We start from the raw sequence: 288358 nt of genomic DNA, 5'->3' as shown, positions 1-288358 counted from the left end.
CCAAGAACGCTCAAATACCAAAGAACCACAAACACCCCAAAAACCTATAGGAGATCCATATCCTATTCCAATATAATAAAACCATGTTCTGAATTCATCTTCATCCTCTTCATTATCTTTAATACCATCTTCCGTTGGTTCGCTTTGGTTTGGTGTTTCTTCACCTGGACAGAGTTGTGTAAGTGGAGGCCCACAAAGTGCCAGCTTTCCCGCAAAAGCAAACTGGTTGAAAATTTAGAGTTCATCGCCTGAAGGAATCTTCCCGGACAAATTATTGTAGGACAAATTTTATATCATTTTTTCCTAAGTAAAAGTTCTATACCAAAAAAAGAAAAAAAGAAAAAGCAAAACAAGGTAATTGTTTATATGAAGTTGGACTACTACAAAGAAGTACTCGATTTTTTGCAATATCGAGTATTACATAATTCTTTTAATTCTGTAAATTTTAGGTTAGTAGTGCTGTATTGGCAACTCACTTGGAACTCGAGTTTACTAAACTCGAATACTATTTAGAACTCGATTTTGTGTAACTCGAGTACTTAAAAAGTGATAAATTGTTAAATATTTCTAAAATAATATTAATTTGTCACAAATTTTGTCAAAACTTGGCATTTGTCTGTTTTCACCCACAGTATACACCAGTGCATCAGCTGTACTGGTTGATGCAGTTTGTATTTATTCAAAAGTTGCCATTTATCTTCTGCCTTTTATTTTTATTGAAAAATGAGTACGCAGTCTTGGACTGAGGATTAGCAGATTAGGTCATATTTCTTGTTTGTTTTCATTTTTACTCTTTGGCCCTTTCCTTTTCCTTTAATTATGGGAGTGTAAAGTCCTAAAAATGATGTCACTTACATATTAATATATATTATATGAGTTGGCAAATTATACCGGGTGTAACTTTAAACAATACACCATTCAATAAGTTGTTATTGAATTCATATTTTGAAAATCTCACTATTGCGTATATGTTTTATATATTCTTAACATGAATGTCAAATTTCATACCAATCGGATGTTATTTACTATTCAATTCAATTCATAAACTCATTTTTTATACATTATTTTAAACTACAAAAACTTAAATATTTAATCGTACAACCCATATTTATATATATCTTTTGTTTGTATATAATAATAAATTAGAAAACTCATTACCCTCAAGTCAAACTCATCATTTATAAAGAACAAGTTGGCCTTAATCTATCTGGAACCAATTGACTAACCAACTAATTTGATTTATAGCAATAAAAAACTTAGAATTTTTTTTTTAAAAAAAAAGAGTTTTAATTTATAACACCTGTGGTTAATAATAACTTTTTATCATTAAATAAAAAATTTTGGATTTTAAACCTCGATTATTTTCATAAAGTTTCTCCTTTCTCAAAGCTTAAAAAAAAAAAAATAATAATAATAATAATAGAGCGCGTGAGCAGGAGGAAAAATAAAAGAGAGCGTGAGAGAAGAGAGAAAAAAAAAAAAAAAAAAGGATTATCCAGTCATGAATATTCTCTCCGTAGTCTACAAAGAAATGAGTCAGACACACGTGGATTTTACTGCGCCGCGTGATTCGATAAGAACCGCAGGCACGGCACTAGCCACCAGGCACGTTTTATTAATTTTTTTCCCAGTGTCAATATCCGTAAATAAAACCCAAAAACCAGCCTCATTTCATAGCTCGACACAAAACCTCTAAATAAAACCAATTTCCCGAGCTGCTACTGCAACAACAACAACATCAACAACCGTCCCTACCACCTCCATTAAAAACAAAGCTTTTTCCTTTCTCTTTTGGCTCTCTTATCTGTTATATCTAAAATCGTACACTATTTTATTTGATACTGACACAAATTAAAAATAACAATTAAATAAAGAAATATAAAATTCAATTCATTGTATATATTTGGTGGATCTGGAGTTTCTTCAGTATTGCAAATTTTGCAATGGGAAACGCGAACGGTAGAGAGGATGGTGGGAACGGGATTGAAGAAGATGAATCGTTATCGTTAACTGGAACGACAAGATCCAACGGTGAGATGGGATTGAGTTACAACCACGCGCAGGTTCCAGGGCGCGTGGCATCTTCGGAGTCAATGGGAAACATGAACAACAACAACAACAACAACAGCAACACTCCTCCTCACAGCCCAGGCCGCTCTGCTTCTCCTCTCTTATTCGCTCCTCAGGTTTCTCTTTGATTTTCAGTCAATTCGCTTTTAATTTTTTCCTTTCTTATTTTGGGGAACCAATCCATTATCATTTATTACCATTTTGAGACTCTCTACTTCATTTATTTTGGATTGAAACAATAAAACCATAGGGGTTGTTTTCGTTGACAAAATAGATTTCATAATGTGAAATTTTTTTTTTCTTTTTAATTTTATGTATTTATTTATTTAGTTTTTTGTAACATGAGGTGTGATGGCAAGTTACTTCCAAAAAAAAGTGAGTTCGAGTTCGGGAATCAATTCGACGAATTAAATCAATTTGGAATTTTTTTTTTTTTTTTGGATAAGTAAGGTAAAATTTATTCAAATCATAAAAAAAGAACCAGCCAAGTGTATACACAACATATACAGTTGGGGATCATAACAATCAAGTACATAGATTGAAAAAAAATGGAATGGTTTCCAACAATGGACATCCAATCAGTCCGTTTGGAATGTCAGATAGTATAAGGTAACCTTAATAGTCCGTTTGAGTATTTTCAGCCAACTTTACTCTACTCTTCTCCACTCTCCTTCAATCCAAACGGGCCCTAAACTTCTTCAGTTTGTTTTCTTTTTGAACTCTTGTGACATCTGTCCTCCCTGAGTATTTTGTAAATGAAACTTTTTTGAACATTCTCTTATATCAGCTAATTGTCCATTGGACAGAGCAATCCTATCAGGTTTCGCTACACTGTATTAAAGAGTAAAGACAAACAGTTATCTTGCTCAAAATTCAGTGAACTTAATGGCTTTATTATAAAGAGGTTGACAAATGTAATGTGACTGTCAAAAGTTCACTAGGAAGTTTGTCCTTGACTTGCCAATGTGTCCTCTACTTGTTACATGCCATTAATGCTAATTATTTGTGGATGTCATGTATAGAGTTGTATATGTTGCACATTTTCCTCCTTGGGACATTATGAGTTTCTTCTTCTTCAATTTAAATTGACTCTCTCATGGGTCTTTGAAGATTTTTGTGTAAGAGGGTACAATGGTCTCTCTCCTGGTCCTTTAGTTTTGATCATTCGATAATTGAGAGAGTGAGGATTTGAACCTTGGACATATCCTAGCCCTTTAGTGCCAATGAACCATAAGAGTTTTGTTCCTAACGAACTAAAGTACAATCACTTCTTAAGGGTTCCTTAAAAAAAAAAAAATTGAAAAAAACTTTTGTCAACTGTGAGTGAGGATTGTGCATGTGTGTGTTTCATGACCCTGAATGTATTCATTTGTATCTCAATTAATTACAATCTTAAAATTCAAAATGCCACATGGCTTGGCAAGACTCATACGCCTCAGGCCTTTGGTCTTTCTTATTGAAAAAAAAAATGATACTTGGTGATTGAATTTCCAGTTTGATGCATTCAAAGTCTAATTTCTGTAGCTTCACATAATAAAAATGTAAGATATACAAGTTGATCTCAGTCTTTTCTATCTAATTAGTCTCTGTATATCACTTAAGCATGTAGAGTGATAAAAATGTTAGATATACATGCAGGTTAACTTCTTTCCTAGTGCTTTCTAGGCCATATAGAGTGATTCCCCTATTAGCTGAGAGAATATATGTGTTGGCCTTGATTGGAGTCTTCTGGCATGCTTGTCCTACGCCATGCATGTGTATGTGGGAGCAAGGGAACCTAATGCCAAATATGATGGTCATGCTACATATTTACTCGATATTTCATATTTTTTTTACTCCCAAGCATCACCATTGTTCATTTGGGTCCTTGGGACTCAGTTATCTCTATCTTGCACTTATTTATTTGTCTTTGTGAGTTTCTTGGGCCTCTGCATTTGAATCCCAAAGGATCTAAAAACAAAATTCCACAATTCAGCAGCAGCACTACAATGTATCAAAAGACGGTCCACCGTCTCCCCATTACATTGACACATGCAAAACCAACTCACTATTGAATACCCCTCTTGATAAGGTTCTCACAAGTGAGAACCTTTCCTCATACCGTTGGTCAAATAGAAAACACTAACTTCACAACTACTACATGCCTCCATAATCATGTTTCGTCCTCCCCAAAACTTCACAGCCACTCTGCCAACAGAGCTGGATTAAAGGTTGTTAACCTCCTGATTCCCAATCCTCCATTTGCAATAGGGGTATTCACCTTATCCTAACTCACCAAATGATGTTTAAATTCATCTCACAAGCCACCCAACAAGAGATTCCTTTGCAACCTTTCAATCCTATTAGCCACATTAGTGGGGATAGTTAATAAGGACAAATAATATGTTGGTAAAATCGAAAGAGTACTCTTCAATAATGTCATCCTCCCCCCTTTCAACAGCTAAAGGCTCATCCAACCAGCTATCACATTCTCAAAATGAAGTTCCCATCTGCCTCCTGTCCTGCATGTAGAGAGAGATGCTTAGACCTTTGTAGGTAGTGAACTCCGAGTGTTGAAATTGACACCCATCTTCCATCGATAAGATAACTCTAGGATTGAGTGTCGGAGACTAATCACTTCTCTTTCACCTTTTGCTAAATTTCTTGGAGCTTTTAAACTCTGGGAGTTAATATTGTTTTCCTTTTATGGTTTATTATACAATTCCCTTGTACTAGGATTATGCTTCTTTTTGCCTGTCTCTAATAAATTATCTTACTTTTCTGTGACTAGGATTGAAAAAATTATCTTGTACCCTTCCTATACCCTCTTTCCCAGAGAGAGAGCACTTAAAATCAATGAGCACATTTAAAATGTATCAGTAATAATAATAAGAATAAAAGACTACATTTAAAGTGTGAGCTTGGATGAGTCCTGTTTGTATTGTTTCACTTATTATGCATATAATATGCCATTCCTTATGCACATTCAACCTTCTATTCCCAGAGATGTAATCGGATCATATTTAGCTAGAATCTCTTGTTCATAGTAAGTACTTTATTTTGGAACTAGAGATTGTTACTTCACCAAAAATATTTGTGGGACATGCACATGGAGATTAACTAGTCCAAGTAAATAATTGACTGCTCTAGCATAAAGAATGTGAAAATATATTCTGACAACAGAGGCATCCCTTTTATTTTGCCCACACTAAGTGATCCTATGTGTGGTCAAATTCTTCTCTTCCTGCTAAAACATTTAAAATGTTTAATCAATTTGGGAGTACATATGAGTTTGTTAAAAGCAATAGATATGCTTTTATCCTCTTTGCTGCTGCTGCTGCTAATTTCATTTTCATTCCTCAACTGAAGCAGTGTGGCTTGGCTGGGAAAATAAAAATAGTATGCTGGGGCTGGAGGGAGGGAGAGAGATTACCTGTTTGGTTAGTCATCCTTCACTCTGATTAATTGCATGGGAACCAGTGAGGAAACCGCATGCCAGTCAATCTATTTGTAGTTTGTTTTAGCGACCAATTTGGTAGTTAAATCAGTTATACGTTTTATCTGTCAAACCTCTCCTTGATTAGTTGAGGGAAAAAGACTTTTAGGAAACAAAACTATGACTCTGTCAAAAAAAAAATTGCAGACTTTGTCTCTGATTTGGCAGTTGCACAATTTGGCTCTGACTTATGCTTTATACTTTGGTGTATTTATCACCAAAACAGCCATGTTGAAACAAAGAAGCACTAGGAGTCCACCTAGAATATGTGTCTGCATATCATTTATAAAATCCAAAGATTGTGAAGATGTATTACTTGGTACCAGAATCCAAATGTAAAGTTGGTGGTGACAAAGGATGCTGACTTGTTGTTAAACCGATAATCCAAAATTGAATTAAAGATGTTTGATTGCATATTAAAATGTATAGGCAAAAGGTTAATGTGCAAAGAATTGAGGGGTTGAATTGCTTCCTCTGTATGCAACCCAACTTTGGGATTTCTCCTGTTTTTTAGATATATGATATGTCAAAAATGGTAAAATTATCTTGAGTTACTATTTTTTTCCTCCCTCCAATCTATGCTCTGAACCATGCAAACATTGACATCTAGATCTCTTAGGAACTCTTAAGACTGAAATAAGTGAAAATTTTATCTGGATTAATACAATTGTTCCGTGTAGATTTGCAAAAATTTGGTAAGTAAAATGCACATTTTGTAGAGCCCACGAGGGTGTGGGCCAGTTAATAAGGATGATGGACAAATCCCATTCCAACTAGAGTGCCCTAGTTCAATCCTCCACAACATACCCTCATTTACCTGATACTTGTGGTCTGAGGGCAATTGCTGGTATTCGAGATTTACTGTCCAGGGATGGATCCAAAGGATTTCGTGTCAGTAAAAAAATGCACATTCTTTAAAATTCAGGTGCTTTTAGATTATTTTAGTAATGGGGTCTATCAAATTTCTCTTCTTATTTTTTGAACTATACCTAATGTCCAGAATATCTCTGAGCGTGTGTGTATATAAATATATATATATTTTATGTGTTACTTCCTCTATCCCATTTTGTTAGTCCTCTATATTCCATTTGGAGAAATCACTAAAATATGGTCATCTTGGAAAAGTCAATAGACATTATCAATAATGTTTCTAACCTTTTCTTTGAAAGACAATTCATTGATGTTCCCTTAAAAAAGCTGAATCTTTTAAACAAGAACAACAATATGCAACTAAGGGAGAAGTATTGTGTATCTAGATAATATTGTGGTTACTAATTTCCTTTATGAACATTGAAATGCTTTGTTAATCAAAGATTGAAGCCATGACAACACCATTGGTAATGCGTGACGCATCATAGATTGCTCTTTTCTTTTCTTTTCTTTTTTGTGGATAAGTAGGCCTTCATCAATTGCTATTATTTCCAAAGTTTTCTGAATCATGAAGTTGAGAATGTTCAAGTAATTATTGATTTGTTTGATTTGTTCTCTTAACAAAATCACTTTTATCTAAAGTTTGCCTGACTTGCTGCCATAGTTTTTAGGGAGAATTCCAAAATGCTATTCCCTGGTGGGTTGTGACCACAGAGTTTGAGCGATTGGAATTGTAGTATGCACGTACATGGTGGATGTGTGTGTGGTGCAAAAGGCAATCCTGGTGCAATGTGGTTGGGGTTGTATTTAACTGTTTGGCTTTCCAGGCCTTGGAATGCTACCTGGTGTTTCTAGAGCCATAGAAAGCTGCAAGAGGTTTGTAAGGTATAAATAGCGTTCACTCAAAAAGAAGTTATAAAAAATGGACTGGAGGGTGAAGATTTTAAGTCATTGGACACTTGGACCACAAACCCTGTTGAGAGCCGTCTGAAAGTTGAAACCCTTCAGTTTCACTTTACAGGAACTTTTGCTAGGAAATTTTCTTGAAAATGAGATTTACTCTCTCTCTCTCTCTCTCTCTTATATGGGGCTTTAAAGAATTAAACTATTTTGAACACCCCATTGTGCTTCACTTAGCATTTCACCACACAAGTTTGCAGCAAGATATGGAAACATCTCCTGAATCACGGAGGATAGACCTAAATGAGGTCCCTGCTTATATTTTTGGCTGCTCAGATTGTGATGGTATGAATAAAGTTAAATTTATGAAAACCTCAATGAACTGGATTCAAAATCTTTGCGTAACATCATGGGCCTGAACCATCTTAATGAGATTGGCTGTTGTCATGATAAAAATTCACCTATTCCGGTTCAATATAATTGAATGGTAATTGGACTGCCCCTGTATATGTATTTCTATTAATTTATAATCATGATTGTTATACACCGTATGCTGGCTTCATATTGCATGATAAACTTCTTTGTTGCAGTATGGATATTTCACTTGATGTTTAGAAATTTTTATAAGTTTATTGGTCTTTTGGAGGATTGTAGTTGTGCAGGAGCTAAAAGATTGAAATCCACATTTTTAATTAGATTGATAGAGATTTAAATTTCAGTTTCTGGTCAGAACATTAATCCTTCCTTATGTTTCTGTTATTTACAACGGTCTTATTTACATGATATCTTTGGAAGCCTTGGATGATTATTCCAAGTTCAAATGAACATAGTAGTAAGATGGTGACCCAGATGCTTTACTGGTAGCAAAGGTAAATTCCATTGTCATAGAAGCACTAAGATATGGAAGGTGGTTCATTGTGTGATTTTTGGGCAATTTGGCGTGAGTGTAATAGTAGAATATGATGGTGTCGGAAGTCCTAATCATGTCATCGAAAAATGTGCGTAATATTTTTAGCTATCCATGCATGCCTGCTCTGGTTAATTCCTAATTGATATTTAAGGAGTGCATACACGTGTGCAATTGATCACATGCATGCCTGCTCCTGTTAATTCCTAGTATAGAGCTAGCTGCATAATATCGTTAGCTATTCATGCATTTTTGTGCATGGAGAAAATCTTCAAGTTAAACTGCCTTTGTGGAATAGTCAGTTGTTTTACTGTAAAATTAAGGAGAGAATATTAAAAAATCTGAATGTTATTTTGATGTTGTGAACTAAGGAGCTTCACAACCTTATTTGGCTTTCAAAGCTGATGGGATGGTTTTCTTTGGTGCATTTGCAGCTGCCTGTAGCTCCCTTGCAAAGGGGTGATGGTTCACCCTTTTTCAATAATATCTGGCAGAATGAATCTCAGGGAGTTGTTGATCAGCCTCCTGAACGAGCAATCCCCTCAATGATTACATGGAACTATGGTGGTAACAATGTGGCTGTGGAGGGATCTTGGGACAATTGGACATCTAGGTAAAACTTTATTCACTTTTGATCGTAAAGATGTAAACAATGACTTTTATCCCATTGGCAAAAACTATGAACTGCTTTTTTTGGCTTAAATATCCCATATATGGACAAAGTTTGCTACATGTAATTACATCTTTTTGCAGGAAAATGCTGCAGAGATCTGGTAAAGACCACTCAATTCTTCTGGTCCTGCCAATAGGTATATACCATTACAGGTTCATTGTTGATGGTGAATGGAGATATAACCCAGACCTTGATTTTGCACCTGACGAAATGGGCCATGTTTGTAATCTTCTCAATGTTCATGTATGCATCTAGCTTACCCTTCATTTGTCATCTATATTCTTTTGGATTTTCTTTTCTTCATCTTACAGACCAAATTATTCAGTTACTGGATGTAAAATGGAAGGTGGGTATGAGGTGTGGAGATGTTATGCAAGCATGTATATTGGCTGCTTGAAATGATCTGGGTGCCATAAGTGGAAATGGAAGTTACACGCTGACACAAACATATATATAGGCAGTAGGGTAATCAAGTCCTATTGTGTAAGCATAATAATAGTTGCAGTCACCAATTAAGTTATGTGACACAGATCAAAGATCTGGATCACCTTTACTTGGTCCATTTTTCTACTTGCCTAGGAAAATGTGTATTTCACTTTAGTTAGTCAATTACTAAATTGTATTTAAACAGCTTTTGTGGTATGATTTCAGTCTTTGGACTGCCTTTCAAACAACTTTCATTTGATTGACTTCATTTTTCTTGGATTTCTTTCTTAGCTGATCTCCCATGATTACTGTGGGTTAAGACATATTTGCATACACTACTACTACAATCATCTGTATTTTATCTGTTCACTTTTGTTGTTTTATGCAGGATAATGTGCCTGAAAACCTTGAGAGTGTAGCCGAGTTTGAGGCTCCACCATCACCGGACTACAGTTACAGTCAAACTTTGCCAACGGAGGAAGATTTTGCAAAGGAGCCAGTGGCTGTTCCACCCCAGCTGCATCTTACTGTGCTGGGTATGGAAAACTCAGGTGAAGCTTCTTCTTCAAAGCCTCAGCATGTTGTGCTTAACCACCTTTTTATAGAGAAAGGATGGGCCTCTCAGTCTGTGGTTGCCTTGGGACTAACCCATAGGTACCAGTCCAAATATGTCACAGTTGTCCTCTATAAACCACTCGTAAGGTAATGTCACTTTTCAAGTCCAACTCTGTAAAGCAAAAAATTAATAATGCTTTTACAGTTAATTGTGAAGACATTTTGATTCATGACCATCATGTTTTGTTCTGTCACACAGCCGCTCGCTAATCTCAAGCATTTGCTTCTGGAACTTTTTCCTTCATGTAAATAGTGAAAAAACTTGTCAGCATTTCACGTCTACATTGTTTATCTGCGCCTCCCCACCTTTTTCAAAAGAAAGTGGGCCTGGTTCATTATCATGCATGTGCTCAACCCTCTTTCGACCCATCTTTTTTTAATGATCTGAGTTTGAAAGATAACATTATACAAGACTACTACAAGTAGCAAGTGGCAAGTTTTTGAGGATCACAGAGGTAATCAAAATACATATGTTTTAACTACACAAGATTTTACTAAACCAAAAACACTTGATAGAATAGATTTGAAATGACATCTTACCTCTCATTATTTCAAATCCACATATTAATAATAAGGCTCAGTCTTAAATTTTCCTATCACCTCACACATGACCCTTAAGAAATTTTGGAGATTGTGGTGAGGCCATGTGTGAGGTGGTAAGCAAATCTATATTCTAATGGTAATGTTAACTTTTTTTAAATTCAATAGGAAGAAAGTTTGTTATTTCACCCTTAAGAAATTTTGGAGATTGTGGTGAGGCCATGTGTGAGGCGGTAAGCAAATCTATATTCTAATGGTAATGTGAAATTGTTTTGAATTCAATAGGAAGAAAGTTTGTTATTTCATTCCCTATTCAAGTCATTTTAAACTAATGATTGAAATCCAAACCATTCCGATTTTAATTTCTTCTATTCCCGTAGTCCGATTATTAAAAGGGTTTAAAAAAATTGCATCGAATCAATTCAATACTCTTGAGATTTTATTAGTATAGGGCAGTTTCACATGCAATGCCAGTTATTGTACATGCCGGAGAGAGAAGTGGCAATTTTGAACCATGACATGAGCCACGAGTAGTGTTGCTGTTAATTAAAGGATCCAACATTCGCGATTACGCCTACGACGACGTTTCTTGCCATCATTAACCTTGTCTTCCCTTGAGACACCGCCACCTTGTCCCTGGTTCTTCTCCACCATTCTCCTTTGCATTTTTCTGAAATTAAATTGAATTTAGTAGTGACATCAAATTACCAGCCCTTTCTTTGACATGTACAAAAATCTCGTTAACTATCATTTGTTATTTTATCAAGGACTAAGCTGAAGACCATCAAAGATCAAATGAAACCATGTTTTGTTTCTGGGAGATAGTGCTATTGCTCATTATCACTAGTGACCTTTGATGCGCTCTAGCTAGTTTCTTTCTTCTTTTTATCTGATATAACAATTGACAACAAATCCTGTGACACACTATATAGAATTAGAGATGTTCCACTGAAAAATATAGGAAAGTGACCATTTTCAAGCCACTGGACCCACATAATGCAGCCCGCAATGTTAAAAATATTCTTTCTAGGTTTCTTGATTTTTTGTTTTTTTGTGTCCGACTTATTCATATTTACTATTTAGCGCACTAATATACAGAACATAAAGCCGCGACCCTTTTTAATTTGGAAAATTCTAGTACCACAACTCGCCCACGGGGCAAGTTGTGGCACCAGAATCACTCTTTTAATTTTTATTAATGTTTGATACTGGCTATTATCATAAGAACATTAGCATTATCTTTTAGCACAAAGATGCGATGTGATAAACCTTCCTTTTGGGACAAAATCGATTCTCACTCTCTCACCCCATAGTATGTTATCCTCCACAGAATATATCTGGAAAAAAAGTTAAGAATATCCGTCCACAAGTGTCGAATACCCTATTCAGCATTGACAATTAGATCCATTTTCTCCAACTTGCTTTTCGACCATCTTCCTTGGTATTCTTAAAATCTGATTTTCCCTCTTCGCACCGTTTTCATTCTACTGGTCATACAGAAAAGGAGAACAACTTTTCCAGCTCGAATCATTTGCCTTGCTATTGAGACATAGCAGGGATGGTTATAAAAGAGAGATGAATCCAAACCGGTTTGTATTCAATTTCTTACAGGACTTCTTTGTCCAAGGCAATATTAGAACAGATTGAATTTATTTTTCTTGTTGAATTACCCAACTTGGGACATAGGCAACCAGGCCAGATTCTTTTTTTTTTTTTTTTTTCTCGTCTCAATTTTTCTGGCTAGCTTCCTAATCTAATGCCCCCGCGACCGCCCAAAAAAAAGTATTTGAAAAGCCAAAAAGAAAGAACAAAAGACTCTAAAGCCACAGGTGTGCGGAATCACGACCAATATACGCAATAGGTCTTTAGACTGACATATATACTAAGCGTCAGCAATAAGATTTTCCGTGAAAACGTACCAAATGAATCCATATGGGACCAAAATAAGGGTCCCCCCTTATCGAATATAATAAATTCCTAGCACTATCAGAGGCGAAAACACAAACACGAAACTCAACTCTTGAAAATGATTCTAGGATAAAACCAAGCCATCGAGAAATTTTTTTATTTTTTTATATTTTATAGGTAACCATCGAGAAATTTTCATTGGTTGAGGTTTGATTTTCCAAACCGTGGAAAGCAACGTCTAACATCCCGAAAACTTATCCAGGAAGCCAACAAGCTAGACTGGACAAGTAACACCATAAAAATCACAAAAATAAAACGCGGGTGAAGATCCTTAGGAACCCTACTCGCAATAACATCCTCACCTTCAAGGAAGTTTAGTTTTCTCAAGCAAAAGAATAATTAATGCAATAATGCCATTCAGCATAAATTACTCTTTCATAGCTAAGACTCTTAACTCTTGAGCACCATTAGTCAAAAGGAATTATGGAAACCTCTACTTTTAATTTTTATTTTGTGGTTATAAATGCACCAAGTGAGCTTTGAACTTAGACCTTACCTTTCCCTTCACCCCCTTTCTTTTGAAGAAGGAGGTAGTTCGAGTTTGAGCTTTATCGGCTCATCATGGAACCTCTATGAACACCTATGATGTATCTAGATCAAAAAGGAAAGGATTTAAACATGAAGGCATGCTAGGCACATGCACACATGCATAAAGAACAGCATAATAACTGACTGGCACTAACCTTCATCAAGCAGATACAGATCATGATCTGACATTCCCTAAGGAGATGATTTCAAAGTAAGTAAATACTATGTGAGAGAGAGAGAGAGAGAGAGCAAGACATATCAGATACAAAACCTGATAAAAATTCCTCTGGTTGGGCAAAGAAAACTTGAATTGACAACCAAAATTATCAGTTTGGATAAATAATAAAGGATCATACAATAATACACTGATGCAATGTCCCCAGAAAACAGAACATACAAAGAAAGGAAGATAACTTCAAATATTAACAAAATTAGTCACCCCATAAGCAAAACATCAGATTCATCCAATTGTTCTAGGTTCATAATATCAAAGGTAGAAAGAAAAATACCAAGAGTAGAGTAAATGACACTACACCCAAGCTACTAAAACAAGAGACAGAACAAACAAGCAGATACTAATGAACAGTGCCACAAATAATGCAAACAAGGAGAAACAACCAACCAACCATCCAAAGCTAATGATACCAAAAGATGTCCTAGTGGGAAATAGAAATCTTGTCAAACTTATCTGCCCTGCTCCCTTTTATGTTTTTTTTAATGCTTTTTCAGTTTTTAGTTTTGAAAGATTGGTCCTCACTTGGCCATCATGACTTTGACAAACTCCTCGTAGTTGATCTGGCCATCACCATCCACATCAGCCTCGCGAATCATCTCATCAACTTCATCATCGGTCAGCTTCTCACCAAGATTTGTCATGACATGGCGAAGCTCAGCTGCAGAAATGAAGCCATTCTGGTCCTTGTCGAACACCCGGAAAGCCTCCTTGAGCTCCTCCTCTGAATCGGTGTCCTTCATCTTGCGGGCCATCAGGTTAAGGAACTCTGGGAAATCAATGGTACCATTTCCATCAGCATCAACTTCATTTATCATGTCCTGCAGCTCAGCTTCTGTTGGGTTCTGCCCCAATGACCGCATTACAGTCCCAAGCTCCTTGGTAGTGATACAGCCTGTAGTAGAAAATTAAGAAATATATCACATTATCAGCATTAAATTTGACTAGGCAGATACCATTTATGTCAGCCAGTTAAGCCAAGCTTCACTTCCCAATACATAATCTAAAAAAGAAGGCAGCTACTTTTCCAATTGCTTCCATATATTATCAACAAGCCATCAGCAATTTGAGATTTTAATGTAAATGCTTATAAGTCATGAAGAAGCAACCACTTGCACGACATAATTAAACAAGCCATCAGCAATCTGAGATTAACATTTTGAACACCTAAATATAAATTGAAAGGAAAAGGCATGTTGTACACATCTTTCCCGTTATTTTCTGACTAATGAACTAACAGATCGCGTACAAACTCCTGAACCATTCCTAATAAATCCTCAAAATCACTTTCAAAATATCTCCAGAATGCTAGCTAAAGTAAATGATCCTTTCCAAAATTACCTGCAGTTAGGTATTAGAAAGTCCTATAGAACATTCGGTATGATAAACACTTGAAAGGAAATCTGTATCAACCTTCCTTCAATATATAATCTTCCATTTTTGTGAAGAAACTAATACTACATAGTTTATATTCCCTGCGATCCATGTTTCCTAATCTAAAGAGTGCAAGCATAGAGCCGAATATGGATAAACAGAGATACATTTCTAGCTTAATAAATTCACAAAGTCATGCATAAATAGCCATGTCTTCGCGTCTAAACTTTTGAGGCATCAGTTTAAACTCATACACGCCCACCGACATCTACTTTAAACTCATAAAAATTTAAGTAGCAATCCTTTGAAATCGAATCAAAAGACTGTTATAACAGAGATCCTAATTCGATAGACCGGTTACACAAAATGATAGAATATGAAGCAGAAAAAACCTAATAATTTTCCTTATATGCAATTCATGTACAAACAAAGAAAAAGAAAAACACAAATCACGTTCGAGATTCTACAACACCATAACAGCTAACAAAACAGTTCAATTTTCCAAAAAATCAAAAGCCAAAACCACACCATAACCTAGAAAAACCATCGAAACAAATAGTCTCATTTCCAACAGATCAACAACGAAAAATAAACCAAAAACAACGAAATCTCTGCAGATCAAAACACGAATCGACAATTATCAAACCCTAGATCAACCACAAGATATTAAATGTTAAAACGAAAAACAGAGCAATTAGATCTGAAATCAGGAAGAAAAAAAAGTAAACAGAGAAAGAGAGAGAGAGGGATCTGAGAAAAGATACCATCGCCGTCCTTATCGAATAGGCTGAAAGCTTCCTTGAACTCGGAGATCTGATCGTCAGTGAGTTGATCGGCCATTTTTGTTGTTTTGGGAAAACGAAGAGAAAAAGAACGAGAGCTAGAGAGAGAGAGAGAGAGAGAGCTTATATGTGACTTTATGAGTCACGAAAATGATTTGTGTGACTCTTCTCTGTGTGTGTGTAGAATTTCCGATAGGGAAAGTAATGGAGGGCTGTATATATATATATATATATGCAAAAGTAAAAAAAGAAAAGGGCCCCAATTCCAAGGCCAAGGCCCAATTACGAAAGCATCTGGTTCTCTCTCATCTTTCACGTAAACAAACGCGTGTGATCCTTTTTCTCCGACTTTGCTTTTTTTACATTTTTCCATTTTTACCCTCTACTTTTTCTGCCTTTTATGATTTTTATTTATTTATGTTCACTTTTTCTTTGGACTTTTTCGTACTTTAGGTTTATTTTACTCTTCTTCTATTTTTTGGCTAAGATGGCTGCATATTCCTTGTTCACTTTGACAAGCTTTTGATGTCTAATCTATATGTAGAAGCCTTTTTTTTTTTTTTTTTTTTTTTGAAATGGAAACCATATAGAATAATAGAATAGACTCTAGAGGAGACTTTTCTCTACTCTTCTTTTATTGTATTGAATATTGATAGACATATTAGCCCTTTTAAGTTGGTTTATCTATTTCTTATGATAATTTCAAATGATTATTAGATTCAACACCAAAAAATTATATAGGTTTATCTAATTAAAAATATAAGTCAAATGAACTACACAACACATTATTCAACGAAAAAATTGAAGTAGACAAACCCATATTCTTGTAAGATAAATCATTTATTAGTGGCTCATTTGGTATTGCCAATTTACTATAAGTAGAGTTTTTTTTTTTTGTTTTGAGAAACTACTATAAGTAGAGTTTTAATTGTAGTTTTTGGTAAGAATTAAGTTTAAACAAATAGCATTTGGAAAATTTTGGTAATAAAGTAATTTGAAGTTAGTATCCCCATTTGGTAACTAATTAATTCAAAAAAAAAAAAAGTTTTTAGATGTTCGAAATGGCATATATAAAACTCTTCGTACAAATAAGTTGTCATCGTATTATACGGTACTTTGTCTTAGCCAATAAACCAATATTGTAAGATACAAAATAAATTATGTTATTTAGAATTATTATGATAAGTTATCGTTTAGTTGTTTAATAAAAAATAAAGGAAAATAAAAACACATAAAAGATTGGTAGATGCTTGTTGATTGGACTCTAGACGTGGAAAAGAAAGTTCGAAATGTGAAGACTTGTGGGTGGATGAAATGGGCTATGTATGGTGTAATTGGTGTGTAGTAAAAGATAAGAAAATTGCAAATTCGGGGGTAGGATATTCCTAACTCATTAGACATCGAGCACATGTGCCAAGAATCAAGTGGAAATGTAATTTAATAAACGATTTAAATAAAATGTTGTACCACTATACAAAACTCTCACTTTTATGAGGTCTGAAATATGCCATAATAAACAATGTTATTCTAAATTTATTGGCAATATTCTTGGAATCGATTTGAGAAGTTGTTGTTTTTTGTGGAAGTTATTCATCATCGCACTAAGGCCCGACATCTTGATCGACGAATTAAATGTTAAAGTTGAGATGGTCTATTTAAGAGACTTTTTTTTTTTTTTTTTGATAATTAGATAATTACACTAGGGATATGAAATCTTTTTTTTTTTTTTTTTTTAGAATCATGAAATCTAAATCATAGACATTTACATTATAAATACCAAAATGTGCTAGTTAAATTTTAAGACTCTTAACTCTTAAAAAGATAAGTTCAATATGAATCAAAATTTTCTATTCAGAAAACAATTTCAACATGGAAAAATATCAACTCACATCATAAAATATGTAAAATCATCGTAAAGTCGTTACAACAATAAAGTCTTAATCCCAATTGTTTCGTTTTGTTGATCCTCAATAAATTAGTTAGGATCGACCGTATGTATGAGATTTTACTCTATTATATTATATCCAAATTCATATGACCCAACCCGAACTTGAATTGTTTGACTCAAAACAAAAAATGGGTTGACCCATGACCGGACTCATTTTTTTAAACTTTTTTTTTGGTGAAAAAAAAAGAAAAAAAAAAGACAATATTAGTTTAATTGTTTGTTATAAGTTTTACAACGCACAAGTCAAAATCAATTGGTAATATATAATAGTAATTATTTTTTATTTTTATAAAAGAAACATCAAATATTTAACATTAAAAATAAAATTTAAGACAATATTAGTTTAATTGTTTGTTATGTGTTTTACAATGCACAAGTCAAATTCAATTGGTAATATACAATGGACATTATTATTATTATTATTTTAAAAAAAACATCAAATATTTAACATTTTTTTGGATAATGCCATTCAAATATATATATTTATATATATATATATATATATATATATAACATCATTTTGATACAATGACTTTAAGGAAAAAATTGAGACTTATACATAACTGCATACAAATGAATTGAGAAATGGCTAGTTGAGGCATTCGGTAATGAGTAAAGATATTTAAATATCAAGTAACAAAGTACATGTCAAAATAATCTGGATACAATAGAGTTAAAAACATATATTTAAAATTATAGACATGCATGAGAAACATTTGTAAATGTGAAAAGAGTGAAGTCAAAGTATATCAATGAAATTAGCATAAATTATGGATGCTTAGACCTATTTTTTAACAATTATTGTCCAAAATAAATGGCTTTTCAAAATAAATTATGATATTTCTTAGAGTGTGTATTACTTAACAATGACATAATATTAAAAAAATAGACTATGTATAAATAAGTAAATAATCAAACTTTAATGTATATTCTCAAATTGAATAAAATCTCAACCACAAATGATAATAGATTATAAAATTAGTTGTCAAGATTGTAAATTTCTCATTTATTTTAATTATTTTTCAAATCAATTATCCAATAAGGCATTTGTAATTTTTTTTTTTAATGTTTTGGGGTGTTGATATTATGTAGAAATGAAACTTGTGTATTTGTTTTAATTATCCTTTATGCTATTTTGTTTTGGTTAGTAATGCTGGGATTTGTATAATATTAAAAGTATTGAACATATATTAATTTGCTTAGTGAAACTCATTATTGATATGAGTGGTGAATTCAAAATAATGCATTTTATATCAAGTAATTTGTTGCATGACTTTCCAAATGACAAATACATTTCTTCTTCTTTTTTTTTTTTTTTTTTTTTTTTTTTTTTTTAATTTAATGTGAAATACAGGTCAACTCGACCCGATCCACAACTTTATTGACCGACCTATTTCTAACCCACTTAAAATGACCCGATTTTGACCAGAACCCATTTTGACTTGCAACCAGACATACTTGACCCGACTCGACCTGCTAGTTTGCCACGTCTAGTCATCTCTATCATTAAGCAAATTTTCCCCTTTTAAATCTTATATTTTTGTATATTTCTAATTTTCCACATATCTATCTTAACGTTCTTATTTCAATCACTCACATTTTATAAATATTTTACATTTTAACCACTCATCATCCATAAAACACGATTTCAAAGAATTTACACAAAAAAGAAGAAGAAGGGAGATCATTTTGCCAAATTAATTTAAAACAGTACTACTATTTTTGCCATATAATTAATAAAAAAAGTAGTAGTAATTTGCAAAAAAAAAAAAAAAAAAACACCATGGCAAGTCATTTTAACAATTGGCTCGGCAAAAAAGCCGTATGGTGTGTCGTACAACTGTGTCCACGTCTCACAGCTTGTATAGATGCCCATTTATTATCATATCAAGTTATCAACTTAGCAAGCAAGGAGTGACTGTTGACTGGTTTGAAAAAGCAACCAAAGTCAGAGACTAATTAAGGGTGAGTTTAGCATTAGCTTATAAGCTGTGCTTTTTAACTTTTAGCCTTTTATGTACAACTTTTTAAAACTTTAGTTTTTTCCACCTTTTCTCATTTTCTCAAAATTTTTCAAGATAAAAACATATTTTAGCAACTTTTAGCAACAAAATTTCAGCAAACAATTAAATAAGTTGTTGAATACTTAAAAACAACTGTTATTAATTGATTATGAAACATAAGCTTGACAAGATCAGATAATATATCCATTGATACAACTGTTTTTTACTTCTTCTTTTTTACCAACGATGCTAAACAACTACCAAAAAACAAGCGATCAAAACAAAGGTACTATATGACAAAATTGGTTACACACAAGACACTCAAAGACTACTGACTCCTGTTTTGGGCTTAGATCCCTGCTTCAAACATCATCAGTGTTCGCAACCAAATTCCTACCGTTGTCAGTAACCCTCTTAGACAAGCAAAATAGCGTTTATACAACCATCATTCTCAGGGTTATTCGTCACCTGAGCATATTTTCCTGCGTAAATCACAAAACTAATGAGACATCTAATGAGACATGTACTGATGGGAGTTGAAAAAAAAAGATATGGATAACACTGCCAAGTTATAAAATCTAGAGGACAATCTTACCCCATACAACTTTCCCAACAGGTGCAACTAGACCCAACTCACTGACATTCACTTGAAATTCACAGTAACAGGGGAAACAAGCCATGTAAGCCTGCCATGTTGACTGCTTTTCAATGGACTAAAGACAATTAACATTTGCAGGAAAACAGTACCTTAATGATGGTTTCCCCTTGTCATCACACCAAGAGAGGTATACATCTGACCATTAGGATTTTTCTTTACTCCGATAATCTCAAGATTGAAAGTGCATTTGAGTTCAGGGTGTGTCACATGAGCTTTGGTGAACCGCAACCCTGAAGGACGAATAAAGCGCTCATACTTCGGGGGTTTTCTTGTAAAAGCAGGACCCACAAATGTTGCTTTTGTGATCATCCTCTTCCATTGCTTGGCTGCAAAAGAGATCAGGCTTAGTGTCCGTTTGGCAAAGATTATTTTTGCCAACTTATTTTACTATTCGGCTTATTTTTGCTATTATTCATGGGTCCCATTGCACTTTTTGATACTATTCATAGATTCCACTGTACTATTTCAATTAACTTTTATCTTTATTTACAGTATTTTCAGCAAAAAGTTTTCAGTTTCAGCAAAATAAGCGGATCTCAAACGGACCCTTAGAGTGTTAGCAGTTTTGCTAGTGACTTGATTCACATTTTCATCATAACAAAACAAAGATCATTGTATTTTTTTTGTTGATAATTCAATAGTTAGGGATGTGGGGGATTTGAATTCTAAATGTCTTTGTTGGAAACATACAGAGGTGTTAACAAGTTGAGCTATACGGATCTTGGCCAAAGAAAATTGTATTTTTACTCTTGAGTCAGGCACATCTGAGAAATTCTACAAGCTAATCTATGATACGATCAACTACAATAGACACAACTCTTTACTTGCATAGAAAAATCCACAAAATCCACACACACAGTCCAACAACAAATGTCCTGGAGTTAGCCACAGCAATAAAGTATAAAAGTTAAGAAATATAACCAATCCAACTATCCAAGTCAACAGATTCAAATAAACTGAATATCGTGAACTGCACAAACATAAGTACTGAACTTTGCCAACTAATAAATAAAGGTGAGAAAACTAAAATGAATCAAGGTGAGAAAACTAAAACGAATCATATAGTATCTTCATATAAATTACAAAGTATATCTTCTAGCACTTCTAAATTACATCTTCTTATCATAAGCCCAAATTGTACAAATAAGATTAACACAAAAAATTTAACTAATCACAATTTCAATATCGAGAAAAATAAATAGAGGACATGAAGAATGTGAGTTTAGGAAAACTTACTCTTTCGTTTACCAGTCCTGAGCACTTTGAACATTTCATCTTCAGCCACAGGCCTAACCTGAAGAAGGAAAATAAATTCCAATCATGAAACTTGTCCAATTACAAGTAATACAAAAGCCCAATTAAGGGATATTGTAGCATAACCACCCTGATTCACCCACACAAATATATACCTGCCAATGCATGCACTCACGCACACACAACACAACTACAAACAAATTTGTGGAGGTGCAAAATAGAGACGATGATGCAAGAAAAGTTGTTCTTACCTTGGGTAAAGGAACTTCCCATTTCCCAGCCTTCTCTTTCCTCTTTTGCTTAATGGTATTGCTGAGAACCTATTAATATTGTAATGTCAGATTGATAAACAGAAATGAGTGTCTAAAAAATATGTCTTTGAAATTAAAGGTGTAACTATACTTTTGCTCGTGTAGTGTTTTCACGATCTAGCAGATAGGCAGGAACAACTCCTTTTGAAACATCATCATCCATTTTGCGCCTAGTGGAGGATTCCTCGTGCACCGCCAATCTATTTTCCATGCCAAAAAAAAAAGAAAAAGAAAAATTATCTACTACTAGTTAACTATAAATGAATAACAGGTAAAGATAACTTGTTCATTATGGAAAAATATGTGATTGATCACAAATCACTTAAGAAGAGGGATAGAGTAACGTCTTAGAGCAACAATTGGTTTTCGAATTCAGATTGGTTGAAGGGCAAGTGATTGAGCTGACATGTGCAAATATATTCTTGTGCAGGGTTTAAGTGGTTTTATAAGGAACTTCCATTATTAGACGGATTGAGAAAATAGAAACTTTTGTACCACAACGATGCCATCCAAAAAACAAAACACCAAACATATTGAATCATTTTAATATTCCCCAATTTTTATACATAATTCGATAGTTAAAAGAAGAGGGATTTGAACTCTGGATTTGTTTGTTGGAAACACCAGGAAGTGCCAATTGAGCATATTCCCAATTTACTATGCCACCAAACAAGATACTTGAAATTTCAACCAAGATATCTCAAAAAATCCTAAAAATTCTTACTCATATTAGCATTTTTCCCATGTTACGAATAATGCCACTACCATATTCGTAGTTTAATTATCACAACATAAAATGGTTTATCACTCTCAAAAGACCCAATAACTGATCTTTCACGGACAGAATCAATATCATGCATTTAAGATTTAACATTTCTTGTTGATTTGATTCGATCATTTAACCAAACACCAAACATTCTATCTAAAAAAAATAGACAAAGCAATAACAAAAGCACTCACGTTTTCTTCATTTCAACCTTCTCAGCATAACGTTTCTTGGCAAACATCTTGCCCTTAATACCCAGAGCCCGTTTCATTCACAATTCAACCCTAATCCCACCAAAAATTCATCAATCAATAAACTAAAAAATGATAAATTTAGCTCCAAATTCAACAAAAACATTTTAAATTTTATATAAAATAAATAAATAAAATGACCTTCTGGGCAATCTGAGAGCGCTTGTGGACTTCACGAGCTTCCTTCTTGCACTTGCGCTCGAAGTGGTCAAGGTGGTACCCATATCTCTTTTTGTGAAGATCTATGTAATCTCCTTGAGGCTAATATTATACAACAACAACAACAACAACAACAACAACAAAATCAGTACACAAAATTATGTATGAAATCAACAAAAGGAAACCGTAAAGAGAGAGAAAAGGTTGAGAAAGCGAACCATGGTGACGATGAGTTTCAGAAGCTTGGGTTTTAGAGATTGATTTTGAGCGTAGAGAAAGAGAAAACCCTATAGTTGGTGGTTTGGGGGTTTAAAGGATCCGAAATGGGAATTTGGATTTTATACCTAAAATGGGTAAGTTAAAGGTATTTGGATTTTATACCTAAAGTTTTAGAATTTGGATTTCCCTTTACACTTTAACTTTTCAAAATTTGAATTTTACTTCTTAAATTTTAGGGGTATTTTGATTTTACTCTTTAAAGTTTGAAGTGTTTAGATTTTACACCGTAAAGTTTTAGAATTTAAATGTGTAAAATTCAACTATCCTTAAACTTTAAAGGTATAAAATCCAAATTCTGAAATATCAGAGTGTAAATTCCAAACACTCTTAAACATCAAATTTGAAATTTTAGAATGTAAAATCCAAGCACCCCTAAACTTTATGGTTGTAATTTGTAATTTGCAATTTGCCCTTTTTAAATGAATATACAAATCTAATATTACTTCAAGTAATAGTTATTAAATTTAGACCAAAAAGGAAGACTTTGCAAATAAAGTCTTGACATACCTAATTGGCAGATCTGTGTAGAAATTTAGACCAAAAAGAGTTCTTGGAGCACCTAGATTAGGGGAGAAAAAAAGTAGTAATAATTGCTGGTATAGAACACACTCAAAAGAGCAATAAGTACTTCACTGCAAAGACATTGTAGATTTTAAGAAATAAGTATAACATCGAAATGATGAGGTGAACAACTTAATAGAAAGCTAGATTTAAAAGTGTAGATGTAATATTCTAATAAATATAGAACCATTATCCTTTGCCAACTGAGAAGGTATGGGAGCCAAAGAAGACAAAGGTAGAACTCATGTAATTTTCAATTCACAATTATTGAAAACAATTGTATTTATTTATTAAGACTATTATAGAAAACGCTATTAGATAGGGAAAATGGTGAAAATGATAAATATTAGATATTGCATGGCCTAAGGCATCACCTGGTAACCATGTCATCAAATTGTGCGTAGGTTGTTTCACACTTCAGTGCAACAGCAACAACCTATGAAGGATTATTAAAAAAAAAAAAAATGCCAGGAATTAAATGCACAAACAACGAAAATTAGAGAATGGAATAAGAGGAAATTGTGATTTTCATAACTGTTATAAGCAACTTGAGCATTGTAAGCTTAAGATAAACATGACCTTTTTGTGTGAATATGGAATGCTATTGGAATTTGCATCTTTTATTTGGTTGAGGAAGTTGCCAATAGTGAAGAGACCATTTACATTTGAGGTTCAAGGGTTACCGGAGTTGGTTGTTATGTGTTTCATATAGTCTGGGTTTTTGCCAATGAAACGGAAATAGATAGTAAAACTGTCTGTTTGATAATACTCCGCTTATTTTGGCCAAGATTGCACAGTACTTTTTCATGAATTTTTGCATGTCCAAGATGTTGCTTGATTTCAACAATAATGAAGAGATGTTGAATGACCAAATTTTGAAATAGACTGATAAGGATTGTGAGAGTCTTAATTTGTTGATCTAAATCCATGAAGCTAGGCTATCAGAACTCTATCTAAATAGTTGAGTGGGTGCAAAAGCCTATAGTGGCAGGGAAGCAATAACCACTGATCAGCTAGAAGGGTTAAACAATTTTTTTTTTTTTCCTTCTTTATGCTATTTATTGGGGTTAGGGGTGTTCTCAAAGTTTATTCAAATCTTTGAAAAGTTTACTTGTCACTTGAAACCTTACAAACACATTTTGATGCACCAGAAGAAGAAAAGCCTTTGACTTTACTTATCAAAAAAGAAAAGCTTGACTTTGGAGTTTGAACATAAGTAGCGAGGCTAAAGATATATCTGGTGACAGCCAATGAACTTTAGCCCAAATGGCACATCCTCTCCTTATAAGCATAAGGTGGAGGGTGGGTTCGTGAATTTAAAACCAACTGGTTATGTGTGTACTGTGTAACATGCCAATAAAATTATTTTTTTGAAAACTAAATTGAAAATATAATGCAACAAGAAAAATGTTTATCATTCTATAGCCAGGAAAGATATGTGGCCATGAAATAGGGATCGAGTGGAACATAATTTCCAAATCTCCACAAGTAAAAATTATGATATGGATGCTATCTCATGTTGGCAATCTCTTCTATATATATGCATTTGGTTTTTTTTTTTTTTTTTTTTTTTTTTTTTTCTCTATATTAATATATTCTAGACAGAAATGCCATAGTTCTTCAACAAAGGACTTAAGGCAATGGAAAAATTTAGAGTCTTGTATAAATTATTGTGCAAGGAGTTCATAATAGAGATTTGGTAGAGCAGTTAGAGGTGGTGTAACTTCATAATAGAGATTTTTGCCATTTTTGTTCATCTGAAATGGGTGGTTCTCGCTGTTTTTGTATTGAATCCAAATTTTTTCAACTGGTGGTAGAGGAAGGGGGACGGTATTTTTCCTTAAGGGTTTTTGAGAGGAGTAGGTACTTCATGAAGACGGTCTTCATGGGTAAGAATGCGGCTCAATGGTTGATGAAGAGTATAGAACAGATTGTTGTGGGGTTTAGTCCGAAGTATTTTTATTCGTTTAGGGATGGTGATGTAGCTTACACCCTCCAACAGCATTCCAACTCTTTTGGGTTGCTCCTACTTCTAATGGATGGAGGGTTTTTAGGTTAGAGCTAAGGAAGTTGTTGGAACCTGATAACTATGTGAATGATGGGTTTGGGCATTTGAAATTTGTGGCTCAGTCTCATAAGGTTACCTCAGGGGTTCAACCCTTTAAATCTTATGCCGATACAGTGTGTGGGCATCAGATGCAGGTCAGGGACAGATTTCAGCCATATCTGTTAAGCACGCATGGTAAAGGGAACTTGCATTTAGGGGATAATAAGGGGGAGAAGGAGAAGCATAACCTAGTACTTAAACAAAGATTGCTATGCGAAATGCCGGTGAGCTTTCCAGGTTCGATGGGCTCTTGGCGCAGGACAGAGGTTCTTAGTTTTGAAAAGACAATTCCAGTAGAAAAACAAAGGAGATCCCCGTTGAATTTCAAATCTTATTGGGCTGATCATGTTTCTGGTAATAAAGGAGAATTGAGGAATTCTGACTGGGCAGGCATAGGCTTTACTGTAGAAGTGAATGGGGAAGGAAAAATGCGTGTGGCATGGAAGAAAGGAGGTCTAAGGAGTTTTATTTGGGTCTCTAAGGGTCAGAGGGAGCACATGGTAGGTCCTAGTGGGTCACAGGATCACTCACATCCTGTGGTGGGCTCTGTCCAAGCCCAAACGGGCCTTCCAGTGACCTTATTTCCAGTACCCACTAGCCTAAGTAGTTTGCTAGTGGGCGTAAGCCCAACTGTGGGGATCACGAAACCTTTAATTCAAGAAGCCCACACACCGGCGATGTCCAAAGCACCTCACAAAGCTTTGGTTGCCCAGGGCGACACAGGTGTTGTTGGATTTCAAGGAGAGGTGTCATCGGTGCCATCGGAGGAGGCCAGTACAACGTGTCAACTCGCATTGTTGACGGTGAAGAGCTCGGTGGGTCAAATTGAGTTGATTTGTTGTCTCGCGATGACATCAGTGGAGCTCCGGTGTCCTATGTCCGATGGGTTTCACGGTAAGGACTCACCGAGGACATTGGGTAGGGCCGTTATTGATTTTATCCACACCACGAGGACAGATTTGACTCATCAGCGTTGGGTTTCACCGGTGGAAGTGTCGAGGTCCAATTGGAATAGTATTTTGGGCTTTTATATGTTGTCGGGTGGGTTGATTTTTGAAGGTAAGAGGTCAGTGATTCTCGAATTTGTGTCGAGATTGGTTGGACCTTCTTTTCCCGATCTTTTCCTGGAGTTTTTGTGAGCTGGGTCAATGGGTTTTGGACTATCGGGTCAAGAGGTTAATTCTTTTTCTAGTAAGGAACTTTTAAGTCTTCCTAGGGAGGTCATGCTTGTGGAGGATGCAGTTGATTTTTTTGTGGGTGTTGGGGAAACAGAAGTGTCAGATTGTTTACCTTTGCAAACCATTGCTCCGAGTGTGGCAACAAATTTGACAGAGTTGGAAGAGGCCAATGAGGTATTGAGTATTGAGAATAAGTTAGTTATTTCTGGGTGGGTGAAACATAGAATTCCTGGGTTCAATAAATTGGTTGGGTTGTCAACGCCTCGACATGAGAAGTTGTGCATTGCTCTCTTACAGAGGCTAGAAACTGTGATGGAAGTAGCCAATGTGTTACACAGGAAAGAAATGGGTAGCAAAAAAGTGGCTAAGTCCAAAAAAAAGGGACGTAGAGAGTTGCAAAACTTGATCTGTTTGGTGAATTATGACAGGAGATAGAGGGTGGTCTTGTGTTGGTGTTAGTAGTTGGGGATAGTTCTGTGTTTATGAAGATAAAAATGATTTCGTGGAATGTTAGATGTTTAAATGATCCTCGAAAACGACTTGTGGTGAAGAATTTGTTGCGGGAGTGGAAGTGTGATGTTGTTTGTTTACAAGAGACAAAAAATGCTAGAATGAATAGACAGCTGATTTGTAGTTTGTGGAGCTGTCCATATGTGGATTGGGCTGTTTTGGAGGCTGATCGGACTGTTGGTGGTATCTTGCTTATATGGGATAAAATAACTTTCAAATTCCAACTTTCAAGTTAAGCTCATAACATGTCTATTTCAAGCCCAATTCAAATACTGCTTGTTGTGCTTTAAAGGACATGATCAGGCATCCCTAGAGAGGTTTTCGATAAAGGAAAAAACTTTGTTTGTTCCATTAGGGTTGTGTAACCAAGTTTCTCTCAATCGCACCATACCAAAGAATATCAAGTAAATTTGAACATCAGTTGGTAAACAACATGAAACCAGAGCTACGTCCACATATCAAGTAAATTTGAACATCAGTTGGTAAAAAACATGAAACCAGAGCTACGTCCACAGACTTGCTATTATGAAGAAAACCATAAAGAAGTTCTTGAAGATGATTATAGGTTTCAATTGTGATCAAGGTTGCATCATTTATGGAGGTGCTCCATACATTTGAAGAGTTCAAATGCTACAAGTCATAAATGCTACAAGTTCAAATGCTAATGTAGCAAAAGGTTTTCTCTATAAGTTGTCTACAAGTCATAAATTCTAGGAAAATGTTTTTCTTGAGATTGTAAAACTTCTCTTACTATAGTGGATTTGCTTAATTAGGAAAGTTTTCCCCTAATAGTTTTTACATTGGGACAATTGTTCATTTGGTATACACATGAAAGTAAAGTTCCACATTGACGAGAAGAATCAGTAGTTAATATAACATAGTTGAGCTTATATCAAATGAGCTTAATTAGGCCATTTGGGTTAAGTAAACTTTTTATATGTTATAATAACTACTCAAGGACTCTCCCCAAGATATTTATCTCCCCAACATTGTTCCATTGGTTTTCCCTAGATTACCATATTGTGCGTCAAGGGTGAAGCCAAGGGTGTCAAGGAGGGGCAATTCCCCCCTGACTCCTCCAAAATTTTCATAACCATCCATCTCATCTATATGACTTTGCCCCCTTTAAGTCATTAAAAGAGGAAAACACAAAACAACAAGTGTGAACCATAAAATGACAGTCTAGTTAAGTTTTTGTATTTTATTCAGACACAACAAAGTTAATTTTTTATATTTTATTTGGACACATCAAAGTTAAGTTATATTAAAAGCAATCAATATTAACTTAAGCTTGTCTCACCTTTTCACTTTTCTCACCTAGCACACAAGTATACTTTATAACACTCTTTTAACAAAAAAAATTCAGCAAAAAGTTAATAAGTTGTCACAGCATTCCCCCCCCCCCCCCCCTTCAATGTTTGAAGTACTATAATTTTCACAATAGTTGAGTTAGTAAATTTTTAGTTATTCTTACTTGGACCCATATATCTTGACATTATTTTATTTTTCTACAAGTAATGGTTAGGAAAATTCTTAGTTTACCTTGTAGTATTGTACTAGTAATGTAAACTTATATTGTAGACACACAAAATGTGTACAATGTTGTAAACATTTGCAAAAAGTGTACAATTTTTTTTTTTTTTTTTTTGAGGAACCAATTAGTGCATGTTATTTATCAACTAACCAGGAAAATCAGAAATGACAAGGGAAATAATGTCTAGAGGAACATGCCCCATCCAAACTAAAATAAGAAAAAGAAATCCTAACTCTCGTGGCTAAGGTATGGGTTACAACATTGTCATGCCTCCTAATATGAGAGGAGTGGCTCACAAGCGAACCAGCAATTGATTGAATGTCTTTTACAAGATGTCCAGCGGACGAAGAAGATGAATTGCATTGATTAAGAGCCATTACAACTATCTTGGAATCACCTTCAAAATAAGAATGACAAATTCGTAAGTCCAAAATGAATTAAATTACTCTTCATGTTGTTACTAATTTAAACCTATAAAACAACCCCAACAGTTATTAATTTTTTTTTTTTTTTACCTTAGAATTATTGAATTTTTTAATGTCTCTCTCCATTTTAATTCATGGGTCCCAAATATTCACAGTAATAAAACCCCAAAGCTGTTACTATTTTTTTATTCAATCTCTTGGTTTTTATTTATTTTTTATTTTTTTATTATTAACTTAAATTTTAAATACTTAAAATAATAGAGAAAGCATGTTGAATTCTATATATATATTTAAAGTAATTGTTTTTTGATAAGTTGTATCTTTAAAGTAATTGAATATACTACTTTGCAAGTGACAAATTATTTCAAATTACATATATATATTAGATTTTGTATGACAATAGCATTAGTTTACAATTGTATATTTATTTTTTTATAAGAATTTATTAATAATTTTCAAATTAATTTTTTCTTTTAATTTTGTCCCTAAACTGAAATTTTTAGCTCCGTTACTGTTGTGCATTATATATTTTTTTGCTTGTTTTAATTTTGCACAATATTAATGATTATTTACACTAACCAACATAATACCGTCACTGTTGTGCGTTATATATATTTTTGCTTGTTTTAATTTTGCACAATATTAATGATTATTTACACTAACCAACATAATATGATTAATTGGTTAATTCATTCGACCGGGGTCTAAGATCCCTAACAAGTTCGAAGGTTGCTATATCTACCATTACCATGCCAAATATAACACGTGTAGTTCATAAACTAAACCAATATATGGATACTCCTAAAAATCCCTATGTATAAAGTGTTGCAGTACATCAAGAGTTGTCTTGGTTAGTGCATCTATTTTCAACAAAAAAAATTGATCTACCTATCAAAGATTTCATTGATTCAGTTTAGGCAAATTGTATTGATTGTAGAAGATCAACTACATCTTCCTAGGTGAATCTTTAGTCTCTTAGAAATTCAAATAAATAAATAAATAAACTAGCCTATAGTCTCTAGGTCATCAACAGATGCTGAATATTGAGCCATGGCAGATAACATGGATTTTAGCTATCTTAAAAGATTTCCAGTTTTTTTTTGAAAGCTAAAAGATTTCCAGTTTGATCACTCTAAAACAACTTTGCCGTTTTGTGCCAATCAAGTAGCACTGGACATTGGAGAGAATCAAGTTTTTCATGAGAGGATGACCCAGCATATAGAGATGGATTGTCATGTATTGAGAGGTAAAGTCCAAGAAGGTGAGCTCAAATTGCTACATGTTACCCTCATCAATATTCATAGATCTGAAGCTCATCTTGAGGGGGAGTGTCAAAGATTAACAAAGAAATAAGATAACAGTTAAACAATAGCGGTCTAGCATTTCCTTTACACTTCATTTGTTTCCATGAAAAATCTTATGTAAAGATAGTTTTTTATGTTTTTCAGTGTTTGTTAATATAAAAATAGTTGAAAAACTATCTTTGGTCAACATAAAAAGTATGACTTATTTTTAAAGATTGTTTTTCACTAAATTTTTTTGGAAAATAACTCTATCTCACAGCAAACTAAATAAGGGAAATTAAGAGATTGTTTTTCAACTCATTTAAAATTGCTACCTGTAAAGTTGTGATTTACAACTATGTTTTATGTTGGCTTTATTCCATGACAAAAAGTGTTGTTGTTGTTGTTGTTTTTGTTTTTGTTTTTGTTTTTGAGGAAAAATGACAAAAAATGTTGTAATTGCATTAATTTTGTTCATCATATTTTGTGGAATTTTATTGTATTGGATTTAGTATTAAGTTGGTGAATAATCGAGCATAAAATGAAGATCAGTGCAGTTTCGCGACTAGCTCGCTAGAAGCTCACAAGTAAAGGTTCCCCTGAAAAGGACGCGTGAGAAGCATATGCTGGAAGCTAAAGAGTCAAGTGTCAAGCTTCATTTTGCAAGTACTTCGCGAGATAGGCATTCTTGTGAGGTACCCGCGAAACACTCTGCCTGAAGGACTTTAAGTATGACTTTCTTATCCTTCACCCATACTATATATACTCTCATTACCCACAAAAGTAAAATAGGCTATTCAGAGAGAAAAACCCTAGATAGGTTTTCTACAACACAATACACCCATCTTTTAGAGAAAGAGCTACTCATCCTTAGTGAGAAATTATTGTAGCCTCTTCTCCTTCTCTCTTCCATTATCATACGTTGGGAGGAGATTTGTACCTAAATACAACCCACACCTATTCAAAGTGTAGAGAGTGTTTTGGATCTTGGGAAGCTTTGGGGATTTGCCAAAAGAAGATGGTGAGGCTTGGTGGCTGTAATCGGGCATATTGCGAGATCTGGAAAGCTAGAGAAGACATGACTCCAAGAAGTCCGTTGGTAGCAGGAGTTTGGAGGACTCAAGTACATGAGGTAGACTAGGCTTGGAGAGTCTTTTGTTATTTGTGTACTCCAACTTTATTCTTTAGTGGATCGATTTTAACTTAGAGGGTCGCGGTGAGGTTTTTCGCCAAGTTCTTCTGTTTCTTCTTCAATAACACATTTCGGTGTTATCTTGTGTTTGTATCTCTCTTCCCCTACTCTTGTGCTTTACATTTATTGTTTGTTGTTCATGTTTATGCAAAGTAGTTATCGATTCATTGCGCACATTTACTCTTATTCCACATTTTGATTAAGTAAGAGTAAAAGCAATCTAGCCGTTTATTTTAAAATTTGGGGTCTAAACAAGCTCGTGTGTTTAAGCACAAATTCGAGCCCTTTCACTACCAAATATTAGAAAATGAGATAGTTTTATAAAAAATGTTTTTTAAAAAATGATTAATTTTTTAGAAAACATCATCGCTAAAACAAGTAGAGTGTTAAATTGTATGTAGTTTTAGATTTATTTATCCTACAACGTGAGAGGCACATGTTGTATTAATATCCGTGGTTCCAGATTGTTAAGTTTGTTAGGATTAGCTGTTTGTAATAGTTTAGAGAGAGAATATTAGTTAGAGAAGATAATCACGTTTTGCTCTGTTTTCATTGTATATAAATAAAATCTTTGTACAGACTAATTAATCAATCCATTAAAGGAATTTTCTCAATCTTGTTGATTTTGATAGGATAGAATCTATTTTGGAGGATATCTATAATCCTACGTACAATGTCAAACAATCAGTTGAAGGACAGCTATGATGACTAGCATATTGCCCATCCTTTTCTATTTTTTTTTTCTTTTCATCTCTATTTTATCTTTTCTAAAAAAATAAGATTACGTAGTGCTCTTCTATAAAAGAAAAAAAGAAAAAACCAACAGATTATATCTAGTTGCTACACAATAAAAGCGCAAAATCAATTATGGCCTTTCAAGGCTATCCAGTCTTAGGCCTCCTAGTTCTTCTTGCCTTATTGACTAATGGCACTGCTGTTTCACCTAGCCTTGACACTTCTTCACTCAACCGGACTAGTTTTCCCAAAGGTTTTGTTTTTGGGACAGCAGCAGCGGCTTATCAGGTAATTATGTCACAATTTCCTTTATGTTAATTTGAATCATAGTTTTTCTTCAAATGTCCGTAGATACCAAGAATATGATCAATATTATCATGTGCACATGTCTGTTCATTCAAATTTCCAGTATGAAGGTGCAGCAAAAGAAGGTGGTAGAGAACCAAGTATATGGGACACTTTCACTCATAGATATCCAGGTCTCTCTCTCTATCTCTCTCTCTCTCTCTAATGTACAAATTGTCATGTTATTTAAAATTTTGAATAACTTGATACTCATAAACTTTTAGATTTATAAAATTTATTGTTATTATTAAATTTAAAGGAAAACAAAATAAGGAGATTCTTCCATTTAAAATAATGGTAGGTAATAAGGTAATGTAAGTGATGGATTTAAATGAGAACTAGTAGCTGTTTTGTGAAATTGTATAGTAAAGATTACAGACACATTTCCCTACATTGTAGTAATTTACAATTATAACAAAAGTAATGCTAGGGATACTACCACTTTTCATACATGAAACGAACAAACTTATGTGCCACCAATCTCTAAAACATATGGACAAAGTTTGTGTACAAATTTGGTTGTAGCCTAAGGCCACAATTTCATTCAATATCTTTTTATTAGATATGAATTTTGACAAATCCACCATTCGATTACATTTTTTTTAATATCCTCTATGCTGACAAAATTTTCAAAAGATCAAAGATCAATAGCTATTTCATCAATTAGTTGTTTAAATTCAAAGTTTATGTAGTATGAAATTATACATAAAAATTAAGTTTATGGATCACACAGTAAATAACATCCAATTGACACCAAATTTGATATGTATGTTAAGAAAGTAAAGAACATGTAATCCAACGGTTAGATTTTCAAAATTTGTAGCAATGTTAAATTTTTAAAAGAAAGTTGTAGCCTTAGGCTACAACCAAGTTTGTAGCCAAATTTTGTCCAAAACATATTTTAAACATTCATTTATTAGGTGGTTGAAGTCCACCAACCATATATATTGTCACATCCATTTGTAAATTTTATGTAGTAAAACTTGTAGAACTTAGCATTTTCCTACAATAAATTAGCTAAAGTATAGATCTATTAGGGTTTTTGGCCCCAATTATTACCAAATTAATCAAATTTTAACCAATTAATTAATTAATTAATTATGATCTTGATTAAAATGATTAATGCATCAAATAAGCACAGATCACATGAACACCAAGAATGATAACCTAAGAAAACTTATGAAATTGTGGTTTCAGAGTAAAAAATGTGGGGAGGATTTAACTTTAAAAAAATCCACAAGGAAACATTTCACTAAATAAAATGGAAGTTTGTACAATGGACTTAACCCTAAATCTATTGTTACCTCATATAGTACTTACTCACATGACCACACGTTCTCGCGAAGAGAATAAGATGATGCTCTTTCCCTCTGTCTTTTCTCACTTTGCTAATCTTCCCTTCTAACGCGGGTCGGACGCAAGTGCAGCTTCGAATCCACGAACTCTTCTGTAAAACTGTTGCGCACAAACTCTCCTGTTTTTGACTTTGAAATCTCCACTCAAAGATTTAGATCTGCAACTCTTGTTTATTGAATGCAAAAAACTTTACTTTATGATTGGATTTGTTATTTGCACAAGGTCTCCAGCTGTAGCTTCAACAGGGATTGGAAAATCTTAAAATTTGTGTACAAAACACTTCCCCCCTCTTTCTTCCTTTCTTCCTTTACTGAATTCCAAACTAGAAATGAGTTGTATATGTTATGGTTGTGAGGGTTAAGTACTAGTTCCATTTTTCTTATGGCTCTAATAGTCTAATTACTAGTTCTTAAATAGCAAAAGAAAAAAAAAATCCTTACAATGAAATTGCAGGTAAAATAAAGGGTGGAAGCAATGGAGACGTAGCTATTGATCAATATCATCGCTACAAGGTATATATGTTGTTCGGGGTTCATAATAAAAATTGGAAAGAAAACCATACATGTGTGGACAAAGTTTAGCTACAAAATTGGTTGTTGTCTAAGGTTACAACCAATTTTGTAGCTAAACTTTATCCTACATATAATTAGCTCATAATTACCGAGAGTTGTTTAGCACAATTGCATAGTTTTGTTTTCTTTATAAGGAGAACCAGGGTTCTTATCATTCTTTCTCCACTTGTTTATATATATATATATATATATATATATATATAAAGATTGTCCCATGCTTGTTTCTAATTATTGACCATATCTAACCAAATACAAGAGAATCACAATATAAGAAATCCTTATTTCAGCTTTTTCCAACAATTTATATATGCTTTGTGATTACACATGGCAGGGAGATGTTCAGATCATGAAAAAGATTGGCTTAGATGCATACAGATTCTCAATCTCATGGTCTCGAGTACTGCCAAGTAAGATTATCGCTTTCATAATCCCATAAAAGGTCTGAACAATCCAATGACAAGGACATAAAAATGAATATCATTAGTACACATCTTAGGTTGGAATGGAATGACTATTGTTTTGTGACCATATTATGTTCCTAACAATCTCTTTTTTGTGACTCATTTTAGAAGGAAAACTATCTAGGGGTGTGAATAGGGAAGGAATCAAATACTACAACAAACTAATCAACAAGCTCTTAGCCAGAGGTCATGAATAGTTCTTAAATTCCATCACATATCATCAACTTATCATGCACTATTAATTCACTTTTGTTTGCTATGATTGAATGCAGGTCTACAACCCTTTGTGACCCTCTTCCACTGGGATCTTCCCCAAGCATTGGAAGATGAGTATGGTGGTTTTTTGAGTCCTCATATTGTGTAAGTGGTAAATTTACCTATTGATCGACGATTTTATTCATTTGAATTTTAACTAGTGTACTTTTAACAAATTTCATTGTGATGATGATCTTTAAAATTTTAATTGATGACTAAAATTCTAAGGAATCGAAACGGGGGTGGGGGACATTTTGATTACTACTACTTTTAAGTAATGACTTATTTGTGAAGTTGCTGGCTCATTGTCTTACAAAACTATTGAGTTTGATATTATTTGTTAAGAATTTATCACTGAAAACTTGTTATGTGAGATCATGATATGATACATTAACGGAATATTAACCTACAATTTAATAAAGAAAATTAATTTTCCCTTGTAGTTTTCAATATAGTCCTATATTGAGTGATTTGACTTCTTTTTGTTTCCAATATAACCCTTCTGTCCAATTTGCTCCACTAAAATGATATCATTTTGAAAAATGAAAAATATTAAGGCTAATAGCGAGAGACAAAATTAGATAGAATGACTAAAAACTGAAAATATATTAAAGATAAAAGGATTGGAATAAGAAACGAGGAATTTACACGATTGAATTGAAAATCTGTAAAAGTTAGAAAGTGTAATTTCACTAATTTGTGATTTAGTAAGTATTTGTATCAAGTGCTAAGTATTATTATTATTATGCATTAACAAATGTATTACACTAAGAAAGAAAAATTTTAATCTATGTAAAAATGTTTTGCTGCCAAGTGCTTTATAGCTCAACTGGTTGGCCTCTTCAAATTCTCCTTCCCCAGTTATTGGATTATATATATATATATATATATATAATCCAAAGTTTAGAGAAAATCAAATTAAAATCTAAATTGAATTTCAATTGGAGACCAATTGGGAGTCATGTATCCTATTTAATTTTTAATTTTTGTGCTAAGTGAATTATTGGGTATGAAAATTGAAAATTTCAAATCCAATTAGATTTAAAATTGGTTTTAAATTGAGGTCCAATTTTGTGCCACATGTTCATTTATTTATTTATTTATTTTTTTTGTGGCAAGTGAATTATTAGGTTCAAAAATCGAAGAATCTGGATCTAACCAAATTCTAAATCATATATATATATATATATATATAATAAGAAACCATGACATATTTTAAAAATCTATGGTTTAAAAAAGGAATAAGCTAATATCATGTATAATTTCAATATTTTATTTAAAATATATAATTTGAACTATATATTTGTGATTATTTTTAATTGTATCCGTACATATGCACAAAGTTACACACTAGTTTATATAAAAGAGAAAGCTTTTTGCTTTTGGGATAGTTAGGCCTTCTAGATCTATAATTGAATTGTGCTAAAAAAGAAGTGCTCATGTACAAATGCACAATTAATTTTTGTAATGCAGTTATTCAATAGTTTGAAAACTTTTGCATGTATATGTTTAGGGATGATTTTCGGGATTATTCTGAACTTTGCTTTAAAGAATTTGGTGATCGTGTCAAACATTGGATCACACTAAATGAACCATATAGCTATGTCTATGCTGGTTATGTAGAGGGGAAATTTGCACCGGGTCGGTGTTCTAGTTGGCAACAGTTAAATTGCACTAGTGGAGATTCTGCGATAGAACCATATTTGGCTGCACATAATCTACTTCTTGCTCATGCATCCGCTGTCAAAGTGTACAAGCAAAAGTATCAGGTTCCATATATACACCAAATCGCTTTATGTTTATTTTACTACTTTTTTCTTTGTCTTTTTTTGTTTCAAAATTGTACTCCATTCATTAAACGTGTGCCAAACTATTAAAAACTATTTGCAGTGATGATAAACTTAGATAAATTCGCAAGTCAAACTTGTTTGTCAGTATTAGTAATTATCTTTTCCGTTTAGTGTGCAAGTGGATTAACTCTTTGTTGAAAGCTTATGAATTAATTTGTTAAAAGTTTATCTAAGTGATGATGAAATTAGATAAACAAGCAAGCATTCGCTATGTGCAGGAAGTACAAAAAGGTATTATGGGTATATCCTTAAATACAGACTGGTTTGTGCCATTCTCTAACGCGACGCAGGACCGTGATGCTGCGCTAAGAGCCCTTGAATTCATGTTTGGATGGTAAGTAAACTAGAACTACATGACTCTTTGTTTTGGACATCTATTTTACTATATTTGCTAGTTTAATATAATATGTACAATAAAGACTTAAAATTTTGTGGTTTGTGGCAGGTTTATGGATCCCCTAACCAATGGTGACTATCCACATATCATGCGATCTCTTGTTGGCGACCGATTACCCAAATTCACGAAAGAGCAATCCAAGATTGTAAAAGGGTCATTGGATTTTCTAGGGCTAAACTACTATACTGCTAAATATGTAGCCGACTCACGTCACTACAAAGTTGGAAACGCAAGCTATTTGACAGATTCACGAACTAATACTTCTAGTATGAACTAAATCTTTTGGAGCCATGATTTTGATTTTCTGTTGTAACTCATACATACTAAAAAGACCATGCTTTTTTTCTTTTCTTTTCTTTTGTTGTGGCAGGTGTGCGCAATGGAATCCCCATCGGTCCAAAGGTGCGTAAAAAAGTGAATATGCATAATATTGATACGGATCTTTAGATGGTTATAATAGTTTGATTCAAATTTTTTTTTTCTTTTATGGAATTCTTAAATGGTTTAATTTTCACCCAACTTAAAGATTATATATATATATATATATATACACACACACATAAAAACTCCATAACAATTTTGTTGTTTATTAGTAATTTTCTGTGAGTAAAAATTGAACTTTGAGATCATTGAATTTTCAAAATGTCACATGTCACTTCTATTAAAAATTCAAGAGAATTAAAGGATATAAAAAGTTAAGAGTCTTTTAATTCAACTAATTGAAACTGTCTAGTATTTTTTAATAAAGAGATCCAGGGTTTAAATCCTCTCACTCCCAACTATTAAGGTATAAAAAAATAAAAATAAAAATAAAAAAGATATAAAAAGGAAGATAGCTAAAAGTTTTTGAATAAAAGAATGAACTTTGTAATCCAACTTAGAAATTGTTTCCAAATGACCACTGCGCATCATTGGCATGATAATCACTCCAAAAGTACAAAGTTCTTGTGGGGTGGGGGGGCAAAGGGCGGGGTTCAGTTCTCCAAAATGAAGCTTTACACAAATATATACTTAGATTAGGCTAGAGTAAAATTTCTATTGTATATCAAAAAAAAATTGTTTCCAAATAAAAACATTTCTAAAAAAGATCATAAATATAAGAAATTATCATATAATGATTTTAGTTTGATTAGAAAAATCAATAAATAATTTGACAACAAAAAAATGAAAAACAACCCAATGCCATAGAAATATTATTGGAGAACTCAGCGCCAACAAGTAGGAGAAGCCGCCAGAAATTCTCTAAAGTCCTAGATTTTGATATTTGCATAAATTAAGGACTTTTCCTTAATCCTAAACATAGAAACACACAGTATGAAAAATGCAATGAAATATGAAAAGCCTTTCACTAATCTTTAACCGGAGTTCTCAATCTTCTTTATAGTTTATTCTCGAAACCCATGGCCAAAAAAAAAAAAAATAAAAAGGTGGTGGCTTAAGCCCAACCCAAAAAAACGCAGCTAAAACACCAGGAAACGTAGCTACAGAGCTGATCTTGGGCTGCGTTGACACAAACATCTATACTTCTGGTGCTGTAGCTGCGTTTGGGTGAAACGTGGCTCAAACACAATCTGTAGCAGCATTTTTGAAAACGAGGCTGAAAAAAACGCAGCCTAAGACCCGCGTTTTTTGTAGTGCCATAATATCAAGTTGAGGAATCAGTAACACCTTCCCGTAGTATTTAATGAAAAAATTTTGAAGAAAAAGATTTCCATGGCAAAAATATGTAATACCTAATGGTTAACGAATAGACGTATTAATTTGTGTTTTTGGGATCTGAAAAGATGCATTAATTATTCTGTGTGGTATTCCCCGTTCTCCCTTTTGAAAATGAAAAGAAAAAATAATGTGGCATCATTTCTTTGGAGGGTGTAAAAAGAGAGTTTTATACCGAATCCATAATGAATTTAAAATCTTTCTTTAAAATGCCATTTCAGCTTACTTCAGATTGGATTCATGTCTATCCAAGAGGAATTCAAGACGCTCTATTATACACAAAGACAAAGTACCATAATCCATTAATCTTTATTACCGAGAATGGTAATTTTCTTTTGAACTTTTCAATTATGGTTGCATTAAAGTAATGGCACTAGCCATAGAAATTTTTTTTTTTTGAAAGGAATGCTAGTTTGGTTTCCATTCAAATCTAAAAATTTGCTCCTATATTATAGGAATTGATGAGTTCAATAATGCTACATTGTCGCTTAAGGAAGCCCTTGCAGACAACTCTAGAATTGATTATCACTATCTCCATTTTCAATTTATTCATAGGGCTATCAAGTAAGTAAAGAAGACCTCTCTCTTTCAAATCTAATGATGATATAACTTTGTTTGTACTAATATCAATATGCCATATAAACAATTATGGAAATTGTTGTTTCTAAAGCCCAATTGATCCAATTTTTTCAATGTAGGGATGGTGTTAATGTGAAGGGATATTTTGCATGGTCATTATTGGACAACTTTGAATGGAGTTCAGGTTACACCGTTCGGTTTGGCATCAACTATGTAGACTACAAAAATGGGTTGAAAAGACATCCCAAACTGTCTGCTCATTGGTTTACGAAATTCCTCAAGGAATAAGATAACAAATTAATGACTATGCTCATGTTGAAATATATAGTAGCATCATACCATTTCCAAAATAATGTCTGTAACCTATAAAATAAAAGAACATTAATGTTATTGTATACAAACTCAAATGTTTCTTAATTAAATTACTATATATATACTACTTGCGTATAATGTTTAGTTTCTCCCTTGGGCGAAGCCATATTTGAGGCCCTGAAATAAGAGATTTAAATTAATTAATTGAGGCCCAAAAGCATAATTTAGAATCTTTGTGAATCATCATCCATCTGGCTGCTTTCACAGAAATAGGCTACCCAGCCTTAATGGTTGTCGAATTACTTAGAAGACCTAGTGGACTGATTTGGATCACATGAAATGAGTCCATTTTGCAGATAGCAATCGATCCCAGATAGAATCCTTTAGATTTAGTGGTGAATACATCAATGGTGCAGCGAAAGGTTTTCTCTATAAGTTGTCCACAGATTGTAGAGATGTTTTTCTTGAGATTGTAAACTTCTCTTGCTATAGTGGATTTGCTTCATTGGGAAAGATTTTTGTTGTGAAATTTTAAAATACTCACAAGTGCATAAACCATATCGAATTATAGTTTGGCAAAAACAAGGTTGAACCCATAGGGGACTTGTATGAATGTAGGAAAATTAGTTAAATCTTGACTAAATAAATCATAATCTAATTTAATAAAAATTGGTTGTTTTGAAATTAAATAAACTAACCTAGAAATTAATCTAAGAAAAAATATAATATAAAGTAGTAAAAAGAATAAACATTCTAGAGAAAGGAATTAATTAAGAATTTTGAAATCCATCATGTAAGTCATATCAACATGGAAAATATTATCACTAATTTTTTCCAAACTACTGCATGATAATCTAGAAACCAGTCTTACTATCATGGAAAAGATTCTTGTTAAAATCCCTATTTTAAAAATTTAAAGCGTGCTCTTTTTCGCTTCCTAAGTATAAAATCAAATCATTAATTGTATTAGAATATCCAATTTTAAAATTAAACAATTATAAACTCTACGATACGTGAATCAAATCCCATCCCAAGATTAAGGCCCATGTAAGTCAGACCCACCCGAGTTGTACCGAACAATGATGAAAGGCCCGAACAAGGAATAGTTCGAACCGATCACCACAAGATATCGCCAAGGGCATGATATAATGCCTTGGGGAAATCCACTTGCCGAACACGAATCTGGAGGCTAGTACAAGTTCCAATGGAATCATTTCAGGAGTGTGTAGTGAGTCTTGTTTGATCAGTAGTATAGGGCAGAGAGGGACCCACCTGCTTGGGGAAGACCACTCCTCATGATGGCAAACCCACTAAAGGAAGGCTATAAGAGGGGGAAGAGAGGTGTGAGAAAGGGGTTGGCAATTTTTGGGGGGGAAGAGAGATATATGAGAGAAAAGAGAGAAACCACTAAAAAGGGTAAACTTAGCACCATTAATCTTGTGTCTTCTCGGGAAGCACACGGACAAGGGAAGAGAAAACTAATTGGGCTAGGAACATCTGGTCTTGGGCCATTGGGTTGGCTTTCAGAGGTTTTCCTATTGTCAGAAATTCCATACCCCTTAAAACAAGTAAATTGGAAGCCAGACCCAAAAATTTATATAGTATTTTGGGCTTGGCACTACATAAACCAAGTATTCAATTAATTAAGATAAATCCTAAATTATGAGAAAAACATGATTAAACTCATATCTATATTCTTATATTAGTCAATTAAGATGAAGGAAGAACAATTTAAATCATTAAAGAACCACTATTGTTGAAAATTTTAAATCTCATAAAATAATACTGATAATCCTTAAAAAGTTTTATCCTCAACCTTAATTGAAAATTTCGCTACTCATAGTGATTGAAAGACAACACAAGAATAAAACACCAAGTATTAAACTAAACAAATAAAATAGAGAAAGTAATAGTCACAATATTGCCATAGAGAAAAACCCACCCAAATGGCCTAAAAGTCTCTCTTTGTATTTCCATGAAGTAATAAAGGAAGCCCACCTGTAGACTTCTCCACGAAAGCAAAACCTCTTCATTTATTTTTTTTTTATTTCTTTTGCTTTTGCTTTCTACGCTTCACACCTAGATCTCTTCTTCTTTTTTCAATTTTCTTTGCTTCTTTTTACTTCATGGCTAGCTCTCTTCTGTGCCTAGTTTGGATTTAGGGGAAAGAGAGGGAGAGCAAGGGGGAATAAAGTAAAATTGACCAGAAATTAGGCTAATTTATGACCAACTTTACTCTACTTCCTTCTATTCTTCCTTAATCCAAACAGACCATTAAGTTGGCTTGACAATCAACCTGGCCCACCTAGCATGCAACTTTTGAATTGTTTAACATGTCCACGTAAATAGCCTTCATTATCTATAAGACAAAAATAACTTATAATAATTCACAAATTAACATAAAAGTAAGGCAAAATGGTTTTTACTTTGGGACAAGTTGTTCCCAATGATGAAGCCAAGAATTTTTTACTTGGGGAAGAAACAAAAAAAATATAATAATTTTTTTTGTATAATTTTTTTTTTTAAAAACTCTTACATATATGATAGTTAAAATAATAATGTTACCATCTTTCTTTCTTCTTAATAATGAATCAATATTGCTCAAAAAATAATAATAATGAATCAATAAATTTTAACTTTCCCATAAACCTAGATTTTCAAATTAAATTATAAGTCATTAAGCATAATGACTAAGATACAACCAAAGTCAATTAAAGATAGCTAAAAAGAGTAGACAAACAAACTCTTCATGCATACAAAAATATAATCAAATATGAAATAACAAAATATACATTATACTATTATTTTATTGGTAATTATAAGTTTACATTGTATTATTAATGTAAATATTCCATTGTAGACTAAATAAATGTGTATAATATTGTATACATTTATTTAAACTACAATATAAATCTTACATTCTAAGCCCAATACAAACTAAGAATTTTCTATATTTATTTCTATTATATATATTATCAGTTTCCAGAATTGTATTTTTTTTTATTAATATATTTTTTCTAATTTAATACGACAAATAACAAGTAAAGGAAATGACAAACCTAGCCTGAGAGTATTGCTTTTGCTTTTGAAGACAAGTTGAAGTGTAAACCATACACGTGTAGGACTTGTAATCTCAAATGAGTCAAATCTGTAAAAATTTTGTCTTGGACTGTGGTATGAAAGAGTAAAGAAGGAAACTTTTAATAATAAAAAAAAGAAAAAGAAAGAGTAAAAGTAAAATAGCAGACCAGACCAACTAAAAGAAATCAGAGAGAGAGAGAGAGAGAGAGAGAGAGAAGAGTATGCAAATTTGCAGGAGTCTTGTGGTCCCGTTGGTGATAGTGTGACTGTAAAGCAGTGTAATTTAATGAGGATAAAGAAGAAGACCTTCCCATCTAACTCCAAAGTAAGCCATAAACTAGCTTTTTAAATGAGGTTGGAGAAAAATTTAATTTTTTTTTTTTTGCATCTCTTTTTTTCTTTTGTAGATAATTGTTAAAATAATCTTGTGTTTATCATCAACTTGGTGATAAATTGTATAGGATTGTAATGCTATTTAAGTGAATCTAAAATGTATTCATAAAAGTATAAAAAAATTTAACCGGAATGAGGGCAGAATTTACATATTCATTTAAAAAGTTAAACTGGTATGGATGACTCTTATACTGATAGTGATATATATATATATATATATATAATAGGGCAAGAATGTATTGACCCTATTAGGGACATATTTTTAAGTAATTGGCATATCTTTTGACAAAACGCACTTTACTTGTATTTGGGTAAATCTAAATAGGTTCAAGATGATCATTGCAAGTGGTTAAATTGAAGACATGAAGATTACTCAAGAACTACTCAAGAAAAGTGCAATCTGCAAGTCTCGATACTTCCTCGACAGAAGCTCGATCTGTCAAGATTCATTAAAACTCGACAGATGTCTCAATCTATCGAGCTTACGGGATTTAGACTATAGCCAGCAACATTTTTATTCTAAAAGGCTATTTGTTTATAGGTTTGTATAATCCTTATTGGATCAGGAAAGTTCAAGGTTTGTGTAAACCTATTTGGAATAAGAGAGCCCATTAAGTTCCTATTTAAAGGAGGTGGAAAAAGAAAAACCTAACCCTAAAGAGCTTCATAAGGTTTTCTTTTTGAAACCCTAGCCTCCTCCTACTAAAAAAAGAGTTCTTGCTGCATTTCTTGTACGCCTTTGGGTTCTGTAACCAAGCAAAGTCTCTTGCACCAACATTGAAGATCTTATTGGTGTTTCTATGTGAAGCTGCTGCAAATCAACTACAATAATCAAAGGGTTGCTATGGAGTTAGTCACATACTTGGATTCGTGCAAAGGAGTAAGCCGCGTATTGGGATCCGCGCATCAGATTGGTTAGTCATGTACTGGGAGCCATGCATCGAAAGGGGAAATTGTCATTACAGAACAAGTCCAATTGGGTATTAGGTTAAGGGTTCAACTGTAAGTTGGTATAAAGTATTGAGATTCCTTTACTTATAACCGCTTGTTTTGGTAATAATGGATTCTTGAGAGTGGTGACTTGAAAATCACCCGATGGGATTTTTACCGTTAGGTTTTTCCCATTCGTAAACAAATCACCAAGTCAAATTTATTTTCCGCTGCATACTTAGTTTATTGGTGATTTTTTTTTGCTACCACGCGTTTGCATGTCAATTAACTTAACTAATTCACTTAGCTAAATTAATTGGTTAATTTATCACAAGAGGTCAATTCATTTTTGGTCTATCAAATGATATCAGAGCATGCACACTCTGATTAGGTTTTAATATTTGCTGTGTGATTCATTGACCCCTATTGTCATGGAAACTCTTGATTGTTTTGATTTGCATGATCTTATGTTGAATGATGATGATGATATTCAAGATGCCTATTGCAAGCTTTATAATTTTTGTATGAAATCTCTTGAATATTCTACAAAATTAAAAACTAAATTTAAAAATGTCAAACTTAAAAAAGATAATTTGATTGCAAAATTGGATGAAGCCAATAATTTGAATGAGAATTTTAAAAATCAAATTTCATCTCAAGTAGACAAAATTAAGAGTTTGGAAGAGCAACTAGTTGAATTTAAAACTGAGGTTGAAAAATTAACTAGTGTCAAACTTGTTGTTGAGCCTAACTCAAAAGAAAAGGAATTTTATATTCCTCCATTTAAAAAGAATAATGAAGAGTTGAAGGCTAATATTGCTAGGATAGACAAAGGTAAAAATTCTGATGTTAATGCTGAAATTTCTAAACCTATGTCTAAAACTCCTCCTAGGAAGAATAAAAATTCTGAATTTGTCCCCACTTGTCATCATTGTCATATTGTTGGTCATATTAGGCCAAATTGTCCTAAGTTAAGGTCTCTGTCAACCTCCAAGGTTAGACCTCCTTCTAGGAAACCGAGTAATTCTAAAACTACTCATGTTTGTCACCATTGTGGTGCTTCAGGTCACACTCATCCTAATTGTTTCAAATTGTTTCCTCATAAGCAAGTGTCCAATAGGTCACATCCTTTGTCTAAAGGTTTTGTACCTATTCTTGGTGAGTTATTAAAAGTTTTGAGTTTTTTAACTCAATTTCAGGGGAATTCTAATTCTTCTATGTCCTTTAGTAGTCATACTAGGACATGTGCCTTTTCATCTTCACGGCCAAAGACTCATGTTGTATGGGTGATAAAGGATCCTAAGACTTAATTATCTTTATGTTTGTCCTTTGCTTTAATTCTTTCTATCTAAAGTTGGACTTTCTTTTTGGAATCATGCTCTCATGCATTTGCATCTTGTTTTATGCATTGTGTTGTTTTGTTTAACATGTTTTTGTTTGTTTGTTTTCAGTTTTGTTTATTTTGGTTTTCATATAAAAATAAAAAAATTTGAAAAATCAGAAAAATACAAAAACAGTGTGTGTTTTGTGTAAATTGGTATTTGTGTACCTTGGATGGCCATTGAAACAAAGTTTTCTAAACTTTGTATCTCTTGTAGCTTAGATGAGCATCTCTATGCACAACTAAGGAAGTGAGCTTTGTGGCTCATGTTTGTGATGAGTAAAATTAAGTAATCTCTTGTACTTAACACTCGTATCACTCTTTTTGATGGGAAGGACTAGAAAATCCTAAGAGAAAGGCATAAATAACTATCTCACCACTGTTGCCCGCCAATCATGAAATGACATTTGTGTGCTTCGACATAACAAAATTGGAATGTCAATTGCTTAACATAATTGGATATTTCTTTTCTATCTCATATATGCCCATGCATGGTTTGCTTAAAAAGAAAAATATGCAAATAAAAATAAAAGCAAAAAGAATCAAAATACTTTAAATATGATTGCAAGCGTGTATTCTAGGAGATGTGGGAGTTATAAGATGTACCTCGAAGGTGATAGTCTCCATCAAATAGTTATGATTGTGTGTGAGTTAAAGTGATTTTCTCATATTTCAAATCGTCATAACATGTATACACTTATGCAATCTTGCGATATTTTTCACACACAACACGCAATATTCTTTACTACTTTTGATACATGTGCAGGTACAATGTGATTTGGCCATCACAAAGTTTTACATGTGTTAATGTATGCTCACTAAACTGTCTTAACTTGTTTTTGAAATATAAAATTGGTTAGACTTGTTTAGTGTGTGTGTGTGTGTTTTTGGAATCATTGTGCTTAAAATTTTTTGTTGAGAGATGATTTTGAGAGCTTAAAATGTTGATTGGATCTTTGGTTGAGTTGCATGCTTAATTGCATTCATATCTGTGTTTTTCCCCTCCTGAAAAACTGTTTTTATGCAATCTCGACACCTCCTCGACATCTTCTCTACACCTGGCTTTCTATCGAGCTCTTAAACTGTTTCTTATCGCAATCTCGACACCTTCTTGACAGCTATGTGGATCGATCGAGAAATTTCCTAGATCCTCGATAGCTTCTCGACACCTCATTGATCGATCGAGATCCTCTTGCATGCATTTCATTTTTCTTTGTTTTGCATTTTTTTCCTTTGTGTCCATAGCATCTTGTTTTTCTTTTTCTTGTAGGTCTATGGTTCCTTGTTCTCCTCGTTCCCTCTTTTTTAGTTTTGTCTGTCTCAGGTCAAGCCTTTTGGCTTTTTATACCCTTTGACAATCGTGTCAAAAAGGGAGAGAAATTTGAGAATTGAATGTCTTTCCTTAGGGGGAGTAATAGACTTAAGGGGGAGAACTTCATGTTAAAAGGGAAGAAAGTTTTTGATGTAACTAACTTGGGGGGAGAGTTAGTTTGATACACATTGATATTGATATATTTTTTTGTGTTATGTTTCTTTTGGTTTTGTAACCATTTACATACATCATGTGTTGTTTCTATATTTGATGATAATGTATGTGTTTCACTCTTTATCTCATATGTGTTGTTTCTTTTCTCTTTTTATACACATGTTTCTTGTTTATTTAACTTGTTATTATTTTCCATATGGTATCTTGATGTGTTTTGTTTAGTGCCTTTCAGGAAAGACAAGTTAAAGCCAAGTCAAGATTCCAAACCTTCTTCTTGTAGCAACTTCCAAGGTTCAGATCTTTTAGACTAGGCTTATTTATTCTGTAATCTTGAGTAAAATGTATTCTAGGACATTCAATGTACTCTTGTGGTTTTGTCACGGATTGCTAAAGGGGGAGATTGTTAGGGACATATTTTTATATAATTGGCATATCTTTTGACAAAACGCACTTTACTTGTATTTGAGTAAATCTAAATAGGTTCAAGATGATCATTACAAGTGGTTAAATTGAAGACATGAAGATTACTCAAGAACTGCTCAAGAAAAGTGCAATTTGCAAGTCTTGGTTAGGGATGGCAATTTCGGCCCGACCCGCGGGAACCCGGCCCGACCCAACCCTAATGGGCCGGGTTTTACCTCGTCCGATTAGGAATAGGGTCGGGTATGGGTCTTAAAAAAAAAAAAACCCGAAGCGGGTCCGGGTTTTATCAAAAAAATCCGAAACTCGACCCGAAACCCGGCCCGTTTAAAACCCGGTACCCTAAATTACTAAAATACCCTCTATATATATAAACCTATAATTCTAACCCTAAATCCCTAACCCGGTAATCCTCAAATTACTTAGCTCTCCCTCACTCCCTCACTTAGCTCTCCCTCACTCCGACCGGCTCTCTCTTACTCCGCAGCCCATCTCCAATCACCGGCTCTCCCTCACTCCGCAGCTCATCTCCAGGTTTGTGTCACCGGTTCTTTTTTTTTTTTTTTTTTTTTTGTTGTAATGTTGTTGACTGTCGACCAACAGGTCCAGCTCTCCCTCACTCGGCAACTCGTCTCTAGTCACCGGCTCTTTTTTTTATCGTCGACCAACAGGTTTGTGCTCTCACCAGTCACCGGTTCTTTTTTTCTTTCTTTTTTTTTCTTTTTTGTTGTTGTTGTTGTTGTAATGTTGTTGTTGTTGTTGACCGACAGCTCATTTTGCTCAATTGCTCTGTTTTGATCTCCATTAGGTTTGTGCTTTCATTTTCCTTTTTTTTTGGTTGTTGTTGTTATAATGTTGTTGTTGTTGTTGTGGTTGTAGTTCTGTCTGTGCGCTCTCTAGAGCCTGAACAAGTGTAGAAAAAAGAACCCAACAGGTGCTCCCTCTCTGCAATTTTCTATTCCTCTCTGTTATTTTCAAAGTTTCTCAATAAAAATGTTACCTTTACTGTTAATTCTTGTTCGGACCTAGGGTTTATATGTTAATTCTTGTTTTTAATATTGGTGAGGGAAAATAAGTTAATAAAAATAAAATAAACGAGAAAATTTTGATCCTTTTTTCTGTATCTTGAAGCCTAGGGAGAAAAAAAGCTCTCAACTTTATATCTAGTTCAGCTTCATTGTTTTTGTATTTTTAATTTTAAGTTTATGGGAGTTCAAAATAAATAATAGGCAAAAAGCACATTTTCGTCCCTACATTTTCACGCGATTCCTACTTTGGTCCCTAAGTTTTTTTTTTACCGCTTTTAGTCCCTATTTAGAAAAACGCCTTCTGTTTTAGTCCTTTCCGTCAGTGCCGTTAGGGCACTGACCTACGTGGCAAACGGAATTATTAAAATAATAATAAAAATTTTTATTTTGTCATTAAAAAATGCCAAGTCAGCATTTAAATTTTAAAAAATAATTTATTAATTTTAATTAAATAAAAAAATAGAAAACAGAAATAAAAATAAAAAATCACATTAATTGAGATTGAAGTGTGTCTTGAGCAAGAACAACAAGAACACAAACTCAGATCTAAGAACACAATTTTTTTTGAAGAACATGTGTTCTTCGCGGTCAATCATCCAGCCTTGCCCAGAAAATTAAAGAATCAAAATTTTTTTTCTTTCTCTTTTCTTACATTTCCTTAGCAACCAAACCCATAGAATCACTCAGATTTACAAAACACAACAACATGCCCACAGATTTACAAAACACAAAGACATTCAACAATTACTCAGTCGATTCTTTCACATTCTCATTACAAACACAAAGACTTTCAAAGATTCAAATCACAAAGACCTTCAACAAATACAAAGAACTTACACACCTTCAACCAAATTTACAAACCCAACAAAGCAAACCCAAATGAAAACCAAATAGCAAAAACCCATTCCAATCGTGTAGATCGAAGAGAGGGAGAGACCGAGATGTCATTGGGTTTGGCTTTGTGGTCGTGGTGGTTGTCTTGGCAGCGGTGCTCATGAGGGAGAGACCGAATCTCTTCATTTAGATCAAAGAAACAGAACCGATCTCAGCATCTCTCTAGTCTTGCATTGCGCCGCCACCAACCATGGCCGTCACTGGTCTTGCATTGCGCCGCCGCCAGCAACTGATCTCAGCATCTCTCTCTAACCCGGATTAAACCATCTCAGCCTCTCACTATCTCTAACCCAGATCAAACCAAGATCCAAAAACCTTAGAGAGAAAAAGTTTCAGTCAACAGAGAGATACCAAAATTGATCTCAGCTTTGAGGGAATTAGTTTTGGTTAGAGCTAATTTGGCCGCAATTTGAGGTTTTGAATTTGTTTTTGTGTGTTCAGGTTAGACAGAGTGGTCTGTGAGGTTTTGAATTTCTTTTTGTGTGTTTAGGTTAGACGGAGTGGTTTGTGAGGTTTTGGGTTTGTGTTTTGTGTTTGTTTTCATGTTTAATTCCTTGTTCAGGTTTAATTTGATGTTCTTATTTATTGGGTTTGTGATTTTTAGATTTTAATTTTGTGTTCTTAGATTTGAGTTTGTGTTCTTGTTGTTCTTGCTCAAGACATACTTCAATCTCAATTAATGTGATTTTTTATTTTTATTTATGTTTTTTATTTTTTTTATTTAATTAAAATTAATAAATTATTTTTTAAAATTTAAATGCTGACTTGGCATTTTTTAATGACAAAATAAAATTTTTTATTATTATTTTAATAATTCCATTTGCCACGTAGGTCAGTGCCCTAACGGCACTGACGAAAAGGACTAAAACAGAAGGCGTTTTTCTAAATAGGGATTAAAAGCGGTAAAAAAAAAACTTAGGGACCAAAGTGGGAATCGCGTGAAAATGTAGGGACGAAAATGTGTTTTTCGCCTAAATAATAATATGAACAGGGTTTTTTTTTTTTTTTTTTTTTTTTTTTTTTTTAATCAGCTTGGAGTTCAATAGGGTTTAGATTTTTTTAAAATGGGGTTTTGATGATTTGAAATTGTAGACATGTTGTCTAACCGGTTCTTGTCTCTGTTGTTTTCTCTGTACAGATTTGTGTTGGTTAGTGTGGACTGAGGCTGCTTGTGGTTTTGGGATTCCAATTAAATCCATTCTTTCTTCGCATAAGGTGAGGAAGCCGAATCAAATTTTTGTTCTATTTTGTTCTTTCTGTTTTGATTAATATTGTTATTAACATAGAAATGTCAATGCTCTGAATATGCATCCCCTATGCAGGCAGACAATTGGGTGGTTAATGGTTAATATTCACTCTTCATTTTACTTCCAAAGCCTGTTGAAACTGGGATTCCATAATGACCCACTTGTGTGGGTTTGGATTAATATTTTTTGCTGAATATGGTTGGATTGGGTTTGGGTTTGGATTGGGTTTGGTTGCTTTTTGGTGTTATTTACTTTTGGAGCTAAAATTTAGTAATTTACATGAATTGTTGTTGCTTTGAGGAGCAAGAAAGTGTTTCAAAGGGTCAATGTCATAGGGTTTTGTGACTTTGTTTCATGTGATAACTTTGGTGTCTTCTTCATTTCTGCATAGTTTGTTTAATGGAAGAAATTGTTTGTTTTTTATGTTTGTTGGGAATGCAGATCCTAAAATGGAGATGGAAGACACAAACACAGACAAAAGCTTATTGGATTAATTTGTTGGTTTGTAATTATTCTAAGCCTTTTTAGCATTTTGTAATTTTTTAGCCTTTTTAATTTGTTGGTTTGTGGAGGATAAGACATTTTGTAATTTCTTACACTTGTGGGATTTGTTTTGTAACTTTTTATTTTTTAATTTCTTGAACTTGTTGGACTTGTGATACTTAGTTCTTGGACTTATTGGATTTATTTTATTTTAATATTTAGTTGGTGATTTTAGTTATGATTTATTGATTTATAGATGTATAATTAAATTAACAGGTGATTTATGATTAACTTATAATTTGGATTGATTTGGTTGCATATACCAAAAATCTTAATGGGCTTGAATTGGCTGCCTAATAATGCCTTGAATGGGCTTAAATTGGCTGCCCAATGAATGGGCTTGAATCTGGCAAAAAACAACACAATGGGCTTAAAAAAAAAAAAAAAAAATCAGTTGGGCCAGATTTGGGCCCAACCAGTTAAACGGGGCCCGGCGGGGTGGGTCTGGGCCCCGAAAAAAAAAACTGATTAATAATCGGACTGGGTTTGGGTTGCGGGTCTTGGCCCGTGGGTCAGGCCCGGGTATGCAAAAACTCGGCCTGAACCCGGCCTGTTGCCATCCCTAGTCTTGATACCTTCTCGACAGAAGTTCGATTTGTCGAGATTCATTAAAACTCGATATATGTCTCGATCTATCAAGCTTACGAGATTTAGACTATAGCCAACAACGTTTTTATTCTAAAAGGTTATTTGTTTATGGGTTTGTATAATCCTTATTGGACTAGGAAAGTCTAAGGTTTGTGTAAACCTATTTGGAATAGGAGAGCCCATTAAGCTCCTATTTAAAGGAGGTGGAAAAAGAAAAACCTAACCCTATAAAGTTTCATAAGGTTTTCTTTTTGAAACTCTAACCTCCTCCTATAGAAGAAAGAGTTCTTGCTGCGTTTCTTGTACGCCTTTGGGTTCTATAACCAAGTAAAGTTTCTTGCACCAACATTGAAGATCTTATTGGTGTTTCTATGTGAAACTGCTACAAATCAACTATAACAATCAAGGGGTTGCTGTGGAGTTAGTCACATACTTGGATTCATGCAAAGGAGTAAGCCACGTACTAGGATCCACACATCAAATTGGTTAGTCACGTACTGGGAGCCGTGCATTGAAAGGGGAGATTGTTGTTGCGACTTAAATAATGCTCCCAAGTGTAGGATTGTCGCGAAGTAATAACTCGTAAGTCTGAGGTCGAATCCACAGGGAAAAGGGAATTGACTAGCAAACCACAAGACAATAAAACTAAAATAATAAAGTTCAATTGAAAATATTTTTGATAGTTTAGTCAAGGTAATTTAAATTGAGAGAAAATAACAATATATTAAGGTGCTAAGGTTTAGGGATCCACACACAACACATCTATTAGTAGTCTTAACAATATTTATTTTATAACTCAACTAAAATTCATACGAAGGATGATTTTAGTCGGATGATTTAACAATAAAAACTCGAGAATTAATTGTTTAAGGTAGTTTCATGCAATTGATTGATTTTAGGCAAAACAAAACTAGTGAATTAGTTCACAAGGAATACTAAGCATTTAACGTGCCCAGAGTCTACGATAAATCAAAGGATTATACAGAACTAAACACTTTTCTAGATGAGTAAAACAATAAAAAACATAAAAACATAAGCATTAAAACCAATAAATAATTGTTAAAAACATACCAATAAACGGTTGGGTTTCACCCCTTGCCTTAGCAAGGCTTCTAGCAAGTCATAACACAAATAAAACTCTAGAAACTGTAAAGAAACTTTAAGAAAACCTAAATGATGTTTTATAGCATCTCCCTCTTAAATTTTGCCCTAAAGAGACTATAAATAGGTCAAGGAATCCTATTACAAGTTGAATTCTCGTTTGGAGAAAATTTCAGGTTTTTAGGCTTCACTTAACTGACATTTTTGGCCCATTTAACTTCAGAATTCGAACTTTTTGTAAACTAAAAAGTTGTAGCCCTTTATGTTATCTTTCCAACCCAACTTGTCGATTGAACATCGGAGCCAAAAGTTATGATCCAAATACTAACTAGTGCACAAGCTGGAATCCTAATTCGAATTGGACTTGGATTAGGTGCAAATTTCCTTTGATTCCTTTGTCCAATTGGACTTAAATTTAATTGGGTTGGCCTTCTTTGACTTCCTCATGGCCTTTGTAAAATTAAAGTCCATTAACTTTTTTTCTTTGCACAAATCCACTTATTTAATTTCATTATCCTACTAAAGACAAATTCACGCATTAAAATTCAATTAAGTAGAAAATTGATTATTTAGCATTATTCCAAAATCAATTATAAAACGCATAAATTAACTCAAAATAAGTATGATAATGCTTTCTAATAATGATATAAATGTGCAAAATCAAGCTATTATCAATTGTCACTACAGAACAAGTCCAATTGGGTATTGAAGTAAGGGTTCAACTGTAAGTTGGTATAAGGAACTGGGATTTCTTTACTTGTAACTGCTTGTTTTGATAATAATGGATTATCGGGAGTAGTGACCTGAAAATCACCCAGTGGAGTTTTTGCCGTTAGGTTTTTCCCATTCGTAAACAAATCACCGTGTCAAATTTATTTTCCGCTGCATACTTAGTTTATTGGTGATTTGTTTGTACTACCACGCGTTTGCATGTTAATTAACTTAATTAATTCACTTGACTAAATTAATTGGTTAATTTATCACAAGAGGTCAATTCGTTTTTAGCCTATCAGACCCCTTTGGTAAATTAATCAATTAATTAGCCAAGTTAATTAATTAGATTCAATTACATGCAATAAGCGTGGTAGCACAAACAAATCACCAAATAACTAAATGCAGCAAAAAATAAATTTGACATAGGTGATTTGTTTACGAATGAGGAAAATCACCGAGGCAAAACCCCACCGGGTGAATTTAATTTCACCACTCCCGAGAATCCACTATTATCAAAACAAGCGATTACAAGTAAATAAATCCCAGTACTTTATACTAACTTACAGTTGAATCTTTACCCCAATATATAATTGGACTTGTAATGTAGTGACAATCTCTCCTTTCAATGCACGGATCCCGGTACGTGACTAACACACCAACTTGAGAAAGATGTTGGCTGCAAAGTTCTTCAGTTCATCTAGACAATGAAGTTCAAGAAACTCCTTGGTTACAAAACCCTTGGCACAAAGACGCAGCAGCTTCTTCAAGAGAAAGATGAATTAGGGCAAATTGTCTCCAGTCACAATTTGAGTGAATAATCACTTTGAATCAAGTTGCATCACCTTAGACAGCCCTTAATATAATTTTTATATATGTCTAGGGTTGTGAGAAAAGAAACCTTACATAAATAGCTTGGATATGCGTGAAAAACAAATATGGAAATCTGAATTTCTTAATTTTCGATAGATACAGCTTTTGTTAAGAGCTGTCGAGAATCACATATTAAATCTCGATAGATACATCTGTCGAGCTTTAATGAACAGCACTTCTTCATTTGATTCTTGGATAGATTTGCATAGCTTCAATACTAGACCTGAACTCTTGTTCCTTGAAGTATTAAACTCATCTTAGATCTATCAAATTACAAGTAAAGTGTGTTTTGTCAAAGGATTAGCCAATTTTATATGACATATGTTCTAACAAGTTATACATATGTCCTAACTATATATATATATATATATATATTGACTTTGTAAAAAAAAAAAAATTGGGGGGAAGGGAGGGAGGGTCATGGCCCCAACGTGGCTCTACCACTGGTTGTTTCATTGGTTTTCCCTAGATTACCGTATTCTGCGTTATGTATTTTTTTTGTCACTTTTAATTTTGCACAATATTGGTGATTATTTGCACTAACCAAGGACCTTGCATAATATGATTAATTGGTTAATTCATGATAGGCCAAAAATGTATTGACCCCTTGTGAAGAATTAATTGATTAATTAGCCAAGTTTAATAATTAATCAAATTAACATGCAAATGCATGGTAGCACAAATAAATCACCAATTAAACTAAGTATGCAGCAGAAAATAAATTGACAAGGTGATTTGTTTACGAATGGGGAAAACCAACACAACAAAAACTCCACCGGGTGATTTTAAAGTCACCACTCTCGAGAATCCACTATTATCACAATAAGCGGTTACAAGTAAAGGAATCTCAGTACCTTATACCAACTTACAGTTGAACCCTTACCCCAATACCTAATTGGACTTGTTCTGTAGTGACAATCTCTCCTTGTAATGCATGGCTCCCAGTACGTGACTAACCAATTATGCGAATCCCAGTACGCGACTTCAATCACCAACTAGAGAAAGTTGTTAGCTGCAAAATTCTTCAATTCATCCAAACGATGAAGATCAAGAAGATGCTTGGTCACAAAACCCAACGGTGCACAAACACAACAACTTCTTCACAAGAATGATGAACTAGGGAAAATTCTATCTCCGGTCACAATATGCTTGAACAAACTTTGTTCAACACTTATGCAACTTGTTCCACCTTTGACGGCCCTGAAAATAATCATTTTATATGTCTAGGGTTGTGAGAAAAGAAAGCCCAAACATACAATCACAGATTAGAGTCAAAATAGTCCTAAAAAATTGCACTTCATAAACCTCGAAAGATGCCCTATCTGTCAAGCTACTGTCGAGCCATGGGCTTCAACAACTTTACAAGTCTCGATAGATAACTAGCTATCGAGCTTTAATAAACAGCATTTTTCACACTTGAATCTTGAACAAACTTGCATGGCTTTAACACTTGATCTTGAAACAAGGTTTCTTGAAGTATTAAACACATCCTAGATCTACCCAAATACAAATAAAGTGTGTTTTGTCAAAAAATTAGCTAATTACATAAAATAATGATATATGTTCCTAATAAGTGAATCACATATATCCTAATAATCTTCACTTTTGGCAATCCGTGATAAAACCACAACAAACAAATGAGCATATGAGAGAAGTCATAAGCCACTCAACTCATATTCACTTGTTAAATACAATAAAATCTATCCTAACACAAACTCTTGAAAAATTTTGCAAGAAGAGAGTTTGTGACAAGAAAGACTTTAACAACCTATATTTCTGAAACACTTTAAACAAAACTCATCAAGGCATCTTTGTGTGAAACAGAAATAATAGATTACAAACAAGTATAAGAAACATGTGTATAAAGAAAGAAAAAAGAACAACACATGGAGAGATAGGTGAAAGAACTGTAATAACAACCTTAAATGTATATATATATATAAACAAGAACAAGGTTTGCTATCACAATATGATCACAAGATCTAAGGTACATGAACAATGCATCTAAAATAGAAAAAAAAAGAAAAGATACATAAAATCCTCACTACATCCCTCAATGTGCACTCTCCCCCTAACAAAAATTTCCTATACTAACTATTAAGATATATGTGGTTCACTTATTAGGAACATATGTCACTATTTTATGTAATTGGCTAATTCTTTGATAAAACGCACTTTACTTTTATTTGAGTAGATCTAGGATGTGTTTAATACCTTAAGAAACTGTGTTGAATACATGCAAGTCTGTCCAAGATTCAAGTTGAAGAAGTGTTGTTTATTAAAACTCGACAACTAGCTATCCATCAAGCTTAAGAATTTGTTCCAGTCCCGTGGCTCAACAGTTGCTCGTCAGCATCTCAACAGATAGGTATCTGTCATGAAAAACAGAATTCCAGTTCTGTTTTGACTCTAATTCGTGATTATGTGTTTGAGCTTTCTTTCTTCTAACCTTAGACATATAAAAGAACTATTTTAAGGGCCGTCAAAGTGTACACAAGTTGCACAAGTGTTGAGCAAAGTTTGTTCAAGCAATTTGTAACCGGAGACAAAGTTTAGCCCTAGTTCATCATTTTTGTGAAGAAGTTGCTGTGTATGTGCACTGTAGGGTTTTGCGACCAAGCATCTTCTTGATCTTCATCGTTGGGATGAACTAAAGAATTTTGCAGCCAACAACCTTCTCTAGCTGGTGATTGAAGTTGCGTACTGGGATCCGCGTATTAGTTAGTCACGTACTTGGGAGCTGTGCATCAAAAGGGGAAATTGTCACTACAGAACAAGTCTAATTGGGTAATGGGGTAAGAGTTCAACTGTAAGTTGGTATAAGGTATTGGGATTCCTAACTATGACTACTCTTATAACCAAAACTACTCCCCATTTTTGTCACGAGTGAAAAAGGGTAAGAGTATCAAGTAAACATCTCGTCAGAGCTGGAAGAGCTAGCATCTCCATCCTCACCATCATCATCATCGCTGGAGTCATCATCGTCCTCGGATGCCTCGGGTGCCTTAAGAAGAGGAGAGGGAGACTCCACAAAACCACCAAGGTGAGCTTGCCGTCTAGCAATACGGCCGACATGGGTGTTCACCTGATACAACTTAGTAGAGAATGTATCAAGGCGAGCATCCATGTGTTGAATACGCGTCATGATAGCGTCCAGAGTCACACCTCCCGCTGAAGTAGAGGGAGTGGAGGTGGATAGAGCTGAAGGAGTGGAAGGAGCTACCGTACCGGACTGCCTCGATCGAAACTGCGCCTCACTCCGTTTAACGGTAGCGTAGTCAATGACACACATAACAGGGAAGTGGTCGGACGAGGGAAAAGGAACAGAAAAATGGCATAAAATTCGTGTGATAGCTGAAAAGAGATAAGCTTATCACAAGTCGTCGTATCCCTATACATATCTATAACAGAAAGAATAAAATGTGAAGGAAAATCTATAATGAGATGCTCAAGAAGGGAAAGCAAAAATCGAGCACGAGGCTTTGTGATAAAGTTATAGTGAGAAAGAGGGTATAAAACAAAAGTCATCACCATGTTCATAAATCTAGGACCTTTAGCAAAGGTCGAACACGGTGTAAACTGACGATCATCCTAATCAAAAGGGCGCTCGCAAAAAGCGAAAATCATCTCATCTTTGGACACAGTTTGCAGACGCTCACAACCGGAGTAGTCAGGATGCTTTACCCTCGGGACACAGAGCACATCAAATACCAACTCCGGTGTGACAACTATGCACGTACCTCGAACGCGAGTATGAAAGAGACGTACTGAAGAATCAAGTCCATGCATGTTGGAGTAAAACTCATGGATCAGCACGGATGGACAAGTGACCAGGACGTCACACAGTGACTCCCAACCCCGACTGTGAATGACAGTGGGTAGGTCAGTGTTGGAGAAGTCCGACAAGATGACTCGGCATTCCGAATGAACACCTCGTTCAGAAAAGTTCTCCAAGAAGTCCTTTCGGGCATCCTCATCACGAAACCAAACAGAAGAAGGGGTAGGATCAGAATAAGACGATGCCCCCGAACGAAGAGGGTTCCAAGACGGAGCAGACTTACTTTTGGTGCCATTGACGCACTAACGTAAACTAGAGAGTGTGGGGGAAGAAAGAAACACTCAGAAAAGTCCTAAACATTTCAAATATACAGAAATATATTGAATGGAAAGGACGTATGCATGAATATGCATGAGCATGTGATGTGCAACAGTAATATCATCATGGGCTCAGCCCAATCCAAACCTACCAGCACACAAACAATTTAACATATATAATGCACATGGAATGCAATGCATGAAGTTTTTAAGATCAAATCTTCAAAACCCATCCCAAAAATTTCACAAAAACCTCTTTAATTTTGAAAAATCCCAATTTTTGTAGAAAACCCAAAAACTTAGGTTACAAAGCATGAAATGCATAAAAATGAGGGATTAGAAACTTACCAAGTGAAGAAAAACTTGAATAAGCTCGAAAATCACTTGAGGAAAAGGTTCTGAGTGAGTGAGAGAGGTTTGGGAGGTGAAAAGACGCAGACAAATCGAGAAAATGAGGATCAGATCGTGTTTGAACCCTTATATAGGTGTTCAGTAATTCTTGACTGATAGAAGTGTCGAGAGGCATCGAGACAAGTGTTGAGCTTTAAAAGCTTCAACAGATGCAGCTATCGAAAGGTGTCCAGAGGTGTCCACAGCAAAATAAGCTCGATGGATCGAAGAGCTATTGAGGAGACAGGAGATTTCTCGATCGATCCACCTATCTATTGAGAGGTGTTGAGATTGTGATGAAAAACAACAGATGAGCTCGATAGATAAGCCAGGTATCAATAGGTGTCAAGGAGGTATCGGGATTGCTTAAAAACAGTTTTTCAAGAAGGGAAAAACACAGATATGAATGAAATCAAGCATGCAACTCAACCAATGATTCAATCAACATTTTGAACTCTCAAAATCATCTTTCAGCAAAAATTTTAAGCATATAGATCCCAAAAACACACACACACACTAAACAAGTCTAACCAATTTTATATTTCAAAATAAGTCAAAACAGTTTAGTGAGCATACATTAACACATGTAAACCTTGTGATTGCCAAATCACATTGTACTTGCACATGTATCAAGAGTAGCAAAGAATATTGCGTGTTGTGTGTGAAAAACATTACAAGATTGCATAAGTGTATACATGTTATGACGATTTAAGATATGAGAAAAACATTTTAACTCACACACAATCATAACTGTTTGATGGGGACTATCGTTTTCGAGGTACATCCTATAACTCTCACATCTCCTAGAATACATGCTTGCAATCATATATAAAGCATTTTGATCTTTTTGCTTTTTATTTTTCTTTGCATATTTTTTCTTTCAAGCAAATCATGCATGGACATATAAGAGATAGAAAAAAAATACCCAATGATGTTAAGCATTTGACATTCCAATTTTGCTATGTCGAAGCACACAAATATCATTTATGATTGGCAGGCAACAGTGGTGAGATGATTATTTATGCATTTCTCTTAGGATTTTCTAGTCATTCCCATCAAAAAGAGTGATATGAGTATTAAGTACAAGAGATAACTTAATCTTACTTATTACAAACAGGAGCCACAAAGCTCACTTGCTTAGTTGTGCATAAAGATGCTCATCTAAGTTACAAGAGATACAAAGTTTAGAAACTTTATTTCAATGGCCATCCAAAGTACACAAGTACCAATGTACACAAAACACACACTATTTTTGTATTTTTCTGATTTTTCATTTTTTTTATCTTTATATGAAAAATAAAATAAACAAAACTGAAAACAAACAAAAACATGTTAAACAAAGAAAAACATAAAACTAGACTGACTCAAAAAGGTAAAGCAAAACACAAGTAATATTTGGTCTAAATTTGCTATTTGCCCTTTTTAAAACTATGGGTCTATTTTCCATGCCAAAAAAAAAAAAATTTATTATCTACTACTAGTTAACTATAAATGAATAGCAAGTAAAGATAACTTGTTCATTATGGAAAAATATGTGATTTGTCGGATCATGTGCCTTACCAATCCATCCAACGACCAATTGGTGAAGGATGAGGGGGCACAAATCTTTTATAGCATTCGATCACAGACTAAGCCCATTGGTATTGGAGTGAATTGTGAAAATCCCTCACAATCCCTCCCTCACAATGCGGCTCCAATGACTCGAACCTGTGATCGGGCTCTGATATCACTTGTCGGACCGTGTGCCTTACCAATCCATCCAACGACCAATTGGTGAAGGATGAGAGGGCACAAATCTTTTATAGCATTCGATCGCAGACCAAGCCCATTGGTATTGGAGCGAATTGTGAAAATCCCTTACATGATTGATCACAAATCACTTAAGAAGAGGGATAGAGTAATGTCTCAGAGCAACAATTGGTTTTCGAATTCAGATTGGTTGAAGGGCAAGTGATTGAGCCGACACGTGCAAATATATACTTGTGCAGGGTTTAAGTGGTTTTATAAGGAACTTCCATTATTAGACGGATTGAGAAAATAGAAACTTCTGTACTACAACGATGCCATCCAAAAAACAAAACACCAAACATATTGAATCATTTTAATATTCCCCAATTTTTATACATAATTCGATAGTCAAAGGAGGAGGGATTTGAACTCTGGATTTGTTTGTTGGAAACACTAGGAAGTGCCAATTGAGCATATTCCCAATTTACTGTGCCACCAAACAAGATACTTGAAATTTCAACCAAGATATCTCAAAAATTCCTAAAAATTCTTACTCATATTAGCGTTTTTCCCATGTTACGAATAACGCCACTACCATATTTGTAGTCTAATTATCATAACATAAAATGGTTTATCACTCTCAAAAGACCCAATAACTCATCTTTCACAGACAAAATCAATATCATGCATTTAAGATTTAACATTTCTTTTTGATTTGATTCGATCATTTAACTGAACACCACACAGTCTAAAAAAAATAGACAAAGCAATAACAAAAGCACTCACGTTTTCTTCATCTGAGCCTTTTCAGCATAACGTTTCTTGGCAAACATCTTGCCCTTAATACCCAAAGCCTGTTTCATTCACAATTCAACCCCAACCCCACCAAAAATTCATCAATCAATAAACTAAAAAAATGATAAATTTAGCTCCAAATTCAACAAAAACATTTTAAATTTTATATAAAATAAATAAATAAAATGACCTTCTGGGTAATCTGAGAGCGCTTGTGGACTTCATGAGCTTCCTTCTTGCGCTTGCGCTCGAAGTGGTCAAGGCGATACCCATATCTCTTTTTGTGAAGATATATGTAATCTCCTTGAGGCTAATATTATACAACAACAACAACAACAAAATCAGTATGCAAAATTATGTATGAAATCAACAAAAGGAAACTGTAAAGAGAGAGAAAAGGTTGAGAAAGTGAACCATGGTGATGATGAGTTTCAGAAGCTTGGGTTTTAGAGATTGATTTTGAGTGCAGAGAAAGAGAAAACCCTATAGTCGGTGGTTTTGGGGTTTAAAGGATCCAAAATGGGTATTTGGATTTTATACCTAAAATGGGTAAGTTAAAGGTATTTGGATTTTATACCTAAAATTTTAGAATTTGGATTTCCCTTTACACTTTAACGTTTCAGAATTTGAATTTTAGGGGTATTTTGATTTTACTCCCTAAAGTTTGAAGTGTTTAGATTTTACATCGTAAAGTTTTAGAATTTAAATGTGTAAAATTCAACTACCCTTAAACTTTAAAAGGATAAAATCCAAATTCTGAAATATCAGAGTGTAAAATCCAAACACTCCCATACTTCAAATTTGAAATTTTAAATTTTGAAATTTTAGAATGTAAAATCCAAGCACCCCTAAACTTTATGGTTGTAATTTGTAATTTGCAATTTGCCCTTTTTAAAACTATGGGTAGACGTGGCAAACAGTTAGGTCAGATCAATCGGGTTTGCAGGTCAATTAGTTTGCGGGTAAAAAAAAATGTCATTTTTAAACAGGACAATCGGGTTTTGGATCGGATTGACCTGTATTTTTCAAACGAACAAAATCAATGGCAACCTTTTTAGAGAGAATGAATAAAATAAATCAAGGAAATAAGATGCACATAATGCCACTTGTTAATATCATTCAATTTTGATAGTTTTGAGTATGACTAAAATTATTTATAGCCATGAATTCATGATGACAAAGTCTTCAATGTTAATATTCACTGCCAAAATACTTGTAATTACAAATTTACAACTTCAAAGAGAGATAGATCGTAAGGAGCACCAAAAAGTATATATTTTAAGTTTACACCACTAATAATATCATTCCCAAGAAAGTAACAATAAATAAATGTTATAGACCATGTCAAGTTATCATTCTCCTTAAGCACACATGTTCCTGTTGCATTTAAAATACTAATAAAGTTAGATTATTTAGAATAATTACTTAGGAGGAGCTGGAGTAGTGGAGGCGTGGAGTGCTTAGTGAAATGATGGAAAGCTCTTAAGTTTGCTGGTTTGGACTTATTTTTTAGTTTAGTAACTTGAACTTAAGTTTTGTCACTTTGTGTAAGTAGACAAGTAGTGTTACTAACTTAGTAATGTTTTTGATAGTGTATAGTCAAATCAAATGTCTTGAACTCTCATTGTTAGTTTGATTTTAATGTTTTTCTATTTGCTTTGTTTACTTGTTTTCCTTTCATTTTTACTTTTTTATTTTATTTTTATAAAATAAATCTGTTGTCATGTGACTCATGTTATTATTTACTGTTATTGACTACCGACAATGCAGTAGGTTGCCAACTTGGCATGCTTTGTGCTTTATGCACCTAGCACTCATGGGTGTAGTCTATATATTTTTTGGCAAAAAAAAGGGGGGGGGGGGGGTTGGGCCATAGGCCAATTCATTTTGCTTCGGGTCAAAAATTCGAGTTGAATCGGATTGGATCATAAAATTCTAACCTGTTTTACCATGTTTAATTCTATGGTTGGTGTGAGCCTGTTGGGGGGCTAATTGGGCTTTTGATTGAGAGTTTGTGTGAGCTTTTTTTTTTTTTTTTTGAAGTACTAGTCGTTTTAACAATTGGCACGACAATGTAGCCAGATCCGGATCCTCTCCATTTCAAAGAGAAATGGAGAGTGTCCAGTTAAGGGACAGGATGCATCTAAAATAAATCAAGGGTGTAAAAACTGTCACGTCAATTAAAATTTAAAGCACTTGACTCTAGAAGCTCAACTGTGGTTAAACAAAAGGGTTAACTCAACAAACACATCTTATCTGAGATTCGAATATATCAAAATCACCAACGCCGTGCTTTGCTCTCTCTCAATCTCTCTTCTCCATCGTCGTGCTTTGCTCTTCCTCAACCTTGCCTTTGCCGTTGCCACAATCACCAACGTGTGCCAAGCTACTGTTGTTTCTTCGACCACGTCTCACACTAGCCTAACATCACCAATCCCACTGCTCGGTAAATTTTCTCAATCTTATTTTTTCTTTATAAGCTCTATTTGGTTGCTTGGTAAACAAAGGAAAATAAATTAGTATACTGCTATTTTTTTTTATTGATTTCGTCATGTTGAGTTTGGTTTCTATTCTTTAAGTGTTTTTTTTTTTTTTTTGGGTTTTGAGCTTTGGGATTGTTTGAAAACAAAACAATTGGTGGGTGTTTAAGCTTTGCAGGGTTTATGGTTTGTTTTGATCTGAATCTGTTCCAAAAGGTATGAGATTTTTGAGTTGTTTTGATACCACACCCAAGTTTCTTAAGACTAGGATGAAAAATCTGAAAAATGAAAACAACAAGCAAAGCTAATACTAGAAGGGTGTGGGAGGAAATAGAATTAATGATCAAAATACAAGCTTACCATTTTACTTAATCATAATTGTTCACTCGATTAATTTTTAATTGTTCACTCTATTATGAAAGGTTTTAGGGAATGTATTATGAATGTTTCTTTGTTTCCTTGTCATGCTACTTGTAGGGACACGATTTACAACCCAAGCTCAAAATGTATGGGATCTTGGCCCAATAAGCCCAATACAATAAATTTGTAGAGAGTAGGTCAAAGAACTAGGTCCTAATGAATTTGACAACGGCTAGTATGGGTTTGGAAGATGATCAAGCAAGAACAAAGAAAGTAAAGTTGAACGACTTTTTCGTCGGAGGAGGTCAAACTTATGTAAATTGGTTACAATTTAATACAAGAATAATTTAGATTGCTATAGTGTTCTCTCTCTCTATTTTTCCGATCCCTTGGATATGGAGGATCTCTCACATTATATAGCTCCCTTGGGATCATCTTGATCCTACATTTATTGATCGTCTGAGCTCTTACTTGAGTACCTGTTCCATCAGAGACTTTCTTTGGCTTTGTGTGAGTTGTGATAACCAAGGCAGCACTGTTCAGAGGTCTTCTTCATATAAATGCGGCCAAAAAAGTAGTTGCAGTGCATTTAATTCGGTGATAGCAGCTTTTCCTTAAATATTTTTGGGTTTCCTTCTTTCTCATATGTTCATGAGGTATGTCCCTATCATTGGGGCTTTCTAAAAGGTCATTTTAATCGCTAGAATAGATACTGGAACTGTATTCATCGTATTTGAGGAGGAGTTCCTCCTCAGATCACCCTCCATTCGTTCCCTACTTATGAGACTTTAAATGGGAACTCCTAACAACTATTTGTTCCTCCTTGGACTTATCAATATTCTCGGACAAAACCAAGGCTCAAAATATGATCTTGAGCCCTTATCCCTACACTACTAATTGCAGAATTGGGTGTGTGTAAATTTTCCTTTATAGGAATGAAATGCATATAATTATATTTTAATGATGAACTGTTAAAGAAAACATTCAGCCTATGGCTAGATTTATGTTTACTGGTTGTTAATATACACTGGCTTTTTAGGGTGAGGCAGATGAATTTTTTATTTTCAAAAATCGGAGTTGTTGGGATTCTTGAGAACCCTTTTGTAGTTGGTATTTGAAGCTCTTATAGGAAAAATAATTGATTTTTTTGGTTGGTTTTTGTGCCTCTCTTTTTGTAGATTGGTTCTTGTATTGGCCTTTTGGTTATCCATTTGGAAAGTCTGCATAATTTTTTGGACATGTTCTGTTATTGGTTTCTCTATAATTCTGAAGGATTGAGATTTGTTAATATTGCTTGTAGGTTTCATTGATCCTAATCATCAGTAATTTGGAAGGGCCTTTGGAGTGCCAGGTACTCTAGGCAACTGCATTTCACAAGCAGTGAAACCTAGGATTCTAAAGCTATGATACATTCCAAAGCTTTGATACCAAAAGAACTTACATAACAAAGAAGCATCATACATTCATACCAAAAGATGGGGCAAGTTGTTTAACACGAGGCAAGTCGAAGTGATCAAGCTAGGATTGAAAATTGTAGACTTTGGATGGAACGTATAATCAAGAAGCAAGAGGTGGAATGTATAGTCAAGCAATAAGCATACCAATTGTAGAAGTTTCATGTTATTATAATCATATAATCAAAGTGTTTATTTCAATGGAATTCTTGTTATGTGATCAAAGTGTACATTTTAATAAAATTTGTTCATTTTTTATATTAAATTCTCTTATTGTCTACTTTGTTGGATTGAATTTTGATTGTAATTCCAAGTAACTCACAGGGGTGCCACCCAAGTACATAGATTAGCTGAGCAATGTAAAAGAAAGCGATTAACTGGCTCCCTTACCAATTTGCAATGCAAGTACATAGAGTTCACATGAATGTGCTATTTCTTAATCAAGTTATGAAATGTCAGATCTCTAAAAAGAAGCTGTCTAATCAAGCCAAGCACAAGGCCTATAAATTCCCAACCCATTCCTAAGAGTCTACTTGAAAAGCCAAAGCTCTAATCATAACATAACACATGCTCAACCCTGAACCGGTATAAAGAGTGTTAGGACATATGTGTTTCACATGTTAAGAACATATGTCATGATTTTATGTAATTGGCTTATCCTTTGACAAAACGCACTTTACTTGTATTTAGGTAGATTTAGGATGTGTTTTTAATACTTCAAGAAACAAGGTTTTAAGAACAAGTGAAGAAGTGCTGATTTTTTAAAGCTCGATAGCTGTTCGACACTTCTTGACAGCTAGGCTATCTATCGAGCTCCTCAGTTGATTGTTATTGCAATCTCGACACCTCTCAATAGCTAGGTTGATCGATTGAGCAACCTTCTGTCCCCTCGATAGCTTCTTGATAGTTGTATCTGTCGAAGTTTAAAGCTCGACACCTCCTCGACACCTGGCTATCTGTCGAGGTTACGCAAATTCAAATTTTCAGATCTGATTTTCAGCCCATGATGACATGTGTGTGTAGGGTTTCTTTTTTCACAACCCTAGACCTATATAAGGCTTCTTTTAGAGGCCGTCACATATGAGAATACAAGGAGAACATATGCAAAAGGTGACCGATGCTTTATTCTCTCTAAAAGAAGTTATTGTGTCTTTGTGCCTTAGGGTTTTGTAACCAAGTGCTTCTTGATTTTCATTGTTGATGAAGTGAAGAACTTTGCAGCCAACAATCTTCTTCTAGTTGGTGATTAAATCGCGTACTGGGATTCGTGCATCAAAGGGTGGCGTTCATATATTGAAGAGTTCACAGGTTCTGAAGCGGTAAAAGGTTTCTGCTGTAAGTTCATCTACGGGGATTGTAGAGTCTAGGGACAAAGGTTTTGTACTAGATCTGAAACTTCTCTTTACTATAGTGGATTGCTTTTTGGGAAGGTTTCCTCCTAGGTTTTTTACTGTGAAACTAGTTTGTTTCATTGGTTTTCCTAGATCATCATATATTGTCTTTTTTTTTTTTCCACTGCATGATTTTGACATGATATTGATGTTTGCTTGTTTTAATAAGTTTTATTCATAATAAATCTAATTAACAACTTGGGTTTGAAACTTGTAAATTCTATCAACCGAGGTCTAAATTTCCCAACAAAGAGGTTCATGTAGCACATAGCAATTCATTAATGTCGACTCCAAAATATCCTAACAAGGTAAGCTTAACAAGAGAAAATATACATAACAACAAAAAACCAAACCAAATGAAGCATAAATTTATACACAAACTTATCAGAAGAACACTTTAGAATAAATCATGAATTAACACTATGCAGCTACATGTGAAGTGAACGCTAAAAGAGACAACTTAATAGATCTCTATGCTCCAAAATTCATCAAACCATATAAAGTTTTGATCTAGTGACTGAAACTTAGAGAGAGAAGCTGAAGTTTTGGTAGCTGTAAATAAAGAAGCCAATAGTATCCAAACTGATCTTCAATTATATTATATCCTGGAATCACAACTTGTACCTCTATTTTGACTGGATATAAACAAAGATGTGCTCTTTTGTAACAAAAGGAAATATTCCTTTGAAAAGTATTCCCTCCAAATAATTAATAAAAAATTTGAACATTTGAATGTGGCCAAATGTGACTAATTTTTTGGACCATCAAAACTTTAGTTCTAAACTAGGAGAATTACAAAATAAGAGCACTTAATCACAACATGTGTCATAAATTATAAAACATGATCCTAATCTAGAACAATGGCTCGACTTTATGAACCATTTCATTCCATCCACTTGCAACACTTACTTGAGTAAAGGAACCTCCACTTGCAACACTTCCTTGAATCAAGAGATCTCCTGCACCATCAATTTTGTCGTTGGAGCCTACAACATTGGATATATTCTCTAGATGTGATGCTAATGCAACACTTGTTGATGAGCCTCCCTGATGTGATGCAGAACTTGTAGAAGCCAACTACCAAAAAAAAACCAATTACACATTTCATATATCATAAGCTTAGTATTAAAATTATCAAATCATGCATCTAAACTATTATTAATATCAAAGTAAAATATATAAATGTAAATATCTTTACCATTGAAAGTTGTGTAAAACTAGTAATATGTCTTAGGCATGATTACTTTTATTGCAGCTGACATTGCTGCATCTTGATATGTGAAAATAGTAATTGACTTCTTTTCAGACATTGCTTCTAAGAAGGTCTCAAATAACCATACAAAAGATTCAATTGTTTCATAATATAAAAGTGCACCTCCAAATACAATAGTTTCTCTATGGCGATTGAGACCCAAAAATACTCTAAGTGGCCTTGCATCTCTATTTGTACTATACATTGTATCAAACGTTATTACATCACCGAAGTGGCTATAGTCAATGATCATTCTTGCATTGGCCCAAAAGATATTAGTAATCAACTCTTCATAGTCCAATTGAGTAGCGAAATAATATGAAGGATTTTTCTTAAGTTAATAACTAAAATATCTTCCCAAGCTAGCAGCTTCCCCATGCTCCATGTCTCTCTATCGCTTAGTGCGGAAATAGTTTTTATGATCTTGCTTGGTAAAACCAAGATTATCATATCCATCGACTTGCTTACAAAGAAGCTCATAAGATTGCTTTAATCTTAATCCTGATTCATGTGCCAAATCAATTTCAATAGCATGAGTTGCAGTCACTTTCCGTTGTGATGGCATCATGTGTACAGTTGATGGGAAGTGGAGATAGTGGTTATGCTCCGCAATAAATTCATTCACCGCATATTTTTTACTATCTCGATTAAGTACAATAACCAAACGTGCTTCACAACCACATCTTGTTTCTGCTCGTGGCTTCTTTATGTTCTGATATCTCTTGTCTTTGCCTCGAACTCCCTCCTTCACGCACACAAATCTCCTTAAAGTAACCACTTCAATCTTTTTACATTTATTTACATACTCTTTTCTAATACTAAAACCAGCCTTTCTGCCATATTCATTATAAAAATCATATGCAATCTCATTTGCTTCAAACTCCATCCCTTTATATGGGGTAGATTCCACGGGCACATTAAAAGGAACATGTATTCCCATCAAAACATCCATCATTATCCCTAGAAAAAATTGACCATAAATTTATTATAACTTTCACCTATCATTTGTTTTCAAAACAAAGATGATGTAAAAAAAATCCAATAGAACAAACATGGTATTTTATTTGGTTTTTTTTTTTAAAGAACAAAATATGGTTTTCACTAAAATTTAAAACCGAAAATAAAGCTACATTACATTATTTTGAACAATATGTGAGCAATAAACACCAAATGTGTCCTCTAATATGCCATATGCCATTTTTTTTTTAATGAGCTGCAATTCATTAACTTTAAAAAATGGGAAACAAAGGGGGGCATTTTCCTTACAAACGTCAACGAGACAAGGTGGAAGATTAGCCAAAGTAAAAATGAAAGAGTCATTGGAAGCAAAGGAAAATTTGGTTGCTAAATGAGCAGTAGAGTTACAGCATCTACTAATCCAACTAAAATTGCAAGAAACAAAAGACATAGCCAAGTCTTGAATGTCAGCAATCAAATGGGAAATAGACCAGACAGAACAGGGAATATTGGTGTGGATAGACCAGGCAATCAAATATGCCATATAGTAATAAAGATTCAATTTTTATCTCAAAAAAATAAAAAAGATACTCCAAGAATCATCCAGCCATTATAAAAATTCAATCTTTATCTAAAAAAATTAAAAATAAAAGTTTAGATGGACTCTAACTTGCATCCAACCATCAAAACAACAATATAAACTCACCAAGACAACAATAAAAATGCTGAAAAATGAGATAGACTCCAAGAATCATCTAGCCATTATAAAGATTCAATCTTTATCTCAAAAAATTAAAAATAAAAATTCAGATAGACTCTAACTTGCATCCAGCCATCAAAACAACAATATAAACTCACCAAGACAACAATATAAATATAGAAAAATGATCAAACATCAAATAAGATAATCATAAACAAGTTTTACAAATATACCTTTGTTTTGGCAAGATAGAAACAGAGATGTAAACTTGTTCTTTGAACCTTTGAACGTGTTCTTTGAAACTTTGAATGTGTTCTTTGGTTTTCACTTTTTCCTTCTAAAAGAGCTGTAACTTTCTCTCTTTTTACTTTTTATATTTTATTTATTTATTTTTGTTTTTCAGTAGAATTTGTCCGGTTGAGTTAAAGAGCCTATAGTTTAAGTGTTTAATCACAATTAAAATTGATATTGAATTAAGTGATGAGCTGTCACATTTTTTACCTTTGATATTTTTCAAAAAGATTCTGTCCATGAAATGGAGAGATCCAAATCCCTTAACACACTGGGTAAAACCCAGATCCATTTTATTATTATCTTACTATATATATATATATATACTACGAAATCGATCAACGTATTTGGCAGGGAGTTACTGAGAGTTGACTGGTTTCAAAAAAAGGCGACTGAAGTGTAGAAAAAGAAAAAATGCTATCGAACGCATTTTCGTTGCTAGAGCTAGACGCTGCTGATGGATCGGAATCCGCTTCAGCCTCAGCCTCTGCTCCTTCTCGACGCAAAAAAGGCTCAACCAGCACTAGCAAAACCAGTACCAATACCACTCGCACTAACACTCAAGGTTTTACTTTACCAAAACTCACTTTTCTTTGCTTTTACTTTTAAGATTTTGTTGTTGTTGTTGGGGATTATTAGATTGTTAGCCTTTTTAGGGTTAGGGTTATGGTGCTTTCTTGAATGATCCATTTGCTTTGCTACTTGGTTGTTCAAGTTTCTTGAATAATGCTCAATTGAAGTGACCAAAAATGTAAAATTGTTTTTGTCATCTTGTTTTCCATAATAAAAAAGAAGAAGAAGAAGAAGGATAGGTATTTATTTCCTCTACTAAGCCAAGTAGTTGCATTAAGAAAGAGAAGAGTAGAAACGAGTTCACGGATTGCTCGTGGTTGCTTTGATATTAGAGTTGTAGCAAAAGTCGTGGCACACAAAAGTCGTGTCCCTAGACTTTCTATTATATCAGGCATCAGCTAATAAAATTCTCTGGGGCATACAACTTTGATGGGAACCAAAATGAGAATCATCATCAAAGACACACTAGGCCCCATGCTTCGAGTTCTTTCATGCCATAAATAAACTCGAACACTCAAGAAATCCCATTGGATAGGCGGATTCGCATCTCTTACAACCAACTCCTTGGCTGAACGACAATGTAATTCTAACTCAAACCAATTAACAATGAAGCAGTGAAAATCTCATGTCGTAGACTTTTCTAGCATGTAGAAAGTGGTTCATCTCCTCCTGGGAAGATGCTTGCTTATTATGAAAATTTTAAGAAAATAGTCAGGATAGTTTGGGTGCTTTACTAAACATAGACAGATAATGAAGTAATGGGGCCACTAATCCATATGGGCCTTTATTTTGGAAAACTATTTTTTGAAGACTTTCTTATTGTTTTACTTTCGAGGACAAGAATAAAAAAACATGATGCCGGCATGACTGTAAAATTTTTGAGGTGGCTTTATAACTCTAAGAAAGATATCAATTTATTTGTGTAATTGTCTATCAATATATTATTATTCATTAAATGTCATTTACTAATGAAGTTTTTATTTATATAAAAAAAAATATATTATTATATAAGAAATATATGTATGCTAATTGGATATTGTTTGGAAAAGTTGGTTGAGTGATTGAATAGCTTGTCATACTAATGATTTATTTTGTTGTGGCAGTTAAAAGTGAGAAGAAAGTTAACAACCTTGATGAAAAAATGCCCCAAAAAAATGGCAAACAGAGTGAAGAAACTCTAGTGATTCCTTCAGTAGATTACAAGTTGCCCCTTGTGTGGATTGACTTGGAAATGACTGGTAAGTATATGTTGTTGATTACATAAAATAGATATACCTGTAGACCATTTGCAGTGACTTTGGATTTTATTTTTATTTATTTATTTATTTTTGGTACAATTCATAAACCTTATTGTGGTGCACCAGCCTGGCTCAGATGTGTTCATGTGTGTGCGTGTGTGTTTTTTATTATAAATTTTTAAACCTTTTTGCTATTTTCCTTCATCAATTTGAAGAATCGAGCATTGGTTTCAGCATTGATGATAAGAATCAACAGTAGTTGCTAAAACATAAATTTATTTTCAAACAAGAATCACCTAAGTAGTCAGAGTTTCAGAATATGAATAAATTTGAGATAGGAAAAATTGGAACTTAAATGATTTGTAAAAAGGAGACTCCTTAAACAAGGCATTGAAAGGTCAAAATTACCACAAAGTAAGCTATTAACTATGATTTGCAGAAGATGCAGCCTTAGCTTGGTTGATTGTTTTAAAATGATTTCTGACTTACTCTAACTAATGCTATGTGCTTGGCAAAAGTCTTGTCTCTTTTTGTTGCATAAGTGCTTCCTAGCTATCTGGCAAGGGAGTCAATTTGAAAAATCACACTGCTGTGAAGATGGCATTGATCTTGATCTTGGAAGAAAGTTTTGAGGAATTTAATGGTGGTTATGCTGAATTTTATTTTCCACGTGATCAAACAAAGAGAAATAATGCTGTTATTTTTTAGTGACATATAGGTAATATTATAAGTACAATAAGGCGGAGGAGTAAGTTTTTCATTGGTGCAGGAGCAGGAGGTTATAGGCAGAAAGGTTGGCATTGTTTGGCATTCCACTAGATTGTGGAGGGTAGAAGCCAAGCACAAGGAGATTTCTTCCAACTTGGGGAGAACTGATGTATGAAAAGATATAGGAAGGAAAAAAAACTGTTTCTTAAGTAACAATCTAAGTAAATCTCTCTCATTGTGCTTTACATTGGCTTTGGGTTGACATTGGAGTTGCCGTGTAGTGAGGGTATATTCTCAAAGGGGATGCTGTGACCGTCGAGAGAGTTTGTGCAAGGAACTAAATTAAGTTAGGATTTTGAGTCTTGAGAGGCTTTTTATTGCTGGAGCTTTATTAAATTGAGAAGATGTAGTCTTCACAAAGCTTCATCTTGGGATGTAAACGTGTCCAAAAAAGGGTAAAATTCAGGATGTATGAAGAAGACATAATTGTTTATGTTGTATGGGAGCCTAAACCTTGGAAACCAATGGGCTTTTTAAGGCCCTGCCAAATACTACTTGAGATTGCTCACCCAATCTTGAAATTTTAAGTTTGATCAAGGAGGAAGAAAAACTCTTGCTATACACTTAGGTGTCACAAATGTTACTCTTAAGCCTTTTATATTAATATTAATCTTTAAGAACCATTTTCATAGTTGATAGATAGTCCTACGATCTCTTGATCTGATACTACAAGCTGATCCTGAAGTGAAAATATTAAACATAAAATTTTCACTTACTTCTTGTTTGTGTTACTGTAATTTTTTTTCTTTATTAGTAGCCTCGATTATGCATTTTTGGATGCTTTGCATATGCCTTAGCCCTTTATATTGCCTAGGGGTGCCTTGGCTGTAAACATAGTCTGCTTCTGAAGTCAATCATCTGCTGGCACAATTATGTCCTTACCAATAAATATCTTGGCCACGAGGACCCTTGTAGCTCAATGGCATTGACTACCTATCTAAAAAAAAAAAAAAAGGCTCACTGACATTGTCTAATCTCCTTTATGAGGAGAACTGAGGTTCAACTCCCCCCTCCCCTACTTATAACAATTAAAAAAAAAAAAATCATAAATGTCTTGGCCCAGTGGCATGTTATAAAAACCATGGAGTAGATATGATATGGGAAGTGTGAAAGGAATTTTAAATTTTTTTGCTAGGTAAGTGCGGGGGATTGAACCCCCGAGCAACAGGTCATTAGGAAACCTGGGTACCAACTCGCCTGCATGGGCAGTGGTAAAGGAATTTTAATTTTAATCTAGTCTTGTTTAATTTTATGTCAATTGGATTTTATTTTAGAGTGGATTATGGCGGTGCTGGGCCATACCTCCTTTTTTTTGTTTTGGTTGTGAGTGTGTGTGGGTTTTTTTGTTTGGTGATTGAGGGGTTTTAGCCTTGATGTGGATTGATGGTTGAATTTGCGGTGGTGGCAAGGTGTTTGTCAGTGAGGTGAGGTGTTCACAGTGGTGCTGAGATTTTGACTGATTGATTTTTTTTTTTCTCTGGTTTTGGGTTGATTGGCGATGATGCTTCGAATAGATCATAGTTTGCTCTAATACCAAAATTGATGCAGTGCAATTCAAAACTTCTACAAAAAAGGTAAACAAGAGGAAAAATAAATGATAGAACCTAGGAGTTAGCACATAGGCTTACTTGGAGTCAACATTAAGCGAGGAAAACCATTAAGAGTCAACACTTATGGTTGGCTAGAGTTGGCACCACACCATGGAGACAATTTCAATTGAAACAGTATTCATCAAAATAATCTCCCTTTGATTGGAGTACTTTATTTGTTTATATAGAAATACTAAACCTAATTCTAACTAATGTAGGAAACCCTACTTATTGAATGACAAAAATACCCTGGACTTATCCAAAAAAAAAAAACTAATTAAATACTAGGTCCTAAAATAAAAATACAATTGATGTCCAAAAAGAAATAAAAATAAATCTTTTCCTGCGTTTCCCTCATCAATAAGTCAATCTGCCATACCTAGGTGCTGAATTCTAGGATATTTTTTTATTATTATTATTTTAAAATTTCTGCTCTTCAATGTTATTGTTGCATCTGTTTTTAGTTTATACTAGGGTCAGGTCCTGCCTCAAGATACTTTGGGCTTAATTGGGGAAAAAAAGAAAGAAAAGGGAAAGTAGATTTTGGGTCATTGTATTATTTATTTCCTCTATGTTCCTTCAGTCTCTTGATTTTTTACTTGACTTCAAAATCACTTAACTACACCCCCTCCACCCCCCACAAAAAAGAAGAAGAAGGAAAAAGTAAAGGGTAAATAGCTCTTCTGTATGTTAAGTAAAAGGAAAGTTTACAATGTATGCTCAACAAATTGCTTAATTATGATTTAATTTTAAGAGTTTACTAGTTTGGATCAGTCCAAGCAAAATATTCTTTTCTTAGTGAATTTTCATATTGTCTGTTGTAGTACTCAATTTGCAACCTAAATGGTTAGTTGCCTATCAATGCAGTTTCAAAAGAAAGTTTCAAAATGATTTTTAATTTCTCATTAGTTTTCTTCTGTGGCATGCAGGTCTAAATGTTGAAGTTGATAGAATACTGGAGATTGCTTGTATCATTACAGATGGCCATCTGACCAAAACATTGGAGGTATTTTCTTATTATTTGCCATTGCACATTCATAAATACTGTTGCATTCTGTTGTATATATATATATTTTGTTGTTTGTATTGCATTCTTGTATTTTTATTTTTATTTGTTTTTTTAGATTTACTACTCTTTATAATGTGTGGTTATTATGCACTTCCCCCCCATGTTTTTTAGCAATGCTATTATCTTATCCCTATATTATCTTTTTGATAAGTAAAACTTCATTGGAAAACGCACAAAGGGGTGCTACCAAAGTACTCAGGAAGTATAAACAAAAGCAGATAAAATAAATTGTAGAAAAGAAAAATACAATAGAGGATCAAAAAAAGCCCAATGTGTTGAGGAACTCTAGAAAGTCTGCAGTAAGAGAAGTATAAAAGGTTGAAGTCCATTCATATAAGGTCTTCAAGAGTAAGAACTTTAGCTTCACCAAGCTTAACTCTCTTCCCTCAAAGCAATGTGCATTCATTTCTCTCCAAAGATACAACATTAAACACAAAGGAACAACTTTCCAAATCCCCCCATTAATCTTGCCAATACGTGCATTCCAACATAATAAACCTCCATCACAGAATAAGGCATTAATCAGGAGACACCAAACAAGCAAAAAACCATCGACCACAACTCCCAAGCCAGCAGCCGCTGCCCAATCTAAGAAAAGATGAGGCACATTCTCTCTGTGACTTGTACACATAAGCACCAACCCATAATAATTATTCATCGCTTCCTTATATTACCTGTTGTCAGTGTCTTCCTAAATGCCACACTCACTGCCCTATATTCTTATAACTTAATGTTCACATGCCATTTTGAAACTTGTTAGAGTGGTGTATCTTACAAAATAACTTATCTTAAATCTCTACTGACCTTAAATTAAAGTTCTTTTCTGCTTTTTTTAGCAAGAATAATTTTGATAAGATGTAATTGTACACAGAAGCTGTGTATGCTGATGTTGGTCCCTAGAATACCTTAAATATTATGTTTCTTCTTATTTAAAATCCCTCAGCTCAGACAATGTTAACAGAGATGTGTCCTTGCATTTTGAGAGGACTGATATAATGATTCAACTAAATCATATATATAGTAAAAGCTAGGTCATAGAAGTTGTGGTTGCACCAGTAGTTCAATGTTTTTTTTCTTTTTTTTGATAAGTAAATAGATTTTAAAAAAGATACTAACCAAGTACACAGGATATATACAAAAGGAAGCACAAACATAACAACAAACAAAGAAAGAAAAATAGAGAGCAGTTATAATGGGTTTTTGCCATATGGTTGATTAATTATTAATATAGTTTAGTTTAGATGAAACTCAATTACCCCAAAACTACTTATTAAAAAAAAAAAAAAAAACACTATTACCAAAATAACAAGTGGTTTGTTGATTGTTAAGATAGTTTACTCAAAGTAAAACTCAAGTATAAAGAAATTTAAATTCTACTCCACCCACCTAAGATTTTATTACCAAGAATTTCAAGAAATTTAAAATAAAACTTATTATGAATTTAATTATTTGATCATCTATCATAATTTTGTGTGTTAATATAACAAAAGTTACCTTCTACATATTGTGCTTGCGCCAAGTAACTCAACATATGTGTTTCACATCATAAAATTAGTGTGATTTTGCCATGTGGCTCATTTACAAAAAAAAAAAAATTTAATTTAATTTGGGTGAAACTCTCTTAAAGTTTCAAGTGGCTCACTAATTATTAAGATAGTATTGGTTATACGAGTAAAATATTTTCTTTAATACACATAATTTTTAATAAATCCATGTATTACAAGTGACACAGGCATATTGCTAGTGATGCATAGAAGGAGGTAGCTTCCCCTCAATAGGTTTCTGCTCTCTGTTTCAAGCTATTTATCTTTTTGTCTTCATAGTTTAGTCCTGACAAATGTGAGAGAGAGAGAGAGAGAGAGCTATGTGCCTAAGACTCAAAACATTGACTCCATATTCCCAAAATATGTGTTAACAGCATTGAATCTTATCCTATGCTCCCCAAATGTGTCCATGGGATTGAATCTTGATGTTATGGTGACAGGTGTTTCGGGAACTTTTGGGTTCTATTGCCATTTATGTCATGCACATGCCATTGGAAAGTCGAAATCAACAAGAAAATTGTGAGAACATAAAATGGATTCCCAAACAATGTATCAATAACATGTGTGATTGAATTCCTAGAATTTGAAGTATTGTTGACCAATGATTTAGGATCAGACACAGGACTTTTGACTTTGACAAAATGGTCTTCATCCTCTGAAACAAAATGCTTTATAGAATTTCCTAGTCATGATTTAGAAAAACACTATCCTGCTTACGATACCAGGGATAAGGTGATACGCCATTCTTTTTTCTTTGTTTGTGGCTGTTTAGTATTGCATTATAATAGACATTCTATTAAAGGAAGGATATTGGTTGTACTATACTTGTCAAAAGAACCTCCCCTCCCCACAAAAAGAAAAAAAAAAAGAAAAAAAGAAAAGAAAAATGGATGTGCTATATCATCTGCACTCAGTCACGTCTTTACTAACATGGATCATTACATATGTGATTCTCTCCTATCTAATTTTTTCAAGAATTTTTCCTCTTTTAGGGTCCTGATTTGGTTATCCATCAAAATAAGGAGTGTTTAGATAAGATGGGAGAATGGTGTCAAAGCCATCATGCAGCTAGTGGTAAGTGGTTCATATTGTGCTTTGACACTATTTCTTATATGTTGTCTCTCTATTAGCTGCATCTTCTGTATGCATGTCATGCAGGGAACCATGACTGATGGTTTCAAATGAATTTAGGGTTGACAAAAAAGGTGCTCGAAAGTACAATTAGTGAAAAAGAGGCTGAAAATCAGGTTTGTTTAAATTTTACTTGGTTGTGAGCTTTCTTTCATATTTATTTTACTTTAATCATGCATTCATTTATCAACAATGTCAATCACAATTTTATGCTATGTCAATTGGTCTTGACAGCCTGTATTGTCCTTCACTATAATGTTTTAATACATTGAGATAGATCACAGGACTTGTAGGTACTTTTTTCCCCCAGCTTCCACCAAATTTTGGTATGTTTTGCATATAAATTATGTATGTAACTTGCAAAGAAAAAATGCATATGCTGGCTTAAGACAAGCAATTGGATATTTAGTTCTTTGAGAAGAAAACCATGTGGAAAATCGTTCATTGCTTTTGACATTAACATTTTTTCTAAGGTAATAAAATTTTATTGAATAGAGACTACTATTCGTGAGTCCCCAAGCACAACCCAATCAAACAAAGTACCAACAAAATAGGCTAGAATCGGATCTCTTGTTATCTCTGTACCCTCAAACTATAGTGGAATATATCATTCATATGTGAGATTTGAGTACCATGTAGTTCTTTTTCTATAATTAGATAGTTGGGAGTAGGGGGAAACCCTTGACACTTAATCATCTAATGCTTTAATCAATACTTAAGATATTAACGTTGGGGGACAGATTATAAACAATGGTAACTAAGAATTTCCCTTGTTCTTTATTGATTTGAGAGATCACACATTAAAAAAACAATAGGTATTATTCTTTCCTGGATTATTATTATTATCATTGGCCCCCTTTGTTTGGTTTCACCAAATTTGGGCAAGTTTTGCATGTTATGTGCATGTACCTTGTAAAGAAAACATGTAATGCTGGCTTAATATGGGATGCTGAGAATGAACTATTTTTTGGTAGTACTAGTTGGTTATAGGTGTGTGCTTATTTTTTTTAATGGTTAATTTTGCTAGTATTATTATCAGACTTCAAAGAGGTAATTAAGAAGAGAGATGAATGATCAAGTGGATATGTTTGCATTTCCACTGCACCCATATCCTCTTCTAAATGGTATGTTGTCTAGACTAACCAGGATGGCCATAATTTTATACCGGGCTTTACCCGTTTAGTTTATCTTTATGCTGTATTTTGCTGAAACAAAACAGCCTTTCTTTGAAATTCGGTAAAATACGCTCCTTAGTGTGGAACACAATCAATATGTTCCCTTGACTATCAAAACTTGCTGTAACTTATATAAAGAAAAAGGAACTATCAAAACTTTCAATTTACACCCTCTAATATGGCTGATGTCAATGTCGTCTCTCTTTGTTTTTGATGACGAGGAACCCCCTCATGGTATGAGCCAGTGGGACCACCCTTGAGGGACAAACCCCGGATGTCTACACACCCCCACTAAGCAGGCGTTGGGTAAATCGCAAAATGCCTCAGTTAGGAGTTAAACCAGAGATTTATGGGTTTACAATTAGTCCAGACATCTACCTTACCACTGAGGCACCCCAGGCGGGGGAAATGTCATCCTTACGTTATGATTTCTCACTCCTGTGCCATTAAGATCCCCAAATCAATGTTTTTGACATCTATGGGTAATTCAGGCTGTTTTTGTATATGGCTTGGGTAATTTTGTGGCAGTTTGAGGCTGACTGGGTCAGGCCAATGGCTGGTTTGACTATGGGTTTGGGTTGAAATTGTGAAAGATGCCACTACTTCCTTTTTTTTGTGTAAAAATGTGAAATGAGAAAGGCTGTAGACAAAAAGTTAATAATTTGGATGAGCTTGTGCTCTCCCCACTTTTATAGCTTTAACTTTCCTTTTAATTCCTCTCTAGCCTTTTCATCTCTGTTCTTCTCCATTGGTTCTTTTCTTTCCTGCTGTTACTCCCATTAGCTGAATGAATTACGAGACATTACCATACCGAACATCTACATATCTCTATAGTGTGCAGGTTATTAGATGGGTGGTCCAAATTTTTGTCATAAATGAAGCCAAAATCTTGTGCCATGCAGGATTAATGACATCCATTATTTAAATGTTTGGAATTATTATTAAATTTGTCTTGGAAACATCTTATTGATAATTAGTTCTCTTTTTCCCTTCTGCTCTGAATTCATTTAGAAATAGATTGTATTAGTTTGTTTCCAAGCTTTACCATGGCCTTGTATTCTTGTGGGAATGTAACTTCAAAATCTTAACACTCTACTTGATTGCTTTGTTTCCTTTTTTGATTCTTCAAGTATTACATAATAATATGCTTGAACACTGCAGGTTATGGAATTTGTAAAGAGAAATGTTGGTACACACACCCCTCTTTTGGCAGGAAATTCCATTTATGTTGATTTTCTATTTTTAAAGGTAATTGAACACAATATTGTCATATACGTTTTCTTCACTCTTCACTTACCTGCTTTGCTATTTACAAAGTGTTTGGTCTAAAAGCGTAGTTCTTTTCACTGGAGTCATGACTGCTGCATGAACTGTGAGGGATGTCAAAATTTGTTAGCCCTGATAGGAGCTTCAGCAAATGCCAAAATTTAAGATTTTATAAGTTTACCAATATGTGGAGATAATTGCATGGCCTTTATATAACTTGAAGTGAAAAGGCCATATGATGTCAAATCTGATATGGAATGGTTATATTCTTATGATTCAAAGAATTAAGCAAAGTTTAATGTGCTTTTATTGAACTTTTTACCGTCCCAACTAAAAGAGTGTAGAAAAAAACTAGAATCAGCACTTCTAATCCATAATTACACCATCTTAGATGATGTTATCCCACCAAGCAATGGATGAGATGGTGTTTTTCATCAGCTTATCATTCTTGGTTCCATTCTATTATCCTGGGAACTCTCAGTAAAATCTTGCAGTTTCTCTTCATGTTTGGTTATATAATCACTGTGAATGTTTCCTCTCCTGGCACTATTGTGGCCTTTAAGTGATACAGACAATTTTGAAACTATCTTGTAGAGAATAAATGGGTTTGGGTTGGCAGGTCTGCTCCACCGTTCTGATTTTTGTGATCACATATAGGTTAGTTTGGAGATTTCATTTTGGGCTATAAGACTTTTCAATTCCTCTATGTACTTTTTCTTTGTTGTTACTTGTCAAAAATGGTAGGATTTGACCCACAACAGGAAGTTCTACCTTAAGTTACCACCATGCCAAGACACTTATAGTCTCTCTATATACTTGATCTTTGCCAACTTTTAGTCATTTTTTAATGGAGATCTTCTTTGAGTAGGGATGAATTCCAATGATGTTTAACTTTCAAGTAGCCTCCCCCAGCCCTCTCCCCTTCATTTGGGGGCTGCCTACTTGTCTTTGTCATATATAGTAAGCCTTTTGAGAAACTAGATTTAGGATTGAACTTTTCCAAGTTTCAGGATTTGGATGGTTTTTATTTTCGTCCATTATGGTGGCTTCAATTGTTGTAAGAAAGAATGTTTAGTCGCTAATTATATTTATCATACTTAATATCAAAATCTGTTTTATTTTTTCTATTAGTCGATCTGTAATTTCAATTATTTTCTTTCAGAATTTAGTTAAACAACAGTGGAGGATGTATCTTGTCATTGCCCAAGTAATATTCATCAATTACTAGATGGAAGTGTATTACTATTATTACTATTACCTCAACAGTAGCAATAATATTACTTTAAAAAAAAAAACTCTGTAGCAATAATAATAATAATAACAATAAAGAATTGAAAAGAGCATTTGGCTCTTATTTTACAAAAGAAAATCCTTAGACAGAGGAAGTGAAACATATGCCTTTTCTTTTTCTTTTGGCACATTTTGTAATTGGTTTACTGTTTAGTTCTTTTGCACATTTCTGGTCCCTTATCCTTCTGCATAGAATCACATGATTCACAACAGTATGCATCAATTCTAGATGTACTGCGTCACAAAAGAAACATACAATGTGTTCATGAGAATGAACACAGAAAAGCACAAAACAGAACACCACAGAAAACAATCAAGAGACTAAACTAAGAGAAGAAAAAAACTGAACAATAGAAGAACATTCTGTAAAACCCTAGCACCGAGACCAATCAAAAAGACTTCTTTGGCACAAGCCTATTAACTCAACCAAAGACTTCTCAAAATCTTCAAGGACCGACGATTACGCTCCATCCATACAATCCACATCAAACATCCTGGAATTAAATTCCAAATATTTGAATCATGTTTCCCAAGCCAATGATTCCAACAAAATAATAATTCTGCCACAGAGTTAAGCAAGACCCACTGAATACCGAAAGCCTGAAGCATAAAAACCCGTAAAGAATTCGCCACATGATAGTGAATAAGGAGATGATCTGGTGATGTGTGTCTTGTATATTTTTATTAACTTTAGTTACTAAGGTTACGGGTTTGGCTTACCTCTAGTACTTTTTCAACTTGATATCTAGTTAGTTTTTTCTTGAGATAGAATGATGTGGTAGTGAGTTTTAATCTCCATCTTTTATTTAGTTAGTAGTAGGTAATGTGGCAGTTTCTCGTTAAAACAAAAGGAGATTCCTTTTAAAAAAGTACTGGAAGTAAGCCAAACCCTAAGATTACATTTTCTCTTGGCCTAACTGTGTCTTTGCAGAAATACATGCCAGATTTGGCTGCTCTGTTCTCTCATGTGGTTGTCGACGTTAGCAGTGTTAAGGCTTTATGCATTCGCTGGTATCCTAGAGGTGAAAATCTTACATTACCACATGATTATTAAATTTTTGTTTTGTAGCATTCTTAATGGCATGTTGACTTTTTTTGGTTTCATTCTGTTCTTAATTTGTTTTATTACATTAATAACTTGAAAATTTTTAAACGGGCACAAGATTTTTTGACAAGTCAATCTGGTAGTTTGCTACCTAGTTGGCCTATTTAGGATGTCAGTGCTTTATGCACTCAACACACTGCATAAGTTTGACCATGTTTTAATTTTTGAATTAAATTCATATGATTAACTTGTGTCTACTTTACCAACAAATATATTTAGTCATATAAGTTATATATATGATGCAAAATTGATGTAAAAGGTACTAAACCATAACAACAAATATGTTTGTAAATTCTTTGTCGATCTTCAGGTGACATGTATTTAATGAAAATAAACATCTGTCTATTTTAAATTATTGGTCTTCAGTCATGACCTTTCTTTCTGTCTTGTATTTTTTTACTTTTTTTCCCCTTTTATTTTCTAGATTTATACAAAAATTTGAGAGGATCGCTCTGATTCTTTTAAGCTAAGAGTTATGCTGTTGGGGGTTTCCAAAGCCCAACAAACACCTCTGTGAGAGAGAATCTTGACTTGGGTCAACAAAAATTTACACATTCAATATTGGATTAAATAATTCCTTAACATTGCCCTGGGGTTTTCTGGAGTCCTTTGGGTCAAAGAACATTGCGCAACTGATGTCTTAACCCTTGGTGTTTCAACGAGACAATATGTTAGGATACAATCATTCCTTAGTAAGCAGTGTCAAGATAAATAGGTAAGTTATAATGATTTCCCAAAATTTATATTTATTTACTAATGGACATTCTCCTACCTTCCCATCAGTTTTAGTTTGTGTTGGTGCATGAATGAGCATTTGTCATTGTATTGTCCAGTTGAGCTATTTTCATATTTAAAGCCAGTAAAGTAGTTTAATCATTTAAATGTCATCATTTACACAGACAACAAGAACGCCCCTATAAAGAAAAGCAAACATAGAGCTTTGGATGATATCAGAGAAAGCATACAGGAACTTAAATACTACAAGGACAATATTTTCAAAGCATCCAAATCTAGGAAGTGATGCAAAAAAGGAATTGCAGCAGATGGATTCCTTGTGAAAAAGTTTCAATTTCAAAGTCCCTTCATTATCTCTAGATGTCGCTAATTGTGCATGTACTTTTGGGGAAATTAGTCATCTACAATTGATCATTGCTTGTACAATCTCACTTGGGGAAATTAGCCCCTTCGTTATCTCTAGATGTTGATCATTGCAGATACATGGCGTTTCTATGGTATTTTATGCAATTTACAAATGTATCATTGGCTGTATTTTCATTTAATCGTATAGAAGTTCTAAAATCAGAAGTTTCTTCCAATTCCTATTTGCTGACATTTCTTTGCAAGTGGCAGCATCTTCATATGATGCTATGAGTCGGTCCCAATTGCTATTTTGTGGCATTTACATGCAAGTAGCAGCATCTTCCCATTAGTTTTAGTGTTTGTGCATGAATGGACATTTATGTTGTGTCACATGAGTTATTTGCTTACTTTAAGCCAATAAAGTAGTTTTTTGGGTTTAAATCTCTTCATTTACACAGACAAGAAGAATAAACCTTCAAAGAAAAAGAATCATAGAGCAATGGATGATATCAGAGAAAGCATAATGGAACTTAAATACTACAAGGACAATATTTTCAAAGCATCCAAATCTAGGATGTGATGCAAAAAGAAATTGCAGCACATGGATTCCTTTGTGGGAAAGTTCCAATTTCAAAGTGCCTCCATTTTCTCTAGCTAAAATAGTCAAGAAGGGTTCGGCCATGTTGTAAATTGTGCATGTACTTTTGGGTTCATTACTCTAATTTATCTTTGCTTGTACAATCTCGATTGATTTTGTATTGGAAGCAGATGATAGGGCATTGCCCTAATATTATATGCAATTTACAGACGTATATTTTCATTTGACCAATGGGAGTTTTAAAATCAGAAGTTTTGACCCAATTCCTTTTCTCTTTTTTTTTTTTTTTTTTTTTGGTTTGATATATCAATATATGGGGGTGGAGGGTTTGAAATCTGATGTTTCTAACGAGATGTCAATTGAGTTACAAGTTTTTAGCTTTTATTTGGTTATTTCGGTGGTATTACTATTTACATGCAACTATGCAAGTAGAAGCATCTTCATATGAGGCTGCATAAGTCGGTCTTAAAGTAGAAAAGGAAATGATCATTAATTGGTTCGTATCAAATTGAAGAGGCAACGAGAAGCGTTTTTATATAGTTTTACGGTATTTGTGGGCTTATTAGCCACGTTAACACGGTTCACTTACTTTATGTCTTACCATTATATTATTGTTTTGATGTTTTACCTTTAGTCTTTATCGTCTTGAGAAATGATATGTTCATAATATTTTTATAACACTTTTACAAAAAAAAAAAAAAAAATCTAAATAGCAAGTTGTTACTAGTGAGGAAAAAAGTAATTTCAATGGTGGGTTCAAATTAAAACCAATAACCTTTGAGAGTTTCATTTGATTGGTCAGGTTTAGCCATATTTTATTAAAATAAAACAAAAGTAATATGAATAATATTATCTACTCAAAATTTCATTAAAATAGTGATTTGGACCAAAGTGGACCTAAATGGTCTGAAGTAGACCAAATGGTTTGAAGTACATGAATTTCAAATAGTCATTCGGGTTTGATGGGTAGAGTAAGGGTTGTAAGAGAAGGAGAGACAATGAATTGAAGTAAGAGTAAAGAAGAAGAAAAAAAATGTGTAGAAGTTCTTCCAAATTAAAATAGATAAATGTGTAAAGATAAAGTAAATGTAAAGTTAAAACCGTCCAAAATATTATTAGAAAAAAAAAATCAACTAAAATGAAGTGTAAAACTAATTTGTTAATATATTTAATATTATCAAAAAATTGAATGAACAAATTTAAAAAAAAAAAAAAAAAAAAAATTTTGACAGGACCAATGATGTAGCTTAATAGGAGCTTGTCAACATTAAACTACGCATTAAACTATGCTTTAACTTTTAGATATTATATAGATATTGATTATTTACAAACATTCAATCCAATGTGCTATATTGAGATCATCCCTTAGAGCCCAACATTTTGCCATCATGGTGTCTATGATCCCAATGTTTTTAGAAAAATCTCTTATCCAAATACCCCTTTTTTTTATTAGTCTTTCTACAGAGATAACAAAAATTCACAATTTTATAATATTTATAAATTAGTATATCATCTCGCACATGGGTCATTAAAACAAAAAAAATTAAATTGTAGATTGTGGTGAGCTCATGTCTGAAGTGGTGAACTAATTTGGAAATATTGTGAATTTTTGTTGTACCCCTATCTTTTTTATTTTGATTAAGCTTCTCACAGTTGTCTCTGATTATCCAACATTGATTCATTTGTGTTAAAAGTTTGAAGAATTCTGAATTCTACCAAAGGTGGTTTCCAGTTTCCACCCCATAAGTTTGCAAACTCAATGGTGAGGGCTTAGATTTTCTTCAAGATGTCATGGTTGTGGGATCAAAGTCTAAACCTTCCATTACTCTCTTATTCGGAGATGTCCAAATTTTGCTAACAAGTTATGGGGAAATACATCTTTCTAATGTATGTGGTGCTTGAAAAAGGTTCCCAGCTCAGAACTAGTCATTCTTTTGATCTAGTCTTCCCACTGGAAGTCAGAAAGAAAAAAGAAAAAAATAATAATAATTCTGGAGTAGCTTTTGCAAACCTATTTATATCCCAAATGTCAGTAACTAAAGGTCAATCCCTTTTAGGAAGTGCAACAGGGTCTCAAGAGTCAAGACTCAAGAGCATTCTTTTTAGTTATTTTTGTTGATTTTGGAAGAGGTGAGAGGACAAAGAACCACGAAAAACATTGTTGATGGCCATTTCGGAAGCCCAAGTGGAAGGGAGAAGCCCAGCAACACGGACAGAGAAAAGTTGGCAAACGGATAGAAAACCCATTAAGCCCAAGCGGCAGGAATAATGGATCACAGGCCCATGAGATGAACAAATGGGCATTGAGGAGGTAAATGGGCTTAAAGGAGCCCGGAAAGAGAAAAAAAACAAACTATGGGCAGTATATGATGTGGAAAAGTGAGAATGGACCACGACAGGCCCAAAGTAATGAAAGTAAAGAAAGTAAGGGGTTGATGGCAAGCTCATGAACCCCAAGGATGAGGGATAATGTAATTGGGCCGGGGAAGCCCAAAGAATTTAGTAAAAGCCCATGGAAATGCAAAGTTAAGAAAAGGGCTGAGGAAGCCCAAGGAAAGCAAACGGGCCTAGGACGTCCAAGGGAAAACAAATGAGACACAGGAGCCCGCCAGTGATGTAATAAAAGAACCAATGGCCGTGCTGGGCCATTAGGAGAAGAATAAACGGCAGGCCCAAAGAGGCCCAACCAGATTGAAGCAAAACAATTTCGTAGCAGGAGTGATAGAGTGATATGGCAGGAGATGGTAGCAGGAAAAAGGGCGGGCTGAAGAAAAGCAAAACCCACCATCAAGCAAGGCCCAGCCCCGAATAAGGCAAGCCATAAAGAGGAAAAAAAAAATCTATTTTAAGGTTCCTGCTAGGGCTCTTTTGGGGGAAGTGTCCTGCTAGAATGACATACTACCCAAAGGAGCAAAGTTGAGTTGGAACTACTAAGTGCATGCCATGAGGGATAGGGAGAAAGAAGGCACCCACACCATAACAGGAAAGGGTGTCACAACAAACAAACAAACAAAATAGTTTTCTTTTGTTTGGCGATGGAGAGTGGCACACAGACGGACCAGTGGTGGTCGGTAGGTACACCCAGACCAGACAAAGGTGGTTAAGGGCTAAAATAGTAAAATCCGGTCACGGCAAACACTATAAAGAGGCCCTTGTCATGTACAGGAAGGGGGATAAAAAGCACCACGGTATTAGAAATTTGAAAACCAGGAAATAGAAAACAAGTATTAAGAAAAAGAAGTAGAAAGAAAAAAGATAAGAAAGGGGAATATTATAAGAGAAGGAAAGAAAAAGATAGAGAGTTAGAACGACAGGCATGCACCAATAGGTTGATTCCCTCTCTCCCTCTCAAAATCTTGCTCTATTAGAAATAAATAGTGTTCTTGTGTACCAACCATTCAAGTCCGCTTCCCTCAAAGTGATTAATTGCCATGGTAGGATCTCCCTGAGAGATTATTCACTTTAAGAAGAGGCATTCTTCCCTCTCTAGTTTTGGTCCTACGGATTAGATTTAATCTGATTTATTTCATCTCTCAATCAACTCATATACTACCCACTTGTTTCCCTTACTTTTCTTAAAAAATAATTGTTGTTAAACTGTGATTATCTTTTCTTAAATAGAGATTATCTGTTTATCTTAATAAAGATGTCAAAATACTTTATTTTATCTTGTTATTATCATATCTGTCCGCCGTAAGTGTGCTCCTAGCAGACGAGACATAGTTTGTGCACAAGTTGGCCCAAATTGAGTTGCAGTTGGACTGGTCTCAACTCCCTTACTCAGAATACTTGAACTCAGTACTGCAGGAGGCAGCCCAACTCACTTTAACCAAAAAATGCCCACTACAAACATTTATATATATATATATATATATATATATATCTTTTCACTTATTTTTATTTTTATTTTGGTAAGGATTGAGCCAGATTTAAGCCATACTAAACATGAGAAAATACCAAAAAAAAAAAAAATTCAAACAAAATATTTTGGTGGAAACAAATTGAATAATAATGGAAATTGAGTAATGTTACATACAAAAATAATAATAATAATAATAATAATAATAATAATAATAATAATTGACAATATTTTTCACATTAGATGGGTTGACAAATTTTTACTGGTTCTCATATGAGTTTAATATTGACATCACTTTTTTACATAAGACTAACAATCTGTCATATCAACAAATATCCAGTTTGTTGTCAAATTGGTTGTGTTAGTGGATTTTCATATGTGAATTTGGTTTAACGGTTGGTTTATATATAATCTATACTATTATTTAAGGGGCTTCCCTGTTTGATATCCTCATTTTTTTTGTTCAAAAATACCTCATACACCCCTATGTTTAAGTAGAGACAAAACTAAAGGACAATCTGGTAAAAATACAACTCTAACTCTCACTAAAACATTGCCTAAAAAATAGGGTCACTTTCCTGTTGATTTTCAAATTGCTTTGTCCACTTATAAAATAGATTCTCAAAATAAAAATTATATATAAAAAATAAAGACAAAGTTTTTTTTTTTTGGCTATAAAATAGGACCACAAAGTGTAATGTTTTCATTTTTTCTTTCTTTCTCCTTTTTTTCCTCTTTATCAAGACTTAAATGTTTCTCTCTTTTTTTATTTATTTATTTTATTTTATTGGTTTCCTTTCTTCTAAATTCTAATCCCACATTTTTTATTTATTTTGGTTTTTGTTTTTATTTTTTCAAATCTCTTCTTCTTTACTTTTGAATTATTAAAAAAAGGTGATTTTTAATGTACTTCCTTTTTCTTTTTCTTTTTTTCTTTTTAATGATTTATTTATTTATGTTGGTGTTTGAATTGTTTTCTCTTCACATCTATTTATACTGTTTTTTTTTTTTTTTCATTTTAATGAATATATTTTCTATGTCCAAAATAAAAATCACTATGTGTATGGTTTAATTGGATAGAAGAGGGAAACATCTTAAATTGAGATATGAATGAAAAATTATGACACTAAACCCAAAAAAAGGCTCATCACACACACAAAGCATATATGACGAGGCTAGTAGCCTTTTAAAAGTATGTATCTAAGAGTTAGATTATTTTAGATATACATCACTGTCAATTTCTTTAAAATCTTTTCTTTTTTTCTCGTGGGTATTAAAATACTTAGTATTCTATAAATAAAATTAAAAAAAACTTTTTAAAGGAAAAAAAAACTAATTTAAAAGTTTTTTTTTAAGAGTAAATCAAGCAGTGAGAAAATGAAATGAAATGGGTAAAACTTTTATTTTTTGTTTTAGCTTAAGGGTAAGTAAAACTTATAACACACCGTAGAAGACGCGAACTTCACCTAAATGTCAAGAAGAAGCCATTAGTATTGGACTATAGATATTTGATACACAGTCCAGGACACGTTGACAAATCGTTGAATAAAGTAACAAACTTAACGCAACAAAGAAAAAGCCAATCAAAATCAAAATCGAAATTGGTCAAAAATCTCCTCATTCTCAAAGCTAAAAAAATTCACTTTTTGCTCTCAGTCTCAGCTCACAGGTAAGCTACTTTGCTCCATTTCTCTGTTTTTTTATTCCAATCAAGAACACACAATCCATTCAATTACTGTTTTTCTCAGATCACAATTTTTTTAATTTACTTTTTAATATTTTTTTTTGTAGGTGCTTCATGCATGTCAACAAAGTGTCTATACATAATCCTAGTTGAAGATCATGGTAATATATATATATATATATATATATTTTTTTTTTATGTTTATAAAAAAAATTTGGTATCTTCATGTGAAATCTGCATTGAATTAAAAAAAAAAAAAAACCAATTGTTGTTACAGAATTTCATAGCTGGAGTTTTCAAGCCACCGTGTAGTGTTTTAATCTCCTTGGCTGATGGAAGAACTCGCAAGCAGGTAAATCTTATTAATCACTTCTTCTTTTTTCAATATTTAATTTTTTACTATTTTGATCCAATCCCTATTTTTTTTTTTTTTTAATGAACTTTCGAATTAAGTTAAAAAATGCATTGGCACCTATATTTTGAGTTGTTATGGATGATATTGCTATACTATGAAGTAGGAATCGTGTTCTTGATAAATTACTGCGTATACTTGTAACTTTATGTTGTTAGGAAATGATGAATTTAATCGAATAACCATTGTTTAACGGCGTGGACTCCACTTAATAAGTGGGCCCAACACGTGTTTTAAATGGGAGGCGGAGTGGAGACGGGGTTCAAACTTAAGACCCATTTGCTCTATTACTGTGATTAAGTGCTGCGTGTTCCTAAAGCTTAAGTCGTTAGGAAATTGTGGATTTAACCACTTTTGCCATTATGCTAACACTAGGCCTGTGATGTGTTGAAAATCCACTACACTTCAAAATAGATCCATGAATCAGTAGGGTGTGAAGGCTTCATTTCTGCACAACCAACCTTGTAACAAATTAGTTTTTTATTTTTATTTTTTACTTTGTTTTTCTTTGGTTAGCATGCTTTGTTTCTTTCGATTAAAGTCCATTGTTGTGAGACGTAAAGTCATGGATTATTTAAAAATTTGGGTCATAAATAGATTCTAGTGGATGTGAATAAATAGTTAATACCATATATAAATAAACTATACTGTCCTTATTTAACAGTTGATTAATCAATTTTATTGTTTAGTGCAAATTTTCTGTTCAGTTTCCATTCCTCGTTAATGGTCAGATCTCATTAGAGATCCCTAGGTGAGAATTAGGGAGTCATTTGCAAAAAGAAGATACGAAATTGTGTAGATTTTTTTTTTTTTTTTTTTTTTTTCCTTCTCTCTTAGCACCCTTATAGTTTCAGGATTATACACTCAATATGTTAGTCATTTCAGAAACTCCACTAAGCTTCCCTGTCTCTGACAGCTGTAAACTCTATTAACTCATAATGTTAAAAGTATAACTTTTTTTCTTTCAATTTTATATATATATATATATATATATATAAAAATAATAAAAAAAAAACTAAAAGATAGGAGAAGAAAGGTTATTTTCATCAGACCCCTTTCTTCCCTTGGTTTCAAAGGGTTTGGCTTCTCTACTGTGTTATATCCTCCACCAGTCTTCAGTTTTGCCAATGATTTCTTAGTTTTGTATTCAAGCTTCTTTTCCTTTTTTCCTCTCTTATGGGATCCAAATTGTCTTTGCCAAGTCACTTTGGCCAATAGATTGATAGTACCTCAAAGAAAAAGAAAGGATGATTGAATGTGCAATCAATCCATAGAAACTGGGGTCAATGAATACACCAGTGTACTCTAGCTCAAATGACACCTCCTTTCTCGTAAGAGTAAGGTAGAAGGTGAGGTTGTGGGTTCAAGACCCAATGGGTGCATATGTAACTTACTGATAGAAAATATTCATATAGAGAGACTGAAGAAAAATGCATCTATGACACCCACTATCTCCAATCTACTGATTCCTTATAGAGATTTTTGTGAAATGACACAATTTGCTTCCTAAACTTTGCTTCATCATTATATATATATGATAACATAGGGAATGTTTCTAAGGAAGAGCCCTTTGTGATTTCCCTATGTGATTGTTCTGTCTATGTGTATTCACCACAATGAAAAATCTGCTGTTATTGTCGCCTTCTTTTAACTACACAACTTAGATTTCATTATCAATTTTGCTTAAATGCCTTTAAAAGATTTGCACAGATGCATTGGCCTATAAATCTTAGTTTGTTGGATCACTATTTTATTGGCTGGTCTTGGATAGGATCAAACCTTTGTAGTGATATGATTTTATTGTTTCCTTGAATGTGTAATATGTTTTTTTGAAACCTTTGGGTATACATCCACTCATCCAGTATACTTCATTGGTTTCCCATGTTTTTTTTTACCTTCATTTTTTCCCCTGGTTTTATGAAAATATTACCTATTAAAAAAAACTACAAAGCCAAATCAAAATTTTTTGGAAATTATCAAATCTACCACAAAATTACCCCTAGATGTAGAATTTTCAGATGTCTTCAACTCCAAAGACGGTAACTAAATATGGTCCAAGTTGCCAAAAGTTCTTGTCTACATGGTCAGACCTATTAGGGATTCCATCAATAAATCATGCAATTGACCTTGAAAATCGTCACTGCATCACATATGTTCACCAGAAGCTGTTCCTAAATTAATTTATTTTCAAGCATTTGCATTTTCAAATTCTATCCTTTTTTTTACAGGTTCCAATAAAGAAGGACAATGGTCAAACAGTTATGCTTCCTCTGTTCCAAAGTCAAGAAACCATCATTGGCGAGGTATAGTTGGTTATTGTGCTTTCCAATCTTATGAAGGGTTATTACCAAAGAGTTTTGCTGACTATACACAGGTACAAGCATAATATGGGAGGTTAATTCTTGCTCTTGTTATCTCAGGTTCTTGTGGAACCAACACAAGGGAAGAAATTTGAACATAATGGTATTAAAATTGAGCTCCTCGGTCAAATAGGTGTGCTTCCTTTGCTTCAAGCTTTTCGTTTTAGATTTCTAATTAGTTGGAGTTTTTTTAATTAAGTAGAAAATTAGAATGTGAATGCAATTGGAAGTAACACAGATTTTCGTTTTGATAGATAAGAATAATTTTATTGAGAAGAGACTACTTCATGAGCAAAAAAACATGAAGCAGACTAAATAAACATGCTAATCTACTATTGTCACAAACTCATGTCCTACTTCATTGGTTAATTTAATTGATCAATTCTGGTTCTATCTATCTATTTTGATCAGTAATAATGCTTCATTGAAAAATTGAAATCATACGAGGAACCAAAGCACACAGGCTTTGCTAGCAATACAACTAAACTATGATGCATGGAAACTTCAACTATCAAGCAAATCAGCCAACAAATTAAAAGTAAAGACACCCAAAGCGTTGGTCCACTTGAGCAAAGTCTGGAAGAAGGAAATCTTCAATTCATGCATCGATCTCTCCCTTCATTAAAAAATACGAGCATTTCTCTCCCGCCAAATACCCCACATGAAGCAATGAGGGATCATAGTCATACTCCAAATCACTGTAGATTTATGCCTGTTAAACTTGCTAGCCCAACTTGATAAAAGCTCCTAGGCGAGTTTCTTTCTTTGTATGGACTGCTGTATGGAGTAAGATCCTTACAGGTGACAATTTGAGGGGTAAAGGGATGGATTTTGTTGACTGGTGCATTATGTGTCGTTGTAATGGTGAGACGGTAGATCACTTGCTACTTCATTGTGGTAAGGCTTACTGGTTGTGGAGTTTGGTTTTTAGATCCTTTGGGATTTCTTGGGTCTTGCCAAGATCGGTTGCGGATACTCTTTTTGGTTGGTGGAATTGGCTTGGAAAGCATTCGTCTAGCGTTTGGAATTTAGCTCCGTTGTGTTTAATGGGGTGTCTAAGGAGGGAACGAAACTGGAGGACGTTTGAGGACATGGAAAGTTTTGATGACCAGCTTTTGGCTTCTTTTAGTGGCTCACTCTTTGACTGGTCTAGGGCTTGGGGACTCACCACTAGTGATTCTCTCCCTATGTTCCTTAGCTCTCTCCTTTGTAATTAGTAGCTTTTCTTTTTTCTTTGTTCTTTTTCCTTTTCTTTCTCTATAATCTTTCTCTGCAATCTTTCTCTGCCTTATGTTTTTTTGCATAAGGTAGTTTTAAAAAAACACCACTCAGCATAACCCAATGGACCCCAAATAATGAAAGCACCATATAATTCTAGTTCTATTTTTTATTGTAAATATTTGAAACTGAAGTGGATTCTTAAGGATATGGTGAATGAAAAGCTTGATATTTGCTTGTTCTCTAGAAGGTGAAACACTTGGAATTCTCAGATGAGGGAAATCATATCGAAGATACAGTAAATTGAATATGGATAAGATCTTCTTAGTACCATTGAGAAGAGGGGAAAGAAAAGAGTAGAAGATTCAGAAGTGTTTTACTTTAGTTCTTTTAGGGCTGGTTTTAAATTAGTTTGAAGTTAGTATTATGTAATGTATGATATATTGATCTCAGATTAAGTTGACATATTCTGTTTGAAAATTTTAGCATTATATTTTTACTTTTGTTTCCCATTGGAAAAGTCAATGGATATAGGGTTAGTTTATCGTGTGCATTATTTGAGCTTTTGGGGACTATTCCTGTATAATAGGTATTACAATGTTCTGACCGTATTGTTTTCTTTTGCCTCATTGCAGAGTTGTTTTTTGACAGAGGCAACTTTTATGATTTTACTTCCCTTGGTGAGTGTATTTAAGATTGTGATTCTACAAAATGATCAATAATTAAATTGCTATACTATACCACCATTTTTGAACCAGAAACCTATACTTTATCTTTCATCAGGATAATCATTTCAAACTTTTGAAAAGTCCCCCCCCCCCCCTCTTCTTTTATTTTTTTAGGAAAAATTTTGAGGGGCTATGATTGTCATTTTCCATTAATTAATTAGTTTTTTTATATATTCCAAATAGGCCACGACTCCCATTATTTTTTGTGCAGTGCGTGAACTTGATGTTCCTGGTGAATTATATGAAAGGAAAACATATCCATTTGAATTTTCTACTGTTGAGATGCCTCATGAATCATACAATGGAGTCAACGTTAGGCTTAGGTACGCTGTCATCTAACTTCTACTATGAGAAAGAAGTTTGTTTATTAGAGATTGTATATTGTTCTCAAGACTGTTGTTTAACACTTACTGGTTTCTCTCTCTTTGCTAAATCTTCTATTCCCCTTCCCCTTAGAAAAAGTATCCTGTGTTTCAAGTTTATAGTCATCATGATAGTAGCAAAACCTGGAGTGTTATTCTGCTTTGTCTTATGTGGATCTTTTGGCAAGAGGGAAATAATCATAATTTTAGTTGGGTTGAGCTCAATTGGAATTCAATTGAATCTATGCTTTTGAGGACATGATTTAGGCAGCCTACACTTTCCATCTTTTTTATTTTAAGATTGTATTTTCATTTTGAGTATTAGATTTTACTCTGTTGGACAATTGTATACCTCCTGTGTACCCTTCCTTATTCTTTCTTCAATAAAATTTATATTTAACTGGAAAAGAAGCAGAAAGAAAGAACTGACCCTTTGAGTGTTTCTGGAAATCTCACAGGTATATTTTGAAAGTTACAATTGGTCGAAATTATGTCCCTAACATGGTGGAGTACCAGGAATTTGTGGTAATTTATTCTTGATTATGTAAGCTATATATTGAATTACTATGAATTTGTGATACTATGGAGCATTTCGTTGATTGCCATACTATTTTTGTGAATCCATTTTACTCTATTTTATGAAGTGTTTAAATTATATGAATGATGTTACAAATTTTCAATCCATGAGATTATTACAGTTCTCTTTTTTCTTGATATACACATGTTATATGCCTTGAAGGAGAGAGGTTGATTCTATACTTAATTTAAAGAAAGACATACAAGAGCGCAATATTTTGCAGTTTGTAATTAAAGACTTTTTTTCTTTTTTTTTAACTAGGTGTGATTATACTGTAATGACATGTAGTTGAGCTGGTTAAACCAGTTGAGCTGCTTTGTTCTATCTACTTAAATTTTGCCTAGTTTTGGAGCTCGGCACTAATATTCACAGTTTTTCTTTTATATTGGTTTTTTTTATTGGTGATTTTTTTAAAGTGATGGTAAGAAAAGTTCTCTCAACTTGTGTTTATCTATTATTTCACTTTAAAAAGTAAACCAAGAAAAACTCTGCTGCTGCATTCTTTAATCTCATTGCTTAAATCTTCTGAAGATGCTAGTCCTTGCTCAGGATTGCTATTAAATCAGATTGTATTTTCTACATCCATTTATATGTATTAAGCTTTTAAGCTCCTCAAAATTCCTCTACTGCAGATATTTAAATGTATAGAATGAGAGTATTGCAAAGGTACTCTATTTACTTCTTTATTATTTTTTGAATTATCTTTTACCGCTATGTTCTGAATCAGGTTCGCAACTACACTCCACCTCCACCAATCAATAACAGCATTAAGGTTAGAATTGTGATGCTTTTGCTTTATGTATGGTTGCATATGTTATATAAATGGTTTACACAAGATTCCTTCCTGCTCCTGTAATCTCCAGTGTCCCGATGCTTTCGAATATTTACTTTCTTCAAACAGCTGATACTTTCTCCAACTACTCCCATAATATCCAATTTCCTGTTACTTTTGATGTTTACTTGTCACAAGTAGTTGATAGTAGTTCCAACAGACAGCGTTGAATCCTCCATCTTATCCTTTGAATGTCACAAATGCTTGTGTATTTTTAACACATGATTTGTTCATAGCCTTCAGTCTTGGTGCTTTGTCGTCATTGTAATCACCCATGTCAATGTCTGTGATTCTCTTTTGGTTTTAATTTATTTAAAGGGAAGTTGTGGGGAGGAGTACACATGTAAATTGGTAGTTGATCTGCTAATATGGTTCAGGAAAGGAAAAAATAATAATTTTCCATAATGCTCCCATTTCTTTCTGTTGATGCTCATGCAGATGGAGGTCGGAATTGAGGACTGTCTACACATTGAGTTTGAGTACAATACAAGCAAGTAAGTATAAATGAAGGCCATGTTAAAATAGTCAAGTTTAATATTTTCTACAGAATGAACTAGGAAATTTTGAAACTTCTTAATGGTACTCAAAAAATTTGAAGGTATCACCTGAAGGATGCCATCCTTGGAAAAATATATTTTCTTTTGGTGAGAATCAAGATTAAAAATATGGAGCTTGAGATTAGGCGTCGGGAGTCAACTGGATCAGGGTCCAATACATACGTTGAAACCGAGACCCTTGCAAAATTTGAGTTGATGGACGGTGCTCCAGTCAGAGGTACACAGTTACATAGTGTGCAAACTTTTCTATAGCACATGATCTGATTTATGTCTTGTGGAACTCTTCTGAAATGATTCTCTAACAGAAGTCTTTACCATTATGCTTCTCATGTTTTGGTCTTTCCTTTGGCCAGTCTTAACTCTCTCTCTCTTTTTCTTTTCTTTTTTTAATTAATTTTTTTTTTTATGATATTTAATTTGATTGTGATTCTGGCATTCCATCTGTGATGCTACAATTGCTTTCACATGGTTGATGGTTTCTACACCGCTTAATATTTGTATCACATGGTTGATGATTCTATCATTCTGTGCAACAACTATTTCGTTATTTAATTATTGGGTGCATCCACTAATGCTCTTACAGGAGAATCAATTCCAATCAGACTTTTCCTTAGTCCTTATGAACTAACGCCAACATATCGCAACATCAACAACAAATTTAGTGTGAAGTACTTTTTGAATCTGGTTCTTGTGGATGAGGAGGATCGGCGGTATTTCAAGCAGCAAGAAATCACAGTCTATCGGCTTCTTGAAGATTAACTATTTTCTCAACTTAAAGCAGTTCAAACATTTCGTGATGAGAAAGGAGCAGCACATGCTAATGGCACCAATTACTGAAGCCCTTGTGTGGTTATTTAAAGGATGAGTTAGTGGATTCATCTCGGTGAGCTGTTTATGTAATTGCCAATATACACACGGATGATCACTTGATGATTTTGCTTTTTCTTGAGATTCAAACACCTGTAAAATTACAGCAGTGACCTTTTGTGATTTCAAAATTTTGTAGTTTTGGTTTGATAGGGGTATCTTATTGTGCTTTTGTCTAAAAATAAATATTTTTGGGTTATGTTATATACTTATGTGTGTGTTTTTACACATGCACATGTATCAGTCTATTTTTCAATTTGTGTTTTATTTAGTTAAATAAATGATTTATTTAGTGTATTTTTCAAAAATTTGGAGTGGAATAGAGAATAAGGAATAAAAAATTATTTAGCCGCTGAAAGTTTTTAGCATTCATGTGAAATTCTCAAGATGAAGCTTCTTTGACCACCAAATTCTCACTACATTGTGGACCTAACTATAAGATTTTTACTTTCTGCAGTCAGTTATAATCAATATGCACGTATTTACAGGACTCGTCAAATAAATTATTTTGAGCTTCCTAATTGGTATGGTGCTACTATTATTGGATGTGAAAAGGAAGCTTCTCAAGAATGCCAAATTTATACAAACATGACACTATGAGAAATATTATTGTACTATTGAGGTTACAATTATGCCAATTCAACTTTTATAGATTGAAGGTAGGACCAAATGGAGGTTTCGACATGGTGTTTCTTCTGCTCTAAGAAAATACATTTATGACTCTCACATGGTGCCGTACTTGGGAAATCTCAGAAGAAGTGATCGATCCAAAATACACGATTCTTCTATGGTAATAGACAACCGTATAAATTATTACAAACTTGTGTTTTGTCGTGCGTGCAGTAGGGACGTAGTTACCGACTGAGTGTTAGGAAGTTAGGACACCAGTGGTGAGAGAAAAGTTAGGACCCACTTATCCGTGAGCAAGTTGTGAGAAAAATTATGGTTCTAGCATTACTCATACTAGCGATAGGCCCGCGCAATATACAGATAATGCTGTAAGCTATTATGTGAGAAGATTATATAGAATGTTCAAAATATTTTTAAGTAATAACATGAAGTAATGTTGCTATAACTTGATGAGATTTTTGTCTAACTAATGATATATTAAAAAATAATGTGAGGTGAAAAGTTAAATGAAAAATTACTCTAAAAGCTTTACATGACATAATTGCATGGTCTCTCCCTAAGATTTTTACTTTCTTATATAAAATTTTTTAAAAAATCAAATAAAATACTTTATATATATATATATATATATACACACTGCATACCTATAGATAATTAATATGTGTACTTACTTCATTGGCACATTCAATGAACTAAAAATTTGACATGAATGCAAGCTTTGATAAGGTGGACTAAATGAGAGAAACTCAAGAAATGTATCACTATCCATGCTATCCCACATGAGGTCTCTACTTTTATATATACTAGTGTGTAACTTTAAAAAATTAGATAGGACACATGGCACAAAATTGAACTTCAATTTAGAATCTAATTAAATTTAGACTCTTTGATTTTTACAACTAATAATTCACTTAACACACAAATTTAAAAATTAGATAAGACACGTGGCACAAAATCAAACTCCAATTTAAAATTTAATTAGATTTCTCTTAGTTTTATATATATATATATATATATATATAGATTTCTTCTCCTAACATGTTAGATACAAGCCCACAATTCTACCTAGAAAAACTTTGCTTTTACTATATATTAAACCAATTGATAGTCTTATTCATTATTTTCATGCAGCAATCATACTACCATACTCAAACGGTGGATATAGGTAGGAGTTGGTATGACAAACACATCTAGTTCTAGATTCTAACGTAAGATAATTGATAGAAACTGGTTACTCGGTAAATGCGACAACTTTACTATTTAAAAAATACTTTAAAAATAATATGTATATATATATATATATATATATGTCAATTATAGTTAATGAATTGAGATAAAGATATCAATTTAGATTATTTTTAAACTCCATTAGTTTCTATTTTTATTTTGCCACAAAAAGAAGGGCAGTGTACACATCTGTGGTAGGTCCTACAGGCTGGCATCTGAAGACAGCCTACGTGTCTCATAACCTGCCTTTACCTACTGCTCAGCTGATTGAATTCCACGTCATATTCTATAGTCTATACCATCCAATTTATGTGAATGACTCCGACCTATACTTTTATATATATATATCTACCATAAATATGAGTGATAATAAGTGATAACAACACTATATAATATACTCAATTTTTTTTTTAATAATATAATATAATACTACCACGAGTATCTCCACTTGACCTAACAGATTTTATTTTATTTTTTTTGGACAAAATGATTTTGTTTAATCCATTTACATGCTTCTTCATTCATGTGCTATTGGTGAAAATAATGATTTATAATGAAGTGGGCCATAGCATATCTATATTCTATAAACACACACTATGTGTCAGTGTCGTGTCACCAACGAATTTAAAGCATTCACGCCACTCCAATTCAAATTTTTAGCCAGCAGAGGATTTAAAATCAAAGGGGATTTTGGCACCAAGTAAAAAGAGCATATTACACCCACTAACACACCGTACACACACATTGGCTTTTAACTGAAATCGTGATTTCACAACACTTCTTTCAAAATTTTAATTAGTGGAGGATTTAAAATCCAAAGGGATTTTGGCACAAAGTAAAAAAGAGTAATGATTATTACACACACTAACACCGCACACACTAAGGACACATTAATTTCAAACTGAAATCATGACTTTTAAGTTAGAAAGTAACGTGTGTTGTGTGTGTAATGGTATTTTCCGCAGCAAAAATATTGCGGACAAGATTTATTTAGGCCGAGTGACGTGTATGTAGCTTCTAGCCGCTTCTTTTACTGGTTCTTTTACAGGTAAGAGCTTTTAGTGGGTCGTGTACTTCATTGCTGTGCTTCAATTCTTTATAATCAATATAAATATCAATAATAGTAGTGTCATTTTTCATTGTTAAAATTGATAATATATTTTTGAATTCTAGATAGTTTAACTGGTAAAAAATTGATAATATCTATAACTGAAAGTCTATTAATAGAAAATGTACAAAGACCTAAGTGAACCGAAGAGACCAAATATATGCAATTTTTTACAAAATGAAAAAAGAAAATTGCTCATTTTTAAGTCATCTATTATGCCTTTGATTTGGCATGACAATTGGCATATGCTCTCTCTCTCTCTCTCTCTCTCTCTCTCTCTCTCTCATATTATTGTGGCAGGGATTGAAAGCTCAATTGCTTAGAATCCTTAGATCACAAATCTTGCAGTTTAATTCTTATATTTACTTATCAACATCTTGTTATTAGTAGAGTATCTCTCCTCCTTTAGAAGGAAAGAGGTTTGAAACCATCATACATTTATGCTTGGACCACAAGTCTAACAAAAATCTCAACTGTCCTCTCAAAAGCTATGAGTTTCAATCTTATCTTAGCCTGTTTAAGATCTTGTTATTTGGTAGTACCTTTACATTTTAGGAGGGAGGTATCAATTCATAGCATGAGAGAGAGAGAGAGAGAAAATTTCTCTGTTGAACAACACTTAGTATAACAAATGTTAGTACAAGACTGCCTAGGCTCTAGAAAACAAGGCATGAAGATGACCACAAGTGTACCAGATAGTCATAGTAAGGCGATGGATGAGGAAAACAAAAAATTACACATCATTCTTACTTCATCACCTCAAATTAAGGTTGATCTGTTTGATTGTAAAAAAGTAGAAAACAAACATTGCACCGCTATGCTTTCCAACAATAATAACATGGAAAACAATTGGTAAAACCATGTCTGTCTAATCTACGGAGGTCAAAAAACAAAATGAAAAGAATGAGCATATAGAACAACATTTACCAAGGTAGCTTGAATGGTAAATCATTGAGGATACAACACAATAAAAGCAGAAACGGGATGTTATTTCATTTCTTGCATGTCTTCCTCAGTTTTCCAAACAACATCCTCCAGGCAGGTTGAGAGGTTTTTATAAAACTGCGCAGGAAAAACAAAAAACAGTAGTTTAGAATTTAGATATGTCAACTCCAATGTTCTAATAATTAGGCCTCTGAATTTATAAAGATAGAGCTGCAGCCACATGGTTGTTTTTGACAACCAGCTTTAGGGTGACAACAATTGACCCTCACATGGCAGATTAATGTCCTGAAATCCTTCACCGACAGCCATAACTAATAAGAGAGAAATCCTACTTTAGATATGGTAAATCTCACCCGCCTTCAGCTCTCTCTCTCTCTAGCAACTACCCCTTTTCAAGTTTAGATACTCTCGGAAACATAATAATTACCTCAAAAAGTGAGAGAAATGAAAATATAATCGATGGAAAAGCAAAAAAACAACAGGAGGATACCTTATGAAACTCCAAGGTGTCCCCTTTTGCTTTCCGCACCTCAACCATATGAAGAGAAGGTGCCACTTGAAATATCTGATTAAAATATAAGAATAGGTAAAAATAACAAAGAATAAAACAATTCCAGCTAATGAATAACAAGAAGCATAATTGTCATGTACCTCTGTGGCAACATTAAGGTTTCCCTTTCTTCCAGCTTTCATGTTTTCAAGCCTCATCTAGAAGATTTAATATGATACATATTAATTTCATCCAAAATGCATAATTATTATAAAATTTTAAAAAATATGAAAATACCACAAATCCTTGTTATATAAACACTAGTTAAGTCTGTTGACTACATTTTGCCCACCTTGTAGTTCTTCTTGTGTACATCAAAACCAAGAGGCTTTGCGGCTTCTTCAATCTTATTGATGATCTCATTGGCAGGGCATTTGGATGTGAACCTTGTTTCTCTCTTAAATCCCTGCATGCAATGACATCATGACAAACCCCAACATAAATACAGAGCAATATTTTTTTATCTTAAATTTTTCATGAAATGTAAATTATTGCCTCACTGACCAAATACGTGGTCTGTCTACCAAAGGAAATAGATATTTGTTTTTTTTTTTTTTTTTTTTTTTTTTTGAGAAACAATATTTGTTAAATCATATGCACAAAGCAGTATTAAACAAAATCCTCCTTGGGTTTATTTTACAAAACATAACAGCACAAAAATAACTTTCACAGCTGATAGTTTCCACAGGTCATGCATTTGCAGAATCATGTACTCAATACAGAAATCTTTCTCACCAAAGTTTCCAAAAATTCCTAGCACAAATAACTTTGAAAATAATAGAAATAACTAATCTGAATTCAAAGACAAATGTTGAGCCAAAACTGAATGAGAGAATCTTTTATCATCAATTAAGTGTCCTGATTAACTGAGCCTTCCTAGCTCAATTCATTATCAGTGATAAACCCATCACAATATAGTTTAGATTCCCTTCCCAAATTTTTTTGCAAAGTGACCCTTCTTGAAATATTATTAGTCTCTGCTTGAAGAAGAATAAACGAGGAGAAAGAGGAACGAATACAAGAACCTATGATCTACAAAATTATACTGATTTTTTATTAACTCTCTTTTCCTTGTGAATGGAATGTAATTTCATCAACCACCAAACTTTCCCATGTCAGGGGTAAATACAAATAGTCAATCACCACTTAAAGTTAAATATATTAATTTCATAGCAATACAGAGAGCATATTTTTAACTTGCGCGAACCTGTTCCATATCAAACAAATTCGAAAGGTTTAGCCCTTTTGACAATGAAATTAACTCAAATGCGTTCATAGCTGCTGGTTGCTCTTCCTTCTTCTCCATCACATGGTGCTCCTGTTACAATAACAAAAACACAGATTTTGAGACAAATACTTGTTAACAATGCAGCAGGCTTGTTATAGTAATAGTCATCTGGAACATACTTCTGAGTCTTTAAAGACAGCTTCCACATCATCCAAATTTGTATCCTCCTTTTCTTCAAACACAGGAGGCTTATAGTCTTTCTTAAACCATTCGTCTTCCAATATTTCAGATATGGTAATACGCTGCCATAGATCACAGCAAATCAGAGAAACATATATCTAGCTAGTTGTGAAAGATGGTTTCAGAAATCATATAATAATTTTTTATTAATGGTAATTTTTGCAAGTTTTTGTGGCAATGTGAAAAGCACAATTACAGTCCGTTTTCATTTTATTTTTTTTCTTATTTTTTAGGTTGGGGGAGGGGGGGGGGGGGGGGGGGGCTGAAATCATCTGCTTATGGTTCCAAAGGTCAGACTACATAAGCGCAAATATGGTTAAAAGAATCACACTGATGCATATGCAGTTGGAGACAGTTTGTACAAGGCAACACTTGGGCACTAACTAGGGAATCTAAAAGTTAAAATGCAAGAGAAAAACCAACTCTTTCACCCTTGACATTATTTTTTTGAGTAACCCTCCAAACATTATTTTTGAGAAACTGTTATGATGCCTTTTGGAAAATTTAGAAGAAAATAAAGGAAACAAGAAGATGAAGCAGATAGAATAATACATTTTAATTGTTAATTTGCAGGTTTCTTGGTTTGAATCCCCAACTGTTGTGCCTACTAAAAGGAAAACATGAAATGAAGTATATTACAAGGAATTTAAAAAATATATATGTATATATGAAACAGCACAAGGTGTAACTCCTTTGTTGTATACTCACAAGCTACAATAGGCACCATGATAAAATAAATGTCTAATTTTCATTTATCATCATAGTCAATTGCTTACACTAATTGATGATTATTGTCATCAGATAAACCAAAGCTAATGGTCAAGAAATAAAGCACAAATCTAGATCTGTAAAGTTTTGGTTTCTAGATAATCACTTGATCTTGTAACATACTTTTTGTTGCTTATAAAGAAACTGTTAAGATTTCTCTAGAACAAGTAACATGACCTAGAGTAGTATAACTATAAAACCATTTTGCTCATGTATGTAAGCTCACACAAGTACATTGGTTCTCAAAGAACCATACAATCTAACAAGACCTCCACCAAACGCTAGGGATGCCAATATTTACTCACAGGCATTCTTGCATTGTTTGTCTAGACAAACTCTGGCAGGTAGCATTTTAAGTAGGCTGACAAGAAAGAGTTAATGCCTTGACAGCCTATATGCATATATAATTGAACTTCTTAGAACAATCACAAGGCATCCTAAGTTCCTAACAATGGTGAATGTAGGACAAACAACGTGAGAGATAACCTACACATCTCAAAATAATAGACAAAAAGAAAAGCATTTATTAATATGAATAACAATGAAAAAGATTAGTCATAAACTTCCAGATTTAAATAAGCTACCACATAACCAAATTATCTACAACCTTTGTAACAAAACATAAGAATATTAGCCATAATAAACCTGTTGCAAATTCGCTCAAATTCAAACTAATGATTATACAATGTGCAAAAGCCTAGTGGTAAAATCTAAAATGGAAAATAAATAAATACAAGAGAGAGGAAGCCTGAACATGCCTGACTTTCAGCACCGCAATAAGAATTTAGTATAATTGGCCTTTACTACCTCACCAAATAATTGATGGGTACTTTCTCAATCAAATAGCTTAAGCACATACGAGTACAACATCCTTCGCTGTCTGGGTGAACTTGAACAGCTCCTGATATTGGAGGGTCTGTTCAACTAATGTATTTAAAGCAAGATAGAATGTTTGATAGGGTTTCATTTGTCCAACCGAAATGTTTGTCATTATGCTCAGATTTTCTTTTGGTGACTGCAGAAAGTATTAGTTACAGGATTCCCTTTCTCAACCAAAAAAAAAAAAAGAGAAAAAAGTCGCAGGATTCCATGACTTAAAATTATGACCACTATATATTAATGAAGTGCATGTCAATGTATGTAATGATATTCTTGAGACCTTGAGTTTGTACTTCAAGCTTCATAATCTTCTAATTTAACAATCCTATTGAAAAATTAGGTTTCAGTATGAAATGCAGTCCTTACCAACAATGATACTATGAAAATCAGAGTCTATTCTTAAAATTTTTAAGATGCAGAAAGGCCACAAATCATCAATAGAATGACACTGACAAGTTTACTTACAGTCATAGGGTTGGGATCCAGGATTCGAGTTATCAATTTCATTGCACTGAATGACAGCCAAGGAGGGCAACTAAATTCAGCAGCAGAAATCTGCACATAGAGAAAGTGGGTAATATATAGAAGATGGAAAACAATAGGAGGATTGTGATAAAGAATTGATAAAAGGCTCACTTTTTTATACAGGGTCATAAGATTAGCATCATCAAAAGGCAAGTAACCTGCAAGCAGTACAAAGAGTATCACTCCACACGACCACAAGTCCGCAGTTGCCCCATCATAGCCTCTATCATTGAGGACCTAAACAGCAAGATCATATATTGTTATGAAATAGGAACACAGGTGTATAAAAATATAAGCATGATGTGAACAGTACACACCTCAGGAGCAACGTAATTTGGTGTTCCACAGGTAGTGTGAAGTAGGCCATCATCCTGCCAGATTTAACCATACAGTAAGAAACAAAAGCAATATTCAATGCTAACAATGGATGAAGGTCCTAAGAGAGAGAGAGAGAGGGCAGCAATGCAATTACCAAAGTAGTATATTGCAATCCTTGGAAATACAAACAAAAAATAGATCTTAACTATATTTTATTTGACAGATAAATTACAAATTAATGGAAGGAACACTAATAACTTAACCCTAACAATACCAGATACATTTTTCCTTCTTCTGAAGCTTCAGAATCACCGGGCTGTTCTAATAAGTATGTACTTATTCAATGAACATTATCTTTATATATCATTCAGCACACTTCAGCAGTCCAGGTTTTCTCCAAGTACAGAGAAATAATGGGGTCCATGATAGAATTTTGTTAAAATAATTATTTGAAGAAAATTAATTTTAATTTGCAAAAAATTAGAAGGGAACCCCTTCAATAAAACAAACTATGTGCATGAGAGTGGATTAAACCATTCATTCATCAAATATGACATTAAGTTACTACATAAAAAGATCTAGGTTTTTCTTTTTGTTGCTTTTGGCCATAGTAATTTTAAATCAAACTTGGAATTAAAACGCATATGATATAATATAACTAGGGTGGCCATGCTTAATAAAGAATTTAGGTTGCTATAGCAATACACTCATGCCAAAACAATGGAAGGTATTGACATCTATGTATAACCTAGTATGCGATGAAACCTTGCTGTCGTGCCAAAACAATAAATCTATGTATAGCCTTTACATGTTCCAAATTACTTAAAATAAAGCTTTCAGTGTGCACATTTCAGCTATCCTCACTTTCAAAAGGTTTCCACCATTATCACAGTACAACCAAGAACCATTTGCTTTCATCTTCCACACTAATATACATTTAATAATATCACTGTCCTTCAATGCCAAGCTTAAAAATGACAATACAGATAGCAGTAACAAGATCAATACAATATCTGAAAACAAAAGACCAATGAGAAGTTCAGAGGAAACAGCACTATATTACCCTGACTTGTTGGGACAGTGCACTCAACCCGAAATCAGAAACTTTGAGGTTTCCATAAGCATCCAACAGCAAATTTTCTGGCTACAAGCCATAAAAATGAAAGAACATTATGAAGCAATGAATCTTTCCTGCCATATTAACTGATTCTGGCAGGGGGAGTTAAAAGACATTACACACCTTGAGGTCTCTGTGATAAACGCCCCTGCTATGGCAATAATCAACTGCATTAATAAGCTGCTGAAAATATCTGCGGGCCTCATCCTCTCTCATTCGTCCATGGTTTACCTTCACAACAAAATACATTTTCTTTAGAAATTGTTCACTATCTTAAATATCTAATCCAAGTACAAGAATGAGAGAGAGCAACACAGAATGGTTGATAAACAAATGGGAACTGTGAAACTGGAGTGATAACTCTAATGTATCATTCATGGACCCCTTACAATTGATTGGCAAACCATTGTATAGAACAGGAACAATAGAAAATTCAACAACTCACAATCTTATCAAATAGTTCTCCACCAGTAACAAACTCCATAACAATGAATATTTTCGTCTTGCTCCCCATCACCTGAAAAGTAAGAGGAAAAAAAGAAAACAGAAAAAAATAAAATTCAGACAATAAGCAGGATAAGGAAAGTATTGGAATATTATCGAGTTAAGGTGTGTTGTTAACTAAGTAGTAAAGTTCAACATTGGATACTAATGATGAGAATGAGGAGTTAATAGCATAAGTAGGCCCAAACCGATTGGCTTATGATTTTGGGTCAAGTGGTGTCTCTATATGCTATATTAACTACCTGACAGAAAGAAATTTATCGTCGAATTCAAGAGCTGTCTTTAAAGACTTGTATAAAATAATATACTCCTAGAGTACAGACGTGATACTCTTTCCTCTCCCATAACATTGGATCACACACTAATTTTCTGTCTTTAAAATTGCTTACAGTTAACAAGTTCATGCAATTACCAAAACAATTGAGGAAAAAAAAAAGAAAAAAAAAAAAAAAGAAAGAAAGAGAGAGAACCTCGTATAATCGAACGACATTGGGATGCTTGATTAACTTCATTGTTGCTATTTCCCGCCTGATCTGTAACATTATGCAAAAGAAAAGAGAAATCACCTATGGTGTATAATATACATACATACATAAATAAGAAAGCAATTAAGAAATGAATGAGGGTACCTGTTCAGCCATCTTGTGTTTGAGAACCTTCTCTTTGTCAAGGATCTTAAGAGCCACAGGTTCTCCAGTCTCAGAATTTCTGGCAAATTTCACTTTGGCAAATGTCCCCTCACCAATTGTTCTACCAACCTCATATTTGCCTACCCTCCTCTTCACTTTTGGTTGACTCATTCTCCTCCTTAATTCTACTGTTCTCAACTACTGTTCTTTGAGGTAGCTACTTCAATAAATCTGCTTCAAAACACATTACCAAAACACCAGTGAGTTCTATGAATCAAAATCATCACTTTTTTTTTAATAATGATTATAGAGTTGTTATTATTATAATTTTTGCATGTCACTGACATTATCTCCTATAGATCAAGACATCCAAAACAAAAACCCAACAAAAAAAGAAGCAGCAAGATTCATTATCTGCTATAGGAACCTCAATCTTTTTTGCCCAAAAGAACCAAGATCACCAACAACAAAAAAAAAAACCTTTTTTCCTGTTCTTTTTTCTCAGCTTTTAAGAGTAACAAGAGCAAGAGCAAGAGCAAGAGCAAACCAATAATGTTTGATTTCTTATAACGTGAGAATTCTACTCAGACACGAAAAGGACTACAAGACAAGAGAGAAACTAATCACCTTCTTCCGTACAACAACTACAACAACAACCGGAAATTCAGTACAAATCCGAACTAAGAAAAAGAAGCAAAAGAGACCCAATATAAAAACAAGAAAAACCCAGCAGAGCACACCACCAACTAGTCTTGAAAATATGACAGAACCCTCAAACTGTAAGAAAATTTTGAAAGCAACACAGGGAGGTTGTTGAGCTTGTGAAGAGTTGTAAAGGGCACTAGATAAGAGATCAGAATACTCAGAATAAATCCACAAACAAAAAAAACAAAAACAATTTGGGGTGCAAGAAGCTTAAAAATATTCAAAGAACCAAATCAGACACATACTTATAGAGAAACAAGATCATGAATTATTTATCAAAAGCAGAAGGATGATGATGACACAATAATATAATATATACATATGAGAGAGAAAAAGAGGATATACTTGTGGTTTTAGAGATAAGAAGAAGAAAGGAAAATGGCAAAGGCTCTTGCGTCTGGTTGAATACTGAAAAAGCTTCCTTTTTTTTTTTGAGTTTGCTTTCAAAGTCAGTGTATATAATAAATTATTATGAATGACAGATTTTGATCACTTCTGGCACTGTGTGCATCTGTATCACTGCTAACAGACAAAACTAACGCGGTTACAATTAAAAAATAATAATTTTTTATTAAAAAAATCTCATATTTTAGCTGTGAATCTTGTGATGGAGAATTAAAAGTGGAATAAATTAATCTAATGACAATTTGTTGGGGATATTGGTACATGTAATTTTATATTTCTACAGAGGTATTAGTGTGTGTATAACAAGCACAGTTAGTTCTGACTTCTAGAACTCTGTCTAGCTAGAGTGCGCAACAGTCATTAGCATTTTACATACATAGAAAGTAGTATTTTGAAAGTTTTGAACAAAATATTTTATTTTCTATCTTATTGTTCAACGTATGTAACAATAATTAATATTCTACGTATACAAAAAATAGTCTTTTGAATCTTTTAACCAAAATATTCTATTCTTTATCTTTGAGAGTTAACTCAAAAATCCCACATGCAAATATGCTAGAAGAGTGGTGGACTAAATGTCTATAACTCAAAATTCCCATTGAAATATGCTAATAATAGTGTAGTGGATTGATTATCTAAATTACGAGTACGAGAGTTAACACTTACCCAAATTCACATATACTTGAAAATGCTAAAATTCAATCAATAATTAAGTAAGTTAGACACAAACAAAATGTTATTTTGGGCATAAAGATAGCATTACTCAAATTAAGAGCTCTTAATTTACGTTGAAGTCCCATATACCAAATATAAACATGCTTTACCTACCATTCAAATTAACCCAGTTAAGTCCATATTCATTTATGTTTAAACTTTGTTATTTCCCGTTAAAGAAACACGTACTCCCTCCGTCCCACTTTGTTTGTCCTCTATTTCATTTTGGGATGTCTCAAAATATTGTCCTGTTTCTAAAAATAAAAGTCATTAATTTATTAATGTTCCTATTATAATCCTATTAATTTACTAATTCAATTTTTTGATAAATTTATTTAAGGGTAGTTTTGGAAACTTATACATCTTTAAAAGGTAGACAAAACAATAAATGATATTCTCTTAAAAAGTTTGACTTTTCAAAGAGAACAAACAAAATAGAACAGAGGAAGTATTAATTTTTACACTAACTCCAACTACGTGGCTTGGTTGTACTGTACGGTATTTAAAGATGTGAAACTTGGTGGACATCTGTCTCTGTTTCTGTACCCTTTTGTATATGCAGGAAAACAATCTGGACCACGTGTTTTATGTTGTGGTTTTCTTTTTTCTTTAAACGTACAAAATTTCCGCACACCAGTCAGCTGTCAAGTATACTCAGCACGCTAACTCTTAACCCGTTAACGGCAACAACAGTTACATCATCTCTCTCTCTCTCTACTTGCACGCTCTATTACTTTTTTTCTTCGTCTTTTCTTTCCTTTTCTTCTTTTAGATAGGAATAATTGAATAAATAGGGTGCACAATTCAAACTTTTCAGTTTTCACATTCAACAATTACGTACCATTATTATTATTGTTGTCGTTGTTGTTGTGGACTTATGAGTTATGGTGCTTAAATTTAAAATATTTTTTTTGATAACCGCTTAAATTTAAAATATTTTTTATACTTCGTTTTAAACGTGCATTTATTGCTTCCAAAAAAAAATATATATATATTACTTATCAAGGGAATAGCAAGAATTATGAAGGGCCTCAAAAGTAGTTTGAACTCGCAATTTGGGATGCTTCAGAAGAGAAGCTAAAAAAATTATTAGTGCCACCGGAGGATCGTAAAAAAATGATCCTACCTAATCCTCTTAATGATAATTAAATATTGTTATTTATGTAAATATTATATCATTTGTTGATTTTTATTATTTTTTTTTTTACTAGTTAGAAAGTTTTTTTTTTTTTTTTAAGGAATTGCTGGTTAGAAAGTTGATTTAAACATTTACATAAGTGAAATCATTTTACTATTAGGTTGACCAAAAAGATTGTAAAAGTGGTCATTCCTAATCCTCTAATTATAATAAAATATTATTATTTATGTAAATATGATATTATTTGATAATTTTTTATTTTGTGCACGTTAAAAAGCTAACTTGCATTGGCATCGATTCAGCGGTTAGAATGACCACTACAACTGTTGTGTACTTAATAATTATCTCAGAAACCGGGGTCTGTTTCATAATTTTCATTACTTCCTATGTGCCTAAAACGGCCCATCTCCTGTATCCCAAAGTGGGTCTTCTGCCCTTCCAGTGAAGATGGGCTGGGCTTGTTTTTTGTAACGTTTCTCTTTCTTTTTTTTTTTATTTTTTTTTTTTTAAGAGAGTTTCAATTTATAGCATTCGCTTCTAATGATAGCTTTTTATTATCAAACCAAGACACCAATCAGTTTTTGGTATAGGCGAAAATTGAACTCTAGATCTTTTATTCAACAATGAAAGATTTTACCAATTAAACTAATTGGAATTCACACCAATCAATTTCTTTTAGTTTTCCTTGTTCAATGATATTTTTATTCAACAATATATATATATATATATATATGTATGTATATGCAAGGCAGTCTAGGCAGATATAGTTTAAATTAGTGAAACGTATTAACGTAACTACATGGCAACAGTATCTAATTTTAAAGGAGATAAAATTTAAGGGCATAACAAAATTCACAACAAAGAGAGGTGAAATGTTATGAATTATAGTGGCCCTAAATGTGTATGAGATCTAAAGCTGTGTCTTGTTATGGAAATCTCTTCCTTATTTCCAAGTGGGTGAATGAGTATTTATAATTTTTTTTATGTTATAGAAAGTACATTATAGTTATTAAGTATCAAAGTACATTAAATGTTAAGTGTAGAGGTCAACGTTTTCATTAAAAAAAAAATATATATATATATATAAAAAGATCAAAGATAACCTGTGAAGTCCCTGAAGTTCCATTACCTTTTGAGTCCGAGGTTGTAAATTCGAATAGTGGTAGGCTTTACTATTAGTTAGATGATTCCAAGCCATGTCAAATTTGAGTTTAAGTGAGCCAAGAAGGTACAAGTGGTGCAAACCACTTTTTTTTCACTTAACAAAAAATATATATATTTATATATATATCGAGGACAAAATTTAGTTATAAAACTGGTTGTAACCTAAGATTACAACATATATATTTTTTTTTTAGAAACAAACACACACACACAAAGGAGAGAGAAAGAGGTTCTAACACAAAGGTACACTACAACTCCACTCAAAAGTCAAGCTAACTTTTAAGGGAGGATGGGGCAAGTTATACTACATACAACACACTCTCTTAAGCAATGTGGGACAATTACCCATTCTTTTTTTTTTTTGAGAAATAAATACACACACAAGGGAAAGGAAAATAAGTTCTTATTCGATAAAATAAACATTAATACATATTTTGAAAATCTAACCGTTTAATTGCACGTTTTTTATGTTCTTAATACACATGTCAAATTTTGTGTTAATTAAATATTATGAGTAAGACTTGTGTATAGTACTTACGTGTTGTTCTTTGGGCTATTTTCTTAAGATTCTGCCATGTGACTTAAAATTTTGCAAGCATGAAGAATATAAGAAGAATATATAATCTAATAGTGGATTTGTCAACATTCACCTTTGATAAAAAGATATTAAGTAATATTGTAACCTAAAGTTACAACAAATTTTGTAGCTAAACTTTGTTAAACTTCTTACTTGGAATTTGAACATTTGAACCCAAAACAAAGCCAGGCAAATTAAGAATTTTTTTTATTTTTTGGGAGAAACAAGTAAATTAAGAATCTAAATCCATCAATTCTAGACCAGTCATGTCATTATATATTGCAAAGTGGACACTCATAATTAGGGAAAATATTGGACAAGGATGACAAATATTTTCCGTTAGGTAGTCAAGGTTAGCAGGTTATCATCTTTGTTGGGGTTCAAACTTTTTGACGATGCTTTCCTTGACACATCAGTGCCACAGGAAAGATTAAAGAACACTACACCAAGTGGTAACCATACATACAAAGAAATCTGAGCAAAGGCACGAGGTGACTCATGATTACAATGTCTTTTTTGTCTTATACCACGAAGTGGATTCCAATATGCTTTTGAACTTATTCCAATAAATATATGTACATGAAAATTTACTAATCAGTGTATAGACTTTTTGGCAAAGAAGGGAGCTGCTCAAGAACAAGATTTTAGGATTTATGATGATCCCTCACTGGACATGTCTACGCTTTTGTATTATGACTCTATTGGCATGTACTTTGAACTAGTATTGTTTCCCCATCATTCAACTAGTGGAGAGACGTCTTCTAAAAAAAAAACTACCATTTCACAGAAGAAAAGGTTGTCAAGAAGGTAATAGAGCAAAACAACTATACCAACCAGTGTTTAGGAGTCATAGGTAAACAGATTGATAAGATAAAAGATCGGATAGATAACAAGGTCATCCTTCAGCTAGGAAGCCCTAGCAAACCTATCCAAACCTTAGAAAAGCCTTTAGTCAAGCTCCCCACAACCAGACAAGCTAGTCTCAAGCCTAAGGATAAAACAGCCTTAGAAATAGTTGCCCAGAAGCTTGAGGAACTTGTGAAGAAGGAACCAATCACCCCTTCACCAGACCACACCTCAACCAGTAGAGACCCCAGGCTAGTCACTTTGAGAGCTCATACAGCTTCTAGTAGTTCTAGTAGAACCTCCTCAGAAACAAAAAAGGAGATAGAACACCTAGAAGACTAATTTCGAGAGTTACAGGTAAATAGGCTTTACCAACCCAAGGTAAACCCGACCAGCCTAACCAAGAATTGGTATCCCAGAACAACACCCCCTGACCTCCAGTATGAGGAAAGAAATAGCCAGTTCACAGTATCCACTGGTAAACTCTATGAATAGAACATAGATGGTTTATCAGAACAAGAAATCCTAAACAAGATTCGACATATGACCGTGGTAGCCAATAACTACCTAAATGACGGAATGCAAAACACAGAGGTTATAGAGCTCATGACTTTAGGATTCACAGAAAAACTGTTAGCCTGGTGGAACAACTGTTTAACAGAAAAGTCTAAGGAAGACATCAAGCATGCAGTTCAAAAAGATGAGAATGAGAACCCCATCTTTGACGAACACATAGAACGAGGTGTTCCCGATGGAGTCAATACCCTGATCTATACGATCATGAAACACTTCGTAGGTAAACCCGGCAACATCACATCTAGGATTTATGACCAGTTGAGTAACCTTAGATGTAAAAACCTTGGTGAATACAGGTGGTATGAAGATGTGTTTACCACCAGAGTCCTGCATAGAAGCAATTGTAACTCTCCATTTTGGAAGGAGAAGTTCATCAATGGCTTACCCACATTGTTTGGACAAAAGGTCAAAGAAACCTTTGCCAGTCCCTTAGGTGTCATAGATTATGATAACCTAACCTATGGAGACATCTCTAGCACAATCCGGAGTGAAGGAATGAAGATGTGTAGAGATCTTAAAATCCAAAGCCAAGCCAGCAAGAGCAAAGCCAAGTACGAAGTAGGAGACTTCTGTACACAGTACAGCTTATCTTCAGTCATCCCAAAAGGAAAATCCAAACACAGAGGCAAAGAACCCTCTGAAAAAACCCACAGGAAGAAAACATCCTCTAAACATTATAGAAAACAGAAGTTCAAAACTGATGATTTCTATAAGAAGGGAAAACCCAGGTCTACAGGAAAATTCTTACCCAAAGCATCAGGAAAATACTTTCAGTACAGAAAAACAGGTTATTTCCAGAAAGAGTGTAAAGCGAAGGCCAAAACCCTTATCAATACCCTTATTAGTGACCAAACCAGTAAGAAAGAAATCTTCAAACTCTTAGCATTTGACTACTTAGAAAGTGAGTCTTCCAATGATGAGCAAGAAGATCACCAGTTATATAGGACATCTTCTGAAACCTCTAGAGTCTCCTCTAGTTCCTCTAGTAGCTCAGATGAAATCCTAGCCTGCAAAGATAGTTGTTGTAGGTACAAGACTATCAATGCCCTTTCTAAGCAAGAAGAGCTTCTCTTAGATTTAATAGAACAGATCGAAGACCCAGTCACCAAAGCTCAAAGGCTTAGTGAGTTCCACAAAACCCTAATTAAGGAAGCTAGCACATCCAAACCTAAGGTTCAGGAACCCAAAGTCGATTTGAAGAAAATCTACAATAGGTTTACCAAATCCAAGAAAGAAATTACCGTCCAAGATCTCCAGAAAGAGATTAAGGATACCAAATCTGAAGTAAGAACCCTTAGGCAAGAGTTAACCATCCTCAGGGTAGATCACAATCTCATGGACCAGAGAGTCAGGCAGTTAGAAAATACTTCTCATCAAGGCAATGAGGGTGGAACCTCGTTACAGAACCCTTCTGATGAAGAAGCAGATGAAACAGTTAACCCTACAGCTGATATGGTACAAGAACCATCCAGTGAGGCGTTCTTACATACCGTCAATAGGATTAACTTCCAGAAATGGCACTCCAAAGTCAGGATTGTCATAAGCAAAGATTTTGAATTTGAGGTAGTTGCCTTAATAGACTCAGGCGCTGATCTCAACTGCATTCAAGAAGGAATCATTCCCTCCAAATACTTCCGGAAAACCAAAGAAAGGTTAACTTCTGCAAGTGGAGGTAAAATGTAGATTGAATTCGAAATCCCAAAAGCACATATTTGCCAAGACAATACGTGTTTCAGAACCACATTTGTTCTTGTCAAGAATATGACAGATAGGGTCATCTTAGGAAACCCTTTCATGCGTTTATTGTATCCTTTCATCACGGATAGTGAAGGAATCACTACCCACCCTTTTGGCCAACTAGTTAAGTTTAAGTTTCTTAGGAGCCCAGAACCGAGAGATATCAGCAGTCTCTAAGAAGTTTCTGTCTCTAAGACCCTTAACCTCATCAATGCCAAAATGTCTTTATCAACATTTCCACTTGGTCCAAATCAAGCAAAGAACCTTGATCAATTTGCACCTTCCATCCCATTTGATGATTCTTTGAACCTCAGTCAATTTCATAAACTATCATCATATCCCATTGCATGCATCCAGCATAAAAGTATTTGTTCCATGACATCTCATGATTTTAACAAAAATGTTTTTAAAGACAACCATTCTGTTAATTCATGGCAGGAAGAAAAGCAAATATTTCATCAGAACATGTCTTCTTCAAGAAGAAACAAAGGAAAGACACCTATACAGGGATTTCCTCAGAAAATGCATGAAGGCGCTTCTTCTGGAAAAGAACCCAGAAAAGCAACATCCCTTCAAAATATGTACCCGGCAGCGGTTACATTTTCCGGTGGTTATATGGCTATTACTCTTCAAGAAGTTAAAAACAAGGCTTTACAATTTAGCAATGGAGTGTACACAGATCTCCCACCCTCCATTAAATTCATCCTTGATAACCTTCAGAGAGCTTTTACCCAAAATCAATATAACCTTTTCCAAAGAACCCTTAAAGCACTAGAATTACACCTAGTAGAGCTTGAGGTAGGAAATGCATAAGAGAGCTTTTACCCAAAATCACTATAACCTTTTCCAAAGAACCCTTAAAGCACTAGAATTACACCTAGTAGAGCTTGAGGCAGGAAATGCAATTCTCACTAGTCAACTCTTTGGCAAAGAGGATATCTATTCAATGGATAGAATGACTATCATGAGTATTGATTATACTAGGTTAAGTCTTAAGACTCAAAACCAGCTAAGAAGGTGTTGTTGCCAACTTGCCTACCGATATACAAGTACGTATCTTGGGAAGCAAGGCTATGTCTGAATCACATGACCAATGGTTCAAACATTTTAAAATAATGGTCACCACTCATTTTACGGTTTATGGTGAAGAACAAAATGACATTGAAACTGACTTCATCCGGTCAATCTGGAATGAGTACTTTGGAAGTAGTCATAGGGTCTATGAAAAGAAACATCATTTTCCTGGTCTAATAGTCAACTATGAAGACAGGGCAGACGATGAAGATAGAGATCCAAGCTGGCTTTCAAGAATATTTGAATATGGCTTTATCAGACTCATCAAGTTAACAAGCCATAATCAGATCAACCAATTCCCCCAGATTATTCAACAGGTTGTTGCAAAGATCAAAAGTCCATTTGTCTCCATCAGATGTTGGAGCACTCTCCCACAATGGGACAGTAACAATTGGATGTCAGTTCAACATGCTCACCACCTTGTACTCATCAATGGGTACACCCACAATAGCCCTTGGTATGACGGAGACTCCTACCTATCCTATGAAGACCCATATGCTCTTGCAGGATGTTGGAAGGATTACTTCAACAATGAACTCCTTGAAGTCACCAGTGAATTATAGAAAAACTACCATTTCACAGGAAACACTGGCAAGATTTCAGTCTTTACCACTAAGCCATATTCTGAAGCCTTCCTTACTCAAAGGCTTGATTATGTTGATCCCAGTCAGCTAACTACACAGGATGCAAATTATGAACCTCTCCTATATTGTGGGTTTCATAAACTGTATGACAAATACCATGAACATGACTGTGATTATAATCCTCCATAGGATCCCTATGATGGGTATCCATCTGGTACTTCCGACTAAGAAAGTCCGAACAATACCAGAACAGCTCCAGGATGCTTCAGAACAACTCCAGAGCCCCAGAATAGCTCAAGAACCACCTTTGCAAATCCGGTTACTATTCAGAATAGTACCCGCACCAAGAAAAGTTGCAGACAAGACACTATTCATCCACAGTACCAGAACACTGTGCATGATCACTATTCCAAAAAAGTAAGGGGACAGGTTACTATTCATGAATAGTACCAATCACTGTTCATCAAATAGTACCCCGACAGAATCATTTAGTTTACTGTTTGCTTTCGGTGGAAAAGAAATTCACCCAGAGTAAAAGTAATTCACCCTCCGTGATTCCAGCAATCTCCTGAAGAATCCAAGGCTTCCTCCAGCTATATAAGGAACCCTTTGCATCAGACTTTAGCAGGTTCAGTTTTCACACTACCTCAAAGATCCAATTGCAAGAACCAATTCATCTCAACCCTCAGAACCCCTATCTTTACTTTGTAAACAGATGACCTCTTTTTATTTTCTAGTTTGCATTTGTAACGCTAGAGTTATAGCCTTCACATCTGTAACCTATTTATGCTTCCGCACCGAGACTGTCCAGAACGGCATATATATATATATATATCGAGGACAAAATTTAGTTATAAAACTGGTTGTAACTTAAGGTTACAACATTTTTTTTTTTTTTGAGAAACAAACACACACACACACACAAAGGAGCGAGAAAGAGGTTCTAACATAAAGGAACACTACAACTCCACTCAAAAGCCAAGCTAACTTTTAAGGGAGGGTGGGGCAAGTTATACTACACACAACACACTCTCTTAAGCAATGTGGGACAATTACCCTTTTTTTTTTTTTGAGAAATAAATATACACACAAGGGAAAGGGAAAGAGGTTCTTACTCGATAAAATAAATATTAATACATATTTTGAAAATCTAACCATTTAATTGCACGTTTTTTATGTTCTTAATACACATGTCAAACTTTGTGTTAATTAAATATTATGAGTAAGACTTATGTACAGTACTTAGGTGTTGTTCTTTAGGCTATTTTCTTAAGATTCTGCCATGTGACTTAAAATTTTGCAAGCATGGAAAATATAAGAAGAATATGTAATCTAATAGTGGATTTATCAACATTCACCTTTAATAAAAAGATATTAAGTAATATTGTAGCTTAAAGTTACAACCAATTTTATAGCTAAATTTTGTTAAACTTCTTACTTTGAATTTGAACATTTGAACCCAAAATGAAGCCAAGTAAATTAAGATTTTTTTTTTTTTGGGAGAAACAAGTAAATTAAGAATCTAGATCCATCAATTCTAGACCAGTCATGTCATTATATATTGCAAAGTGGACACTCATAATTAGGGAAAGTATTGGACAAGGATGACAAATATTTTCTGTTACGGTAGTCAAGGTTAGCAGGTTATCATCTTTGTTGGGGTTCAAACTTTTTGACGATGCTTTCCTTGACATATCAATGTCACAGGAAAGAACACTACACCAAGTGGTAACCATACATACAAAGAAATCGGAGCAAAGGCACCGAACCTACGAGAGGTGACTCATGATTACAATGTCTTTTTTGTCTTACACCACGAAGTGGATTCCAATATGCTTTTGAACTTATTCCAATAAATATATGTACATGAAAATTTACTAATCAGTGTGCAGACTTTTTGGCAAAGAAGAGAGCTGCTCAAGAACAAGATTTTAGGATTTATGATGATCCCTCAGTGGACATGTCTACGCTTTTGTATTATGACTCTATTGGCATGTACTTTGAGAGGCTCTGCCTCAACTCTAATTTTTAATTTAAGCTAAAGCTCTTGTTTACCAAAAAAAAAAAATTACTAACATGGAGAAGGGAAAAGAAGAGAAATGAGGGGAAAGTTGTATATTCTTCTGTTTGGTTAAAGGGGAGAATAAAAAGTCATTGAAATAGTTTTCCTTGGGCCCACATTTTGCAATTAGCCCATTTTGGACTTATCTGGAGAGAAGTAATGGAATAAAAATAAGTGAACCCCCACATACTTAACTACTTATGAACCAATTTTACATTTTTGCCCATAACTTTCATCCATATTTTACATTTATGTGGGTATAAAAGTAAAATGACATATTTTTCTTTTGGTTTCCTTTCTTTTTGCAAACCAAATAAAAGATTCTTCTCCTTCTCCAAAAAAAAAAAAAAAAAAAAAGATTCTCTCTTTTCTTTTCTCTTGCCCTCCTTATTTCCAAGCATACTATTTTCTTTCCTCTTCTCTCTCATCTACTTTCTTTTTCTCATTTCTCTTCCTTTCTCTTCCGTCGTTTGCAACCAAACATAGTGTGAGTCACTGTCTGTCGTCCTTTCCACTTTAAAAACTTATATGTAGTAGTCAAGTGATCATAATTTGTCACATTTTGGTAGTAGGCTCAATAGACTTAAATGATGTATTGTAAATCTAGAGTTTTAAGTTTCATCAACCACGTTATCGATTAATAGAATTTTCAAAGTGTTTCATAAATAGGAACATTGATTCCTTATATCAAACAAAGAAATCAAATATCACTCTTCTATTATAACTATCGGGTTATAAAAAAAGTTATCATAGTCCAATTATAATGCAAATAATATAACCACATGTTAGTCAATGATGTAATCTTAATAGTAAATATGTAGCAATTAAGGACATTCTTTTGCGGACGCAAGTCTCTCTTTCTTGTATTTTTCATATACCTTTTTATGGTATCAAATTTATATCTCATATTTTATAACATTAGACTTGACAAATGGATTGGATTGGAAATGTTTGTGTTAACCCAATCGGGTATAAGTCAAACCAGGTTCAAGTTATAAAATTGTTGGACTAAAATGAATTGTAAAACCAATAATTCTTACTCAATCTTTGACGGGTTAGGCCAACCTAGTATTATGGTAGGATTACGCATAGACTATGCAAGACAACATTTGTTTAGCCCCAATAATATCAAGAAGATTTTTTTTTAAACAATAATATCTCATAGAAAAAAATTATTTTTTTTATACAAAATAGAAATCATAGAAAATAATTAACATTAGGAACATATTATATAAATTTTATAAAAATAACCTCGTACTATTATTATTATTGTTGTTGTTGTTAATATTATTATTATTTTACAATAGTGAATTTACATGATAATTTTGAGAAATTTTTTATATAATATAGACAATTAAAGAAAAATTAGATAAAAAATTAAAAACAGATTGAGCAATTGAAGATTCTTGTTATTGCTTCTTTCATATAATTTTCCTTTCACTTTGTTAGTAAATTTATAATAAAAAAACAAAAATCATATTTTTTTTCTAAAAAAATAGGTCGACTTCTCCCACTATTTTATTAGAATGGATTTAGGTTAACCTATAGACCCATAACCTATTTTTATTGAACATAGTGGATTTGAATCCAATTGTGCTCTCATCCTTAAATATTTTGTTTTACCAATTTTTAAGTGGATGGATTTCTTTATACAACTTTTTGTGTTCTATCAATCATAACTTGCAATGTGTTTTTTTTTTTTTAACTTTTTATTTTTTACTTTTCTTATAAAATAATTAAAGTTTTAAATGAAAAAAATTAGATGCATAACATATCATAATTGGAGGACCATGAAATGAAACACAAAAAATAAAGGGTAAAATACTATTTTAGTATCTAAATTTTATCAAAAGTTTGTTTTCCGTCCCTAAACTTTAAAAAGTTCTTTTTTTATCCCTAAACTTTGTAAAAAATGTTTTCAATAGTTTAGAGACAAAAATAAGGATAAAAATGAACATTTTTCAATAATTTAAGGATGAAAAACAAATTTTTTATAAAATTTAAAGACATAAATAATACATTTTCAATAATTTAAAGATGAAAAATAAACTTTTTAATAATTTACAGATAAAAATTTAATTTCTTAAAGTTTAAAAATAAAAAATAAACTTTAATAAAATTTAAGAACCAAAATAATATTTTCCTCTAGATAAATTTTATACCGTCTCTCTTTAATATTGTATGCACTTTTCACACACCAAGAAACAAACAAAAGAAAGAGAGAATTCAGATCCATTTTCCCTTATCCAGGAAATCCTCTCCCCGAGGCCAAGCTCCCTTGACTGACCGCGTGCCTATGTATGACTTTAATTTTTCCACGGCCGACTCTGTGATAGGCGACGCCAACGGTCAAAGTATAAACATCTAATCTATTTATTATTTGTTTATTTATTTTTTATTTTTTAAATCCTACATCTAAATACTATAAAATATGAGATTGGGACCTGCAGCCACACAAAAAGTTTCGTTATTTTTGTATAATAAAAATAAAGTCATTTAGTAAGGTAAATAAGAAAGCAATTAAGAAATGAATGAGGGTACCTGTTCAGCCATCTTGTGTTTGAGAACCTTCTCTTTGTCAAGGATCTTAAGAGCCACAGGTTCTCCAGTCTCCGAATTTCTGGCAAATTTCACTTTGGCAAATGTCCCCTCACCAATTGTTCTACCAACCTCATATTTGCCTACCCTCCTCTTCACTTTTGGTTGACTCATTCTCCTCCTTAATCCTACTGTTCTCAACTACTGTTCTTTGAGGTAGCTACTTCAATAAATCTGCCTCAAAACACATTACCAAAATCCCAGTGAGTTCTATGAATCAAAATCATCACTTTTTTTTTAATAATGATTATAGAGTTGTTATTATTATAATTTTTGCATGTCACTGACATTATCTCCTATAGATCAAGACATCGAAAACAAAAACCCAACAAAAAAAGAAGCAGCAAGATTCATTATCTGCTATAGGAACCTCAATCTTTTTTGCCCAAAAGAACCAAGATCACCAACCAAAAAAAAAACCTTTTTTCCTGTTCTTTTTTCTCAGCTTTTAAGAGTAACAAGAGCAAGAGCAAGAGCAAGAGCAAACCAATAATGTTTGATTTCTTATAACGTGAGAATTCTACTCAGACACGAAAAGGACAATACAAGACGAGAGAAACTAATCACCTTCTTCCGTACAACAACTACAACAACAACCGGAAATTCAGTACAAATCCGAACTAAGAAAAAGAAGCAAAAGAGACCCAATATAAAAACAAGAAAAACCCAGCAGAGCACACCACCAACTAGTCTTGTTGAAAATATGGCAGAAACCTCAAACTGTAAGAAAAATTTTGAAATCAACACAGGGAGGTTGTTGAGCTTGTGAAGAGTTGTAAAGGGCACTAGATAAGAGATCAGAATACTCAGAATAAACCCACAAACAAAAAAAACAAAAACAATTTGGGGTGCAAGAAGCTTAAAAATATTCAAAGAACCAAATCAGACACATACTTATAGAGAAACAAGATCATGAATTATTTATTAAAAGCAGAAGGATGATGATGACACAATAATATAATATATATATATATATATATATATATGAGAGAGAAAAAGAGGATATACTTGCGGTTTTAGAGATAAGAAGAAAGGAAAATGGCAAAGGCTCTTGCGTCTGGTTGAATACTGAAAAAGCTTCCTTTTTTTTTTGAGTTTGCTTTCAAAGTCAGTGTATATAATAAATTATTATGAATGACAGATTTTGATCACTTCTGGCACTATGTGCATCTGTATCACTGCTAACAGACAAAACTAACGCGGTTACAATTAAAAATAATAATTTTTTATTAAAAAAATCTCATATTTTAGCTGTGAATCTTGTGATGGAGAATTAAAAGTGGAATAAATTAATCTAATGACAATTTGTTGGGGATATTGGTACATGTAATTTTATATTTCTACAGAGGTATTTAGTGTGTATAACAAGCACAGTTAGTTCTGACTTCTAGAACTCTGTCTAGCTAGAGTGTGCGTCAGTAATTAGCATTTTACATAAATAGAATGTAGTATTTTGAAAATTTTGTACAAAATGCTTTATTTTTTACCTTATTGTTCAGTGTGTGTAACAATAATTAACATTTTATGTATACAAAAAATGGTCTTTTGAATCTTTTAACCAAAATATTCCATTCTTTATCTTTGAGAGATAACTCAAAAATCCCACTTGCAAATATGCTAGTAGAGTGGTGGACTAAATGTCTATAACTCAAAATTCCCATTGAAATATGCTAATAATAGTGTGGTGGATTGATTATCTAAATTACGAGTACGAGAGTTAACATTTACCCAAATTCATATATACTTGAAAATGTTAAAATTCAATCAAGAATTAAGTAAGTTAGACACAAACAAAATGTTATTTTGGGCATAAAGATAGCATTACTCAAATTAAGAGCTCTTAATTTACGTTGAAGTCCCATATACCAAATATACACATGCTTTACATACCATTCAAATTAACCCAGTTAAGTCCATATTCATTTACGTTTAAACTTTGTTATTTCCCGTTAAAGAAACACGTAATAATTTTTACACTAACTCCAACTACGTGGCTTGGTTGTACTGTACGGAATTTAAAGATGTGAAACTTGGTGCACATCTGTCTCTGTTTCTGTACCCTTTTGTATATGCAGGAAAATAATCTGGACCACGTGTTTTATATGTTGTGGTTTTCTTTTTTCTTTAAACGTACAAAATTTCCCACACACCAGTTAGCTGTCAAGTCTACTCAGCACGCCAACTCTTAACCCGCTGACGGCAACAACAATTACAACATCTCTCTCTCTCTCTACTTGCACATTCTATTACTTTTTCTTACTTGGGTTCAGTTAATGTGTGCTCTTAAGGCACACGTTAAACTTTCTATTTTTGAAAATATTTTTTCGAAAATTGAAAAAACTATCATTATTTTTTTAATTTTTGAGAAATTTTTTTCTAAAAATAAAAATTAATATGTGCCCTTAAGTCACACATTAGTAAAATCCTACTTTTTTTTTTTTTTTTTTTCCTTCGTCTTTTCTTTTCTTTTCTTCTTAAAGATAGGAATAATTGAATAAATAGGGTGCACAATTCAAACTTTTCAGTTTTCACATTCAACAATTACGTACCATTATTATTATTGTTGTTGTTGTTGTGGACTTATGGTGCTTAAATTTAAAATATATTTTCTACTTCGTTTTAAACGTGCATTTATTGCTTCCAAAAAAAAAATATATATTACTTATCAAGGGAATAGCAAGAATTATGAAGGGCCTCAAAAGTAGTTTGAACTTTGAACTCGCAATTTGGGATGCTTCAGAAGAGAAGCTAACAAAATTATTAGTGCCACCGGAGGATCGTAAAAAAATATCCTACCTAATCCTCCTAATGATAATTAAATATTGTTATTTATGTAAATATTTTATCATTTGGTGATTTTTTTTTTTTTTTTTTTGGCTAGTTAGAAAGTTTTTTATTTTTTATTTTTAAGGAATTGCTAGTTAGAAAGTTAATTTAAACATTTACATAAGTGAAATCATTTTACTATTAGGTTGACCAAAAAGATGGTAAAAGTGGTCTGCATATTTGCATAGGTGGCATTGATTCAGTGGTTAGAATGACCACTACAACTGTTGTGTACTTAATAATTATCTCAGAAACCGGGGTCTGTTTCATAATTTTCATTACATCCTATGTGCCTAAAACGGCCCATCTCCTCTATCCCAAAGTGGGTCTTCTGCCCTTCCAGTGAAGATGGGCTGGGCTTGTTTTTTTTTGTAATGTTTCTCTTTTCTTTTCTTTTCTTTTTAAAAAAAAAAGAGTTTCGTATTCACTTTTAATGGTAGCTCTTTATTATCAAACCAAGACATCAATCGATTTTTGGTATAGGCGAAAATTAAACCCTAGATATTTTATTCAACAATAAAAAACTTTACCAATTAAACTAACTAGAATCCACACCAATCAATTTCTCTTAGTTTTCCTTGTTCAATGATATTTTTATTTAACAATATATATATTTATATATATATATATATATATATATATATAAGGAAGGCAGTCTAGGCAGATATAGTCTAAATTAGTGAAACGTATTAACGTAACTACATGGCAACAGTATCTAATTTTAAAGGAGATAAAATTTAAGGGCATAACAAAATTCACAACAAAGAGAGGTGAAATGTTATGAATTATAGTGGCCCTAAATGTGTATGAGATCTAAAGTTGTGTCTCTTGTTATGGAAATCTCTTCCTTATTTCTAAGTGGGTGAATGAGTATTTATAATTTTTTTTATGTTATAGAAAGTACATTATAGTTATTAAGTATCAAAGTACATTAAATGTTAAGTGTAAAGGTCAACGTTTTCATTAAAAAAAAAAAGAGTATAAAGATCAAAGATAACCTGTGAAGTCCTTGAAGTTCCATTACCTTCTGAGTCCGAGGTTGTAAATTCGAATAGTGGTAGGCTTTACTATTAGTTAGATGATTCCAAGCCATGTCAAATTTCAGTTTAAGTGAGCCAAGAAGGTACAAGTGGTGACAAATATATATATATATATATATATAAACCACTTTTTTTTCACTTGACAAATATATATATATATATATATATATATATATAAACCACTTTTTTTTCACTTAACAAACATATATACATATATATATATATATATATCCAGGACAAAATTTAGTTATAAAACTGGTTATAACCTAAGGTTACAACATTTTTTTTTTTGAGAAACAAACACACACACACACACACAATGAAGAGAGAAATAAGTTCTAACACAAAAGCACACTACAACTCCACTCAAAAGCCAAGATAACTTTTTAGAGAGAGTGGGATAAGTTATACTACACACAACACACTCTCTTAAGTAATGTGGGACAATTACCCATTCTTTTTTTTGAAAAATAAATACACATACAAGGGAAAGAGGTTCTAACACAAAAGCACACTACAACTCCACTCAAAAGCTAAGGTAACTTTTAAGGGAGGGTGAGGCAAGTTATATTATACACAACACATTCTCTTAAGTAATGTGAGACAATTACCCATTCTTTTTTTTGAGAAATATATACACACACAAGGGAAAGGAAAAGAGGTTCTTACTCGATAAAATAAACATTAATACATATTTTTAAAATCTAACCATTTAATTGCATGTTTTTTACGTTCTTAATATACATGTCAAATTTTATGTTAATTAAATATTATGAGTAAGACTTATGTACAGTACTTAAGTGTTGTTCTTTAGGCAATTTTCTTAAGATTCTGTCATGTGACTTAAAAATTTGCAAGCATGGAGAATATAAGAAGAATATGTAATCTAATAATGGATTTCTCAACATTCACCTTCAATAAAAAAAATATTAAATAATATTGTAACCTAAAGTTACAACCAATTTTGTCGCTAAACTTTGTTAAACTTCTTACTTGGAATTTGAACATTTGAACCCAAAACGAAGCCAGGTAATTAAGAATTTTTATTTTTTTTTATTTTTTGGGAGAAACAAGTAAATTAAGAATCTAGATCCATCAATTCTAGACCAGTCATGTCATTATATATTGCAAAGTGGACACTCATAATTGGGGAAAATAGTGGACAAGGATGACAAATATTTTCGGTTACGATAGTCAAGGTTAGTAGGTTATCATCTTTGTTGGGGTTCAAACTTTTTGACGATGCTTTCCTTGACATATCAGTGTCACAAGAAAGATTAAAGAACACTACATAAGTGGTAACCATACATACAAAGAAATCTGAGCAAAGGCACCGAACCTACGAGAGGTGACTCAAGATTACAATGTCTTTTTTGTCTTATACCACAAAGTGGATTCCAATATGCTTTTGAACTTATTCCAATAAATATATGTACATGAAAATTTACTAATCAGTGTGCAGACTTTTTGGCAAAGAAGGGAGCTGCTCAAGAACAAGATTTTAGGATTTATGATCCCAGTGGACATGTCTATGCTTTTGTATTATGACTTTATTGGCATGTACTTTGAGAGGCTTTGCCTCAACTCTAATTTTTAATTTAAGCTGAAGCTCTTGTTTACCAAAAAAAAAAAAAAAAAATTACTGACACGGAGAAGGGAAAAGAAGAGAAATAAGGGGAAAGTCGTATATTCTTCTGTTTGGTTGAAGGGGAGAATAAAATGTCATTGAAATAGTTTTCCCCAGGTCCACATTTTGCAATTAGCACATTTTGGACTTATTTGGAGAGAAGTAATGGAATAAAAATAAGTGAACCCCCCACATACTTAACTACTTATGAACCAATTTTACATTTATGCCCATAACTTTCATCCATATTTTACATTTATGTGGGTATAAAAGTAAAATGACATCTTTTTCTTTTGGTTTCCTTTCTTTTTGCAAACCAAATAAAAGATTCTTCTCCTTCTCCAAAAAAAAAAGAAAAAGATTCTTCTCTTTTCTTTTCTCTTGCCCTCCTTATTTCCAAACATACTATTTTCTTTCCTCTTCTCTCTCATCTACTTTCTTTTTCTCATTTCTCTTCTCTTCTCTTCCGTCGTTTGCAACCAAACATAGTGTGAGTCACTGACTGTCATCCTTTCCACTTTAAAAACTTATATATAGTAGGCAGGTGATCATAATTTGTCACTGTAGTTGCACGATTTTCCTGGCCCAACTAGTGTTGATTAGGCCCTGGCCCAAAGCGCAACCCACAATAATTATTTGTAGAGGATGGGTCAAAGAGCTTGGCCTCAGTGAACTTGTTAAGTCTTATGCATGGGCAATATGGTTTGCAAAAGGAAAATAGAAAAACACCAGAATGGATCTTTCTCAAGTCTGATTTTATTTCTTTCTCTTTGTTTCTGATACAATTTTTTCCGTCCCCTTCTTTGAGGGACTTCACTACATTATATATTCTTCTTCTTTTCATCTCAGCCTTACACCTGTTAATCATCCATGCATCCACTTGAGCACCTGTCCCATCAGACGCCCTCATCAGACCCTTTGTGAGTTGCAGAGGCCAAGGCGGTACTGTTCAGGAGTCTTTTCCTCATTAATGCGGCCAAGAGGGTGGTTGGGGCGCAATTAATGTGGTGGTAGCCTTCCGTGAGATATTTTGAATTTAATTCGTTTTATATGTTGGGAGGACGAGCTGAAATGGCTGGGGCAAGTTTCTCGTCTGGGCTCCGCGATGTCCGAGGAGGAATTACTCCTCGGACAGGTTTCCTTGACGCTATTGGGGCTGAATAGCGCTTCATATGAGGCTTTTCGTTGGTCAGGATGCTCCTCGGACGGGCCTGAGCTTGGAATAGCCCATCATTTTTTGGCCGGGCCCCACAGTCACATTTTGATAGTAGGCTCAATAGATTTAAATGATGTATTGTAATTCTAAAGTTTTAAGTTTCATCAACCATGTTATCGATTAATAGAATTTTCAAAGTTTTTCATAAATAGGAACATTGATTCCTTATATCAAACAAAGAAATCAAATATCACTCTTCTATTATAACTATCGGGTTATAAAAAAAGTTATCATAGTCCAATTATAATGCAAATAATATAACCACATGTTAGTCAATGATGTAATCTTAATAGTAAATATGTAGTAATTAAGGACATTCTTTTGCGGATGCAAGTCTTTCTTTCTTGTATTTTTCATATACCTTTTTATGGTATCAAATTTATGTCTCATATTTTATAACATTAGACTTGACAAATGGATTGGATTGGATATGTTTGTGTTAATCCAATTGGGTATAAGTCAAACTAGGTTCAAGTTATAAACTTGTTGGACTAAAATGAGTTGTAAAACCTATAATTCTTACTCAATCTTTGATGGGCTAGGCCAACCTAGTATTATGGTAGGATTACGCATGGACTATGCAAGACAACATTTGTTTAGCCCCAATAATATCAAGAATATTTTTTTTAAACAATAATATCTCATAGAAAAATATATATATTTTTAATACAAAATAGAAATCATAGAAAATAATTAACAGTGGGAACATATTACATAAATTTTATAAAAATAACCTCGTACTATTATTGTTGTTGTTGTCGTTAATATTATTATTATTTTACAATAGTGAATTTACATGATAATTTTGAGAAATTTTTTATATAATATAGACAATTAAAGAAAAATTAGATAAAAAATTTAAAACAAATTGAGTAATTGAAGATTCTTGTTATTGCTTCTTTCATATAATTTTTCTTTCACTTTGTTAGTAAATTTATAATAAAAAAAAGGAATAAAAAAACAAAAATAAATTTTTTTTCTAAAAAAATAGGTCGACTTCTCCCACTATTTTATTAGAATGGATTTAGGTTAACCTATATACCCATAGCCTATTTTTATTGAACATAGTGGATTTGAATCCAATTGTGCTCTCATCCTTAAATATTTTTTTTTACCAATTTTTAAGCGGTTGGATTTCTTTATACAACTTTTTGTGTTCTATCAATCATAACTTGCAATGTGTTTTTTTTTTTAAATAAAAGAATTAAAGTTTTAAATGAAAAAAATTAGACGCATAACATATCATAATTGGAGGACCATGAAATGAAACACAAAAAATAAAGGGTAAAAAAAATTATTTTTTTATCCCTAAACTTCGTAAAAAGTGTTTTCAATAGTTTAGAGACAAAAATAAGGATAAAAATAAATTTTTTTCAATAGTTTAAGGATGAAAAACAAATTTTTTATAAAATTTAAGAACTTAGATAATATATTTTCAATAATTTAAGGATGAAAAATAAACTTTTTAATAGTTTAGAAATAAAAAATAAATTTCTTAAAATTTAAAGATAAAAAAATAAAATTTAAAGATCAAAATACTATTTTACTCGGTGATAAATTTTATACCGTCTCTCTTTAATATTGTATTCACTATTCACACACCAAGAAACAAACAAAAGAAAGAAAGAGAATTCTGATCCATTTTCCCTTATCCAGGAAATCCTCTCCCCGAGGCCAAGCTCCCTTGACTGACCGCGTGCCTATGTATGACTATAATTTTTCCACGGCCGACTCTGTGATAGCGACGCCAACGGTCAAAGTATAAACATCTAATCTATTTATTATTTGTTTAATTTTTTTTTTTAAATCCTACATCTAAATACTATAAAATATGAGATTGGCACCTGCAGCCACACAAAAAGTTTCGTTATTTTTGTATAAGAAAAATCAAGTCATTTAGTAAGGTAAATGTCCTTTCCTCAAAAAAGAAAAAGAAAAAGAAAAAGAAAAGAAGTAAGGTAAATGTCCTAGGGATGTTCTACTATTTTTAATTTTTTTTAAAGAAATTAATTCTACTATTTATAATTTTATTTTTTTGTAAAAAAATGTTGTATTCCTAATAATGTTGTAGATGGCATCCATAAAATAATTATACTTCACTGGAAGTTCTGCGAATACAAAATCATAAAATAATTGTAATAAAATATCAAGAGTTTTGTAATTTGATTGATTGACATTTTCTAATGTTTTACAATTATATTATAAAAAAAAAAAAGTACTTCAAATTTTGTTACAAAAAGCTTACAAGTTGACGTGACACTAATTACAAAAAACTTATTTAAGTATTCGATTATTAAGTAATTGAAATTCACAAATAATATTCATTGCCACATAAGTTAGGTTTGTAAGGTATATGTGATATAATTTATAGTATCTATAACATCATTTTTCATGTGAGAGAAAGAGTATGATCTTATTATAATCACAGTATTTAATAAATTTCCATAAGAACAATGATAAAACTATTATAAATTTTACTTTAAAAAAAACTTACAAGTTGATGTAACAATGAATGTAATTGGTGCTACTTCAATAAAATAATAAATAAGTATTTGAATTGCCTTTTGTGATTGGTTTGTTTGACTTATGTAGTAAAAATATGTATATCTTTAGCATCACACAATGAATAATGTGCCTTGTTATAAATTTAATTAGTGAAACTTACTAATTACTATAATGTGAGAGAAGGAAGTAATGTAATACACTATTTTATTCTCAAAATATTGCCTAATGAATTAAGTGGTGAAAATACCATTTTGGTCTATATATTTTGGTAGTAGTAGCTGAAGGGAATATATACGAAATTTCCAGATCTGTGAAATGCAAAATAAAGATAAAAAAAATGTGTCAAAGGAAACAATCACACAAAACAATATTTATATGGTTTGGCAATCTACCTACGTTCACGAAATTGCAGTGATTTCACTATTCACTAGAAAAATTAGAAAATGCAACATTACAATTTTAATTCTCTCTCTCTAAATAAGAAACCAAACTCTAATCTCCAAAACAACTGTTTTTCTCTATCCTGCACACGTGATATACAATTGGCTACAAAATATGTCAAAATTTTTTCTATCAACCCAAATCTCTGTTCTATGGACTAAGTTTCAGCAAAAATCCCATTAAAAGCCAAAATACATTTATCTCAAGTCGGGACATAATTCAGATCAAATACAATTAAGCTCCACAAAACCAACAAATTAATTTGGTCTATTTTATTTTCAATTTACAAGCCATTTTCGTGAGTCCAAATTCAATGTCCTTAACAAATTCAACGCCTGGCTCTTAAGTTTTTATTTATTTATTTATGGTCAAGTAGTTTAACAAATAAAAGTAGCTAAAATACAGCCTCAATATTACTTTATAAGCAGTCAATTCATTCAAACTTTCAACGAGACATTAAATAGTATTGTGTCCCCATCATTCAACTAGTGGAAAAGACGTCTTCTCAAAAAAAAAAAAAACTAGTGGAAAAACGATACAATATTTCTTCAGTTTGACTAAGCTGAGCTGCTTGAGCTGCCTGCTCGCAATTATGTACTGCCACTTTCAAATGGAAGACCTCGCAACTTCTTCTTTGACATTTCCTTCTTCTCCCAACTCCTCTTCTTGCTTTCTCCACCCCCTTCCACTACCACCCACACCCATTTTGCTTCAACTCAATGATGGGAAACTGCTTCAGAAAACCCGTCAAGTGTGCTCATGCTTCTTCTACCAATTTTCATGGTCAGTCCCGTCTTTTTTTTTTTTTAATACTGTTTATATTCTCTATGAACTAATAGCTATGTTCTTGGATTGAGTTGTTGATGTTTTTTTTGGTTCTTTATGTATTTGTTTGGATGATGGGGCGGTTTTGATTAACAAAAAATTGGGTAATTTGAACGTACTGGGGAGGTTTTTTGGTTAAAAATTAAAACCAGTCGTGTGTATATATATATATATATATATATATGTATGTATGTATGTATGCTGCTTTGAGAATCAAATCAGCGTTATGATCGTCTGCTTCATGATTATTGCTGTTTATCCAAGACATCAGAGGATTCTCTCCTTTATTCGAGGACAAGAGGCTTTATGAGTTGAGCTTCATATATATATATATGAAACGTTATGACGTTTGCTTCTTGATGATTGCTGTTTATCGTTAGGGCAAGATAATTAAGGATTCTTATCCTTTTTTAAGGACAAGAGACTTTGCAATTTGAGCTTTGTATATATAAAGCAGCAGACTTATAAGACAAGCTTTCTTAATATATTTTGCATACATCAATGGAACATTTGTTGTCTGAACATGGATAAAAAAAAAGGGGCATGTGATGAGACCATGATTTGCCAACGTTAGTTCATTTACGTGTAGATTAGGATGTTTTTAAAAAATCTAGATTCCAATTTTCTTTTATTTGTTACTTGGAGTTGGAGTACTCTATTTCTCTTTGAAGGAAGTTTTGTTGGTTGCCTTTAACTTTGAGTATTATCTTTTTAAATGTTCTTATTTATTTATTTATTTTATCCTTTTTAGGAGGTGCAATTACACAGCCTCCATGTAAGACAATGGAGGAATTGACCAGTTCTACTGAGCAAACACCTTTTCATTCTTTGAACACATCTTCTACAACATCCAAGTCTGATATATCTCTTTCCAACAATGTCAAGTCCTTTAACTTCAATGATCTCAAGAATGCCACAAAGAATTTCCGCCCAGAAAGTTTAATTGGAGAGGGAGGGTTTGGGTGTGTCTTCAAAGGATGGATTGACGCAAACACATTAGCTCCCACTAGACCAGGAAGTGGAATAGTGGTGGCAGTAAAGAAACTGAAGCCAGAAAGCTTTCAAGGCCACAAGGAATGGCTTGTATGTGCAACATGAACTGTAAAAAAGCTATTTTTCTTCATTTTTGGGCCTTACCAAAATTTTAACTCTCGTGTCTGTTTTGGACCTTTAAACTTGGCAGGCAGAAGTTAATTATCTAGGCCAGCTTCACCATGAAAATCTCGTTAAACTCATTGGTTATTGTTCAGAGTCTGATAACAGACTCCTTGTCTATGAGTTTATGCCAAAAGGAAGCTTGGAGAATCATTTATTTAGAAGTAAGTGTATTTTCCACATTATGAAATTTAATCACTGTGTTATGGTTTACTTTTTTTCTTATAGATTTAAGTGCAACATTTGTTGTACTGGTATGGTACTCCATCAATAGTTTAGATAGTTAATTATTCACTTAATGAATTTATATACATTCTCACCTATCCAATAAATTTAAATTCTCAAGGTATTAATGGTTGTATACCTTTTTTAATGAGACAGACAAGATGAAATCAGAGAAATTGCAGTTTCATGCGAAGATGTTATGTTAATATTATTTTGCTGCTCAATCCTTTTAGATTATGTCTCTGCCTTGGCATATGCAGGGTTTGGGGTAGTCCAAGGCCAAAATTGCCAGGGAACTGACCCTGAACTTTGAAGGGTCCAAGCCCATGTTTCAAGGGGGTACATTTGCCATATAAAAGTTATGGCTAGGTTTCACATGTGTTTGAGCCTGTATAAGAGTCATTTAAATTGGATAGAGGGACAGTTCACTGTTGACTACTGGTTGATGTGACCCCGGGAGTTCTTGTTCTTTTTTTTTTTTTTTCACTCAACTGTTTTTGGTAAAACTTTCTTCCCTGTATTGGGCCTCGGGCATTGTAAGCAAAAACAAGTAAAATAACTGTGCTCATGTGATTCTTTGTATTATTTCTATTTGTTGTTTTTCTCTTTCCCATTAGAACTGTATACCTTGGCATCTTTGCAGTAGAATATGCTTGAGAGATTGTACTATAAAGATAATAACTGCCTGTTTACTGTGTTCTTCTCAAAAACAAAGTTAGAAAAAATTATGTTGTTAGTGTTATAGGCTGTTGAAATCTGTATCACTTGCAATATGGGTGGTAGCCTGGGTTTATCATGAGACACATATTGATTGGAATCTAAAAGGAAGAGCTCTAGAAGTCCGCATCTTATAAACTAAGTAACTTAAGTTCATTTTTTAAGTACCCCTCTATTTGGAATCCTATAAACTAAGTAACTTAAGTTTGGAAGTTGCTAATTCAGTTTCAATAAGTTCATTTTTTTCCCCTCAAAATTAAGTTCAATTGATATAGGGGTTATTTGGTGCTATTCAAATTTGCTGGAATGGGCTGTAACTGAGGCCATGAGTTCAATTTTATATTTGGAGTTCTTTTCTATATTGTTTTAGTAGTTTCCTAATGGATAGAGTTTACCTCCAAATTGGTTTGGAGGAAAATTTCTCCAACCCACTACGTAGTGATTCAAACAACCATCCATATTACTTTTTAGTCATATGAATATTCAATGAGTCATGTGACTTGTTTAGATTATTCAATAAGTCATGCGGTTTATACATGTGGATAGTTTTATGAATTGCCACATAGTGGGTTGGGGGAATTTACTTCAAACTATTTTGGAGGAAAACTTTGTTCTTTCCTAAGTGGTTTAATTAGATATCCAGGTCTTTGTAGGAAAAAGGATTGGAATAGCCTATATAAAGTCTTTTATGTAATCTGTCAGATTCACAGAGATTGAGTTTAATAAAATTCCAACAGCAGTCTTAAGCCTTTGAGAATGTGATCGCCTAGGAAACATAGATAGATTGAATTTAATAAATCTCAACAGTTCTTTTAGGCTTAAAGGTTGTGATTGCCTTCTCCTTCCTAGCTGTGATTACTAAGGGAACTAGCTGTAATTACCTAGAGTTTATCTTCTTCTTCTTCTCTTCTCTCTCTCCCTCTCTCTTTTCAATTCTCTGTTTTCATATCAAACAAGCAAAAAAAATCCTTCAAGAAACTTAATCTAGTGTGAATTCCTTAAGATCTTGCATCAAATTAGTAGCAACTCTTCCTGTCCTGTCTCAGCTAGCCACTTGACAAGGCAAATGGTAGCTAGACCTTTTCCTTGGGAGACTTAAAAAAGAAATCACTACTGGAGAATAGGGAACAGCACGAATTGATAGACAAACCCAGCAGCATAATGCATGGCCAAACTGTCATTATCAATAACATAAATTTAGTCATAGAATAAATTGTTCTAACTACAAGGATCTAGGGCCCTTTTATAGTCTGAAAATTGGTCTAAGTTAACTAAGGAGGTTATTTGCTGAGATACATTTAAATCAGGATTCTGGTCAGATCCATCATCTTTTCTGTATCTTCTGTGTAGATATTTTTATGTGATAATAATTCTAGTTGTATTTCATAACAAAATGATCAAAATAAACATCTGGCATCCCTTTTACTTCATACAAGCAAGGGGACAGCTAGGATGATTTTGGAACAGGTCTAGCAATTATGGATGGTAAAATTTCTAGTGGGGTAAATTAGGCCTTTTCTTTTCCTTCTTCTTCTTCTTCCTTTTTTTTTTTTTTTTTTTTTCCTGTTATTATTAGAAAATGCAAATAATTTGGGACTAAAGCTTGGTTGTTGTTGTATTAGAAACCGCAAATAAAGGTCATACCTGGATCTGATTCAGGATATGTTCCACAAAAACATGTATCAAAAAAGAAGTAAGAATTTTAAGGGACATGCTGTTTCAAGTTAGTTTGCCTTTCTTTAGCTGAAACAAAAAACTAAGACACACAACAACTTTTGATGTTCCCAGAAAACAAAGAGAAGTCTCTGGAAATGCTTTTTAGACAAGCTTCCAAGTCATTTCTTGTTTTTGGTATTCCTGGAGAACTGTTGTCTTTGAATAGGTCCAACCATGTCCCAAACTTGCCCCAGGTATCCTTCCAGTCAGGGCACGTATGGGGTAATGAAAGTGTTGTAATTTTAACTTATGTGATAGTTACATCGATGTTTTTTCTAGGTTTCCTCTTTTTTCATACATTAGTTCTTTCCTCTTCTATGGTATGGTTTCCCCCCCCTCCCCCCACCCCTTTTTTTCCTGAGAAAAGCAATCCATTCATCACCTTAATCTAATTGATATTTTTTTCTTAATCAATAATACTGGGAATATCTTTTTTCCATTTTTGCAGAAGGTGTTCAACCTATTGCTTGGCCTACACGAATGAATATTGCAATTGCTGTTGCACGAGGACTATCATTCTTGCATAGCTTAGACGCCAATGTAATCTACCGTGATTTGAAGGCTTCTAACATTCTACTTGATTCGGTATGCTTTGCTTAAATGCTGAAAGTTTTAATTTGAGTGCTATAAAGCTATAATGCATAGTAATTTTTTGTGCCTAACTGACTTGGTTTAATTGTTTTGTAGGATTTCAATGCAAAGCTTTCAGATTTTGGCTTAGCAAGGGATGGCCCAACTGGAGATAATACTCATGTTTCAACCCGAGTAGTGGGAACTCGGGGTTATGCTGCCCCAGAATATGTAGCTACAGGTAGATATTACCTTTTTGTTGAATCTTTGATACGTTTGTCTTTTATCAGTAAGTTACATTTGTGGGTAGGACACAGATAGAGAGAGAGACTTATTTTTTGTTTCCTAAAGAAGAAGAAAGAAACCAAAAAACTAAAACAATAACAAAGAAGATCCCATGCTATGCCTATCCTGAACAATTGCGTAGTTTTGTTTTGTTTGAATATTTATTTATTTTGGCTCATTATTGCTTCATGGAGAGGCTAGGGCCCAAAATCCTGATATTTATTAACTTCCTGCGTTGGATCGTAGGCTGCCCCAACTGATATCCTCAAAATTTATATAAGAAGCTTCAGTGAAAGAGTAAGACGAATGTTTCTAAGGTCTAGTGCAAGGAACTGCAGCCCAACCCCCAACCCCCAACCAGGATCGTAACAACTCCCCATTTTTGCTGAGTTTCTCCTTGATTTTAGATTTAATTCAATAGTACTCTCTCCCCCCAGAAGAGCAGCAGAACATAGCTGCTCTAACTCCTGTAATCTCAGGATTAGAATACCCTGACATGCTTGACCATGCAATTTTGAATATGCAGTTAAGAAGAACCCACTAGGTTGCTGCATTTTTCAAAGCCTCACCTTTCTGTTTGTCTTCTGAACATATAATTTTCATCTTATATATGAACTGCAGAAAGCATGGATTTATTTTCAGCATTTTATGCTAGTGCTTTTTATACAGTTTGTGAAACTCTCCCCTGCTACTGGTTTGTAGAAGCTTGTAGGAAACTTCATGGTTTTAAAATCTAAATCGGACCGGATGGTCTGAACAGCTTTACCATAAATAGATATCAATTTTATAAACTTCAGAAACCGTACTACCTAATTATCCAGTAAAAACTGAGCAAACCTTGGTCCGGCTTGCCCTCAGTAGTTAAGTCAAGCTCATTGTGATGATTTTTAAAACAATTCATTGAAACATTATGTCTAAGGTGCTGGGGAGGTGACCAGTGAGTCAGTGATCATGTCAGCGAGATGGTGAGTCATCTGTCACCTCCCGACTTGCTCTAAATTCTCAAGCTCGCCACGCTCTCTTGCCCACTTATGAGAGCAACTGATTGGACAAGATTCCTTTATTTTTCTTTCCCCTCTCTCTTTGCCTCCTTGTCATGTACATATCTGGATATATCCATCACCCCTAGTCCCCCTACTAACTTTTTCCCAGAGGAAATTTCTTACATTTCATAGGAAAAGACTAGGTGTTGAATAAGCAAGTATTAAATACTTAAACCCTCAGTGTAACAATACCCCTTTTATCCTAAATTTGCCATCAATTGTCAAAGATCAAATATTAATTTTTACACTCTCATGATATCTTGTATGATAACTTCATAACTTTTGCAATAACATAATTCATTTGATTTTGCACATATTTTATGAAATATTAAGAGCAATATTGAAATGTTTATAAATTATAATGATAATTATGTGAGAATGTGTATGAGGTTGATTTTTTAAACATCCTATATTAACCAAATGGACAAATTTTCAGGGATGGTAGAAACATGTCAATACTAGGTCGTGTAAAATTTATCATTATATATATTGTGGTATGAACTAATATAATTTCCATAGCACATGCATTTCTTAGCAAAAAAAATGTATGCTATGTAAATATGTTTAACTCTAAATTTAATGTTTCTTATTAATACTAAGGGTCTGTTTGGATATCGCTCATTTTGCTGAAAACTGAAAATAATAAAAAAGTTACTGTTCACACACGTGGGTATTGGGGGGAAAAAAAAAAAAAAAAAAAACTCAAACACAAACACAAACGCAAGGTCTATAATCTAGATCCAAACACTCACTTAGTGCGATGTTTTAAGTGGATTTGGATTAGTTATGATGTTATTTTTGTTTGTACTTTCCAAGCTGCTCTTTCCTTCTGATAAACTGGTTTAAACCATACAGGTCACCTGACCCCAAAGAGTGATGTGTATAGCTTCGGCGTCATCTTATTAGAGTTACTATCAGGAAAACGGGCTATGGATGATGATAGACCTGGGGCTGCAGAGGAAACCCTGGTGGATTGGGCGAAGCCATTTTTGAGTGAGAGCAGACGAGTTTTGAGGATTATGGATACAAGGTTGGGGGGCCAGTACTCGAAAAAAGGAGTCCAAGCTGCAGCTGCACTTGCATTGAAATGCCTTCACACAGATCCCAAGAATAGGCCTCCCATGGTTGATGTGCTAGCCTCGTTGGAACGACTCCAAACATCATCACATGCCCCAAGGACCCCCCAAACATCATCACATGGCCCAAGGACCCCCCAAGGTACGCCAGACCATCGCAGGGACAGGGTCAAGCCATTGAGGCACTCCCGCTAGACAGCCATCGAAGTTACAAAACTCAGTATGACCTTTGTTCCTAGCATGCAGGTGCATTTGTTCCTTTGCTACGTAAAACAATTCTGCAGAAGACTCGTTATACACATCTGCAACTTGGGTGTGTCTAGTGTTTCGGTATCTTCTTGCGACCAATTAATTATTCCTTGTAAATAAAATTATATTCTTTCTTCTTCTTGTATTAAGAGAATAAATGCGTAATGATGAGGATCATAGTTTTAGAATTTGGGTCAAACAGAGAACCCTAAAAGAGAGTGATTTTTATTTTTTTATTTTATATAGTTTGAGAAGGGTCTAATCGTTGGCTGGATTGATGATATTATAAATAATTTAATTAATATTTATACTTTTTGAGATATAATTTTAGTGGATAAAACTAGACATTGAGTTAACGTTTACATTAGAAATTCAACATTTAAGTTAGAAATTCAATAAGACAATTTAGAATATAAAAACTTGCAGTCGACTAGGACTGAAAACAAAAAATAGATGGAATGTAAGTTTAGTAAAAAACTAAAATTGAAAACGAAGATATAGACCATAAGATTTGATTGTTAAGAGTTATCAAAAAGGAAAAAAGTGAGAGTTTTTGATATCCTAGATCAATAATTCAAAAAGATAAAAAGATGGAAGAGGATGTGAATCATAAGATAAGAGCAAGACGAGTGAAGTAGAGAAGTGCATGAAATTTGGGAGTGTTGTATGATTATAAAATATCTATTAAGTTAAAGAGAAAATTGTATAACATTGCTAGAATATTAGTTATGGTATTAAATGTTGTTAAAATGAGTGTGACTAAAACAGAATACTAAAATGTATAAATGGTAATAATATACTGAAAGTTAGGATTTAGAATGTGGATATTTGCTTAAAGATAAGGGTGATCCTTATTGATAATGTGAGCGCCCTAATTTGGGTTCCATTAATTTCAATAGGGGTCTCCAATGATAGATTGCAATTAAACTGTCTATGTTGCCCAATGTGGGCCTATCCTACACATTGCCTCGAGAGTACACCATAGGCCTCATGGGCCAAGACAAAGAATAGAAATCACCACTCAATTTTAAATGAATCAAGAATCACCTTGAACCATATTTAAAGATGTTATGCTTAATAGTTGAACATAAATCAAATTTAACTATAACCAATAGTTACTGGACTAAATTGACTTCTGACTTTTAATACTAAAAGGAATTCGTAAACAGGTGCCGGCCAGCTCTTGTTAATGAACCAGCTGTGGTTTATTTATAATCTATCACAAATCCCACCTGTATAGAAAATTGGCAAAGTTTTACTTTTTAACTGTGGTTTATGTTATACGTGCACTTTGATTTCTCTAATACTCCATCTAAACTGACACACATTTAATACATATTCAGTTTTTTTCATATCTCTAAAAAAACATGAATAGTTTATTTTAAATTTTATCACATTAACGGATGCTGTACAACACCCATTAACAGCACCCTTTTCTTTATAGCAATTAAATTGTTAGGACCCAACAGAACCAAGCCCGAGGAGTGTCTTTGGGCCCAGTTTAAAAGGATTCATGTAACCCAAGCCCACCAAGCACTACTAGCAGAGCAGAGACCAGAGACTAGAGAGAGAAGCAAAGAAAGGCAGGGTTTTAGAAAAACACAGAGTTTGCTTTCCTTCTTCTTCACTCTCTCTCTCTCTCTCTCTCTGTGTATTGTTCTGTATATCCATATTGAATGGAGTTGTAGGAGTACAAGAAAAAAAAAAAGTGTGAAAAAAAAAAATGAATACAGTAATTAGCCGAGCATTTGCCAAAATCGCCTCTCCATCTCCAACCCTTTCCACACAAAAATGGCAGCATTACGCCTCTCTCTTCCTTCAATCTTACACTTACGCCACCACCGCTTCCACCTCTAAAACCCCTAGGCAATATCAACGCCGCGGAGCAGCAGCAGAGAGTTCGAGTTCAAAATCAAAATCAAAATCGACGGCGGAGGTTGAGGCCGAGGCCGAGCCTGCAGCGGCGACGAGTTCGGAATGGGCAAGGCCGAGCGAGATTCCATTCCAGGCGAAGCTAGCGAATTCGGTGAACGTGATTGGTTATGTCCACGTTCCGGTTCAGTTCGAATCGTCTTCTGATGGCAAGTGCTGGGCTGGCACTGTGCTTACTCAAACTCACCAAATTTCCTCTCCTCCTCCTTCTCCTGACTCTCCTCCTCTTTGGTATGAACCAAATTAGTAATTTTCTCTCTTAATTTTTTTTGCATTATGGTATTAGTGTTAAGAGTTATATTCATGCCTTTTTTATGTGTGTAAAATGAAAAATATTGGCTTCTCTTGCTCTTTGTAAGTTGATACTATATAGTTTTATATGTTACGCTAGTTGCAATTGCTTGTGTGATACTTTGAATTACATGGATTGGATTGGGCAAGTGTGTATGTGTTTGTGTCCCATATCGGGCGTTAAGTGATTATGAGTAATCCCAATTGTAACTTGACTGGTCACATGTACCAAAAAGGGTAACAAAATCGGCTGAGGACCATGCCTCGTGAAGCATAGGTCACTAGTTCGAATCTTTCCTTCCCTCTCCCTGGGACCCAAAACTTGTTTATTTAGGAGTTTTGAAACTAAGATTCACAAATATAGTTGGTTTCCTAGTTCGCTTATATGAGTTTTTGTTTTTGGTTTAATTTGACGCTTTTGGTGCTAGATGGAGCAAACATTGGGATCTGATTTAGGTTTGAGAAGGATTAATCTCAATAAGTGGCTAACTTTTTGAGACTGTTTTAGACAGACTAGGATGATTTTCAAGAATGTTTGTTATGTGATTTAATTCATTTCAAAGTTTTCACTCTGAGTTGTACTGAAATATACGTATTTGTTGAATCTGCTACAAGCTAATTTTTGTTAGTATTAATGCTTCTATTTTAATTTTCTTGACCTATATTATTCTAGTCATGGCATTGCCTAGTTCTCATTGTTAGAGTTGATAAATTTGCATTGCTTGCTTATTAATTTAATTTCTTCATTCTTTTAACTGTCTTAGGGGGGGTTTGTTTGTTATACTTTTAAAAATATATATATATATATTTTTTTTTTTTTGCAAAATTATGTATAGAAAGTGCTTTATGATCTTAGGTAACAATACTTATAAAAAAAAATTGATCTTAGGTAACACTGTAACAAACACCTAAAAATAAATTTTTAGCATTAAAGAATGCCTTTTGGACTCAATAATCTGTACCAAATGGACCCTTCACAATCTTTTCATAATTATTTGTTGTATCATTTTTCCTACTTAGCAAGACTGTCTTCTTTGTTTTCTCATTTATCAGGATTCCGATAATTTTTGAGGGCGATTTGGCTCATATTGCTGCTTGCCATTTAAAAGAAAAAAATTTTGTTCATGTAACTGGACGACTGAGTGCAGATCCCCCTCATTTGAATGCAAATCAGGGTCAAGCCAATATACAGGTATGTTCTAGTTGGATCTTTGCAGTGAATATGCAAGCCTTGTGACTAAAAATGTGGCCCCATGGACTTCATTTAGATTTTGAGTTTTTGAGAATTTATTTAACACTAATTGTGGTTTTGACTTTGGTAACCCCTCATTTCTGTGTGAGGTAAAAAATTATTTGTTTCCACAAAATTTTAAATACTTATGAGGTGGTGCTATGTATAAAACTAAAAATTAGGGTTGTGCACTTGTGCCCCTTTATTGTCGAATTTTTATACATCTTACAAACGAGAAAAAATCATGGTCAATGGACTAGAAGATTTTTATTTTTATTTTTATTTTTTTATTGACAAGTTACACAGGCACCTGGGGCTTCATGAACCTACAACCTTACCCTCCATCCCACTATTATGGGAGGAGGATGTTCATATTGAGCATAGCTCATTCACATGTCAATAGACTAAGAGATTGGAAACTGAACTTTAAAATTGAGCCGAGTTATTTTGCTGTGGACTGATGCACCCTGCATTAGTCCACAATGATTGGATTTGATTTTAATCTAGGGAAGCATCATTATTCGGGCTTTTAAACCAAATCACTAAAAGGTAGCTACCTTTATTGTTCACAGGCACTGTTCACTAGCTAGAGCAGCCACCCAAAACTTGGTTTGCTTTTTTATTTTCAATCCCAAACCTTCTACCCTTTTTGGACAACTCAAGGTCAATACATTGTCTTTTTTAACAAGTAATAATGAATTTTATTAAAAGGAGAACTCTAAAATGATCAAAGTCTCCTACTTATCAAAATAATAAAAATGATTAAAGTCTCCTACTTATCCAAAAAAAAAAAATGATTAAAGTCTGCTAAAGATTGAGGTTGAAGGGATCCATTAAAATTTAAAACTACTAGGCAATTAAAAGATATCCTACCAATTGTAGCACAATATTCAAAAAAATAATGGAAAAGGCTAGTTATAATCTCAATAACCATTATATCTACTGCTTCAAAATTTCAGTTATTCCTCTCTCCAAATGGTCCACATAACACAATGAGACACAGCATTGCAAATAAGACTATTATTATGGCGACCATACAACCCTTTCCAACAAGTGTAGACATCTAATAACTTCTCAAGCATCACCCAATGAATCCCAACAGCAGAAATACAAGCAATGACATCTTAAGGCCCATGCATTGTTGTTAAGAGTAATACTCCTTTATTTATGCATATAGGGTAGAGAGAAGCTACTATTGCTCATGTCTCTCTTTTAATGAGATTTTATTATTTATGTTAATTGTATGTGTTGAATCTGACATCCAATATTTGACAATGTCAGGTTATGGTGCATAGCCTCAACTTTGTCCAACCGTCTTTTCAAATGAAGAACAGCTCGACATCTCCTGAACAAAAATGGTCCTTAAAACGTTTAGGTAAATCCATATATCTGGTTCTCAGTCCTATGATGTGTGCTTGCTACCTTAATAATTATTTGGAAACTTGCGTCACATTGCTAATAATTTGGATACTAGCTATGCATTCAATGAACTTGGCCTTGTCATGTTTAGTGCCTTAATGTTCCCACAGCTTGGAAGAGAGGGAGGTGGTACATTTGATAGCCAATATAAAACTAGTCATGTTTTATTTAAAACAACTTCAAAATAAGTGTATAAAAGGAATTTTTCTAATAAGATGTAGGGTACCAGCAATAGATGGCCTTCAGGCTATTGTTTCTTAGGAGGTTTTGATGGCCCAAGGTTGGGAAAAAAAATGTATGAGGGATTAGCTTTAGAGGCTGGAATTTTTATTTGGGTTTTAATAGATTGAGTCTCGATTGTTAAAAACCAGAGTTTGCAAGGCATCTTTGATGGCTGGTGTTTTGGGGCTTCAGGATGGTTAGGGTAGAAAAGGTAGTTAAAGGTTAGCAAAGTTAAAAGGGGAAGGAAAGTGGTTAGTTTTGGAGGTGAGAGAAGCAAGAAATATCTTTGGGTAAGCTGAGAATAATATTTGGAATTTTTAATGAAAGGATGACCTAGTAGGACATTTTTCATTAAGAAAATTGTAATAAGATAGGATTTTAAATTAGCATGACCACAAAAATTACCTAATAACATGATCTAAAAAACTAAATTCTAGATAGGTGGATAAATTTTTTTTTTCCCAATGAAACAGGCCTTTTGTAAATAGGGAGTGGAAGTCTCAAGTCCAAAGAATGTGCTAAAGACCAGAAGTCATAAATGTTCAGGCAATTTTAGTATGATCAAAATATGAACTGCATTCATTTTTCATATGACATTGATGTGCAGTTGGTGTCCGTCAAGCCTGTTATTGAGACCACTGGCTATTCCAAGGTATTTAAGAAGATTTTTAAAAGATGGCTAAAATTTTCTCCTTTAGTACAGAGATATGAGTCATATGACCATGTTAATAGTCTGACAAATCTGCACAATTCTCCTTTAGTACAGGACTCCAATCATTTCCCCAATTCTGTCTGTATAGTCTGACAAATCTGCACAAAGTCGGCAATGATGCACCAAAAGGTTATCTTCATATCTACATACCAAAACTTTTTTTTTTCCTTTTTGAAAAGGGCTAATTACAACTTACCCATCTGTGGTTTGATTAAAATTTAAGTTGCCTACCAGTAGTTTGAAATTTGACATTTTACCCACCTGAGGTTAGCTTAGTCAGGATTCTGTTATCCACCTTTGTTAAAAATGGAGCTATATATGCAATTTTGCTCCCCTTTTATGTCTCTCTTCTCCCAAAACATTATAAAAAATAAAAAAATAAAAAATAGAAAGATCAAAAAGTGATGGTTTTGTAAAAATTAAGAACAAACATTACCCCCATCATAGAAGCCTCTATCTCTCTCTCTTTATAGAAGATTCTATTAAGAATCAACAGATCCAGCAAAAGCAAAAACAAAAACAAATTCCTTCATTCATTTCTAAGCAAACATCGAAGCCATAGCATCTAAAGCTTAAATCAAACCCAAAAAATACCCATAAAATTTTTTTGACCTCAAAGACAAACCAAAAACCCAATCCAAGAAATCAAACCCAAAACCCAATCCAAGCATCACCGTGAACCACCCCTCTCTCCTCCAATTTTCTAATGTGCACCACTACCACCAACACCCAAGACTTCCACCATCACCTGGTCACACCACCATAACCAGAACCCTAACTCCTTGAACCACCAGCACCCTTGGGGTTTGAGAGGCAGACCTGCCAATCTTTGTTTTGAAGCCACCTTTCTCTCTTTCTTCAATCTCATTGCTGGAACTCCGTGGCTAAAAGTGAAACCCTTTGATTCTTTGCTACTACTTTCAATTGGTGAAGGAGGTTGGGGTTTGTGTTGGGTTTGGTTTTTAGGGTTTATTAATGGTGGGTTTGGGTGAGTTTTCTAGAGGGTTTGTTTGTGTTTATTGTGCGTCTGAAAAAGGGTTGGATCGAAAGGTTTAGATATAAAAAGCTTGTGGGGGAGAAGATGGAAATGAGATATAGCTAAAGTTTGTTCTTACTTTTTACAAAACCCTCACTTTTTGATCTTGTTTTCTCTTGTTCTTTTATGTTTTTTATGTTTTCGGAGGAGAGAAACATAAAGGGGAGCAAAATTACATATTTAGTCCTAGTTTTAATGGAGTTAGGTTACGGAATCCTAACTGAGATAACCTTAGGTGGGTAAAGTACAAAATTTCAAATTAGTGGTAGGCAACTTATATTTCGGCCAAACTACAAGTAGGTAAGTTGTAATTAGCCCTTTTTAAAAAGAATGTCCATGGACCAAAACTACATCCCCCCAGCCAAGAAATTTGAGAACTACATAATTTGCTCAGCTGTGTTGCAGAGGTTTTGTTTTTTTGTTTTTTTTTTTCCTCGGGACACATACGCAGCATTGTCAGTGTGGTATCCATGTCCGACACGTCCATGCTTCCTAGCTAAGGTCTTAAACATGATAAGCATAGCCTAAAAATACACAGATGCACACATGCAAGCACACTGCCTAGGTGAGCAACTAATGATTATATCACACGTCCAATGTTGAATGCTGACAGCATGATGCACCTCTTTTTGTGCCTGGTATGAGGGATCTTGCTAGTGTGGCTGAAACAAGGCCATGCCGAAGTCTGTGGTTGACCTTCTAGCATGTTGGAAAGGGAAGTTTGGTCATCATCGCAACAATATTACCTGGATGGTTGTCCTTCTTTGTAACAAATAGTTTTCCTAGATTGCTGGGGTTGGGGATTGATTTTTGTGCTGTAATCTTGTGAAAAGTACTATTGTTAGTGTGAATTTGAAACCTTCTCTTTTGAAAACGTGTGGAATAATCATTGCAAAGTGGTGTTGCATGTGTAAATTAAATGTGTAGTTAATGGGTTGCTTATTTCTTCGCTGTGATTTCATGATAGAGTTGTAGTCTCTTGGATTCCCTTTGTTTGGGGCCATGTGGGTGATGGCAAGAATGGTCTTGTACGCACTTTTTGAGTTAGCTGATAAAAATATATGCTAGAGAATTGCTTTTATTTTGTGTGTTTCTCTTGTATACTTCTTGTGTACTTTGGTTGTGTCCCTCACTGTGCTTTTTTATTGAAATTTATTATTTATCAAAAAATTTAAACCTTTTTCCTTTGATCAGTCTGTCCACTATTTGCATTTCTATATACTGCAGAACTGTGGATCTTTTAATTTTAAAATTTCTCCATATTAGATTTTTTTCTTCTCTTTAATTTAGACTTTCATGATTCCCCCCAAAAAAAAATCTGGTGGAAAATTGGTGTCCTACACCAGTAACAAGCACTTCAAATTTGACATATCTATCTGCTTTATATTTTGTACATACAGAAAAATTAAAAGCAATTGCATGATGTGGCAAATATTAATGCTTATTAAAAGTCCAGGTTCAGGTGTCAGTTTATTGAAGTACAAACATAAATGCTTCATTACCTTGCCTTTTACAACCTTCATTTTTTAGTGATATCTTCTTTTCACTGTAGCAAGTGTGAAAAATGAGGATGATATTAGCCAATCATGGAAGTTAGTTTCCCAGTCCAATCTGCGTGACATCAGGTTGAAAGAGGTTAGAGTAGTTGCTTTGCTCATGTGTGTGCGTGTGTTTTTTTTTGGTGGTTTCTTTTTGCCCTCCAGGTAATTGATAATGATGTACTCATTTAGTTGTGTAATTTGCTTGTAGGATAATCCAAAAGTTGCAGCATATGAACAGAAGGAAGATGACCTAGTACTCGGTATTGATGATTCAACTCCCATATTGGTCAAAAAGAAGCTTGACTCGATAGAACTCGGTATTATGATTCAACTCCCAAATTGGTCAAAAAGAAGCTTGACTCAATAAAATTTGATTGCAAAACTCAGTTAAAAAAGCTTGAGAAGTACTTAGCATATGCATTGAAAACTCTGTTTTAGTACTTGGGTGAATTGGTCGTGTCAAAATGTTTAGAATGTTATTACTGATTATATTCTTTATTCCAATCACGAAGTGGGGACTAACTCATTTTTCAGCTGATGTGAAGAGAAGCGAGGACTCTAAAATTAATTCTTGGAGAGAGCTTCTTGATGATCCGAAACAATGGTGGGATAACCGTGATAATAAGCGCAGTGGATCGGTGTGGACCCCTCTCTTCATGTGATTGTGTTGTCCGAATGATTTTGTTGGTGAAATGTATGACTTTCTTGTTTTCTTTACAGGTGAATCCAAAGAGTCCTGATTTCAAACATAAGGTTGGTGGTCATGCACTCTGGCTTACTGATGCACCAAGTTGGGTTTTGTCAGAACTTGGAGTGGAAGTTGATGTGAAAACTCAAAAATCAAAACAAGTGAAGCAGCATAGAGGTGAGCACGGAAACTTTTGGCTTGGCAGGAAGACAAAAAAAAAATCACTTGTTTAAAAGAATAAAAGTGATATATCTCATTATCATTACAATGATTTCATATAAAATCAGGAAGATATCTTCCTTCATATGATTTATTTTTTCTGACATCCATTTTGTTTCTTTGAGTTCTTAAAATTCAAACTTATCAATCTGGTTTTTCAAAATTTTCATTCTGTCTTTTTCTTCTTTAAGTAATGGGTAAAGAGAGAGTTGTGATCTTGTGTTTGACATCATCACTATACCGATTTAGGTGAGGAATCATGGAAGGACTTGGTGCAAAATCCAACTAAATGGTGGGACAATAGATTGAACAAGGTACTCCAGGTGCTGATTATCTTTTGGTGTTTCTTTCTCAACTATTTTATCTCATGTATCTTCATTTCTGTTCATAGAGGAATCAAAGAGCTCCTGACTTTAAGCACAAGGATACTGGTGAGGGTTTGTGGCTCAATGGTTCTCCTGATTGGGTGCTTCCAAAGTTGCCGCCTCTCAAAGGAAACAAGGTATGACAATTGGCTAGAGGGATACAGTGCTGTCTAGAGTCCTGGCCAGAATGGGAGTTATGAGGTGATCAGGTCTTATACTAATTTCTCAGATGAATATCTGACTTTTTGTGCTGGCTGTCTTGATTGGTTGAAGTTTACCAAGACAAATACATCAAGAAGTCGAAGAAAATACTTGCTTTTGTCTTTTCATTCAACTCATGATCGTTGCTTTGAGGTGTACATCTCCATTCCAGTTGATCATCTTAGTTGCATTCTTTGAAGTTTGAAACCAGAGTTAGTGTGACAAGAAAGCATGTTTACCTTGTCGAACTATGACAGTGACAGTTTACTATTTTGCCTGTTTAGGAATATTCTCAGTTCAACAATTTTTTTGTTCTTTTAAAATCAGTTTTACCTACAAAAAAAAAAAAAAAAAAAAAAAAAAAATCAGGAACACAATTGCTAAGTTGGGACCAAAATATTTTTTCATTTTGCGGGAAGGGGGGTGGGGGGGGGGGGGGTGAATTCGTTTGAAAAAAAAAAAATAGGCTGTTAATTTTAAAAGTAAAATTTTAAACTGACTAAAATTGTCAACACTAAGTTTTAGAATTAATGTTTTATATATTTTTATTTGATTCGTTTGGCATAATCTCATTTCTAAAAAAGTTTTGAACAGACTCAATTACCTTCATGACCACACTATGCTCACACTATGGTTCATCTCTCACACTATGCTCTTTATTATATTACATGTTGATGGGATTCTACAAATTACTCTCCCACACGACCGATAAGCTCTTCAAGTTCTGGAGGCCATTCTCTTTTGATTAAATAGTCATTTTAATTCAAAACTATAAATTAGGTGTGGACAACAATCATCTATCCAAATCTTATAGTAATGATGGAAAACTGCAAAATTTGCTAATAGAATCTAGATTTGTTGTTATGAGTACCTAAGAGAATAGTTAGATTTTGTTTTTTAATAAAAAAAAAATGTTTTAAAAAAATTGGTTGGGTCGCGGGTTGGATCAAGTTAGCTTGCAAAAAATAGGACGGGTAACAGGTCAATCCTTTTTTTTCATGTAAAAAAAATTCGGGTTTAAGTCGAGTTGGGTCAATCTATTTTGAACTGTTTTATCATGTCTTGACAATTGACACCCTTATTTTTAGGTTATGGTAGAAGGGTCCCACTTTTCATTAAGAAAAAAAAAAAAAAAAAAAAAAAGTAAAGCTCTGCAATAGATTCTGATGAATACCTTATTATCAAAAAAAGAAAATAATAATAATAATTGTAAGGACTCGATTTGTAGCGACCTGAAATGATCCTGGGTTCGCACGTAAATAGACCTAAACAATATAATTTTTAGAGCGTAGGTATTAAAAGCTAGATTAACTTTTTTTTTTTTGGAACGAAAAGATTCACCCTCACGTATATTGAAAGCAGAGCTGACACAACAATCGGTTCTTTTTTGGTACTCAATACAGTTCTTTTACTTTTCACGTTCTTCTTTTTCAGTCTATGTTCCTTTCTTTCTCTTATGTTCCGATCCTCCTTTTTTTTTGCATGTTCTTCTTTTAGTTTATATACTGCTAAGGAGTATGGCGTCCTCGGACGAACACGGAACTCTACTTTCGTGATATTGACTACCACTCTCCCTCGGTAATTACCCTTATGACCTGACTTGGCCTCCTCGGACGAATATGCATCCTCGAATGGGCCACAGGCCCAACGATCCTGACCTTAATGGGCCTATTGATTGGCTGGCCCCCACAATAATAATAATAGAGAAATGATATGTCTACAATATTTTTACAACATTTTTACAACAAATCCTAAGTGGCGAGTTGTTACTGGTTGTCATTGTTGGGGCAAAAAAGTAATTTTAGTGTTAGTTTAAAATTTGAACTAATAACAACTAACTACCTGTGATTTGTTGTAAAAATGTTGTAGACGTAGCATCTCTCATAATAATAAAATTTCCTAAACCATATTTCCTCCTTGGCTATGTGGCAGCCGCTCATTAATTAATTAATGCCTACTTAAAACAACCCCATAATAAGATCTGGAAATTGAGTCAAGCATGTGCAAGATCCAAGAGTACAATTAATTGTGTTTGCGGGCTGGGCCTTTTTACTCAATTTTTCTCCAAGTAAATGGGCTACTTATTATGCCCCACTCTGTTTCACTTCACATTTTATTTCCCGCAACCCATAAATTCTTACTTCACCAAATGGCTTTATGATCCATTGACTTCACCTTTACAGCCCATGCTCTCTCTCTCTCTCTCTCTCTCTGCGCGAAGGTGGCCTTCACAAGGCATAACCAATATTCTGGGATGAAGAAGGAAACTTTCTAGTTGGTGTGACAAAAAGAGTGAGCAGTGTAGCCAACGCAAAGAAAAAATGAAAATGGTAGCAATTTGAGAGGGGATAAAGATTGGTCCGAAATTTGGAGAAAGCATTTTTGTGCATTCACTATGTACATTATCTCTCATAATAAGTGGGTTACACAAAGATGTTTATGTATGGTGCATGAGAAAATTATTTTTAAAATTGGGATCCTCTCAATTTTAATGGAATAAGCAAAATAGATGTCACATTGTCAGCCTTCTTATCAAACATCAAAAATATGAAGATAGTAAATGTGTGATTTGGAATTCTATTCTGTACATGGAAGTGCAAATAGACCAGCTCGTCAACTCGCCTCTTATTATATGGATTCAACAAATCCTTGTTGAGGATAAGAATTGTAATTCAGGTTTACCATCATAAATAAAAATTTCTCATATGAAAAAAGAGAAAGTAAAAAAAAAGAATTGGGCACATAAAGCTTGCAATCAGTGTGACAAATACTTGAACAGATACATCAATTTATAACCAATGTGTAAAAGAATTTAATTCTCAAAAAAAAAAAAAAAAATCTCAAAAAAAAAATGTGTAAAAGAATTTAGAGTAAGAATAACACTGTTTTTGACAAATATTAAGATTTAAATTGTCAATTTACATTAAAAAAATACATCTCGAATTTCAATTGCAAATTCTCAATGGAATAGAGTACTTATCAATTTATTTTGTTTGCATTCTATTGGTACTCCTTTTCTTTATCACTAGCGCTCAAATCCTCAACAACTTCCATTGATGTACCAAGCTTGTTCTTCTTTGTTCTTTTGATTCTTTCGTATCTGTGTTTCCTCCTCAGTTTTGATGAATTTCCGACAGTGACTTCGCCAAGAACCTTTCCACACCAAGAACAACATCTACAAAATAATCACAGATTCATCGATGAGAACAAAGAAGAAAAGAACTCTTGAGGCATTAAAATAAGTAAATAAAAAACCATAAGGAGTATTCTTTGTTTAAAATGAATCTATTTTGTGGTATACTCAAGAAGTAAACTTGAAAGGAGAGGAAAGAGGATCATGTCAAAAATACAGTTCTTTGATTCATGGGGAGAGTTGGCTTTTTTTCATATAAACTTGTCTAAAATTTCCCTGAGATATACAGTTTGAAACATATTATAGAGGATTTAACAAGAAAACAGACTCTATAAACAGCATCCTCTGTGTCTTAGAACCTTGTTTTTCAAAACCAATAAATAAATAAGAGCAATTAATGTGCACATTTTATATATACATACACACACTTGTCTCAGTAGTTAGTACCAATATTGGACAGTGTTTTAAATTATGTTACAAGAGGAGGTGTTGGCTTTGCCTCAGAGAAGATCTTATTGTAATGAAGACCAAAAATAAACCCCCAATAACACAAATTAATTTGGATAAGAAAGGAATATGCAAGGAAATAAATTAATAAAAATCAGAGCCTACTTAAAAATAAAGTTTTCTGGCTTTGATTGGTTTCAAAGAAATTCAATCCTAAAACACTTATCAAGTGTATGTGGTAGAAGAGAAAGGAGGCGAAAAACGGTCTAACAAGATTTGTAAGAAGCTAGCCGTGAAGTACTTACATCAAGTCACCACAGCATTCTGTCCTGCAGGCTTTGAGACAGTGAGTGCACCACTTCTTTTTGCTTTCACTCGTCTCTGAAATTGAAGAACAAGAAGAAGAATCTAGTCCTATTATAGCATGCTTGTTCTTCTTTGCTCTTTTGCTAATTCTTTTTGCTCTCAGTCTAGAAATTCTTGAGACACTGACATGACCCAAAACCTTTCCACATGTAGAACACGCCCTGCAATGTAACAGTTTAATCATGAGAAAATGAGTGCTCATGTTTTTGCAGTTAGCGTATCTCAGCGCTCTTTACATTTTTATTAATTTAATTAATGGAACTTCTCAGTACCTATATTATATATTGAAACATAGTGATGCAAATAAGGTTTTAAAAGAACAGAATTAAGAAGCGCTGGAAATACTTACGTGAAGTCAGCAATGCTTTCTGTCCTGATAGTTTTGAGACAGTGAGAGCACCACATCTCTTTGAAGCTAAAGTTGTCTGACCACCTTAAACACACAACAGTATCAATTAGTCTTTGTTATTGTATCACATAAATCACAATTAACACATGTTAAGGAATATTAATTATTCTTGATTTCAGTCTAATCAAGGAATCCTCATATAGATCAAATGCTGTTTATATATATGCATTCTTGTATACATAGCATGTCTTTGTACGGAAAATTATATAAACACAGAGATTCTATTAATAATTCTTGTTCTTTCTCTATCAGTTTACTTCAAAAGTTTTTAAAACCAAATTAGAACTAAAACACTCTGAAAGCAAAACATGGAATATGCAAAAATTTCAAAATATCCAAAGGCAAGGTTCCTAATATTTTACAAATATAGTACATACCCATGAAAGACCTGGTTGTCTTCAGTAGCTTGATTGAATATTCCATTGCTTTCATGTATCCCAGAAACTGAGGAAGAAGAAGAAGAAGAATCTATTCCCATTGTACCATGCTTGTTCTCCTTTGCTCTCTTGTTAATTCTTTTTGCTCTCACTCTAGAAATTCTTTGGACACTGACATGATCCAAAATCTTTCCACATGTAGAACATGCCCTGCAATGTAACACACCTTAACCCCATGAGAGTCCAGATTCAAAAAAAAAAAAAAAAAAAACTTCTCTTTGAACTTTATTAACCTTGAACTATTAAAAGGGCATCAAGAAACTTTTTTTTTTCTTCTCAGTACATATATTATATTGAATCAAACTGATGCAAGTAAGGTTTAACAAGAAGAAAGATTAAGATGGTTTTGAAGGTACTTACGTGAAGTCGCCAATGCTATCTGTCTTGATGGTTTTGAGACAGTGACTGCACCATTCCATGTTGTTGTTTTTTCCCCTTTGCTTGCTCTCTCTATATCTCTCTATATGATTCTTTCTTCCTACAATCGCAGCAAAAGTTTGCGGAATAGTTCTTTTAATACTACTATTTATAAGGAGAAGGAATAGATTCAGAAGCAAATAAATTGTGGAGAGAGATTCTTGGACTTGGTTTTGGTTTTACTTGGGGATCAAGAATCTTATATAGGCGGTGCGAGAGGCCAGTCAACGTTTCTTTGACCAATTGACCACAATTCCTTAACCGAGCAAACAGGTACAGGTTTTACTTTTTATTTTATTGAATAAAAAATCAAAAAGTCTAGTGATAAAAAAAAAAAAAAAAAGCACAACTTGTGCCACAACTTGTGGCATAACGAGTTGTGGTTGGTAGAGAGATGATGTGAGGACATCCTTTTACTGACCACAACTTATCATGTGTTGAGTTGTGACACAAATTGTGCCTTTTTTTGTGCCACTAGAGCTACTCATAAAAAATTGTTGCACGTTATTTATTTCACTCCAAATGTCATTAGGGTGTTCCTTTATTTTTTATTTTTTTAGTTTTTAAAACAAGTCCAAGACTTGGGGAGGAAGACATGTATAGTATACATGTATTTTCTTTTTCTTTTTCTTTTTTTAATCCGTTGAGAAATTTTTATATAAATTTCGTTAATGATTTTTTTTGTACCAATAAATATTAAAAATATTTTTCAAAATAACACCACATAAGAACTAACTTGAGTCCAGTTGCTACTCTATTATTATTATTATTATTATCTATATTTATAGTATTCTACTATTTATGTGTTTGTTGTTGTGTTAAGTATCTCATTATATCCCTAACTTTTTTAATAATTGGAAGACACGAATTAGTGAATCTAATGTGAATCTATTGGACAAATGCATATTCTTTAAATTGGAATGAGAACACTAAACCATATATACACACGTGATTCATGTTGCTCTTCACTATTCAAATAGTGTATGCTTCTACCTATAAAAAGACATGCTTCTTTTCATTTGTAACCAGGGCTTAATTTTTTAGCTTTCATATTCTTCCTTACTCCCCCTTACTTCCCCCAAATATCTACTATTCTCCCTTACTCTTCCCCAAATATGAAATATCTACTCTTCTCCCTTACTCCCCCAGTTATCTATACCCTCATAATCTTGCTTTATTTTTTTTTCATTTTTTAATTCAATAATTTCTTTTTTAATATTACTGATTTCATGTTGTAAATCATTAACAGTTATTTTTTTAGATTTCTTTAATTAAATCTTTCTAAAGTTTCATGAAGGCTTATTTTGGTTTTAATATATATATCGGCAGGGGAGATTTGAACTAGGTTTATTACTGTTAAAATAGAATATAACATTACATCTAAAAAAATAAAAATAAAAGTGTCCGGCCATGTCACAAGAGGTTTTTTTTTTTTTTTTTTTTTACTCTTGACTAGTTTATAACTGTTAAAACAGAATATAACAATAAACAATACATGTAAAAGTCTCCTTTTGAGAGATAAACTTCAATCATGACACAGGTCTTCCAACCAAACAAAAACACCCTCAAAACCCAAGCCATGAACAAATAACTGAAGAGAAACATTATTTGTAATTTCTCACAGAACAAAATACATAACCAGAATCCTCTACTTAACATGTGAACGTCCTTCAGCGTAGACTCCAAATCTGTTCTTACTTTTGTTAGACCTTCAAAAATCATCTAATTCGCCAAACTGATTAACTTTATTATTGGAAACAGTATCTAAGTGTTACAGATTTACAGTAATCATATATACATATAATGCATAAATGCCTTTGGACAGTAATCAAACAAGTAAATCTAAACACACATCCATTTATGTTTGCATGAGTTCCCATCAAGCTTGCCACTACTAGGAAACAAAATCTGCTGCTTAACCTGCTGCTTAACTAGGCAAGCCTGTCATAATCACCGACATCGTTATATCACATGAACATCGGATGCTAAAAACAAATCAGTGAGGTAAAGATTTACGAATTTATACTTCCTCCGAGAGAGGAAAAAACGTTTTCTCCTACAAAAAAAGAAAAGATAAGAAAATACAACATCGGAGGACCAACTAAAAGGAACCCATGTATATCCTCTAAAAAAAAAAAGGGGATTAGCACCTGGCTGTTTTGCAGACAAGTATCCTAAACCATGCCCTGTAACCACATACACATTGCACTAACACAAAAACACCCTTTACACAAGCAAAACTCTACAATTTAGTATCTAGTTTTTACTGCTTTTGGGCAAGTATTATCCATGAAAACATAGCAGATTTTGACAATATATAACGTATCTGTTCTCTTTCGCATTTTTTTCAACATTATCACCTGCATTTACAATACAACTATCAGACATCAGCTTCTTTGCCTGACTCTCCTGCCATTGGTATCACCACCGTCTGAAAGTTGAGCCCAAACACTCCGAGATTTTGCCCCTCCACTGCTGCAATCCTCTTCACAACCTGCAATTGTCTTCAGAAGCTCTGACTGAAGTGCAGGGCAATTTTCCTTTAGATACTGGAAACCATCTGATCGCATCACAGCTGTAATAAGAAGGCCAAATGGAGAGCAGAAAATGAATATATTTACTATAAGGGAAAAATAATCATAATAATAAGGGAAATCATAATTCTGTGTTCAATCATAATGCATCTTACTAATATTTTTTTAACTTAAAATTAAAATTAAATGCTCCTAAAAATATATATTTAGTAATACTAATTATTGTATCGCCACCATATCATATCCTGGTTTTGCAAGAACTGTTGTAAAACCATTTTTGTAGCATTTAACATTCTTTTTTTTTTTATAGGTAATAAAAGTTTTATTGATAAGAAAAGTGCTATGTGTTTACTATCGTTTTTATGATAGCAGACTCATTGCATTTGAAGCAAATACAAACAAATCAGAGGGAAAAGGCTAGGGGTGGCAAAATTTGATACGACCCGCGAACCCGACACGACAAGAAATTAGCAGATTATGGATTAAGGTTTAACGGGTTTGTGTCATATTCGGGTTGACATGGCTGACCCGTTTAATAAACAGGTTGGGTTAGTGTTGAACACATAGAACCCGTTTGACCTGTCTGACCCATTTAATTAAATGACATTTTACCAATATACCTTTTAAACTTTAGGTATATAAACATATTAGTTGTTGTGATTTATTTTCTTTGATATATTGTGATTGATTATTTGTGATATTGGGACATGCTTTAGTTTTGAATGATTATTTGTGATGCAATTACTCATTAGTTCTAAATTTTATATTAAAAATATTTATTTGTTTGTTTTTTCATAATTTTTTTTTTCATTTTGATAAAATCTGATAAACAGGTCGACACGACTGACCCATTTAATAAACGGGTCGTGTTAGGGTTGAGGAATCTTGACCCGTTTAATAAATATGTCAGATTAGTGTTGACCTATGTAGTCGAATACTCATGACTTGACACGACACGAACTCAACACGCGAACACGAATTGCCACCCCTAGGAAAAGCTAACAAAAATAAGGAAATCAAACATGGAAATACAATGCATAAAACCCCAAATACGAGACCACTCAAACAAAGTCCTAGCTAGCAAAGACTTCAATAGATCTATAAGTCTCTCAATGTCCTCAAATGTTTAGGTATTGCGTTCCTTCCAGATTAACCACATAAGACACACTGGTACCATATTCCAAACATTTGAAGAATAAGTCCCCAACCAATTTCTCTATGCAAATAGGAAAGAGACAACTGTATTTGGCATCACCCACTAAACCCTAAACATAAGGAAGACTTACTACACAAAGCATGAGCAAACTTACAATGGAGCAAAAGATGATCCACAATTTGCTCATCACGACATAAGCAATACTTATAAAAAAAAAAACGACATAGGCAACACCAATTAACAAGAGGCAAGTTCTTCTTAACAAGGTTATCTATTGTAAGAATCCCACTCCTAGCAGCTGCCCATAAAAAGAAAGACCACCATTTTAGGTACCTTAGCACACCAAATGCTCTGCCAAGGGAAAGAAACAGAAGGGGCTTCCAATAATGAATTATAAAAAGAGACTTATCAAAAAAATAAAAATAATAATGAATTACAAAAAGAGGGCACATCAAAAACACCAGTACAAGTCAACTGCCAAATCAGCAAACTCACAATACAGTAACATATGATTCATAGTCTCTCCACTAGCTTTACACATACAACAGAAATCCACTAATGTAATACCATGTTTGACAAGATTATCAATTGTTAAAAAATATTCTAGACATGTCAGCTAAAAGACCTATTTTTCTTCCTTAAGTGTTCTAATCAATGGTGTAGGACTTCACACTGATCAAACCAGCCCACAAGAGAAAATGTCAGAAGTGCCAAACCTAAACTTATATCCAGGAACCTTGTTCAAGCTGGCTCCTGACCTAATAGTATTGAACATCATCTGAGATTGCCAAACATGGCTTTCAAGACAATTATTGACTGCTGGCTACCTGAAAGTAGCCTTCCCATGGACCAAATTAGGCCTAACAAGATCCAGTAAACCATCTAATGAAGTCCACTCCTTTCAGATCTAAGAATCTTTATTCCCAAATAGCCCCTTTGTCTCATCATATATTAGTGAGAACTAAAGAATAGGAATGTAGGATGGAGAGAGCAGAGATGGAGCTCCTACCAATATCGCACATCATCTGAGATTGCCAAACACTTCTTGACAATTGGTTACTTCTTAGTAGCCCTTTTCCCATGGACCAAATTAGACCAAATAAAATCCAGTAAACCATATATCTGAAGTCCACTCCTTTTCAGATCTAAGAATCTTTAATCCCAAGAAGTCCTTTGGTCTCATCATATCAGCAGGAGTAGAGAGTAGGATTGAGATAGAGAGAGAGAGGTAATAAATTTCAATGAAAAATAGTTCAAAACTCATAGGTCTATCACGTAAACTCTTAGTGTCTTTAAGTCCTAACAGGACCCTGCGCTTGTGGGGCAGGGGATGGGGTTCGAAACTTCCATATTGTCTACACCTAATGAGGGCGTTTTACCACTGACTGAGAATACTTTTTCCCTTGAACACCTCTCCCCAATGCAACAGACATTAGGAAACTGATGCAGGACAAACACCAAAAGCAATTACAATAAAAGAGACAAAGAAGAAGAGGTTAAAAACCTAGGAGTTGGCACCTAGGGTTGCTTGGAGTTGGACATCAAGTGAGATAGAAACTTAGGAATCAGAACCTAAAGTTGGCTGAAGTCAACTCCAAAACATTGAAAAAATTCAAAGAGAAGTTTTATTGTAAAACTGTAACAACAGAGAACTCTGGGTGTGCTTAAATAAAGTTCTGAACTTACCTAACATAGAAAAAGAAACAATTATGACCAATTAATACATTCCACTAACCTAGTACGAAAAGGAAAAAAATCCCTAGACTAAGTAGGAAAGGAAATAAAATATTACAATACAAGTAAATAAAAATTGAAACCCCTCCATTGAATGAGATTTATTTAATCAATTAGGCCAACTGGTAGCAGGCCTTCAACATCCAGCCATGTGATATAGGGATTACTTCTGGTATCCGCCCAGAAAATGTTTTCCACAAAACTAATTGAACCTTACCAAAAGTGCTCTTAGGACTATTATGTTTAATTAAGAGAACCACAATCATTCCAGCCTATAAAAGGAATTAAGGATGAGAGGCAAAATTTATATTGAAACATAAAAGGTTCACCCAACACTGCAATCCACACAAAACACAACTTTCTTCTGAACTTCGCTATTTCAAACACACTTCCATGGGAAATGCATTCAAATAGTGCCTCTTAGACCTTCGTAATATGTTCAAACACTGAACTTACCATTGCTAGTAAGTCTCCATCTCATAAAATCAGCCCCACCCTCCAAAGAAAAATGAGAATATATTAACTCTGAGGGAAGAAGTCCCTCCAACTCCCAATCATGTAAATGAAATTTACTAATAAATCTCTTGAACTCAACATGGAAGACACTAAAGCATCATTATCCATCGTAGTCAAATATAAATCATGATATATTTCCTTTAATGCTCTATCACCATATCACGCATCATACCAAAATCAAATTCTTGTACCAACCCTTAAATTTACAAGATAATAAAGTTGAGAATTTCCCCCAACCACCTCTAATTCCTCTCCAGAGACGACACCCATGTGGCCTACACACATCCAAAATAGTCCAACCACCCGCTACACACACCTAATAACACTTCTCTAGAAGTGGTCACTCTCTTCTCCAAACCTCCAAAACCAATTACCCTGCAAGACTTGTTTAAAAGTGATCATCTTTCTCACACCCAACCCTCCATGATTTATCAAAGAGAAAACCTTACTCCAATCCATCAAATCATATATATATAGCAAAAGTCTATGCTAAGGCTCCACCATTTGTCATGAATAGAGCATCCACTGCTTGAAATGTGGCAGTTTCTTTAATCTATTCAGAACCATGTGGACTAACACATCATGACAAGTCAGCAAATGTAATACATCAAATTTATTGACCTTATATGTGCCATGTGTTGAGGAGCTTAAATGCATTTATTTAGCATCATTTTTATGTCCAAGTTCATTCTTATCTGTGAGCATTAATTTTAAATTTGTCCAATCAATTTTCCTAACCATTCCTTTTTGAGTGGCTGTATATTTATTTATTTATTTTTCTAAAATTGCATTAATTGGTTGTGCATTTATAATGCTGACTATACATGCTTCAGAACAACGTTGTTTTGTAGTGTACGCATTGCTACAAAATATGGTGAGGAATGTGCTGGCCTAACTTTGGGATCAGTAAGAGCACCTCAAGGGTGTAGCCTGTGGAAGAGTATTAAGGTCGGATGGGCACTTTTTAGCAAAATTTGTCTTTTGAAGTGGTAGATGGCACTTGACTAAGTTTTAGCATGATGTTTGGTGTAAAAGTCATTGTCTAAAGGAGTTGTACCTTGACTTGCACGCTTGCTCGTTTGATCAAAATGAATAAGTCCAATCAGAAATGGAGAGTCTGCGGTTGGGAAGGCCCAGATTTGGAATGTGAGATTTCATAGAAGTTCATGATTGGGAGTTGGAGTCAGTAGGTTCTTTCTTAGATCTTCTATACTCCAATATCCCTAGGAGGGAGGGGTGTGACAGGGTGATATGGAAATTGAAAGAGAGCAATGAATTTATTGTTCGCTTTTATCGTGAGGCTCTCTGTGGTGCACCAAATAACTCTTACCCATGGAAGACTGTTTGGTGTGTTAAGGCTCCCAAGAGGCTCTCTTTCTTTGTTTGGACCACAGCATGTGAGAAAATTCTTACTTGTGATAATCTTAGCAAGCAGGGATTTAACTAAGTTAAGTGACTTGTATGTTCTGGTATAGTGGAGAGACAATAGATAAGTTGTTGATTATTGTGGTGTTGCCTATGATTTATGTAGCCTAGCGTTTTAAAACTTTCGGGATTCATTGGGTGTTAACAAGGAGGGTGCTCGATGCTTTGTTTGGATAAGAAATTGGTTTGGGATACACTCTTCCGCGATCTAGAACATTGTACTGCTATCTTTAATGTGGCTATTATGGAAGGAGAGAAATAGTCATACGTTTGAGAATACAAACAGATCTCAAACAGATCAATGAATCAACTGGAAGCATTGTTGGTGCACACTTAATTTGATTGGTCTCAAGTATGGGGGTCTTACAAATTGTGACACACTTATAGGTTATAGAGTGCTTATCATCATGAGCACGATGTAATTTATTTTATTTGTTAGAATTATGGTCAAATGATTAAATTCACCATTGCAAAGTAGTAAATTCTAAGTTTGATCCACGTCTCCGCTCTACATCCCATTTAAAATGTTAAAATCTCAAGTGTTGAGTCTCATTTATTAAGGGGGAGTTTAGACCCACACGTAAGGGGGAGTGTTAAAATTATAGTTAAATAATTAAATTTATCATTTCCTAGCAGCTTAAACTTTTGAGACAATCGGTAATTTATCAATATTAATAAATTTTCTTACTTTTTTTTTTTTTTTTTTTTTTTTTTGGTGGAACCTCACCAAGGTAGGACCCTTTGGACCCAACCTTGGGGAGTAAGTCAAGAATACAAAATCCCACCCACCATAACCATGTATTGGGTAATCCAGGATAACCCTAGTGGGGATCGAACCTAGGATGTCTAGGTCTACAATCGTCACAAGCCTCCAACCACTAGGTTGCAATGGTTGCATCCTGACGGGTTAAATTTTCTTTCTTATCAAATATATATATATATATATAAGGCAAGAAATCAATTTATCAGTAAATGTTATCATAAACATGGCAATCTAAAGCTATTGATAGTAAATATATCACAATTAGGAAATAAGGCAAAGACTAAAGTTGGTTTCTTCTTGAAACTATATCCATATAGCAAGAAAGTGTTTTATTGTTTGATGATAAACATGAGAAAAAAATTAATACTTACAAATAAGGATTCAAACTTGAACCTAAATATGATGCTAAATAAATGCATTTATTTCATTCCACATGTATACTCCTAACTTTGTTGTGCTTCTTTGAAATTATTGGTAAATATTTTCTGTAATTTTTCTAAGGTTGTTTGTCAGTTAATGCAATTATTAGGTTTTTTTTTTTTTTGAAATAAAATTTTTTATTAGAAAAAATGACACATAACACAATGTGTACAAACCATTTTCAAAGAATGAAATTATTAGTTATTGGTAATGCCTTTCCTTGTTGTAATTTATAAGGGCACCTTTTGCAGATTCAAGCATTTTAAAAATTTTGACAATACATTTTGTCGTATGAAGGCCATATGACAAAATTCACAAATTTGTGCTGATAGAAATCCTGATAAGTATGTATCTTTAATTTAAAGCACTAAAATTTAATACAAAAGGCTATCGGAATTGAAAATTTGGGTGGGTTTTTTTTATCAAACCATTTGGTTTCAAAATCTTGAGCAAATATATGTACCATTCTATTTAATCAAACAATTAAACAGTTTACAATATTGTATACTTATCACTAATAATCCCACGCATAGCGCAAGTTACAATATAGTGATACTTCACCACCCCCTACCCCACAGAAAGTGTCGTTGTATCTCTCCATTCACTTAGCCACCTGATTAGAAATAGAAAACAACAATAGGAAATAAATAGGGAGACTAGGCCCGTTTGGTATATGTGTTTAAAAACTGAAAATTGTTGTTTGAAAACATCTGTGGAAATACGTGTGGGTGAAAAAGTATATAAAAATACGTGTAATACTATTTAAAAACTGAAAATGGTTGTTTGAAAACACAAACCAAACACCCCCTTATCTTGAGAAGGGTAAGATGAGCCCCCCTTTAAAAGGTACAACTTTTTCCACTCTAATAGCCATTTTTATATCCTTCAAGAACTGTATTCCAAACCATAGATACCTTGCATGAATCACCCAAAGGCAATACATAAATAAGTCATCTACAATGAACCCACCTTTTTTTGATGAGTAATAAAAATTTTCTTCCAAATCCTGCAATACTTCCATCATCTTCAAACTCTCTAACTGAGCTGCCTCTATTTTACTAATGGTTGAAAAAAACAAGCCATCTACCTCAGGTCTCCAATTCTCAGGCTCACAATACATGTTGCTATAAAATTGAACAATGTTTTCCCAAAGTGCCTCTGTATCAGACAGCATCACGTTATCAACTCTAAGGTTGTTGATGGCATTGTACCTTCTATGAGAGTTAGCTAGACGATGGAAAAATCCGATATCCTTATCCCCTTTTTCCGAGTAGGGAACCCTTCATTTTTTCCTCCAGCTTCTTCCAGCAGTAAAACCAAATCCAACTCCAGTTTTGTCTGGCTCGATTTGATTTCTCTCACCATCATACAGTCCTCTCTCTCCTTCTAGCACATCCAGCTTATGAACCTGGTTTAACTGCTCACAAGAAAGCAATGCAGCCAAGTCCTCCACATTCCCAACCTCCCCCACTGGAATTATATCACTCCTGCTCAAATTTACTTCCAACTGATACAGCTTCAAAGCACAAAGGCATGGATTACACTCAAGTGCACCACCAATAAAATGGTATCATCTGCAAACAAAAAGTGAGACACTAACAAAGCTTTGGAGGTGGCCTTGCCCACTCTAAACCCATCCAATAAACCTCCCTCCACAACTCTCAAGAGCATGTGACTAAGAACTTCCACTACCAGAATAAACAACAATCTATAACCATCAACCTCCAACTCCTGAATGAAATCTGTGGGAAAATCTAGTGTTGTTTTTTTCCCTCCTTAACCACTATGAACTTTTGAAGCCGTAAGATCTCTTCAAGTGAGCAAGGTTTCACAACTTTGCTTCAATTCTTCTCTACTAACTTCATCATCTCAGGACAAACCTTCCTATCCCCTATTTTGCATCAAGGAACACAATATCAGCCAATGGCCCTTTTTTTTTTTTTTTGGTAACCCCACATCTCCAAACTCTTGCTTATTCCACACCTGCAAATCCTCCTTGAGCACCTCGAGTTTGTTAGCTAAAACAAAACTCAAGCGCCCTTGAAAGTTATAGCCATCCCACAGGCCTTTTACTCAATCCAAAAAACACAAATCTTCAAATTTGAAGAAGAATCTTCCCATCCTCAAACCACCATTGTCCAAAAGAACACCAAAATGGTCCAAAAATAGGCAAGGAAGTAACCACTGTATACTCCTATTCCATGGATACCAAAAACCTATTGATCTGAAACATGGACAGATTGTCTTGGTTGCTCGACCATTTATAAGAGCCTCCTTCCAAAAGTAGATCAATTAAATTCATACCTAAAATGAACTCTGAAAATCACATAATAGAGCAAAAAATCTAGTACAACCCAGCCTCTAGCTAGGGAAGCAAACGACTTTAAAACCCCCAACTACACACAAAACCACTTTCATCTTTCATAAGCTCCAGCCAACTCCTCCCACAACCCTCTCCTGGCACTGTCTTCCACCTTTACTGAGTGAAAAGCCCTTTTATTAGATACCTTCTAAAAAATTGAAAGATACTTAAGCTCAAATCTTTTTTGATACTTAATCTCAGATCTGTCCCTATTATTCATCAAAAAAATCTGTCCTTAGTTATGTGAATTTTAAAGTAAAGGATTTTCATAGTTGTCAAAAAAATATGCGTAGAAGGGTCTGGTAGGACTTTGTATTTTCTTCTTGTTTGCTAACCAAAAAAAAAAGCCTTCCCCTATACTTCCAAAAAATCTACATATGTAACGTGTTAATAACTGAAAATAACATATACATACACACATACATGCAATCACGCATATACAGATAAAGATATATAACATCACATATATATATGCAGTCTCAGCCTAAATTGAAAAGGCCATATGAATAGACAGATAAGAGTACTAAAAATCCACAAAAGGCCAAGTATTTGCAACAGAACACCCTGAAAATGTAATTTGTTTGCCAACTTCTTACAGAAAATTTTGAAGAAACTACTTCCATTTTAATTGCTTCCCTTAAACCGAGAAGTAACAAGAGTTGATAGCAAAGAGAACAACCATTTTTAGTCATAGCCAAAATCCCTAAAAACATGTTTGAATATAAAGCTGTCATGTCGGCTGATTTTGGGGTTTCTAAACAGACTCATGAAAACCTTGCTATGCATCAACATCAACACCTTCTCTAAAATACAAATTGTTGTGTAACTGTTAACAAGGCAATATTATAGTCAACATTAATGAATTCATGTAAACAAATTTATTTTTTCATTCCATAATCTTTACCAGAAAACTTAAATTATGAAAAAAATACTTCATGTTAAAATGAAAATATACCTGCAAGGTTCTCAGAAGCAAATCTAAGGCAAACTTCTTTTAATTCGGTGGCGTGATAGCGGTCAGCTAAGGCAAGAATTTCAGCAACGGAATTGACTGATATATCCTTGCAGAGGTGAGACTCACACATCATTCTAAGCCTCTCCAAACCATACCGATCGGCTGCTGCTAACAACTTAGCCGTCAACGTGTCTGATACCGGGGACGTACAAGACGAGCTAGACGACACAGACTCCACTTCTTCTGTAAGGGAATCTCTGTATATAAAATGCAGCATGGCCTATTGGACATACCATGACAAGCAGTAGTGAACAGTAAAATACCACCACAAGAGCACAAGTGCTGACCCATGCCTCAACACTAACACAAACACTGACAGAAATGAAACAACAATTATTTTTTTTTTTCTTTCTTTCTTTTTTTCTTTTTTTACCTTAAAAACCTTAGGTTCGAGGTCGGTTACAGCAATCTCCTGCTTATCTTCCTCCAAGCCATCGAAAAATTCAGATCGAAACAAAGGGGAACGAGCTGCGAGTACTAGCTTATGAGCACGGAACTTTTGCCCTGCCACATCGAAAGTAATATCGGAAGCTTCCATATTTTCTAATAGCACACCAAAATGTGCTCCAATATCGGACTCTGGAACCCTAATTGAATGTAATCGCGGACAATCCGTGGCCGAAACCACTACTCCAACAGTACAATTTATTTTCAAGCAATCATCCTTCAAATAATCTGAGCTCTCAAGCAAATTTCGTCTAAAAAACCGCTTGTATCCCCTAAATTAACACAATACGAAAATTTTTCTAAAACATGCTGATTATTGATCAAAAGCTTAATTCAAACAGTGAATGAAAATGGAATGGAATGGAATGTACCGTACCACATGCTACCGCGATATTTGAGAGTGTATGGACCGCTTTCGAGTGCGCGATCGAAATGGCTATGGACTTTGTGTTTTCCTTTGCCGCTTTGATCGACTAGGGTTAATTCGAACAAGGCTCGGACGTCGGTGCCTTCGCTGGCGAGAGCGATGAAGACCGAAACGTAGGCGGAATTGTCCTCGGGGTTTTTCCCGTCGGGATAGAAATATATCGCCCACTGATATCCTCCGACGGTGAAATTGTCGCTCGCGATGTGCTTCCCTACTCCCATGCCTTTCGCCAACGAGTAGCCTTGGATCACGAACTTGTGCGAACCGTTCACCGTCTCCGTCAGCGACCGCGACTGGCTCGATGGACTCGTCTCCGCCATGTTTTCTAGGGTTCAGCTCATAGAAATCGGAAATCGGAAATCGGAAATCGGAAATTGAATTTGAATTCTCAATTTGATTCTGCAACGCAATGCAAGAGAGAGAGAGAGAGAGAGAGAGAGAGAGAGAATTAGGGTTTTCTCTTTGGGAAGAGGAAAGGGTCACGGTGCGTGTCGGAGATCGAAGTGCCACGTCATGGTGAGGAGGGCTCTCGAGGTTAGTTTATCTGGACTTTGGAGTATAGTGAAATGACTGGATTGTCCCTATTTTTTTGTGAAATGACGAGGGAGTACTGTGATTTTGTGACGTGGAGGGGGGGTTTTGTTGGTTTTATCTCAGAGTACTGCTTTGGTACTCGCGCTCATTTATCTTTGTGCCGTTTCTGGTTTTTCCGTTACGGTTTGTCAAAATGTCTGAAAAAAAAAATTTGATACGTTGCCAGTTAGAAATTTTAGGGTAAAAATAAGGGTATGATTAATATGTGCCTTTAAGGCACACCATAGTTATCAAAATCACAATTTGGATTGTAAAATCATACGATTTTACAATCTTATTTTATCAAAATGTTTAGAATCACATTAAAATCGTAATAATGGTAAGATCGTGTAAGATCATATATGATCGTATGGGTTCCTACAGATCCTACTAGTTAGAAATTTTACGGTAAATATAAGGGTCTAATTAATGTGTGCTCTCAAGGCACACCATGGTCATCAAAATTGCAATTTAAATCATAGGATAACACGATTTTACGATATCATTTCACCAAAACGTTTAGAATTGCACTAAGATTGTAAAAATGATAGGATCGCATGAGATCCTACCGATCCTAACCAAAAAAAAAAAAAAAAAATTGTTTTTTTTATGGGATAAATTTTTTGTTTTGATGAAACTTTAAGGGTTTTTTTTTTTTTTTTTTTTCATGTTATGATGGTATGGCTTTTTATTTTATTTTTATAAAATTATATTAACTTAAGCAAATATTTTCTAGTTTCTAGTTCACTTGTAATCAAAATAAATGAATGCTTCATCATTTCTAAAAGAAGAATCTGATGTTGGCTTTGTCGTCTTTTAAGCTATAATATTGTTAAATTTATTTGATTAATATACTAATTTGTGTTTTAATATTACTAAAATATTTTTTATATATAATTTTATCAGTTATGCTTGTATTTGTATTTTGATTGATTGATTTTTTTTAGCATGCTCTTTAATTGTTGCTGAGTGGTATAACTTGAATAGTTGAATGTGAAATTGTATCTTGATGTCTTTTGCAGCTCTAGTATACAAATATATAATGTCTACATAGATGATGAAATTAATGATGATAATGATTAGGAATTTAGAACGGTGTTTATAATAACCTTAGAATGAGAATAATTAAATGTTCATTTCACCTTAATATTCATTTTGCTTTTGGATTTCATATTGTAGTTAGCCAGTTTCCATTTGCTAACTTATTTTGGATTTCAAACTTGGAACTTAGAACTTGGAAAATATTTTCCATATGTTTTGATAAATATTTTGGTATTTGGTTGCTAATTAAACATTTATTGAAGTTAGAACTTAGTATTTGGTATTTGGATTTCATATTGTAGTTAGCCAATTTCCATTTGCTAACTTATTTTGGATTTCCAACTTGGAACTTAGAACTTGGAAAATATTTTCCATATGTTTTGATAAATATTTTGGTATTTGGTTGCTAATTAAACATTTATTGAACTTTTTAGATACATTGAGTCAAAACTTAAATATATTTGTTTCATTAGTATAGACTTAGCGATGTATGACATGCAAATTACATCATATGATGGAAATTTTAGTTTTTTTATCGATGAATTTATAATTAACGTGACTATTCAATATATAAAGTCATTATCAATGTGTTTTTTACTTTAAATATGAATATATGTAGGATCTTACGATTCACGATCCGATCCTATGATCTACGATTCCACCTACCTTCAAAGATCCTACATAAGATCTCGATTTTGACAACCTTAGGGCACACATTAACCATCCATTTTGAGAAAGTTTTTTATTGAAAATTGAAAAAAGCTGTCAAAACAGTGAATTATTTTTTCATTTTTCCATACAAAATTTTCTAAAATGGATTACTAATATTTACCCTAAGGGTACACGTTAGTAAATCCCTAAAAATAATAGTCTTTCATTGCATTAGTGGTGGTCAAGCACTGATTTGGGCCAACCCACCAAATTGGTGTCGCACAATTGGGCTGTTGACAGTGACTAGGTAGCAATCAAAGGAAGAGAGCCCGTTATTTTGACATGGGCCAGAGCAGTTATTGACTATGAATTTTGAATTATGACAATACCAAACTGATCATATATATGTGTGTTCACGCACGCAAGACAAAGTGAATCATCTGATATTTTTTTACATATACAAGGCTGGAATTTATTAATAGAAAGAGAGAGTTTGAAATGTTCCTCAACAAAAAAAAGAAAAGAAAAAAGAAGAAGAGTTTGAAGCAGACCATAGACAGAGCAAAAAGAACTAAAGAAGACCTTCAGGACCAACAACAAGACCCAAACAAAGACTATACAACAAGAAGACCCAACAAAGACTAACCAACGGCAACAAAACCATTACAGAACAAGAACCATGGAGTTCTGAACTGAACAAAAACAAAGAAACACCTAAGCTAACAAAAACCACAAGCTTCAGATATTACATTCAACAAAACATGATATGAATGAAAAAATTAGGGATATATATTGAGGATTAAAAACTTTTTGATATATATTAGGGATTAAAAAATATATATATCAGACCGGAATGCAAGTCGCCTTCTGGACAGGGCACGCAGAACTGCTTTTAGAACCAGAGGCACCTGAATGGCAGGGTGACCATTTTATCAAAATTTTGTGATGCTTTTTGAAGGTGGGCTGAGCCCAAACCTTACATGCTTATAGTTCCATAATGCCAAAGACCAACAAATCTTAGATAAGGCCCACAACAGGCCTAATGCCATCAGCCTAGATTCCAACTACTCAGACCAATAACAAGTAACAACATTTATAAATACTTAAATATCCCACGTTGACCAACACCAATACCGCTAAACCAAAAACCAAAAACCAACGCATGCCCATCTAGCGTGAAATGCAAAATATCAACCCCGTTCGTTTGACATCAATGTATTTGGCTTTTTGTAGATTGTTTTTATTTATTAAAAGTGTGCTTTATAGTTGTACATTGAAAAGTGGGAAGAAATGAAGTTTTAACTTGTGGCATTTCAATGTATTAGAAGTTTTGCTAATGGGATGGCCCATTCTCTTGCTCGTTATGCTAGACATATTAGTGAGGATTGTATTTGGCTGGAGGATTCCCCTCTGCCAGCTCTAAAAGCTTTGTATGCGGATTCTTTATCTCTTGTTTTTTAATGAAGCTGATTTCCTTTTCAAAAAAAATAAAAAATAAAAATAATATACCTAAACAAAATAAGCTAAAAGCTAAATTAAAAAGTTAATGAAAAATGCACTTGACACCCCCCAATTGGATTCAAGTGCAACAGTCCAAATCCCCCTAATTGACTTTAGTCACTAACCCTATGTTTGTATGGAGGGACCTCGCCTCTCCTCCCTCTCCATCTCTCTCCAATCCAAGCAAACCATAAAGTTAACCAACAAGTCCCCAAAAGGCTAGGAAGTTCAAATCCTAGAGCTGGGACACTAAAATGGGATTCAAAAAAAGTTCAAGGCTCAGACAAGGTTGGAAAAACTAACGCAAGAGAACATCTTTTTTCTTGGGATGAGTACACAGATGAGGTGAGACCAATAATTTTTCAGACATGCTTCACTTTGTCCAAATTGGCTAAGGAGGCAGGTCCAATTTGTTAGAATTATGTGCCCTCAAAAACAATACTATGCATTTTTTATTTGATAATAAAATTTTATTTTCACATACATAATTTTTATAGATATATTTCATTGTTTAAATGTGGCATGTGATGTTGTCTCTGTAAAAAAAATCATGTTAATGGTTAAGAAACCAAAGACTGGGAGTAATGATTTTTCGTAGATTATTGAATTGTTCTAGGTTATGGATGTTAAATGAATATCACCATTAAAACCTACACTTGTTGTACTGCTATGTGATAGGATGATTTACTCCATCATTGAAGTAGTGACTTTAAGCAGACAAATAGGTGTAATGTAACAAGTACATACACTGAATCAGATCCGATCAAGAACACCTTATGGAGTGATCACTGTTAATTAAAATGTTGTTTTATCACAATTTTTCTATTGTCCTCATACATGAGAGGTTTGTATATATTTATTTATTATGCACATAACTTTGACAATGTCAACTGGTGATACTAATTTTAAAGGCTATATACAAACATTTTGGGTTATGTGTGTAACGAGTAAAATATGTAAATACTCAACAATGAATCCATTAGTCTCTAAAGAAGATAGTGTATTTAGTTGATTTTCATATTGAAGTTGGATTCAAAACAAAACCGGCCAGTGACATTTTTCAAAAATGTTTTTCATATATATAATATTGTATATATATATATATATATATATAATTAAAGAGTTTTTTCAAAGATATTTTGGAGTCCAATAGAAATTATGAAATCAAGAAATTAAGAGTTACATAAGCTAGGGATATGACAGTGATATTAATCTAGTCCTAGTGGCTTGTGGGAATATAATGTGGTGGAAGGACATAGATATAAAATTGTAAATAATGGGACCTCATTTGTAATCTCTAATCTTCAGGGGTCAATTGCAATGTGTTGATGGACATTATTACAATCTGTAGAAGTTCAAATATTTTCTTGATATGGTTGAGAAAATTAAGAAATAATTTTGAAAGAGTTTCAAGATAAGTTAATAACATTAAAAAAGTAATCAATTAATCCTACAGCTGAAGATTAGGATCCCTAAGGATCCCACGTCCAATCTCTCTCTTGGGTTTTAGAAGTCTTTAAAAAAAAAACAAATCATATTAGTTGTTGGCCATCAAAACTACTGAGTGATACTGTAATCTTCTGAATGTGAATATCCTGAGAGGCAACATACTTGGGTTACTAAGAGAGATACGTAATTTTGTTCTGTTTATAATCTATAATTGTGTGGTACAATAATGTTTAAATGAAAATATAAATTTTGTTTTATATTACTTCCGCAAAAACTATCACAATCATGATCCCACCCAAGCCTTGAGGATCCTAACCTGGAACTATCTGCGCCTTGATTGGGATGTGAAAGAAAGCTGAAACAAGTAATTAACAAAATTAAAAATCTTTACCTGACCAACCCTTTCGGACTGTGTGAGTTTGCCTTTTTCTTAGCAACAGAGCTTCGTTGGTGAGGAATTAATTGGGAGAAAGGGATTACTGTGATTGATAGGGGTATTGGTGATGCGGTGTGTGGGATTTTGACGCATTTATGAAGCCACTGTTAGGATTAATGGCACTGGATCCATGAGGGGTGAGGTGGAATGGCGCTAGGTCAGAGGAGTAATGGAGGTGGGTGAGAGTTATGGAGGTGGGTGAGTTCGAACTGTGTGATCTTCTTTGTATATTTGGGTTTGGGGCGTGAAGAGATGAGAGTAGAGAGGAGAGGAGACAAAGATTAAAAAAAGTTGATCAGGTGGGTCTGAGCACAATCCAAAAGTGAGTTCAATTTTATTACCGTTATGCCATCGGAAATATCAGTTCAGTGTTTAAAATCAACTCCGAGCACATTCCAAAAAATGCATTTCAAACATGGGTTTTGGAGCAACAATTTTCAAACAACCCTGTTTTGAACTCCGTGACCAAACACATTTTTCCAAATTTTGGACACTAGTGTTCAGTGTTTAAACACTGAACACTATGTTTTGAAAAGACAAACCAAACGGCCTATAATAGTGAAGAGAGTCTAAATCTAACCTTCATCAGTCATGGACATAGGTGGACGCAGGAGAGACAGATCTATTGACATGTTATTGTAAGGCCCAATTCCTTTGCGATCTATCATGGCCCATAGTTTGTAAAACCCATATGACCCACCTCCTATGTATGAACCCCAATTCAATGGCCCAAACCATGTTATAAAGGTTGGGGTAGGATTCTTTTTAAGTTGGATCGGCTCCTACAAACTTTGTTCAATCAAGTTTTCCATAGCTACGAACTTCGATGGAAAAGTAAAGATAGTATTTTGTATTTTCTAGTATTTGATATCATAAAAAAAGAGTTAAAAGAAAATTACATTTGGTCGACAGAAAAAATATTACTTATTTTTAGAGATTTTTTTCCATTAATTTTTTAAAAAAAAACAACTGTATCTCACAATAAGTTAAATAAGGATTGGCATGAAATATTTTGGATCTATGTAAAAAAACGTTATTCTAGGTTTAGGTGATTTATTTCCTTGTTTTTAGGTGCATTTAATACTTTTTAGGTCAAATTTTATTGCTAATATGGTTAGGTATCAATTAGAAGTTATTTTAGAATATATTTTATTGTCTGTCAAGTTTTAAGGAGCCCTTAAATAGTCATCTAAGTCTGTAAACGTTTTTCAGACATTATTGATAAAACTTGTGAGGTTTATTCTCTTTGATTCTTTGAAGAACTACTCGAACTTATCGGGAATTCCTGTGGCGTTCATCTCGACTTATCAAACGGAGTTTCCACCACTGTTTGTGACGTCTTCCTTATACTGAGGTTCTTGTTTGTCATAAACAACGGGTCGAGGTCTCCCATTTAAATCTGTCCATAGAATGATCTTGGGTTCCCTTTCGTTGTTGGGTCTCGTTATTCTTGACGGGATTCACATCAATTTGTAATCTTTAATCTTCAGGGGTCAATTGCAATGTGTTGATGGACATTATTACAATCTGTAGAAGTTCTAATATTTTCTTGATATGGTTGAGAAAATTAAGAAATAATTTTGAAAGAGCTTCAAGATAAGTCAATAACATTCAAAAAGTAATCGATTAATCCTACAGTTGAAGATTAGGATCCCTAAGGATCCCACATCCAATCTCTCTCTTGGGTTTTAGAAGTCTTTAAAAAAAAAAAAAAATTTAAAAAAAAAATCATATTAGTTGTTGGCCATTAAAACTACTGAGTGATACTGTAATCTTCTGAACGTGAATATCCTGAGAGGCAACACACTTGGGTTACTAAGATAGATACATAATTTTGTTCTGTTTATAATCTCTAATTGTGTGGTATAATAATCTTTAAATGAAAATATAAATTTTGTTTTATATTATTTCCGCAAAAACTATCACAATCATGATCCCACCCAAGCCTTGAGGATCCTAACCTGGAACTATCTGGGCCTTGTCCGAGCCGAGTCAGTTTGAATGAACGTTGCCTGGTAAGGATTTCATATTCTAGAAGCTGCTCCAATAGGAAGCTAATCAAGATGTGGGATACACGCAAATGTATGGTAGCCCACGGCCATCAACATCAATATTTTAAAAAATGTGAGAATATACAATCAGTCGTTTGGCTGTCAAATTACCCGTGAACAATGGGGTATCTCCCCTTGGACATCTTTGACATGTAATTGAACAGACACTAGTATAGAAGTTTTGAATACCCAGCACATTATCAAGGGTGTACAGTTGCATGCAGAAAGAGACCTTTGAATACATTTCTATTTCACATATTTCACACAAGGTATTTTTTTTTTTAAACAAAACAAATATGGAAATAAATGTATTCGTGTTTCAGAATCGTCTGTTGTTCCCAAATTTTGTTTCAAAAAAAAAAAAAAAAAAAAATGTCAGCATAAATGTATGCGTATTTTTTTACATTAATTACAAGAAACAGGGCTGGCTCAACGAATTTGGGGGTCCTAGGTGAAAGCTTTAAACGGGGCTTTTTATTATATTTAATTATAAATTCATATATATTTTTAATTAAAATTTATTTTTCTTGCTTTTTGAGAGGCAAAATTACTAATTAAATTATCAAAAGCACAATTGTAGCTTTACTTAATATGATCACTTTACACTTTAAACCTGCACAAATAAATTAAAATTAATATTATTACAAAGTAAATTATTCTAAATTTATAATTTTGTTATCAATACTCCTTTTTTTCTGTAGGATTGTAGCAGTAAACCTTTTTTTTTTGAGCAAAATGTGTAGGATTAAACTTGATTGGATCCACTAAGACCAGCCCACTATCCATCCATAATACTAAATTTGACTTTAAAAAAAAAAAAAAAAAAACCCAAAATTTGAAGATACTAAACTTGATCCACTAAGGCTAAGACTAGCCCACTATCCCTCCATACACTAAATCTGGTTTCTTAAAAAGAAAAAAAGAAAAAACAAACATGTAAGACTAAGATCAATACTTTAACTTCTAGTTCCATACTACTAAATCTGATTTCTTTAAAAAATGTTTAAGACTAGGATAGATCAATACTTTAAGTGGGTTAAGTGGGTGACCCACTTAAAGTGTTGATCCATCCTAGTCCTACACATTGTCCATTCCATGGCCTTTTAGAGAATACTAAAGAAATCAGTACAAACAAAAGAGACAAAAGTTAAGAGAGTAAAGAGTATAACTAAACTAAAGTTAAGTAAAAAGTAAGAATAAAAACCCAGCAGCAAACCAAACCATGAAGAAGACAAAAGAGGCAAAGGAAGAGAAAACAAAAAATGAACTTGAAATGAAGATCTGTGAACACATCATGCAAGATTGTTGCCCACACCAATTGATGAGTAAGCCAACTAAAAATAATGTTTTTTTTAGAATCAAGATGGAGAGAATGAGTGTTTTTTTTCTTCTTTCTTTTTTCTACATTTCTTATAACTTGTCTATTCTTTCTTTTTTCTGCCTTCTGTTATATTTTCTTTTGCATTTTGTTATTTGTATATTGAGAAAATCAGTGTCTCCCTTTCTCTGCCTCTCTACATTTCAAATAATAAACATGAGTTTTCTTAATGAAATGTGGTACAAAAGTTTGATTCAGAGGATACTTGGATGTGGTGATTTATTTATTTATTTATTTTTTTTGAGAAAGCTAAAGATTTGGTGATGTGATTGAACTTAATGTCATTTTAGCCTTTTTGCTTTGTGAGAAATGGTTAGAAATAATTTGTTGTTCTCAATTTTCAATTAAGGGCTTAAATAATTTGGGCAAGGTCTTACATCTGTTGGACGGGCTTTACCTTTTTTTTAGATGAGAAAGCAACATCATATGATATATTAGTACTATTGGGGCCCCTCTTATAAGTGGGGGCTTTAGGCGATGGCTTAAATGGCCTATAGGTTCAGTCGGCACAAACAAGAAATCTATAGTTAAAACAAATCCTTTTATTTTTTTATTAAATTTTTTTTTTTCCTGGTAAGTAAACAGAAAATAATAATAATGTTTACATATATGTTACAAATGTTGGGAACAGTCAACCTACATATGAACCACACAATCATCCATTGGTCCAGTCCACATTTTGTGCGGTTCAAAATGGAATTGGCATAGCCAATATCATCTTCATTTCTCAGATACTAACCTAATGTGCCTCAATATGTCACAATCGAATTTTGTGACAGGGGATAGACAAAGAAGAAGAAAAAAAATGAACAACCCACCAACCCTCATAATGGTACTCCTAAGCCAGCCACATACTCACTTCTCAGGCATTTATGTAGACAACAACCCACCCTATTATACCATATTATTTTACCATATGTATTGTCACTCATGTCTCCAGCTAGAAAGCCACCATGCAGAACTCTCTTCAAGTAACTGAACCACAAAGCCCAGGGAGTGATTCGGATGGCACTGATCAAGTTCATGACCAACGCATCATAAATCCCACCAAATTCGTCTCTATAGCTGATAGCTTGGAAAAGAGAGAACACTCACGGTAATAGAAGTATTAGTCTAGAATTGGCAACAACAAATCAGTTTATCATAGGAAAGCCACAGCATGTTCTTTCTAGAGAATGTCTAAGCTGATATAGGAATAGGAGTTCTCTCATCTTTGACATAAATATTCAATTTTGGCATTTTTTTTTCCTCTGATCCATTTTGTTTTCAGCGGCTTCTCTTCTCTCTCTCTAATGAAATCTTTCTTGCAGGTTTATCACGTCTCAAATACCAACAGATTTATCAATTCAAGTTCAAGAAATTACCTTTAATGTTCACAAGGTATAAAGAAGACAAAAAAACAATGTTCATTATTCAATATTCACTATGAAAAACACAAAAACTTGAAACTACGTGTTTTTTTTTTTTTTTTATAAGTAACTTGAAACTAAGTGTGTATATATATATATATATATTAGGAGACACCACTTGAAACTATGTGTCACGTACACCACTTTGCATTGATACAATTTGTTTCATTTGGAGTGATTGAATGTGTGTACTATACATGATCTGATAAATATAATATACAAGGGACTACTTGATATGGTAGATATAATACACCATACCGATGCACAAAAAAGTAGAATTGGGGCTCTTTTGTTTGTTGGATAAATTTTCAGAAAAAATAACTAAGCAATTTTTTTATAATTTTAAGGGGAAAATAAAGAGGGGGGGGGGGGGGGGGAGGAGAGCAAAAAGAATAAGAATCATGTTCTTTTCTTATTTTAAAGGAACATGTCTTAAAGGTGCATCAAGAAAAAAAGTAGAAAATCCTCCATGTAGAATTTCTTCTCTTCATAAAGCTCTAAACTCAACAATATTAAAGACCAATTCCTCTACCCAATTTTAGGAAGGGAAAAAAGATGTGACTATTGCCTAGTGAAGCAATCTAAACAAGAAGTCTCCCTTCCTTTTAATGTGACCATATGAGAACTTAAATGCATAAATAAAACCAGTGTTTTTGTCATACTGATTTTTCTTTGTTGGGGGCCAGATATAACTTTGACATCAAAATTAAAGATGAATTTAGGGGGTAAGATAAATAACCAGAAGTATTCCCTCATTTCATAACTCAATTCTCCTGAAACAGCATACCTTGGTGTTAAAATGTGGCTACATAGGCCGATTGGAACTTCAGCCTTCAATCTCAAATTATGGGTACAACCTAAAGCTTGAAAACTTCCCAGGAGGATCAGAAACATTTGAAATCATTTTAAAATTCTGTTATGGTCTCCCAGTGGACTTAAACCCTAATAACATAGCTTCACTAAGATGTGCGTCAGAATTTCTGGAGATGACTGAAGAATTTGAAGATGGAAATCTCATCACCAAGACTGAAGCTTTCCTCGCATTTGTAGTCCTTTGCTCATGGAAAGATGCCATTACTGTTCTAAAATCCTGTGAAGCTCTATCTCCATGGGCTGAAAATTTACAAATTGTTAGAAGATGCTGTGACTCACTAGCTTGGAAGGCTTCTAGGAAAAACTCATCAACTGGAGATGCAGTTCATGAAGAAGGCTGGTGGTTTGATGATATAGCTATCCTTCGTATTGATCATTTCAGGAGGATTATAACAGCAATAAGGGCTAAGGGAACAACACCAGAGATCATAGGTAAATGCATCATGAACTATGCAGAGAGATGGTTGCCAGGTATGGTCATGGAGACAGGAGGAGTTAGAGGATATGGCCATGGAAAGAATGAGCTTCAGTTCAGTATTTGTAGTCAGGAGGAGGAAGGAGGCATTGCACACAGCAAGGAGCAAAAAGCAATTATTGAGAGCCTAATAAGCATGCTTCCTCCTCAACAAGAAGCTGTTTCATGTAAATTCCTGTTGCAGATGCTAAAGATGGCAATGGTATATTCCGCAACACCAGCTTTGATTTCGGAGCTTGAAAAGAGAGTGGGGATGATGTTGGAAGATGCCAGTGTCAATGATCTTCTGATCCCAAGTTACAAAAATTTTGATGAGAGGAAACTAACAAAGTGAGTATACTAACTTCCTATTTCTTCCTAAATTGTGTGACATGACATTACAGTCCAGAAAAATTTTAATAGAAAAAGTTGTAGAATAACTAACCAAATAGACTAAGACTCTATAAAAAGAATAACTAACCATGCACACTCCATCAAGAAACTAATAATACTAAATTTTCATCCTTGGTATTTCATTAATGGCTGGCACAGTTCTCCTGAGCAATGCACAATGCATGACATAGATGTGGTGCAAAGGATAGTGGAATATTTTTTGATGCACGAACAGCAGCAGCAGCAGCAGCAACAGAAGTCTGGAAAATGCAATATAAGTAAGCTCTTAGACAATTACCTAGCTGAGATTGCAAGAGATCCAAATCTCTCTGTCACTAAGTTCCAAGTTTTGGCTGAATCGTTGCCAGAAAATGTTCGAACATGTCATGATGGTCTCTATAGAGCCATTGACACCTACCTCAAGGTTACCTGTTATCCTTTCTCATTCTTCTTCTTGTGTATTATATTAATCTGCCTTTTATTTTTGGGAGGAGGGAGTGAAAGAAATTTTTGAACTCTACAATTTAATCTACTTTTCAGACTAATCGTTTACTATCTGAGCATGACCGAAGAAGGCTGTGCAAGATAATGAACTGTGAGAAACTGTCTCTTGATGCACGCATGCATGCTGCCCAAAATGATCGATTGCCTCTAAGAACCATTGTCCAGGTATATATTTTATGAATTCTAGACCTTGTCTTACACAAGCCTTGTAGATCTTTTAATGAGTAATAAAAGTAAGAAACTTTTAGATCCATACAAGTCTTACTCTTACATACTTCATCAACAAACAATACTAGGCAGTCAAATAATTAATATTGGATAAAGAATGGACACTAGGCCAAAATATCATTATTCTTACAAAGTACATTGATACTTCATATATATGCATATATATATATATATATAAAGTTATGCATGTTTGTATTTATGATGTCACGAGCACAGCCTGCCTATCGTTATAGATTTATAAGATTCCACATAGTGAAGTTCCTAGTCTTTCTTGTGGGCTACAATAAGTTGAGGGGGACCTTGGCCCAGGGTTTAAACCCAAAGCTCTTCCCTATGGGAAGAGACAAAAGTGCCACTGAGCCTAGAGGCTCTTTGCAAAACTAAGTTCATAGACATGTAGCTAAGTAATAGACTGTAAATGCACTCAACAGACATAAAGTGCGATGAGCACAGTGCTCACCAGTATGTAGCATATCAACTTTACATTTCTCACATGTGGAAGAGAAGATGAGATGAGATATGCAGGTGCTACTGTCGGAGCAACTGAAGATGAGGGAAGAAATGCTAAACAAGAATGGCAATACCTCTGAGCCGGAGAGAAACCAGTCATCTACAAACATGGAGATCAAGACTATGAAGGCAGAGATTGAAAACATGAAGACGAAGATGGAAGCGCTGCAGAGTGACTACTCTGAGCTTCAACAGGAGTATGGAAAGCTATGCAACAAGCCAAAGAATGCATCAGGTTGGGCATCGATCGGTTGGAGGAAGATCAGGAACTCCTTCCATGCAAAAATAGATGGGGATGAAACTGGAGATGGACAACAGAGACCCAACCCAGCCCGTAAACGTAGCTTCAAACGAAGGTCATCCATCTTCTAAATTTTCTCAACATTTAAGATCCTGCACTGTGATGCTAATTCCATCCAAAAGCCTTCAACAGGATCATCCATATATATCTGCTTTCCCAATTTGGCGTGGTTTCTTTTCACAAGGTTTAGAGCAAACTCATAATCTGTATTGTTTAATGCTTCTCTAGCTTTAATGGATCTTTATTACATACACCCAAAAAAATAAAAGCTTCTCTAGCTTGGAAAAAAAAATAGCAGATGAACGTAGAATTTGTATCAGTGGAGTGGAGAGTGAAGAAAGGAAGTCCATAATTTTAGTCATATCCTATTTCTAACGTAAAGTTGAAAACGTCTTTTAAATATAATAATTTATGATGAAAAAATAAAAATAATAATCATAATCATTTTCATTTTCATTGAATTTGCAATTTATCAACCACATTTTTACTGTGTCCATGTTTGTTGTTCTAGTTCAAAACATGGTTTTACAATTTAACTGAAATCATATTTTAAATATATAATTTCAATTGATGTGACACATAAATTCTATACATGTTAAGGTATTTTTTTGTGGTCTTTCTACTTATTTACAACTTGTCACCCATGTACTTTATTTTTTCCGTCCCTAAAAATTAATTTCACCCAAAATTTACTACTCCTTTTGCATTGACGATCCATTGAATATATTAAATATCATGCTAAACAACCTATATTTATCAATTACCTTTCTTATGTAATATTTATTATCAAACTTCAAGAAATCAGGTTAACCATGGGACTTTTTAGAATTGGAAAGAAAAATAATCAATACATAACAATTATGGAATTTGGTAAAAAATTAATTGTATTATATGAAAGATCTTGTTGAACATAATTTTGATAAAAAGATACTAAGTTTTTATGTGTGTGTGTTTGTGCATGTATGTGGTGGTTTGTCTTAGCTAATGAATTAGTACCACAACTAGGCCACTAACAATATTTTTTTTTTTTGTTGGCTCTATCCTTGACGATGAGGTTGTTAAAATTGTGTTTAACATGTTATAATCTATGCCTCACTTAAAAGAGTTTGTATTAATTATTAGAAAAAAAAATGTTGAATACATAAATCATAAATATAAATGTGTTTCTTACTAAACGTGATGATGAAGAATTACAACATACAACAATGGTTGTGGTAGTCACGCAACACCTCGCAACATGAGGGTATACATTATTGTTAGTTCCTTAAAAGATATGACAACACTAGTCAAAGTATATGATCTCACCACTCAATGCGAGTATGTTCCATTCGAACCAAATCCCTTTTCATATTGTTGAAAGTATGATGGTGAGTGATATATTTATTAGTGTAATTACATATTTTATTCCTTGCACAAGTATCATAGGTGCCCATTCATTCATGCATCCCCAATAATTGAACAATAAAATAATTTCCAAATTTGGAGCTTCTTACTAAACATGATGATAAAGAATTACAACATACAACAACGGGTGTGATGGTCATGCAACCTCTCACAACATGAAGGTGTATGCTACTGTTAATCCCGTACAATGCCAACACTAATCGAAATATATGATCTCACCACTCAACGCGAGTATGTTCCATTCGAATCAAATTCGCTTTTATATTGTCGAAAATATAGTGGTGAATGATATATTTATTAGTGTAAATACTTATTTTATTGTTTGTGCAAGTACGATGTGTGCCCGTTCATTCATGCATCCCCAATAATTGAACGATAAAATAATTTCCAAATGACTTAAGAGTTTTGTCACCCAGCATATTTACTAAAAGAAGTTATCTAAGACTCTACATCCTTAATCATTTCCTATTATTGAACTATCACTAAATAATTACAAAATAAATTATATATTAAAAAAAAGTCCTAAATGAAGACATACATCTTTATTTTTAAATTTAGGATAAAATACAGTTAACAATTTTAATGTTTAGGCTAACCTAATCAGGGCTAAGACTTTTCATAACTGATTCAGCAAAAAAAAGAAGAAGACTTTTCATATCTGACTATTTTTATATTTTTTTGGAGATCCTATTCATTTTCCATATAAGCCATACAAACACCGCCAACATTTCAACCTTCCCCGGTCTCTATCTTAGAAAAAGAAGAAGAAAAAAAGAAGAAGAAAGAACAAAGAATCTCTAGTCGTCTCCCCACTACCGCATTCACAGCGCACCACCTCCCTCTCTAAACCATCACACCTCCATTTTAAGCCCCCACCCAAGTCCACAATTCTCATTCAAACCAAACCTCAAACACCTTACCTGCACTACACAAACCCATCTCCTCGCCAACCACCACGACTCTCACCTCTACCTTTCTCGATCACCACTCACCGCACTCCACCGCCGTGACCGCAAGCTCCTCACCGTCGCCGTCGCCTGAAGCTTTGGGGGTAAGGTAACTCTCTCTAATGCCTCTAAACCATTTGATTATCGGTTTGACTGGACGCATTGAACTTGTGCGTGATCAAATTTTATATCTCATGAGTAGGGATGGCCATACCCATTGGGTAATGGATACCCGACCCTACCCGATCCAAATATTTCGGATAATACCCGATTTTTAACGGGTAGTACTCAACCGGGTAGGGTATGGATATTACCCGAATTTTTCGGGTAAGGTATGGATAATATCCATACCCTACCCGAAAAAAAAAAAAAAACCTAAACTCTCTCACCGTAACTCAGTCTCACTCTCTCTCTCTGCCTCTCCAGTCCTCACCGTCACTCTCTCTCTCTGCCTCTCCAATCTCCGCCTCTCCTCACCGTCACTCTCTCTAGTCTCCGCCTCTCCTCGCCATCGTTTCCACCCCTACCTTCCTCCAAATCGCCGATCGAGTTGAAAACCTCCTCCACGGTATCTATCTCTCTCTCTTATAGTCTTTGTTTGGTTGCTCAGAAAATTTTGAATTCTAATTTTACTTTTTGGATGTCATATGATTGACTGAGGTGGTGCTAACTTTTGGTTTGGTTGGTCAGAAATGTGAGGAAACATTTTCATACCCATTGGTTTTCCCTCTTTCGCTAGTTTGGCTTCAAAAGAAAATTCTTTTCTGTGGTTATCTGGGTTTGACGTTTTGGGAGGAATTTGTTGATAATTAGCTTTTGTTTCCTTTTCTAGACTGAATTTGTCAACTGGTGAGTTTTTTGTTCTTTGCATGTTGTTTACTTGTGTTGTCTTGTTGAATTTGTTGTCTGGGTGTGTGTTAGATTTTGATTTTAGAGTTTGAATTCAGCTGGGTATGTGTCAAATTTGGTTTTTGATTGAATTTTATCAACTGGGTATGTGTTAGATTTTTTTTTTTAGTTCATCTATGGTAGAAATGTATATCTTCCCATCCCATAACATTTAGACGTCAATATATACTTCCTGGAATTGAGTTTTTTCTTCTTTCATTTGTTTAAGCATTGAGTAATACGTTTAAGAAAATCTCAGTAAAGAGAAGTCAGTAATATGTTTTCCATATAATTCCACTTGTGTTTGAATGAGAAATTTGTGATGACTTTGGTTCTGTAGAGCACACTTTTAAACTCTGAAAATATATATATATATATATATATATGTATTGATGAGTGAATTATGGCCTCAAGGGGCAGTTTCTGATCTACTAGTAGTCTGGTACAAGTACCAGCTGCACACAAATAAAATTAACCCATCGTTCCAGAACCCACCCCACAACACAAGATGGCAAGTACCATATGTCCAACCCTATTTGAAAGAAAGAAAGAGACCAACCTGGCTGCAATACAGGTTGAATCCAGTACATGATGTACATCACTATATTGTTTATCACCTATAGGAAAAAAGGGAAGCAACTAGCTTTGTTTGTGGCATACTGACTGAGATGTATGCTTTCATTGCATTGCCTCTCCATTTTGCACAAAATTAGAATCTTGATAACCTTTTTCTTGAGAGAGAGAGAGGGTGTGGGGTTGAAAACTTTTATTCACTAAATCAAACCGCTTCCTGTTGCTAATGAATGAGTGGTTGGTGTTAGTTAACCAAATTATTGTTTTTTTTGTGCTGTTGGTCAAGAAGAGTATGTGGGAAGACTTGGATTGTGCTCTCTGCTGCTCTCACTACACGTTGGGCTGTTATGAGTTATAGGGACTGTAGAAGTATATGCGTGGGAAATTTCGAAATGATTATTGGTGGATAGAATTGTAGAGAGAATTGATAGAAAAGCGGAGATCTGCTGTTTATATCTTTCTGTAATTAAGTTCTTTATTATTATTATTTTTACAAAATCATTGAATAAGCTTCACATTGATGAATTAAGAATGATGGATTTTAGCATTTTTGGGTTGAATTTTGATTTTAGCAGGATTTCATTCTGACTGACCCGTCATCAATGTATAACCCACCATTATAGTTTGTGTTACTTGTTAGTGGCACATCCCAGGAGAGTCTAACTGATGTCTTGAATGAATTTAAACTCTAAGATGTGCCTGAAGCTGGTGGGCGTGAAGTTTAAAATGCTGGATGAGCTCTTACGTGATGATTAATATTGGAAATTCTTTAGGATTGGCTAGGTATGAGTGATTGTAGGAATTTTGTGCCAATTTTTTTTATGCTTGCATCCAAATATAGGGCATTCCATTTTAAAATTCAACTCAGCTGAGCCATGTAGGTCAACTATTGATTTAAAATTATATATCTCTAAATTAACTCCAACCATATTTTTTAAGCAGTTTCCTGAATCTGCTAACCTGAATTCAACCAAATTGCTTCTGTTAATTGATCTTTGCTTGATGAGTTAAATCATTGAGTATGTTTTTAAAGTTGGGGCTGTTATGATTTTGAGTATTAGTTTATTGTTTTTTTAATGTATGTGGTAGCCCTCATTATAAATGGGTTTGGGACATTTGCACAGTTTTGAACCAAACCTCTCCATGTAAAACTGAGTTTGAGCAACTCATTCTACCTAGTTTCCCCAATAAAGGATTCTCATAAGCTAGATTAACACCTGTTCATAAGTCTACTACAAATTGCCCCAAGACTTCTTATGCTTTCTTTTCTTATTTGCAAAGAGTGGATCTCAGTTTAAAAATATTATCAGTTCAGCCACAAAACTTTTGTCAAAACCATAACCATATGATTATCTCTAACAAAAAGTACCATAACACCCATATACAAAAAACTTTTCTGTCAGGAATAAACCCTACTAAAACCTATTTCTATGTTACAATAACTTAATGGGTTCTTGTTCATTTGGCAGGACCAAACTCAAGCAAACTGAGGTGGACTGTGAGTTCCTGAAGAAGTGCTGTGAAACACTGACTGATGAAAATAGAAGGCTACAAAAAGAGCTTCAAGAACTGAAAGCATTGAAACTAGCCCAACCCTTGTATATGCACTGAAATTTCTTTTCTTATGCTTTCTTTTCTTATTTGCAATTTTTATGTTTTGATATATGAATGTGTTATGAAAGTTTAGATATGGTATGACTCTATTATGATATATAAATGAAACTTTCTTGGTTTCCATTTATCACATTTTTTTTATTGATTAGTTTTTTCTTTTTTAAGATTGGTTAGTTTTTATGTTATAATGTTTTGAATAAAAAAAAAAAAATTAAATGGGTTTCGGGTTCGGGTAGGGTATGGATATCCATGGATAATATGTTCGGGTAAGATTCGGGTATGGATATTATCGGGTATTGATGATCGGGTATCCATGGGTAAAATTTTCGGGTCGGGTATGGGTATACCCGATCCATACCCGATCCATGGCCATCCCTACTCATGAGCTTGCTTTACACTATATACTAGTCTTATGGGCAGGGGCGGAGCCATGTTGAAGGGTGGGGGGGCCACAATTTTGAAATTTTTTTAAATATATATAATTATGTCATAAAAAATAAGAGTTGGTCCCGAATTTGAATTAGTCCAATAATACACTTAAAACAATAATTGGTGTAATAGTTATGGAGAAAATTTTATTTTTTACAATTTTATTTTTTATGGTAAAACGTGCTTTTATATCTATTAAATATTTGAAAAAGTTTTGCATCATATATGTTTGAATTTATTTTTTTTATCATGTTATGTGGCAATTAACAAGTTATTAACTCATTAAAAAATTATTGTCATTAAAACTACACATGAAATGTCTCTTTAGTTGTCACATAATGGGTTAAAGCAAGATAGTTTCAAATATGTTTGGAACCTAATTTGTTTCTCCAAGTTTTGGATCATTCATGTTTTTTAAAATTTCATTAGTTCAATTGAATATTTTTACTTATATTAGTATAAAATTTGATAATTTTTATAGAAAATGAAACTTTTTAAGAATTTCACTATGAAAATTGAGAAAATGAATTTTATTAATTTTATGAAAGATAACCATCAAACATAATTTTGATTGGAAATATTAAGCTCTTTTTTTCTTTTTCTTTTTTGGTTGGGTGTGCGTGTATATATATAACTTATCAAATAAAAAAGTTTGTATATAATTAAAAAAAACATGTGTATTTATGTGTGTGTATGAGATTGTCTTGATAAATATATTAGTGTTACAATTTGACCCCCCAAACAAAAATTTCTAGCTCCGCCCCTGCTTATGGGCATCACTTTTATCATTATTTCTAATTTGCTTAGTTCATAATTTTTTGAATGCACACATGGATGAATGGCCTGAGATTTTTTTTTTTGGAGAGAAAGTTTCAACCTATGGCGTATGCTTGTGATGATTGTTTTTTACCATCAGACCAAGACACTAGTTGGTTTTTAGTGTAGGCGGGGATTAAATTTAAATTCGGTTTGTTTAAGGTTTTTTATTTTTTTAATGCTTATGATTTACTCACAATTTTCTGACTCTATGTGTGCATTTGTCTTGGCAGTTTTCCTTTAGAAATTTCATTCTACAGTATATGGTTTTTGCATTTCAATTATGTCTAATAGATGTTTTGTTTATTGCTATACTTGTTCAAAGATATAGTCAATGAGCTCTAGCTCAACTGGCACTCCTTCCCTTACAAGTTCTAAGGGCAGGGTGAGGTCACTGGTTCAAACTTCAAAGACCCATTGGGTGCAAGTGTAACTTACCAAAAAACAAAAGAAGATATAGGAAAAAAAACTTGTTCAAAGATATGAGTGGCATTGCATTTCAAATAGATCAGTATTATTAAACCATACTCCTCTCTAACTATGTTGTCATGAAAAATGGGTAAAATCAGAATGGAGGACACTTCTAAGCTTACTGAATGTAGAACCAAGTCAATGATGGTTTCAGCAGACGAGGCTCTCCAAATAGTATTAAGTGTGGCTCAACGTCTACCGCCTGTGACTGTTCCCCTTCTCGATGCTCTTGGCAAGGTCTTGGCTGAGGATATTCGCGCACCTGATCCTTTGCCCCCTTATCCAGCTTCTGTTAAGGTAATTAATTTCGAGGAAGATTACAATTTAGCCACTTGTGGTTTGGGTTGCAAATTACCCCAGGTCTTATTGTACTGCTTTTGGTTTATAAGTTTATAATGTATTTGGACTGAAATAAGGAAGCTATTGCGTGTTTTTTAATTTTTTTCTGGGACATTTAATTTATACATGCGAAATTTAATGATTTGAGGGTAGAAAAGTATTTAAAGGATTGACTTCAAGTAGGTAAAATGCAAGTTTTAAACACTAGGTTGGCAAATCAAACTTGACCCCAACCAAAGTTGGATATATATATATATTCTAAATAATTGATAAGCTACACTAGATCTAGTTCTCGCTTTAATTTTGGGATCGTTGATGATATAGATCATTTTTTGGGCAGGATGGTTATGCTGTAATTGCTGCAGATGGGCCAGGTGAATATTCAGTTATTGCTGAAGCTAGAGCCGGGAATGATGGAGTTGGAGTGATTGTGACTCCTGGAACTGTTGCATATGTAACAACTGGAGGTTGGTTATGCTTACTTTGAATTTGTTATGCATGATTGTGAGATTTTATTGATATAAAAAAGAAAAAAATCCGTTTTCTTAAGCTTTCAGGACAAGTACCTGTGCATATTAGAGTTAGAGCATCAAGTCTCAAAGTTAGTTCATTTGGAATGTAACACCATGCTATATCTAATAAGTTGGTGTAATCTAATGTGGCTGGAACATGGTGCTTTAAGAAAGGTAGTAAAGTAAAGTACTTATAAAATAAAAAGGTAGTAAAGTATTACTGATGCAGGATAGCTTTGTAGTCTCAACTTTCAAGTTCGTACACTGCCTTTCAAATTAAAGGTAGTGGAAATGCACTAGTAATGAAGCATAAATAGAAAATGTAGATGAAGAATTAGGCTTTCATTAAATTAAAATACTGAAACTCACTTGATGGGAAGGACCTTCTGCAGACCTAAGTAACGTATATAATAACCATATAGTCCAAATATGTTACCATAATGGAATCTTTGTAATAAGTACCTAGGGACTAGGTTGGAACCCAAGAAAGATTTTGGACAGTAAATTTCATCTGGAAAATTGTCAACATCACACACATATAAAAGTACTCATGAAGAGATCCTTTAAATTTCTGCATGAAGTTTTAAATCTTATGTAAAATAACTGTCATTGCTTCTAAACTTAAAACACCATATGCCATGATCTCTGAAACCATAAAGAGTTAAGTCTGTTAGATGTTGCATGTGCTGCCTACATACTAAAATACTGTAATTAGAAATTTGGAAGCTACCTTCTCTTTCCACTTTTGCATCATCTACTTGGTAATTATTCTTGAATCAAGTTTGAAAGACCTTTTCAATACAAAGATACAGCTTGACAGATGAATCAGTCCTAATCTTATTTTAGTTAGATGTACTGTGGTAAATTTAACTGTTATCTTTTGCAGTGGTTAGGGTATTGGAACATTAAAGATATCCATCTATATCCTAAATTGTGGTAGCTCATACTTGTCCAAAAAAAATAATGTTTACCTAATAAAATTTAAAAGTTGTAATAGAAAATTTCTGTAGCCATTGAAATTACTTTTAAGCTCCATATATTTCAAAGTATTCATTTGCAAGTTGAATTTCATTTTTCATATCAATATATGATCCCTCCATTCCTTTCTTTGATTTTGTTTTCTCCTAGGACCAATACCTGATGGTGCTGATGCAGTTGTTCAAGTTGAGGACACTGAGCAAATTGAAAATGCTTCGGTTGAATCAAAAAGAGTAAAAATATTGGTACAAACTAATGAAGGTGTTGATATACGTCCAGTGGTACGATTCATTATTTCTTTAGAATAATGCTCATGATTTTTTGATAAATAAAATAGTAGAGATAAAAATCATTCGGACAGTTATGAATACATTTACATTTTCTTATTACTTTAGAAAAAAGGGCTATGGCCCATCAACTTTTTTAACAATGTGGTTGTAGCATGAGTAGTTGATAATAAATTTAGATGAGTTGATTCTTGCAACAATGCCAACTCCTAGCTCCTAAGACACATTAAGATCCATGGCTTTTGGCTTTTTGCAAATGGTTATTCTTGTGTACATGGTTTATACATTGTTAGTTAGGAGTTGATATTTAGATATATATATATATTTTTTGTTCACCCATTTTCTGTGCCTTTTTTGACTTTATTACTTGTAAAGAAAGTAGATTAAGGATTCTTTCGGATGAAAGGACATGTTTTTTTTAAAGACATCATATAAGATGCACGCAGAGCAGAGGAAAAGAATGTTTTATCCTTAAGGAAAACTTTTGGACTAGAGGGATTGTAAAATCTATGCAAGTGTCACTTGTCAGTTTTGTTACTGAAGGATACATCTATTCTCCTCTCCCCCCCCCCCCCCCCAAAAAAAAAAAAAAAAAACCTCATAGTTCTGCTCCTTTTTGCAAGTTTCATTTGTCAATTATGTTACTTAAGGACCGTTTTACAAATAGAAGGATCGTTATGAGATGCTTGCTATGAAGAGTCTGATGTGGGAGTTACAATTGACACTTCCGCATGGTTTTGTCTTCCTTCAATATGATCCAATAAAAGCCCAAATTATCATGCGTGTAGCATCATTTTTTGTTTGAGCTATCATATCTTTAAGCTGATAAGTGTTTGCCAGGGATGCGACATTGAACAAGATGCCATAGTTTTAAAATCTGGAGAAAGAGTAGGTGCTTCAGAAATTGGCTTACTTGCTGCCGTGGGGGTAACGATGGTGAAGGTAGTAATACTACTTATTTTGTATTTTAAAATATAGTCAAACACTGACCTCCGGGGAGGATATAGTGTACAACCATTTGTATATATTTTTTTTTTCCAAAAAAATTCTTGTCACTGAGGGCCAATGTTGTAATGTAGGTATATCCTACCCCGACAATTGGTGTGCTTTCTACTGGAGATGAGCTCTCAGAGCCAGCAACCAAGGTTCTGAGTCGTGGCCAGGTACCACACTATACTCCTAACTGCATTTTATTTTTTTTAAAAATAAGTAAGACCAATCCGTTTGTTAATTGATATAAAGAACTTCAAACTGCATAATTTGGGCTCTCTCTCTCTCCATTTCTTATTATTTTTCTTGATAAGCCTTACAGTTGTTAAAGGGCTCAGAATACTTCTTTGTTATAAAATGGAATATATTCACATTGGTTTTTCTGTCCAAAACTTACACTATGGGGCTCATCTGAGGTTCCTAAAATGCATTGGATTTTCGGCAAGATTAGCTTATATCTTTTATGTCATTTATAAGTTAAGCTCATTGACCTATTGCAGATTAGGGACTCCAACCGTGCTATGATACTGGCAGCTGCAGTACAACAGCAGTGCAAAGTTCTTGACCTTGGCATTGCTAGGGATGATGAAGATGAACTTGAGAGAATCTTAGATACTGCTTTATCTGCTGGGATTGATATTCTTCTAACTTCTGGAGGTGTTTCCATGGGAGACAAGGATTTTGTCAAGCCATTGCTTGCAAAGAGAGGGACAGTGTATTATAGTAAGGTAGACCGATGGCCTATTCTTTTTGGGAAGTTGTCTGATGCAATTTGTATTTTGGTAGTTGGAACGAACTGCTCAGTATCATGATGTGTGAGACTTGATCCAGATATCTGGAGTTTGATAAGCATAGATATATAAATATATTATCGTAGTTTGATATTTGATTGGGTTCAAGACCAATTGGGTGCACGTGTAACTAACCAAATAGGGAATAAATGATTGCATTTTCAGGTTTTCATGAAACCAGGGAAACCTTTGACATTTGCCGAGATCAATTTAGAACGAGCAGAGAGCATAATGCAGAAAAAAATACTTGCATTTGGGTTGCCAGGGAATCCAGTGAGCTGTATGGTTTGTTTTGATCTTTTTGTGGTCCCCACCATCCGCCATCTTTCTGGATGGGGAAACACTCATCTTTTCAGGTTGCTAAAGCTTAAAAATAGAGCTCTCTCTCTCTCTCTCTCCCCTTTCAATTTTGTTAATAGTGATTTAGTAGAGTGATTGATAGTCATTTGCTTTTCTTTTATAATATGCAGAGTGCAGGCTCGTCTTCAGCAGCCCATAAAGACAGATTTAGCTCGACCAGAATTCCATCGTGCCATTATTAGGTGGGAAGTCAATGATGGCTCAGGCAATCCTGGGTAAGTTCTTTTGATATGGTGTCATTTAGGATAGGGAGTGTAATACTTTTATGGTTGAAGTTTGAAGTGGATCCTTTGTAGGAAATGATTTCCTATTTGACTTTGCCTCAATTTTGTTATTTATTTCATTTTCTTGCTCCCCATTGCATTAAGATAATGGATCCATTTTTTCTATCAGTTTTGTTGCTGAAAGCACTGGTTATCAGAGAAGCAGCCGGCTCTTAAGTATGAAGGCAGCTAATGCTTTGTTGGAGTTGCCAGCAAAAGGCGGTGTCATATCTGCTGGGACTTCTGTTTCAGCCATTATAATTTCTGACTTAAGCAGTACTTCCATTTGCAATAGTTCCTTATCATTTGATTCAACTTCTGCTTCCAAAGGAAGTTCATCGCAAGAAATAATTTCAGATGAGTCTCAGAATGCTGAGGTCAGAGTAGCTCTTCTTACAGTGAGTGATACTGTTGCATCAGGGGCTGGGCCTGATCGAAGGTATTGTCCTACAAGTTGCTCTCTCTATGTTGTGACCATTTCTGTGTTTTTCTCCTTGAAAGTAGAACCTTTTTATTATAGCTCCCTCCCCCTGGTGGCTAGTTTGACTGTAAAACACTTAACCCCTAAATATCAGTTTGTGACACCTGTACTGTTGTTTTTTCTGTCAACTGTCATGAAAATTTCACATGTGCACTGCCTAATGAGATTGTGGCACATTCTCACTTAGTGTTTATAACATCTGTTACACATCTTCCTGAATTAGTTTTTGAAAAATAAAAAAAGGAAAAAGTAGAAAAAAAGCTTACACCATAATGCAGGAAGCTAATGCATAACATGGATGATGATGATGTGGCATGGTGACATGGCACAAGGCCAGAAAAGCCTAAGGGCTTAATTTCATGTGCTATATGGTTATAGTAGTAAATTCCACATGTGCCAAGTTTGTTGTAGTATTTAACATTTGGAGGGAAAATAAGCTAGTGGCACATGCCCATGCTAGATTTTCAAAAGTTGTTAGAAGTAAAAGTCAATGTACTTTAATAAACTTGTATTATGTAATTAATACGTTACAATTGTATTTTAGCATGTGATAAATGTGAATTAGTTATGGATGATCTCATCAGCAATAACTAACTTCTAGCTATAAATATCCATGTACATGCATTGTAAAGGGAGATTGATTGTTAGTAAATTTTAATTTTTTTTCAGATTTGAGTTTATATTGTGGTATGAATTCCCTTTGTTTCTCTACCTTCCCACTTTCGCTCTTGAGTCTTTGTGTGTGTAGAAAATGCAACTATTAAACTCATTGTACCACCACCATATTCTCACACATCTCCCTCTCTCTCTCTCTCTCTTCAAAACCCATTTTTACGCTGCTTTCAAAATTCCTCAAATTCCCTTAAAGGTGAATAATGAGAAAATTAAATTCATACTGCTCATCAATTCACTTGAAAATCCAATAAGAAAAATATCATAATATGTTCATGTTAGAATTACTTAAGTATACCAATCCAATCCTAGAACACACTAGAACAATCTAGAGGTTGTCATTAGATGATCAAGGTGTGCTGACGTTAGCATTCGTACATTGCTGACTTCAACACCAACCCGATCACTAGATTCCGGTGAGCACATGATATGAGTTGCTGGCCTCCCCTGGTGATTATGGTGATCCATAGTATTTTGCAGCCATCTTATATGATTTTTAAATATTTTTCAGTGGTTTGTTTTGGCACTATATATTTTTTTTGCGATTTTCGGAGTTAGTATGCTAGTTTTGTGGCTTGGGTCTACTCCCATGAGGCCCAAATATGACTTAGGAAGCCCTTAGTGATGGTTGTTTGCTGATGTATGGGGTTTGGTGGATAATTTTGTGGATTTTGAGACTTTCGAAGTTTCGGCCGTTCACAAAATTTTAATCTAGATTTCCTTTTTGATTTGTTTCTGGCTTTGGGAAGTTTGGTCAGCCTTGGAGAATGAAATTTTTTGAAAGTTTGTTGCAATTTTACTCTGCGGGGCTGTTGGTTAATTTGTGAAGTTTTATATTTTGGTGGCTTGGGTTTGTGCGTGTGCTCTGATTTGGTAGATTTCCTTTGTTTTGGGTTAATCATTCTTGTTGAGTTTTGTTAGCGTTTTATGTTTGCTTAAATGTGTTTGATATGATTGAAGAAAAATCTCTTGCCTTGGGTGATGATATGACTAACTCTATTTTTTTGGTCAAATGTTATAATTTATCTGGCTTGCACACATGCTGTAAAAGTCAAATTGTGGGCAAACAAATGTTGAAATATTTGACGGAGAACCCTACTTTTAAGGAAGATTTAACTTATGAGATCTGGATTAGTGAGGATTCAATTGTTATGGGATGATTGTGGCATTGCATGGAAATCAAATTGCTACTATAATTGAATTTTATGACTCTTTTAAAGAAGATTTGAGACTCTATTGCAGAATTTGTCGTATCAGAGTAATGTTTCTCGTGTTTATGAGATATATGAAAAGATTTTCACTACTAAACAGTCTGAGAAACTGTTTTCTAAGTATTATAGTAATCTTAAGAAAGTATGGAATCAATTACTACAATACTGACCTTTTACTACTGATTTAAAGCAACAGAAGCAACATTGGGAGGACTTAATGATTGTTTCTTTGTTATTTGGTTTAAGTCTGATCTAAATGGGTTCAAAGACTGGATTCTTGCTAGTGAGACCTTACCTTTAGCTGCTAATACTTATTCTTGATTATTGCACTCATCCTTGGGACAAAACTCCATGGTGAATGGCACCAATGTCAGTTCTTTAGAGTCTTCAACTTTAGTTTTGAGTAGTGGAAGCCGTGATATTCTTTTGGTGATTTTCATAGTGGTTGTGGAGGCTGTGACTTTTCGTTGTGGTTCTCATGGTGTGATCATTGTGGTGGTACCAATTATTGTAGGTTAAAGCGCGAGGCATACTTAAGTGCAAATTCCTTCTAGACCCTAGGCACAAAGCGCGCACTTGATTGAAGTGAAGCGTACATTTATAAAAATATATTGTAACAAATTTGAAAATAATTATTAATGAGTGATACAACAGTCAAGTGATCAAGTAATCATATAAGTTGAAATATAATTTTTTATATCATTCTTGTAATTGCTTATTCACTTAATGACTTAATGAGTACTAATCAGTATAAGTCTATCTGCACAGTTTAAGTTCCAACAAAATTGGTATTCTCTGGGCTGCTTCATTGGGGAAGATCTTAACAGCATATAACCTGAGGTAGTGAAATATTGTATTGGTGAGTTGGTGTTGTATGTGTAAGGTTAGTGGGGAGACAGTGGGTCACTTGATGTTGAGTTCTCCTATTGTAAGAGAATTGTAAAATATGGTTTTGATTTACCAGCTAGCTGGAAAGGTTGATTTGGGTGACATCGGAATGGTGCTATTGGAAGGCCATCCCTCATTGCTTACTATGGTGCATATGGAAGGATAGAAAGGAAAGTAACTTTGACGGGTGTGAGTGGAGAATTCTAGAGTTGAAAGCTCACTTTTTAAGAGCTCTATTTAAATGGGTGATGGCATTGAGAAGTTTCTCATGCTCAAACTTTTTAGAGTTCAATGATTACTGTAGCATGATATACATCTAGTAGACTTCCTGTGTGATGCTTTTCTAGTTTCTAATAAATAAAAGAAAGTCTAAGTGCACGGTACATTATGTGTTCAACATCAACGACTAAAGTAACTTAAAAATTGTCACAAATAAATTAAATCATACCTTTTTTTCATGAATGAACTAGGAGTTTTGGGACATGGAACTTTTGGTACAAAGCAGAAAATTCGAGGGAATATGTGTAAAGGTGGAGGGGTGGGCCTAAGTGTATGGTAGCATACTATAAAATTGACTTTTATATGCCAAACCAATGGTTTATTTCTATGGTATTAAGATCAGATGGCTACAATTCATAATTTTTTTTAACAAGCTCAGAAAACTGCACTTTGAGCTTATTGAACATGCTCCAACAGGCACACTTCTTCAATTGCACCTCACTTTAGAGGTGAAAAGCCCTAGGGCTTTGATGCATCGCACTCAAGTGCACTTCTATCAATATTGGTATCAATCATAATGAGCCTTTGTAAGGTAAAATATGACAAGCTAGATTATGTGCATCAGGTCATTAATAAAACTGCACAACCACAACCTACTACTCCATTTAGGCATGCAACTCTTGGTTTTGATTCTTATGATGCATTCACTGCTCAGATTAGCGAGCTCGTTCAACAATATGCAACACACTTCCCTTTTCTTCCATTTCTAAATTTGTTAATTCAGGTGATGTTTCATGAGTGGCCAATTCATTCCCATCTTGGGTCATTAATTCTGATTCTAACAAACACATATTTGTTTTATCATCCTCCTATTCTAATTAGATTTTTAAACACTATTTCGTTCTAGCGGATCATTTGATGCGGGAAACACATAGAAATATTTACTTTTGAATTAGTTTAATTTAATTATGGAAGTACATTGTATTTTTCTTTGTAAATTGTATTTTATTTTAGGTATCATTAGTTGGTTAGGTATGTTAGAATTATGGTTAAATGATTAAATTCATTATTTCCTAGTAGCTTAAACTTTTGGGAGAATTAGTAGCTTATCAACTATTGCATCAATAATGTCTAATAATATCCTTGGATATTTCTATTTGTTGATTTTTCTTCCTTCTAATGATGTTCAACTTGGAATTGGAAGGTCAATGCCAAGTTCAATGCCAAGAATGGAAATGCATCTGGATACTCCTTTTTGAATGATTGTTTCGAAAAGGTCACTTAATTGATGCCACAGCAAAAGAGCAAAGTTGATGTTGCTCCTTGTCAAAGTGGAACATTGGAAGCACTAAATACTTTGCAACAATATGTTTGTGATAGCTTTGGAGCTCAGCTCAATAAGCTCTTGCCAATGCATACTCCCTCCCACCCCCTCCTCCCCCAAACCATCTCCAACAGCAAACGTGCAGGTTGCAACTTAGTATGTAACTATGTTTTTGTGTCAATGCCTTAATGCTTCCTCACTCAGTACTTGTGAAACTAGGGCTGTGGTCTCCAAGGGTCATGTAAATAGCTGATTGTTGGCAAATGTTGTGAATTGCTGTGACTTATGCTGGACTTGCTTATCAGAAATATATGAAAACTTGAATTGACTAGAGTCCTTATTCTGAAGCAGTTTCCATTTTTATTAAGAAGCAGTTCTCATCTGAAATCAGTGACTTATAAAGAGTAGGTTACTTTTTTTTTTTTTTTTTTTTTTTTTTTTTTTTTTTTGTTTTGGTTGAGAAGCTGAAGTTCTGGCCATAAATTTGACATTTGTACTTATCTTTTTCTCTCAATTTGTGCTTCCACATCTTAAAATTTTAATTATTTCTTGAATGTTTTCAAATCTTCAGTGGTCCTAGGGCAGTTTCTGTTGTAAATTCATCATCAGAAAGGTTAGGAGGAGCAAGGGTAGTTGCAACAGCTGTGGTTCCAGATGAGGTGAGCAAGATTAAGGATGTTCTACAGAGATGGAGTGATATTGACAAAATGGATCTGATTCTTACCCTTGGTAAGATTCTTGCTTTTCTTCCAGCTTTCATTTCCTTGGATGAATGTACGATAATATCTTTATCTTATTCTCCAAAAGCTTTCTTCCTTTTTATGACTAATATTCTCAATGAAGGTGGCACTGGTTTCACCCCACGAGATGTAACCCCTGAAGCAACAAAAGAGCTGATTGAGAAAGAAACACCTGGTCTCATACATGTAATGACGCAAGAGAGTTTAAAGGTATTACCAATTTATGTGTGTTTGTTACTAATTCGGTACTTTCGTGTATAAAGGGATGAATACTTGTCTACATTTCTGTTTATTATTTTAGTTCCTTGATTTGAAAGGATTTTAAATTGCTCAAATGGCACTTCCTCCTCTTGTAAAAGCAAGAAGGAGGATGAGGTCATGGGTTCATAACCCACTAAGTGCATGTGTAATTATTAATCTTTTATTATTTCCTCGTGGAAATTTTTTTTTTAAATGAAGTCCTGATCAGAGACTGATTTGCGGGAAATTTCATATTTTTTAATAATAATAATAATAATAATAATAATAAAATTATTATTATTATTATTATGTTTTTACCTTTTATTCTAATCTGATTTTTACTGTTCTCTGCTATATAAAACACTGTTCCTTTTATCACTATAAAGGGACCCCATGGTACTTTTCTGCACGGGTATATTTGCTCCCTATCAGTTTGTAGAAAAAGGTTTTTTTCTTTGTAATAAGTAATAAACATATATTACAAGAGCACAAAAGGTATAAATGACAAATAGAAATATAATAACATCTAAAATTCAACATAGAAGAAAAAAAACAAGCATTTTGTTGCAGCTATCCTTCTTTAAAATGTTCTAAGAAACAGGAGCTTGATGTCTTGAACAGTTTCTTGTCCTTAAATGCATGATAGTTTCGTGTATGCCAAGACAGTATCATTTTAATCTAAAGGTGTCAAAGTATTGAGCCTATGAGCCTCATCAATGACTGTTATTCTTAAATGCTACCCATAAACCCCCTTTCCCCACCACAATAAAAATAATAATAAAAATACATATTTAGTTGTTGAAACAATGGACCTGTTACTCTATATTAGTCATTTAATTGAAATCCATTTATTAAATTAATCTTATCTGTTACTGATTTTCTCCCCTTTGTCTTTTCTTAAACAGGTGACACCATTTGCTATGCTCTCACGCTCTGCAGCTGGAATACGGGGATCATCATTGGTAAGGCCACTAATTATTTTGTTTGCTAATTTCTTATCATCATTGGTAAGGCCACATGGGAAGGAATTGCAAGTCTTTAAAATTTCCCGTTGATGGTGAATTCAACATTATTGGTAAAGTCAACAGGCAAATAAAGAGGAAATTGGGTTCTTAAAGGGGAAATTAGGAGGGGGCCTGACTGCCATGAAAACCTTTAGAATGGCCCGGTATTAGCTGAGGAAGGGTTTCTCAATTTCACTAAAAATAATATGGCCATACATGCAATGGAAAATTTGGAAAGTGCACAGAATGGAAATTTTCTGTTTTTCTTCCCATGGCAATTGCATGCATAAGTTTTCCCTTTTGGAAAGTTACCTCAAAATGATGATAGATTTAGTTAAGAACCTATCTCCATTGAAAATAATCTTGATAGCAATGGTATTTGACAGCTTGTGAGGTTTTATGAACAATACTGTAGTTAATAATTTTCATTTCAAATGCTATTTGAATTGCTATTATAAGATGCCATGTTATTTCAAATGGGATGATTTAATTTCTTCATGGATGATCTTAATAATCTTTTACATAGCATGTTAAATGTATGTATTACATGAATCAATATCATCACCTAAATTTTCTGCTTCATAATTGCCAATGATCTTTGGACCAATGGCATCTCCCACCTTTGCAAACACGGGGTTGAAGGTGTAGTCATAGGTTTAGTCCTATACTGGTGTTTAGTTGTATTTGCAAATCGAAAAAAGAACAGATTTTTGGGGTTTCTTTGTGGAAGCATGTTTGAAGTGGTTGGGAGAGATTTCCAAAGCATGCGAGATTCATTGTTGAGGTTGGAATTCAGATTCCATTTTGGCATGTTTGGTGTGTAGATGGGTGTTTGAAATCTCCATTTCCTGATTTATTTGCCATTTCAGCGAATTGTTGTGAAATTTTAAAATACTCGCAAGTGTACGAACCGTACCGAAGCATAGTTGGACAAGAACGAGGTCGAACCCACAGGGACTTGTATGAATGTAGGAAAATTAATTAAACCTTACCAAATTAATCCTAATCTAGTTTAAATAAAAATTGGTTGGTTGCAATAAAATAAACTAAGCAAATAATAAAATTAAGCAAATAATTAAACTAAGCAAAGATATAAAGCAATAAAAAGATATAAACAATTAAGAGAAAGGAATTAAGGTTTTGGAATCCGCCTTATAAGTCATATCAGCATATATTTATGATCATTAATTTTTCCCAACCACTGCATGATAATCTAGAAATCAATCTTGCTATCATGGAAAATATCATCATTAAAATCCTTATTTTAAAAATCAAAAGCATGTTCTTCTTCGCTTCTTAAGTATAAAATCAAATTATCAATTGTATCCATAGCCAAACAAGTCACAAGATATATCCAATTCTAAAAATCAAATCATAAATTGTATCCATTGACAGACAAATCACAAGTGATATCCAATTTTATAATCAAGAATTAATAAATCAAGCATTCAATTAATTAAGACAAATCCTAAATCATGAGAAAAACATGATTGAACTCATATCTAGAATCTCATCTTAGTCAATTGATATAAAGCAAGAACAATTTAAATCATTAAAGAATAATTATTGTGAGAAAAATCAAATCACATAAATATTACTGATAATCCTTAACAAGGTTTCATCCTCAACCCTAATTATAAATTTAGCTACTCATAGTAATTGAAAGAAAACACAAAAAATAAAATACTAAACATTAAACTAGACAAATAAAATAAAACTAACTGTCATGGAAGAAAACCAAAGAAGTAGTCGCACTCTCTATACATTCAGTCCTCAGCCCTAGCACTAGCCTCCGCCTCCATGAATTTTGCCCTAAAGAGCCCTTAAATAGTTCAAGGAATCCTATTACAAGTTGAATTCTCGTTTGGAGAAAATCTCAGATTTTTAGGCTTCACTTAACCGACTATTTTGGCCCATTTAACGTCAGAATTTGGACTTTTGGCAAACTACAAAGTTTTAGCCCTTTAAGTTAATGTTCCAGCCCAACTTGAATCATCTCAATTGGACATCTGAGCCGAAAGTTATGCCAAAAATACTAACTGATGTGCAGTCTGAAATCTTAATCCGAATTGGACTTGGATTTGGCGCAAATTTCCTTTGATTCCTTACTCCAATTGGACTTAATTTTAATTGGGTTGGTCTTTTCTTGAATTCATGTCTGGCTGGATGTAAGTTGGCTTGATTCAATTGGCCTGGCCCACTTTGCATGTAAAACCCTTGTTACCTACAACACAAAGATATTATATAATCAGTCACAAAATAACATAAAAGTAAGGATAAATATGTAGATATGTGAGTACTTTATTGTATATATTTCAGAGCACATTCATTGAAAGAATGGGGTGCTTCATTGGTGTGCAACTTTTTCTCATGCTTTACATGATTTGGAGTTAGAATTTTGTATAGAACTTGTATGAGTTTCTTTATAAGATTCAAATTTCTGAGAAAGGTATGGATAGGATGGGGGTCTATATCTAATTTGATGTGATATCTACTATTGGGCTTTGCCAGGGGAACCTAGATTGGATTTTCCTTGGAAGTCAATATGGAGGATAAATTCGACAGAAGGAGATGGAAATACGAAGTTTTTTTACAGGTTGGCAAATTCATATTTGCTGTCAAATCACATTTGGAGGATGGAGATGGATGAGAGGCTACTAGTAGAGCAAAGAGAGGGTAGGGAGGGGATAACCTGTTTCTATGAGAAGCTAAACAGAGCCTTGGTGACAAAAAGTGGATGTGATGCAATTCTCCTCTATAAGTAAGGAGCAGAGTGGTTGGTTAGAAAGACTATTTGATGAAGAGGAGGTATGTGGAGCTATTACAGGAATGAATGGAGAGATGGCCCATAGGTCAGATGCTGTGCATTCTTCCAAAAAATGATGGGATGTGTCAAAGGAAGATGTAATGCAATTCCTTTAGGAATTTAATGGGAGAGAGTCCTTTGAAAGGAGAATCAATGTGTTACTTATCAAAAAGAAAGGAGTATCAATGTGTTGTTTATAGCTAATATTTCTAAGAAAACTGGTGCTAAAAATATCAAGGATATTTGGCCTACCAGTTAGGTAGAGAGCCTGTATAAGGTTTTAGCAATGGTGCTAGCAAACTGTCTGAAATGAGTAGTGTCAATTGGTGTATGCCTCATAGAATGCTTTTGCAAAGGGATGTCGTATCCTCTATTCGGTGTTGATACTTGATAGAAAATGAATGTGTGGATGGTGGAGAAGGTGTATGATCATGTCAAATGGAGATGTCTTCTATACATGCTGGAGAGAGATGGTTTTGGGGAGAAATGGAGGAACTGGATTCATATATGCATTTCTGTGACATTCTCAGTCTTGCTTAATGGGTGTCCTTTTGGATTTTTCCCTAGTTCATGGGGATGCTTTTCAGGCATATTCAGGCATTGAGATATTTGTTTTGGTTTGAAGTAGTTATGGGGTTAAGGGCAATTTTAAATAAAAGTGAAATGGTGCAAGTGGGAGAAATGACTAGGTTGGAATTTCGAGCAACCATTATGGGATGTAACTCATGTAAGGTAAGTGCACTTCTTATGACTTATTGGGGTCTTCCTTAAGGGTCTAATTTCAAGGCTAATTCTGTTTGGAATGGTTTAAAAGAAAGGACTGAAAGGCCATTGGCAGGGTGACACTTGCAAAGACCCCATTGTTGTACCTATTGAATTAAAAAAAAAAAGGAGTGGGGGGGTAGAGTTACTCTCATCAAGAGCACTCTTTCGAGTGTCTTTATTTATGATCCCTTCTAATGTTGCTAATTGTTTGGAAAATCTGCAGTGGGATTTCTTGTTGGTGGGCTTAGGGGAGGAGAGGAAAGTTCAGTTGATAGACTGGAAGCAAGTGACACTACCTGTGAGAACAGGTGAGAACAGGATTTTAGGCATTAAAAAACTAAGTACCTTTAAGCATGCATTGTTGGGTAAGTGGCATTGGTGCTTCACTCAAGAGAAAGGTCATCTTTGGAGGTGTGTAGCGAGTATTAAATATGGGGAGCAAGATGGAGATGGACATCAATGGAAGTATGAATGTCAAATCAGAATGGGGTTGTCAAAAGGGACTAGAGCAGGCTGTGAGTCATTTTACAAATTGATTAGATTCAGAATTGGTGATGGTGTGAGAGTGAAGTTTTGTCAGGATGTTTGATGTAAGGATGGGGCTCTTAACTTGTTATTCTCAGGTCTCTTCCGTATAACAGTAATAGAAATGTTGTGGTGAACGAGTATATGGATGTTACGGAAGGTGGAGCACATCCAGTAAATGCAAATGATGGTTTTCATTTGTTAATAAAATTCAATTGTTGCCTAAAAAAAAGACTCATAAGAAGGTACAATTTTTCATTTGGGAAATGGTTCGTGGTAAAATCTTGACAATAGATAACTTTCATTGGTGCAGCATAATTATTGTTAGATTGGTGTTGCATGTGTGAGGTTGTTGGGAAGATGTTGATGATCTCTTTCTAAATTGTGTTATAGCTGGGGAGGTTTTGATCTTTGGGTTTTGTCTTTTTTGAAGTTTCTTGGGTAATGTCACGATCAGTGAAGGAGCTTGCATCTTGATCAGGAGGAGATGTTTAGAGAAACCATATTTCAGAGGTGTGAATTTAATCTTCTATGAGAACAAGGAGATTATCTTAATGTGGATAGTCTGGTTAGAACGAAATTGTCGCTCCTTTGAGAACAAGGAGAAGACGTTGGATGAGTTAAAGGTTTTATGCCAGCGTAGTCTTTTTGAGTGGTCTTGCTGTTGGGGCTTTACTGATTCTTCGTCTCTTTCAGAGCTTATGTTTTCCCTTAGATTATCTTTCTGATCTCCCTCTCTATTGTTTTGTTGTTTGTTTTATTGTTTCTTGTTGTTCATCACCATGAACAACTTGTACTTGTCTTCTTTTTTTTTTTTTTTCACATTAATAATAGTTCTCGTATTACCTATCAAAAAAAAAAAAAAGATGTTTGATTTGGAGTATATGGAAGGAATGATATTACAGGACATTTGAAGAAGTTTAGACATCAATACTTCATTTAAGGCTTTATTTCTGATATATTTATTCAAATGGCTAAGAGACATTGGGAACCTTTCTTGTACTTCTCTTATTGATTTTTTTAGATCTTTGTAAATCTAGATGTTAATTCTTGGGGGTGCTCTTGTACATTCCCGTGTACCAGGGCTTTGCCTTTTTTCTTTCTAATAAAATTTTAATACTTATTAAAATTATAAATAACTTGGTTGTCAAGGTGTGGTGGTTCTATTCCCTTGATATAAGTTTCTTTACATTCAGATCATCAACATGCCTGGGAATCCAAATGCTGTTGCTGAGTGCATGGAAGCTTTGTTGCCTGCCCTAAAGCATGCATTAAAGCAGATAAAGGGGGATAAAAGAGAGAAACATCCCCGTCATGTCCCTCATGCCCAAGCAGCACCTGTAGATGTGTGGGAGCATAGTTATAAAATGGCATCTGGTGGCGGCAAAGAGCCTAGTTGTTCTTGTTCCCATTGAAGAAGTATTGTGGAGGAGCAGAAAGCATGTAATTTCTTAATTTAATGTTGGTGTACCTTATATAGAATGTGAAACTGCATGTTTACAAATTTTGTTTTTTGTCTAAACTAATTACTCAACATTTCTTCTTTGAATACTTCATTCAGTTATTTGTTGCAGTTTCAGTGTATTTGTTGAAGGCTATATAAATATACACACACACACATAATTTTGTAGATGTAAGTTCTGTCTTGTTAAAATGGAGGAATTACTTGACACCTTTTTCCAGCTTGCTATGTCTTTGTACTTGGTTGTAGTTAGAGTTTCCTTTATAAAAATATTTGTTGGTCCAAATTCTACAAATCTACTACCCTTTATAACTATGTGATGTCCCTTCCATTAAAAAAAAGGAAAGGTCTTGGTTTCAAACCATAGGAGGGGTGGTATTTCAGTAGGGATGGTTACTCCAATTTTTAAGCCTACTGTTATTGTTTGATTGATATATATATTTTTATAAGGATTTGATTGATAAATTATATAAGATTAAAGAAATGGAAAATGAGAATGCACTTATTCCCCTTAGAAAATGGTTTAAGTGTCAAAGTAATCTTGAATTGCTCCGCAAAGATATTGGATATTGTGGACCATGATGTCAATAATAAATAGTGAAAACTTATTCCTTTTCTTTTTCGGGTTTCAATTTTAATTTCCCAAGGCGATCAACATTGACTCCATATCTCTTTGCACTGATTATAGATGTGCTCACTAAATCGATTTAGGATGAAGTCCCTTGTGTATGCTTTTTGTAGATTATATAGTTTTAGCGGATAAGACTAGATGTAGAGTTAACTGTCAAATTAGGAATTTAGAGAGATACTTTAGAATCTAAGGCTTTGGACTAAGTAGGATTACAACAGAGTAAGTTTAGTAAGAGAACAGAGATGAAGAGGTTGTTGGACTTGATGGTCAAGAGATACCAGAGAGTGATTTCTTTTGATGTCTTGGATCAATAATTCATAAGGATTGAGAGATTGAAAATTATGTGAATCATGGGATAACAGCAAGGTGGATGAAACAAAAAACTGCATTAAAAGTATTGTGTGATTGTAGAATGCCTATTATGTTAAAAGAAAAAATTATGACTAGTTATGTTGTATGGTTTTGAATGTTAGGCTATTAAGAAGTAACATATTCATATAATAAGTGCAGCTAAAATGAGAATGTTAAGCTGTATAAATTGAAATATGGAAAGATAAGATTCAAAATGAAGAAATTCACTAAAAGATGCAATGACCTTTATTGATCAAAATATAATAGAAAGTTGCTTGAGATGGTTTGGTCATGTGCAGAGGAGAGTGATTCATGCAACAATAAGGAAGAGTGGGCTGATTCAAATTAAAGGAACGAAAAAAATGTAGAGGAAGACCTAAATTAACATTAGTAGAAAAAGTAAAAATGGACATGTCAATTAAGGAGGTAATTGAAAGTATGATGTTGGGTAGGATAGATGGCGGAAAAGATTACATTAGGATGACCCTGATTAGTTTGTTGAGGACCTCCAACTCAAAACTTTGGCACTAAAGCATGGTTATTGTAATTTTAATTTCCTGGGACAATGTTAATGATTGGTCTTAACCATATCCTTATTGGGGCTTCTAAAAGCATATTCTTGTAAGTCTTTTTTAATGTTTTATGTACCTCTATGTGAATATGAAATGCTTTCATCTATATCCATTTTTATGAACTTTTAATTAATTCCTGTTTCTTGAGGATTGAAACTCTCTAAAATAACATTCTGTGTCATTGTATCTTTTCTGGAAAATGCTAATCTGAACAGTATGTCTTTATTCAATCCAAATTCTCCCATTTGTATGCTTCATCTTACTTTCAGTAAAGCATAACAGTCATGTTTTGACTTTTGAGTGTGCTTGGTTTCCCTTTGAAGTTACTAAAAGATGCAGAAGCTAAGTTCACCCTTGAAGCTCCAAGTCCTTGGGTTGTGAGGGAGGCCAGGTATGTAAACTTTTTCATTGAAGCTGAGTTATATCTGCTTTATCAATATGTTTACAATTGAATTTCACTGTATTTGGCCTTGATATCATGCTCTTGTCTTAGTAATGCAATAAGAACAATAACCTTTATTGCAAACTTAACAAACTCGGTAAATTGTTTTTTACTTTCTTTCTTGAAGCAAAGCAATTTCCATAATTTCCTTAATTCCTAAGGTGTTCTCATCTTACTTAATTCAGATAGGTTTATAGCGAGTATTTTTAAAGAAAAAACAAGTTTTAATAATTACAAATTGAGAAAAATTAACATTCACGGGTGAATGAATATCAGTCAAATCGTAAAGCAGTAGATGGAGCTTTTAGATAATGGTTTTTTTTCCTTTATTATCATTTGTAATCTGTTTTAGCTTGTGAAATTTGAAGGAAAAGAATGTTTGGATGGATATTATATTAAAATAAATATTGACAAATTGGTTTTGCATGTGTAAATTCAGTGGTGGGTTTGTTGTTTGCTTGTTTACTACATTGCTCAATTTGTTAATAATTGTGGTCATTTATTTTTACTAGTGCTATGCATGGGCATTTTTACTTTTGTTTTTCTTTTACTGGCAAATTTTGGTTAAAATCAATTTATTTATTTTTAATTAAATATAATAATATATTTAATAAATTACTCTAAAAGCATAGTATAGTCCAGTGATAAAATTTATAGAATATAAATATCTTACATTTTAGAACAATATAAATTGAACTTATTAACAAATAGCCATGCAAATTGCCCATAATTATTGACTTTTAGTGGAAATCTAAATCCAAAACTAGTTTTTAATTAATTCATGCAATTGCAAATCAGATAGAAAAAATTTGCTTGTTATTGTCTTTTGTATGTAGGGTCTGAATCTAATGTTGTTAAATTATCTTAGTGGTTATCAGTTTTTAATGCATAATATGAGTCTCTGTTCAATATCTAATGAAATGTTTTTTTTCTTAAAAAGATTGTTGCATTTATTAATGTGCTTTTTCAAAAAACTCAAACTCTACAATACAATATATTTTCCATCATCATTGCAGAGTGAAACTATTGCTAAAAATTACTTTGCTAATTCGTTCTTTTTTTTTCCCCACATTAAGCTTCATTTCTCATTTCTTTGTGAAATAGCAATAAAAGTTATTTCTAATGGCTCATCTAGGTTGTATCTTGGCATTGCCATTGCACAATAGTTCTTTTATTCAAATCTCTATTTTTAGTAAAACATACTTAAATCAAGTACCTTGCATATTTTTTATTTATTAATAAGGATAAAATTTCTTGAAATTAGTTTTAACGTTAAATACTTCCGAATATGTAAAGTTATACAGATCACATGTTTATGAATATGTCTACTGTGTATATCTTCAATATTGGTACCATTCAACTAGGACTAAACTTTCTTTGAGTTTCAACTTTTATATATTATATAAGATTAGATAATTTTAGAGGTGACATAGGTGATGCGTAGAAGATGAACATATTTTTTTATTGGAAAGGAATGTTTGGATGGGATTGACGCTGTTTTATTTGGAAGTGACTTGGATGATGCTTAAAAGATGGTCGACATTTATTTTTGTTGGAAATGAATGTTTGGGTGGAATAGAGGCAGTTTTTATTTGGAACACTATTCTCTTTGTCTTATGGGGATGGTTTGGAGAGAGGAATAATCACAGTTTTAATGGGTGGAGATACCTATTCTAGATCTTAATTCTATTCTTATGTACATTTGTTTTAGTGGGCTAAGTTGTTTGGCAATGTTTCAGTTGCTTCTTTTGTGGACTTTAGTGACTCTAAATCTCTTTGTTTCATCGTTAGGGAAATTCTTTGTATACACTTCCTGTATACTTTGTTAATAAAATATTCATATTTCCTATTAAGAAAAGCTGTAGGGAAATTTTCAAAGTTGGTTCTCAAATATAATACACTTTCCCATAGTGATATGTTACAACTTGATTTGATCATGTTCCTCTTCTTACTTAATTCTGGTAGACTTTGGATGTTGAACTGAGATAATTTTTATCTTTGAATTTTGTTGAACTCGGCTGCCTGTCAATTGCTTCCTAGTTTAACTTGAATGAGTATGTTTCAAGTACTTTCTATATGGTCTCATAATTAATAAAGCTGGGGAGACTAGCTTTATGTTTCATTGCTCATGAGTTTTGTGCTTGATTAGGACTGACTTGTAGCTTTATTAGATCAACAGAGGATAGGAGATTAGCTTTGGTTGTAAGCATACCCATGCAATTGAAAATGTCATCTTACGAAATTTGTTTTTGTAGGTGTTCTCTCACTCTGTGTGTGTGTGCACATGCATGCCTTTATGTGTGTGAGTAGGGGCCAGGAGGATCACCCTGAGGGAGAGGGGGAACATTTCTTTTTTGGAATGCTGAGATTATTACAGTGCAAGTACTATTTGGTAGCTTGGAACAAGATGCCCTGCTCCTCTTACTGTAGCAGACGTCACTCTGTCGTATGCAACCACATATCCTCAACCTGTCATATGAAGATCTCATTTTGGTATGTGGAATTTTTTTAATTAAAAGTATAGTTATGCCTACCGATCAAGGTATAGCCTAGTAGGTGGAGGCTTGGGTTGAGTTGTAGATCTAGACTTCCTGAATTCGATCTCCGCTAGAAGTTTCCCTAGATTACCTGATACACAGTTCTACCGGGTGGGATTGTGTATTCGTGGTTTACTCTACAGGGGTGGGTCTAGAGGGCCTTGTCTTGGTGAGGTTCCATGTCATAAAAAAAAAATTTAAAAAAAAAAAAAAGGAAAAAGGAAAAAGAAAAAAGAAAAAGTATAGTTACATCTTGCCAAACTTTATAAAATTAAGGTATATCATGTCATCATCAGCTTGGGCTGAAGTTTCCCTTCCACTGCTGATGCTTTATGATTACACTTCTCGCTCTAATGTTTGTAAAAGTAGATATTCTGTATAAGATGTCAATCATTCTAATATCTGTAGAAAATTAAAGCAAAAGACCAAAGCTGAAAAGGTTTGCAGTATTTTATAACAATGCCACTTGTTTAATTAGTCTTTGATTTAATAATGCCACTTCCAGTATGATCTGTTATTCTGTAGCTTGATGGTTGTACTAATTTATTTATTATCTTCGATGTCCTTGAAAAATTAAATCAAACTTATCCCAAATTTTAGATATCAAAATATAATTTACTAAAAAAAAATATATATTGTTTTTCCAAAGCACAATACTACGTTTATTGAGGGGGCGGCTCAAAGCCTAAGGCCACCAATTAAAAAAGCCTCATCCCAATAAAAAAGGAATCCCATCTTGTGAATGAATAATTTTTTTTTTTTTTTTTTTACATCTTAATAATCGCATTGGTGGAGATATATTAAAAAAAATTAAAATTGATAAATCTAATTTAAATCGATTGAATTGGTCATATCATCATTAAAAATAAGATGTTAACAAAATCTATAAGCAAAAACTTAATTAATGATTTTTGTATCAAGAAGCGAGAATTAATAACTATAAAAAAAAAAAAAAAATTATCTCTTTTAGAATTATTGCCTTAAAACTCTAAATTGTATTGAGCAAACTCTGTGATGTGTATGCTTCATCCCTGCATTAATGTCTATTATGGGGGCAATATTTATATACCTGAAGCAGTGTTTCGAGCTCTTACATAAAGAGTGGACCCTGAGAGCCCGGAGCAATGCTCCGATAGCTTATAAGTTTTCTCCCTCTTTATGGGCCGAAATTGTTAGTGGGGGGTTTTTTAGTGGAGTCCTCATGGTTATTGCATCAAAAGATGTGGAACCCACCCGTTATGGCAATTAAGATATTTGTTGGACTATCCAGTTAGCTCATAGAATTTTCAGCCAGATCTTTTTTTTTTTTTTTGAGGAAATTTTTCAGCCAGATCTATAAACAGTGAAGCAGATGATTAAATGAGTAAGTATGCAAATGAAAAAAGAAGAAGAAAGAGTGGTTATACTGTCACAAACTTTTTGATAATTTTGTCACAGTTTTGCTAGACGGCGACTTGTGAGTGATAAAATTATAAACCCACATAGATTTACTATCTTATTTCCATCACTCATGAATCGTTATGCGACAAAATTGTGAAAAAAATTTGTGACACTAACCTTACTGCGACTAAAATGTTTTCTTCTTGCCTTATTATTCTCGTAATAATAATTAAATAAAAGTGGCTTACATGAATTTCAATAAATTATAAGGGTCCCACTTCACCTACTCCGCCAGCCAACACAAAATTCCAATTTGCAAGAAAAAGATAAAGAAGATTAGTGTGTTTTTTGTTTAGAAATAAAAATTGGTGCACAATTCACTTGTCAAGTTTTGGACTTTTTTTGTGTGTTTTTTTTAATAATATTTTGAAAGTTTGAGTAATATGCATGCAACTTTGTTTTCAGTGAGTGACCCACCATTACTTGCCCACCAACTTCATGACATGATTTTGAGTTGAATTTTCGAAAGGAAGGGAAAAATCTGGTGCATTTCTTCTGTTTTAAGATTTGGTAGGATTGAGCATTGAAATTTGACTTAACAATGAGATCTATTATCGAATGAGACAAAAAGTTGGCTGGATGTACTTTCTTTTTGTTACCTTTCAGTTTTTACTTTTTAGCTAATTTAAAATAAAATTGGTTTAGAATTTTATGAATAATGATATATGGGTTATATTTCCAGTATTTTGATAACACATCTTAGAGATATATATATTATGCGACTTGAGTTGGCATATTCTACTTGAATTGAGTAATCTTTATTACTGAAAATAGTTATTCTTTAAAATGAACTGTAACCTTATAAATCTATTTATAAGTTTGGTTATAAGTTGTAATCTTAGAATAAAACTTAAAATTTATTTTAAAAAATATCTTATTCATACAATTATATTTTTTAGAACATAATATATTTTAAATTTGAGAGAGAAATGAGTTATTTTTTGTAGATTTTTTATTATTATTTATAATTGTTATGTGGATATGAAAAGTTTGTTTATTTGAAAATATATTAATGTTAAAAATTATTACATCCGCTAAAAAATAGCTATTACTATTTTTTTAGAGAAGAATAATTATTTCTCATTTAAAAAAAATAACTATTCATAAGGAATGACTATTCTCTATAATAAAAACATAACCAAACTATTGAATAACTAAACCATGAATAATTATTACATTACAATGCCAATTACAGTTTACCAAACATGTCCTTAATCTCTTAAAAATGGTATAATAATAAATTGGAAGTGAAAATGACCTCATATAACTATTTTTCTTACATGTTAAAATATGCATGTTGCTAAGAGTTTGGTTATTCAATGGTACTATTTGGTTTCTATTATAACAAAAATCATGATTTAAATCCTTCATCTTTCACTGGTTGTAACCTAACTAGTACTTTTCAACGTTTCCAATTTATATCGTAGCTAGTTATATTTATTCTTAAAAATAAAATTTATTCTTAAAACTCTCTTGCATAATGCAAGTGACAAAAATAAAAGGGGAATCCTCTATTTTTTTTCAACATGTTGGATTAACAAAATTTAATTATCTTTTACCGATGGATGTGATCTGATCATATTATCACATGAGTCTTTTAATGATACATCACACAATAGCATGATGAGTGCATGATATTATGTACCCAAGCAAAAATTCTTCATATAATGGGAGACCACGATAAGGTCTATGAAGGCACCTTCATTGTAACCTTACTCTTGTGTGTTACTAGTCCATTTCAATACTTGATTTTGTGACACATGATGATTCACACTTTAACATTAAAACTTAAATGAAGTATTGTTAGGTACAGCTTTGTTGCAAAGCTAACGTGATAATAATGTAGTTTGATAGGTGTTTCTCAAAAAATAAAAAGGTTTGAAAGGTTTGGGCTTCTTTTATTTTGAAAATGTTTTAGCACATGGGTTATAAGCTATTTATAACTAATAAGAGAAAGACAGATGTTTTAAATGGTTAGTGAAATTATCTTATTCTTTTTCCTTTCTGAACTATAACAATCAAGAAGTGGCATAATCTACTAAATAATATCCTTAAAAGGTTTTTTCAAGAGTTGAAAAAAATAAAGAAAAGAACATTAGTAGTATTCTACTTAGATATGAAGTTTAATATGTATATGTAATTATGTTTATTCATAAAATCATCTACGTGTATGCATGTAATTACAAAATAGTTTTTTTTTAAAAAAAAAAAAAAAATTAATTTTGCTTTGGATTATAAATGAGGTTATAGTCTAATAAAACTAATGATAAACATGTTGTAACACACGCAAATCAAATCAATATTGGATACCAAATCTAGAAAACCTAAACCCTTCATAAATTCTATTAGACTTAATTTAAATCTTTTACCCGTCTTAAAAAAAAAAAAAAAAAAAAAACCTAAATATATCTCCATCCCATTAAAGATGGATTAAACTAGGAAATTTACTAAGCTCAATTTATTGTTATCCCTATGTTCTAATTGATTTGCTCATCAAGGCTTAAATTAAACTATTTTGTCATTTTGTTCGATAAATAATTATCAATTATGGATCATTACGGTGGTAATGGTTTGCTTAACTAATAAAGTTTAGTAGGTTATAGTTAACTCAATTGGTATTTTTTTTTTTTTTGTCGTCTATTGTCAAATGAAATATCCAAATATATCTACGTTAAGAATCAATTCATGTCTTGAGATGATAATAAAGAGCAATCATTATAGAGTAGGTGTTTTAGATTGAAATGTTATCCTATTAAATCTTTATTTTTAAAAAATGGTAAAGTTTATTTATTTTTCAGGCAAAACTACAAGGTCATCTAGTGTGGCTTGCTCGAGTTGCAATCCGATCTTCTTCTCCAATGCAGCTTTGCAAGCTTTGGAAGTGTTGAGTATATTTGCTGTCCTCAACAACCCAAATAGGAATCTTGTTGCTGTTGAAGACCTTGAACTTTTTTCCAATGGAAGATTGGTGACTATAGTTTCCAATAGTTCCTTCTGTTCGGCTTCGGAAGCTGTAGTTGACGAAGACGTTGATGGCTTCTGATTGCAACAGGGTCAGTTTGCTAAAATCTTAGGTGGAAACTAGTTATTTTAATTTTTTTAATTAAAAAATGTTAAGTTATTTTTCCGTTAGCCACGTAAGTAACACCACTAATGATAGTTAGTAAAAGGACTAATATAACTCATTTTTTAAACTTGAGGGACTAATTGTGCTCAGTTGAAACTTAAGAAATTAATTGCACATCCAGAATAAACTTGAGTAACCAATATTATAATTTCCAAATACAGAAATGTGCTTTAAATCTCCCATGCGCTAAAGAAACCTATTTTGTGTCTTCATTTGATGAAAAGTATTATGAAGTAGACACCCATTAAATCAAATCCCATCATCATATATCTATAATAATACTATAAAATAAAAACAAAAACTCTATTATACATTTGGAATGTAAAAAAGTCCAGGTTCATTTGCTCAAGAAAATATAGATATGTTATCCAATATCGTCTTTTTCGTGATAGCTTTTATGATATTTTGGTGTTATTATTAACTCTCCGCAAATACTTGAACTAAAAATTGGTCAACTATGATTCTACCTTTTGTACCACCTAGAATTTACACAATAAACCTTTCCTTTTTCTTTTTTTGGAGATAAACTTTCCATTTTTCATTGTCTTGTAAGTTGTAACTTAATATTCACTTCTCTCCATAAAAGAACTTAGTTCAATTGATTTATTGTTATAATAATAGAGGAAATTGACGGTCAATTATGCAATTTACCAAAAATTTCTCACACCTCTTTGGTCATCTATTTTGTGATGGGCCCAGGGGAAGTATACATCAGAGTGGGATCGAAAAATTTTCAATGAAAAAACCAGTTCCATACCATAACAACTTTCAATATAGGTTAGTAAAATGTCACTGGATAAAGCCATGACACCTTTCTTTTTATATTATTATTATTATTTTTTGGGATAAAAGGTTAGATACCTTGACACGTTCTTTGACTCCACTAACATTAAATAATTTGATTAAACTTTGCCGTACACAAACAAAAATATTAAAATACATATTTTTTTAGGAAAATTAAAATACATATTTAAAAGCTACTTTACACTAATTTGTCGGCAACTGATAATTAAAAGCAATTATTATCTTAAAACCCAATAAATTAAATCAAATCAAATCAAATTAAATTGTATCTTAAAAAAAAGAAAAAAAAAACTTAAAAAGCAAAAAAAAAGAGAAAATTTTACGTTGATAAAATTTTTAGAATATTTTTACAATAAATTATAAGTGGTTAGTTGTTATCAATTTTAATTTAAATATACCACTAAAGTTACTTTTTACTTATAAATAACAATTTATAACAACCTACTATGTATGATTAGTTATAAAACTATTGTGAACATTGCATTTTTTAAAGAAAAAAAAGTAGTTAATTCAAATTAGTTTAATTAATAAAGTTTCTAATCATTAAACAAGAGGTATAATATAAAAGGAAAATTTTGGTGACACAATTTTGTGCATGCGAGTTGTGCACAAAATTAAAGTTATGCATAGAATTGTGGCACCAGTATCACTCAATATAAAATTCAAACTCCGCGTACAAAAAAAATCAGTTGATATCCGAGTGTGGTTATAAAAAGTAATTATAATGCTATAAAAATATTTTCTATTCTATTTATAAAAAAATAAAAATAAAAAGGAACTAAAATGAGAAATAAAGTATACCTTTTATAAAAGAAAGACAAGATAAGAATAGCCCAAAAAAAAAAAAAAAAAAAAAAGATCCAAAGAGAACAACTGCAAATGGGGTTGGTGAGTTTAGTAGTAGTATAAATGAACCAACTCAACCAAGTCTCTCCACACAGAGTTGCGCCCCTCATACCTCTCAGATTTATCTCTAAGCCTTCTCGTTCTCTCCCGTTCTCCTTCTCTGCCAAACGTCCCTCAATCCTTCGTTTCTCTCTCCTCGCTAGGTAAAGCTCTGCATTCATTTTCTCCATTTCCATTCTTCCCATCTCTGCCTCTTCTTGTTGTTGTGTTCTCTTGCTGTGTATGTTTACCGTTTGGTTCTCGAGAAAATTGGAGGAAATACATGAATCAGTGATCTGGGTTTTTTGGATCTTCCCTTAAAGTTTTGGTTTTTATACTTTTTTTTAATGGTTACATGGAACCCAAATCAGTGAATTTGATCTTCAAGTGTTTAAATCTGGGGTTTTGGATTTATGTTCATTCAGATCTCTGTTTTTGAACAGTTTAGATTGGATTTTAGTATAATAAAAATCATTTCTTTTTTCATTTTTCTTTCCTTAAGATTGCTAGAAGTGGTTGATTCATGGATTGGATTTGAACCATCTGAGAGTTTGTAGTAATGGGTTTTAATTGGATTCAGTGATTTGGCCATGAAATGATTATTATTTAAGTTGCATCTTTTATTGCTATTTGCTATCATGAACTTAAAAATTAAAAATATTGATTTGGCTTTATTTACGTTATTCCTTTCTGTTTATGCTAAGCTTCATGTTTTATGTGCATTCAGTGTAATGTTTAATGTAAAAAAAAAAAGGAGATTTATCTCTTATCAATTTGCCCATTTGTTTTGTTTGTTGTTCTTGGCGGGTTTACGTTGTACTTATTTTTTTCTTCATACTACATGGGTTGATGCAGGTTTTTTCAATTTGGTATAGACTTGGTGATACATTTGTCTTTATTTATAATTAACATTGCTTTTAAATATAAACCATTGAATATGTTCTCTAAAATCAATTATGCATTTTTTTTTTTACTGTACTTATATGTTAATTCTTTGAAAGAACTATTATGGGTTTGTTTGCAAATGTGATAGTGTAACATTAGTGGATAAGCATACAAGTAAATCTAAAGTTTGCATTTTTGGAATATGGTGGAACAGAGCTATGGCATCCCACATTGTCGGTTATCCCCGTATGGGACCCAAAAGAGAGCTCAAGTTTGCCTTGGAATCCTTTTGGGACAAAAAGAGCAGTGCCGAGGATTTAAAAAAAGTGGCTGCGGATCTTAGGGCTTCCATCTGGAAGCAGATGGCTGATGCTGGAATCAAGCACATTCCTAGCAACACATTCTCATACTATGATCAAGTGTTAGACACTACAGCCATGCTTGGGGCGGTTCCCCCTAGATATGGTTGGAGCGGTGGTGAGATTGGCTTTGATGTCTACTTCTCCATGGCTAGAGGGAATGCCTCTGTACCTGCCATGGAAATGACCAAGTGGTTTGACACCAACTAGTAAGTAATATATCATTATCTATGTTTCAACTCTCAAGAATGTTGGTAAGTTTGAAGAACATATAATTGTCAATGGTGTAATGGATATATGTTTATTGGTGCAGCCATTACATTGTCCCTGAATTGGGCCCAGAGGTTAAGTTTTCTTACGCATCTCACAAGGCCGTAGAAGAATTCAAGGAGGCTAAAGCTGTGAGTTTTTAGATACTGCTGTACTTCGTATTTACATAAAAGACTAGTGTTTATAAAGTTGGAATGACTGCATTGCCATAGATGTTGTTTACAACTAAAAAGGTATTTGATGCAATCTTTAAAATCAAATTGCTGCAGTAGAATTGCTTGTTGCAAACTCTATGAGTGTGAGGTAAACTTATCACATTATATATGTGATACACAGTGGAAGAGTGATTGCCCTATCCTCCAACTGAATTATAATAATAATATCACAAATTGACATTTTAGGATATATTTGCTCTGACTTAACAAGGTTGAGGGTATATGAGGCGTGTTATATAATTATGGGAGCAATTTATAAAATTTTCAAACTTACTAACATGGGATGTTATACATATCTTTCCCAACTTGATGATCAGTCTCTTATCATATTACCTTTGTAAGTGAAGAATGTATTTTTTCTGTTTGAATCCTGCCACAGAATAGCCAATAATAAGTACTCTGACTTCATGTATCCTTAATGTTTAAATGTTAAAGGGGAGCTCAAAAGCTGATTGGATGTTTCCAACTATTTGTTAATTTTGATTTTTTTTGCGTGTGTGTTGATTGCCACTTCTCATCAACTTACTGAATTCATTCATGGTCTTTGAATCAAAGATTATGCAGCTTGAAATTGATACTGTTCTTGGTTCACCAATGTTCTTCTGTCTATGCAGCTTGGAGTTGATACCGTTCCAGTCCTTGTAGGTCCTGTCTCCTACTTGTTGCTATCGAAACCAGCAAAGGGTGTGGAGAAATCCTTTTCTCTTCTCTCCCTAATTGACAAGATTCTTCCAGTCTACAAGTATGTATTTATCATTTCAGTGACATTGGTTTGTTTTCAAATGTCCCCTATATTAATGATTTTCATTATGCAGGGAGGTTGTGGCTGAATTAAAGGCAGCTGGTGCTACTTGGATCCAGTTTGATGAGCCCACCCTTGTTTTGGATCTTGATGCTCATCAATTAGAAGCCTTTACTCATGCCTATTCTGCACTAGAGTCATCTTTAGCTGGATTAAATGTTGTGATCGAGACATACTTTGCTGATATTCCTGTTGCTGCATACAAGACTCTCACCTCATTGAAGGGTGTAGCTGGGTATGGTTTTGACCTGGTTCGTGGAACACAAACACTTGATTTGATCAAGGGTGGATTTCCTTCGGGAAAATATCTCTTTGCTGGAGTTGTTGATGGAAGGAATATATGGGCCAACGATCTTGCAGCTTCCCTCAGTACTCTGAAGGCTCTTGAGGGCATTGTTGGTAAAGGTATTCATCATTGAGTGTGTTACTTAATGATTCCAAAACATAGTTAATCTGCTGCAAGTAAATTTATGTAATCTATAATGTTCTACAGACAAGATTGTGGTCTCAACGTCCTGCTCTCTTCTTCACACTGCGGTTGATTTAGTGAATGAGACTAAGTTGGATAAAGAGATTAAGTCATGGCTTGCATTTGCGGCACAGAAAATTGTTGAAGTAAATGCATTGGCCAAGGCATTGTCTGGACACAAGGATGAGGTACTCTTTCCTGCTCATTGTCTGGACTGTCTTTTGGTTCTCCCATTTAATTATAACAAGAATTTCAAGAAGTTGTGGCTTCTTGATTTGGAAAATTTGTTTGTCTTTTTTTATAAAAGTTTTTCTTTTAAATTTATTTTCTAATCTAATTCCATTTAGATAGGTGACCATATTTGAGCATTGTATATCATCCCTTCTTTTATTGGATGAGTTATATGTATGGTTTTGCAATAATATTTTAAGCTCATCAAGAACTAAAGGAATAAGATTTTAATGAGCCAAAAGAATAAGAAAAGAAATTGGCTTCCATTTGAAAAATGAATTCCAGACTCTCACTCTATGGTGCTGCAATATAATTGCAATTGATCTCCTCCACATTCTCACCTTTTGAGGTGTACATACACACAGAGACAGCAAACACATATACATAATTATATGCATACACTCTTTTTTGTTTGTTGGGAAGTTAAATAGATACACACAAATGTTTTTTTTTTTTTTTTTTTTTGGGGGGGGGGGTGGTGGTGGGGGATTTTTATTTTCCCCTAAAATGTATTCTGTGTTTTTGGAAAGCTTCCTTGTCAATTTTTTAAATTTACTGATATGGCTTGCTTTCTCTTAAGTATATTTTGTTGATGAATTTTAGTGGATAGTCTATTACAGACAGTTGGAGTACTTTTTAACTTCTCATTTCCTTTATATCTCCAGGAGTTCTTCTCTGCTAATGCTGCAGCCCAGGCTTCGAGAAAATCCTCCCCAAAGGTTACAAATGAGGCTGTCCAAAAGGCTGTAAGTGCTTGTGTGCAATTTTATCCTTAACTAGCTGCGAACACGCCCTAATTATCTTATGGTGGTTATATTAATTTTTTTTTACAATTTAAACTAATTTAATGAAGAGTAATGTATTTTGTAATCATATTTTTATTTATTATAGGAACAATCATAAATATAATATAGGAACAATCATAAGTCATAAATACAAATTTTGTCGTACCAAAATGAATACAATACAATTTTTCTTAGAAATTCAAAAGGCAAGCTAACGAAAATATTCATTTTTTAAAAAATATACAATTTGGAAATTATTCTTTTAGTTTTATTCACCCAAAACATATTATCAAATAAACAATTATTAGCAAAATCTAAGAATTAAATTTCTATATATTCATTGTTATAAAATAATAATAATTAAAATAAAATTGTAAAAGCTAAAATTTGTCACCCATCCGATTATTTCGTTTGGTTGACCTGTGCTTTTATATAAATAAATGAAATTTTAGTTTACTTCTAATACAACTGTGGGAGGACTTTCGTTTCGGCCCCCAATTAGATATTGTCCTTTTTGGAAATGGCGTTGAGCTTTAGTTCTCAAGGATTTGTTCAATCCCACATTGGGGAGAGACGCCTTCCACTCATGCCTTATAAGCCTTTGGCTTTGGCTTAAGGATGAGTGTACCACTACTACACATATGGCAGTTTTTGAGACCACTACTACACACGAAAGTCCTCCCACAAAAAAGCACCTCTTGGGGTTTAAGGGGAAACCCCCACCTTCCCCGGGACTGGATTGTTGAGGTCGATGCCACCCGAGTGCACTACGTATAGGCATATGCCAGTTTTTGAAACTTGCTCCACGTGTAGTAGTGGTACACTCATCCTTAAGCCAAAGCCTTATAAGGCATAAGTGGGAGGCGTCTCTCCCCGTTGTGGGATTGAACAAATCCTTGAGGGCTAAGGCTCAATGTCATTTCCAAAGAGGACAATACCTGATTGGGAGCCGAGATGAAAGTCTTCCCATAACAACTATTAAGAATACTTTGTCCATCACATAGGATTAAAGAATAAACAAAAATTAGTAAAGTCTTATAGCTTAATATCTAAATTGAGCACTATAAAAAATCATGCTATGTAACAGAAGAAATATCAATTTACAATAAATGCCAAATTATCTAAATCATACTATGTAATAGAATAATATTATATTTTTATATGTGATATTTAATTCTTTATAATGCAATAGGATAACATTTAACAATCGAAGGGAACAAAAATAAAAAACAAAACTAAATCGCATTAATCCAAAGTAGAGTTTTAAAGAATACAAAAAATTATCAACCTAAAGCAGATACGCAAGAAAAATAAAAAATCCACCAAAAATTTGAGAGAGAGAGAGAGAGAGAGAGAGAGAACCTTTATATTGTGAGAAAAAACTATGCATAGAATAGAAGAGATAACGACAAATTTATAGTAAGGGAGTGAATAAGAAAAGACAAAAATAAAGGAAGATGAAGAGAAAGAGGAAGAATGATATTAATTTAGATGGTAGTGGGGGATAAAAAGGTAAGGAAGGAAGAAAGGTTAGAGAAGTAGTGGGAAGATGAAAAGGTAAGGGAGGGAGAAAGGTTGAAGAAGTGTAAATATTAAAAAAATGTTAAAAACAATTATAGGAAAATTGAAAAAAAAAGAAAAGAAAGGGTAATGACGTGGATGCTGATGTGGCTTAATTAGAGCGTAGCAATAATAAATGTTACGCTTCAGTTTTTAAAAATATATAGATATAGGGGATTTACTAATGTGTGCCCTTAGGGCATATATTAGTAATCTATTTTAGGAATTTTTTTTATGGAAAAACGAAAAAGTAATTTACTGTTTTGACAGTTTTTTCAATTTCTCATAAAAACTTTCCCAAAATGGATGATTAATATGTGCCCTAAGGGCACACATTAACCGGACCCTAGATATGGATATAGATGTCTAGAATTTCAGGCAGTGTCAGCATATTCTTAGCTCTGACTGCTCTTCTCTCTTGATTAGGCTGCTGCTTTGAAGAGTTCTGAACACCGCCGGGCAACAAATGTGAGTGCCAGGCTGGACGCTCAGCAGAAGAAGCTGAATCTTCCAAGTCTTCCTACAACAACAATTGGATCTTTCCCACAGACATTGGAACTTAGAAGAGTCCGCCGTGAGTACAAGGCTAAGAAGTGAGCATTCTGCCTGTATAAAATGTGTTGTCTCTCCCCTTCTGATTTTAATTTTATTAGGTTTCTTATCTAAATCAGTCTTCCTGCTATTTTTTTAGGGTCTCCGAGGAAGAATATGTGAAGGCTATCAAGGAGGAAATTAACAAAGTGGTCAAGCTGCAGGAAGAGCTTGACATTGATGTTTTGGTACATGGAGAACCAGAGGTGAGTTAGCATTTAAATTGAACACCTTGGTGGTTTTACTAGACCGCTTGTTTTTTTTTTCTTTTCAAAATCTTATTTTTGTTGTCAATATATCTTGCAAATTCAGAGGAACGACATGGTTGAGTATTTTGGAGAGCAGTTGTCTGGATTTGCCTTCACTGTTAATGGGTGGGTCCAATCTTATGGGTCCCGTTGTGTGAAGCCACCAATTATCTATGGTGATGTGAGCCGCCCCAAGCCCATGACTGTCTTTTGGTCTTCAATAGCTCAAAGTTTTACAAAACGGCCCATGAAGGGAATGCTGACTGGCCCTGTTACCATTCTGAACTGGTCATTTGTGAGAAATGATCAGCCCAGGTAAACGAATTTGAAACAACCTTGCCTTCTTATTTTGTGCATCTGTTGTGTTTCATGGGGTTAATGCTACATATCACCCTGTCTCTAGATTTGAGACCTGCTATCAGATTGCTTTGGCCATCAAGGATGAAGTTGAGGATCTTGAGAAAGCTGGAATTACTGTCATCCAGATTGATGAGGCTGCTCTGAGGGAAGGTTTGCCTCTTAGGAAGTCTGATCAGGCTTTCTATCTAAACTGGGCAGTTCACTCCTTCAGGATCACCAACTGTGGTGTTCATGACACAACACAGGTTCATCTCACTTTTCTAACTTTCTTTTATCTTAAACTAGTCTTAGATACATGATAAGTGAGAAATATTTGTCATGGTGGGCAAATTTGGTATGCTGAGTTAAAATGGAGCAGAATAAAAATAAGTACTAGTATAAAATCTGTATTACTAGGAATAAAATTAGTAATCTAATTGTCTGGTAGAGCTTAAAATTAGTAGTACTCGAATGCTATTCAAAATTATATATAAATTTATCATTTTTAATGATATTTGTTTAATTTAATAAATACTACATAATTTAAATGTGAGATTATAAAATATTTTTATAATTAAATATAATACAAAAACAACAACCAATTAAAAGGTAATAGTATTTCTTATTAATGTTAAAATGTAGAATTCAAACACTAAAAAAGTTGAATTTTTACTGCATATTAAGAAAAGACTGTGTGGAACTGTAACATTCTTTTGTCTTGGACAGATCCATACCCACATGTGCTACTCACATTTCAATGACATTATTCACTCGATCATAGACATGGATGCTGATGTTATCACCATCGAGAACTCCAGATCAGATGAGAAGCTTCTCTCAGTCTTCCGTGATGGAGTGAAATACGGTGCTGGCATTGGTCCTGGTGTGTATGACATCCACTCACCTAGGATCCCATCCACTGAAGAAATAGCCGACCGAATCAACAAGATGCTTGCAGTCCTGGAGAGCAACATTCTCTGGGTCAACCCTGATTGTGGTCTCAAGACACGTAAATATTCCGAAGTTAAGCCTGCTCTTAGCAACATGGTTGCTGCCGCCAAACTCCTCCGCACTCAGCTTGCAAGTGCTAAGTGAAGTCCAGAATTTGCATAAAAACGCAAGCTAATCTTGCATTTGAGAAGCAGACTACTCTACGGAAGTCCAAATAATGTGGCTTTTTGTTTAAGATGATGTTTTCTTTTGCTTATATCTAATTTTTCTTACTTTTCTTGGAGGTGATGAATATTTACTAATATATGATTTGTAATGTTTTTTTTTTTTTTTTGATGAATAATCATAATGAATTTCTTATATGATTATAAGCTGGTCTCTATGCGCCTTTGCTTGTGTGATTGTATTCTGGGTGTTTTTTTTTAAGTGGATTCATGATATATATATATATATATATATATATATATATATTTATATATTATGAAATCCAGTAACTTCTAAAATGGAGGCCCTCTCTGACTGAAGCCTATATCTACTGTGTTGATCGTATCTAATTTTATTGCCATTTGACTCTCTCTACCTATGTTTTGGATTGCAAGAAATGCATAACTTCAAAAAAGCATTGGGTAATGGATATCCGCCGATTCAAATATTTCGGGTAATACCCGGTTCTTCATGGGTAGAGCTTTACTGGGTAGGGTATGGGTATTACCCGAATTGTATAGGTAGGGTATGGATATTATCCAAACTCGACCCATATTTAAAAAAAAAAAAAAAAAAAAGCCTAAACCTCTCTCACCGTCACTCACACTCTCTGCCTCTCTACCTCTCCTTATCACCTCTCCTCACTGCTTCGTGTCGTGGGAAGGTTCTGTCTCTCACATATACACACATATACACACATTTATTTGTTTTGGCATTGATTTTGCACTTGATTCTTGTTCCTCGTTCATCGTCTCTGCTCTTTCTACCACTTTCTTTCCTCAGGTAAATGACATTCTTTTTCCCTCTTTTGCTAGTTTGGTTTTTTGTTCTTTGCTTGTTGTTTACTTGTCTTGTCTTGTTGAATATATCGTTTGGGTGTGTGTTAGATTTTGGTTTTAGAGTTTGAATTAAGTTGGGCATGTGTCGAATTTGGTTTTTGATTGAATTTTATCAACTGGGAATGTGTTAGATTTGGTTTTTGATTGCATTAAGGTGTTTGGTTCTATATGGGGATATGTCTATTTATTGAGAGGAGTAAATCTGTCTAAGTTTTTTTCACAAACAGAGCATGTAAGACTTGGTAATTCTTCAAGCATTATCAATTTCTTGTTTAATGGTTGAACATTTCTTTAAAAACTAATAGTTTGTACTCTGTACACATTTGAAATGCAGTGCAATTCTGATGTTGAGTGTTGACAAATTTATTTAACAATTGTGAATAGGATTCTGATATTGACAAATTTTTGTAAAATCTATACTGGGCATTTCACAAGGCAGCACTAACTTAATTTGCTTAATCTCATTCGGAACATAATTGAATATTTATATGTAGAAGGTTTCGATCCATTCTGTGAATATAATGTTGATTTGTCTTCATTAAGTGGAGAATATTTTATTTTGGAGCTCGATATGATTTAACAATTTAATGAAACAATTTTTTGTACTCAATCTTATTGACCTCATCTTATTTGTCTTGCTTTCTCTCTTTCTCTCTCTCTTTGCCGTTGCCTACATGTCTACCACATCCTTTGCCTCAACCCCAACCCCAAGGCCTCCAACTAGCACAACATCAGAATCACAATCGTTGTTTGGAGAGGAAGTTGAGTCTGTTCCCGTTGAGAATCCACAACAACAAGGCACTAAAAGAAGAACAATTTCAGACGTATGGAATCATTTTAAGAAAAAGAATATTGATGGGAAAGTTAAGGCCCAATGTAGCTACTGTGGAAGACTTATAGCTGGAGCCAGTACATCAGGGATGACTCATTTAAAACTGCACATAGCAAAAAGTTGTTCAAGTGCTTCGAGGGAAGCAAGTCCTTTGAGGGAAGGAACAGATATTAGGAAGCAAGTTCTTGTCAAACAACACAATAGGACAAGAAGTAAAGGGATCTCAAGCCCTAGTGTTTTTAATGAAGAGGATCAGAAGGCTTCGAGAAGGGACCTTGCTCGAATGGTCATTTTGCATGAGTATCCTCTTGCAATTGTTGAACATGTTGGGTTTCGGGATTTTGTTGGTGGTCTTCGGCCAAATTTTGAGATAGTAGGAAGAAACACATTGAAGCGAGATATCAAAAAAATTTATAATGAAAAGAAGCAGAAGACTATGGTAGAAATTGACAAGAATGCAAGTAAAGTTGCAATCAGAACCGACTTGTGGACTGCAAACAACAGTAACAGGTCATTCATGGTAATCACAGCGCACTACATAAGTGACTCTTAGACTTTGGAAAGCCGAGTTATAAGGTATTTTTTAAGTTTGTTGGTTGTCTTCAATGGTAATCCAAGTAGTGGGCTTTTAAGTTTGAACCTAAGCATTATACTATGTGTGTGATGGTCACTAGACCCCCTCGCCCAACCTGCATAAATCTAAAGAAATTGATTTTAATTGGATTGGTACTTATCTTTGTAGTGATTTTCTATTACGTGTGTTGCCAATCATGTATGTCCATGGAACTTAGATAAAAACCATTGGATTAAGCTAACTAGTATAGAAGAATGGGATTTGGATTCGAGGCATTTTAAATCAATCGTTTTCATTGCTATGCTTTCAATAAAATTGTATGATCTCAAATTATGATTTGACCACCTCAAGATCCTCTTTAATCTTCTTCTATATATGCAACCATGACCAATTTAAGAAGTGGATAATAGTGGTGCTATCAAATTTAGTCTTGTTACTTTATCGTAAAAATAAGTTTGATTATTTTTAAGTATGGTTCCAGTTTCCTTTTAGTTTGCTGATTGATCTATTTAGGTGTTGCAGCTTTTAGCTACTGGTGTTTTGTTGTTTGTATAGTTTGCTTATATCTTACATGTTTGATTAAAGGAAATGTATCTCTACTTTTAGTTTGCAGCTTTCTGCTTTCTTTAGTTAACCATATTTATGTTTATTTTTTTTAGGTTTATTTGTATGCCATCTCCACATGATAAGTATTCTCTTTCTAAAATCCTTTTGGAGTGTCTTTTTGATTGGAACATTGATTTGAAGTTATCTGCCATAACTGTAGATAATGCTAGCAACAATGATGGCATGATAAAACTTATTTTGGATAAGCTTTAAACTAGTTCACTTATTTTAGGTGGAAAATTGTTGCATGTGCTTTGTGCAGCATATATTCTGAATTTGGTTGTTCAAGAGGGTTTGAATGTAATTGGTGATGGTATTGAGAAGGTTCGAAGTAGTGTATATTTTTGGACACAATCGCCAAAAAGAACATAAATTTTTGAAAAAATATCTCGCCAATCACATATTGCAAGTACTAAGGAACTGGTACTTGATTGTAGGACTCATTGGAACTCTACATATTTGATGCTTTCAATTGCCTTGATTTATAAAGATGTCTTTCCCCGTTTACTGTTTTGTGAGCCTCAGTACCAGTCTGCTCCAACTAATAGGGATTGGGAGGTAGCACAATTTGTTTGTGAGAAGTTGGGTTACTTTCATAAAGTTACTGAGTTGCTTTTTGGTACTGCCTACCTTATGACTAATCATTATTTTCCTTCGGTCTTTTGGTTGAAGATGGAATTAAATCAGTGGCTTTCAAGTGAAGATGAGTTGGTTAAGAAAATGGCAACAAAGATGTTAGCTAAGTTTGATAAATATTGGAGTGATGTTCATGACATTATGAGTTTGGCTATTGTTTTAGATCCAAGATATAAATTGATGTTATTGACATTTTATTTTAATAAAATGTATGGTAGTAAGGCTAACGAAGAAATTGACAAGGTTAAGAACCTTCTTTTTGAGTTATTTGTGGAGTATGTCATAGAAAACATTGATAGAGGAGTAATTTATTCTCAAGCTTTATCTTCTACATCTACATCAAGTGCTGCACATGAACATGATGATACAATGAGGGACTATGATTTGTTTGTTAGTAATGCGACTACTAACATAGGCCAAAGGGGTAGGGGTATTATATTGGAGTTTGAACTTTATACTAGTGAGAAAGTGGCACCCAGAACTGAACAATTTGATGTTTTGGGTTGGTGGAAGCATAATGGTAGTAAGTATCCTACCTTGCAACGCATTGCAAGGGATATTATTATTGATACATGGACCTTCATGTTAAGGGATTTTGTGAAATTTATTTTAGTAGTTGGCATTTGCTTGACAAACAACTGAAGAGGCAGAGGAAAATATTGCTCAATGACTTGATTGTGTAATTTTTGTTGCTGTTTGCTCAGAGGAAAATATTGCTCAGTTGGCATTTGTTTTTATTGATTAGTTTTTTCTTTTTTAAGATAAAGCTATTGGTTAGTTTTTAAGTTAAAATGTTTTGGATTAAAAAAAAAAAAAAATTAAATGGGTTTCGGGTAGGTATGGATATTCATGGATAATAAATTCAGGTAAGATTCGGGCATGGGTACTAATGGGTATTGATATTTGGGTACCCATGGGCAAATTTTTCGGGTAGGATATGGGTATACCCGATCCATACCCTACCCATGGCCATCCCTACATATTGAGGAATGTTATTTTTTCTCAAAAAAAGAAAAAAGAAAAAAAAGATGAGGATCGTTAATTACACACACTTTTTAGATGAATATCATGTGTGAAAGTAAGTGTGCGTTTGGATAAAAATGAAAAATTAAAATTATTTCACTATATAGCTTATTTTTGTTACTATTCATAGGCCTCACTACAATTTTTGGGATTATTTATGGGCCATACTGTATTATTTCAACTAACTTTTACCTTTATTTACAGTACTTTCAGCAATAATTTTTTAATTTCAGCAAAATAAACAGTATCTAAACACACCCTAAGTGTGCAACAACTTTTACCCCTTCTTAGATGAATATTTAGATTTGAAAAAGGGAGTGGTCATTAGTCCAAGAATTAGATCCCAACTTCCAATAACCAACTCTATATCTATGGTCCTCAAGTCATGAATACCTATGATTTTGTCTCGAACCAACCACATTTTCAAGACAGACAAGTACTAAATTTATTGCTAGAATTGCGGTGTGGGAGTGTCTCACATCCAAATATTTAAGGTGAGAGGCCTCAGAGCTTCTGGGAAAGCCTGATTTGGGGGCCCAATTCACGGTAAAAAAGTATGCATGTGAAGTGTGAAGTTGGTTTGAGTTTCCTTGCAAGTAGGACTGTAAATGAGCCGAGTTTTGTCGAGTGTGACAGTGCCTTTTTCTTTAGCACACAGGCCCAAGGATCTTGGGCCAAATAGTTATAGTTTGGTGGACTGGGCTTTGGTTCACCGCAGCTAAAGGGTTGTTTAAGAACCAAGTGGTGCACATGGCACGTTTCCTACAATACACATAAACTAGCAAACGAGAATACTTGTATTGAACAACAATGAAAACAGCAAAAATGAATGCAAAGTAATCAGGAAATACACAAAGCAATTGTTAAGGATCCTCAAATTAATAAGAAATACTTCATTAGTTTTTTTTCTTTATTATGGTTACAATGTGCTCACTAAGACGTGATATAATGTTCAAATAAGGTCAAAAATTACAGACTTAGATAGCTTTATGTAGTCTTTTTACCAAATGTGGGTCAGCTTTATAGGAAAAAATAAAAATGAATAAAGAGACCAAAGTACCCTTTCTTACGTCTCTTATCAACTCAAGCCTTAGTCAAGCGTCTCACGCAGGAAAATTTGAAAACTAATGCGTCTCTCATAGGATAACAACACCAAACATCTTACCAAAAAAAAAAAAAAAAAAAACCATGAAATTACAGTCCTCTCACATTAAACAACCAACATAAAAGAAAAAATAAAAAAGAAAAAAGAAAAAAGAAAAAAGAAAAAAAGAAAAACTAAAATCACAATCCTCAGGAAACAACCAACATCAGTAGATCCAAAAAAAAAAAAAAAAAACCATCTCACAAGAAAAATAAAGATTAATAGCTATGTCATCAATAAATTTTTTAAATTACAAGTTTTTATGGTTTAAAATTATGCATAATATATGCACTTTATTTCCTCAAAAAAAAAAAAAAATGCATAACATTTAAGCTTATAGATCATATAGTAAATAATATCTGATTGACACAAAAATTGGCATGTGTATTAAGAGCATGTAGAGTAGAACATGCAATTCAACGGTTAGATTTTCAAAATATGTAGCAATATTTATTTTACTGAGTAAAGTTATAGCCTTAAGGTACAATAAGTTTTTTAGCTAAACTTTGTCCTTTATTGTATCTCCAAACTTTTTAAATTAGTGCTATTTTTCTTTTAAAAAAAAAATATTGTGCTATTTACACAATATTTTCATAACAATTTCATAATAAAGTTTACATAGTAAGTTGTTATTGATTTTCATCTGGACCTACTAGTGACATTAATATTCTTTTATCTACCATTAACGAAAAAGAAAAACTAATGAAAACTAATGAGAAAAAGATAGGAAGATCAATTAAGAAATTAAAAGATGAAAAAAGAAGACGAAAACCGATCTTAGAGGAAACTCAAATCTTAAATTTTCTTTTTCAACTCTTTACACTTTATTTATGTAAGGTTGAATTTATTCAACCATCTAATTGGCTCTATTCCGTGCCAAATTTGCTTGTAATTCAGCATTTAGTAACCCTGTATTTAGGTGGGTTTGTTGTAAGGGTAGTGAGTGAGATAGAGTGAAGACTGCTCAAGAGTGTGCAAGAAAACAGAGTGTCGCGGCTGGGACTCGCGGGTAGTGTCGCGGCTGGGACTCGCGGGTAGTGTCCCGGCTGGGACTCGCGGGTGGACTCGCGGCTGCAAGCCGCCAGAAGCTGCACACGTGCCAAGCATGCTGGAAGATGAACAGTCATGCTAGCTGGAGCACTACAGGACAAAACAGGACAACTGGCCATACGGTTAACTCGCGACTGGATCTCGCGACTTGGTCAAGCCGCGAGGTCAAGCCGCGAGCCACCCCTGTTTTGGAAAAACCTGACGTTTCACATTCCTCTTCACTCCAGTATAAATACCCCTTTAACCCACGATTGAAAGAGAGCTTCCAGAGAGAATTTTGAGAGAGAAACCCTAAAGAAAAACCAGATTGTTTCACCCACAATCTATACCTTAGAGTCTCATCAAATTCCCTCACTCTCTTCCTCTCCATTGTCAAATCCTTGAGAGGTATTATACCAAACCTAGTTCTCACCATCATCATCTCTGTGAGACAGTCGTTTGGAGTTCTGGGAAGCAGTTAGGAAGGAGCCAATCTTCATTGGTTGATGCTACGGTGTAGTAGCGGAATCCGGGAAGCTAGAAAAGAAAAAGGTTCGGCGCAACCTCGTTGGAGCAAGAAGCTTGGAGGGCTTAGGTGCACTGGGTAGATTAGGCTTGGAGGGTTTATTGCTGTCCTTGTATCCCAACTGTATTTTCTAGTGGATTGATTACCGCTTGGAGGGCGGCGGAGAGGTTTTTCGCCGAGGTCTTCGGTTTCCTCTTCGATAACACATCGGGTGTTATCTTTGTGTTTGCATCTTCCTTCCTCTCTATCTCTGCCTTTACATTATCTGCTGTGGTTTATTTTGTTATGGCTTAGATAGTTGTTTAACCAATTTCATATTATAGCATATGTTAAGTTTCCGCACACTTGTTGTTTGACATATTGCTTGTGTTGGTTAAGTTGGTTTTTGGGGGTCTAAACGTTCAAAAGTGTTTTTGTACACGTTTTTGAACTTTCAATTTATTCTATTATAAGAGGCTATAGGTGTGTAACCAAGTCGTTGATATGCCAAAACCGATCCAATTCAACCTAACCTATTGGTTTGGGTCAATTTTTAGAAGTTGGTGGGTCAACAAATTCGCCTAACCTGACCCACCTATATTTAATATATATTTTAAAAATATATTATATAATTTTATTATTTATTCTTTTGTGTATCAACCGAGTTAGGATAGAGCTATATAATATCGTACTAACTTTGAAGTACTAATAAAATAGTTTGTGTTAGTTTGGTAATAGGCTTAGGTTTATTAGGTTATAAGTTTGCTCCTATTTGTATCGGTGTTGTTTGTATTGGTATTGTTTGAATGCTCAATTAAGTATATATATTTTTTAAATTCCAACTTGATCTAGGTGGGCAAGGTTGGGTTAGATCTTTTTTCAACCTGACTATGGTGGGTAGAATTAAAAATACTCCTCAACCCGATGAAAAATATTAATTTTGATTGAATTGTTTATGCTATGGATACACCAAAAAAGAAAGTTAAAAAAATAACAAATACATTAAGTTGTCAAAGTTGATACTTTAAAGACCAATAACATGATACTTTAGGGACTAAAGCACTATTAGATAAATATTAGGGACTAACAATGTAATATTAGCATGGATTAGAGTTTAGGTTTGAATCCCTTATAAATGGGCAATTTAAGCATGATTTAAATTTCTTCAAGAATATTTAATTTAAATTAGTATTTATTGAATCCCTTATAAAATTTTAAGTAAATTCATTATAAAATAAAAGGTAGGAAGAAGCGTTTTAGTACAATAACATAATATTGAAAATGATAATGTGAATATTCACTAGCATAATATTGTCAAAATGGAAATGTAAAACCAAAAAAAGAAAAAAAAAGAGAAGCGTCAAGATTAACAAAGGCGTTATATTGTCAAAATTAATATTGTCCAATGACATAATATTGTCAAAATTAACAAACACAATATTGTCATAAATTTTTTCTTTTACAAGCTCAAGAGTTTATGCCCAAGAGCATCTCCAGCAGTTTATCTAAATTTTTGTACTGTTTGGACAATAAATAGTGACATTTAGCTTTTACCTACCTATTTTTTCAAATACATTTTCCAACAGATTCTCTATCATTTTCTTTATCTCATTTAAATACTATTTCTTCATTCATTCTTTATTCTTTTTTTAATCATCATTTATTCTTCCTATGTTCATTCCCAACAACTATATTTTTCAATGAGAAGTGTTATATCTACAACATTTTTCGCAATACTTTCACAAGAATCACGATAAAATCTTATGTGGAAAGTTGTTACTAGTTCTAATTTGAACCCACCACTGAAATTATTTTTTTGCTCACCAATATTAGCGAATAACAATCTGTTACTTAAAATTTATTGTGAAAATATTGTGGTAGCATTTCTTATTCTTTATATTATTTTTCCTTTCTTAATTTCATCCATACGTTTCTTTTTTTTTTCCTCTTGTTTTTTCTCCACCACACACGAATCCCACTCCTATCTTTATCCTCCCTTCTTTTTCTTTTTTTTACTTGATTCTAGATCACTTTCTTTAGCTCTCTCTCTCTCTCTCTCTCTCTCTCTCTCTCTCTCTCTCTCTCTCTCTCTCTCTCTCGTTTTTCTTTTTCTACTTGATTCTAGAACATCCCTAACTCTCTATGTGATAAGAAACAGAGAAAGAACAAGCGAGAGATATCTTGCTTGCTCCACCATTGATTGAAGGACACAGGCAGGTGCAGAATCAGTGTTCATTTTGCCAAGCTGCGCCTTCCGCTCCGCTGTTGCTCGTCTTCCTCCCCAACGTAGCCCAAATGGGTCAGATGGCTTTTGTCTTTTTTTTTTTTTTTTTTTTTTTTTGCTTTTATTGTTATGATTTGATTAATTTTAATATTGTGTTTTTGAGTTTGTATTTTGATTATGCTTGAATTTAGAGATTTTTGAGAGAAAGGATTGTTGTTTTTGTAGTTGTTGTGAGAGGAGAGAGAAAGAATTATTTTTTTATTGAGTTGTATAATTTTTTTAAGTAGAAAAATTCATTTTGAGTTACTACAGTGTTTTTTATATCTAGAGAAGCATTGTAACAACTTCAAAAAAAATTTGGAAAAGTTTTGCATTTGGAGAATCTGTTGGAGCTGATTTTTGGGGTTTGTTCTCCAAAAAATAGATTTAGCCAATCTATTGGAGATGCTCTAACATTTCAAAGAAAATATTGGATTTAATCCAATTTCACTTGAAGTACATTTTTTTTTTCTTTTTTCCGCACCATTTGAGTAAGTACAATTATCTTTCTCCAGACATGTTGAGATGTTATGGCCAACATGCTTGCAAAGGCCACAAGACTTCTTTTTCTTTTCCAATTCTCTTCCACCTTTCATTCGTTTTTTCTTTGGGTGACCTTTTGTCTTTGAGAGTGGAGGACAATTAATGAGAGCAGCAACCTTATTTAGCTGTAATATGCCATATACAAAAGACATGCTTTGTAGTCGGCAATTCTTTTGATATTGCCTCTGTAATTCATGGATCTTGGTCGGTCAAAATTTCCTTGGGTTGATTCTTTTTTAAGTATGCAAAAGTTTGCTAATCAAATACAAATTTACTAAAGCATGAAATATTTCAAAAGATATACGTTATTATTCTACTAATCAATCAAATAAATTTAAAAAATAATTGTACAAATTTGTAAGACAAGGAATGTACCTTCATTAACCATCGAAAGACACTTGTTGTTTCATTTCGAAGAAGTGTACAACCAAAAAGAATTGTCTTTCCATGATTATTGACACCAACAAAAATACCAAAAGACATATCATAAGCATTCACCTTATAAGTAGTATAAAAAAAAATCACATCTCCATATTTTTGGTATCAATCAAAACAATGAGTAAGTGATCAAAAAATATGCTCCAATCTATTTTCTTCGTCGGTTGTAAATGCATATTGGAATCTAGAATTCTCTTCTTTAGCAACTTTGCAAAATTGTAGAAGATTCATGGCATCATTCTTACGAATATTCTTTTGAAAAAATGGAAGTTGTCCATCTTTCAAATGCCTCTTAAGTTCCATAACACGCATTACCTCTCTAATTGAAAGTCTAGCTTCTTTCAATAAGAAAATGTGTTTTTTATCATCTATAGTGATAACTCGATTGGTTGGAAGAAATCTCACTTTTAAAGGGGGAGAACAAATCATGATTGTAGTCTACAACAAACTTAGTGACATGCCATTCTCGAGGAAAAATATCAAATGACCTTCGCAAAATGATACTTAAATGAGTTTTACATCCACATTTTAAAGACTTCCTATTTTGTTGCTCCTTAGATGGATCCACTATTTTTAGTGGTTGTTTACCTTGTCGATGACAAAAGAAATCACATCTTACTGTTTCTCCTTCTTTTTTTTTTTCTTTTTTTTTTCTCAGTACGACCTTTTCGAATTGTAAAACCATATCGATTTGCATAATTTTTATAGAAAATGAAATTTTTTTCTTTACTAGGAAAACATTGTCCAACAAAAGGCTCAAACTCATTTTCTATTGAATTTATATCTTCATGTTCTTTAATAACTACCATTTTATCTATTGGACATTCATTCCAATCAATTATTTCATCTCCATAAGTATTATTATTTTTTTCCATCATTTGGAAGTTCATTTAATTCAACACAATTCTTTGAAACACTTCCATGAATCTCACTTGCAATCAAATCATCATCAACTTGTGCTATATTAAAACAAAAATAAAAAAAAACAATCAACATCATATTATATGATATATGAATTATATATTACAAATAAAATGAAAATAATAATACCTTCTTGAGACAATTCATTTAAGTCAAAACAATCCATTGGAACAAGTTGATAAGTGTCACTTGAATCTACATTGTCATCCATTGGTGCTATATTAAAACAAAAGTTTAAAATATAAACATTATATTCTATGATAAATGAAACGTAAATTTACAAATAAAATAAAATTATAATACCTTCTTGAAGGGGTTCATTTAAGTCAAAACAATTTTTTGGAGTAAAGTAGTGACTCTCACTTGCAACTACATTCTCATCCATTGATACTATAATGCATGTATTAGAAATAAAAATTAATATCATATTAATTTTGGTGCTATATAAAAACATTGGTTTAAAAATATTCTATGATAAATGAAATGTAAACCACAAATAAAATAAAATTATAATACATTCTTGAAGTGGTTCATTTAAGTCAAAGCAATCTTTTGCAACTGCATACCCATTCATTAGTGCTACAATATACATGTATCAAAAATAAAAATTAACAACATATTAATTTTAACCTTGTAAAAAAATAATTAACTATGAACCAATAATATACAATAGTGGTACATTGTTTAATTATTCCTCAATTTTTATTGACATTTCTTCATCTCTTCTTCCCTTTGATATTGATAAAGGAGAAGAAATTGAGTTTGATATTGATAAAGTGAAAGATAGTGGATAGTAAAATATTGATAAAATAAGATGATGTGAAAAATAAAAAATGAAAGGGAGGGAAAAGTTGTTAAGAGGAAAATTTTGTCCAAAGAAAAAAAATGTTCCTGCCAGTGTGACAGCCGTGTCCCACGGCAAATTTGTCCAATTTTTTCTTGCCAGCCATGTCATGCTTTTTCTAAAAAATGAGAAAAATGAGAAGTCATTCTTTCAAAGTCTAGAAAACATAAAAAATAACTCATGCTTTTTCTAAAAAATGAGAAAAATGAGAAGTCATCCTTCAGAGTCAAGAAAACATAAAAAATGACTCATGTTCATCTTTACTTCGACAAGACGTTCCACATGCAGCGCTTCCTCTACCAGTATATTTGTCAATGTCATGATACAGTTTTTTCATTTATACTACAAAGTGTATCACTTATAGACTCCTCATACTAGTATGGCTTTAAAACTATCATATCTTCTCTCCTTGTTGCTTCTTATTCTGTTGCTGCCATATTCCACCACTGCTCAAACTTCCAGCAACCAATCTCTGGGCTCATCCCTTACTGCAAAGGAAAAAGACTCTTATTGGGCATCGCCATCTGGTGACTTTGCTTTTGGTTTCCAACAAATTGGAAAGGGAGGCTATCTACTAGCCATCTGGTTCAACAAATTACCTGAAAAAACCATTGTCTGGTCAGCCAATGGAGATAATCTTGTGCCAGGAGGATCCAAGGTTGAGCTTACCAAAGATGGCAAATTTGTACTCAATGACCCAACAGGCAATGAGATATGGAAAGCTGACTTAGCTGGTCCAGGAGCTACCTATGCAGCCGTGCTTGACACCGGAAACTTCGTGCTGGCAAGCCAGAATTCTAGCCTTTTGTGGCAGAGTTTTAATTATCCAACTGACACAATGTTACCTTCACAGACACTGCGTCTGGGCAGCAAGCTTGTTGCTCGTTACTCAGAAATGAATTACTCTAATGGAAGGTTCCAGTTCCTACTAAACACGACCGGAAGTCTTGTGCTACAAACTAGAGCTTACCCCATGGATAATTCTATTACTGATTATTGGCCCAGGCCAGAAGAACCTGTAGGCAGCGGCTTTCGGGTGGTCTTCAACCCGTCTGGCTCTATAACCTTTACAGCAAGAAATGGAAACATTGTTAAGAATATATCGTCAATTCCTGATTCTACGCAGGACTACTATCAAAGAGCAATCATGGAATATGATGGTGTTTTAAGGCATTATGTCTACCCAAAAAGCAGCTTAATGTCCAGGAGTGGGCCTATGACCTGGTCTCCTTTGTCAACCTTCATACCTTCAAATATATGCAAATTTGTGGCAAAACTCATGTCTGGTAGTGGACTTTGTGGGTATAACAGCTACTGCATGCTCGGTGACGATCAAAGACCCAAATGCCACTGCCCAGATGGATACACCTTCATTGATCCAGAGGATGTTATGAAAAGTTGCAAACAGAACTTTCGTTCACAAAGTTGTGATGAAGCCTTGCCAGAATTGGATCTTTTTTATTTTCAATCATTGCCCAATACAGATTGGCCCAGCTGGTCTGATTATGAATACTTGAGCAGCGAAAATGAGGATTTCTGCAGGACAGCTTGCTTGGGTGATTGTCTCTGCGCTGCTGTCATTTTCGCACAAGGGAGGTGTTATAAGAAGAAGATACCTCTCTCAAATGGGAGGATGGATTATGGTTTTGAAGGAAAAGCTCTTATCAAAATAAGAAAGGACAATTCTACTTTGAAGCCTCCAGGTGCAGATTTGAAGAAGAAAGATCAATCAACTGTGATACTCATTGTGTCAGTGCTCCTTGGTAGCTCAGTGTTTCTGAACTTACTCTTCCTGCTGGCTGTCTTTCTGCTTGTTTTTCGTTTCAAATATTGGAAATCAAAGGCCATTAAGCCATACCCAGTCATGCCAGGCATGAATTTGCGAAGTTACACTTATAAGGAACTAACAGAAGCCACAAATGGGTTCAGGGAAGAGCTTGGGAGGGGTGCTTTTGCAAAAGTATATAAAGGGGTTCTAGAATATGAGGACAGAAAACTAGTTGCAGTTAAAATGATGAATGATATGGTGAGAGATGGAGAACTGGAGTTCAAAGCTGAAGTGAGTGCTATTGGCAGAACAAACCATAGAAATTTAGTCCAACTGCTAGGATTCTGCAATGAGGGGCAGCACCGGCTTCTAGTATATGAATTCATGAGCAATGGTTCTATAGCAAGCATCCTCTTTGGGGGTTCGTGGCCTAATTGGCACCAAAGAATTCAAATTGCATTAGGAACTGCAAAAGGGCTCCTTTATTTGCATGAAGAATGTAGCACCCAGATCATACAGTGTGATATCAAGCCACAGAACATCCTCCTTGATGACTCTTTTACAGCCAGAATTTCAGACTTTGGATTAGCCAAGCTTTTGAAAACGGACCAGACTCGAACTAATACAGGTATTAGGGGAACTAAAGGGTATGTTGCCCCAGAATGGTTCAGACACATGCCTGTTTCAGCTAAGATGGATGTTTATAGCTTTGGCATTTTGTTGCTAGAGCTCATTTGCTGCAGAAAAAGTTTTGAGGCAGAGGCACAGGATGAGGATCGGATGATACTAGCTGACTGGGCTTATGATTGCTATAAAGAAAGGAAACTGGATCTGTTAGTGGAGAATGATGAGGAGGCAATAGATGACGTGAAGAGAGTGGAGAACTATGTGTTGATTGCAATATGGTGCATTCAGGAGGATCCGTCACTAAGGCCAACAATGAAGAAAGTGGTACAGATGATGGAGGGAGCTGTTGAAGTCTCATTTCCTCCAGGTCCATCCTCATTTAGCAGTTCACTCTAAATCCTCTAATATAAATTACTTCACTAGTTGTTTAAGTCTATATACATGTTTAATTTTCAATATTATTAGCTTGGCAAGTCAAGTAACATCCAGGAAATATGTACTTGAATGTATAATAATTATCTGTATGTCCCAAGATTTTCTCAATAAAACAACAACTGTTCTGTGTCAAGTAATTCTTTATATAAAGAATGAAATGGTAGGGTGAAAAGGAATCACAATCTTACAGTCTTTGTTCCTAGTCATACTTTATATTAGAAAAATGATATTTTGTATTGTTTTATGATACGAAGAGTAATACTTGCTGTGCTAGCGTCTTTGCTTTTCTTTAATGGACAAAAAAAAGGTGCAACCCTGAGACATAGTGCAATCTGCAAGGGATTAAACCTTGGAAAATGGAGATCACTAGTTTCAATCTTTCCTTCCCTTTCTCTTGAGGCTAAATTCATTGACTCTGAAAGTGAACTTTTTACGCATGTGTATTAGTAGAAGCTATCAATTGATATCTTTTTTTTCTTTTTCTTTCTTTGAGGGACATTTTTCTATATTCTATACATAATATTCCAAAATGAAATAAGAACAGAATTGGAAAGGGAAAATGCTGATTTGAACCATAAGTGAGACTAAAATTTCATGAAGCTGAATTCAGAAAATACTGGATGGTGAAGCCTACAGCACCAATTGATGAACCTGAGGAAGGGTCCAAAAGCAAACTCACTAGATGCAAGCTTATGCTTGCATGTGTTTGGCCAAAGTGAATGGGGAAGCAGCCAAAGAAGGAACAAGTAATGGATACAGTATGATAACACAAAAGCCATGGTAAGAAGTCTGACTTTGTTATGCTACAACAAAGATAGTAGCATAGAGAAAACCAGAGTCTTATTATTTTTAGAGATCAAACTGAACTGAAAGCTTTCAAACGGATTGTGGAACCACTCAACTGAAAGGTTAGGACTTCATCCTAATGGGCATAAGCTCAAGTTCATATAGACTTCTTTGACAGTGGACTTACTAGCTCTCTGATGTCAATTTGTCCTGCTCCTGTAATAAAAAAACAAAGATGTGAGAAAGTTGACGAGCAGAGTCTAGTTGACTTGGTAAATATATTAAGATCAAAATTTCATGTTCTTCAGTAGAAAATGTATTTGTTGATCTCAGTAGCCTATATAATGTACGTAGTCATCAGTCACCATACTTCTTAGGCATAAAAGTATAGTGTCAAAAAAATTAAGATGTGACAATTCCCAAAATCCAAATAAAACAAAAATGTTTTCTGAAGCGAAGATACTATAACTCTTACTTCGAATGAGCAAATATATTAGTGAATAATCACATGAGATCTTTAGTTTTATTTTATTTTAATTTTTTTATCGATGCTACCAGTCCCATTTAGTAAAGCAACATATCAAACTAGGTTAGACTACAAATGAAACTTGTTTTTTTTAGTCATGATACAAACAATTACTAATTTTATAAATGTTTAGTCATAGTTATGCTTGAATCTACTGCAACTTGATATAAGATATTGTTCTTGGTCTAAGGTCACCACTTTCTCACTAAACCCGAACTTTCCAAACAAATGGATAAATGGTGATGCATTTTGGATTCTTTCAGACACTTCAACTCATATCTCCCTAATGCATTTAAGACCTTCACCAGTTGTAGCGGCAAATAAAATAGACACCACCCTTTCATTTGTCTTTCTTTCTTTGTTTTCCTTTTTCTTTTGACAAAATGATTGTGCAGGATGTTAAAATAAAAAGTCTAGAGGCAGTGACATAATCCATCTTACTTTGGTATTCTCTCAATAGTCAATATGAGAGAATGGGTCAAATTCTTGCTGCAATTTTATTTTTCGTGCTTATGGACTTAGTTTTACATGAATTAATTTAAACAGACTCATAAAAATGAATAAATAAATAAATAAAATAATTGAAACAGTTATATCAACAAGAAGTTAAGAACGTTGAATCATCATAAAGTAAATGAAGAAAACCAGATGTCTTGGTTTCTTCAGCATCTAATTGGTTGGGACTACAAGGTCAGCACCTTGTAGTCCCAGACCATGTAATAATTTCCCACTTCCCAGAAAAGAGAAGACATTCTTCACAGTCAAGAAAACATAACAAAGGGCTCAAGTTCATCTTTACTTTTACAAAATGTTCCACATGCAGAGCTTCCTCTACCAGTATATTTGTGATAATACAGTCTATCATTTATACCACAAAGTGTATCACTTATAAGCTCCTCATACTAGTATGGCTTTACAAGTATCATATCTTCTCTTCTTGTTGCTTCTTATTCTGTTGTTGCCGTATTCCACCACTGCCCAAACTTCCAGCAACCAATCTCTGGGCTCATCCCTTACTGCATAGGAAAAAGACTCTTACTGGGCATCGCCTTCTGGTGACTTTGCTTTTGGTTTCTCACAATTTGGAAAGGGAGGATATCTATTAGCCGTCTGATTCAACAAATTACCTGAAAAAACCATTGTTTGGTCAGCCAATGGAGACAATCTTGTGTCAGGAGGATCAAAAGTAGAGCTTACCAAAGATGGCAAATTTGTACTCATGATGGGGTAGCAGGCCTTGAGATATGGAAAGTTAACTTACTCGGTTCAGGAGTTGCCTATGCAGCCATGCTTGACATCGGAAACTTCATGCTGGCAAGTCAGGTTTCTAGCCTTTTGTGGCAGAGTTTTGATCATCCAACTGACACAATGTTACCTTCACAGACAATGAGTCATGGCAGCAAGCTTGTTGCTCGTTACTCAGAAATGAATTACCCTAATGGAAGGTTCCAGTTCCAACTACGATTAAATGGAAGTCTTGTGCTTCAAACTAGGGCTAACCCCAGGGATTATTCTTATGCTGATTATTGGCCAGAAGAACCTATAGGCAGCGGCTTTAAGGTGGTCTTCAACCAGGCTCTATACCTTTACAGCAAAGAATGGAAGCATAGTTAAGAATATATCATTAATTCCTGGTTCTACGCAGGGCTTCTATCAAAGAGCAATCATGGAATATGATGGTGTTTTAAGGCATTATGTCTACCCAAAAAGTAGCTTAATGTCTGGGAGTTGGCCTATGATCTGGTCTTCTTTGTCAACTGATGGTTTTTAGACCCCTTAAAACAATTTATTTAACCTAGGTAATTAGCTAAGTTGTTACTTAATCCAATTTAACAAATCTAGATTATCACAATAACAAAGATCATATCATACAAAGCAGCGGAAAGATAAATAACACAAGATATGATCACCCAAGAAACCAAACCGGTAAAAACCTGGGAAGGATTTGACCTAGCTATTCTCAAGGTAAACTTGAATTCACTATCTTGAAAGAATCGAAGTTCATACAATAAGATTTATAAGCCCCCACGCTAGACTTCTTATTGCTACCCACTAATAAAACTTACTGACACGACCACGTGCAAGCTCCGAATCCACGGACTCCTTCTTTCTTGGATTCACCACCAGATACAAGCACATCCGCTTGTGTTTTCTTTAAGCTTCAATGGCAGCAACCGAGTTGATCATCAAGGTGTAGATAAATCTTCTCCTTAAAAACCCTAAGTTTTTGTAAAGGAAAGCTCCTCTAGATCTCACAAGAGATTTACACAAACTGCAATATGAGCAACACTAAAACATGGCTAGGGTTTGCCTTTTATACTTAGGACAAATTAGAAAACTTTAAAACGTTTTAAAACAACTAGGGCTAAGTTGGAAAATCTGCAGAAAAAAACATTCTGTCTGAGCTTCGATCGATCGAGCCTAAGCTTCGATCGATCGAGTCAGGCTGAAATGCATAAAACTTTTCTGCATTAGCTCGATTCCAACTTTACATAAATGCACAACTTTGAGCAAGACTAAAACACTTTTAAACATATCGTTTTGATCATGGTTTGCCAACAATACATATTAGAGTTCTAAATACATAAATACATAAGTCTTTAGAACCTAACATCAACCTTCATACCTTCAAATATATGCAAATTTTGTGGCAACACTGGAGTATGGTAGTGGAGCTTGTGGGTATAACAGCTACTGCGTGCCCGGTGACCAAAATCAAAGAACAAAATGCCTATGCCCAGAAGGATATTCCTACATTGATCCAGAAGATGTTATGAAAGGTTGCAGACAGAACTTTATTTCACAAAGTTGTGATGAAGCCTTGCCAGAATCTGATCTTTTTTATTTTAAATCAATGTTGAATGCCGGCAGGTTTGATTATGAAAAATTGATAGGCCAAAATGAGGATTCGTGCAGGACAGCTTGCTTGAGTGATTGTTTATAGAAATGGGGAGTGTTGGAAGAAGAGAGCTCCTTTCTCAAAGGGGAGGATGGATTATAGTTTTTGCGGAAAATCTCTAATCAAAATAAGAAAGGACAATTCTACTTTGAAGCCTTCAGGTGCAGATTTGAAGAAGAAAGATCAATTAACTGTGATACTCAGCGTCAGTGCTCCTTAGTAGCTCAGTGTTTCTGAACTTACTCTCCCAGTTGGCTGTCTTTCTGCTTGTTTTTCATTTCAAATATTGGAAATCAAAGGCCCTTAAGCCATACCCAGTCATGCCAGGCATGAATTTGCGAAGTTACACTTAAGAGGAACTAACAGAAGCCACAAATGGGTTCAGGGAAGAGCTGGGGAGGGGTGTCTTTGCAAAAGTTTATAAAGGGGTTCTAGAATATGAGGACAGAAAACTAGTTGCAGTTAAAAGGATGAATGATATGGTGAAAGAAGGCGATCTGGAGTTCAAAGCTGAAGTGCGTGCTATTGGCAGAACAAACCAGGAAATTTGGTCCAACTGCTAGGATTCTACAACTAGGGCCAGCACTGTCTTCTTGTATATGAATTCATGAGCAATGGTTTGCTGGCAAGCTTTCTTTATGGGGTTTCATGGCCATATTGGTACCAAAGAATTCAAATTGCAATAGAAACTGCAAGAGGGCTCTTTTACTTGCATGAAGAATGTAGCAACTAGATCATACATTGTGATATCAAGCCACAAAACATCCTCCTAGATGACTCTTTTACAGCTAGAATTTCTGACTTCGAGTTTGGTAAGCTTTTGAAAACGGACTAGACTCGTACTACTACCGGAATAAGGGGAACTAAAGGGTACGTTGCACCCGAATGGTTCAGAAACATGCCTGTTACAATCAAGGTTGACGTTTACAGCTTTGGCATTTTGTTGCTAGAGCTCATTTGCTGTAGGAAGAGTTTTGAAGCAGAGGCAAAGGATGAGGATCGGATGATACTAGCTGACTGGGCATATGATTGCTCTAAAGATGGGAAACTGGAACTGTTAGCGGAGAATGATGAGGAGGCAAAAAATGACATGAAGAGTGTGTAGAAATATGTGATGATTACAATATGGTGCATTCGGGAGGATCCATCACTAAGGCCAACAATGAAGAAAGTGGTACAAATGATGGAAGGAGCTGTTGAAGTCTCAGTTACTCCAGGTCCATCCTCCTTTATAAGTTCAAATTAAATCCTTTAATATAAAGTACTTTTCTAGTTGTTTAAGACTATGCCTCCCTCTTACCAATATTAGGAAACTCCATCAGGACAATGAGTAGTGCCTACTAGAATCTAGAACTAATTGGTGCGTAGTCTAAACTACTGTCCTACACCTTTGTTAAATTGCGTTATGACGAAATGTCATACAGAGATGATATGGACATTTAGGAGAATTCATCACTGCATTATAAGGATCCTTAGATTGGGTATAGGAATCCCGATCTGAGTCTTTTTTTCAATTCATCCTTTATATTACTAAATAGTATTTTGTTTTGTTTTAAAATATGAAGAGTAATACTAGCTGTGATAGCATCTTTCTTTCTCTTTATGGACCAAAAAGGAAAAAAAGGTGCAACACCGAGACATAGTGCAATCCGCAGGAGATTATGCCTTATAAAATGGAGATCACTAGTTTGAATCTTCCCCTCCTTCGTCTTGAGGCTAAACTCATTGATTGCCAAAGTGACATCTTTTATGCATATGTATTAGTAGAGGCTATCAATTGATATATATTTTTCTTTGAGGGACATTTTTTTCTTATGTTCTATACATGTTATTCCAAATAAAATAAGAACAGAATTGAGACTGGAAATGCTGATTTGAACCATAAGTAGGACTCAAATTTTCATGCAACTGTATTAAGAAAATACTGAATCGAGAAGAGATTTTATGTCAACATACTCTTTACATTGAAACAAACAACCTAGTATGTAAAACAGTACAACCAAGCATGCTTCAAGTACTAGACTAAAATCGTACAACCAAACCCGGTACAAGTACTAAGGAGGAACATGCATACCTTTTGGTTATTGATTATACTGAAGTAGTTGGAAAAGTATATGGAGGCACTGAAACTTCCATGGCACCTTCCAACACTTGCAGAACGTTCTTCATGGAAGGTCTTAGCAATGGATCATCCTGAATACACCAGCTAGCAGTCATCACAAACTTCTCCACCCTTTTCATGTCATTGATTGCCTCATTATCATTTTTTACTAGCAGATCCAATCTCCTTTCTTTGTACTTATCATATGCCCAATCAGCCAGTCTTATTTGATTTTCATCCTCTACGCTCAGTTTGACATTCTTCCAGCAACAGAAAATCTCAAGCAATAAGACACCAAAGCTGTAAATGTCCACCTTTGGTGTGATAGGTCTGTTCCTGAATCACTCAGGGGCCACATAACCTTTGGTTCCCCTTATCAAAGTTGTAGTTCAAGACTGGTATATCTTCCAAAGCTTAGCTAATCCAAAATCATAAATCCTTGTTGTATATTAGCCATCCAAAAGTATATTTTCAGGCTTGATGTCGCAATGTAAAATCTAAGTGCAGACTCTTCATGCAAGTAATGAGCCCCTTCGCAATTCCCATTGCAATTTACACTCTTTGGGACCAGCTTGGTCTTGAAGATCTAAAGAGGAAGCTTGATAGGGAGCTGTTACTCATGAACTCATAAACTAGAAGTCAATGTTGGCCCTCATTGCAAAATCCCAGCAACTTGACTAGATTCTCATTATTTGTGCAGCCAATTGCACTCACATCTGTCTTGAACTCTTGCTCACTTTCCCTCACAATCTTGTCCAAGTAATTGACTGCAATGAAATTTTCATCTACTGCTAGGACACCTTTGTACACTATTGCAGAAGCGCCCATGACTGAGCCTGTTTGAAGATTTTGCAACTTTTTTTGCATCAATAGTGAAATGGCCATAATAATTGCTAGCAGTAGCATGAAATTCATCAATACTGAACTTCCAAATAGCATTGCTCCATTACGGGACATTATTGAGTGATCTTTATTGCCACATTCGTACGTGATGGCTACACAGTTGTATTCCTCAATTTGATTAGACCTTTCCATCCGGTGCTGAGGTTGACAAAACCATTTGGGAGAGGTTGTTTTTTACTTCCAGCATTGTCCATCTCTGAACACAGCAAGGGCCCCAAAAAAAATCACTTAATCAAGAATTTCTACATGCATACTCAGCAACTATTTGATAATCATAGTCATTGGATGGACAATCCATGTTATTACGTTAAGCACCTCCAAACCTTAATCACAAGCTTGTGGGGCAAAGTTCTGTCTGCATCCTTTTACCTTGTTATCTAAATCCAGATAAGCATAACCTGGTATACAGTTTGCAGATTGGTCTCTGGTCATCACCAAGTGTGCAATAGCTATTGAGTCCACAAGGTTCTACACCACAGTATTGCTGAAGGCCCTGGCATATATCTAAATAAATGTTAGATATAATTGACCACACCAGACTCCACCCTCCAGCACTTGTGCCATTGACCTTGGATAAATGTGTTGCCTGAAAACTTCATCATAATCTAAAGTTCCTCTCTGATAGATATCTTTTGTTCAAATCGGGTTTCTTGATATGAGGTCCAGTAGAGTCCCATTTCTTTCCATAGAGGTAGATGTAGCAATTGGTTGAAAAGAAACTGAAAGCCAGTACCCATTGTATTGCTTTCCCAATACTTATATCTCACAAAATTAGGTGACATCAACAAGGGACAGATATAAGAATTGTTTGTCACTAACTTACTAGACTCCAAACCCAATTCAAACCACAATCTTCAACATACTTTTTCTGTTCAAGCTATTTTAAGCAGTCCTAAGTTTAAATCTAAAAAGATTTAACAAGATTAGAATTACAGTTTTATATAGAGATAATGGACCCTAAGCTAAAGGAAAAATTATGGAATGGGTAAGGATTTTTACACTAGTAAAAAATGGGTCAACTTGTACATAACCAGTTGTATCGAGTCAACTCTTTTTTCAAAGGGAAATTCCCCCCCCCCCCCCCCCCCACCCCCCGCCCTTTTTTTTTTTTTTTTTTTGTGTGTGGTTTTTTTGATTGTGTAATTTTTTTTCCCATTCACTTCTTACTCTTTTCTTCACAAGACTTGAAGGTTTCAATTTAGTGAACCTTGTGCAAACATAAAAATTTATGGGCTTTTGTTTTTGCCAATTATTATGTTTTTGAAAAAAAAAATTTACTAAAAAAATTCCATCCAAACTTATTTAGTTATATAGTACATTTTTAGAACTCAAGTTTACCAAACTTGAATTCCAAGTGAAGTTCGAGTTTACCAAACTCGAGTTTGACTTATCTTAGAACTTTTTTAGTTATATTGCACCTTTTTTTTGCCATAATACTTAGAAATTGAGTTTGGTAAATAACTAAATATGTTTGGACTGAATAAAAATATATATATTTTGCAAAAACATAATATTTGGCAAAAAAAAAAAAAAAATCACAAATTTATGTGTTACTTAACATTTTATTTTTGACTATTCTTTCTTTATTTGTTCTCTTGTTTGTATTGCAAGGAAGATAAAGACTGAATTGACTTGACCATCAAAAAATTGGGTAAGGATTATAGGTTTTGTAATCCATTGACTTGTCTCTAACTCAGACCTGAACAAATTGAACCCGGATCCAATCAACTGGATCAGTTTGTCAAGTCTATTGACAAGCAACCTACAACAATGCTACTCATCGCAAGGACAGAGTAATCAATTATATATTTGTATATATATGTGTGTATATATATATATCTCTAAAAGTTGAAGTGTAGCATTTATTGTTGCTACACTAAATGCTACGTTCCTATTGAACAACATCAATGGCCACATCATCCATCTATTTTCAACACTCTGTCTCTTATTTTTTATTTTTTTTTCTTATTAATTTCTCAACTTATTGTTATATTTTGTCTAACTTTTCCCATTTTTTAAAACTTTTTATCTCCCACTATTATCTACCTTAATATCATTTTTTCTCTATCCCTTTATCTTCCTTTATTTTTTGCTTTTCCTATTCTCCTCTTCTTATTATAAATTTACAATTTTCTTTTCCATTCTATTCATAGTTTTTCCACACACAAAAGGTTATTTCTCTCTCTCTCTCTCTCTCTCTCTCTCTCTCTCTCTCTCTTTTTCTTTTTTAAATTTTGGTGGATTTTTTTATTTATATGTTTCTTGCATTTCTACTTTAGGTTGATGAATTTTTGTATTATTTGGAACTCTACTTTGGGTTGATGTGATTAAGTTTTGTGTTTTTAAGTTGTTTTCTTTTTATTCTCTTTGATTTCATAGATGCTATCATATTGCATTATAAAGATAGAATATAAGAATATAATTTTTTTTTATTACATAACATGACTTGGATAATTTGGTGTTTATTATATATATATATTTACTTTTTTCTTCTCATATTATTTTCTATAAATTTCTTATTATTCTCTTTCACATTCTCTATTGAAAAAGTGATTATTCACTTTCTCTTGATTTTTTATTCTTTCTTGCAACTTCACTTTATATTGATGAATTATTGTGATTTTTAAAATTCTATTTTGGGTTTATCTTGTTGTATTCTTTAGTTCCCCATCACAAGTAATCTCTCTCTCTACAATAAAATTTAGATAATAAATTATACATATTTAGTATAAGTTTGTATGAGTTTTAATTATCATAATAATCTCTTTTAAGAGAATGAATAAGTTGAATAATTTATTTAAATAAAAATTACACATACATACATACATGTATGTATATATTTATTTATTTTGCTTAAATGTATAATCAACCTCATATAATTCATTTAAAAATAACGGCATTAAAACAAATAAATAAATGCCCTGAAAATTACATTTGTTTATTCATAGCTTTTATATTTAGAAAAACTTTCACTTAAATTTAGTCATACCAAAGTAGATTGAAATGCTATATTAATGTGGCTCAACAATATACATCACTGTAAGTTTCTTTAAAAAACTTTTTCCGTTCTCCCTGTGTGTGTGTTAATACTTAGTATTCTTAAAAAAAAAAAAAACAAATGTGGCTCAACAAAAGTATAGTAATAGTAAAAGTCATGCTTAAAATTTTAGATATTATGAGTTTGAGATTTATATAAATTTTAGTAAATTTGGATTTCGATTATGTGCTTTCAACCCAAACATGTCTTTTCCCAATTATGTAAGTGCACAAAAATAAATCGCAATGGACTGAAATGAACCGAAGTGATCCAAATGGACCAAATGGAACAAAGTGGACCAAATGGACTGAATATTACTGAATAAGAAATAGGTGGACCGATGGACCAAAGTAGACAGAATGGGCCGTACAGGATCAAATTGGACTGATTAGGACTAGAGTGGACAGACTAGACCGAATATATCCAATGTAGACTGAATATGACCAAAGTGGACAGAATAGACCAGATAGAACCAAAGTAGACCGAGTAGGACTAAAGTTGACGGAATAGCCCAAATAAGACTGAAGTGGATCAAAGTGGACAAAATGGACCAAATAAGACCAATTTGGACTATATAGGACTAACTAGAACTAAATTAGACAGAATAGACCAAATAGGACCAAAGTGGACAGAATGAACCGAAATGGACAGGATATGCCCAATGTGGACTGAATGGGCCGAATTGCCTTCACTGTCTGGATATGCCTTCACTGTTATGGATCCCGTTGTGTGAAGCCACCAATTATCTATGGTGACGTGAGCCGCCCCAAGCCCGTGACTGTCTATTGGTCTTCAATAGCTCAAAGTTTTACCAAACGGGCCATGAAGGGAATGCTGACTGGCCCTGTTACCATTCTGAACTGGTCATTTGTGAGAAATGATCAGCCCAGGTAAATGAATATGAAACAACCTTGCCTTCTTATTTTGTACATCATGGGGTTAATTCTATAATCACCCTGTCTCTAGATTTGAGACCTGCTATCAGATTGCTTTGGCCATCAAGGATGAAGTTGAGGATCTTGAGAAAGCTGGAATTATTGTCATCCAGATTGATGAGGCTGCTCTGAGGGAAGGTTTGCCTCTTAGGAAGTCTGATCAGGCTTTCTATCTAAACTGGGCTGTTCACTCCTTCAGGATCACCAACAGTGGTGTTCATGACACAACACAGGTTCATCTCACTTTTTTAACTTCCTTTTGTCTTCAACTAGTCTTAGATACATAATAAGTGAGAAATATTTGTCATGGTGGGCAAATTTGGTATGCTGAGTTAAAATAGAGCAGAATAAAAATAAGTATTAGTATAAAATCTGTATTACTAAGAATAAAATTAGTACTCTAATTATTCAGTAGTGCTTAAAATTAGTAGTAGTCATATGCTATTCAAAATTATATATACATTTATCATTTTTTTAATGATATTTGTTTAATTTAATAAATACTACATAATTTAAATGTGAGATTATAAAATATTTTTATAATTAAATATAATACAAAAACAACAACCAATTAAAAGGTAATAGTATTTCTTATAGAATTCAAACACTGTAAAAAAAATTGAATTTTAACTGCATATTAAGATAAGATTGGGTGGAACTGTAACATTCTTTTGTCTTGGACAGATCCATACCCACATGTGCTACTCACATTTCAATGACATTATTCACTCGATCATAGACATGGATGCTGATGTTATCACCATCGAGAACTCCAGATCAGATGAGAAGCTTCTCTCAGTCTTCCGTGATGGAGTGAAATACGGTGCTGGCATTGGTCCTGGTGTGTATGACATCCACTCACCTAGGATCCCATCCACTGAAGAAATAGCCGACCGAATCAACAAGATGCTTGCAGTCTTGGAGAGCAACATTCTCTGCGTCAACCCTGATTGTGGTCTCAAGACACGTAAATATTCTGAAGTTAAGCCTGCTCTTAGCAACATGGTTGCTGCCGCCAAACTCCTCCGCACTCAGCTTGCAAGTGCTAAGTGAAGTCCAGAATTTGCACAAAAACGAAAGCTAATCTTGCATTTGAGAAGCAGACTTCTCTACGGAAGTCCAAATAATATGTGGCTTTTTGTTTAAGATGATGTTCTCTTTTGGATTATCTAATTTTTCTTACTTTTCTTGGAGGTGATGAATATTCACTAATATATGAATTGTATTGTTTTTTTTTTTTTGGTGAATAATCATAATGAATTTCTTATATGATTATAAGCTGTTCTTTATGCGCCTTTGCTTGTGTGGTTGTATTCTGGGTTTTTTAAGTGGATTCATGATATGTGTGTGTGTATATATATATATAATGAAATCCAGTAGCTTCAAAAATGGAGGCCCTTAACCACGGCTTCAATTTTTACAATTATTTTAAAGATTTATTGAAGGAATATAATGAAAATAAATAAAAATATAAATGATTGGAATATGGTAATCATTTTGTAGTATTGGCTCAAGCAAATCCATCTGTGACTGAAGCCTATATCCATAATAATAGTATTATTTAGAAAAGCCCATTCTACTATGTCGTAAGCTTTGATTGTATCTAATTTTATTGCCATTTGACTCTCTCTGCCTATGTTTTGGATTGCAAGAAATGCATAGCTTCAAAAAAGCATTCAATCAACATATTGAGGAATGTTATTTTTTCTCGAAAAAGAAGAAAAAAAGATGAGGAATGTTAATTACACACACTTCTTCTCATATGAATATCATGTGTGAAAGTAAGTGTACAATAACTTTTACCCTTTCTTAGATGAATATTTAGATTTGAAAAAGGGGTGGTCATTATTCCAAGAATTAGATCCCAACTTCCAATAACCAACTCTATATCTATGGTATGGTCCTCATGTCATGAATATTTATGATTTTGTCTCGAACCCCTTTCTCTCTCACCTGTGTGTGTTCGTTTCTTAAAAAAAAAAAAAAAAAAAAAAAAAAAAAAGAGAAAAGAAAGAAAGAAAGAAAGAAAGAAAGAAAGAAAGAAGAGAAGTACTAAATTTATTGCTAGAATTGCAGTGGAGTGTCTCCCATCCAAATATTTAATGTGAGAGGCCTCAGAGCTTCCGGGAAAGCCTGATTTGGGGGCCCAATTCACGCTAAAAAAGTATGCATGTGAAGCGTGACAGACCCCAAAATTGACTGGACCATTGTGAAGTGTGAAGTTGGTTCGAGTTTTCTTGCGGGTCATGCAGCCCATACCAGAGGACCCATATCTGCTTGTTACAATCTCTTCCTAGAGTAGTCCCATTCTTCATCCTAATCGTACGTTCGTACCCATCACAATATGCTTCTTATAACATTATGCTAGCTAGTTATTAACTCACAACCTTAGACAAAAATAGGATTTTGGATAATGCTGAAATAAATTCCTGAATACTCAGCATTTTGTTTTTGTTAGAGACACTAGGTGTTGGAGTTGAAGGATGTGCTGGAAGGTTCTAAGTTTCATTTATCACACTATTAATCGGTTCATAGTTTTTCAAGATATCTCATAAGAAATGATTGGAATAGTCTCGCCAAAGGCTAAAACACCACTTCCTTACTAACATATATATAAAATTTAATTTTATCAGTAAGTTTGGCCTCAAGAGAAAAGGAGAATGAGATCAAATCAATAACATAAACTATATTAGACGTGATTGATCATCTAACCAATTGTGCTGCCACTTAGAATAAATAGTATCATTTGTGCTATTAATTTGAATAAATAGTCAATATGTTAAGAGTTTTGTAATTTAGTTATACTAGTCGCAGACCCACACGATATGTGAAAATAAATAATTATTTTGTAGTTGTAATATAATGTATAATATGTTCTCTAAAATTTGTTGAAGATAATTTTTTCTCCCTAAAAATTAAACAGATGCTATTCGGTCCAATTAGGTCTACTTCGGTCCCATTTGGTCCAATTGGGTCTACTTTATCCCATTCAATCCAATTTGGTCAATCTCGGTCAATTTTGGTCCCCTTTAGTCCGTTTTGGACCAATTAGTCCTTAAATTGATTCTTTTTATAGGTTGTCTTTTCAAGTTTAGCTCAAAAAATCATTTTTGGGTTGAAAAGTATGAAATTTTATTATATTTGGCTAAACTCTTTAATTTTGGGTTTTTTTAAAAAATAGACATTAGAAATTAGAAATATGAGGCCTAAAAATGCAATAAAAATGATAAATATTCAAAAGTTCTATTCCGTCCACTTCAGTCATATTCGGTCCATACTGTCCTCTTCGGTCCACTTTGGTCCTAATAGGTCCATTCGGTCCACATTGGTCCTATTCTATTCACTCAGTCCTATTGGATCCATTCTGTTTGCTTCGGTCCAATATGGTCTAATTTGGTCCTTTTTAGTCGAATTTGATTCTATTCGGTCCATTATGTCCACTTTGGTCCTAATCTATCCAGTTGTTCTTATTAGGTTCACTTTGGTTCCCTTCGGTCCTATTCGGTCCAAATTGGTCCACTCTGTCCTTTTTAGACTACTTTGGTCCTATTCAGCCCACCTTGTTCCTATTCGGTCCACTATGGTCATATTTGGTCCGGTCTATTATGTCCACTTTGGTCCTATTCGGTCTACATTGGTCTACATTGTTCCATTCAATCCACTTTGGTCCTATTCGGTCTACATTGGTCCACTCTGTTCCATTCAATCCACTTTGGTCCTATTCGGTCTACCTTGTTCCCATTCGGTCCACTTTTGTTCATATGGTCTATTTCTGTCCACTTCGGTCCATTTTGGTTCACTTTAGTCCATTTTTGTGCTCTTACATAGAGGGAAAAGACATATTTAGGTTGAGAGTACCTATTCTAAATCCAAATTTATTAAAAAATAAATATAAATCTCAAACTTGCATTATCTAATATCTTAAGTATAGTATTTATCATTGCTATACTTTTGTTGAGTCACATTAATGTAGCATTGTAGTCCACTTCAGTCTAGCTTAATATAAGTGAAAGTCTTTCTAAACCTTAAGGCTATGAATATATAAATCTAATTCTTAGGGCGGTTATTCATTTGTTTTAATGTCATTACTTTTAAATGAATTGTATGAGGTTGATTATACCTTCAAGCAATATATATATATATATATATATTTACGTATGTATGTATTAATTTTATTTAAATAAATTATTCAAATTTTTCATTCTCTTAAAAGAGATTATTATGATAATCAAAATTCATAACAAACTTATACTGAATATGTATAATTTATTCTCTAAATTTTATTGTAGACAGTTTTTTCTCCCTAAAAATTAAAAAATTTTAAAAAGCAATTTCCATCACTCTATTTTTACAAATATATAATTTTATAATTTTTGATTGATATTATTCTTTTATGAAATTGTCCATATTCTTCTAACTATTGTTGTTATGCATTATATTTTCCTAATTTCTTTTGGTACAAGTCAAATTTTTAAGTTTCAGACTTATTATTCAAATTCTCATTCTCTTAAGGAGATTATTATAATAACCAAAACTTATCATATAATTACAATTGATATTACTTAAATAATTAATAACTAGTATGTAACCTGTACATGAATTGTAGTGGTGCTATTGATATTAGCTTGGGTTATTAAATATATAGGACATTAGTTTGACCAAGACATTTGGAGGTACTAAAATGGTTTTTCCTTGCAATTTTCATGACATTGGTTATGCTAAGTTTCTCATTACATCGCTATTACATATATAATTTTGAATATCATCATTGAATACTATCCGTTTGGGAATAGCTTATTTAACTGAAACAAATTTTTTTTTGCTAAAAGTACAGTAGAAAAAGCTAAATGCTAGCTGAAATAGTACAATGAGACTCATGAATAATACTAAAAAGTGCATTGAGACTCATGAATAGTAGCTGTTAGGTTCTAAAGTTTAGGTTTTTATGTATTTAGAACTCTAATGTGTATTGTTGACAAACCATGATCAAAACAATGTGTTTAGAAGTGTTTAAAGCTAGCTCAAAGTTGTGTGTAAATGTAAAGTTGGAATCGAGTTAAAGCAGGAAGCACTGTGCCTTTCGGCTTGGCTCAATCGATCGAAGCTTAGGCTCGACTGATCAAAGCCTGGGCAGAATGCTTTTCTGCAGATTCGTCCAACTCAGCCCTAGTTATTTTAAAACGTTTTTAGGGTTTCTTATTTGTCCTAAGTATAAAAGGCAAACCCTAGCCACGTTTTAGTGTTGCTCATATTTGCGGTTTGTGTAAATCTTTTGTGAGATCTAGAGGAGTTTTCCTTTACACAAACTTAGGGTTTTCAAGGAGAAGATTTATCTACACCTTGATGATCAATTCAATTGCTGCCATTGAAGTTTAAAGAAAACACAAGCGGGTGTGCTTGTAGCTGGTGGGAATCCAAGAAAGAAGGAGTCCGTAGATTCGGAGCCTGCACGTGGTCGTGTCAGTAAATTCTACTGGTTGGTAGCAATAAGAAGTCGAGCATGGGGGCTTGTAAGTCTTATTGTATGAACTTCGATTCTTTCAAGATAGTGGATTCAAGTTTACCTTGAGGATAGTTAGGTCAAATCCTCCCCAAGTTTTTACCAGTTTGGTTTCCTAGGTGATTATATCTTGTGTTATTTATTTTCTGCTGCTTTGCATGATTTGATCTTTTATATTATGATAACCTAGACTTGTTTAATTGGACTAAGTAACAACTTGACTAATTACATAGGTTTAATCAATTGTTTTAGGGGTCTAAAAACTATCAGTAGCAAAAGTAAGCTACATAGTAAAAAAAAAGCTGGCTTTTTCAACCAATGCCAAACGCACATATACAATATTAATTCACAATCATTGTTTGTGAGATTCTAATAAACACAACACAAAATTAAAGAATAAATTTGTCCAATAATATCTCATAAATTGAATGCAGATAGGTGAATGGGATCGTTCAGCTCAATTACAGTTTGTTACCTTCAAGATCTTCATATACAAAATATCTAAATAGAAACAATATAAAAAATATGGTCATTAGTTCAGAGAAAAAATAACAACAAAAATTTAAACAATTTAATTTGTATGGAAAGTTAACAAATTCAAAATCCAATTTTGATTCTAATGGAATTTTCTCTAAGCTTTGGTTATATATATATATATATATATATATATATATATATATTACCAAGTTAGTAATGGAGCGTACATACTCGTGGTATATTACATAAATAACTTATAAATTCGAATTATTTTAGTTACACAAAAAAATGGCTCATAAATATAAAATCATTCAAACTCTCACTTCCTTTAATTATATATATAAATATATATATATATATGTATGTATGTATGTATGTATGTATGTATGTATATGTGGGAGGACGAGAATCTGAGAACAGGGAGCCAATGTCAGAAGAATGGACCTCGGAAAGCATTGACAGCGAGTCCTCGGGGAAAATATAAACAACTCACCACAAGCACAAGAAGACTATAATACCCGAGGACCTTGAGGACTCTGACGTGTCCTCGGGAGGGTCGAGGACCAATTTTGAAGACCATAGGGCACAAACTGAGAAAGAGAAGGAAGATTTGTTGTCAAGCAAGAAAGGGAAGAATGCAGATAAGCATCCATTACCTCTATATTCAATGCTCTAAATCCACTTAGTTGGCCACATTAATGAGAAAATGACCCTTGAATAGTGTCATCATAGCTCATAGTCTAGTGTAAAAAGCTTCTAGTGAGGCCCTGATGGGACAAGTATCAAGAGAAATGAACCCTAACCCTCCAAATGGAAGGCCAAGATACAACTTGGATGACTATATAAGGCAGAGAGGCCTCTGTGAAGAGGTGATGAAACATCTGAAGAAAGAGAGAAATAGATGATTGCCATTATAACTTTAGAACAAGTGTAATCTGTATCTTGGACCTATTCCGAGGAACATAATATTAGCAATCCAAGACCATTGTTAGTCAATTCCCTTGTCTCATACTAATTCTTAGCACTTATCCTTCTATTTCAAGTTTAATTCACTTAAACAAGGGTAACAAAGGTTGATTGGCATCCCATCTCTATAAATTAATTGTGTGAGGTGAAAAACAACTAGCTTGTCTTATTTTTGCTCGGCACAATATATATATATATATATATAGTTAGATATATGATTAGATTTTTTTGGTTTATTCATATTGAACTCATTGTTTTCCACACTGAATTAATTTACTTGGCATAAAAATTAAAATGGGGAAATTACACTTTGCCTACTTGTGGTTTGCCCAAAAAACACTTTGCCCACCTGTGGTTTAAAAATTGTCACTTTACTTACCTGAGGTAAGCTCTGTTTGTCTCCCATTACCCACCTTTGTTAAAAGCAAGGGTAAATTTGTCTTTTTGTTACTTTTTTATGTCTCTCTCCTCTCAAAACATAGAAAACCTAGAAAATTAAGGGAAAAGAAGATCTAAAAGCTAGGTTTTGTAAAAATTAAAACCTAGCTTTTAGATCTTCTTACAACAAATAAATTAGTATTTTAATAAAATAAATTATTAAAATGGTGTGATCTTGAACATGCAATGGCTTTCAAAAAGGTTGCTTTCAGGAGTTTGAGCGGGGATAGTGAGGATTTTCAATTGCTTTTCGAAGGTTATAGTGGGACATTGGTTTCATTCAACTCTACAGATATGCAATGGACTAGATTAAATCACTCGTTGTATTTGAATTGCTATATGATTCTCAGTGGTGCCATGTTTTTAATAGTTATTGAAAACCGAGACCGGCATGAGATATTCCTAATTTCTTTGAGAGAATGGGGGTTGGTTCTAGTTGAAATATGTCTTGGCCCTGAATGTAATTCGAGATCTGAAGGGAACTTTCTTTGCTTTAAGCCCAGTGGGTGGCCAATTAGGCTGCATTTGTTTCACATGAAAACCGGTTTAGGAAAGTATTTTACACCCTTGTGTGTGTTTGGCACCAACTGAAAATATGGTTAAACTGAAAATGTTTTACACTTTGATCGTAAAATACCCCTTCTCACCCGTAAAACCATTTCATTAGTTGTTTTCCCTTCAAACCACATTTTACAAACTGAAAAACTAGAGAGAGAGAGAGAGAGAGAGAGAGAGAGAGAGAGAGAGAGAGAGAGAGAGAGAGAGAGAGAGAGAGAGAGAGAGAGAGAGAGAGAGAGAGTCGCCATTATAGTCGCCGTCGGAAGCTCATCGGCACTGCCATCTAGATCGTCACCACCCAAGACTGATCTCGTTCTCGACCCACCCAAAACCAAGCTCGTTCTCGAGACACCGATCTCGTTCTCCCTTTTGCTCAACATCACCGATCTGGCTGCCATCGACCACCAGCCCACTCCACTCCACCCCCAAACCCACCCAATCTGGCCACTGCCTCCAATCTCTCTCTTTCCCTCAATCTGTCACTCTTTCTCCCTCCGATCTCACTCTTTCTTCCTCTTGCTCAATGTTTTTATTTTGATTTTTGGTTGTGTTAAAGTGTATATTTTGAAATTTTTTGTTATAAAATTTGTTTAGAAGTTGAGAAAATGGTTGAGAAAATATGAAAAATTTGTAGGAAAATAGCATTTTCAGAATGTTACCAAACACGGGAAAGAGTTTTTCGGATTATTTTCCATTGCAGAACCAAACACCCAGATTTCATTTTCCTTACGAGAATTCATTTTCCCCTGCATTCATTTTACACTTGGAATTCGATTTACATAGAGCCAAACGCAACCTTAGTTTCAAAATTTCTAAATTGGATGAGTTGGGGAATTGGACATGTGTGAATAGCCTGGGGGATTTAGTACTATTTTTGGGCATTAATTGTACATTTTTTTGCCAATGGTGTTCATCTTCACCCTGGCTGCAGGAGGGGTTGTATAGTTTCTACCAAGCCAACTTTGGAATCACCGTATGTGAGTGGTCAATGTTATGTTTAAGATCTAAAAGCTAGGTTTTAATATTTACAAAAACTAGCTTTTAGATCTTCTTTTCCCTTTATTTTGTTTTTTTGCTTTTTATGTTTTGAGAGGAAAGAGATATAAAAGGGTAGCAAAAATACAAATTTACCCCTGCTTTTAACAGAGGCGGGTAACAGGAAACAAACGGAGCTTACTTCAGGTAGGTAAAGTGCCAATTTTCAAACCACAGGTAGGCAAAGTGTTTTTAGGGAAAACCACAGGTGGGCAAAGTGTAATTTCCCCAATTAAAAAACTTAGATTAAATGGGACACGTGGCGCAAAATTAAACTTTAATTGAAATCCAAATTTTACACTGAATTAACTCACTAGGCACAAAATTTTTTAAATTTAGATTAGATGGGACATGTGGCGCAAAATTAGAGTTTAATTGAATTTCAATTCAAAATCTAATTGGATTTCCTCTCAGTTTTGGCTTTTAATATATACTAGCTTGTAACCACATACATATGCATGAATACACTTAAAAATATGCAATAAGATGCATAATATAATTCTTATATATATAATTTAAATATTATTGATGGTCATTTTTATATTTTGTTAACTCTTTAAAAAAATTTGTAAGGATATTATTAGGTATAAAATGTAAATTTATTTATTTTTACGATTCATTTATTCTATATTTTTTGGTTTTTGTACTTAATAACTCACTTGGATGAATATTTATGATGTCGTACCACATTTGATTCTAAAATTAAGAAATAAAACTCTTTAAGAATAAATAATTTATGACACATGGCGCAAAATTGGAACTCTAATTTGGAATTCTAATTTGAGTTTCTCTCAACTTCACCTATTATTATATATATAGACTAGTGTGTAGCCCCGTGTATATACACAAGTATAATTAAAAGTAATTAAAATTATACGGTTCAAATTATACTAGGTATTAGCTTACACTTTTTTAAAACCATATATTTCTAAAATATGTAATGATTTCTCATTATATATATATATATATATTTATATATATATTGGTTTTAAACTCTTTGATTTTTGCATCTAATAATTCACTTGCCACAAAAATCAAAAACTTAGATGGATACATAGTGAAAAATTGGACTTCAATTGAAATCTAATTTGGAATCTAATTGGATTTGGACTCTTCAATTTTTACACTCAATAATTCACTTGATACAAAATAAAAAAATTAAATAGGACACATGATGCAAAATTGAAAATCTAATTAAAATCTAACTAGTAAGTTGCCCGTACGATGCACGAATAATTTTGTGATATTTATGTAAGATGATTTTGGAGAATGTTGTTCATATATTATAAATTTGAGTAAAGAAATGTATAAATTTTGAGATATTAAAAATTAGTTTAGTCGCTTCATTGCACATTTATAGCCTTCTCAAGGTAAGAATTAAAAAAAAAAAAAATCATGAAACCAAAAATAAATGCAAAAGAGTAATAGGATTATGAAAATTAACTAATCTATGTTGTATTCATATATTGCATACCATGAAATGAAAGTATGCCTAACTCTCTCACCACCTTCCACTCATCCATAGTGCAACATTAAGACATGGTGTGGGCCAGTGCATATGCATGTGTCTTATAGATGATTTAAAACCATTGTAAAAAAAATTTACCTATAGGAGGGTTTTGGTGGCTTGATGGTGGTGGGAGGCCAGTATGACGGAGGTAGCGGCCCCTTAAATTCCTCTTTCTCTCTCTTACAAATACTTTGTCAATCTCAGGTCTTTTATTTTGGTAATAGTGAAATAGTGTGCTTTGTTTATTAGACCACAATATTTTCGTGTCTCTCAATCTCTCCCCAGAGCCTTATCTGGTTAATTATTACTATTAGTCCTCATTTATTTATTTTTCTTTTGTTTTTAATACTAAAAGAGTAATGCTACAAGTACAAACTATTTTAAAACATTTTTACAAAATGTTGATGTGACCAACCTCTTATTGTTTTTTATTTAGGCCCATCATTAATATTTCTTTTTTATTTACTAATAATCATTCACCACATCAGCAGTTGTAAATTTTTTTGTAAAATAGTTTGTATCTCTAGCAATATTCATACTAAAGAGTAATGTTACAAGTACAAATTATTTTACAACATTTTTACAAAATGTTGATGTGGCCAACCCCTTATTGGTTTTTATCTAGGCCCACCATTAATATATTTTTTTTCATTTACTAATAATCATTCAACACATCAACAGTTGTAAATTTTTTTGAAAAATAGTTTGTATCTCTAGCATTATTCATACTAAAGAGTAATGCTACAAGCACAAACTATTTTACAATATTTTTACAAAATGTTGATGTGGTCAATCTCTTATTGGTTTTTATCTAATAGTAATATAGGCCTGAACCTTTGGGCCTACAATTAACTAAACTAATATATTTTTTTTTGGTATTATAATAACATGTGAATAGTATGATTAGTTAACATAGTTATTTTCTAACCCATAAAATTAACCTAGCTTTTGGACCAAGTTGTACCCATATTTATTATATTAACTTCTTAATTGAAATCTACCTAAGATATTATCTTCTCGACTATAAATATATATATATATATATATATTTTGATAGGATTTCCTCGACTGTTTATTATATCATAAGTTTCAGTCATTTTGGTCACTCTTTTATCGGGTTTTTGAAGCAAATTTTTTTTTTGAATTGCTTAATTTTGGAGGCTTCGGATTCTGCCAAGGGATCTTACACTTGGCAAAATATTTTGCATGGAAGGGATGTGTTGAATGTACGTTTTTAGACCCCTTAAAATACAAGTTGATTAACCTAGTTATTTAGCCAAGTGATTACTTAGGTAAATTATTCAAAACTAGGTTAACACAAGTAGATCATATCATGTAAACAATGCAGAAAATAAAGGACACAACGATATGATAACCCAGGAAAACCAAATCGGTAAAAAACTTGGGGAGGATCTAACTTAGCTATTCTTAAGATAAAACAGATCCACTATGAAAGAATTGAAATTTTACAATAGCGACTTAGACCACTAACATCCTATTGCTACCTCGAGTAGAAAACTTACTACCTTGAGTAGAAAACTTACTACCATGACCATGTGATAGTTCCGAGTCCACAGACTACTTCTTTTCTTGATCCACAGCAATCACAAGTACTCCTACTTGTGTTTTTCTTTAAACTCTTTATGCAGCAACTGAAGCAATCACCAAGCTCTCGACATCAATCTTGATCTTGATAACCCTAAGTGTGTATGAAGGCAAACACCTCTAGATCTCACAAGAGATTCACACACGCAGCATAAACAACAACCTAAAAATGTGGCTAAGGTTTTTCCTTTTATACTTAAGGCAAAACATAAAACCTTACACGTTATATGGGCTTGGGTTGAGTTGGAAAATTCTGCAGAAAAACATTCTGCACGAGGTTCGATTGATCGAATCTAATTTTCAATCGATCGAGCCTTGTAGAAAGTGAACAGTAATTTTTTGCAATTACTCGATTCCAACTTCACAATAAACATACTTTGAGCAGCCTGAATTTAGACTCTAAGTTTTGATCGTGGTTTGTCAACATTACATATTGAAGTTCTAAAATATTTAGATCCTAAATCCTTAGAACCTAACAAACTCTCCCTTTGGCAATCCGTGACAAAACACATAATAAAACAAAATGCTCAAAGTTACAAAAATAGCCCATTATAATAAAATTGCCCAACCAAAAACAATTCAACCTAACTACTATCTATTAGTTGCAAGTGTAGACAGCAGCACAACTGAATCAACCTGTATATTCCTGAAACACTTCAACAAACATATAAACGCATGTGTGGAAAATACAAGTAAAACAAAATAAATTCTTAATTTCACAAAACATAAAATAAAAGACATATATCATGAATAACCTCATAATATAAATCAATAGCAAATGTAGCATAATGAGAAACAAGAAATAGAAATAAAAAACATAATGTCTCCCTCTAACATATACATCACATAAAAATAAATACAAAAAGATAAATACATCATGAGCCAAAAAATAAATACATCTTGAAGCACCTAGATACAATCTAAAGCTCCAAAGCTCCAAAAACTCAAAATCTCCCCCTATCTCCATCCATATGTACTCCCCCTTTTTGTGATGAATTGCCAAAGGGCAATTAAGACTCATCATCAAAAGGAAGTGGTGGAGGAGACCATCTAATGCTCGCCAAATCCGCACGCAAGTTCTGAAGTTCTGTGAGCACATCCACCATAAGCTGACCATGAGCCACCTGAATGGTCATGACAGTGTCCAACATACTTCAAATGCTAGAATCACCAGAAGTAGAAGGTGGAGGATCAACATACTCCTCAGTTGTGGGATCACTTGAAGAAGGAGGAGGAGGAGGTGCAACACCCAAAGAAGACTTTACACAAGGGCGTTTAGAGCTAGCTCTCATCTGAGCAGCTCTCTGCCTAAGGAAGGTGGCACCTATGGGAGCTATAATATGTACGGGCTTAGACGCAGGAAAATCCTCTAATCCTAAATGTAAAAAAATCCGATGTATAAAAACAGGGAAGAAAAGACCATGTGTAGTAGAACTACTCCTATGAACCTCAACCAAGGATCGAATGAAAAGAGTAGGAAAACTCATAAGAGCATCTGTCACAAGAGTAAGTACACTGAAGTGAATCGAATTGGACTGAATAGGACCAAAGTGGACTGAATAAACTAAATTGGACTGGAATGGAATGAATGGACCAAAGTTGACCAAACCGGAACAAATTGGACTAAAGTGAACTGAATCGGAGAAATGGACCGAATTAGGCCAAATGTTGAATGGTAATTAGAAAACATATCTCAAAAAATTAATAATTATTATTATAATAAAGTGATGTAAAACCATAATCTGTGATTCTATGTTCATGTTGAAAGTTTAAAAAAAAAAAAAAAAAAAAACCTTTATTAAGAGCTTTATTATCTCTCTCTTTCTTGAAGTTGAAAAATGGCATTTGGTTTTTAAAGTAAGATTGGAACTGAACCCTTCAACCTAACCTTAAATACTACATTAGCATATGGATATCAATACAGTAGTGGAATGAGATTTTTTTTTTTTTTTTCCAGTAAGTATATACCAAAAAAAAAAAATGGTGCCTTTTTTTTTAGAAGACAATAAATAAATGGTGTCTTTGCCCAAAATGTTTGTATTACATTGTTTTTTTATATTATAAAGTTATAATTATTTTGAGAAAGAATCATGGTAGTAAAAAATAATGGGCATATCATGATTGTCAAACATCCACAGCTTGCACATTAACACCTTCTCTACATTGGACTTGGTTTAGGTCCAGTGCACTGGACCCGGTTTGATGGTGACATGTGTCCACTTTGGACACATGTCACCATTTCAACAGGTCCAGTGCCACTGGACACTGAACCTAAGCCTGACCCTACTACATCAGTCTCTTATTTAAAAACAAAACTCAAAAAGTAACTTATGGTCTCCAACTTCTCTAATTTGGAATCCTTTTTGTGATCTTATCCCTTGTTTTCTCTTTCAGAAAGAGAGAGCTTGCTCTAGTTCCTTGTGATGTCCTCCATCTTCTACGAGCTAAACTGTTCCCAAGTCCCATGAAAGACAAACCCACGAGACCTACTAGCGAGTAAACCTATTACGTACTAGAAGTAACAGAAATTCCTTCTCAAAGAGATTCACAGAGAAAAAGAAACATAATTCTACCACTTAGAAAGGGTGGAGACTCTAGCCTTCCTTATGGTGTCTAGTTCCAATACAAGCTATCATTTTCGTAATATAAATGATTTGTTTATAGGATTTGCATTAGGTAGATTATTAATTTCCAACTAGTCTTTGTTAGCTTTAATTCCGTTTCAAATTTGATTGTATTTTCTTCAATCATTTCCTTGTCTTTATGTGGGTTTATTTGTAAGGGATGAGTGTGAGAGATTGATGAAGAATCAAGCGTCAAAGAAGAATTAGTGCAGTTCGCGACTAGTTCAAGAGAAGCTTGCGAGAAGAGTAACTCTTGAAAGGCCATGTGTGAAGCACATGACTAGAAGCTGAAGAGTCATGCCAGGTCGGGCCACGTGTGAAGCACATGATTAGAAGTTGAAGAGTCATGCTAGACTGCCAAATTCACAAGTACTTCACGAGAAAGGCCATCTTGTGAGGTATCCGCGAAACTCTTTGTTTGGCAAAAAGAAAAAGTGTTTTACCAAATTCTTTACCTACACTATATATACCCTCATTACCCATGAAATGTAAGGAGTGTTTTCAGACAGAAAACCCTAGCAAAAACACTTGAGAGTTATAGATTTTTATACCCACAATCATCTACACATTTTCTCTTGGTTTTCCTCTACTCCTACCTCTCCATCTCTACATCCTCGAGAGGTTCTTAACCTAAACACTTACCTCACCCAATTTGAGTGTTGAGTCAAGTTTTGATGCCTTTGGGAAGCATTGGAAGGAGCCATTAAGTGGCGGATGCAATCGAGCTAAATTGCGGGATCTGGAAAGCTAGTGAACACAATACTCCGAGAAGCCCGTTGATAGTAGGAGCTTGGAGTGCTCAAGTACATGGAGTTGACTAGACTTGGAGGGTCTTTTTTTATTCGTGTACTCCAACTTATTCACTAGTGGATTGATTTCGACTTGGAGGGTCACAAAGAGGTTTTTCGCTGAGTTCTTCGATTTCCTCTTCGATAACACATCTTGGTGTTATTTTGTGTTTGCATTTCTCTTCTCTACTCTTTAAGCTTTTCTTTTACTGTTCATTGTGGTTGAGTACGTCTCAGAGTAGTGTTACTGGTTTATTTCGCTTATTTACTCTTATTTCACACTTTAATAAGTTAGAGTAAAAGCAATCTATCCGTAATTTTAAAATTGGGGTCTGAACAAGCATTAGTGTTTTCACACTAATTGAGCTTTCAATAAATATTACAATGTAACAAATAATTCAAAAGTATCTAGGTAGGTACTCACACTCTTGAAGATTTTCGAAAGAAGTAAAAGATGGCAAAATTAATTCATTGAAAATCCAAATCAGTTGGAGTGCCCTCTTATTAAGTCATTATTTAACAATAATTTGAGACACGTACATAGATACCGATTCCATAATTCAAAGTCCATACAAATGGAGAATAAATTATTTTCAGTTTATTATTTGGAGAAGAAACTATTAGTTCATAATACAAGCATAGTCCGTGTCTACTTTTTGAGAAAATTCTTGAACCAATGGGCTGAATGTTTTGGGTGTCTTTTCAACCCATTTTTGTAGTCTACATAGTTGATTCCAAATCGAATGGTGTAACCTGAATTCCACTTAAAGCTATCTAACAATGACCAGGCAAAGTATCCCTTTACATTAACGCCATCCCTATACCATAGAAAAGAAATCAACGCTAGTTAGATTTCTACGGAGAGAGAGAGAGAGAGAGAGAGAGAGAGAGATCTATGGATATGAAATCTATTTTATTTTAGATTGTTATATAATTATATTATTTAAAGATTGTTTCATTGGCAAATCAAACTTTCTATTTGTTAATGTTAAGCACTTACTTGATAGCCCTAAGAAGGTACCAAAGATGGCTATGGTAATACTCAATTCTTTGGTTGTCAGCAAGGGCTTCCTCAAGTGACAAAGTGGCATTATTGAACTCATCAACTCCTATAAATATAGTTAGGAGAATTTAGCATCAAATGGAAACCTAATAATTTGGGATTATAAATATATATAAAAAAATAAAATAAAATAAGTTAGAGGAAATTACCATTCTCGGTGATGTAAATTAGTGGATTATTGTACTTCCTCTTTTTGTAGAGCAAAAGATCTCGAATTCCTCTAGCATACACATAGAGCCAACTTGAAGCAGCCTGCGATTATTTAGGAATATTAACGTAACTACATAAGCCTTAACACAATGTGCTTTATTTTTAAATATAAGAAAAGAAAATATAAAGAAAAAAGTTTGGTTCCATACATGTTTGATGCTATATTGCTCAACCCATGATGTCATAATTGAAGAGACTATCCATGTGTAATTTTAGTCATATGAATTTTTTAATGAATCATGTGACTTGTTTAAATAATAGACATGGATAGTCTTATAATTTTCCACGAAATGAATTGGAAAAGATAGATTCAAACATGTAGAGCCAAATTTTATTTGTCATATAAATTGAGTTGGTAAAATTGATAGGTGAGGACCTTCATTAAACTAAAACAAAAATGTTGACATGTATTTAATTAGCTAGTGCATACCAGAGCACCAATGAGGATCCCATTACGCGAAGCTGCGAAAACAAGAAAAAATATGTTCTAGTTAGTATTCTTATATTAGATACATAAGAAACTCATAAGCATGGCTTCGAATGTTTAATTTGTACTTACCAGTAAGATTAGCACTAGAATCTGTCGCGTAACTTGCTTTTACACCATTAGGTTGAGGTGCATAAGCTGCATAATAAGCAGTATAGTAGTTTAATCCTATAAAATCAAATGATCCTTTTACTAGCTTGGACTGCTCTTTGGTGAACTTGGGTAATCGGTCTTTAACGAGAGATCACATGCTATGTGGATAGTCACCATTTGTCAATGGGTCCAAAAACCTGCAATAACAATGGAATATTTAAAATTTATGCTAACTTTTAATCTGTTAAATTTGTACATACATAACTTGAATAAATTTGTACAAGCTATGTGGATGTAATAACTTTTGTATATTTATTAGAATTTAAAAAGAAATTATGTTCTTTTTGGGATTTTTTTGTAGATAGAAATATTTAAGTTTGTCAAAGGACAAGGATTAAATTATATAAAATGTAAAATGAAAACCAGCAAGCAGAACTTACCATCCCAGCATGAAATCAAGGGCACGTTGTGCCGCATTCTGGTTGCCGTTCGCATTAGAGTATGGCACCATCCAGGGACTCACTAGTGTTATCCCTATAACACCTTTCTGTGCTGCCTGCATGTGAATTGTTAACATTTTTTGAGACACTCAGAGCTTATGCTTGAGATTTTCTATATTTATCAAAGTATTTTGATAGATACATTAAAATTTTAACCTATGGTATCAATTTCATTATGATTGCTCATATCATTGACTAAGACACCATTTGATTTTTAGTGTAGGCAAGATTCAAATCTTAGATCTCTTATTCGATGGTAAGAGACTTTATTAGTTAATTTAACTAAACTTCACTTAATCATATTTAGAAATTGACATTCATGTGGTCTAAGAGATACTCATTATATCACGTGCAATGAGTATCTTTTTAGAGTAATAACATGGAAATATTTGGTTTCTTTATGTTAAACCTGATATTTTTGCTTGTACACTTTACCCGCGGCTGCATGAGCAAGCAGCTGGTGGTGTGTCACCAAATATGGCTCTGTTCCTGAATTCCCCCCAGTGCAATTTAGATTTTGCCAAGCAGAACATCGACCAGGTGCTAACTGCCCTGTTACATAACCACCATCGCTGAAGGTATATGGCTCATTTAGTGTGATCCAGTGCTTTACCCGATCACCAAATTCCTTGAAGCAAAGTTGCACATAGTCCCGAAAATCATCCCTAAATATTAGACGTGTATGCTAGAATAATCGTCAAATAATTAAATTCATTTTTTTCCTTAGTAGTTTAACCTTTTAAGCCAAATTGTAATTTATTTATTTTATCATGGCATTGAGATTGAACCTATCTCTGCTTTAGTCTCTTATGTTATGCTCCACCCCACATTGTGCCCCACCTAACAAAGGTGAGACTAAGACCAAACGAGAGCAGAATTTATTATTTATTATTATTTTTTTATTAATTTATTATTATTATTATTACGATTAAGTTTTTTTTTTTTTTGGAGATAGATAGCATGGGAAAGGGAGATGCATGGAGTCTGAATCATAGATATAAGATACCATAAAATATGTCATTACCATTTAGTTATTACTTAAACTCTAAGAGTGTTAAAATAATGGTTAAATAATTAAATTCACTTAGTATCCTTATGGGTCCTCAATATTTTTTCTTTTATCCTAAAAATGAGAGTCATTTAAATATTAATTATGATATGACAAATGTATGTAAAAAGTCTATAAACAGATGGAGAAGAGGTGCAGAGTATTTGGTGACTCAATCACTTACACAATGTGGGGACTTAAGAAACTACCGTACTCATCTTCTAAGGCTTGGGGAAGATCCCAATGGAAAATTGTCACAAAGGGCTTTAAACTTGCATTCATTAATAGAAAAAAATTAAATCATGAATTATAAAAGTAAAATAAGTTGATGATATTATGAAATTTTAAGATTGAATCTTGACCTTTTCCTAGAAGCTCATTGATGAGGTTGTTGTAGTACTTGATTCCTTCTCTATTTACACCGCCACTAAGTTTTCCTTCTGAAATTAGGCCCCATGATAAAATTGTTAGGAACATAGAAAGGCATAATTATATTGATTCAAGTCCCTGACGTATACTCAATTATACCTCATAAATCTCAAAGTAAATATTAATGCAAATAATCTTACTCGGTAAAATTCGAGGCCATGAGATTGAGAACCTGTATGCATCTAAATTTATCTCCTTCATAAACCCTATGTCTTCCTAAAACAAAAACAAAAAATAAAAAATAAATATTTACCAAAAATAGTTTAAGTTCCTTTTCGGTTTGTAATTATTAGTTTGGCTCAATATTTGGAATAATCAAATTTTGTAAGCAGGATGGGCCTTAAAACTTCAGAAAATTCCAAACACGTATGGGTGAGGCTTCATTTTCATTTTATGTTATGTTCCTCAGTTCATGTACCTTGTAGCGATGATATTGATCCACAGCTACGTCTCCATTACTTCCATCTGCTATCTTATCTGTAATTTCATCACAAATCTTATATTTAGAAGATGTAAATTTTGTTATGCCTTAACTTTGAGCCACAAGTCAAACTCGATATGATCCTTTTTTTTTTTAATAAGCCAAAATTAATAAAACATAAAAAAGAATCATTTTAATATTGTATTTATCTTCCTTTCAATGCTAACAAGAGAACAAATACACATAAAAAAAATAAAAAAAATAAAAAACAAAAATACTCATAACAAAAGTTAAATAATGCATAAATTCTTAAATTTACACATTTATAGGTGAACTTTAAAGTGTGAAAAAAGAATTTTTTAAGTTTTTGTGAGAAAAACAAAACGTAGGCAAAAAATAGGAAATAAAGAAACCAACAAACAGTGAAAATGTGAGATAGGATTAACATTTAACACAGACTCAGGGAAAAAAATAATTAAATTAAATTATTTAAAAAATCCATTTGAAATAAAGTAGGCCAACTCATGTGATCCATGGGTCGGTTTCAAACTTTCTCGATCATGAGTCCAAAATTCTTATCCATACTCTTTTTTTATCGGGTTAGTGTCAATTTTGTCCGGTCTAAAAAAATTTGGTTCAACGGAGAAGTATTTGTCGAAATTTTATTACAGCAATTTAGCAGAAATGCAATTTCGTAGCTTTCATCTATGTCCTCTTCTCCCCCTAAAGCTGATGAAACCACATGGTTTGATTTCCGTAAATCTAATTCTCCTAAAAGTCAAAGCTTTTTTGTTTTAGCAAAAACACATAAAACAAAAAAACAAATACAATTTGGCCCCATGCTTCTTATTACTATCTAGTTTTATAAACCACGGCAAGAGCATGGTTTTCAAACCAAGCTCCAAGACAAGTTCTTACCGTGGTCCCCCACCACTATAAGAATATATATGAAAAATTAAGAGTAGTTATGTGGTGCCACAACTTGTGTCACAACTGGCCCATGTGGCGAGTTGTGGTTAGTGGAGAGGTGTTGGTGAGGCCATGTGAAGACACCTCTCCACCAACCACAACTCGTCACATGGGCCAGTTGTGGCACGAGTTGTGACACTAGACTTTTTCAAAAATTAAAGAAAGCTTGTGCATGTAGCCTTTGTACTCGCCTGCTTAATCTTTACTCTTGTATGACATGAGAGTGTTGGATTATTTGAGTAATAATTAGGCTTGTCACTACTCGAACTAATAATTCTTAAACTCACGGGTGTGATAGGTCATAAAGACTTTCCTTCCATAACCCTACTCTTACAAATGACTATATTGTGGCAATTATATGATCGCGAAAGTGTTTGGGTAGTCATGGTAAATAAATAGTATCTAGCGATGAGGAAGGAAGCTAGAAGAACAAAATAATTTTTCAATGATGTTAACTGTTAAAGTGACTTCTGTGCAAGGGAGAAATTCAATTTTTTTGAAAAAAAATTAATAATACTTGGCGTTAACTCAAACCTCAGAATAATTTCTGTATTTTACTCAATAAAGTGAAATGAACTTATTTATCATAGGTAATATTTATTACACACCGTGAATCATGCAAAATGCACTGAACTCGAGACTTTTAAGCTAAGTCATGAGTTGTGCGTAACTTTTAGAGATAAAGGGTGAGCATATGTGTAGTGTAAGTGGAGAGAGAGAGACCTGGATATTTATGGGTGAAAGTATCCCATATACTTGGTCCTTTATGTTGGGCTTTGTGGAGTCTAGTTTTGTTTGATCCGGTTTGACGACCCAACCAGATCCGAATAATATTGCATGGTTTTTAATGGGAGATTTACTAAGGTTTAGTCCATGGAGCGGAGGCTTAGTCCATGGTTTTGCATCAAACGCCATAGAAAACATAATCTTGGATGGCCAAACCAAATTTACACACAATTTCATGTACTAAATTTAGCAAAGAATAACTTGTGCAGTGTGTGCAACTAGTAAAAGCATGAGATATATGTGAGATGATATGTAGATAGTAATCAATCACAATTTCTACATTATGCATCACATAAGTTTGAAAGTGACTATCACCTAAAGCGTCACATCATATAACTCTCACATATCCTAAAAAACAAGCTTGCAATCATGTAATTTTTTTTTTTTTTGCCTCATAATGTACACACCATTTTTATTTCAATTTGAATTTATTATATCCCAATAATGTACACACCAATTTTATTAGTATAAGCCGAGGCTACACTTTATATTCTTTTTGTGCATGTGCTACACTTTCTTGAGCACAAAATCATATGATATGCACTAAGGTGTTCATGATTGGCTAGTAAATAGTGGTGAGATGGTTATTAATGCCTTTCTCTTAGGATTTTTTAGTCCTTACAATCAAAAGCATGTGACTTTAAAATCAAGATCATGTGATCAAAAACTATAAACAATTCCCACACAACATGCACTACATAACCAAAACTAGCAGAGTGCAGTAAAATAAGCTCATCCAAGCTAAACAAGGTACACAAGCATGTTATGTAAAGATAATATGGCTAACCTTAATTAAAAATCCATGATATGTAATACAAAACACAAAAATATTTTTGGTTTACAAAAAAATTTATGACCAAAAACAAAAAGCACACATTATGCTAAATGAACAATGCAAAGCTATGCATGATAGTGCTTAACTAAGCTATAGAGAGTATACAAACAAGAAATATCAAATTCTTAATTAACCCATGAGTACATATACAAACTAGTACATACTCACACAAAATCAGAAATAGCTTTAGCACTTATATAACACATACTATTCAAGTTTCTCCACAATCTCAAACATGTTCTAAATCAAGAGAGATATATCATAACTCATGTAATCCTCAAAAAAAAAAAAAAAAGACTCAAAATAAAATATTTTTGTCTTTTTGAAAATTTTTTAATGTTTTTGGAATTTTTGAATAATAAAAAAAACCTAAGAAAATAAAACAACCAAAAACTAAAAGTAAACATGTCCACAAATAATTGAAAGAATTAAATCAGGGATAAGTCAGCAATACTCACCTTAGAGAATCTTTTCTCACCCATATAGCATGAGTCTTCAGTTTTGTAGGTGAAAATCCATGAGAAGCAGAGTGAATTTGATGTATTACACCAATTTTCTGAGAAAGACTGAAATCTTGCAAATTCCTTTCACAAGCCTCAAAAAGATCAATTGAAAAAATAGTGTCTTTTTTATTCAAATCATCACAATAAAAAACAGCAAGGCACTTAAAATTATCCAGGATAACAGGGATTAAGGATCAGCTCTAGGTATAATAACCTAAATCAAGAGCTAATCCGCTCTGATACCACTTGTACGTTTTTAGACTCCTTAAATACAAACAGATTAATCTAGTTATTTAACCAAGTGATTAACTTAGGAAAATTATTCAGATCTAGATTAACACAAGTAAATCATATCATTGAAACAGTGCGGAAAATAAAGAACACAACGATATGATAACCCAAAAAAAACCAAACCGGTAAAAAACTTGGGGAGGATTTAACCTAGCTATCCTCAAGGTAAAACAGATCCACTATGAAAGAATTGAAGTCTTACAATAGCGACTTAGACCACTAACATCCTATTACTACATCGAGTAGAAAACTTACTACCACGACCACGTGACAGCTCCGAGTTCACGAACTACTTCTTTCTTTGGCCTTTGCAACATAAGCGCCCACACTTGTGATAAAAAAACACAAACTCTCTTGTTGTGACTACAAGACCGGTAAAACTAGGAAAACACAAACTCTCTTGTTTGTGACTATTAGGAAAACCAAACCGGTAAAAAACCTGGGGAGAATTTAACCTAACTATCCTCAAGTTAAAACAGATCTACTATGAAAGAATTGAAGTTTTACAATAGCGACTTAGACCACTAACATCCTATTGCTACCTCGAATAGAAAACTTACTACCACGACCACGTGATAGCTCCAAGTCCACGAACTACTTCTTTCTTTAGCCTTTGCAACACAAGCACCCACACTTGTGATAAAAAAAACACAAACTCTCTTGTTTGTGACTACAAAACCACCCTTGAAAGTTTAGATCATCAGCACCTTTGATGACTAGAGAATGCAGCAACTTCTACAATACCAGATCTTAAGATTCGTCAAAAAATAACATCGGTAGAAGACATAAGAGAGCTTTTTGGTTAGAAAACCCTAAATAGAAAAGAGGCACACTTTTCTCTCTCTGAAAAGCCTTATAAAAATGTGCTTAGGGTTTCTTTTATATACTAAGAGTGTTTTACTTGAAACCCAATACATTTAAGTAGAGTTTGGGCTAAAATAGAATTCTGCAGAACCGTATTTCAATCAGTGAAGCCTGTCTTTTGATCAATCGAATTAGGCAGTTTCTGAACTCTTCTTTTTGCAGCTTACTTGTTCTTGAATCTTAACTTGAATCACCTTGAGCATTGTCTAATAAAACCTATAGACTCTAGGATCTATATCTAGACAAGTTTGTGTTCATGATTTGCTAATTGTTCTAAACTTTTAGAACTTAATAATACTGTTAGGTTCTAAGACTTTAGATTTAAATGTATTAGAACTTCATTATGTAATGTAGGCAAACTATAATCAAAATGTTTAATCTTGTTTTAGACTTGCTCAAAGTATTTGTATGTAAAGTTGGAATCGAGTAATTGTAGAAAATTACTATTGACTTTCTACAAGGCTCGATTGATCGAAACTCGTGCATAATGTTTTTCTATAGGAATTTTCAACTCAGCCCAAGCCCATATGACGTGTAGGGTTTTATGTTTTGCCTTAAGTATAAAAGGAAAAACCCTAGCAACATTTTTAGGTTGTTGTTTATGCTGTGTGTGTAAATCTCTTGTGAGATCTAGAGGTGTTTGCCTTCACACATACTTAGGGTTATCAAGAATCAAGATTCATGTTAAGAGCTTGATGATCGTTTCAGTTGCTACATAAAGAGCTTAAAGAAACACAAGTGGGAGTACTTATGTTTGTTGTGGATCAAGGAAAGAAGTTGTCCATGGACTTGGAACTGTCACGTGGTCATGGTAGTAAGTTTTCTACTCGAGGTAACAATAGGATGTTAGCGGTCTAAGTCGCTATTGTGTAAACTTCAATTCTTTCATAGTGGATCTGTTTTACCTTGAGGATAGCTAGGTTAAATCCTCCCTAGGTTTTTTACCGATTTGGTTTTCCTAGGTTATCGTTGTGTTATTTATTTTCCGCATTATTTCAATGATATGATTTATCTATGTTAACCTAGATCTGCATAATTTACCTAAGTTAATCACTTGGCTAAATAACTAGGTTAATCTGTTTGAGTTTAAAGGGTCTAAAAACGTACAAATACCAATCAAAATATTAGTTTATTTAACTGTAGGCCCAAAGGTTCAGGCCTATTATTACTATTAGTTGTAGGTTTACGCGTTGCATGGGAATAGATAATTATTTTATAATTGTGAAATAATAAAAAATTTATTCTCTAAAATTTGTTAAAAATAATTTATTCTCTCTAAAAATTAAAAAATTTCTAAAATTATTTTATCTTTCTATCTCTGAAAATATATGATTCTGTTATTTTTTTGTGTTTGATTGGTATATTATTCCTTTATGAGGTGGTCCATATTCTTCGAAGTTATGAAACACTTTTTAAGTTTTAAATAAATTATTCAAATTCAACATTCTTTTAAAGGAGATTATCTTGATTATAAGTAAAAAAAAAAAAAAAATGGTCTTAATATTATACAGATGATAGACACACCCAAATGCATAATCAAATTAATCAATATTGTATTTTAATATAAATTTAATTCTCATATTCAAAATAACTATTTATGTATTAACTCAAAAAAAAAAAAAAAAAATCAAACCAAAGATATAAGAGGAAGAGAAACTACTTGTGAAATTGTGATGAGTAACTCAAAAATACAACACTAAAACGTATTAACTCAAAATAGAGTTTTAAAATACACAATGATATTACAAGATTGACCGGAACAAGTGGAGTGCCATGATGAATTTTGGACACGTATTGGAGGGGATGTAACTTGTAACATCTTTGGTGAGAGTGAGGAGTTAGAGCATTTGGTATTTGAAATCTCTAAGCTTGATATATGTGTGTAACGTAAAAATAAATAAATAAATATATAAAAGAGCAACAAAGTAGAAGAAACTGAATGAAGCCATAGAAGAAGTAAACCAGTAGTTTGAGAGAGACGAGAGATAGAGAAAGAGTGGTCGGTGGTTTTTTTTTTTTTTTTTTTTTTTTTTTTTTTTTTAATCTTGAAGGGATTATAAGGTTCTTTCTTGGTGGCCTCTAGGAAATAACAAATCCCATTTCCTGTTTTGGAATAGGCAAGCATTGATACTGTGGACATGGCTAAGTAGTAATTTTGATAACTTTTTTTTATTATTTATTTTTAAAAAGAAGTAATTTTGATAACTTTTTTTTATTATTTACTTTTAAAAAGAAGTAATTTTGATAACTTTTTATTATTATTTATTTTTAAAAAGAAGTAATTTTGATAACTTTAAAAAAATGTACATACACATGGGTCGTTATAACTTATGGATCATCACATTAAATAAGAAATTATTATAATTTTGGCAAAGATTGGATCGACCATCAATAGACAATAGGGCCTGACCAAGCTCATAATCCATCTTTCTCAAAATAATAATAATAATAATAATAATAATAATAGAGCTCATAATCCATGGTAGCTAGCAAATTAAAGGGAAACTTTTCATTTTCTTTTTCTTTATATTTAAACATTACTCTCCCTCCAAAAATCAAGATGTGCATTATACACGCCTTATTAGAGCAGAAATTGGAGAATCATACATATAGTAAAATAATGGCCTATTGAGTTCAATCTTGACACGATGAAGTTCAACCAACATAACAGTCTCACTACCCAAAGGATACGAGAGGTAGAAAACATTTATTTTTGGATATGAAAAGTGATTTTCTAAAAGTGATTTCTCTCTCTCTCTCTCTCTCTTTACAAATATATAATTTTATCATTTTTGGTGTTATTGTGTGATATTATTCTTTTTTGAAGTGGTCCATATTCTTCTAATTTTTATAACTTACCATTGATATTACTCAAATAATTATTTTTTGAGAGAGAGTTTCAACTTATGGCGTCTACTCCTGATGATAATTTTTTATCATCAAACCAAAACACCAATCAGTTTTTGGAGTAGGCGGGGATTGAACTCTAGATCTCTTATTCAACTATTAGAGACTTTGCCATATCTCAACATAAATTTGAATTTTCCCTTTCTTAAGTAAGTACACTGAAGTGGACCGAATTGGACTAAATAGGACCAAAGTGGACCGAATAAACTAAATTGGACCGGAATGGAATGAAATTGACCAAAGTTGACCAAACAGGAACAAATTGGACTAAAGTGAACTGAATTAGAGAAATGGACCGAATTAGGCCAAATGTTGAATGGTAATTAGAAAACATATCTCAGAAAATTAATAATAATTATTATAATAAAGTGATGTAAAACCATAATTTTTGATTCTATGTTCATGTTGAAAGTTTAAAAATAAAAAAATAAAAACCTTTACTAAGAGCTTTATTATCTCTCTCTCTTGAAGTTGATAAAAATGGCAAATGGTTTTTATAGTAAGATTGGAACTGAACCCTACCTTAAATACTACATTAGCATATGGATATCAATACAGTAATGGAATGAGATTTTTTTTTTGGGTAAGTATATACAAAAAAATAAATAAATTGTGTCTTTTTTTTTTAGAAGACAATAAATAAATGGTGTATTTTCCCAAAATGTTTGTATTACATTATTTTTTTATTATAAAGTTATAATTATTTTGAGAAAGAATCATGGTAGTGAAAAATAATGGGCATATCATGATTGTCAAACGTCCACAACTCACACATTAATACCTTCTCTGCATCAGACTTGGTTTAGGTCCAGTGCACTGGACCCAGTTTGATGGTGACACGTGTCCAAAAGTGGACACGTGTCACCATTTCAACAGGTCCAGTGCCACTGGACACTAAACCTAAGTCTAACCCCTCTACATCAATCTCTTATTTAAAAACAAAACTCAAAAAGTAACTTATGGTCTCCAACTTCTCTAATTTGGAATCCTTTTCATGATCTTATCCCTTGTTTTCTCTTTCAGAAAGAGAGAGCTTGCTCTAGTTCCTCATGATGTCCTCCATCTTCTAAAAGCTAAACTCTTCCTAAGTCTCATGAAAGACAAACCCATGAGACCTACTAGCTAGTAAACCTATTACGTACCAGAGGTAACAAAAATTCCTTCTCAAAGAGATTCACAGAGAAAAAGAAACATAATTCTACCACTTAGAAAGGGTGGAGACTCCAGCCTTCCTTACGATGTCTAGTTCCAATACAAGCTATCATTTTCGTAATATAAATGATTTGTTTATAGGATCTGCATTAGGTAGATGATTAATTAAAAAGTTAAAAATGTGGGACTTCGGTGCTTAAGTAACCATAGCACTCACACATTGTAAAGTCATGATTTCCAACTAGTCTTTGTTGGCTTTAATTCCGTACCAAATTTAATGGTATTTTCTTCAATCATTTCCCTATATTTATGTGGGTTTATTTGTAAGGGACGAGTGTGAGAGATTGGTGAAGAATCAAGAGTCAAAGAAGAATCAGTGCAATTCGCGACTAGCTCTAGAGAAGCTTACAAGAAGAGTAACCCTCGAAAGGCCACGTGTGAAGCACATGACTAGAAGCTGAAGAGTCATGCCATGCTATCAAATTTGAGAGAAAGGCCATTTCGCAAGGTACTTGTGAAACTCTCTGTTTGGCAAAAAGAAAAAGTGTTTTACCAAATTCTTTACCCATACTATATATACCCTCATTACCCATGAAACATAAGGAGTGCTTTTAGAGAGAAAACCCTAGCAAAAACACTTGAGAGTTAGAGATTTTTATACCCACAATCATCTACACATTTTCTCTTGGTTTTCCTCTACACCTACCCCTCCATCTCTACATCCTTGAGAGGTTCTTAACCCAAACACTTACCTTACCCAATCTGAGTGTTGAGTGACTTGAGTCATGTTTTGGTGCCTTTGGGAAGCATTGGAAGGAGTCATTAAGTGGTGGATGCAATCAGGCTAAATTGTGGGATCTAGAAAGCTAGTGAAGACAAGATTCCGAAAAGCCCAGTTGGTAACAAGAGCTTGGAGGGCTCAAGTACATAGGGTTGAGTAGGCTTGGAGGGTCTTTTTTTTATTTATGTACTCCAACTTATTCACTAGTGGATTGATTTCGACTTGGAGGGTTACAGAGAGGTTTTTTGCTAAATTTTTCAATTTCCTCTTCGATAACACGTCTTGGTGTTATCTTATGTTTGCATCTCTCTTCTCTACTCTTTAAGCTTTTCTTTTACTGTTCATTGTGGTTGAGTATGTCTTAGAGTAGTGTTACTAGTTTATTTCACTTATTTACTCTTATTTTGCATTTTGATAAGTTAGAATAAAAGCAATCTAGCCGTAATTTTAAAATTGGGGTCTGAACAAGCATTAGCGTTTTCACACTAATTAAGCTTTCAATAAATATTCTAGTGTAACAAATAATTCAAAAGTATCTAGGTAGGTATTCACACTCTTGAACATTTTCGAAACAAGTAAAAGATGGCAAAATTAATTCATTGAAAATCCAAATCAGTTGGAGTGCCCTCTTATTAAGTCATTATTTAACAATAATTTGAGACACGTATATAGATACTGATTACATAATTCAAAGTCCATACAAATGGAGAAGAAATTATTTTCAGTTTATTATTTGGAGAAGAAATTATTAGTTCATAATACAAGCATAGTCCGTGTCTACTTTTTGAGAAAATTCTTGAACCAATGGGCTGAATGTTTTGGGTGCCTTTTTAACCCATTTTTGTAGTCTACATAGTTGATTCCAAATCGAACGGTGTAACCTGAACTCCACTCAAAGTTGTCCAACAATGACCAGGCAAAATATCCCTTTACATTAACGCCATCCCTATACCATAGAAAAGAAATCAACACCAGTTAGATTTCTGCAAGAGAGAGAGAGAGAGAGAGAGAGAGAGAGATATGGATATGAAATCTATTTTATTTTAGATTGTTATATAATTATATTATTTAAAGAGTGTTTCATTGGGAAATCAAACTTTCTATTTGTTAATGTTAAGCACTTACTTCATAGCCCTAAGAAGGTACCAAAGATGGCTATGGTAATACTCAATTCTTTGGTTGTCAGCAAGGGCTTCCTCAAGTGACAAAGTGGCATTATTGAACTCATCAACTCCTATAAATATAGTTAGGAGAATTTAGCATCAAATGGAAACCTAATAATTTGGGATTATAAATATAAATAAAAAAAAGAAGTTATAGGAGATTACCATTCTCGGTGATGTAAATTAGTGGATTATTGTACTTCCTCTTTGTGTAGAGCAAAAGATCTCGAATTCCTCTAGGATACACATAGAGCCAACTTGAAGCAGCCTGCGATTATTTAGGAATATTAACGTAACTACATAAGCCTCAACACAATGTGCTTTATTTTTAAATACAAGAAAAGAAAATATAAAGAAAAAAATTTGGTTCCATACATGTTTGATGCTATATTGCTCATCCCATGATGTCATAATTGAAGAGACTATCCATGTGTAATTTTAGTTAAATGAATTTTTTAATGAATCATGTGACTTGTTTAAATAATAGACATGGATAGTCTTATAATTTTCCATGAACTGAATTGGAAAAGATAGATTCAAACATGTTTAGAGCCAAATTTTATTTGTCATATAAATTGAGTTGTATTGAGTTGGTAAAATTGATAGCTGAGGACCTTCATTAAACTAAAACAAAAATGTTGACATGTATTTAATTAGCTAGTGCATACCGGAGCACCAATGAGCATCCCATTGCGCGAAGCTGCGAAAACAAGAAAAAAAAATGTTCTAGTTAGTATTCTTATATTAGATACATAAGAAACTCATAAGCATGGCTTCAAATGTTGAATTTGTACTTACCGGTAAGATTAGCACTAGAATCTGTCGCATAACTTGCTTTTACACCATTAGGTTGAGGTGCATAAGCTGCGTAATAAGCAGTATAATAGTTTAATCCTATAAAATCAAATGACCCTTTTACTAGCTTGGACTGCTCTTTGGTGAACTTGGGTAATCGGTCTTTAACGAGAGATCGCATGCTATGTGGATAGTCACCATTTGTCAATGGGTCCAAAAACCTGCAATAACAAAGGAATATTTAAAATTTATGCTAACTATTAATCTGTTAAATTTAACTTGAATAAATTTGTGCAAGCTATGTGGATGTAATAACTTTTGTATATTTATTAGAATTTAAAAAGAAATTATATTCTTTTTGGGATTTTTTCGTCGATAGAAATATTTAAGTTTGTCAAAGGACAAGGATTAAATTATATAAAATATAAAATGAAAACCAGCAAGCAGAACTTACCATCCCAGCATGAAATCAAGGGCACGTTGTGCCGCATTCTGGTTGCCGTTCGCTTTAGAGTATGGCACCATCCAGTGACACACTAATGTTATCCCTATAACACCTTTCTGTGCTGCCTGCATGTGAATTGTTAACATTTTTTGAGACACTCAGAGCTTATGCTTGAGATTTCTATATTTATCAAAGTATTTTGATAGATACATTAAAATTTTAACCTATGGTATCAATTTCATTATGATTGCTCATATCATCGACTAAGACACCATTTAAATTTTAGTGTAGGCAGGATTCAAATCTTAGATCTCTTATTTGATGGTAAGAGACTTTATTAGTTAATTTAACTAAACTTCACTTAAGCATATTTAGAAATTGACATTCATGTGGTCTAAGAGATACTCATTACATCATGTGCAATGAGTATCTTTTTAGCGCAATAACATGGAAATATTTGGTTTCTTTATGTTAAAGTTTGATAAGTCAAACCTGATATTTTTGCTTGTACACTTTAACCGCGGCTGCATGAGCAAGCAGCTGGTGGTGTGTCACCAAATATGGCTCTGTTCCTGAATTCCCCCCAGTGCAATTTAGATTTTGCCAAGCAGAACATCGACCAGGTGAGAACTGCCCTGTTACATAACCACCATTGCTGAAGGAATGTGGCTCATTTAGTGTGATCCAGTGCTTTACCCGATCACCAAATTCCTTGAAGCAAAGTTCCGCATAGTCCCGAAAATCATCCCTAAATATTAGACGTGTATGTTAGAATAATCATTAAATAATTAAATTCATTTTTTTTCCTTAGTAGTTTAGCCTTTTGAGACAAATTATAATTTATTTATTTTATCATGGCATTGAGATTGAACCTATCTCTGCTTCAGTCTCTTATGTTATGCTCCACCCCACATTGTGCGGTTGTGCCCCACCTAACAAAGGTGAGTCTAAGACAAAACGAGAGCAGAATTTTTTGTTTTTTGTTTTTTTGAGATAGATAGATAGCATGGGAAAGGGAGATGGAGTTTGAATCATAAACATAAGATACCATAAAAGATGTCGTTAACATTTAGTTATTACTTAAACTCTAAGAGTGTTAAAATAATAGTTAAATAATTAAATTCACTTAGTATCCTTATGGGTCCTCAATATTTTTTCTTTTATCCTAATAATGGGAGTCATTTAAATATTAATTATGATATGACAAATGTATGTAAAATGTCTACAAATGGATGGAGAAGAGGTGCAAATTATTTGGTGACTCAGTCACTTACACAATGTGGGGACTTAAGAAACCACCGTACTCAACTTCTAAGGCTTGGGGAAGATCCCAGTGGAAAATTGTCACAAAGGGCTTTAAACCTGCATTCATTAATAGGAAAAATTAAATCATGGATTATTAAAGTAAAATAAGTTGATGATATGATGAAATTTTAAGATTGAATCTTGACCTTGTCCTAGAAGCTCATTGATGAGGTTGTTGTAGTACTTGATTCCTTCTCTATTTACACCGCCACTAAGTTTTCCTTCTGAAATTAGACCCCATGATAAAATTGTTAGGAACATAGAAGGGCATAATTATATTGATTCAGGTCCCTGATGTATACTCAATTATACCTCATAAATCTCAAAGTAAATATTAGTGCAAATAATCTTACTTGGTAAAATTCGGGGCCATGAGATTGAGAATCTGTATGCATCTAAATTCATCTCCTTCATAATCCCTACATCTTCCTAAAACAAAATAATAATAATAATAATAATAATAATAATAATAAATAAATATTTACCAAAAATAGTTTAAGTTCCTTTCCGGTTTGTAATTATTAGTTTGGCTCAATATTTGGAATAATCAAATTTTGTAAGCAGGATGGGCCTTAAAACTTCAGAAAATTCCAAACACGTATGGGTGAGGCTTCATTTCATTTTATGTTTTGTTCATCCGTTCATGTACCTTGTAGCGATGATATTGATCCACAGCTACATCTCCATTACTTCCATCTGCTATCTTATCTGTAATTTCATCACAAATCTTATATTTAGAAGATGTAAATTTTGTTATGCCTTACTTTGAGCCACAAGTCAAACTCGATATGATCCTCTTTTTTTTTTTCATAAACCAAAATTAATAAAACATAAAAAATAAAAAAAAAATAAAAAAATCACTTTAATATTGTATTTATCTTCCTTTCAATGCTAACAAGAGAACAAATACACATAAAAAAACAAAATAAAAAAACAAAAGTTAAATAAAGCATAAATTCTTATATTTACACATTTATAGGTGAACCTTAAAAGTGTGAAAAAAAGAATTTATTAGTTATTGTGAGAAAAACAAAACATAGGCAAAAAATAGGAAATAAAGAAACCTACAAACAGTGAAAATGTGAGATAGGATTAACATTTAACACAGACTCAGAAAAAAAAAAATAATTAATTAAATTATTTAAAAAATCCATTTGAAATAAAGTAGGCCGACTCATGTGATCCATTGGTTGGTTTCAAACTCTCATGAACTATGAAGCACGGATGCGTTTTCCTGTGCGAGTAGGGGTACGGGACCCAGCAATTTTTGAAAGAGTCGGGTACCGGTGCAGCGGGATGCGGCAATTAAAAAATTTCTAAAAATATTTTTATTTATATTTTTAATATATTGCTAAACATACTTTTTTGTATTATATAAATATATACCAAATTTTAGAGCAATAGACCAATAATAACTATTAACTAAATAAATGCTTAATTAATTGAGTTTAGGTTTTTTTTTTTAATATCAAAATAAAGTTAAACAACTAAATATTAACTTGCTTAAACCCATAAATTTTTATTCTTTTTTTCTTTCTTATTTATTTATTTTTTCCCTTAATTACCCACTACATTAATTATTGAGTTTGTGTGAAATATTAGCTATCTACTATGTGTGCAAAGTGCAATACACATCCCAATAAAATAATTAAAACAAATAAATAAAATCTTTTGATCTACCAGATAGTAGAAGTAGAATAAAGAAGTAATAAATTTATTCTCAAAAAAAAAAAAAAAAAAGTAATAAATTTGTTTAAATATCTCCTTTAATTATTACCCTACCTACTCCCACAACCCATTTTACACACTTCTGCTTCTTTCTTTCTTTTTTTTTTTTTTTTGGGAAAGGTGACTGAAATTTCATTAAACGGAAAGAAAGAAACAGTACAGCCAGCCAAAGCATAAACATGATACGCAGGAAAAAATCAGCAACAAAATAAACCACAAACAAGACCCTCTTGATTCCGAAAGCAGATAAGTATTTATTTAACTTGTTTTCTCTTTCGTTTTCTCTCACATCACCCACATACCTCAAAACGTCCCTTTTTTTTTTTTTTTTTTTTTGAATTTCGGCCTAAATCGGCCGGTTCGGCGCCGGTATCGGTGTGTTTCGGCGGTTTCTCCCGATACGGCCCGATTCGGCGGGAATCGGCCGAATCTGAGCCGAGTCGGCGCGAGTCGGGAAAAAAAAATTTTGGACGCGGCACCGACGCGCAGACAGCGGCGTCGCTCGCGCGTCGCCGCGTCGGACGCGGGTGCGGCGGCTGTTTTGTCGCGTCCGTGCATCCCAGCTCATGAGTCCAAAAATTCTTATCCATGCTCTTTTTTTTTTATCGGGTTAGTGTCAATTTTGTCCGGTCCAAAAAAATTTGGTTCAACGGAGAATCTATTTGCTGAAACCACATGGTTTGATTTCTGTAAATCTATTTCTCCTTAAAAGTCAAAGCTTTTTTATTTTAGCAAAAACATATAAAACAAAAAACAATTTGGCCCCATGGACTCACCATCCATGTGACACCTAACTTTTTCAAAAATTGAAGAAATCTTGTGCATGTTGTCTCTGTATTCACCCACTTAATCTTTACTCTTATATAACGTGAAAGTGTAGGACTGTTTGAGCAATAACTAGACTTGTTACGGGTCATAAAGACTTTCCTTCCATAATCCTACTCTTACAAATGACTATATTGTGGCAATTATATGATGGCGAAAGTGTTTGGTTAGTCATGGTAAATAAATAGTATCTAGAGATGAGGAGGGAAGCTAAAAGAACAACATAATTTTTCAATGATGTTAACTGTTAAGTGACTTTTGTGTAAGGGAGAAAATTCAATATTTTTGAAAAAAAAAATTAGTAATACTTGGCGTTAATTCAAACCTCAGAATAATTTCTGTATTTTACTCAAAAAAATGAAATGAACTTATTTATCACTGTATGAATCCATACAAAATGCACTGAACTCGAGACTTTTAAGTTAAGTCATGAGTTGTGCGTAACTTTTAGAGATAGAGGGTAAGCATATGTGGAGAGAGAGAGAGACCTGGATATTTATGGGTGTAAGTATCCCATATACTTGGTCCTTTACCTCCTTCCTTTGCTGCACCTTCATACTGAAATTTAAACACACGATGGCATACATGCGTTACGCATGATATCTCAGACTCTCAGGACTGGACACTTGAAGCAAAACTCCATTAGATATTATACAAACATGTGCAAAACCAAGGACTTACCTGGTAAGAAGCCGACGCTGTCCCAAAAATGAAACCGGCCGGAAAACTGTTCCGGTTGAGTGAAGCAGTGACATTTCTTGGTGCAACAGCAATGCTATGACTCAAAGAGCCAAGCAGAAGTAGGAAGCCTAAGAGTTTATAGCCTTGAAACTCCATAACTGATATCTTGGTTATTCTAGGTACCACCTTATAGCCTTTCATAGAGTAGCAATATATTATCGGATTGATTACGGAACTGGAAAAAGAAAAAAAAAAAGAAAAAAGAAACCAGGAAAAGGACAGGCGATGGTACACTGTAAATCTTATCTGCACTTGAAATTATTATATGGCTTTTCTAATAAAATCATTGTCAATTAATAACCTCCCGATTATCTTCTCAAAAAACTCAAAAAAAAAAAAAAACGAGGTGAATTATAATTTATCTACATGTAGTTTTTAGTTGTATTTTAAGTTGTTTATATATAGTTTGAAATTTGATATTTTACTTACTTAAAGTTAGTTCAATTAGATTTTTATAACCTACATCTGTTAAAAATATAACTAAATATTTAATTTTACTCCACTTTTATGTTTCTCTCCAAAAATATAAAAAAAAATATAAAAATACAAGATCAAAAACTATACATCTAAACATTTACATGCATTATGAAATTTTAAATTACAAGTAAATAACTTAAATTTTGGTCAAATTTTAAATCATACGCAAACAATTTAAACTTCAATCAAATCAAATGGGTGGAAAATAAAAAGGACAGGCGATGGCCTTTTATAGAGTAGCAATATATTATCGGATTGATTACGGAGCTGGAAAAAAAGGAAAAAGAAAAAAGATGCCAGGAAAAGGACAGGCGATGGTACACAGTAAATCTTATCAGCA

At 33.6% G+C, this 288358-nt stretch overlaps 15 protein-coding genes, 1 long non-coding RNA gene and 1 pseudogene across 46 annotated transcripts; 10 read left to right on the top strand and 7 right to left on the bottom strand.

Annotated features, from left to right (window-relative positions):
- Window positions 1-1728: 1728 nt before the first annotated feature.
- LOC126718928 (SNF1-related protein kinase regulatory subunit beta-1) lies at window positions 1729-10218 on the top strand. 3 transcript variants are annotated; one of them, XM_050421357.1, is made up of 5 exons: window positions 2023-2186; window positions 5419-5489; window positions 8657-8835; window positions 8976-9138; window positions 9710-10218. In XM_050421357.1, the coding sequence occupies exons 2-5, from the start codon at window positions 5451-5453 to the stop codon at window positions 10025-10027; spliced, it is 699 nt and encodes a 232-aa protein (XP_050277314.1). In that variant the 5' UTR covers window positions 2023-2186; window positions 5419-5450; the 3' UTR covers window positions 10028-10218. The 3 variants fall into 3 exon arrangements, with proteins under 3 accessions (XP_050277298.1, XP_050277314.1, XP_050277306.1); XM_050421349.1 differs by having other exon boundaries at window positions 2046-2186; window positions 5422-5489; XM_050421341.1 differs by lacking the exon at window positions 5419-5489 and having other exon boundaries at window positions 1729-2186.
- Window positions 10219-13282: 3064 nt separating this feature from the next.
- Window positions 13283-15569, bottom strand: LOC126718945 (calmodulin-7-like). The gene is made up of 2 exons (XM_050421367.1): window positions 15343-15569; window positions 13283-14099 (listed from the first exon to the last, which is right to left on the bottom strand). The coding sequence occupies exons 1-2, from the start codon at window positions 15416-15418 to the stop codon at window positions 13726-13728; spliced, it is 450 nt and encodes a 149-aa protein (XP_050277324.1). The 5' UTR covers window positions 15419-15569; the 3' UTR covers window positions 13283-13725.
- Window positions 15570-19725: 4156 nt separating this feature from the next.
- On the bottom strand, window positions 19726-22931 carry LOC126712883 (uncharacterized; annotated as a pseudogene).
- Window positions 22932-32646: 9715 nt separating this feature from the next.
- On the top strand, window positions 32647-40333 carry LOC126713619 (beta-glucosidase 12-like). Its single transcript, XM_050413422.1, has 13 exons — window positions 32647-32802; window positions 32924-32993; window positions 34669-34727; window positions 35119-35194; window positions 35357-35434; window positions 35521-35608; window positions 37017-37272; window positions 37572-37687; window positions 37799-38016; window positions 38121-38152; window positions 39688-39790; window positions 39922-40030; window positions 40165-40333. The coding sequence occupies exons 1-13, from the start codon at window positions 32647-32649 to the stop codon at window positions 40331-40333; spliced, it is 1530 nt and encodes a 509-aa protein (XP_050269379.1).
- A 29036-nt stretch (window positions 40334-69369) lies between these two features.
- LOC126712812 (protein FAR1-RELATED SEQUENCE 5-like) lies at window positions 69370-69930 on the bottom strand. The gene has a single exon (XM_050412325.1). It carries the CDS (start codon window positions 69928-69930, stop codon window positions 69370-69372), a length of 561 nt encoding a protein of 186 aa, XP_050268282.1.
- Window positions 69931-71249: 1319 nt separating this feature from the next.
- LOC126718917 (oligoribonuclease) lies at window positions 71250-85615 on the top strand. 2 transcript variants are annotated; one of them, XM_050421328.1, is made up of 8 exons: window positions 71250-71491; window positions 72603-72737; window positions 76024-76100; window positions 78700-78781; window positions 78899-78954; window positions 81175-81261; window positions 83501-83591; window positions 85213-85615. In XM_050421328.1, exons 1-8 carry the CDS (start codon window positions 71341-71343, stop codon window positions 85332-85334), a joined length of 801 nt encoding a protein of 266 aa, XP_050277285.1. In that variant the 5' UTR covers window positions 71250-71340; the 3' UTR covers window positions 85335-85615. The 2 variants fall into 2 exon arrangements, with proteins under 2 accessions (XP_050277285.1, XP_050277277.1); XM_050421320.1 differs by lacking the exon at window positions 85213-85615 and adding an exon at window positions 84574-84990 and having other exon boundaries at window positions 71253-71491.
- Window positions 85616-90702: 5087 nt separating this feature from the next.
- On the top strand, window positions 90703-99064 carry LOC126718909 (vacuolar protein sorting-associated protein 26A-like). Its single transcript, XM_050421307.1, has 12 exons — window positions 90703-90880; window positions 91003-91056; window positions 91173-91247; window positions 93536-93610; window positions 93728-93800; window positions 95521-95565; window positions 95825-95936; window positions 96434-96500; window positions 97280-97324; window positions 97823-97878; window positions 97983-98158; window positions 98525-99064. The coding sequence occupies exons 2-12, from the start codon at window positions 91054-91056 to the stop codon at window positions 98698-98700; spliced, it is 903 nt and encodes a 300-aa protein (XP_050277264.1). The 5' UTR covers window positions 90703-90880; window positions 91003-91053; the 3' UTR covers window positions 98701-99064.
- Window positions 99065-102490: 3426 nt separating this feature from the next.
- Window positions 102491-124802, bottom strand: LOC126718862 (CBL-interacting serine/threonine-protein kinase 3). Of its 12 annotated transcripts, none has more exons than XM_050421249.1 (15): window positions 124665-124802; window positions 109477-109707; window positions 109318-109380; window positions 108789-108860; window positions 108467-108574; window positions 108290-108370; window positions 107226-107279; window positions 107020-107145; window positions 106849-106938; window positions 104676-104798; window positions 104476-104586; window positions 103561-103674; window positions 103370-103426; window positions 103209-103283; window positions 102491-102835 (listed from the first exon to the last, which is right to left on the bottom strand). In XM_050421249.1, the coding sequence occupies exons 2-15, from the start codon at window positions 109645-109647 to the stop codon at window positions 102761-102763; spliced, it is 1320 nt and encodes a 439-aa protein (XP_050277206.1). In that variant the 5' UTR covers window positions 109648-109707; window positions 124665-124802; the 3' UTR covers window positions 102491-102760. The 12 variants fall into 12 exon arrangements, 10 of the variants coding, with proteins under 10 accessions (XP_050277206.1, XP_050277226.1, XP_050277222.1 ...); XM_050421269.1 differs by lacking the exon at window positions 109477-109707 and adding an exon at window positions 123600-123830 and having other exon boundaries at window positions 124665-124793; XM_050421265.1 differs by having other exon boundaries at window positions 109477-109710; window positions 124665-124780.
- A 9029-nt stretch (window positions 124803-133831) lies between these two features.
- On the top strand, window positions 133832-141386 carry LOC126718855 (probable serine/threonine-protein kinase PBL18). Its single transcript, XM_050421215.1, has 6 exons — window positions 133832-134094; window positions 134888-135219; window positions 135320-135455; window positions 138398-138534; window positions 138637-138760; window positions 140703-141386. Exons 1-6 carry the CDS (start codon window positions 134031-134033, stop codon window positions 141116-141118), a joined length of 1209 nt encoding a protein of 402 aa, XP_050277172.1. The 5' UTR covers window positions 133832-134030; the 3' UTR covers window positions 141119-141386.
- Window positions 141387-142728: 1342 nt separating this feature from the next.
- On the top strand, window positions 142729-151333 carry LOC126718845 (protein OSB2, chloroplastic-like). Its single transcript, XM_050421203.1, has 9 exons — window positions 142729-143335; window positions 144449-144587; window positions 145908-146001; window positions 149568-149650; window positions 149765-149873; window positions 150091-150194; window positions 150277-150421; window positions 150713-150777; window positions 150855-151333. The coding sequence occupies exons 1-9, from the start codon at window positions 142896-142898 to the stop codon at window positions 150969-150971; spliced, it is 1296 nt and encodes a 431-aa protein (XP_050277160.1). The 5' UTR covers window positions 142729-142895; the 3' UTR covers window positions 150972-151333.
- A 2582-nt stretch (window positions 151334-153915) lies between these two features.
- Window positions 153916-156631, bottom strand: LOC126713613 (uncharacterized). The gene is made up of 5 exons (XM_050413410.1): window positions 156182-156631; window positions 155762-155971; window positions 155325-155408; window positions 154915-155136; window positions 153916-154204 (listed from the first exon to the last, which is right to left on the bottom strand). The coding sequence occupies exons 1-5, from the start codon at window positions 156238-156240 to the stop codon at window positions 154030-154032; spliced, it is 750 nt and encodes a 249-aa protein (XP_050269367.1). The 5' UTR covers window positions 156241-156631; the 3' UTR covers window positions 153916-154029.
- Window positions 156632-158333: 1702 nt separating this feature from the next.
- Window positions 158334-169573, bottom strand: LOC126718826 (BTB/POZ and MATH domain-containing protein 4). Of its 3 annotated transcripts, XM_050421191.1 has the most exons (5): window positions 168987-169573; window positions 168537-168882; window positions 168104-168383; window positions 165358-165399; window positions 158670-158813 (listed from the first exon to the last, which is right to left on the bottom strand). In XM_050421191.1, the coding sequence occupies exons 1-4, from the start codon at window positions 169355-169357 to the stop codon at window positions 165392-165394; spliced, it is 1005 nt and encodes a 334-aa protein (XP_050277148.1). In that variant the 5' UTR covers window positions 169358-169573; the 3' UTR covers window positions 158670-158813; window positions 165358-165391. The 3 variants fall into 3 exon arrangements, with proteins under 3 accessions (XP_050277139.1, XP_050277148.1, XP_050277145.1); XM_050421182.1 differs by lacking the exon at window positions 165358-165399 and having other exon boundaries at window positions 158334-158813; window positions 168987-169570; XM_050421188.1 differs by lacking the exons at window positions 158670-158813; window positions 165358-165399 and adding an exon at window positions 165482-167265.
- A 9453-nt stretch (window positions 169574-179026) lies between these two features.
- LOC126718819 (BTB/POZ domain-containing protein DOT3-like) lies at window positions 179027-183167 on the top strand. 2 transcript variants are annotated; one of them, XM_050421180.1, is made up of 7 exons: window positions 179027-179212; window positions 179427-179496; window positions 180308-181203; window positions 181405-181523; window positions 181614-181669; window positions 181786-181914; window positions 182503-183167. In XM_050421180.1, exons 1-7 carry the CDS (start codon window positions 179070-179072, stop codon window positions 182857-182859), a joined length of 1770 nt encoding a protein of 589 aa, XP_050277137.1. In that variant the 5' UTR covers window positions 179027-179069; the 3' UTR covers window positions 182860-183167. The 2 variants fall into 2 exon arrangements, with proteins under 2 accessions (XP_050277137.1, XP_050277133.1); XM_050421176.1 differs by having other exon boundaries at window positions 179028-179212; window positions 181405-181669; window positions 182503-183166.
- Window positions 183168-185068: 1901 nt separating this feature from the next.
- On the top strand, window positions 185069-211827 carry LOC126718785 (molybdopterin biosynthesis protein CNX1). 8 transcript variants are annotated; one of them, XR_007653049.1, is made up of 18 exons: window positions 185518-185707; window positions 187294-187383; window positions 188070-188198; window positions 190029-190227; window positions 190610-190736; window positions 191910-192040; window positions 192887-192988; window positions 193126-193209; window positions 193537-193764; window positions 193993-194183; window positions 194298-194402; window positions 194581-194889; window positions 199817-199974; window positions 200089-200195; window positions 201131-201187; window positions 206522-206768; window positions 208665-208732; window positions 211039-211827. XR_007653049.1 is itself a non-coding variant. In XM_050421148.1 (17 exons), the coding sequence occupies exons 2-17, from the start codon at window positions 187334-187336 to the stop codon at window positions 211091-211093; spliced, it is 2100 nt and encodes a 699-aa protein (XP_050277105.1). In that variant the 5' UTR covers window positions 185516-185707; window positions 187294-187333; the 3' UTR covers window positions 211094-211827. The 8 variants fall into 8 exon arrangements, 3 of the variants coding, with proteins under 3 accessions (XP_050277105.1, XP_050277111.1, XP_050277100.1); XM_050421148.1 differs by lacking the exon at window positions 206522-206768 and having other exon boundaries at window positions 185516-185707; XM_050421154.1 differs by lacking the exons at window positions 208665-208732; window positions 211039-211827 and adding an exon at window positions 205024-205108 and having other exon boundaries at window positions 185516-185707; window positions 206522-206898.
- Window positions 211828-217577: 5750 nt separating this feature from the next.
- Window positions 217578-253012, top strand: LOC126718734 (5-methyltetrahydropteroyltriglutamate--homocysteine methyltransferase-like). 4 transcript variants are annotated; one of them, XM_050421079.1, is made up of 13 exons: window positions 217578-217740; window positions 218676-219029; window positions 219134-219221; window positions 219920-220047; window positions 220121-220512; window positions 220601-220764; window positions 221473-221553; window positions 223579-223745; window positions 223844-223949; window positions 224056-224306; window positions 224395-224501; window positions 251838-251932; window positions 252384-253012. In XM_050421079.1, exons 1-13 carry the CDS (start codon window positions 217601-217603, stop codon window positions 252750-252752), a joined length of 2442 nt encoding a protein of 813 aa, XP_050277036.1. In that variant the 5' UTR covers window positions 217578-217600; the 3' UTR covers window positions 252753-253012. The 4 variants fall into 4 exon arrangements, with proteins under 4 accessions (XP_050277036.1, XP_050277020.1, XP_050277044.1 ...); XM_050421063.1 differs by lacking the exon at window positions 251838-251932 and adding an exon at window positions 225057-225426 and having other exon boundaries at window positions 224395-224596; window positions 252755-253012; XM_050421087.1 differs by lacking the exon at window positions 251838-251932 and having other exon boundaries at window positions 224395-224596.
- A 14643-nt stretch (window positions 253013-267655) lies between these two features.
- LOC126718758 (beta-glucosidase 12-like) lies at window positions 267656-287678 on the bottom strand. Of its 4 annotated transcripts, none has more exons than XM_050421122.1 (13): window positions 287482-287678; window positions 287289-287358; window positions 284897-284955; window positions 284601-284676; window positions 284394-284471; window positions 284217-284304; window positions 283435-283690; window positions 282952-283067; window positions 282501-282718; window positions 282371-282402; window positions 268413-268515; window positions 268201-268309; window positions 267656-268018 (listed from the first exon to the last, which is right to left on the bottom strand). In XM_050421122.1, exons 1-13 carry the CDS (start codon window positions 287635-287637, stop codon window positions 267850-267852), a joined length of 1530 nt encoding a protein of 509 aa, XP_050277079.1. In that variant the 5' UTR covers window positions 287638-287678; the 3' UTR covers window positions 267656-267849. The 4 variants fall into 4 exon arrangements, with proteins under 4 accessions (XP_050277079.1, XP_050277070.1, XP_050277061.1 ...); XM_050421113.1 differs by lacking the exon at window positions 268413-268515 and adding an exon at window positions 281868-281970 and having other exon boundaries at window positions 287482-287677; XM_050421104.1 differs by lacking the exons at window positions 268201-268309; window positions 268413-268515 and adding exons at window positions 281665-281773; window positions 281868-281970 and having other exon boundaries at window positions 287482-287676.
- LOC126718780 (uncharacterized) lies at window positions 269994-283688 on the top strand. Its single transcript, XR_007653048.1, has 2 exons — window positions 269994-270131; window positions 283604-283688. It is a non-coding gene; the product is annotated as an uncharacterized LOC126718780 (long non-coding RNA).
- Window positions 287679-288358: the final 680 nt, after the last annotated feature.

Source organism: Quercus robur, chromosome 1 (genome assembly GCF_932294415.1).
Source record: "Quercus robur chromosome 1, dhQueRobu3.1, whole genome shotgun sequence".
NCBI lineage: Eukaryota > Viridiplantae > Streptophyta > Magnoliopsida > Fagales > Fagaceae > Quercus > Quercus robur.
Note: the sequence above shows the minus strand (reverse complement) of the source record. Positions and strands in the feature narration are given on the sequence as shown.

Coding starts and splice junctions, on each gene's coding strand:
- LOC126718928 (XM_050421341.1), top strand. CDS start 1,944: ATGGGAAACGCGAACGGTAGAGAGGATGGTGGGAACGGGATTGAAGAA. Junction 2,187..8,656: donor CTCTCTTATTCGCTCCTCAG/GTTTCTCTTTGA, acceptor GTGCATTTGCAG/CTGCCTGTAGCTCCCTTGCA. Junction 9,139..9,709: donor GTAATCTTCTCAATGTTCAT/GTATGCATCTAG, acceptor TGTTTTATGCAG/GATAATGTGCCTGAAAACCT.
- LOC126718945 (XM_050421367.1), bottom strand. CDS start 15,418: ATGGCCGATCAACTCACTGACGATCAGATCTCCGAGTTCAAGGAAGCT. Junction 14,100..15,342: donor ATTCGATAAGGACGGCGATG/GTATCTTTTCTC, acceptor TTTCTACTACAG/GCTGTATCACTACCAAGGAG.
- LOC126713619 (XM_050413422.1), top strand. CDS start 32,647: ATGGCCTTTCAAGGCTATCCAGTCTTAGGCCTCCTAGTTCTTCTTGCC. Junction 34,728..35,118: donor ATCAATATCATCGCTACAAG/GTATATATGTTG, acceptor TACACATGGCAG/GGAGATGTTCAGATCATGAA. Junction 35,609..37,016: donor TTTTTGAGTCCTCATATTGT/GTAAGTGGTAAA, acceptor GTATATGTTTAG/GGATGATTTTCGGGATTATT.
- LOC126712812 (XM_050412325.1), bottom strand. CDS start 69,930: ATGGATGTTTTGATGGGAATACATGTTCCTTTTAATGTGCCCGTGGAA.
- LOC126718917 (XM_050421328.1), top strand. CDS start 71,341: ATGCTATCGAACGCATTTTCGTTGCTAGAGCTAGACGCTGCTGATGGA. Junction 76,101..78,699: donor ATCTGACCAAAACATTGGAG/GTATTTTCTTAT, acceptor TTCCTCTTTTAG/GGTCCTGATTTGGTTATCCA. Junction 78,782..78,898: donor AAGCCATCATGCAGCTAGTG/GTAAGTGGTTCA, acceptor AAATGAATTTAG/GGTTGACAAAAAAGGTGCTC.
- LOC126718909 (XM_050421307.1), top strand. Junction 93,801..95,520: donor TGAGCTCCTCGGTCAAATAG/GTGTGCTTCCTT, acceptor GCCTCATTGCAG/AGTTGTTTTTTGACAGAGGC. Junction 98,159..98,524: donor GGACGGTGCTCCAGTCAGAG/GTACACAGTTAC, acceptor ATGCTCTTACAG/GAGAATCAATTCCAATCAGA.
- LOC126718862 (XM_050421290.1), bottom strand. CDS start 109,647: ATGAGTCAACCAAAAGTGAAGAGGAGGGTAGGCAAATATGAGGTTGGT. Junction 108,861..109,317: donor ATGTCGTTCGATTATACGAG/GTTCTCTCTCTT, acceptor CTTACTTTTCAG/GTGATGGGGAGCAAGACGAA. Junction 107,146..107,225: donor CAAATTACGTTGCTCCTGAG/GTGTGTACTGTT, acceptor CTTGCTGTTTAG/GTCCTCAATGATAGAGGCTA.
- LOC126718855 (XM_050421215.1), top strand. CDS start 134,031: ATGATGGGAAACTGCTTCAGAAAACCCGTCAAGTGTGCTCATGCTTCT. Junction 134,095..134,887: donor TTCTTCTACCAATTTTCATG/GTCAGTCCCGTC, acceptor TATCCTTTTTAG/GAGGTGCAATTACACAGCCT. Junction 135,220..135,319: donor AAGGCCACAAGGAATGGCTT/GTATGTGCAACA, acceptor TAAACTTGGCAG/GCAGAAGTTAATTATCTAGG.
- LOC126718845 (XM_050421203.1), top strand. CDS start 142,896: ATGAATACAGTAATTAGCCGAGCATTTGCCAAAATCGCCTCTCCATCT. Junction 146,002..149,567: donor ATGGTCCTTAAAACGTTTAG/GTAAATCCATAT, acceptor TTTTCACTGTAG/CAAGTGTGAAAAATGAGGAT. Junction 149,874..150,090: donor GCTTGACTCGATAGAACTCG/GTATTATGATTC, acceptor CTCATTTTTCAG/CTGATGTGAAGAGAAGCGAG.
- LOC126713613 (XM_050413410.1), bottom strand. CDS start 156,240: ATGGAATGGTGCAGTCACTGTCTCAAAACCATCAAGACAGATAGCATT. Junction 155,409..155,761: donor GACAACCAGGTCTTTCATGG/GTATGTACTATA, acceptor TGTGTGTTTAAG/GTGGTCAGACAACTTTAGCT. Junction 154,205..154,914: donor GAATGCTGTGGTGACTTGAT/GTAAGTACTTCA, acceptor ATTATTTTGTAG/ATGTTGTTCTTGGTGTGGAA.
- LOC126718826 (XM_050421182.1), bottom strand. CDS start 169,357: ATGGCGGAGACGAGTCCATCGAGCCAGTCGCGGTCGCTGACGGAGACG. Junction 168,883..168,986: donor AAATATCGCGGTAGCATGTG/GTACGGTACATT, acceptor GTGTTAATTTAG/GGGATACAAGCGGTTTTTTA. Junction 168,384..168,536: donor TCGAACCTAAGGTTTTTAAG/GTAAAAAAAGAA, acceptor TATGTCCAATAG/GCCATGCTGCATTTTATATA.
- LOC126718819 (XM_050421176.1), top strand. CDS start 179,070: ATGCAGAACTCTCTTCAAGTAACTGAACCACAAAGCCCAGGGAGTGAT. Junction 179,497..180,307: donor TTACCTTTAATGTTCACAAG/GTATAAAGAAGA, acceptor CTCCTGAAACAG/CATACCTTGGTGTTAAAATG. Junction 181,670..181,785: donor CCATTGACACCTACCTCAAG/GTTACCTGTTAT, acceptor TCTACTTTTCAG/ACTAATCGTTTACTATCTGA.
- LOC126718785 (XM_050421143.1), top strand. CDS start 187,334: ATGAGCTCTTACGTGATGATTAATATTGGAAATTCTTTAGGATTGGCT. Junction 192,041..192,886: donor GTGTTGATATACGTCCAGTG/GTACGATTCATT, acceptor AGTGTTTGCCAG/GGATGCGACATTGAACAAGA. Junction 200,196..201,130: donor TGACGCAAGAGAGTTTAAAG/GTATTACCAATT, acceptor TTTCTTAAACAG/GTGACACCATTTGCTATGCT.
- LOC126718734 (XM_050421079.1), top strand. CDS start 217,601: ATGAACCAACTCAACCAAGTCTCTCCACACAGAGTTGCGCCCCTCATA. Junction 217,741..218,675: donor CGTTTCTCTCTCCTCGCTAG/GTAAAGCTCTGC, acceptor ATGGTGGAACAG/AGCTATGGCATCCCACATTG. Junction 219,030..219,133: donor AAGTGGTTTGACACCAACTA/GTAAGTAATATA, acceptor TTATTGGTGCAG/CCATTACATTGTCCCTGAAT.
- LOC126718758 (XM_050421122.1), bottom strand. CDS start 287,637: ATGGAGTTTCAAGGCTATAAACTCTTAGGCTTCCTACTTCTGCTTGGC. Junction 284,677..284,896: donor ATCAATATCATCGCTACAAG/GTACATGAACGG, acceptor ATTTTGTTTTAG/GAAGATGTAGGGATTATGAA. Junction 268,019..268,200: donor TACCTTCTTAGGGCTATCAA/GTAAGTGCTTAA, acceptor TCTATGGTATAG/GGATGGCGTTAATGTAAAGG.